The sequence below is a fragment of the Lissotriton vulgaris genome, unplaced genomic scaffold (assembly GCF_964263255.1).
Source record: "Lissotriton vulgaris unplaced genomic scaffold, aLisVul1.2 SCAFFOLD_2286, whole genome shotgun sequence".
Taxonomy (NCBI): domain Eukaryota; kingdom Metazoa; phylum Chordata; class Amphibia; order Caudata; family Salamandridae; genus Lissotriton; species Lissotriton vulgaris.
Genome location: NW_028250841.1, coordinates 143,587 through 405,716, shown reverse-complemented (window position 1 = coordinate 405,716; position 262,130 = coordinate 143,587). Strand labels below are relative to the sequence as shown.

General features: G+C 47.8%; 1 protein-coding gene across 1 annotated transcript; it reads right to left on the bottom strand.

Annotated features, from left to right (window-relative positions):
* Positions 1-18,571: 18,571 nt before the first annotated feature.
* Positions 18,572-260,855, bottom strand: LOC147663102 (uncharacterized; the record flags this gene model as incomplete). The annotated part of the gene is made up of 17 exons (XM_086950679.1): positions 260,767-260,855; positions 239,849-241,577; positions 136,352-136,450; positions 117,489-117,626; positions 110,225-110,329; positions 102,531-102,617; positions 99,892-99,951; positions 88,862-88,978; positions 84,499-84,558; positions 68,473-68,589; positions 60,263-60,322; positions 41,541-41,657; positions 33,877-34,038; positions 29,726-29,887; positions 27,444-27,503; positions 20,770-20,886; positions 18,572-18,670 (listed from the first exon to the last, which is right to left on the bottom strand). Coding segments are annotated over exons 2-17 (3,184 nt in total), but the record flags the coding sequence as incomplete, so codon positions are not given.
* Positions 260,856-262,130: the final 1,275 nt, after the last annotated feature.

Here is a 262,130-nt window from a genome sequence, read left to right as displayed (position 1 = left end):
TAGGTACATGGAAGTTATATATGTATACGGAAGGTAATATATCTTCTTTATAGTTTGTTCACTGGGTTCTGTAGGGCAAATAGAGGCCGGGGATAACCCGATTAAGCGCACTATCTAGTTTAGAAATTAGTGTGGGTGCAGAACTGTCGGTGCAGAAAATCAGTCATTACTGGGGTCAAAATATCTCATACTGCGAGCAGCAATTCCAACCCAGTACCAAGTATGGAAGCAAAGACTCAGTAATGCTGCAGATGTGCCAATGATTGACAGTCTGTGTCTGCTAAAACAGGAGTGTCCACCACAGGCTGGGAAGGCCCAAATCACAGTCAGATCTTCAAGACCTCCTGCCAAGCTGATCCGACGACTTTGCATTGACACTGCCCCAAAAATTAGGTTGCTCCCGCTCTGAGCTTTTCTGCATCAGCAAATCCAATTCAGCTGGACCTGGTGTAGAAGGTATCTCGCCTTGTGGAGCGCTCTTCGACTACAGCCTGCAGCCTTGCTCCAAGTGGAACAATCGAGGTCCAAAGAAGTGAGTATGTATGGAGGGAGAAATTTTCACTAGCAAAAGTGTAAAAAGTATTCAACTGGCAAGGGACCTTCTTTGGGTGCGAAATTCAAATATATCTCAGTTAGAGATTTCCACCAAATGTCAATGACTTCACCCTGACCTCGCCCGGAAGCTATCCAACAACTAAGGCCCTCTTCGGCCACAGTCAGTTGTCTTGCCCATTAGAAACACAGTAATTCATTGTTATTTCTTCTGCGTAAACTCTAATCCTCCCAAGTAGCGTGCTGTTCGCTCCTGCAGAGTGCTTCAATGCCATTCTAGGGATAGTCAGAGCTATATAAATACAATTTACAGTTGAACCAAATGGCTTGAACAAAAAATTGCATTTATTTTTTTTTCACAACAAGTTTATTGATAAAGATGAGCAAATGTAATAAGATGGACCCCCACAATCAGGATGGCACCATCAAGCATTCCGGTACAATCAGGAAAATAGAATTGAGTATTCAGTCGAGAATCATTACAACACAAGGATACAAGAAAAGATCATCTCCGTCTTTATCATCAAATTACCCACTCTCCCCAACTCCCGGAGCCCTCCCCTGGATCCCACCCTAAACCTATGCATGTGTGTATATATACGGTGTCGATGAAAATTCCTAAAGTGGCAAGTGTATGTGTGGGGGAACGGGGCCGTCCGGCCACAAGGAGTTAAAGATCTTCCTCTGGTTCTGCCGGGGGGTCTAGTGACAAGCCCCTGTTGTCCGCCCATCTCTTCCATATCTTAAAGTGCTTACGGGGGCACCCCCGGGCTTCAAAGATCTGCTGTTCCAGACCCATGCAGAAGTCAATGCCAGCCTTCCACGCACTCAGGGGGTGGGGGGGTCTCACATCCTTCCATACTCGGGCTAGGTTTCTCTTGGCCACCACCAGCCCCAGGAGAAGCAGGTGTCTCTTGTAGATATTGCCACCAACCCCCTCTAGAATATGCAGCAGACCCAGACGGTGGGTACGAGGGAGGGTCCAGCCCAGCACCTCCGACAGGCAGTCCCACACACCCCTCCAGAAGCCAACCAGCCTAGGACACGACCACATTGTGAGGAGCAACGTACCCATCTCCACCCCACATCGCAGACAGTCCGGGGACTCTATCAGTCCCGCCTTCCACAGACGCTCACGAGTATAGTAGGCCCTGTGCAGAATTTTAAATTGTATGAGTCGAAATCTGATGGCGATGGCCGCGCCCCTCGGGGATTCCAAGGCCTCTCGCCAATCATCTTCATCCAGCTGACCAATGTCTACCTCCCAGGCCGCCTTCAGCGGGAGGAGGGTGGAGGAGCAATGGATGACCATTGTCTGGTAAATGCGTGAAACTTTTTTATCTCCAAGATCGCCCATGAAAACCTTAGCTATCGGGCTGAAGTCAGGGAGTGAGTCAACGTTGGTAAGACTGGGCAGCAGCGCATGCCGGAATTGCAAATATCGAAAAAATTGAGATTGGGGCATATCAAACTCGGTGCGAAGGGCCTGGAAAGATTTGAGGGTCGTGCCGGACAGTACATGGCCTAATTGCGAGATACCAATTGCGTCCCAGCCATCTAAGCCCGATAGCTTAGACAGTTCTGGTAGCATGCCGTTACGCCACAAGGGCGTCTCCGCGGTCAGTCTGCCCCACCAGCCCATGCGACGCAGGGCCTGCCGCCACACCGCAAAAACGAGTTGTGTAACCCTCGGCAACGAGCGACGCAACCGGGGTGAGTAGAGGATGGTGTGGAGCGAATTGTCGCCCATCAAAGCACGTTCCAGGTCATAGGCTGGGTCTCCACCATTGCCATACCACCAGTCGTTTAGAATGAGGAGGTGTGCGGCTTGATAGTAGGACTGCAAGTCCGACGTGGCCAGACCCCCACAGTAAGTGGACAAAGAGCACGTACGTAGCGCAACCCTGGCGGCACCTCCGGCCCACAGGAAGCGGCCCAGCAGAGAGTTGACCTGTCTAAACCATTGAGGTGGGATAGGAAATGGGTGGTTCTGCAACTGGTACAATAGGCGTGGTAGCGCCACCATCTTAAAAATAGCGGAGCGGCAAAAGATTGATAGGGGCATCCGAGACCAAGTCTTAATGTCCGACTGTACCCGCTCCCAGACTGGTATGAGATTATTGTCCCAAGCAGTGTCTGCCGAGGCCGAGAGAAAGACGCCTAGATATTTCAGCCCGGTCGTAGCCACCCGCAGCCCTGAGGCCCAGGGGTCCGCCAAGGCGCCTCCTTCTAGCACCCACAATGTGGATTTATGAAGGTTCAGATATAGGCCCGAAGCCTCCCCAAACTGTTGCATCACCTCCCGGACACGTGGGCCCGAGCGCTGCAAGTCAGTAAGGAAGAAGAGGACGTCGTCCGCATACAACGCTATTTTGTCTGACAGGGTGGCAGTCCATTGAAAGCCCCGTAACAGCGCATCCTGGCGCACTCTGGCAGCTAGGGGCTCCATGGCCAGTGCGAATAAATAGGGGGAAAGAGGGCATCCCTGTCTGGTCCCGCGGCCAATGTGGAACATTTCGGACACAGCCCCGGCGACCCGCACCGAGGCCGTGATGTCTGTATAGAGGAGCCGGACGTATGATAGAAAGACCGGGCCCAGGTTGAGACAGCGCAGCAAGGCAAACAGGTACGACCAGCTGACAGAGTCAAAGGCCTTGTTAATGTCGGCCAGCAGCAGCGCTGCCTGGTCCCCTAGAGTCCCAACAGCGTCAATCGCCGCCTGAGCGCGACGGATATTATGCCGCGTTGCCCTGTGTGGCATAAAACCTGCCTGATCAGGATGGACCAGGTCGGTGATATGAGGAGCCAGGCGGTTCGCCAGGGCCTTGGCCAAAATCTTGGCCTCAACATTAATCAAAGAGATGGGCCTATATGAGTCATGACTGTCTGGGGGTCTGCCCGGCTTTAGGAAGACCACTATTTCGGCATGTCGCCAATCCGGGGGCAACACCCCTTGTGTACGCGCCACCTCCAGCGCCCGGCGATAATAAGATCCAAGCTAACATGAAATTTCTTGAAAAATTCGCTAGGGTAGCCATTTGGGCCGGGGGCCTTACCAGTATTAAGTTGCCCCAGTGCGTCTCCCAACCCCTCAGCTGTGAGGGGTGCATCCAGGGCCGTCTTGGTCTCATCAGATATGGGCACAGGCGGCAGCTCCGTGAGAAATCGAGCCAAGTCGTCATCCGACAACAGGTCACGCGGGGCATATTGGGTGGAGTAGTATGTGGCAAAGCTCGTCGCTAATTCATGCGGGTCGGTCATAACCTCCCCACCGCCATTCGTGAGACCAGGCAGCAGGAGGGGTTGAAAGTTTTGTTGGCACAATCTATGCAGCATGGAGCAGGACTTGTCCCCCCATTGATATATCCTACTTCTGGTGGCCAGCCACGCCTGCTTGGCCTCATCCATCAGGAGGGACCCGTAGGTTTGCTGTGCCTGTAGAAGCAGACGTATCCCGACTCCATCACCCCCCTCGCGGCTTTCCCGCTCCAGAGTCGTTACCCGTGCAGCCGCCTCTGTAATCTGCTCTCGACGCTTCCGACGGGCCGCCGAGCACCATGCAATATCTGCTCCCCGTATGGTAGGCTTCATGGCCTCCCACACCATCCCTACATCAGCACCCTCCACTAGATTTTCCCGCCAGAAATGGTCAATAGTTTCACGCAAGTGATTAGTATATGTCGGCTGAAGGAGATGCCACGAGGACATCCTCCATCGAAACGGCTGCCTTTTCCGGAGGAGTTCCACTCCAATCGAGACGGGGGAATGGTCCGACAGGCCCCTCGGCAAGATGTCCGCGCTCTTCACCCTGCACAAACATTCCCTAGGCACAAACACACAATCAAGCCTCGAGAAGGAGCCGTGTACAGCCGAGACATAGGTAAATTCCCGGGCTGTGGGGTGCATATGTCGCCACGCATCCACCCAGCCCAATCCCTCACTCATTGCACGCAATCTGGAGGGCGAAGGGGAGGGGGGCGGGATCTCAATTTCCCCCTGGCGCCTTTGGCGATCCACGCTTACATTCATCACATCATTCCAATCTCCCCCAATCACTGCTAACGATCCGGAGACGTCCTCCCATACAGCAAACAACCTCTCGGCCAAGGCCCACTGGAGGGGGGGGGGGCGTAAACACTGCCAAACACCACCGATTCTGCACCCACCATGCCCTTAATAAACAGGTAGCGACCCTGAGGATCTACCCACTGCTTCTCGTGGATATAGGCCACCCTGCGGTGGATCAATATGGCTACTCCCCTGGATCCCCTGGAAAACCCGGCATGGAAAACATGCTGATAACCAAATCTCTGTAGGCCCAGAGCCTTTGTGCCCATCATGTGGGTTTCTTGAAGTAAAAGGACATCTGCAGCTTCTTTTTTCCCCCAGCGTAACACAGCCCCACGTTTGATTTTATCTAAGAGCCCCCTGACATTCCACGTAATCACTCGTATAGCGTCTTCCGGGAGTCTATGAGTCGGTTCAGCCATGGTCCATTAAGATCCACCACTCGAGCCCTCCACCCCCGCGCCACCCACCACACGCCATATGGAACATTATTGCAACACACACATGCATATCCCTGTCAACCCCAAAGAAAACAGTCCCCAACCCCACGGTCCCGCAACCCCAAACAGTCCCCATCCCCAACTCAGCGGCCCTAACCCCGACCGCCCACGCCCCACCACCCCCAACCCTATACCTCAATGAACCATGAAGTACCTGTCGCGGCATGGGTGGTCCCGAGACCAGAACACAGGGCCCGGGCCCACCCATACCAATGGATCCCAACATCCCCAAACGAAACAGGAAGCTCAACCCCCCTCCCTCATTGTCTCTCTCTCTAGAGGGAGAGTGGTAGCCACCATCACGCAGTCCCCGACCCCCCACCCCACAACCCCATTCTCAATTAGAGGGCAGAAGAAGTACTGCCCCAGGGCGGCAGCAGTGCCGGGCAGCCATTGAGGCCCAGACGACTCGGTGAGTCCGACCAGAAGTCACGGCAGTGACAGTAGAAAGGGAGAGGCAGGGCCCCAGAATCCTCAGTGTTCTGTCCCAGATTGTTCGGAATCCTCGGTTCTACCACTGGTCTGCGTGCCATCGACCGAGGCCGCGCGTCTGCGCGATTTGGATCGCTTGGCACGACCCTTCTTCGACGTCTGATCTCGCTGAGCCCGTGGTGAGCCCTCTGGAGAGCCTGAATTGAGCCCCGGTTGAGAGTTCGGTCTAAGCCGCACCGTTTCATCCGTCCATTTGAAGAGGTCTTCCGGCGTATCAAAAAACAATGTCTGTGATTGAAAGATCACCCTCAGGCGTGCCGGATATAACAGGGAATACTTGAGCTTAAGACCCCTCAATTTTGCTTTGGCGGCCATGAAGGAATGACGCTGCTGTTGCACAAGTTTGGTATAGTCAGGGAAAATCATGATCTTACGGTTTTCATATAGGAGGGCGTCCCTGATTCTAGCTTCCCTCAACACAGCATCTCTGTCATGATAATTTAGTAGTCTGGCGATCACCGCCCTAGGCCGCTCGCCCTCAGGCGGCCTCTGCGTCAGGGCGCGATGAGCTCTCTCAATAATGAAGCAAGCAGACAGCGTCCCTGGGGGCATCCACGATTCCAGCCACTGTGTGAGGAATTGCTCCATGTTGCCCTTCTCACAGCGCTCCGGAAAGCCAATAAAACGGAGGTTGTTGCGGCGTGCCCACCCTTCGGCATCCTCTACACGGAGTGCTGTGATCCGCTGCGCAGATTCTATCGCCGCCATTCTCTTTTTAAGGGTAGTTACGTCCTCCTCCACCACCGTTACCCTGGATTCGGTTTCTGTAATGCGCGCCACTGCGTTCCTCAGGTCTTGGCGTAATAAGGTCACATCTGCGCCTACCGCCCCGATCTTGGCGTCTAGCATGTCTCTCGATTGGGTGATGGCCGCCATAAGGGCTGCATTGTCCGGCCCCCCTCCAGGCGGAGCACCCCAGGATGAGCCAGCGCCCCCACTGGGCCCGGTGAATTTGTCGATAGTTACTTGCTTGGCGGTGTAGGAGAGTAGGGTCTGCAATCCTATGATCACCCAGATTTTTTGCTTTTGTTTCACTGGTTTACGACTTTCTCTGGCTGTGGGCCTGCTAATCAGACCCACAGCCTGGCTGTTCTCTCTCTAAATTACAACATGTACCCTAGGTGCATTTACCAATTGGTACTGGGCCACCTTATCAGACCCTGTAACTCAGGGCATAGGTGTACCCAGGGCTGCCAGGGGCTGCAGCATGTATTATGCCACCCCTGGCTGGCCTCTTAAATTTGACACAACTGGCTGCATGACAGCTGGGGCAAAGTCGTGTAACCACACTTTGCTGTAGGTGTAGTATACCTATACCTAACCCTAAAATGGACACACAGATTCCTATCAGTCACTCCTATGGCAGGCCTTGACAATCCTGAAGGCAGAGTGCTTGGAATCGTGTGAGATGGTGCTCTGGCATGAGCTGAGCCTGTCTGCAGCTTGCGGAACCAAGTCCTAATAGCTGTTCCATGATATCGCATACCATATACTCTTAAGTGCATTATAATCCTCGCGGTTAAATGCTAACTTTGGTATTGCTTTATCAAAACATGTCGAGTAAGGTGTCATACGAATTGGAATACTAACCCCTCGCCAATTCTGGCGACGGGGTTAGCATTCCACCCTTCTAGAGGGACACGACATGTATGTAAATGTGAACCCCGGTTAAAGTTAACTGAAGCCTCAGCTCCACAAAATGGATGCTGCCACCACAGACACGAGTCTGACCCCCTGCAGCTGGGAGTCCTCCCAGTGAGGGGAGCCTGGACAAAGGGTTTCCTTTCAGGGGCGGTGCTAGCACCGTCCCAGACATGGTTTTGTGTATCCTGGGTAGGCAGGGCTTTACAGGAAGGTGACTGCTGAGTGGCACCCCGGTGCTCACTACGCATAGGCCAGTCTGAACCAGTTCCAGGGGCACACCAGCCCCTGGCCTGGGGAAGTCCGGCATGGCTGAGGGGTGTAACCACCCCCCACCTAGTCCCACCCATAGGCAGGACCTAGTCACCGGGTCAGCCCCCTTTTTTAGTATAAAGATGGGAGCGGGCCCCCTGTTCAAATTAGATCATCTTTGGAATCAAGACACGACTTTCTACGAAAGGACATCAAGATTTCTTCCTCAAGATTCTCCCTTGTGGCTAAGGAGTAGTCACCCTGCATCAAGCGGGCACCATCCTAAAGAACACTGCGGTCTGCTGCAAGTCCTTCTTCACGAATCCGACGACCCAGCTCGACGAGACCCGGCTTCCCTGGCACCTCTGACCTCTACTCACCTCTACAGCAAAGCTGAGAACCGTGAGTGCGACGAGACCTCGAGGGACCGACGATCGCCAAGACTGCACGACATCTTTACTGCAAGCCCACCGTGTCCTCCACTGGTGAGTGCTTTGGGGTCCGAGAAGCCCCGACCCTGCGCAGCTCCAGCACCCAAGGTCAGCCTCCCTGCATCTCCACGATCTGCGTGGGGCCCTTCTGCTGTTTGCTGAGCACCGCGTTGTTTGGCTACTAGCCGGCTGGCTTGTGGCCTTCTGAACGACGCCCGACGACATCTCTTCTGCTGGTCTGGTTGCTCCAGGCTGGCCCTTGCTTCCTTCTTCAAGAGAGGCACCCCGGACCCTCCTGGTCCACTCCAGACGCCATTTTAGGTCCACCGCGTGGGCTTGAATTTGCCAAGGCTTTGTTGCCCAATCTTGGGTCCAGCGACGCCGACAGCTTCTATCTTCGTGGGACAGCTCGATCCTCCATCCTGGTCGCCGACAACGCCTCCTGGTCCGTGAGATCTCCGAGCACAGCGTCACCCACTCACCTAGTCGAGGTGGCTACCATCCGGTGCCCTCCTGGTGCCCACTGACTACTGGCTAGTAGTCTCGAACTTGGTCCCCTCTGCTTTCAGGTGTCATCCATCTTCAAGATCCAGGCTTGGATCCGACTGAACTTTCTTCACTGGTCACCGGCCAGCATCTTTTCTTCCGGCTCCTGGTCCGTCTACGAGGATTCCCGACGTCTTTTCAGACCTATGCAGCTGCAGCCCCTGGGCTAGGTAACTTCGGCATTTCGGTGCCTCAGCATAGCCTCACTATCTAAGGGTCAGGATCCACTGTCGTTTTCTCCCTACCAGGTCGGGTTCGCCCGAGAACACTAACTTTGCAATTTCTAGCTACCATAGACTTTTGTCCGCATCTCGCGTGAGAGTGCACACACTGCACCCGAGTCCCCTAGGCCTCCTAGAAGTAATCTAACGATTCCCTAGTCAAGTCCTAGCGATTCCAAAAGCTATTAGTACTGTACTTACCTGCTAGTAATTTCGCATTCCACTTTTCAAGTATATGGTTTTCCGTGCCCCTCGGGCATTTGTATATACTGTGCTAACGTAAGTATTTTTGTAAGAGTTTTGGTTTGTGCTTAGTACCCTGTCCTCATAAAGAGTACAGGGCTGTTGTGATCTTTAATAAATAACTGTTTATTTTCATAACACTTGTGCGGTGTCCTTTCACTTGGTATTCAAGGGGTATATGTGTGGTATAACAGCTGGCTTAACACGCCCTCTCGAGTCTTTAGCCTTAGACTGCTCGTATCCACGCTACTAGGATAGCTGGTCTATAAAGTTGACTTACAACCAATCATCAATAAGGGTTGCTGGACTGATACATAGTGTTCACTAGAATAGTGAGCACTGCATATCAGGCCACCTTCTCACAGGCGGGGCCACCACCTCCTCTGGTCATGACTACTGAGGGCAAAAGGGGGGGCCTCAAGATGGAAGGAGGCGCGGGACCCCGACCGCTCCTGTTAAGATCTATGGAAGGCAAGGGAAAACAATGACCGGCCCCTGGGCAGGTCCTGGTGGGTCCGTCCCGATGTAGCCCAATGTCTCGGTCAGGATGTGGCCGGCCCCAGTGACCGCCAAGGAGCAGGGTCTCCTCTGAGCAGCAACCCCCCCCCCCCCCCCCCCGGAAGGGTGGATAGTTATAATGTACTTAGCGCCAGAGCGCTGACGTCTCCTTCGGTGTGAGGGGGGGGGGGGGGGGGGGGGGGCACTACTCACGGTTGCTGCCAATTTCCCCGCAGTCCATCCACGTCGTGGGTCTACCACCGCCGGTCGGGAATATCAGGGCGCCCGACCCCCGTCTCGCCTGCAGGCCCCGGCCAGCACTGGGCCGCGAAAACTGAGGTCCCGGCTGCGCCCGGGCCACCAGGCCGCTCCAGCCGATCCCGGTCGTCTGCCGCTCCTGCTTCTCCTTCGCGTAGGACTGGGCCCCGGCAGAGGGATCACAGACACTCCCCCGTGTCCTCAGCCCCTTGGATCCCCGGGCGTCACGGCCGTCACTAGGCCCGGCGATGCAGTGCACTGCTCCCCGGCCGGGGAGCGCCAAAATCGAGGCCCCGGCTGTACCTCCGCCCTCTAGGCCGCACCCTGCGCCTCGCGGCTCCGTCCTGTTTCGGGACGCCGGACCTCCGCTGGGCACACCGGAGGAGTCCTGGTGTTCTCGGCGATCTCCGCCCCGTTGTGGCTGTGGGTTCTGGGGTCGGGGACCAGGATAACAGGAAGGATTAATGGCGGGCCGGCGGGAGCTCTAACAAGCTGCGAGCGCCATCTCCGCTTGCGTAGCCACGCCAATTGCATTTATTTTAACCGAACTTTCAAGGAAGACATCGTGTATATGTATTATCTCAAACTTGAACACATCTGCCTAAAAGCATGCATATTCCCCACTATCATTTATTTGGTATTGAAGAGTGCCTCCTCCTGATTAAGTAACTCAAGTTGAGCAGCATTTCTGAGGGTGGCTGTTCAGGCTACTAAACAACTGCTGAGCTGCCAGGGTTGCCTAGAATCCTAGGGCCTCATTTACGAGGCTGTGCGTCACTTTTACGCCGCCAGTGCGTCACTTTTTGTGACGCACCAGTGGCGTAAAAAATGCACCTTGTTGCGCCATATTTACAAAGTGACGCATCTAGGTAGATGCGTCACCTTGTAAACCCCTGCGCCACATTATACCTGCGCCAGGTATAATGTATGCAAGGGGAGCGTATTGCCGCAAGGAAGGGTCGTAGAAGTGACAGAGTGAAATCTATGAGATTTCACTGCGTCACTTTTAGGACGCTGTTGCGTCAAAATCTTGCGCCTGCCTCACAGCAGGCGTAAGACTGGCGCTGGACCTTTCACATGGGGCTTGCCCCATGTGAAAGGACGCATTGCTGGAGTTGCGTCACTTTTGTGACACACTCCAGCAATGCGTCACTTTTGCGCTTACAGATAAGTCAGAAATACTGACGTATCTGTAACTCCTTGCGACATGATGAGTCATACATTAAATATGTCGCAAGGAGTGCGTAATGAGAAGTGACGCATAACTGCTTTCACGCAGCGATGCGTCATTTCTCATAAATGAGGCCCCTAGTCAGTGCCAGCATTGAAACTTTGCTATTAAATTCTGCCTCTGAGATACTTTCAGTGCATCCACTAATTCTTCTTTCATTTCTGTTGCACCTGCACACTTTTCAGCAGACACAATCTCTGAGAAACTTAATAAATACAATACTGAAATATTCCTCTTCCTCTTAAGAATCTTAACCACAGATTTCAACACGGAGTACTGCGAAGTAAATCATAAAATTTGGTGGAGAGAAATAACATAAGATACTAAAACCAAAGGAAGAGGTGTCTTATATGAATCCAATATATGCCTCATGACTGTCAGGTTAAACACCACAGGAAAACTGACAAACAGAGACACACAGGCTGTGATTAACCGGACACAAAAAAGCGGCTAAAGAGAGAACACTTTATCTGACATGGTGGAGATTAGCCCTGAGGGGGAGTGGGCCAGGATTTGTAAATCAGATGAGGCACAGTGTCAGTCTCCATACTAATTACTAACCTTTAAAGGAGACCGCCACATTGTACATTATTTTTGCATCGGGTGAAATAACGTGCTGGTTGAATTTCATGTTTCCAGCCGCCTAGAACACAACATGCCAGGTGACCCTGCTGTGGTGAATGATTTTCACTATCCCCTCGATCCAGTTGGTACTGGAAAACAGTTACTGAGCGGTGTTGTGGCAAGTCTTTCCCACCTGTTTTTTTAAGCAATATTCCTCTCCCTCCGCAGTGGCTAATCTCCTTCACACCTCCATGGGCTTCCAGGAAATGTGCCCTGGGTCAGATTAAATTGCTAAAAGGTATTTTGCAGCGTACGCCCCCAGGCTGTCACCAGCGTGACTCCGGTGCAGCACGCCCTGCAAAGTTTTAAGTTAAAACTATGTACGTTTTTCGTCAGAACGAGGGCTGGTTCCTATATGCACATAAAACACAGATTATATTGGCAGTGAGAACAATAACGGAAAATTAACGCCTAAGCAGCTGCAGGGATAACAATTTTAGAGGAATTCTCAAAGCTGCAACTATAGCCAAATTTGGGGAGGTGGGGGGGGGACGATGGGGGGGGTGTAATTCTTCCAGGAATAGGCTCTCTACCTGAGACAGGGGCTGAGTCCGCTTCCCAGTCACACACAGCTGCAACCGAGTACTTCACAGTCTTTAAAAGACCATTTACGTCTGTACGAGGCTTTGTTGCTTTTTCACCCCTTCATCTCCAGAATGGAGATGAAGGATTCTGGAGATGAAGGGGTGAAAAAGCAACAAAGCCTCGTCCAGACGTAAATGGTCTTTTAAAGACCTGTGAAGTACTCTGGTGATGCTGTGTCTGTGACCGGGAAGCTGACTCACCGGGTTGACACACACGACAAGGGGGGAGGTGGGAGGACGCTGAAGCCCTTTGAGCCATATGGGCATTCTGAGCAATAACTGGGAATGCAAGTTTTCTGCTCAGATGCAAAGAGAGGTCTGACACACTCTAACAGGTGTCCCGTCCAAGTTCTGAGTGTCCCAGCCCTGCCTCGCTACCTGCTGCCGTCAAGCTGTGTGTTTAAGAGCAGGACTTGGCCAGTCCAGCTCCTCCCTGGGCCCCCTGCCAGGGTGAAGTCCGCCGCCCGAGCGTATGTATTGCACGCCTGAGAATTCTCCAAAAGGGGGTGGAGACCCCTGCGGGCGAAGACTAAGTAGCTCTGCTCCCCAGATAAAAAGGGGCCCCTCCAGAAGTCAGCATGCTGATAGCCCATTAAACCACCCCGAGCTCCTGCACACAAACAGGCCACCCGTGCACCTTAGCCCAATAAGCAAAATGAATCGCTCAACACGGGAAACAAACAATGGAAAACCCTCAAAAAGAACCAATGCAGGCAGCTGGGAGGTTTCCGTTCACTTTCCCGAGCAACCTTTTCAGCACAGTTTTGCTTTATACTGCTTTGGCTCCCTCAAGTGGCCAAGCAGTATAAGAATGTGAAAAATCAGTGACACTCGGTTTCAACCGGGTCAGCTAATTTTCAGACAGTATGGTTTTCTCGAGCATAATCGGTTTAAACCGAATTCCGGACAGCCTAGGTATGGGGGATAAGATAAAACGTGGCATTGTTTCTCAGTTCCTTCGACGCCAGTCCCCTGACATTGCTTTGTTACAGGAGACCCATCTGATAGGGAACGCTTGCCGGGCTTTGGATAGACGTGGTTATAGGCTGGTTGCCCATGCTGGATTCACCTCCGGTTCCAGAGGGGTGGGCATTCTGATTAGATCCTCTCTGCCCCTTGAAATAGATGAGAACGCTTGATGATAGGGGTCGATATGCTGCTATTTCGGGGAGATGGGAGGGTAAGATGCTCTCAATAGTTAATGTATACGTCCCCCCGGGTCTCCAGGCCACTACTTCTGCTGACCTCGGTCGGCTTTTGTTGGGGATTCCTGATGGTCTCCTTATTCTTGGGGGGGATTTTAATTCTGTGGTCTCTGGTAACTCTGATCGATACCCACCCAGAAACTTACTGAATTTCCAGATGTGGCTTTCTGAACTGTTGGAAACCTTTGGATTGGTGGATGTTTGGAGGATGCTACACCCCGCGCAACTGCAATATACGTTCCATTCTGGGGCCCACAGCAGTCTTTCTAGAATTAATTATTTCTTACTGCCGTCGGCCCACTCTTCCTCTGTGCGGGAAGTCCGTCACCTCCCATGGGGCATCTCTGATCATTCCCCCCTGTGGCTAAGGGTTGCGGTTGGGGTAGGTAGCGAGGGCAGAATTGCTCCTATTAATCCTTGGTACTTGCGAAACTCCAAGACGCGCCCTGAGCTGGTCAAGGCCATCGATTGCTATTTTAATGAAAATGTGGGGTCTGTCTCCTCGTCTGTTTCACTATGGGAGGCTTTTAAAACTGTTATTCGGGGTTATTCACTGTCATTGATTGCTGCCACTAAGAAGGCTAAACATGAAGAATTATTGTGTCTCGAGGATGAGATAACTGTACTTGAAAGTGAACTGGGTGGAAATGATACTCCTGCAATTTTACACTCCCTAGCTCTGAAGCAGGCTGACTATAGAGCCCTGGTGACAGACGCGGCCAAAGTCATGAATAGAGACCAGCAGGGTAGACTCTATGATGTGGGTGATAAGGCGAGTAAGCTTATTGCGTGGTTGGTCAAGTCAGAGAGCGAATAGAGTTGTTCCGGTGATTGAAAAGTCGAATGGGGATCGTGTGTCTGACCTTATTGGGATTGTGGATTGCTTTGTGGACCATTTTCAGACGGTCTATGCCTCTGTGAGCGATAGAGATGAGCGTGATTCCCGTTTGCTGCTGTGAGATATCGCGTTACCCTGCCTCTCTGATGAGGATAGGGCCCTAATGGTGCACCTATAACAGTGGATGAGGTCGCTGGTGCCATTCGTGCCCTTCGATCTGGTAAGGCCATGGGGCCCAATGGTTTGCCTATTGAGCTCTACAAATTACGGCCCGACAAAATGGCGCCATATCTGAGAAATATGTTTCTCGAGGCCTTCGATACTGGTCTCCTTCCTATTGACCAGCGCCTGGCCAGCATCGTTGTCATCCACAAGGAAGGTAAACCACGTGATCGTTGCGCTTCCTACAGACCCATTTCTCTGCTTAATGCTGAGCCCAAGATACTTGCCAAATTACTGGCTACTCGACTGATTAAGGTGGTCGGCGACTTGATCCATCCGGATCAATCCGGTTTTATCCTGCACCGTAATACCGCCCTTAACCTTTGGAGACTCCATGGAGTTCTCGCGAGAGCTGGAACTCTGACTAAGTCAGCCATTTTGGCTTCCCTCGATACCACCATGGCTTTTGACACAATTGAATGGCCTTATCTCTGGGCATGTGAAGTTGAGAGCCTTAAGAGACAACTGATTTGGACGGGCGTGCTCGTATCGTCCTACCCAAACTCACTTTGCCGTGGGATGACGGTGGCATCGCCCTCCCTGACATCAGACGCTACTACTGGGCCTCGCAGCTCTGCGCAGTTAATCATGTAACCTACGCCCCTGGTCATACTTTGCGATGGATAAACATCTTCTGCCTGGTGGGAATTTTAACAGGGGACTGTATTCTAAGAAACCATTTAAAGCCCTGACTGGCCCTACGAAAAGTGCTGAGCGAGTGTGGCGAGATGCGAATGCTGCTATGGGGTAGAGTGATAGGTTAACCCGAGTGACACCGTTGTATGACTGAGCGACTGGGCAATATGTGGAGAACGAAAGGATTCGATAAATGGGACATGATTGGCATTAGCAAGGTGGAGGATCTCTGGACCAAAGGTAGAATTAAGACTTTTGAGGCGCTCAAAATTGAATATGAGCTTGACGACAAGGAACACTTCAGGTACATTCAAGTGCGACATGCCTTGACCTCCGTCTTCCCCCCGGGGACAGAGATTCCACAATCCTCGCCGCTAGAGGATCGCATTCTTGACGGCCATGTGCCGGACAGTACTATATCCCTGAATTACAAAAAACTCATCAATAACAGGGCTGATTTGCTTGAGCGACTCAGGGCCTCGTGGATCGCGGACGGCCTGGAACTCGATGATGATTGGCAAATGGCCATCTCCTCCCCTAAGGAGGTGGCCATACCTGCCCGCCTCCGTTTTGTGCAGTTGAAGATCCTTCATCGAGTATATATGACTGGTACGCGTCTGGTGCGCATGGGTTACTCCCTTGATGGGTTATGCAAGCGCGGCTGCGGTATGAGTGGTACCTTCCTACATATCATTTGGGAGTGTCCTGAGGTGGCTGCCTTCTGGTCTAGAGTACATGCGATTATGGAAAGGGTCACCGGGGTCTCTCTATTGCCTGAGGCCCGATGATGCCTCCTTAATGTCTTGGAACCGACGGACTACAATACGGCCCAGACTTTTTGGGCGACTCTTGGTAACATGGTTGCCAAGAGGGATATTGCACAACTCTGGGGTTCCCATAGACCACCCACGATAGCGGCTTGGAAGGAGAACATGGACTGGTGTATGTTCAGGGAAAAGACGGTCTATGTGGCCCGGGGCCGACCTAAGAAATGGGGTAGAATTTGGTCCCAATGGAACGCTTACCATGGGAATGTCTGCACTCCCCCACAGGACTACACCATTGATATTTCACTGTCCCCTTAGTTGGCGTTCTGGACGTATGTCTGTATTAGTATGTATTCATCGAGCTCCTCGCCGCGCTTCATCCCGAGACATGTGCTTCATTATTATAAGATAATCTGATTCCTTTGCCCTCTCCTTTTGAATCCTTGTAATTGACTTTTGCCATGTGTTTGTGTGGTTTTTTTTTTGTAGTTTGTTCAGTTCATCAAAATTTTAAAACTGAAACCTACTATGCTGGTCTTTTGATTTTACGTTATGTACATGACAATACTCCGCGTCGCTTAACCCACATGTAAGGTGGGAGCCCCACTGTGAAATGTTATACTGCTTAAACGTCATAGCGGCCGGCCCATTGGGTTGTAGGCAGACAGCTGTGTACTGTGCATAAAGATAAAAAAGGTTAAAAAAAAAAAAACATTAATGGAGTTCTCTAGTCCCATCTACACCCTGTCCACGTTTTTATTGATGGTGAGCTTAACCCAAATCCCCAGGTGCCGAAACCCCACCCACTCCCACTGGAGACCTACATCCGGCAGGTAGTCCAACTGTCTCCCAATTAGGCCTTCTAGGGGGACCAAGAACGACTTGCGGACATTGATCCTAAGACCTGAAACCTCACCAAAGGATCCCAGTAAATGCCTCAGGATATGAACCGACTCGACATACACCAGTGCGTCATCCTCATAAGGAAATCATGTGAATAATGTCCCCCACCCTAATCCCCCAGGATACTAGCTCCACATGTAGCAGCGGTGCAAGGGGTTCAATTGCTAAGATAAATAAATGGGGCGAGAGAGGGCACCCCTGACAAGTGATACTGCCCGCTGGCCGGGATTCAGAAAGCTCACCACCCACTCTGATGCGTATAGAAGGGTCAGTATACAGAAGTTGTATCCAAGCGCAAAGTTAAGGCCAAACCCCATGCCCCTCCAGACTGCCATTAGATAGGCCCACCCCAACGTATCAAACATCTTTTAAAAGATATAGGTAGACCAAAGCCATCTTAATGGCTGCACCCACTTCCTTCAAAGCAGGCCCGATAGAATTTCCCTCTGACGGGTTTGCAATTGAGCCTGTGCGTCTTGTATTGATAAAAAGGGGGGGTACCTCTGTTTCTCACCTGAGGACCCATGGCTTCCCTAAGATGTCACCAACTCCTGGTCCCCCTGCCAGAGGTATGTTGCATTGTGCACTGCGAGGAAGGTGTTGGAGTTGTATAATATTCCATTGTGTTCCCTGGATGGCCCCCACCAGTTTATTGATCCCCATATGTGCTGAGGAGCAAGAACCTCCGAGTGCACTAACACCCCTGAGCCCCTCCAGCAGCAGTCTCGGGGGGCCCCCACAACCTCTAGGGGGCCACGGTAATGAGGCCAGCAGCAGTCAAGTGCCTCCCTCAGTCTTCAGATGGCCAAGAATTAAAAATGCAGGCATGCAAACAAGGCTCGAGAGTCCAACACTGTCCAGGCCGCGCACATCCCAGAGCAACAGAAGGCACAACCCAGGGGATACAAGGGAGACCTAGGCACCTACTTCAAAGCCCCAGCTGACATCGACAGGCTGCACTCCAGTCCACAGCAGGGATGGCGACAGCGGGGGCGCCCGGAGAGCGCCGCCCTAGCAATGCTGCGCAGCGCTTCAGTTACTTCCAGCCAGCCGCATGCTGCAGGCGATTCCACCTTGGCCAATCCCAAGCACCATCACACCCGTTCTCCCCACTCCCTTATAGTGGTTGTCGGCGCTCTCAGATGCAGTTAGACGGGAGCGCCACGTCCAACACAGCAGCACCTGCCACTGAGACCAGGCTGCCTCCAAGACCCCAAGCCCTCCACAGCTTTCCTGATCACTTCTCCTGGCAGTAATTGAACTGACCAGCACAGGGGCATATCTGCTCATGCATATATGTCCTCACATGTAATACAAGTCAGCCTGCCATAGGGCCGTAAGGCCTACTGTAGGGATGACTTACACATATTACTTGCAGTGCCAGGGTATATGTCATACAGAGAAGTGTGTCAGGTTATGTTTTTACTAATGTCTGCAGCAAAACATGCAGCCTCCAATGGCAGTCTTGCATGAGGTTGGTGAGGGGTACCTTAGGGTGGCAGAATTCATGCTGCAGCCCTCAGGGACCCTCTTTAGTACCTCATGACCTGGGTAGAAACTTACAGAGAGTGGTAAAAGAAAGGCCAATTGGGGGAAACCACTGCACAGTTTTTGGGAAAGAGATTTGGCACCGGGGACCTGGTTAGCAGGAACATAGTGCACTTCCAGTCGAAATCACATCATATACTAGGCAAAAAGTGGGGTGACCATGTCAGAAAGGGGGACTTTCCTACAAACATAGCATAACAGGAGGTGTTCCAGCATGCTCCAATCTCCCTTCAGTCACTGTAAAGATATTGTAAATGTCAGGGTGTGTGGAAATCAACTCACCTTCACAAGCTTTTGGGCCACTCACTCACCTGCATTACAATTGATATTGCTGCGCAGCACTGATTCCTGATGCTTCGAGGTGTCTTCGGTACCTCTTAACGTGTAGACAGATGTAATCAAAGGAAGTTCTGTTTGTAAAAGTAAACCGTGATAAGTGCATAGTTCCCTATGTAGAGTGCTAAAGAGGCCCTTGGGCCGTGCAGCGATGTTCAGACAGATGTAATAGATGTACGCATATAAGCAGGTCTTTACAGTGCATAATGAAAACTAATACTTCATGCTTTGGAGCCATTCGGTTGGATGGAGAATTGTTATAGGCTAACAAATGCTGTGGGGGTTAACAGAATATCAGGACAATCAAGGCTCACTGAGGGGCAAGTTAAAGTGGGGAGGACTTCTGAGTGAGAGTGGCTGGAATTCATTTGGTGAACAAAGCAACAGGAAGCTCCGAGAGATTAAATGTTCCACATCTTCGTGGGTTCAGGAACTGCTTCGAGTTCGGACCAAGTGGCAGATGATTTTCATATAGTGATGGGTCGAGGCGAGATTAATAAAAGTAAGAGATTTGATCCTAAAATTTCAATTCAGCAAATGCTTCACAATTATGTACGAGGATCAACAAAATGACTTTGGAGTATTAGACTTGTGTCATGTCTGACAATATCAAAAAGTTGCTTGTATCAGTCTTTGGCCCAGACAATGTGAGTTTTTACCAAAATTCTTTACTAACCAAGACGTTCTTCGTAGGCTGCCACTTTCTCTCCATTAAGCCTATGACCTTTAAATCCTTGTTGATAACTGAAGAGGGCCATTTGTGATGATTATTCGGTTTCCACATTCTTTCGCAAGGTTAACATCTGAGGGAGAGGTGGAACTAGAGGAGGCAATAAATAGCATGTGGTGGCAGGCTGGACTGGACCAGTCGGCCAGCACACTAGAGGACTTGTAGGGTTCAGGGGGTATCTCTAATGTAGCTTCATAGTGCTAGTATTAATTATTCCATCACTGGAATCAATGTGGGCTTATTTATACGATGTATTTGATACCAAACATCTTTAGTTTCGTGAAGTCATCATGTAGCTGAGGAACTCCTTTTGACCAGTGGTTGGCGTTTGGTCCCCTAGAGTGGCACAAGATATGCTGCAGCTCTTAGGGACCCTCTTTAGTACATATGCCCTGGGCAACAGGGGGACCATTTACTAGGGACTTACAGAGGTGCTACAGGTATGGTCATTAGGGGATCAAGTGACCAGTTCTCTTGTTTTGGGGATAGAACACCAGTAATGGGGACCTGGGTAGCAGGAACTAGGTGCACCTCTGTCAAAGTTGCATCAAATACCACACACAACTTAAGGGGGACTACTGCAACAAGAACCTAGCTTCCTACCTGTCCTGTTCATGGTGTGAAGACCAGTACCAGGGTCTGAATGAGATAAAGACTACCTTCTGCCCAGGCTTGTGCCCCTGAAAGCAGCTACACCCATCTACAGCATTCCATCAGAACCCTCACTATGATTTGTCGGTTGTATGACATCCCAATAACATTTAATTTTCATCAAGAATCGAATGTCCTCTTCACTCACCAGCGACTCTTCTCAATCCTCTATAATCCTCTTCGCTCCCTGGCTGTCTTACTCCTCAGTCATCCTCCGACCTCACTGTGCATTCCACTCATGCTTCATTCTCTTATTCACACATCAGTTTTAATACTATGCCCTTCACTTTTCCATTGTGCCCCACATTAGCACGTCAACTGCTTTAATCTCTACTGGAGATTGATAAGGGCTACAGATGACAGAATAAGGTGATGAAACACCCCTTTACTTTACTTTCACTATCAGGCTTAGGCGAGGCAGCCTGAGCTACGGTCACAGAATCCCTGCCAATACCGTAATAGCCTGTCTCAGCTTCTCCATCAGTCCTGCAGCATTAGCTGGTATCGTCTTCCTTTATTGCTTTCTCTACACCTTTTACAGTGTTGCTGTCACCCATGCTTGTCTCAAACAGGATTTTATATGCCTTAAACTCTCCCTTTTGCGTTTTCACTTCTCCAGTGCATAAAAAGATAGAAAAAGGACTTTGATCACGGCCAGATGTTTCTTCGGTTAATATATAGATGCATACAGATATCAGTTACCTGAGCTGGGTTGTCCCCGTTTCACACTTCCTCTGTGGAACATGCGTGGAAATAACGAACCTTCACAAGTAGTGGCCAACACTCACTCACCTGAATTACATTTTATATCTTTACGTGGCGCTGATTTCTGATGCTCCGTGGAGTGAAGCTTTTTCTCCTCTGTTCCTCGTGAAGACATGACCGATGCAATCATCGGAAAGCTTGTTTCTAAAAGTAAATAAATATAAAATCATAGCTCCCTATGGAGAGCAAGAACCAGCCCTGAAGACACTGTAGCGCTGCAGCGATAGGAGCATACACATAAGAGATGTTTAAACAATGTAAAATGAGAATTAAAATGTAAAGTGCTACACGGTGGAGACATAATTTCAGAGCATCACAAGCAGGTCTATCTTAGAAAATTTCAAACTGAAGAACAAAGGGGCAGCAAGAGAGAAAAATAGACAGGTGGTTGCAGAACAGACAGTGATTTGGAATACACACGGAGAGGAGATTTCATATTGACTAATTTGAAATAGATAAGGAGTCTAGGAAGGGTAGGGAAAAGATGGGGTAAAAAAACAGATATGCAGTCATGGGCGGGAGGTGATGTGCCCTATGCAACGATGACGTTTGTTGAGCTAAGATTCTGTAGGAACAAGGTCAGTCAAAGTCAAGAGTGATTTAACATCTGCTAGTTCAATTTAGTGCGACAAATGCAAAAAGAACCTATGATGGGGACAGGGTCAAGAATGATTTACAAATGGCTAAGTCCAAACTGGAGTGGCATGGTGAGCAAAAAAACGATGGGTTTTCACTAGATATCATGGAGAGCCAAATGGGAAACTGACAGGATTTCAGGTAAACCCACCGTCAAGTCTATTTCAAGACTGAATGTAGTTGGTGCGGTAGGGGTGCGGAACTCCTACGGTCTGCCACCCAGGACATATTGTTTGTTGTTCACTGTACAAGTTGCCGAACCCCTGCAGCCCAACCTGTTTAATTGCCAGTTTAGAGTACCACTGTATGAATATATGAAAGAGGAAGGTAAGTCACTAAGGCAAGTTTTGTATCCATATTATGTAGAGTTTACATATGGACTAGCCAGAGAACTGTCGCTCAAATCTTTACCAAGTACAACAGTTAAGCAGATGTAAAACTGCATCATTTGTATAGCTGATCGCAGGTGCTTGGCTAAGGAACAGCAGCCGCTCTCATGCTCTTCAAATTTGAAATATATTACATTACGTGATTCAATTTCCTGCTTGCACAAAACTCTTCAAATAAAAAATATTAATAGTCAGTCAAGCAAGGCTTCCTTTATTCTGTGCTTTTTACCATTCCAGCCAGCCAATTCTGATCTTCTGTACTACAAAACATCCAAGCAGGTAAATATGTTCCGTCCAGCGGGTGTAACCCAATGACTTCCTCAGGGCTTACGCAGAATACTGACTGCTTCATAGGTGGGCTACGATTCGATCCAGATCATCCATGTATTTGGGAAATGATTGGTTGTGTCCCTTAAAGTTGTGTTTGCGTAAAAGTGAAAGATTTGTCTGGCAAAATGTTATGTAAGCTAAAGGAATGATATCCTTAGCATGTACAAAGTGCTGGGTGTCTCATGCTTGCAGCGTTACTCAACTAGTGCGCAACTGCACAACTCCAGTATATTCTACTCAATGCTCGTTCACTCGGCAAACACACCACGGAGATCTGGGATATGATCTCATACTTCACCCCGGACGTCATCTTTACCACAGAGACCTGCCTGACCCCCCCCCACCTCAGTGCCATGCATCGCCAATCTCGAAGGCTACAATATAGCAAACTGGGATTGAAGCAACAAACACAGGTGGAATTGCATCATCTACAAGAAAACCATCCACTGTACAACCTTCCCAGACGAGTCGACCTTTATAATAGAACACCTCAACTTCCAACTCCACACAGAATGAAAAAGAACCATCAGAGGTACCCACTCCTTCAGACCACCAGGAACAAGCCCCAGCTTATGTAATGCCATCACTGACCTCTTCGCCCCAATAGTAATCTACTCCGAACACTACATCTTCTAAGGGGAACTCAACGTCCGCCTCAATGACCTCAGAGAAACCGACATAACCAACAACCTGGAAAGAATGAACTACTTGGGCCTCAAACAACTTTTCAACGATTCTATCCAGATCACAGGACACATGCTCAACCTCATTTTCATGTCCAGTGACAGAGTCAAGTACAACTAAGTCACACGGCTCAACTGGAACAACCACTAAAGCGTCCACTTTCCATTGCCAGACCATCCAACACTGGCCCTAACCCCCAAATCCAAGTGCAGAGACTGGAAAAATGTTTCAGAAGACCAGCAGAACAATGCTCTCAACTCCCTCCTCCCAGGTACAACATCCAACCCAGAGCAGGCTGTGTAGAATTTCTCCCAGTGGATCACGGCATGCACCAAAACAATCGCCCGCCAAGCACAAAGGACCAATTAGAAGAGTGAGAACAGCGGAACATACATACACCCAACTGCAACTGCTGGCAACAAGAAAGAAAATGGAGAAAGTAGAGGCATCACAGCCTTCAGGACAGCACTCAACCAGTGTCACTGCCGACTGAAAGAAACATATTGGAACACACTAGCAAACCCCATAGAAGCCAGAAAAACTGTAGCAAGGTGCTCTTTGCCATCGTGAAGGAGTTCTCCAACCCCACAGCCGCCGAGAACAACATCAACCCCTCCCAAGGACTATGTGACACCCTGGCGGACCTCTTCCATGACAAGATCTTAGTCATTTACAAGAACGTAAAACCCCAACCTTCCACTGTCTACAACTTCAGCCTTCTCCCACCTAGGGACACAGAACTCGAACACCTACTCAGCCACTGGGACCCTCTCAGAAACCTACCTACAATCGCCATCTATAACACCGTGCACCAACGGAATCCAGTCCACACCACTTCTTCAACCTTGAGAGCAGGAAGATTGGCTACGAGCTTAAGTAAGTCCCGAACACCTCCATCACCTCAGTTTCCTTCCCCGAGGACTGGAAACATGCTGAAGTGAGGCGCCTCCTGAAGAAACCCTCCACCAACCCAGCAGGACCGAAGAACTACTGACCCATCTCCTTCCTCCCCTTCCAGTGAAGGTCCTCGAGAAGGCAATCAACCAGCAACTCACCGAACAGCTGGAGCAGAACAACTTCCTGGACCCTTCTCAAACCAGATTCAGAGTCATCCAAAGCAGTAAGACAGCCCTGATCGCAACTATCGACGACATCAGGGCCTCCCTGCACCACAGCGAAACACCCGTCCTCATCCTCCTGGAACTATCAGCTGCCTTCGACACAGTCTCCCATCACATCCTAATCAACAAACTTCACCACATTGGAATCCAGGGATACGCCCTCAAATGGACACATGGTGACCTGCGGATCTCGGCCCACCCTCCGACCAGAGAGGCTATGCCTGCAACCGCTGCATCATCTAGTACAGCAAGCTATCAATGAAGCAACAGGTAAACACTGTCTCGTCCGCTTGCTTGCACACCCAATGCATTCTCTGCAAGATCTTCAAGTGGCTCCCAGTCGACACCAGAGAGAGACTATCAGGCAGGCTTTCATTAAAAGCAGGCTGGACTACAGGAACACACTCTACGGAGGAAGCACCGCACGCCTCCTAAAGAGACTACAGACAATACAAAACTCAGCGTTTAGACTCATCCTTGACCTCCCCAGACGTACCCACATCACACCCCACTTTAGGAAGCTACACCAGCTCCCGATGCAGAAGAGATGGCAGTTCAAGATGCTGACCCACACATACAAAGCCCTGGACAATCAAGGACCAACATACATCAACAAGTGCATGACCTCCCACCAGCTGACCAGGCACCAATGATCCACCTCACTCTTCCTCGCAGACACCCCACAGATCTGTCAAGCCAACAGCGGAGGACGTTCCTCCTCACATCTGGCAACCAAAGCTTGGAACATCCTTGCCCTGCACCTCAGGACCGCCTCAGCACATCACTTTGCAGCAGCTAGCAACTTCAGCGCCTCAAGACCCTCAGGGATGATTTACCACGCTTTGTAAATGATTGACTGAGTGCACGAATAATAAACTTAATGAAAGGTGCACAAGTTATTCAAAGTTGTGTACATGACTTGATGCAAAGCTTTTAATATTAAGACAAGTGCTCTTAAGAAATGCAGTGCATTGACAACCTGCATCCTGCCTCATCAACTAGACTACCCTCTTTAATGGGCAGAAGAACTGGTATGCTATCAAGGTATATATCTCAGCCCTAATGTACAAGACCTCTGGGATGAAAACCATGGGAAAGAAGTGACTTGTCTGGAGAGTAAAATAAAGAGCTGGCCCTGGCTGCAGCTCTCCCCAGCGTGACGCATAGCCATTGCTAGCATTATTGTCCTCCCAAAATGTTTCTATTTGTTTATCAACTTCCCCCTCACGCAGGCTTTATCAAGACAATGCGATCCCTGATGATATCCTTGGCATGGGCCGGTTAACAAGCCAGAGTGTCGTGGGAGCTCCTGACTCTTCCCCTGGCTCAAGGTGGACTGGGTGTGCTAGATATCCAGATTTATGCATACTGTGCACAGGCACAGTTTCTACATCACTGGGTCCATCCTACACCCTTTAGGCCGCATGTGGCGGAAGAGATTGACAGAGCAGCTCCGACCCATCTCTCGTTTGCGATATTTCAACGATACACAAGACCGCGGGATGAAATAGACCCAGTTGAGGCACTGAGAAGGAGCTGGAATGGCCTGCGTAGGAGAGCCGGTCTGGATGTTCTATATGCCCCCTTGGTCCCACTGGCACATAACTCCCGGCTGCCGATATTGGAGGAAAAAGGAAATGTCACTCTTGCTAACAGGCTTGGCATGAACACATATGCAGACCTACATCCGGCCGACACCTACCACCCGCCCCGGTGGGAAAACAAGGTGTAGCACCCTCCGCCGAAATATTTTTGTATCACCGTATAAAAGCAACCTACTGTCAATTTCACACTACCTTCCCCAACCTGCCTCCCAAACGGCAGGCTCTGGAGCAAATACTAATCAATCAGTCACCACGTAAACTTATCACTGACCTATACAGCTCCATGCAGACTACATGCCAATATAGGAGCCCAAAACTTTACAGATGTGGACTACCGAGTTACATCCACCACTTCTAGAGGAGCAATGGAAATTTTGTTGTGGCCAATTGAGGATGCTATTCCCAAATTACAAATTGCGGTAGATTCATTTACAATATTTGCATACATTCTACAGAACCCCTGCCCTACTCCACCGCATAGGATTGAGACCAACTGCCGACTGCTGGAGATGCAGAGCGATGTCAGCAATGTTTTTGCACGCAGCTTGGGAATACCCTCCCATAGCTAAATACAGGACAGACAAATTTAACATTATTGGTAAAATTCTTAATGTACCAACAACACCTTCCCCATTGTTGGGACTATTGGGGTATGTGAAGGAAACACCTTCACACTCTCGGAAATTGCACCCCATGCTATTAATATTGGCCAAACGCGGGGTAGCTATACACTAGAGGAAATTAAGTGCCACAGCTTGGTTACGGGACGTCACATATTGTCAAACTCAGCTCTCGCTATTTTGGGAACTTATGCCTACAGCGTCTAGACCTAAAGTTATCTGGAGCCCTATATCAGAATGGCTGCATACACAACAGCCTGACCATACAGATGCAGTTTCATCTGATATAGTTACTATTGGTATTAACACCTCTACTGTAGAAATAGTTGGCCGAGATTTGATGCTGTAATAAGCAATCAATAAATAGTGGTAAATGATTTGTTGGATGCTGAAGTGACGTAGTGCATGCATTATAGGGTTTTGTGATGATGTTCCTATCAAATATTTGCCCGACTATCCTAAAGGGTTTGTAATTCTTATGTTTAAAGTATGCAACTGAAGGTTATGGAGATTACGCATAAATATGTCATCCTATAACTGTAATTCTTTGGAGAATGCGAATAAAGAAAATGTTTATAAAACATTTTTTTTAAATGCAGTGATGAGTGAGCTCCAGTTGCATTACTGACAATTGTTTTAATATGAAAAGTGTGTAATCATGTTTGCCATATTTAACAATCTGAGGCTATTTAATTTGCTCCCCGATTATATGCAAATACATGCGTAAGCATGAGAACAAGATTGGCGATTGCTTGCGTTCAAAATAAAATGTACACAAAATATTGAACCTTGGAACAAGCGTTTTGCTAAACTATTGGTGCAACTTTAAACACCATTTCTCTGAGGTATCATTTAGTAAAATATGCTTGATTTATGCCAATATATAGGAAAAATATTAGTAAGGGAAAAGTAATGCAAAACTATTTTTGGCAACATGAAAATCATTTCTTAAAGAAAGTCATAAAGGTGCACCTGCAGGTATATGTGATTGCATTGGTGCACATGTATCTCTTTCAGGAATGTTACAGAAGTAGGCCTGGCATCTGTACCCCAGCAAACTTCAGTGACATCTATTTTTCCATGAGAAAATCTACATATGTATATTTGTCCCTTCCAAGTGCAGAGGACATTAGAGAGTATTTGATCTGTTTGTATAAATGTCCATAAGAACAGAGAGTTCTTCATAGCATCTTATTTTTGAAAGTTTTAGGTTTTGGATTTGTAACCTCAGGACCAGATCAGGACAGTGGGTGGGATTTTTGTGGCTGGGATCAGTGAGAGGTGTTGGATCTTTTCGTGACACTATTACCCTCTTACCCGTGCCTGCGCTTTCTGTGTCACTGGAACAAGGATCGTCTTCATGGCAGTCAGGAGAGCCTGTTAGGAAGAATAGATGTCATCACTAAAGATGCCTGCGACTTTACTCCTTGTGGTGTAAACCTAGAGCTGAGTGGCAGGGTCGTAATGAAGACCACCTCCAGCCCACACCTGTGACCATGATGGCCTCAGCTTCCTTGTTTAAGGACTACATTCCACATCCACCTCACGGACTGGATGTGGAATGTTGTTCGCTGTTTGATGTTATTATCCTGGTTGATGCGCCTCAATCTTCAATTGCTTCTCTCAAGCACCAGAGTTCCTTTTCACTACCCAGATGCATCTCTCACTCCTGTCACACTCCTCAGTCATAGTCCTCAGTCGTCTCACTCCTCAATCGACCTCCTCACTACTCATGCATCTTCCTCACTCTTCGGTAAAGTGACTCACTCCTCATTCATGTCCCTCACTCTTTACTTTTTATCTTCCGTTATCATCCTCACTCCGTAGTCATCCTCCTCACTCATCTTCCTCACCAATTTGTTGATCTTCAGTCATCCTCCTCACTCATCTTCCTCACCAATTTGTGATCTTCAGTCATCCTCCTCACTCATCTTCCTCACCAATTTGTGATCTTCAGTCATCCTCCTCACTCATCTTCCTCACCAATTTGTGTTCTTCAGTCATCCTCCTCGCTCAGTCCTCCTCAGTCATCCTCCTCGCTCAGTCATCCTCAGTCGTCCTCCTCGCTCGTCATCCTCAGTCATCCTCCTCGCTCAGTCATCCTCCTCGCTCAGTCATCCTCCTCGCTCAGTCATCCTCCTCGCTCAGTCATCCTCCTCGCTCAGTCATCCTCAGTCATCCTCCTCGCTCAGTCATCCTCAGTCATCCTCCTCGCTCAGTCAGCCCCCTCGCTCAGACTTGCTCAGTCTTCCTCCTCGCTCAGTCTTCCTCCTCGCTCAGTCTTCCTCCTCGCTCAGTCTTCCTCCTCGCTCAGTCTTCCTCCTCGCTCAGTCTTCCTCCTCACTCAGTCTTCCTCCTCACTCATCTTCCTCACCAATTTGTGATCTTCAGTCATCCTCCTCACTCATCTTCCTCACCAATTTGTGTTCTTCAGTCATCCTCCTTGCTCAGTCATCCACAGTCATCCTCCTTGCTCAGTCATCCACAGTCATCCTCCTTGCTCAGTCATCCACAGTTATCCTCCTTGCTCATCCTCCTTGCTCAGTCATCCACAGTCATCCTCCTTGCTCAGTCATCCACAGTCATCCTCCTTGCTCAGTCATCCACAGTCATCCTCCTTGCTCAGTTATCCTCCTTGCTCAGTCATCCTCCTTGCTCAGTCATCCTCCTTGCTCAGTCATCCACTCATCCTCCTTGCTCAGTCATCCAGTCATCCTCCTTGCTCAGTCATCCTCCTTGCTCAGTCATCCTCCTTGCTCAGTCATCCTCCTTGCTCAGTCATCCTCCTTGCTCAGTCATCCTCCTTGCTCAGTCATCCTACTCGCTCAGTCAGCCCCCTCGCTCAGTCAGCCCCCTCGCTCAGTCAGCCCCCTCGCTCAGTCAGCCCCCTCGCTCAGTCCTCGCTCAGTCAGCCCCCTCGCTCACTCCTCGCTCAGTCAGCCCCCTCGCTCACTCCTCGCTCAGTCAGCCCCCTCGCTCAGACTCGCTCAGTCATCCTCCTCGCTCAGTCATCCTCCTCGCTCAGTCATCCTCCTCGCTCAGTCATCCTCCTCGCTCAGTCATCCTCCTCGCTCAGTCATCCTCCTCGCTCAGTCACCCTCCTCGCTCAGTCACCTTCCTCGCTCAGTCACCCTCCTCGCTCAGTCACCCTCCTCGCTCAGTCACCCTCCTCGCTCAGTCACCCTCCTCGCTCAGTCACCCTCCTCGCTCAGTCACCCTCCTCGCTCAGTGTCAGGGTTTGTCATAAGCAGCGAGCTTGCCCTTCATTATAGCATCAAGGAAGTTGTCTTAATAACCATAGACTGTTTGTAGAAGTTCCCATAATAATAGAAAGGTATTCCTGCATTTGCATATACAGAATTAGCTATGTTTCTTGAGCCTTTTATTTGGTTTTACCAAAGCTTGTTGATAAGGTTTAAAAGCTCCTTCAGTTGTTACAAGAGAAAAAGGAAGCATTTTGCCAGAATACTAATGAGCGCTGCACATTTCTAACTGTTTCATCTGTAAACGTGCAGCGCGTGAGAGCCCCGCCCGCTTCTGCCTATAAAAGCCGGCTTCGAGCTTTGCCGGTTGCTTGTGCTCGTCGGAGTTACTCTTACCTGTGGATCCTGCCTTATCCTCCGGTCTTTCTCTCCATCGCGGTGTCCTCCTTTCTCCTGCCCATCCCGGATCTTCAGCTTCTGGTGTTGGTCCTTCCTCCGGATTATTCCCCAGCGTTTCCGGCGCTTCCAGCTTCACTGTCCTGACCACAAAGGTTCCGCCTGCAAAAGAAAAAGACACAGAGATGGAACTTTAAACAGGTATCGTGCTCAAGTTCAACTACACTATAAGCAAGTGGTTCTCAGACTTCGTGATTTATGGTTTAAGAAACGCAACGAAGGTCATCTGATTCTTTTTGTTATTACAATATTTTGAGACAAATTGCTTTCGAATGAAGGAAGCAAGTAAGAATTATTTATGAGCAATCTTGGACAAAAGATAAGTGAGTAGTGCCATCTTGTGGATAAAGCAGGTATCTATATGTATAATATGCTATAAGTGACAGTGTACAAAACCTGACTAATAAGGTGTTATTTTACTTAAAGGAAGAAGCCTTATCTAGAACCAAGTTCCCAGCTCTGGTGAACTCATTAACCAGATAGAGCGGTATTTTTAAGTGTATAAAAGTTTATTCATAATGTTATAGGGAACATTAGAACATAAAATAAGTACGGTTATGTCATTTTGTTCTGTTTAGACATCACAGTTTCCAGAATTCGTGACACATGAAGACAAGCAATCAGTGAAGCTGTGTTTTGTTTCTCTTTTTGTTATTTTCTCTACTTCCCCCTTCCCTTGGAATTCTTGATACCTTTGCGCTGTTTTCAACCAGTTCAGAGGAGCAAGGGATTCAAGGGTGGGTTAGAACTATCTTCAACTTACCAACAGAAGATAACAGGATTCTAATGTAAACAAGTGTTGACACTCAGTCATCCTCCTCGCTCAGTCACCCTCCTCATTCACCAGTCATCCTCAGTCATCCTCCTCGCTCAGTCACCCTCCTCATTCACCAGTCATCCTCAGTCACCCTCCTCATTCACCAGTCATCCTCCTCACTCAGTCATCCTCCTCACTCAGTCATCCTCCTCACTCAGTCATCCTCCTCACTCAGTCATCCTCCTCACTCAGTCATCCTCCTCACTCAGTCATCCTCAGTCAGTCATCCTCACTCAGTCATCCTCCTCACTCAGTCATCCTCCTCACTCAGTCATCCTCCTCAGTCAGTCATCCTCCTCAGTCAGTCATCCTCCTCACTCAGTCATCCTCCTCACTCAGTCATCCTCCTCACTCAGTCATCCTCCTCACTCAGTCATCCTCCTCACTCAGTCATCCTCCTCACTCAGTCATCCTCAGTCATCCTCCTCACTCAGTCATCCTCCTCACTCAGTCATCCTCAGTGATCCTCCTCGGTCACTCATCCTCCTCGGTCAGTCATCCTCCTCGGTCAGTCATCCTCCTCGGTCAGTCATCCTCCTCGGTCAGTCATCCTCCTCGGTCAGTCATCCTCCTCGGTCAGTCATCCTCCTCGGTCAGTCATCCTCCTCGGTCAGTCATCCTCCTCACTCAGTCATCCTCCTCGCTCAGTCTTCCTCCTCGCTCAGACTTGCTCAGTCATCCTCCTCGCTCAGACTTGCTCAGTCATCCTCCTCGCTCAGACTTGCTCAGTCATCCTCCTCGCTCAGTCATCCTCCTCGCTCAGTCATCCTCCTCGCTCAGTCATCCTCCTCGCTCAGTCATCCTTCGTCATCCTCCTCGCTCAGTCATCCTCAGTCACCCTCCTCATTCATCAGTCATTCTCAGTCATCCTTCTCACTCAGTCATTCTCAGTCATCCTTCTCACTCAGTCATCCTCAGTCATCCTTCTCAGTCAGTCATCCTCAGTCATCCTCCTCGCTCAGACTTGCTCAGTCATCCTCCTCGCTCAGACTTGCTCAGTCATCCTCCTCGCTCAGTCATCCTCCTCGCTCAGTCATCCTCCTCGCTCAGTCATCCTCCTCGCTCAGTCATCCTCCTCGCTCAGTCATCCTTCGTCATCCTCCTCGCTCAGTCATCCTTCGTCATCCTCCTCGCTCAGTCATCCTCAGTCATCCTCCTCGCTCAGTCATCCTTAGTCATCCTCCTCGCTCAGTCATCCTCCTCGCTCAGTCACCCTCCTCATTCATCAGTCATTCTCAGTCATCCTTCTCACTCAGTCATCCTCAGTCATCCTTCTCAGTCAGTCATCCTCAGTCATCCTCCTCAGTCAGTCATCCTCAGTCATCCTCCTCGGTCAGTCATCCTCCTCGTCAGTCATCCTCCTCGTCAGTCATCCTCCTCGCTCAGTCATCCTCGCTCAGTCATCCTCCTCGCTCAGTCATCCTCCTCGCTCAGTCATCCTCCTCGCTCAGTCATCCTCCTCGCTCAGTCATCCTTCGTCATCCTCCTCGCTCAGTCATCCTCCTCGCTCAGTCATCCTTCGTCATCCTCCTCGCTCAGTCATCCTCCTCGCTCAGTCATCCTTCGTCATCCTCCTCGCTCAGTCATCCTCAGTCATCCTCCTCGCTCAGTCATCCTCAGTCATCCTCCTCATCCTCAGTCATCCTCCTCGCTCAGTCATCCTCAGTCATCCTCCTCGCTCAGTCATCCTCCTCGCTCAGTCACCCTCCTCATTCATCAGTCATTCTCAGTCATCCTTCTCACTCAGTCATCCTCCTCAGTCAGTCATCCTCAGTCATCCTCCTCAGTCAGTCATCCTCAGTCATCCTCCTCGCTCAGTCATCCTCCTCGCTCAGTCAGTCATCCTCCTCGCTCAGTCATCCTCCTCGCTCAGTCATCCTCCTCGCTCAGTCATCCTCCTCGCTCAGTCATCCTCCTCGCTCAGACTGGCTCAGTCTTCCTCCTCGCTCAGACTTGCTCAGTCTTCCTCCTCGCTCAGACTTGCTCAGTCTTCTTCCTCGCTCAGACTTGCTCAGTCTTCTTCCTCGCTCAGACTTGCTCAGTCTTCCTCCTCGCTCAGACCTGCTCAGTCATCCTCCTCGCTCAGACCTGCTCAGTCATCCTCCTCGCTCAGTCATCCTCCTCGCTCAGTCATCCTCCTCGCTCAGTCATCCTCCTCGCTCAGATTTGCTCAGTCTTCCTCCTCGCTCAGATTTGCTCAGTCTTCCTCCTCGCTCAGACTTGCTCAGTCTTCCTCCTCGCTTAGACTTGCTCAGTCATCCTCCTCGCTCAGACTTGCTCGGTCATCCTCCTCGCTCAGACTTGCTCAGTCATCCTCCTCGCTCAGACTTGCTCAGACTTGCTCAGTCATCCTCCTCGCTCAGACTTGCTCAGACTTGCTCAGTCATCCTCCTCGCTCAGTCATCCTCCTCGCTCAGTCATCCTCCTCGCTCAGACTTGCTCAGACTTGCTCAGTCATCCTCCTCGCTCAGTCATCCTCCTCGGTTAGTCATCCTCCTCGGTCAGTCATCCTCCTCGCTCAGACTTGCTCAGGCTTCCTCCTCGCTCAGACTTGCTCAGTCATCCTCCTCACTCAGACTTGCTCAGTCTACCTCCTCGCTCAGACTTGCTCAGTCATCCTCCTCGCTCAGACTTGCTCAGTCATCCTCCTCGCTCAGACTTGCTCAGTCATCCTCCTCGCTCAGACTTGCTAAGTCATCCTCCTCGCTCAGACTTGCTCAGTCATCCTCCTCGCTCAGACTTGCTCAGTCATCCTCCTCGCTCAGACTTGCTCAGTCATCCTCCTCACTCAGTCATCCTCCTCACACAGTCATCCTCCTCACACAGTCATTCTCCTCACACAGTCATCCTCCTCACACAGTCATCCTCCTCACACAGTCATCCTCCTCACACAGTCTCACTCAGTGTCAGGGTTTGTCATAAGCAGCGAGCTTGCCTTTTATTATAGCATCAAGGAAGTTGTCTTAATAACCATAGACTGTTTGTAGAAGTTCCCATAATAATAGAAAGGTATTCCTGCATTTGCATATACAGAATTAGCAATGTTTCTTGAGCCTGTTATTTGGTTTTACCAAAGCTTGTTGATAATGTTTAAAAGCTCCTTCAGTTGTTACAAGAGAAAAAGGAAGCATTTTGCCTGAATACTAATGAGCGCTGCACATTTCTAACTGTTTCATCTGTAAACGTGCAGCGCGTGAGAGCCCCGCCGGCTTCTGCCTATAAAAGCCGGCTTCGAGCTTTGCCGGTTGCTTGTGCTCGTCGGAGTTACTCTTACCTGTGGATCCTGCCTTATCCTCCGGTCTTTCTCTCCATCGTGGTGTTCTCCTTTCTCCTGCCCATCCCGGATCTTCAGCTTCTGGTGTTGGTCCTTCCTCCAGATTATTCCCCAGCGTTTCCGGCGCTTCCAGCTTCACTGTCCTGACCACAAAGGTTCCGCCTGCAAAAGAAAAAGACACCGAGATAGAACTTTAAACAGGTATCGTGCTCAAGTTCAACTACACTATAAGTAAGTGGTTTCCATTCATTTTAAAGAACGAACATTTGTTTACTTGAAAACAAGTTGGACAGTGAATCGAGCAAATAACTTTTAAAGGAGTATTGACTTGTATTATAGAGAAAGAATTATTTCTCAGAACAAAGCGCTCTGAAAAATGGTTGCAGGAATATTTCCTTGGATATTTGCATATATTCTTTGCAGCTCCTAGTGTTGAACGTTAAAGGGCACAATCTCAGACTTTGTGATTTATGGTTTAAGAAATGCAACGAAGGTCATCTGATTCTATTTGTTATTACAATATTTTGAGACAAATTGCTTTCGAATGAAGGAAGCAAGTAGGAATTATTTATGAGCAATCTTGGACAAAAGATAAGCGAGTAGTGCCATCTTGTGGATAAAGCAGGTATCTATATGTATAATATGCTATAAGTGACAGTGTACAAAACCTGACTAATAAGGTGTTATTTTACTTAAAGGAAGAAGCCTTATCTAGAACCAAGTTCCCAGCTCTGGTGAGCTCATTAACCAAAGCAGAGAGGTATTTTTAAGTGTATAAAAGTTTATTCATAATGTTATAGGGAACATTAGAACATAAAATAAGTACGGTTATGTCATTTTGTTCTGTTTAGACATCACAGTTTCCAGAATTCGTGACACATGAAGACAAGCAATCAGTGAAGCTGTGTTTTGTTTCTCTTTTTGTTATTTTCTCCACTTCCCCCTTCCCTTGGAATTCTTGATAACTTTGCGCTGTTTTCAACCAGTTCAGAGGAGCAAGGGATTCAAGGGTGGGTTAGAACTATCTTCAACTTACCAACAGAAGATAACAGGATTCTAATGTAAATGAGTGTTGACACTCAGTCATCCTCCTCATTCATCAGTCGTCCTCAGTGATCCTCCTCACTCAGTCATCCTCAGTTATTCTCCTCGCTCAGTTATCCTCAATGATCCTCCTCGTTCAGTCATCCTTAGTTATCCTCCTCACTCATCAGTGATCCTCAGTGATCCTCCTCACTCATTTGATTTTACTCGGCGGCTTTGTGAGGGCCAATATTAATATTGTATCTACTGTATTTACCTTGCGCTTTTTTGATCCTGCTCGGGCCTCGCCTCCCTTTTGCCTCGCTCCACTCCGGACACCAATTACGGCAGGGTAGTGGCCATCTTGGACCCGACTCGCGCTATCCGCGGTCAGCGGTCCAGTTGTTGCTCGATTCTGGCCACTCCATATGTCAATGTGCCTTGGCCGCACGCGCAGTGGCGGGCGCCAAAGGCAAGCCCGTCTGCACCCGTCCGCGCCCGTCCGCGCTAAAGCAGGGCTCAGGGCGAGCCATGCTGCCGGTTTGAATCCCATTCACCATATTGGATCGGGTATCCAGTACTCCAGCTCGGTACTTCGGTCCCTGCGAAGCCCACGCTGTGCCACCTATCCCAGGTTTACCACTGATCCGGTGAGTGCTCTGGTTTGTCCAGATTGTAGCTTTCTTCCTACCATTCAGCTTCAGTCTGAGGCACGGTGCATCAATTCTCGCCCTCCGGCCAGTTTTAAAGCTTGCGTCATTAATTCCAGATCTCTTAAACAGCATCACACTGACAATTCCGATTTGATTTTGGACTCTGATCTCCTATTTGTTACGAAGACCTGGTTAGATGCATTCTCCAATCCTATAGTTACTCTGGCCACCCCCCTGGGTACAAAATACATCGGCTTGACCGCCCATTGGGGGGGTGTTGCCATATTATATAGAGAATGCCGGGTCCTTCAGGGGGAAGCATCCACTAATTGGGTAGGTTGTGAGGCTTTGGATTTCAGCCTGCAATTGTCGCCCCATTTCACCTTGGATGGCTCTTTACTATACCGCCCTACGGGTCCTGCAGTAGCCTTTTTGGACGCATGCGGTGACACCTTAGCGGAGAGAGTCCTAAGGTTTTCCAACTTCCTTCTTTTGGGCGACCTTAATCTACATCTGGACTCGGCAGTCGTCAACGGACGCCGCTGATTTCCGGGACATTCTCCAGTTAGCTATGCTCTCCCAGTGGGTGAGTGCTCCAACCCATAAGGGGGGCCATACTCTGGACCTTATTTGTTCCAATTTTCCGGTTCTGGTAAAAAAAAACCCTTCCCGGTTACATGGTCAGACCACTTCCCAGTATTCTTTTCGTGGACGGCTTTGCGAGAACGCCAACTACCACCCTGCCACCGCGCCCCGAAGGTCAGAAAGATTGACACTGTGCTTTTGAGTGCTAAGTTGGTGCTTCGCGCCCGACCCTTGGGAGCACCCTATCGGAGTATGTTACTATGTTTTCGAATTGGATTGGTGATGCAGTTATGGGCCTCTTGACCTCTGGCCCCCGTAAGTTGGGGAGAGAAACCCCCTCCAAGTCTTGGTTCACCGCAGAGTTGAGGGATCTCAAACACTCTTGTAAGGTCTTGGAGAGAATATGGAGCATCAGCGGCTATTGTCCTATGGCCAAACAGGCTCTTAGGGACAAACAGAAATTGTACTTTTTAGCCATCTCCTCTGCAAAAAGTACCCATTTTGCTGCTCGCATTGATAAGGGGAGCAATAATGCGAAGGAAATCTTTGCCAGTGTGCAGAGTTTTGTGGCACCCCGGGCACAGGAGATAGTGGTTACGCCCTCAGTCATCTGGGCAAATACTCTGTCCAATTATTTTAGGGAGAAAATCAGGGATATCCAAGACTCTTTTCCAAAAAAAGTGACGCCTCCCTGGCTCCAGCAGGGGCTTAGTGCGGCGATGGACCCAGATCACTCCTTCTCGGCCTTTTGCCCCATTGACCTCTTGACCTCCCGCAAAATCCTTTGGGCGTTGAAATCTGGTTCCCCCAACGATCCTTGCGTGGCTTGGTTGCTGGCTGATCTAGCCGATACAGTGAATTCAGAAGTTAATATTCTGATTAACCAATCGCTTCGCGAGGCACACATTCCGCTCGCTTGGAAGCAGGCCCTCTTACTTCCATTACTTAAGAAGCCCACCCTTGACCCCTCGCTTCCCGGTAATTATAGACCCATCTCTTTTGCTTAGTTTGGCCAAGGTTTGCGAAAAGGCAGTCACTTTGCAGTTAACCAACTATGTGACGAAGTCGGGCGCGCTACATCCTACGCAATCGGGGTTCCTGGCCGCCCATAGCACAGAGTCGGCACTGCTGGAGGTGGCTGAGGCTATCCGGGACTGTTTGGATGTCGGCGGGAGAGCAGCTCTGGTGATGCTGGATCTCTCGGCGGCATTCGATACGGTTCCCCACTCTCTCCTCCTTGATCGACTTGCTGACATCGGCATTGCGGGTACAGCGTGGAGCTGGCTGCAATCCTTTTTGGAGGATAGGTCACAGCTAGTCTGGCTCCCCCCGTTTGCCTCGTCTCCCTCCCCTCTGGTATCCCGCAGGGCTCTTCCCTTAGCCCCCTTTTGTTTAACATCTTTGTGACTACCCTGGTTTACCTGGCGGAGTCACTGGGGCTAGGGTGATTGTCTATGCGGACGACACGCAGTTATTGTTTACCTGGAGAAGGGGTGAGGACTCGGTCAACTCGGCCCAGCGCTGTCTTTCCGCAGTGTTTCGCTGGTTGGCCAATGCACAACTCCAGTGCAATGAGGAGAAGTCGGAGGTGCTCCTGTTTGAAGCGTTTCCTGCGGGTTGTAGAACTAGACTGTGGCCTCCGGACTTTCCACCCCCCAATCTGACAAGGGCCTTGCAAAAAATTTGGGGGTCTGGTTTGAGGAAAATTAGAATTTTGCAAATCATGTCAATAAAACTCACAGGGACCTGTTTTGGCATACTTAAAACCCTGCGTGAATTCCTCCCCCTTCTGCCTGTGGAGGCCAAAGAAACAGTAGTCCAGGCATTGATCCTTTCTCGGTTGGATTATTCCAACGCGCTCTTGGTGGGATGTCCAGGCTATCTGATAAAAAAATTACAGGTAGTCCAAAATGCGCCTGCTAGACTCCTTCTGGGTCTTTCTTACAGGCAGAGTGTGCGGGTCCATCTCCGCCACCTTCATTGGCTCCCAGCTGAGGCCAGTTTGAAATTTAAAATGCTGGCCATTGTCCATCGAGCCTTGTATGGATTGGGCCCACTATCTGCAGAAGCGCTTTTCTTTCTATATCCCTTCCAGGACTTTGCGGTCCTCGGACCAACTCCTTATCCAGAACCCGCGCTTTTCACGCCAGAGGCTAGGTGGCTGCTCTTTAGCCTGGAATGAGCTTCCTCTTGCTCTCAGGAGGATTTCAGATCCGGCTGTCTTTAAAAAGAACTTAAAAACATTACTGTTCTAAGGCTCTTCCTGTTCAGCGGGTGGGTGGGGGTTCAGGGTAGCAGCGCCGGGATACTCTGAGCAGCTGTGCGCTTTAGAAATGCAGTATAACATAACATAACTCACGTACAAGGGGAGAGGGTCAAGCGAAAAAAAGACTCCACCACCCCGAACCCCCTAATGCAATATGTAAACACAAGAAGGGGTGGGAAGAACAGAAAACATATGCACGAATAGCACACCACAATCAGACAGACAAAAACCAATCTGTTTGAAAACTGCCCTCACTCATACACAAGAGTGTGTGACATGCTTCATCATCGGGTCTGTTTACAAAACGCCCAGGCATAGCCACGCTCAGGGCGGAGCATAGGGAGGAGGGGAACAAAAAACAAAACAAAAAGAACGCAAGGACAAATCTAACACGACATAGATGTGACAAACACAGTGATAAAGTAGTGATTATCACCCTGTGACTGGGTATAGTGATAGAACAAAGTGCAGCATGAAAGTGTGCTTAAAAACTGGCTTGTGGATACCAACAACTCCTTTATTTCTAGGTTCCACATACAGAATTAAAAACGTGAAGGATGGGCTGTGTTACCAGAGAATATTAAGATCTCACAACACCCCTCCTAGTACTGCTTGTGTCAACATTTATCGACCGAATTACTGTGCCATGAAGGTCTCCCCGATCGTCTTCAGGACGTCTATCTCTCCCAGTCCTGATATACACCTCACCTAAGTCCGGCTAAACGGTGGTCAAAAGTGGTTTGTCTGGATCCTCATTCGATCACAATGTGTGGGGGAAAGTCCCGACATCACGGGAAAACAAATACTGCAAGAAAAATAAATCGAATGCTTGCATGTATTATACATATTATTTGACATCATAGGACGTCTTGTGTCTGTTTAATAGCCCCCTTTAGAAATGAAGGTAGCGGGGCCACTTAATTATGTGAACCCATAAGGTGGTTCATAGCATCAGCCACCCTTCCCAAAAATCTGGGCAAAGCATCAAATAAATGAATATAATATATTGCTGCCTAAATCGTTGCCACACCCCCCAAAAAAAGAAGGTACATAAAGCCTCTTTAATTAAATCGTACGATATCAGTAGACATCTTGATAGGTAAAAGATTTCAGCATTCAATATATAACCTGCTTGGCGAAGTCACCAAATTTATTTGTGTATAAAGCTTGCAAGCTCGGTTGGATGGAGAATTGTTAGAGGCTAACAAATGCTGTGGGGGAAAACAGAATATCAGGACAATCAAGGCTCACTGAGGGGCAAGTTAAAGTGGGGAGGACTTCTGAGTGAGAGTGGCTGGAATTCATTTGGTCAACAAAGCAACAGGAAGCTCCAAAAGATTAAATGTTCCACATCTTCGTGGTTTCAGGAACTGCTTTGAGTTCGGTAAAAGTGGCAGATGGTTTTCATGTAGTGATGGGTCGAGGCGAGATTAATAAAGGTAAGAGATTTGATCCTAAAATTTCAATTCAGCAAATGCTTCACAATTATGTACGAGGATCAACAAAATGACTTTGGAGTATTACACTTGTGTCATGTCTGACAATATCAAAAAGTTGCTTGTATCGGTTTTTGGCCCAGACAATGTGAGTTTTTACCAAAATTCTTTACTAACAAAGACGTTCTTCGTAGGCTGCCACTTTCTCTCCATTAAGCCTATGACCTTTAAATCCTTGTTGATAACTGAAGAGGGCCATTTGTGATGATTATTCGGTTTCCACATTCTTTTCGCAAGGTTAACATCTGAGGGAGAGGTGGAACTAGCGGAGGCGATAAATAGCATGTGGTGGCAGGCTGGACTGGACCAGTCGGCCAGCACACTAGAGGACTTGTAGGGTTCAGGGGGTATCTCTAATGTAGCTTCATAGTGCTAGTATTAATTATTCCATCACTGGAATCAATGTGGGCTTATTTATACGATGTATTTGATACCAAACATCTTTAGTTTCAGTGAAGTCATCATGTAGCTGAGGAACTCCTTTTGACCAGTGGTTGGCGTTTGGTCCCCTAGATATGCTGCAGCTCTTAGGGACCCTCTTTAGTACATATGCCCTGGGTAACAGGGGGACCATTTACTAGGGACTTACAGAGGTGCTACAGGTATGGTCACTTGGGGATCAAGTGACCAGTTCTCTTGTTTTGGGGATAGAACACCAGTAATGGGGACCTGGTTAGCAGGAACTAGGTGCACCTCTGTCAAAGTTGCATCAAATACCACACACAACTTAAGGGGAACTACCGCAACAAGAACCTAGCTTCCTACATGTCCTGCTCATGGTGTGAAGACCAGTACCAGGGTCTGAATGAGATAAAGACTACCTTCTGCCCAGGCTTGTGCCCCTGAAAGCAGCTACACCCATCTACAGCATTCCATCAGAACCCTCACTATGATTTGTCGGTTTTATGACATCCCAATACCCTTTAATTTTCACCAAGAATCGAATGTCCTCTTCACTCACCGGCGACTCTTCTCGCTCCTCTGTAATTCTCTTCGCTCCCTGGCCGTCTTACTCCTCAGTCATCCTCCGACATCACTGAATTCCACTCATGCTTCATTCTCTTATTCACACATCAGTTCTCCCTTTCCCACCACCCTCCTCACTTTCTACCAGGTTTTAATACTATGCCCTTCACTTTTCCATTGTGCCCCACATTAGCACGTCAACTGCTTTAATCTCCACTGGAGATTGATAAGGGCTACAGATGACAGAATAAGGTGATGAAACACCCCTTTACTTTACTTTCACTATCAGGCTTAGGCGAGGGCAGCCTGAGCTACGGTCACACAATCCTTGCCAATACCGTAATAGCCTGTCTCAGCTTCTCCATCAGTCCTGCAGCATTAGCTGGTATTGTCTTCCTTTATTGCTTTCTCTACACCTTTTACAGTGTTGCTGTCACCCATGCTTGTCTCAAACAGGATTTTATATGCCTTAAACTCTCCCTTTTGCGTTTTCACTTCTCCAGTGCATAAAAAGATAGAAAAAGGACTTTGATCACGGCCAGATGTTCCTCGGTTAATATATAGATGCATACAGATATCAGTTACCTGAGCTGGGTTGTCCCCGTTTCACACTTCCTCTGTGGAACATGCGTGGAAATAACGAACCTTCACAAGTAGTGGCCAACACTCACTCACCTGAATTACATTTTATATCTTTACGTGGCGCTGATTTCTGATGCTCCGCGGAGTGAAGCTTTTTCTCCTCTGTTCCTCGTGAAGACATGACCGATGCAATCATCGGAAAGCTTGTTTCTAAAAGTAAATAAATATAAAATCATAGCTCCCTATGGAGAGCAAGAACCAGCCCTGAAGACACTGTAGCGCTGCAGCGATAGGAGCATACACATAAGAGATGTTTAAACAATGTAAAATGAGAATTAAAATGTAAAGTGCTACACGGTGGAGACATAATTTCAGAGCATCACAAGCAGGTCTATCTTAGAAAATTTCAAACTGAAGAACAAAGGGGCAGCAAGAGAGAAAAATAGACAGGTGGTTGCAGAACAGACAGAGTGATTTGGAATACACACGGAGAGGAGATTTCATATTGACTAATTTGAAATAGATAAGGAGTCTAGGAAGGGTAGGGAAAAGATGGGGTAAAAAAACAGATATGCAGTCATGGGCGGGAGGTGATGTGCCCTATGCAACGATGACGTTTGTTGAGCTAAGATTCTGTAGGAACAAGGTCAGTCAAAGTCAAGAGTGATTTAACATCTGCTAGTTCAATTTAGTGCGACAAATGCAAAAAGAACCTATGATGGGGACAGGGTCAAGAATGATTTACAAATGGCTAAGTCCAAACTGGGGTGGCAAAGGGTGCAAAAAAACGATGGATTTTCACTAGATATCATGGAGAGCCAAATGGGAAACTGACAGGATTTCAGGTAAACCCAGCTTCAAGTCTATTTCAAGACTGGGGGAGGAGGGGGGGGAGGAAGGGAGGGGAGGGGGGGGGGAGGGGGGGGCCAACTTCCGAGCATGGCGGCTGCCTGATTACGGAGCTCCGGACCCGAGCCCACAAAGATCCTGATATTTACTAACTCTACCTGCTGTGTGGACGGCGAAAGCGGTTGGGGAACTTCGAGAGGGCCGATATGTACCCTCGAAGCGGAGCAGAGGTCGCGGTGTGCCGTTTTTCTTTCCTTCATGTTGCCGAGGACGAGAGGTGCGGCAGGGGGATGGGCGCCGCCCCTGACCGGCAGAAGAAGTCTGCAAATGCCGGCGGCCGCTGAGCTGAGTCTGACACAGCGACTCTGATCGGCGCACCTCGACACCCGCCAGCTGTGGACACACTGGAGCTCCGCTCACGGCTCCGCTGCTGGGAGCTGCCGCGCTGAAGGAGGCGTAGCGATTTCTGAAGGTGGGCCGGGGCGCGCTGCTACGCGACCCCCGTGATGCGGTGAGGCCTGTCCTTCGCTGGCGCTGTGCCCAGACTGCCGCGGCCTGCGCTGGGGTGCTCCCCTGAATCGCCTGTGACTGCCTGTCGGGAGGATCGGAGGGGCGCCTCAGAGACGTACAGTGGCAGGAGAGACCCGGGCAACACGCAGGGACAGCTGCATACTGGGCGGACCTCCGGCGGCGCTGGCCGCGGCCATTTGTACTTGGGCCAACTGTGGACTGCTGTGAATAAGACTGTCTGCCCCTACCTGATCTCTAGGAGCTGCGCGGACTGGACGGCGAGTGCTCCCTCCTAGAGGCTTAGCCCCTGATGCCTGGAAGATAGTGCGTGGAGGTAGGAGGCAAACTGCGCAGGCCTTGACTGCAAATGCTGCGGAGCGAGCTCCTTGGGAGTACGGCACGCAGGGGGACACGCTGGTATGAGGTGAATGCCCCCCTGGGGTACATGGTGCAGGCATCACAGTCATATCGCTCACAGGAGGCATATTTGAGACTGCTCCTGGAGATCTACCTTTCTCCCCTGGGTATTATCGCCTGAACCTACGCCATATCTACCCCCCTGGTGCGGGTAACAAGAGGTGATTGCTATATGTAGCGGTGCTACACTACACGAACCCGCGTGGCGGGTGCAGTGCGGGCCCCCCTCCCACGTTATTGGGGGTGTGCTTAGCCGGACTGGGACGCGCCCGGTGAGTGGACTGACGGCAATACCATTAGCTTTTGGCGCCTGAAACCCGGGTGGTGCCAGAGTTCGACCAGGAAGAGTGCTGTCCTTTCGTTGGACCTGTGGCTTCGCTAGACCACGGCGAAGTGCAGCACTGTTCTACCGATATGGGGCGCAACAGGTTGAAGCTGTCGGGACAGGCGGTAACGGGCCCCACACAGGATATGAATGACGAAGTGGATAATACGCAGGAGTCGGACAGTATCCCCCCTACGGTGGTGCCTGCGCAGGCAGACAAACTGGACCTTATTCTGCAGGAAGTACGCGATTCCAGGAAGGCCATTGAATCGCAGATAGATGCCCTAACAACTGGATTAACCCTGCTGAAGGCGGAGCACACGAAAGTGGCTGATAAAGTGAAAGAACATGCCATGGCAGAAGTACTCCCGCAGCAAAAACAAACAGCGGCCGATGTGAAACACCTACAGACGCAGATGGCGGCCTTAATAGACCGGGTGGAGGACGCAGAAGGGAGAGCAAGGCGCAATAACATTAGGGTGATCGGCCTGCCGGAGAGAAGTGAGGGGATAGACGCAACAAGGTGCATGGAGCAGTGGTTTAGGGACCATGTCATGCTAGAAGGACTATCCTCGCAATATTGCATCGAAGGGCACACAGCATACCTACTGGCAGACCAAAATCAGGAGCCCCGCCTCGGCCACTTATTGTGGAACTACTCAACTTTAGAGATAGGGATGTACTATTGAGGAAGGCCAGTGAGAAGGCGCCGATCACCTTCGAGAACACGAGAGTCTCCCTGTACCCGGACTACACAGTGATGGTGCAACGCCAGCGCTCCTCATTCCTAGACGTAAAGCGTCGGCTTCGAGACTTGAATATCCAATATGCCCTATTGCTCCCGGCGCGCCTGAAGTTCATACATGATCACAAAACCTACTTCTTTGACAGCCCCGGTGACGTGGAGAACTGGCTCAAAGTTTTGGAGCTGACTGCCGCTGAGAATGCCACTAACCGCCAGGACTTCCCCAAGAGAACTCAGAAGAATGCTTCCGGGAGCCGCAGGGGCGGTCGCATCCGACAGCTTATTATGGACAAGCGAGTCCCCTCGCAGCGGCTACACCAATCCAAGCAACAGGCGATAATCGCAACTGCGACCTTCATGAATGGACAGCGAGCCGATATACTAAATCCTCCACGGACAAGGAGTCATCTCATGGATCGGACTCTGGGGGCAGCATAGCCCTGTTCCCCTCGGCTACCCCTCAATTGATTATGGACTTATTTGGCTGATACATACACGCAAGTATACATTGTGCTGTACCTTTTCTGTGGAATGTAACTGAAATACGCTGTTCTCTGTTACTTGCTGTTTATATGCATCCTGCAGGAAAGTAATGTTTGGGCTCGGGTACTGTTGTAACTTCATAGTGCTCTGTTCAAGCAATACGCATACGAGGTGTAGTAACCGCCACCCACTTGGCGAAGGCCCTTGGATTGCGAATTTTGCTTTACTTGTTGCAACGTTATGTTGTGGTCTGGAATGGTTCCGGTTACAGACCGTGTATTGGGAACATTGGGGGAGGGATGGTCACCTACATAACGCAGATGTCACTCTAGTCACTTTCGCAGGCGCTGCGGTTGCACCCTTACTGCTGTACGGATTGACCCCATGCATGTACAGGACAGCTATAACATAGTCACCTGGAATATACGGGGTATGGGCACCACACATAAGGGCCACAGGATACACGCGCTACTGCTTCGACGCAAGGTACAGATAGCCTGCTTACAGGAATCACACATGCTAGCCAGCGAAATAGTCAAACTCAGGAAGAAATGGAGAGGGCAGGTTTTCTCCACCTCTTACTCAGGCTACGCTAGAGGTTCTACGATTTGGGTACGTCATGGAGTGCCTTTCGTGGCTCATGATCAGAAAATTCATAAGGAGGGTAGGTATGTTTTTGTGCGGGGGACACTAGACGGAAGGCTAGTGGTGTTAGGATCCATATATGCCCCTAATTTCGACCAAGACAAATACTGGGACACTATCAGCGGAGCACTTGCGGGATGGGATACATGCCCTTGGATACTAGGTGGGAACTACAATACGGTAGTGGATGTCACCCTAGATAGATCTCACCCGCAACTGCATGGCACGGGGGTATTTAAACAAACTGAGGCACTAGTGCGCTGGATGAATGGATGGAGGTTAGGTGACGTATGGAGGATGAGACATCAGGCCCATCGGGAATACTCGTTTTTTTCGGCAGTACACACCTTACACACTAGAATAGACAGGGTCCTATGCTCAGATGACATTGCAGGGCAGGTCCTTAGTTCCACATACCTCCCCAAAACATTCTCCGACCACAACCCACAAGAGATCAACATTGCATGGGGTAGGGTACCTACACCGGTCCCCACGTGGCGCCTCTGGCCACAGCTGCTGGAAGACACGGTGTTCCATGCGGACTTGTCACACACAATAGAACGATACTTCACCAAGAATAGCGGCACAGTGACCAGTAGGTTGATAGAATGGGATGCATTCAAGGCGGTGTTGCGAGGTAGAGCGATTAGCGCGACAGTGGGTGCACGATAGGAATTACATAAGTCACTAACAGACACTGAAACACAAATAGGCAGATTGGAACAGTTGGTGGCGACTGACGACACACTCTGAAGCGCTACAGGAAGCACGGATTAAACATGCTGAACTGTTAGAGTCACTTAGAGCCATAGACTACCATGAATACACCAAAAGGATGCATGTGGACGCAGATAAGGCAGGCACATTCGTAGCGATGCTGCTCCGGGATGCTCCTCCCGCAATTGTGATCAATGAAATCAGGACGGCAGATGACACGAGAGTGTATACGTAGGGTGAGATTAATGAAGCCTTCAAAACATATTATGCTTCTTTATATGACAAGCCAGTAGAGATACCCCCCGAATGTACAGATACCTTCCTCTCCTCACTGACCATCCCCACTCCAACAGAAACGGCGCCAAAAGGAACTCTCAGGGCCTGTAACCTCAAAATCAAAACTGCCATGAAGGGACTTCCTCGCACAAAACCCCTGGTATGCCGATCGAATTTTACACTACGTATGCGGAGACGCTTGTAGCCAAACTGACGGAATTATATAAGGCGATCTGGGAGGAGGGTGTTTTGCCTCACACTACGCCCAGGCTATGGTCATCTCATTACCTAAACCAGGCAGAGATCACGCTGACATGGCTTATTATCGTCCGCTATTGCTCTTACCCACGGAATACAAAATATTAAGTAAGGTGTTGGCTAACAGACTACAGCCCTACTTAGCGCAACTGATGCATATAGACCAGACTGGGTTCATACCAGCACGAAGCACATCCCTGAATATTAGGAAGCTACACCACTTAATGTCAGAAGTGCCGCAACACTTTCCTCACTCAGGATGTCTTTCTTTAGACCTCAAACAGGCGTTCGATTCGATCCACTGGGATTATGTTTCGGGCACTGTCACGCTTTGGGATACCCGATAGCTATCTAACGTGGTTACGTCTGCTTTACACAGAGCCGACAGCAAGAGCAAGAACGGGCAGACATATCTCGGGGGAGTATAAGATACACAGGGGGACGCGCCAGGGCTGCCTACTATCGCCTCTGACTTTTTGTACTAGCCCTAGAACCCCTGGCGATTGAGATGAGACAGAATTTACCGGATCTGGGCATACCACTCAGACGCACCACCCACTTTTTTTCGGCATATGCGATGACCTACTGGTCTATCTCCGCGACCTTCGTCAGCCCTTAGCTCCGATCTGTGACTTGTTTCGGTACTTTGGAACCATATCCGGTCTTGCCGTGAATGCGGACAAATCACACGCCTTCTTCTTTACGGACCACGCTGACCTCACGGAGGTGGCCTTCGGGGACGCTCCATTATTGGTTGCCCCCACTACATTTAAATATTTGGGTATTCAAGTGTATAGAACAGCTGCCGATCTGTTGGAGGGTAATCTGGGCAGAACACTACGGTCCCTGAGATCCAGTGTAGTTTTCTGGACTTTGCTGTCTTTATCCGTTATGGGAATGGCGGCAATAGCGAAGATGGTAGTTCTACCACGACTACTTTACTACTTCACGAATTTGCCTCTAATAGTATTAATATACACATTTCAAAAGCTGAGCACGTTGCTGATAGACCTTATCTGGGGTACAGGGAGACGGCGAATCAGCTTGAAGAAACTGCAGATATGCACTAGTATGGTGGGCTGGGATTCCCAGACTTTCGGGCGTATTACTACGCCTGCCAACTACAGTGGCTGTCCTACTGGACAGCTGGACGTAACCTCCATGAAATAGGATTCACAAAAACTGACTTGGAGACTGGCGCTCTACACAACCTGATGTTACCAAGTTACAAGATGCGCACAGATTTACCTACACTGCTGACCACCGCATTGACTTGCTGGAAGGCAGCTCTCAAATATGCCAAAACGCCCTCCACGTACGCTGGTAATGTATCCCTAATGGGCATTCCGCTTGCTGCTGGTACCCTCACTAACCGTACACTAACACCCTGGGCGGAGTATGGTGTCACCACAGTGGCGGACCTCTTTGGACAGGAGCTCCTAATGGATAACGACATGTTTGTGCACGAGACAGGTGCTCCACAACATTTATTTATAACCTATGCTGCTCTGGTGCGATACATTAAAAAACATTGGGCACCACAGGGCCGTGAACCCGACCAAAATGAGCTATCGGACACAGAATGGGCAAAGATTCTGGAACACCCCAAAAAGGTATCCCGAAACTCGAGGTTCAAACTCATTCAAACCATGATATTGCATCGCGCTTATCTGGCTCCTGACCGATTGGATAAAATGTTCCCTCAGACACGACACTCATGCCCCAGATGTCACGCCCCTGGAGTGGGATTAATACATATGTTGTGGACACGTCCCGATCTGTTCAGCTACTGGGTTTAAGTTCGAGAGATCACAGGAACAGCGACGCACCTTCCGCTACATGACACAGTGGAGGCGTGCTTGCTTGGATTACACAAACACAGGTCTAAACACAAAGTACAATTTAAATTCGTCGACCTGGCTCTACTTCTGGCCTGTAGGAACATTACAATGCAGAGGAAATCAGGCAGACCTCCTGAAATACGCAAGTGGTACACAGAAGTGGTGAAATGGAATAGTGCAGAAGGCGCAGCGCTGCGTAGGGAAGAGGCAAGGGGATTACGAAAAACAACGATAGCCTTAGATTGGGAGTCAATGTTAGAAAAGTTCAAGTCCGAGGAGCCTGAGATGTTCATATGACATTCTTCCTGAATGTGCATTAAAAACTACGAATTGCCTATACCCGGCCATCTATGGAAATGTGTGGCTAGGCCCTGTATATGTATGTAGACTGAGCGCCGGACGAGATACAAGTGCAATGATACGGAAGATGGGTTTGTAGTGTGACCACAGTTCTCTAGGGTGGGGGGTGTTAGGGGGTTGTTTCTTTATGATTGATTATCGTGAATCACAGATGTGCATTTGCAAGATACATATGTAGCAATGTTAATATGTATGACTTGTCAAACTCTGTGCGGGCAATTTACAGGACTGTAAACAAACTTAAACTCAATAAAATATGTTAAAAAAAAAAGTCTATTTCAAGACTGAATGTAGTTGGTGCGGTAGGGGTGCGGAACTCCTACTGTCCGCCACCCAGGACATATTGTTTGTTGTTCACTGTACAAGTTGCCGAACCCCTGCAGCCCAACCTGTTTGATGGCCAGTTTAGAGTACCAGTGTATGAATATATGAAAGAGGAAGGTCTGTCACTAAGGCAAGTTTTGTATCCATATGTAGAGTTTACATATGGACTAGCCAGACAACTATCGCTCAAATCTTTACCAAGTACAATAATTATGCAGATGTAAAACTGCATCATTTGTATAGTTGATCGCAGGTGCTTGGCTAAGGAAGAGCAGCCGCTCTCATGCTCTTCAAATTTGAAATATATTATATTACGTGATTCAATTTCCTGCTTGCACAAAACTCTTCAAATAAAAATATTAATAGTCAGTCAAGCAAGGCTTCCTTTATTCTGTGCTTTTTAACATTCCAGCCAGCCAATTCTGATCTTCTGTAGTACAAAACATCCAAGCAGGTCAATATGTGTTTCGTCCAGCGGGTGTAACCCAATGACTTCCTCAGGGCTTACGCAGAATGCTGACTGCATCATAGGTGTGCTACGATTCGATCCAGGTCATCCATGTATTTGGGAAATGATTGGTTGTGTCCCTTAAAGTTGTGTTTGCTTAGCAGTGAAAGATTTGCCTGACAACATGTTATGTATGCTAAAGGAATGATATCCTTAGCATGTACAAAGTGCTGTGTGTCTCATGCTTGCAGCGATATTCAACTAGTGCGCAACTGCACAACTCCAGTGTATTCTACTCAATGCTCATTCACTCGGCAAACACACCACGGAGATCTGGGATATGATCTCATACTTCACCCCAGACGTCATCTTTACCACAGAGACCTGCCTGACCCCCCCGCCTCAGTGCCAGGCATCACCAACCTCGAAGGCTACAATATAGCAAACTGGGATTTGAAGCAACAAACACAGGTGGAATTGCATCATCTACAAGAAAACCATCCACTGTACAACCTCCCCAGACGAGTCGACCCTGATAATGGAGCACCTCAACTTCCAACTCCACACAGATGGAAAAAGAACCATCAGAGGCACCCACTCCTTCAGACCACCAGGAACAAGCCCCAGCTTATGTAATGCGATCACTGACATCTTCGCCCCAATTGTAATCTACTCCGAACACTACATCTTCCGAGGGGATCTCAACTTCCGCCTCAATGACCTCAGAGAAAACGACATAACCAACAACCTGGAAAGAATGAACAACTTGCACAACCTCATTTTCATGTCCAGTGACAGAGTCAAGTACAACTAAGTCACACGGCTCAACTGGAACAACTACTACAGCGTACACTTTCCATTGCCAGACCATCCAACACTGGCCCTAATCCCCAAATCCAAGGGCAGAGACTGGAAAAACAACGCTCTCAACTCCCACCTCCCAGGCACAACATCCAACCCAGAGCAAGCTGTGTAGAATTTCTCCCAGTGGATCACAGCATGCACCGAAACAATTGGCCCCCCAAGCCAGCCAAGTACAAAGAACCAATTAGAAGAGTGAGAACAGCGGAACATAAATACACCTAACTGCAATTGCTGGCAACAAGAAAGAAAATGGAGAAAGTAGAGGCATCACAGCCTTCAGGACAGCACTCAACCAGCGTCACTGCCAACTGAAAGAAACAAATTAGAACACACTAGCAAACCGCATAGAAACCAGAAAAACTGCAGCAAGAAGCTCTTTGCCATCGTGAAAGAGTTCTCCAACCCCACAGCCGCCGAGAACGACATCAACCCCTCCCAAGGACTATGTGACAACCTGGCGGACCTCTTCCATGACAAGATCTTAGTCATTTACAAGAACGTAGAACCCCAATCTTCCACTGTCCACAACTTCAGCCTGCTCCCACCTAGGGACACAGAACCCGAACACCTACTCAGCCACTGGGACCCTCTCAGAAACCTACCAACAATCGCCATCTTGAACACCGTGCACATGGGAGCACCAACGGAATCCAGTCCACACCACTTCTTCAACCTTGAGAGCAGGAAGATTGGCTACGAGCTCTATTAAGTCCCGAACACCTCCATCACCTCAGTTTCCTTCCCAGAGGACTGGAAACATGCTGAGGTGAGGAGCCTCCTGAAGAAACCCTCCACCAACCCAGCAGGACCGAAGAACTACTGACCCATCTCCTTCCTCTCCTACCAGTGAAGGTTCTCGAGAAGGCAATCAACCAGCAACTCACTGAACACCTGGAGCAGAACAACTTCCTGGACCCTTCTCAAACCAGATTCAGAGTCATCCAAAGCAGTAAGACAGCCCTGATCGCAACTATCAACAACATCAGGGCCTCCCTGCACGGCAGCGAAACACCAGTCCTCATCCTCCTGAAACGATCAGCTGCCTTCGACACAGTCTCCCATCACATCCTAATCAGCAAACTCCACCACATTGGAATCCAGGGATACGCCCTCAAATGGACACATTGTGACCTGCGGAAGTCGGCCCACCCTCCGACCAGACAGGCTATGCCTGCAACCACAGCCTCATCTAGCACAGCAAGCTATCAATGAAGCAAGAGGTAAACGCTGTCTCGTCCGCTTGCTTCCACACCCAATGCATTCTCTGCAAGATCTTCAAGTGGCTCCCAGTCGACACCAGAGAGCGACTATCAGGCAGGCTTTCATTAAAAGCAGGCTGGACTATGGGAACACACTCTACGGATGCAGCGCCGCACGCCTCCTAAAGAGACTACAGACAATACAAAACTCAGCGTTTAGACTCATCCTTGACCTCCCCAGACGTACCCACATCACACCGCACTTTAGGAAGCTACACCGGCTCCCGATGCAGAAGAGATGGCAGTTCAAGATGCTGACCCACACATACAAAGCCCTGAACAATCAAAGACCAACATACATCAACAAGTGCATGACCTCCCACCAGCTGACCAGGCACCAACAATCCACCTCCCTCTTCCTCGCAGACACCCCACAGATCTGTCAAGCACCCAGCGGAGGACGTCCCTCCTCACATCTGGCAACAAATATGCTACTTACCAGTATGCATCTGTTCTTGGCATGTAGGGCTGCTGACATTCATATCTGTGCATAGATCGCCGCCTAGTGTTGGGTCCGGACGATTGCACATTGTTGTCCTGGAAGAGTCTTCGAAGTATCACGAGATAGGTGGCTCCTCCCCTGGACTACAGTGCGCATGGGCATAGACTCCATCCTCAGATTGTTTTTAGCCATTGTGGCCAAGATGGAGTGGAACGGCCGCCCGTGCCAACAGCTGCAGCAGTTTGGAAAAGTGTTTTGAGAACAGCCTGCCCTACAGCTGCCTGCTGTTTGGAGTGCACATCAACACAGTAATGCTTTGTAAATGTGTGTGTGGTAGACCATGTGGCTGCTCTACATATGTCTTCCAAAGGAATGTTTCCAAGGAATGCCATAGAGGCCCCCAACTTTCTGGTGGAGTGGGCTCTTGGCAGAATGGTAAGGGTACGTTTTGCTTTCAGATAGCAGATCTGGATACATTTAACGATCCACCGAGCAATACCAGCCTTGGAAATAGAGTTACCTTTGTGGTGTGGTGCAAAGGCGACAAAGAGTTGCTGAGTTTTCCTGAAATCCTTGGTCCGATCGATGTAATACATCAGGGCCCTTTTGACGTCAAGGGTGTGGAGCATCCGCTCCGCCAATGACTCGGGATTTGGAAAGAAAACAGGTAACTCAATAGTTTGGTTGATATGGAATTGAGACGCAACCTTGGGAAGAAATTTAGGGTTGGTGCGAAGCACTACCCTGTTGGAGTGAATTTGAATAAACGGCTCTTGGATAGTAAGGGCTTGTAACTCACTAACCCTCCGTAGCGATGTAATTGCTATGAGGAAAGTCACTTTCCACGTCAAGAACTGAATCTCGCAGGAATGCAGTGGTTCAAAGGGAGGACCCATCAGCCTGGTGAGGACCACATTGAGGTTCCACTCCGGAGCTGGTGGAGTCCGCGGAGGAATGACTCGTTTGAGTCCCTCCAGAAAAGCCTTAATGGCAGGCACCTTGAAGAGGGAGAGGTGCTGCCTATTCTGGAGATAAGCGGCCAATGCAGATAGATGTATGCGAATGGAAGCATAGGCCAGTTTACATTTGTAGAGATGGCAAAGGTAACAGATGATATTTTGAATAGAAGCATCCAGCGGGTTAATGTTGTTCTCTGCACAATAAATTACAAACCGCTTCCATTTCGCCACATAGCATGCTCTAGTGGTGGGCTTCCTTGCCTCCCGAATGATGTCCATACAGTCAGAAGGCAAGTGCAGGTAGCCAAACTCTAGGACTTCAGGAGCCAGATCGCCAGGTTGAGCTGTTGCGGATCTGGATGCTGAATGTCGCCATGGCTCTGCGTCAGAAGGCTGGGTGTGAGACGAAGCCTCTGATGCGGTACCACGGACAGTTCTAGAAACGTGGTGTACCATGGTTGGCGAGCACACGTAGGAGCAACCAGAATGAGAGTCATCGAGTGCTGCCTGAGCTTGCGTGCCACCAGCGGTATCAGAGGTGCTGGGGGAAAAGCGTACGCAAATTTGCCTGACCAGTTCATCCATATCGCATTGCCCTGCGACTGTGGGTGTGGGAACCTGGCGGCGAAGCTTTGGCATTTTGTGTTCTCCCTTGTGGCGAAGAGGTCGATCTCTGGATGACCCCACCTTTGGAAGTACGGTTGGAGAACTGATGTATGTATCTCCCACTCGTGCATTTGGTGGCTGTGCCTGCTGAGCAGGTCCGCCATCTGATTGTCACTGCCTGGGAGGTGCTCCGCCATGAGGAAGATGTTCCTCTGAATGGCCCACTTCCACATGCTCTGAGCCAGATGAGACAACTGCGGAGAGCGCGTCCCTCCCTGCTTTTGAATGTAGTACATAGCCGTCATGTTGTCCGTCCGGATCAACACAACCTTGTTGCATAGATGTACTTTGAAGGCTTTCAGTGCCATGAAGATCGCCATCAGTTTCAGAACATTGATGAGCATCTTCCCCTGCTGTTGCGTCCATAGGCCCTGCACAGTGTAATGGAGTACATGCGCTCCCCAACCCTGGAGAGAAGCGCCCGTCGTCAGGATAATCTGTGGCACAGGCTCTTGGAACGGTCGGCCCTTGCAAAGGTTTCGTGGATTCCACCAATGCAGAGAGTTGTATGCCCGACCGCTCACCAACACTAGGTCTTTCAACTGCCCGTGAGCCTGAGTCCACTGACGTGCTAAGCACAACTGAAGCGGGCGCGTATGTAATCTCGCGTGCGGGACTATGGAAATGCAGGAGGCCATCATGCTTATCAACTGCATGAACACTCTTGCTGGAAGTGAGTGTTGAGGCCTGAATTTTTGGATCAGCGACTGAATGCTGCTGACTCTCACTGAATTTGGCTGTGCTGTGGTCTCCAGAGTGTTTATGGTCGCACACAGATACCGTCGTATGTGGGCGGGCTGAAGGTGGGATTTTGGGTAATTCAGTGAGAATCCCAGATCGTGCAGGAGGTGAATGATGCGGGACATGTGGGCGGCACACTGCTGGGCTGACTTCGCTTGGATGAGCCAGTCGTCCAGATAGGGGTAGACGTGAATGTTTCGTCTCCGGAGATGCGCCGCCACAGTCGCCAGGCACTTCGTGAACACCCTGGGTGCCGTGGTGACATCGAAAGGCAAAACCTTGAATTGATAGTGCTGGTTTTGGATGGTAAACCTGAGATATTTCCTGTGTGAAGGGTGCAGTGGAATGTGAAAGTACGCATCCTTTAAGTCTAAAGTTGCGAGAAAATCCCCCTTCTTTGTATTGGTCAGGCAGGTGTTGCAGCAGGGTCTCTAGTGTATCGTAGTGCGCCCTGTCATAACGCGCTAGGAGCTGTGTGTTAGAGATGCGCCATATGTTGGCTGCCTGTGCTGCTACCCTCTTCAACGAAGCCTCAAAGACCTTGGATTCTTTGTCTGGGGGAGGAGCATCACCCTTAGTCTGAGAATTGGCCCTCTTCCGGGCATTTGAGACGACAAGGGACTCCAGAGGCAACTGTCCTTTAATGTAGGTAGGATCAGTAGGTGCCGCCTTGTATTTTTTGTCAATCCTAGGGTTTATCACCCTCGCCCTGGTAGGTTCCTTGAAGACCTCAGCAGCATGCTTTAAAATACCTTTTAGCATAGGCAGAGTTTTCACAGTCTTTTCCGATACAGAAAAAGTGTCAAAGAGGAAATCCACATCCACAGGGTCAGCATGCAGCTGGACATTGTGATGGTTAGCAGCCCGTTCAAGGAGGGCATTGAAAGCAGCAGAGTCTTCAGTAGGTGAAGTCTTCGCAGAGAAGAGTTGAGGGTCTTGTCCTGAATGAGGATCCCCAGGGTCGCCACCAGCGGCCCAGGGCTCATTTGTATCCTCAGGGTCTGTATAGACTGGATAAGTGTATTCATCTTCCTGATCACCCTCTCCAGTGTCCACATCGGAGTAAGTGGGCGACACATCATGAGTTTGAGGTGCAAGGGGTTCCACCAAGGCAGGCGAGCAAGCAGAGTCCATCTTCCTCTTGAGAGGGATCTTGTAAGACTCCAGTTGCGGTTCCGGGGTGATTTTCCGCTTCAGAAGGGAAAGCCTGCCCGTTTCGGCGTCGATGAAGTGTTCTTGACGCTCATCTTCCAAGGGGTGTCAAGGCCGCGGGCCGTGGACCACCGACGACACCTTCGGCGCCGAGGAGACCTTCTCGGGCACGCCGGCCCCTGGCCTAGGAGCGAAAGCCTTCGGCGCCGTCTTAGGCGGCAAGGTTAAGAGGATCGGCGTGGACGCCTTAACCGGTTTCTCCAAAGGCTTCGCAGGCGTAGGGTCCTTCGGCTCTACCGCCGCGGTGCCGTCCCTAATGTGTTGTAGGGAGTCCTCGACTTTTTTGGTGAATGCGGTGGATGGACGCGCCGGTTCATCGGAGCCTTGGAGGCCACTTTTGGAGTCGAGTCCTTTGAGGCCAACTTCGGAGTTGCCTCTCGGGCCGCAGCACCCATGGCTATGTCGTGAGGACGCGGGGCAGAGAGGACCTTCGGGTCATCGGGTCGCTTCTTTGGGTCGCCGAGAGTTTTCTTTGGGTCGTCGACAGCCTTCTTCGGGTTGACAAGGTCCTTGCCTGCGTCGACCGTCTTCGGTGCCGATGCGCCAGTATCGACAACTTTCGCCTTAGTCTTCGGCGCGGCAGACTTAGTCTCGGCGCACTTGACATGGCCTTTCGGCTCGACAGCCATCTTTGTCTTCTTCGGCGCCGAGGCCTCAGAACCTTTTGATCTGACCAATGCGATGTGAACTTTCGGTTTCGATACTTGCATCTGCGCAGTATCCGATGTCGAGACCGTAGCTTTCACTTTTGGTTTAATTTTGACCGGGAGTGGCTCGGTAACAATGTCCGTGGCCGGGCCCGAAGGCGGGGCCGTGGAACCCATATGAAGGTCTTGGGTAAGGCCCGAAGGCGATCCCTCGACCTGGGCCTTATGTAGAGGCACGGCCCCAGAGTCAGTTTGAGGGAGCTCCTCGACCGAGCTATCCTCCATGGCCCCGAGGGCACCGTCGTCGTCTCCTACCTCCTCGACGACTTCTTCGCCTTTGAACACCTCAGCATCAGCGTCGTAATCTTCTTCGACGTCCGACGCGGGGTTCGATTCCGAGACGTCCTGGATATATTCTTCCTCGACATCCCCAGCATCGAAAATGTCCGTAGGCGCCGGAGCAGATTGCTGGGCCTCCAGGCGCGCGGCTCGTCGGCGCTTGAGTGTCTTCTTGGACCTGAATCGGGAACAGGCCATACACTTGGCCTCATCGTGGTCGGGCGACAGACAATTGTTGCACACCAGGTGGACATTGATGTGTGGGTACTTCGAGTTACAGACCAGACATCGCTTGAATGGACTTCGGTCCATGATGGATGGTCGATAAGGCAGGAGCGCCGACTAGGCCTTCCGCGCCAAGAGCATGCGGAAGTACAGAAAACCGGCTCGGAGTCGAGCTGGAAGAAGTAAAGCCGAACGCAAGACAATACCGACGTGTAGCCTAAAGACCTTTTGGTCTTAAAAAAGTTTATCTATCAATTCCGACAAGAGGGAATTAAAGACATCCTAACCCAATGGTGGAAAAAAACAATCTGAGGATGGAGTCGATGCCCATGCGCACTGTAGTCCAGGGGAGGAGCCACCTATCTCGTGATACTTCGAAGACTCTTCCAGGACAACAATGTGCAATCATTCGGACCCAACACTAGGCGGCGATCTATGCACAGATATGAATTCAGCAGCCCACATGCCTCGAACCCAAAGCTTGGAACATCCTTGCCCAACACCTCAGGACCTGAAAGGTGCACAAGTTATTTAAAGTTGTGTACATGACTTGATGCAAAACGTTTAATATTACGACAAGTGCTCTTATGAAATGCAGTGCATTAACAACCTGCACCCTGCCTCTTCAACTAGACTACCCTCTTTAATGAACAGAAGGACTGGTACGCTATCAAGGTATATATCTCAGCCCTAATGTACAAGACCTCTGGGATGAAAACCATGGGAAAGAAGTCACTTGTCTGGAGAGTAAAATAAAGATCTGGCCCTGCCTGCAGCTCTACCCAGCGTGACGCATAGCCATTGCTAGCATTATTGTCCTCCCAAAATGTTTCGATTTGTTTATCAACTTCCCCCTCATGCAGGCTTTATCAAGACAATGCGATCCCTGATGATATCCTTGGCATGGGCCGGTTAACAAGCCAGAGTGTCGTTGGAGCTCCTGACCCTTCCCCTGGCTCAAGGTGGACTGGGTGCGCTAGATATCCAGCTTTATGCATACTGTGCACAGGCACAGTTTCTACATCACTGGGTCCATCCCACACCCTTTAGGCCGCATGTGGCGGTCGAGATTGACAGAGCAGCTCCGACCCATCTCTCGTTCGTGATATTTCATCGATACACAAGACCGCGGTATGAAATAGACCCGGTTGAGGCACTGAGAAGGAGCTGGAATGGCCTGCGTAGGAGAGCCGGTCTGGATGTTCTATATGCCCCCTCGGTGCCACTGGCACATAACTCCCAGCTGCCGATATTGGGGGACAAAGGAAATGTCACTCTTGCTAACAGGCTTGGCATGAACACATATGCAGACCTACATCCGGCCGACACCTACCACCCGCCCCGGTGGGAAAACAAGGTGTAGCACCCTCCGCCGAAATATTTTTGTATCACAGTATAAAAGCAACCTACCGTCAATTTCACACTACCTTCCCCAACCTGCCTCCCACACTGCAGGCTCTGGAGCAAATACTAATCAGTCACCACGTAAACTTATCACTGACCTATACAGCTCCATGCAGACTACATGCCAATATAGGAGCCCAAAACTTTACAGATGTGGACTACCGAGTTACATCCACCACTTCTAGAGGAGCAGTGGAAATTGTTGTGGCCAATTAAGGATGCTATCCCCAAATTGCGGTTGATTCATTTTAAATATTTGCATACATTCTACAAAACCCCTGCGCCCTACTCCACCGCATGGGATTGCGACCAACTGCTGACGATGCAGAGCGATGTCAGCAATGTTTTTGCACGTAGCTTGGTAATACCCTCCCATAGCTAAATACAGGACAGACAATTTTAACATTGGTAAAATTCTTCATGTACAAACAACACCTTCCCCGTTGTTAGGACTATTGGGGTATGTGAAGGAAACACCTTCACACTGTCGGAAATTGCACCCCATGCTATTATTATTGGCCAAACGCGGGGTAGCTGTACACTAGAGGAAATTAAGTGCCCCATCCACTGCAGCGTGGTTACGGGACGTCACATATTGTCAAACTCAGCTCTCACTATTTTGGGAACTTATGCCTACAGCGTCTAGACCTAAAGATATCTGGAGCCATATATCAGAATGGCTGCATACAAAACAGTCTGACCATACAGATGCAGTTTCATCTGATATAGTTACTATTGGTATTAACTCCTCTACTGTAGAAATAGTTGGCCGAGATTTGATGCTGTAATAAGCAATCAATAAATAGTGGTAAATGATTTGTTGGATGCTGAAGTCACGTAGTGCATGCATTATAGGGTTTTGTGATGATGTTCCTATCAAATATTTGCCCGACTATCCTAAAGGGTTTGTAATTCTTATGTTTAAAGTAAGCAACTGAAGGTTATGGAGATTACGCATAAATATGTCATCCTATAACTGTAATTCTTTGGAGAATGCGAATAAAGAAAATGTTTATACATTTTTTTTTAAATGCAGTAAAGAGTGAGCTCCAGTTGCATTACTAACAATTGTTTTCATATAAATAGTGCGTAATCATGTTTGCCATATTTAACCCCTTCGCTGCTCATGACGAGCTCAGCTCGTCATGCAGTACAGTGCTCCTGTGCTCATGACGAGCTGAGCTCGTCATGAACAATGGGAATAAAGGAGTTCCAGCAAAGGAGGAAAATCTCTCTAGCAGCGATGGTGTGAACAATCTGAGGCTATATAATTTGCTCCCTGATTAAATGCAAATACATGCGTAAGCATGAGAACAAGATTGGTGATTGCTTGGGTTCAAAATAAAATGTACACAAAATATTGAACCTTGGAACAAGAGTTTTGCTAAACTATTGGTGCAACTTTAAACACCATTTCTTTGAGGTATCATTTAGTAAAATATGCTTGATTTATGTAATGCAAAACTATTTTTGGCAACATGAAAATCATTTCTTAAAGAAAGTCATAAAGGTGCACCTGTAGGTATATGTGATTGCATTGGTGCACATGTATCTCTTTCAGGAATGTTACAGAAGTAGGCCTGGAATCTGTACCCCAGCAAACTTCTGTGGCATCTATTTTTCCATGAGAAAATCTACATATGTATATTTGTCCCATCCAAGTGCAGAGGACATTAGAGAGCATATGATCCGTTTGTATAAATGTCCATAAGAAGAGAGTTCTTCATAGCATCTAATTTTTGAAAGTTTTAGGTTTTGGATTTGTAACCTCAGGACCAGATCAAGACTGTGGGTGGGATTTTTGTGGCTGGGAACAGTGAGAGGTGTTGGATCTTTTCATGACACTATTCCCCTCTTACCTGTGCCTGAGCTTTCTGTGTCACTGGAACAAGGATCGTCTTCATGGCAGTCAGGAGAACCTGTTAGGAAGAATAGATGTAGTCACTAAAGATGCCTGCAACTTTACTCCTTGTGGTGTAAACCTAGAGCTGAGTGGCAGGGTCTGAATTAAGACCACCTCCAGCCCACACCTGTGACCATGATGGCCACAGCGTCCTTCTTTAAGAACACCATTCCACACCCACCTCACGGACTGGACGTTGTACGTTTGTTATTATCCTGGTTGATGCACCTCAATCTTCAATTGCTTCTCTCAAGCACCAGAGGTCTTTTTCACTACCAAGATGCAGCTCTCACTCATGTCACACTCCACAGTCATCGTCCTCACTACTCATGCATCTTCCTCACTCTTCGGTAAAGTGCCTCACTCATTCATGTTCCTCACTCTTTACTTTTCATCTTCCGTTATCATCCTCACTCCGTAGTCGTCCTCCTCACTCATCTTCCTCACTAATTTGTTGATCTTCTAATCTTCAGGCATTCTCTTCTCTCGTCAGTCATCCTCAATCATCCTCCATGCTCAGTCGTTCTCAGTCATCCTCCTTTCTCAGTCGTTCTCAGTCATCCTCCTTTCTCAGTCGTTCTCAGTCATCCTCCTCGCTCAGTCATCCTCCTTTCTCAGTCATTCTCAGTCATCCTCCTTTCTCAATCGTTCTCAATCATCCTCCTCGCTCAGTCATCCCCCTCGCTCAGTCGTTCTCAGTCATCCTCCTTGCTCAGTCGTTCTCAGTCATCCTCCTTTCTCAGTCGTTCTCAGTCATCCTCCTCGCTCAGTCATCCCACTCGCTCAGTCGTTCTCAGTCATCCTCCTTGCTCAGTCGTTCTCAGTCATCCCCCTCGCTCAGTCATCCCCCTCGCTCAGTCGTTCTCAGTCATCCTCCTTGCTTAGTCGATCTCAGTCATCCTTTTTGCTCAGTCATCCCCCCTCGCTCAGTCGTTCTCAGTCATCCTCCTTGCTCGGTGCTTGCTCAGTCATCCTCCTTGCTCAGTCGTTCTCAGTCATCCTCCTTTCTCAGTCGTTCTCAGTAATCGTCCTCGCCTACTCATCCCCCTCGCTCAGTCGTTCTCGGTCATCCTCCTTGCTCAGTCGTTCTCAGTGATCCTCCTCGCTCAGTCATCCCCCTCGCTCAGTCGTTCTCAGTCATCCTCCTTGCTCAGTCGTTCTCAGTCATCCTCCTTGCTCAGTCATGCTCAGTCGTTCTTAGTCATCCTCCTTGCTCAGTCGTTCTCAGTCATCCTCCTCGCTCAGTCATCCCCCTCGCTCAGTCGTTCTTAGTCATCCTCCTTGCTCAGTCGTTCTCAGTCATCCTCCTTTCTCAGTCGTTCTCAGTAATCGTCCTCGCCTAGTCATCCCCCTCGCTCAGTCGTTCTCAGTCATCCTCCTTGCTCAGTCGTTCTCAGTGATCCTCCTCGCTCAGTCATCCCCCTCGCTCAGTCGTTCTCAGTCATCCTCCTTGCTCAGTCGTTCTCAGTCATCCTCCTTGCTCAGTCGTTATCAGTCATTCTTCTTGCTCAGTCATCTTCCTTGCTCAGTCGTTCTCAGTCATCCTCCTCGCTCAGTCATCCCCCTCGCTCAGTCGTTCTTAGTCATCCCCCTCGCTCAGTCGTTCTCAGTCATCCTCCTTGCTTAGTCGATCTCAGTCATCCTTTTTGCTCAGTCATCCCCCCTCGCTCAGTCGTTCTCAGTCATCCTCCTTGCTCGGTGCTTGCTCAGTCATCCTCCTTGCTCAGTCGTTCTCAGTCATCCTCCTTTCTCAGTCGTTCTCAGTAATCGTCCTCGCCTACTCATCCCCCTCGCTCAGTCGTTCTCGGTCATCCTCCTTGCTCAGTCGTTCTCAGTGATCCTCCTCGCTCAGTCATCCCCCTCGCTCAGTCGTTCTCAGTCATCCTCCTTGCTCAGTCGTTCTCAGTCATCCTCCTTGCTCAGTCATGCTCAGTCGTTCTTAGTCATCCTCCTTGCTCAGTCGTTCTCAGTCATCCTCCTCGCTCAGTCATCCCCCTCGCTCAGTCGTTCTTAGTCATCCTCCTTGCTCAGTCGTTCTCAGTCATCCTCCTTTCTCAGTCGTTCTCAGTAATCGTCCTCGCCTAGTCATCCCCCTCGCTCAGTCGTTCTCAGTCATCCTCCTTGCTCAGTCGTTATCAGTCATTCTTCTTGCTCAGTCATCCTCCTTGCTCAGTCGTTCTCAGTCATCCTCCTCGCTCAGTCATCCCCCTCGCTCAGTCGTTCTTAGTCATCCTCCTTGCTCAGTCGTTCTCAGTCATCCTCCTTGCTCAGTCGTGCTCAGTCATCCTCCTTGCTCAGTCGTGCTCAGTCATCCTCCTTGCTCAGTCGTGAACCTCCTTGCTCAGTCGTTCTCAGTCATCCTCCTTGCTCAGTCGTTCTCAGTCATCCTCCTTGCTCAGTCGTTCTCAGTCATCCTCCTCGCTCAGTCATCCCCCATGCTCAGTCATTCTCAGTCATCCCCCTCGCTCAGTCGTTCTCAGTCATCCTCCTTGCTCAGTCGTTCTTAGTCATCCTCCTTGCTCAGTCGTTCTCAGTCATCCTCCTTGCTCAGTCGTTCTCAGTCATCCTTCTCGCTCAGTCATCCTTCTCGAATAGTCATCCCCCGCTCTCAGTCGTTCTCAGTCATCCTCCTTGCTCAGTCGTGCTCAATCGTTCTCAGTCATCCTCCTTGCTCAGTCATTCTCTGTCATCCTCCTTGCACAGAGATCCTCCGTGCTCAGTCATCCTCCTCACTTATCAGTCATCCTCCTCACTCATCAGTCATCCTCCTCACTCATCAGTCATCCTCCTCACTCATCAGTCATCCTCCTCACTCATCAGTCATCCTCCTCACTCATCAGTCATCCTCCTCACTCATCAGTCATCCTCCTCACTCATCAGTCATCCTCCTCACTCATCAGTCATCCTCCTCACTCATCAGTCATCCTCCTCACTCTTCAGTCATCCTCCTCACTCATCAGTCATCCTCCTCACTCATCAGTCATCCTCCTCACTCATCAGTCATCCTCCTCACTCATCAGTCATCCTCCTCACTCATCAGTCATCCTCCTCACTTATCAGTCATCCTCCTCACTTATCAGTCATCCTCCTCGCTCAGTCATCCTCATCCTCCTCACTCATCAGTCATCCTCCTCACTCATCAGTCATCCTCCTCGCTCAGTCATCCTCCTCGCTCAGTTATCCTCAATGATCCTCCTCGCTCAGTGATTCTCAGTCATCTTCCTCGCTCAGTCATCCTCAATGATCCTCCTCGCTCAGTCATCCTCAATGATCCTCCTCGCTCAGTCATTCTCAAACATCCTGCTCGCTCAGTGATCCTTAAAGATCCTCCTCGCTCAGTTATCCTCAATGATCCACCTCACTCAGTTATCCTCAATGATCCTCCTCGCTCAGTCATCCTTAAAGATCCTCCTCGCTCAGTCATTCTCAATGATCCTCCTCGCTCAGTGATCCTCAATGATCCTCCTCATTCATCAGTTGTCCTCAGTGATTCTCCTCGCTCAGTCATCCTCAATGATCCTCCTCGCTCAGTGATCCTCAATGATCCTCCTCGCTCAGTGATCCTCCTCGCTCAGTTATCCTCAGTGATCATCCTCGCTCAAGCATCCTCAGTGATCCTCCTCGCTCAGTTATCCTCAATGATCCACCTCGCTCAGTGATCCTCAATGATCCACCTCGCTCAGTGATCCTCAATGATCGTCCTCACTCAGTGATCCTCAATGATCCTCCTTGCCTAGTCAACCTCAATGATCGTCCTCACTCAGTGATCCTCAATGATCCTCCTTGCCTAGTCAACCTCAATGATCCTCCTCACTCAGTGATCCTCAATGATCCTCCTCGCTCAGTCGTGCTCAGTCGTTCTCAGTCATCCTCCTTGCTCTGTGCTTGCTCAGTCGTTCTTAGTCATCCTCCTTGCTCGGTGCTTGCTCAGTCGTTCTCAGTCATCCTCCTTGCTCGGTGCTTGCTCAGTCGTTCTCAGTCATCCTCGGTGCTTGCTCAGTCGTTCTCAGTCATCCTCCTTGCTCAGTCGTTCTCAATCATCCTCCTTGCTCAGTCGTTCTCAGTCATCCTCCTCGCTCAGTCATCCTCCTTGCTCAGTCGTTCTCAGTCATCCTTCTCGCTCAGTCATCCTTCTCGCTCAGTCATCCTTCTCGCTCAGTCATCCCCCTCCCTCAGTCGTTCTCAGTCATCCTCCTTGCTCAGTCGTGCTCAGTCGTGTTCAGTCATCCTCCTTGCTCAGTCGTTCTCAGTCATCCTCCTCGCTCAGTCATCCCCCTCGCTCAGTCGTTCTCAGTCATCCTCCTTGCTCAGTCGTTCTCAGTCATCCTCCTCGCTCAGTGATCCCCCTCGCTCAGTCGTTCTCAGTCATCCTCCTCGCTCAGTCGTTCTCAGTCATCCTCCTTACTCAGTCGTGCTCAGTCATCCTCCTTGCTCAGTCGTTCTCAGTCATCCTCCTTGCTCAGTCGTGCTCAGTCGTTCTCAGTCATCCTCCTTGCTCAGTCATCCTCCTTGCTCAGTCGTTCTCAGTCATCCTCCTTGCTCAGTCGTTCTCAGTCATCCTCCTTGCTCATTCATCCTCCTCACTCATCAGTCATCCTCCTCACTCATCAGTCATCCTCCTCACTCAATCACTCAATCATCCTCCTCACTCAATCATCCTCCTCACTCAGTCATTCTCAATGATCCTCCTCACTCAGTCATTCTCAATGATCCTCCTCGCTCAATGATCCTCCTCATTCATCAGTCGTCCTCCGTGATCCTCCTCACTCAGTGATCCTCAATGATCCTCCTCACTCAGTGATCCTCAATCATCCTCCTCACTCAGTCATCCTCAATGATCCATCTCGTTCAGTGATCCTCAATGATCCTCCTCACTCAGTGATCCTCAATGATCCTCCTCACTCAGTGATCCTCAATGATCCTCCTCACTCAGTGATCCTCAATACTCAGTGATCCTCAATGATCCTCCTCGCTCAGTCATTCTCAGTCATCCTCCTCGCTCAGTCATTCTCAGTCATCCTCCTCGCTCGGTGATCCTCAATGATCCACCTCGCTCAGTCATCCTTAGTTATTCTCCTCACTCATCAGTGATCCTCCTCACTCATCAGTGATCCTCCTCACTCATCAGTGATCATTACTCACGTATAAGGGGAGAGGGTCAAGCGACAGAAAAGAGACTCCACCACCCCGAAACCCCTAATGCAATATGTAAACACAAGAAGGGGTGGGAAGAACAGAAAAAATATGCACGAATAGCACACCACAATCGTACAGACAAAAACCAATCTGTTTGAAAACTGCCCTCACTCACACACAAGAGTGTATGACATGCTTCATCATCGGGTCTGCTTACAAAACGCCCACGCGGAGCCACGCTCAGGGCGGAGCATAGGGAGGGGGGAGAACAAAAAACAAACAACAAGAAAGCACAGAAAAATTTAACTTGACATAGATGAGACAAACACAGTGATAAAGTAGTGATTATCACCCTGTGACTGGGTATAGTGATAGAACTAAGTGCAGCATGAAAGTGTGCTTAAAAACTGGCTTGTGGACACCAACAACTCCTTTATTTCAAGGTTCCACATCCAGGATTAAAAACGTGAAGGATGGGCTGTGTTACCAGAGAAAATTAAGATCTCACAACACCCCTCCTAGTACTGCTTGTGTCAAAAATTTTCGACCGAATTACTGTGCCATAAAGGTCACCGTGATCATCTTCAGGACGTCTATCTCTCCCAGTCCTGATATACACCTCACCTAAGTCCGGCTAAAAAGTAGTCAAAAGTGGTTTGTCTGGATCCTCACGGGAAAACAAATACTGCAAGAAAAATAAATCGAATGCTTGCATGTATTATACATATTATCCGACATCATAGGACGTCTTGTGTCTGTTTAATAGCCCCCTTTAGAAATGAAGTTAGCGAGGCCACTTAATTATGTGAACCTGTAAGGTGGTTCATAGCATCAGCCACCATTCCCAAAAATCTGGGCAAAGCATCAAATAAATGAATAAAATATATTGCTGCCTAAATCGTTGCCACACCCCCCAAAAAAGGAAGGTATATACAGCCTCTTTAATTAAATCGTACAAGATCAGTAGACATCTTGATAGGTAAAAGATTTCAGAATTCAACATATAACCTGCTTGGAGTACTCACAGAGTTTATTTGTGTATAAAGCTTGCAAGCTCGGTTGGATGGAGAATTGTTAGAGGCTAACAAATGCTGAGGGGGAAAACAGAATATCAGGACAATCAAGGCTCACTGAGGGGCAAGTTAAAGTGGGGAGGACTTCTGAGTGAGAGTGGCTGGAATTCATTTGGTGAACAAAGCAACAGGAAGCTCCGAGAGATTAAATGTTCCACATCTTCGTGGTTTCAGGAACTGCTTCGAGTTCGGACCAAGTGGCAGATGATTTTCATATAGTGATGGGTCGAGGCGAGATTAATAAAGGTGAGAGATTTGATCCTAAAATTTCAATTCAGCAAATGCTTCAAAATTATGTACGAGGATAAACAAAATGACTTTGGAGTATTAGACTTGTGTCATGTCTGACAATATCAAAAAGTTGCTTGCATCAGTCTTTGGCCCAGACAATGTGAGTTTTTACCAAAATTCTTTACTAACAAAGACGTTTTTCGTAGGCTGCCGCTTTCTCTCCATTAAGCCTATGACCTTTAAATCCTTATTGATAACTGAAGAGGGCCATTTGTGATGATTATTCGATTTCCACATTCTTTCGCAAGGTTAACATCTGAGGGAGAGGTGGAACTAGCGGAGGCGATAAATAGCATGTGGTGGCAGGCTGGACCGGACCAGTCGGCCAGCACACTAGAGGACTTGTAGGGTTCAGGGGGTACCTCTAAGGTACCTTCATAGTGCTAGTATTAATTATTCCATCACTGGAATCAATGTGGGCTTATTTATACGATGCGTTTGATACCAAACATCTTTAGTTTCAGTGAAGTCATCATGTAGCTGGGAAACTCCTTTTGACCAGTGGTTGGCGTTTGGTCCCCTAGAGTGGCACAAGATATGCTGCAGCTCTTAGGGACCCTCTTTAGTACATATGCCCTGGGCAACAGGGGGACAATTTACTAGAGACTTACAGAGGTGCTACAGGTATGGTCACTTGGGGATCAAGTGACCAGTTCTCTTGTTTTTGGGGAAGAACACTAGTACTGGGGGCCTAGTTAGCAGGAACTAGGTGCACCGCTGTCAAAATTGCATCAAATACCACACACAACTTAAGGGGGACTACTGCAACAAGAACCTAGCTTCCTACCTGTCCTGCTCATGGTGTGAAGACCAGTACCAGGGTCTGAATAAGATAAAGACTACCTTCTGCCCAGGTTTGTGCCCCTGAAAGCAGCTACACCCATCTACAGCATTCCATCAGAACCCTCACTATGATTTGTCGGTTTTATGACATCCCAATACCCTTTAATTTTTATCAAGAATCGAATGTCCTCTTCACTCACCAGCGACTCTTCTCGCTCCTCTGTAATCCTCTCCGCTCCCTGGCCGTCTTACTCCTCAGTCATCCTCCGACCTCACTGTGCATTCCACTCATGCTTCATTCTCTTATTCACACATCAGTTCTCCCTTTCCCACCACCCTCCTCACTTTCTACCAGGTTTTAATACTATGCCCTTCACTTTTCCATTGTGCCCCACATTAGCACGTCAACTGCTTTAATCTCCACTGGAGATTGAGAAGGGCTACAGATGACAGAATAAGGTGATGAAACACCCCTTTACTTTATTTTCACTATCAGGCTTAGGCGAGGGCAGCCTGAGCTACGGTCACACAATCCCTGCCAATACCGTAATAGCCTGTCTCAGCTTCTCCATCAGTCCTGCAGCATTAGCTGGTATGGTCTTCCTTTATTGCTTTCTCTACACCTTTTACAGTGTTGCTGTCACCCATGCTTGTCTCAAACAGGATTTTATATGCCTTAAACTCTCCCTTTTGCGTTTTCACTTCTCCAGTGCATAAAAAGATAGAAAAAGGACTTTGATCACGGCCAGATGTTTCTTCGGTTAATATATAGATGCATACAGATATCAGTTACCTGAGCTGGGTTGTCCCCGTTTCACACTTCCTCTGTGGAACATGCGTGGAAATAACGAACCTTCACAAGTAGTGGCCAACACTCACTCACCTGAATTACATTTTATATCTTTACGTGGCGCTGATTTCTGATGCTCCGTGGAGTGAAGCTTTTTCTCCTCTGTTCCTCGTGAAGACATGACCGATGCAATCATCGGAAAGCTTGTTTCTAAAAGAAAATAAATATAAAATCATAGCTCCCTATGGAGAGCAAGAACCAGCCCTGAAGACACTGTAGCGCTGCAGCGATAGGAGCATACACATAAGAGATGTTTAAACAATGTAAAATGAGAATTAAAATGTAAAGTGCTACACGGTGGAGACATAATTTCAGAGCATCACAAGCAGGTCTATCTTAGAAAATTTCAAACTGAAGAACAAAGGGGCAGCAAGAGAGAAAAATAGACAGGTGGTTGCAGAACAGACAGTGATTTGGAATACACACGGAGAGGAGATTTCATATTGACTAATTTGAAATAGATAAGGAGTCTAGGAAGGGTAGGGAAAAGATGGGGTAAAAAAACAGATATGCAGTCATGGGCGGGAGGTGATGTGCCCTATGCAACGATGACGTTTGTTGAGCTAAGATTCTGTAGGAACAAGGTCAGTCAAAGTCAAGAGTGATTTAACATCTGCTAGTTCAATTTAGTGCGACAAATGCAAAAAGAACCTATGATGGGGACAGGGTCAAGAATGATTTACAAATGGCTAAGTCCAAACTGGAGTGGCATGGTGAGCAAAAAAACGATGGGTTTTCACTAGATATCATGGAGAGCCAAATGGGAAACTGACAGGATTTCAGGTAAACCCACCGTCAAGTCTATTTCAAGACTGAATGTAGTTGGTGCGGTAGGGGTGCGGAACTCCTACGGTCTGCCACCCAGGACATATTGTTTGTTGTTCACTGTACAAGTTGCCGAACCCCTGCAGCCCAACCTGTTTAATTGCCAGTTTAGAGTACCACTGTATGAATATATGAAAGAGGAAGGTAAGTCACTAAGGCAAGTTTTGTATCCATATTATGTAGAGTTTACATATGGACTAGCCAGAGAACTGTCGCTCAAATCTTTACCAAGTACAACAGTTAAGCAGATGTAAAACTGCATCATTTGTATAGTTGATCGCAGGTGCTTGGCTAAGGAAGAGCAGCCGCTCTCATGCTCTTCAAATTTGAAATATATTACATTACGTGATTCAATTTCCTGCTTGCACAAAACTCTTCAAATAAAAAATATTAATAGTCAGTCAAGCAAGGCTTCCTTTATTCTGTGCGTTTTACCATTCCAGCCAGCCAATTCTGATCTTCTGTACTACAAAACATCCAAGCAGGTCAATATGTGTTTCGTCCAGCGGGTGTAACCCAATGACTTCCTCAGGGCTTACGCAGAATGCTGACTGCTTCATAGGTGTGCTACGATTCGATCCAGATCATCCATGTATTTGGGAAATGATTGGTTGTGTCCCTTAAAGTTGTGTTTGCGTAAAAGTGAAAGATTTGTCTGGCAAAGTGTTATGTAAGCTAAAGGAATGATATCCTTAGCATGTACAAAGTGCTGTGTGTCTCATGCTTGCAGCGTTATTCAACTAGTGCGCAACTGTACAACTCCAGTGTATTCTACTCAATGCTCGTTCACTCGGCAAACACACCACGGAGATCTGGGATATGATCTCATACTTCACCCCGGACGTCATCTTTACCACAGAGACCTGCCTGACCCCCCCCCCCACCTCAGTGCCATGCATCGCCAATCTCGAAGGCTACAATATAGCAAACTGGGATTGAAGCAACAAACACAGGTGGAATTGCATCATCTACAAGAAAACCATCCAATGTACAACCTCCCCAGACGAGTCGACCTTGATAATGAGCACCTCAACTTCCAACTCCACACAGATGGAAAAAGAACCATCAGAGGCACCCACTCCTTCAGACCACCAGGAACAAGCCCCAGCTTATGTTATGCCATCACTGACATCTTCGTCCCAATCGTAATCTACTCCGAACACTACATCTTCCGAGGGGAACTCAACTTCCGCTTCAATGACCTCAGAGAAAACGACATAACCAACAACCTGGAAAGAATGAACAACTTGGGCCTCAAACAACTTTTCACCGATCCTATCCAGATCACAGGACACATGCTCAACCTCATTTTCATGTCCAGTGACAGAGTCAAGTACAACTAAGTTACACGGCTCAACTGGAACAACCACTACAGCGTCCACTTTCCATTGCCAGACCATCCAACACTGGCCCTAACCCCCAAATCCAAGTGCAGAGACTGGAAAAATGTTTCAGAAGACTAGCAGAACAACGCTCTCAACTCCCACCTCCCAGGCTCAACATCCAACCCAGAGCAGGCTGTGTAGAATTTCTCCCAGTGGATCACGGCATGCACCGAAACAATCGCCCCGCCAAGCCAGCCAAGTACAAAGGACCAACTAGAAGAGTGAGAACAGCGAAACATAAATATACCCAACTGCAACTGCTGGCAACAAGAAAGAAAATGGAGAAAGTAGAGGCATCACAGCCTTCAGGACAGCAATCAACCAGTGTCACTGCCAACTGAAAGAAACAAATTAGAACACACTAGCAAACCGCATAGAAGCCAGAAAAACTGCAGCAAGAAGCTCTTTGCCATCGTGAAGGAGTTCTCCAACCCCACAACCGCCGAGAACGACATCAACCCCTCCCAAGGACTATGTGACAACCTGGCGGACCTCTTCCATGACAAGATCTTAGTCATTTACAAGAACGTAAAACCCCAACCTTCCACTGTCCACAACTTCAGCCTGCTCCCACCTAGGGACACAGAACCCGAACACCTACTCAGCCACTGGGACCCTCTCAGAAACCTACCCACAATCGCCATCGTGAACACCGTGCACATGAGAGCACGAACGGAATCCAGTCCACACCACTTCTTCAACCTTGAGAGCAGGAAGATTGGCTACGAGCTTAAGTAAGTTCCGAACATCTCCATCACCTCAGTTTCCTTCACCAAGGAATGGAAACATGCTGAAGTGAGGCGCCTCCTGAAGAAACCCTCCACCAACCCAGCAGGACCGAAGAACAACTGACCCATCTCCTTCCTTCCCTTCCAGTGAAGGTTCTCGAGAAGGCAATCAACCAGCAACTCACCGAACACCTGGAGCAGAACAACTTCCTGGATCCTTCTCAAACCAGATACAGAGTCATCCAAAGCAGTAAGACAGCCCTGATAGCAACTATCGACGACATCAGGGCCTCCCTGCACCACAGCGAAACACCAGTCCTCATCCTCCTGGAACTATCAGCTGCCTTCGACACCGTCTCCCATCACATCCTAATCAACAAACTCCACCACATTGGAATCCAGGGATACGCCCTCAAATGGACACATGGTGACCTGCGGAACTCGGCCCACCCTCCGACCAGACAGGCTATGCCTGAATGAATGAATGAAAACAATCTTGTACCACGCAAACTTAGCCCGGTGGGCATCAAGGCGCCTAACAGAAAGAGTGGAGTAGGAGCCGGGAACCAGTTTACAGATATGCCTTGGGAAATAGCCATGTCTTTAATGCCTTCCTGAGCAGCGAGATGGACGGTTGATGCCTGCAACCACAGCATCATCTAGCACAGCAAGCTATCAAAGTAGCAACAGGTAAACGCTGTCTCGTCCGCCTGCTTCCACACCCAATGCATTCTCTGCAAGTAATTCAAGTGGCTCCCAGTCGACACCAGAGAGAGACTATCAGGCAGGCTTTCATTAAAAGCAGGCTGGACTACGGTAGCACACTCTACGGAGGAAGCACCGCACGCCTCCTAAAGAGACTACAGACAATACAAAACTCAGCGTTTAGACTCATCCTTAACCTCCCCAGACGTACCCACATCACACCGCACGAAGAGATGGCAGTTCAAGATGCTGACCCACACATACAAAGCCCTGGACAATCAAGGACCAACATACATCAACAAGTGCATGACCTCCCACCAGCTGACCAGGCACCAATGATGCACCTCACTCTTCCTCGCAGACACCCCACAGATCGGTCAAGCCAACAGCGGAGGACGTTCCTCCTCACATCTGGTAACCAATGCTTGGAACATCCTTGCCCTGCACCTCAGGACCGCCTCAGCACATCACTTTGCAGCAGCTAGCAACTTCAGCGCCTCAAGACCCTCAGGGATGATTTACCACGCTTTATAAATGATTGACTGAGTGCACGAAGTTCCTACATCACAGGGTCCATCCCACACCCTTTAGGCCGCATGTGGCGGTTGAGATTGACAGAGCAGGTCCGACCCATCTCTCGTTCGCGATATTTCAACGATACACAAGACCGCGGGATGAAAAAGACCCGGTTGAGGCACTGAGAAGGAGCTGGAATGGCCTGCGTAGGAGAGCCGGTCTGGATGTTCTATATGCTCCCTCGGTCCCACTGGCACATAACTCCCAGCTGCAGATATTAGAGGACAAAGGAAATGTCACTCTGGCTAACAGGCTTGGCATGAACACATATGCAGACCTACATCGGCCGACATCTACTACCCGCCTGGTGGGAAAGGAATATGCTACTTACCAGTATGCATCTGTTCTTGGCATGTAGGGCTGCTGGCATTCATATCTGTGCATAGATCGCCGCCTAGTGTTGGGTCCGGGTGATTGCACATTGTTGTCCTGGAAGAGTCTTCGAAGTATCACGAGATAGGTGGCTCCTCCCCTGGACTACAGTGCGCATGGGCATCCTCTCCATCCCCAGATTGTTTTTTGCCATTGTGGCAGAGATGGAGTGTAATACTGAAAGTGATGACCATGCCTGAAAATGATTCTGAGTGCTACAACTGCGACAGGCACCGGGGAGGAGGGCGGGCGATATGAATGTCAGCAGCCCTACATGCCAAGAACAGATGCATACTGGTAAGTAGCATATTCCGTTCGAGGCATGTGGGCTGCTGAATTCACATCTGTGCATAGAATAAATAGAAGTTACCTCCTTAGCGGCGGTTGCCCGTGCCAGCTGCAGAAGTCTGAAAGAGAGTTCTGAGAACAGCTTGTCCTACAGCGGCTTGCTGTTTGGAGTGTACATCTACGCAGTAGTGTTTGGTAAATGTATGTATGGTGGACCATGTGGCTGCTCTACATATATCCTCTAGAGGAATGTTACCTAGGAAAGCCATGGATGCCCCTAGCTTGCGTGTGGAATGCGCTCTTGGGGGAGCTGTTAAAGTGCGTTTAGCCTTGTGATAACAGATTTGTATGCATTTAACAATCCATCTGGCTATACCTGATTTGGAAATAGGGGTGCCTTTGTGTTGTGGAGAGAAGGCAACAAACAGTTGTTTAGTCTTTCTTAAGTCTTTTGTCCTGTCGATGTAATACAGGAGAGCTCTTATGACATCTAAGGTGTCCAGTGCCCGGTCTGCCACTGAATCTGGGTTTGGAAAGAAAACTGGCAGTTCTATGGTTTGATTAATGTGGAACTGCGAGATTACCTTAGGCATGAATTTGGGGTTGGTGCGCAGCACTACCCTATTAGCATGAATTTGTAGGAAGGGCTCTTGAATTGTCAGGGCTTGAAGCTCACTGACTCTTCGTAGCGATGTGATGGCTATCAGAAAAGCCACTTTCCATGTAAGAAACTGTATCTCACAAGAATGAAGAGGCTCAAAGGGTGGCCCCATGAGCCTGGTGAGAACGATGTTTAGATTCCAGACAGGCGAAGGAGGGTGTCTGGGAGGGATCACTCTTTTGATGCCTTCCAAGAAGGCTTTAATGGCAGGCACTTTGAAGAGGGAAAGATGCTGCCTGTTTTGAAGATAAGCTGCCATGGCGGCCAAATGTATCCTAATGGAACTATACGCTAGATTGCATCGATATAGATGCAGCAAGTAACATATGATGTTTTGCGTGGACGCATCTAGCGGATTAATGTCATTGTTGGAACAGTAGATGACAAAACGTTTCCATTTGGCTGCATAGCACGCCCTAGTTGTAGGTCGCCTTGCCTCCTTGATGATGTTCATACAGTCAGGGGGCAAGTTGAGGTAGCCAAACTATGACCTCAGGAGCCAAATCGCAAGGCTCAACTGTTGCGGATCTGGATGCTGTATGTCTCCATGGCTCTGAGTGAGGAGACTGGGCGTGAGGCATAGCCGCTGGTGAGGCACCACTGAAAGTTCCAGGAACGTGGTGTACCAAGCCTGCCGTGCCCACGTTGGAGCAACCAGGATGAGCGTCATGGAGTGCTGCTGCAGTTTGCGCGCCACCAGTGGTATGAGTGGGGCTGGGGGGAAAAGCGTACGCAAATCTGCCTGACCAGTTCATCCATATCGCATTGCCCTGAGACTGCGGGTGTGGGTGTGGGAACCTGGCGGCGAAGCTTTGGCATATTGCGTTCTCTTTTGTGGCGAAGAGGTCGATCTCCGGATGACCCCACTGCTGGAAATAAGGTTGGCTGCAGAACAGTGAAGGTTTTGGATCCAACGTCTGCCCAGCCCGGATCTCAACAACAGGGAAAAACAGAACTAGGTGGCTGGACAGGCAGATTTAGCAAAACAATTTATAGACACGTAGTCAATATATACCACGTGAACACCGGGCAAGAATCCCAAAGCAAATTTATTTTCTTTTTCTAACACAAGTTATTAAGGATTCAGGAGCATGAACAAAAGCAAAACAACTGTTACGACAGTGGATTCATGGAAACAGTATCTACAAATATACAATTTTTACAAATTTACAACATTTACAAACATGAATCAAGCAGCACAATTAGACGAGACACACCAAAACAATACACAACTCAATGAACAATGTGAATTGTGATACTCTACAGTGCAAAAACTAAAGGATTTAAATCAAATCAGAGACCAGTCCATCGGACTATGGGACCATGGGACAGGCGGAGATGATGGAATAAAGAGCCTGCCTGTCAACCAGTCCTGTGGTTCAATGTTTATAACCGGGTTGCTCAACTAGGATCCAAGGGAATTGGTAAAGTTCTATCCTAGGGGCACCCTTGGTGTTTGCCACAGGGTGGAAGTGTCGACGCGTTTCGAACCGGCTTGATTACTGGTTCTCTTCAGGACGGGGACTGGGGATCGTGATTCTGTAAAAGACATACAGAGTGGGTGTCAATTGTATCTATCATAGGACTGTTAAAGGTCATCTGACTCCGGGGGGCAAGGAAAAATGGTTACCTGCACAAAGGCAAAGGGAAGGCCGTGTAGTCGGTAACTCTCAACAGGGCACAGTTTCTGAAACAATAAGGGAGAGGGTAGGCTTAGCGCGGTTGCACACCAGGGATACAGAATAATCAGAATGGTTACATCACACCATGGTATGTTTTACGGGTCCTACCTGTGCTTCACCCAGGATTTGGATTGGGGGTGTGGTGCCCGCGATGCGGCGCACAGACAAGGTAGGCGACAGCTCACATGTTGCGGCGTCTGTATTAATGGCTGGGGGAGACCATAGAAAACAACGTGCCCATGGGTTAGGTTTTTATGTGACATGTGTTCAAATGCACTGCAGACAGACACGAGCCCAAGGAGACAAATGCCTACCTGAAGTGACGTCCACGCCAGAGAGCGAGGTTATTTGCTTCTGCTGGGACCTGTCACAGGAAGAGTGTAAGCTAGAATCAGTAACCGGCAAGCGTCTAGCACAAACGGGATCGAAGCGGAATTGAAACGAAAAGCGCGTCCATCAGCGCGGGACACTTACTTGGAAAGTATTCAATCCTACGTTTCAGGGACGAGCGTAGACTAGCAATGGGGCGCCGCGCTAAAACGCATCGTTAAAACGCCGCCCGGTCACGGAAGTGGTGGGCGTGACTATGTGATGCGGCCCCGAAGAATGCTGGAGGATGTAGTTAACATTATCAGAATGGAAGGAAGTTCCCTGGCGGTGAATGCAAGCATTTTCGCCACAGCACGTTACAACAATAGTGATGACAATCCGGAACCAAATTGAAACAGAAACACATTATACACCGTTATACACATGTATCTATCAGCAGTAAATACATATTAAATTCAAACATATTCTCATGTATTAACAGCGGGGCATCTATGTTCTCATGGGAAGTGACAGCAAGCATTTTAACCACCGCTTATTACAACCATTGTACAGAAATAACGGGTAACCAGCATGGGCCCGCTGTCCCATGCTGGTTACCCGTTATCATGTTTTTTGAATAGTACATGCTTTTGTTGCTGATAGACTCATGCTAACAACTGTGCACAAGATGTTGAACATGATCTCCGGATTTCTGTACAATGGTTGTAATAAGCGGTGGTTAAAATGCTTGCTGTCACTTCCCATGAGAACATAGATGCCCCGCTGTTAATACATGAGAATATGTTTGAATTTAATATGTATTTACTGCTGATAGATACATGTGTATAACGGTGTATAATGTGTTTCTGTTTCAATTTGGTTCCGGATTGTCATCACTATTGTTGTAACGTGCTGTGGCGAAAATGCTTGCATTCACCGCCAGGGAACTTCCTTCCATTCTGATAATGTTAACTACATCCTCCAGCATTCTTCGGGGCCGCATCACATAGTCACGCCCACCACTTCCGTGACCGGGCGGCGTTTTAACGATGCGTTTTAGCGCGGCGCCCCATTGCTAGTCTACGCTCGTCCCTGAAACGTAGGATTGAATACTTTCCAAGTAAGTGTCCCGCGCTGATGGACGCGCTTTTCGTTTCAATTCCGCTTCGATCCCGTTTGTGCTAGACGCTTGCCGGTTACTGATTCTAGCTTACACTCTTCCTGTGACAGGTCCCAGCAGAAGCAAATAACCTCGCTCTCTGGCGTGGACGTCACTTCAGGTAGGCATTTGTCTCCTTGGGCTCGTGTCTGTCTGCAGTGCATTTGAACACATGTCACATAAAAACCTAACCCATGGGCACGTTGTTTTCTATGGTCTCCCCCAGCCATTAATACAGACGCCGCAACATGTGAGCTGTCGCCTACCTTGTCTGTGCGCCGCATCGCGGGCACCACACCCCCAATCCAAATCCTGGGTGAAGCACAGGTAGGACCCGTAAAACATACCATGGTGTGATGTAACCATTCTGATTATTCTGTATCCCTGGTGTGCAACCGCGCTAAGCCTACCCTCTCCCTTATTGTTTCAGAAACTGTGCCCTGTTGAGAGTTACCGACTACACGGCCTTCCCTTTGCCTTTGTGCAGGTAACCATTTTTCCTTGCCCCCCGGAGTCAGATGACCTTTAACAGTCCTATGATAGATACAATTGACACCCACTCTGTATGTCTTTTACAGAATCACGATCCCCAGTCCCCGTCCTGAAGAGAACCAGTAATCAAGCCGGTTCGAAACGCGTCGACACTTCCACCCTGTGGCAAACACCAAGGGTGCCCCTAGGATAGAACTTTACCAATTCCCTTGGATCCTAGTTGAGCAACCCGGTTATAAACATTGAACCACAGGACTGGTTGACAGGCAGGCTCTTTATTCCATCATCTCCGCCTGTCCCATGGTCCCATAGTCCGATGGACTGGTCTCTGATTTGATTTAAATCCTTTAGTTTTTGCACTGTAGAGTATCACAATTCACATTGTTCATTGAGTTGTGTATTGTTTTGGTGTGTCTCGTCTAATTGTGCTGCTTGATTCATGTTTGTAAATGTTGTAAATTTGTAAAAATTGTATATTTGTAGATACTGTTTCCATGAATCCACTGTCGTAACAGTTGTTTTGCTTTTGTTCATGCTCCTGAATCCTTAATAACTTGTGTTAGAAAAAGAAAATAAATTTGCTTTGGGATTCTTGCCCGGTGTTCACGTGGTATATATTGACTACGTGTCTATAAATTGTTTTGCTAAATCTGCCTGTCCAGCCACCTAGTTCTGTTTTCCCTGGAAATAAGGTTGGAGCACTGAGGGGTGAATCTCCCACTCGAGCATCTGATGACTGTGCCTGCTGAGCAGGTCTGCCATCTGGTTGTCTTTGCACGGGAGATGTTCCGCCATGAGGAAGATGTTCCTTTGGATGGCCCACTGCCACATGCTCTGGGCTAGGTGAGATAGCTGCGGGGAGTGTGTGCCTCCCTGTTTCTGGATGTAATACATGGCAGTCATGTTGTCCGTCCGGATAAACACAACTTTGTTGCACAGGTGCAACTTGAACGCTTTCAGTGCCATGAAGATTGCCATCAGCTCCAAAAGATTGACATGCATCTTTTGCTGCTGTGCCGTCCATAGTCCTTGCACAGTGTAATGGAGGACATGCGCTCCCCAGCCCTGGAGAGATGCGTCCGTCGTCAGCACTATCTGTGGGTCAGGCTCTTGGAACGGTCGCCCCCTGCAAAGGTTTTGTGGATTCCACCAATGCAGAGAGTTGTATGCAAGACCGGTCACCAACACTAGGTCTTTCAGATGCCCATGAGCCTGGTTCCACTGTCGTGCTAAGCATGTGCAGCCTCGCGTGCGGGACTATGAATATGCAGGAGTCCATCATACCGATCAGCTGCATGAATACTTGCGCTGGGAGCGATTGTTGAGGCCTGAACTTCTGAATTAGCAGCTGCATGCTGTTGACTCTGGCAGAATTTGGCTGCGCTGTTGCCGTTAGAGTGTTTAATGTTGCCCCTAGGTACTGTTGCACATGAGCGGGCTGAAGGTGCGACTTTTGGTAGTTTAGTGAGAACCCTAGACTGTGTAGGAGGTGAATTGTGCGTGACATGTGGCTGGCACACTGCTGGGCCGACTTCGCTTGAACAAGTCAGTCGTCCAGGTAGGGATAGACATGGAGGTGTTGTCCTCAAGGTGCGCAGCCACAGTTGCTAAGCACTTGGTGAACACTCTGGGGGCAGTGGTGACCCCGAAAGGCAGGACCTTGAATTGGTAATGCTGATTGTTGATGGTGAATCTGAGATATTTCCTGTGACTTGGGTGAATGGGAATGCGGAAATATGCATCCTTGAGGTCCAGGGTTGCTAGGAAGTCGCCCTGACTGAGCAATGGTAGGACCTGCTGTAAGGTTAACATATGAAAGTGTTCTAACAGTATGTATTGGTTGAGGGGTCTGATGTCCAGAATGGGCCGCAGGGAACCATCCTTTTTTGGGATTAAGAAGTACAGAGAGTACACTCCTGTACCTCGTTCTTCTGCAGGCACGAGCTCTATTGCCCCTTTTTGCAGCATGGAGAGTACTTCTTGCTGCAATAAGTGCATGTGCTCTGCGGACATAGGAGGGTGCCTTGGGGGTAGGTTGGGGGGAGTGGAGGTTAGTTCTAGACAATAGCCGAATCGGATAAGTTGTCTCACCCACCTGTGTGGTAATGCCTTCCCATACTGGCAGGAACTGCTGGAGTCTTCACCCGACAGGTGTTAAATGGTCAGGGGGCAGTTACAAGGCGTCACTGTTTGTTGGGAGCGGAGGATCTGGCATTGTTATTACCACGTCCTCTGCCCTTGGTGCTGTTCCCACGATATCCACCCCTGTTATTCTTTGTATAGGTGGTTTGCGTGCTCCCTTTGTTGTACTGGGCTTGCTGTAAAGCTTGTCCTCTAGAGGCTCCCCTATTACCGGAGCGACGAAAGGAGCTGCCCCGAAACTGCTGCGACTGCAGAGCCCCCATGGATTTTGCCGTCTGTGTCCTTTTTAATTTTTTCGAGGGTTGTGTCTACCTCGGGACCAAAGAGGAAGTCAGTGTTAACTGGCTGGTTGAGCATAGTTGTTTGAATCTCTGGTTTAAACCCAGAGATGCGGAGCCAGGCGTGGCGTCTCAACATTACGCTAGTGTTAATGGCTCTAGCTGCCGTGTCTGCCGCATCCAATGCACATTTGATGGATGCATTAAAAATCAACTTCCCTTCCTGTATGATCATTCCTGCTCCCTCTTTGTAAGCATCAGGCAGGTGTTGCAACAGCTGTTCTAACGTGTTGTAGTGAGCCCTATCGTATCTAGCCAATAGGGCCTGTGTATTCGAAATCCTCCAAATATTAGCAGCCTGTGCTGCCACCCGCTTTCCTGACGCCTCCAAGATCTTTGATTCTTTGTCCGGAGGAAGAGCATCACCACTAGTTTGCGAGTTCGCCCTCTTGCGAGCATTGGCCACTACGAGGGAGTCCAATGGGAGCTGGCCTTTGATGTAGGTAGGGTCCACAGGAGCAGGCCTATACTTTTTTTCAATCCTAGGGTTGATAACCCTTGCCTTTGTGGGCTCTTTGAAAATGTCCGCAGCATGTTTGAGGACTCCTTTTAGCATAGGCAATGTCTTTGCCGATCTTTCAGAGGTGGAGAAAGTATCAAATAAGAAATCTTCTTCCACAGGTTCTGCGTGCATTTCCACGTCATGGTTGAGGGCTGCCCTTTCTATCAAAGCGTTAAACGGCCGCCGTGTCTTCAGTAGGCGAGGTTTTGACATTGTAAGACTGAATGTCCGGTGCAGCTTGTGGATCATCAGGGTCTACAGCATCAGTCCATTGCTGAGGTTCCTCCTGATCAGTGTCAGTCTGATAAGTGAACGCCGTCTGACCGTATTCATCACCCACGTCCTCCTTGCTTTGCGCTGGACAATATGTCATTTGTTGTGAATAGCTCTCAACATGTTCAAAGAGAACTGGTGAGGTGGTCGAGTCTTTGTTCCGTTTAAGAGGGATTTTATAGGCCTCCAAGGGATGTTCAGGTGCGATCTTCTGTTTATGGATGGTGAGCCTGCCAGATTCCGAGTCGATGAAGAGTTTCGACTGGTTGTCATACGAGGGTTCTTGGACACAACCCCCTCAGGAGTGGACTTCGAAGGCGCGGACACTGTTTTGGACGGGTCGGTGCCTTTCGGGTGCTCGAGATGTTTGGCTCGAGCCGTCGGTGGCAGACCATATTTAATTGGAGGGTGACCTGTGGACGGGCTGACCTTCTTAAAGCTTGCCGTAGTGGTCGATCCGAGCTGCTTCGGCGACCCACTAGCATGCTTGATTCCTTGCGTCGACTCGAGCTCACGGTGCGTAGCATGTACGGCCTTGGGCGTCGATGCAATATGCTGCTTCGGGTCGGTTTTGGTCTTCGACTCGAGAGCTTTGCCCAGTAGCGGTTTGAACGCTGAAATCTTCGGCTCGACAGCCTTTTTGGTCTGGAAACCTTTGGTCTTGTCGCCATGCTTGGGCGTCGACGTCTACTGCGTCGAGGTCACGTGCTTGACTGTAGAGCCTGGCTTCGGCGCCCCTGTCTTTGAGGCGGCGCCCCCTTTCGACCCCGAAGGGTTGCCTACAATCTTCGACTTAAGTGGCGTCGACGTGTCTGATGGCATTGATCCGATGACCACCTTTAGTAGTTTCGGTTTCAGGATTGGCTCTGTAGGTTTCGGTTTCGATTTTGAAAGATCGACCGATGGCTCCTTTGAAGTATTCTTAGCCGGGCCTGGACGCGGGGCTATAGAATGTGGAGTAAGACCTTGGCTAAGGCCTTCCGGCGATGCCTCGACCTGAGCCGTAGGGAGCGTATTGTCAGTATTAGGCCCCGCTACTGCGGTTGGGCCTGCCTCATCATTGGAGTCGTCATCGACGGCCCCGATGGCCTCTGCGTCGTCCCCTACCTAGACAACGTCTTCTTCATGGACGTAGTCCTCATCCTCTTCGTCCACATCGAAGTTGGAGTCATGCTCCGACGCTGGGTCCGACTGCTCGTCAGGATCTTCTTCGTCAGCGCCTTCTTCGTCACCGGCCTCGAAGATGTTGACCGGCTTGGGCGCCGACTGTCTTGCTGCACGTCGAACTCGAAGCGTCTTCTTGGACCGGAACTTCGAGCAGGCCATACAGCTGTCCTCGTCGTGGTCCGGGGATAAACATTTATTGCACACTGGGTGCACATCAATGTGAGGGTATTTAGAATTGCAGACGGGGCATAGTTTGAACGGGCTCCGTTCCATCATAGTCGTAGTTTTGGCCTTTGGTGTCGAGAGTCAAAATCTGCCTTAGACGTCCGGTTCGAAGAACTAGAGAAAAACAGGCACCGAACGAGACAATACCGACGCCCCGAAGGCCTTTGTAAAGAGTTATAACAAAGTTTCCGAACTGGAGTCGAGAAAGTACATCCGAGCCCAATGGCGGAAAAAAACAATCTGGGGATGGAGAGGATGCCCATGAGCACTGTAGTCCAGGGGAGGAGCCACCTATCTCGTGATACTTCGAAGACTCTTCCAGGACAACAATGTGCAATCACCCGGACCCAACACTAGGCAGCGATCTATGCACAGATATGAATTCAGCAGCCCACATGCCTCGAACACAAGGTGTAGAACCCTCCGCCGAAATTTTTTTGTATCACCGTATAAAAGCAACCCACCGTCAATTTCACAGTACCTTCCCCAACGTGCCTCCCACACTGCAGGCTCTGGAGCAAATACTAATCAATCAGTCACCACATAAACTTATCACTGACCTATACAGCTCCATGCAGACTACATGCCAATATTGGAGCCCAAAACTGTACAGATGTGGACTACTGAGTTACATCCACCACTTCTAGAGGAGCAGTGGAAATTTTGCAGTGGCCAATCAAAGATGCTATCCCCAAATTACAAATTGCAGTTGATTTATTTGAAATATTTGCATACATTCTACAGAACCCCTGCCCTACTCCACCGCATAGGATTGAGACCAACTGCTGGAGATGCAGAGCGATGTCAGCAATGTTTTTGCACGTAGCTTGGGAATACCCTCCCATAGCTAAATACTGGACAGACAAATTTAATATTATTGGTAAAATTCTTAATATACAAACAACACCTTCCCCGTTGTTAAAACTATTGGGGTATGTGAAGGAAACACCTTCACACTCTCGGAAATTGCACCCCATGCTGTTATTATTGGCCAAACGCGGGGTAGCTATACACTAGAGGAAATTAAGTGCCCCATCCACTGCAGCGTGGTTACGGGACGTCACATATCGTCAAACTCAGCTCTCACTATTTTGGGAACTTATGCCTACAGCGTCTAGACCTAAAGTTATCTGGAGCCCTATATCAGAATGGCTGCATACACAAAAGTCTGACCATACAGATGCAGTTTCATCTGATATAGTTACTATTGGTATTAACTCCTCTACTGTAGAAATAGTTGGCCGAGATTTGATGCTGTAATAAGCAATCATTAAATAGTGGTAAATGATTTGTTGGATGCTGAAGTCACGTAGTGCATGCATTATAGGGTTTTGTGATGATGTTCCTATCAAATATTTGCCCAACTGTCCTAAAGAGTTTGTAATTCTTATGTTTAAAGTATGCAACTGAAGGTTATGGAGATTACGCATAAATGTCATCCTATAACTAATTCTTTGGAGAATGCAAATAAAGAAAATGTTTATATAAAAAAAAGAAAATTAAAAAAAAATGCAGTGAACAGTGAGCTCCAGTTGCATTACTGACAATTGTTTTAATATGAAAAGTGTGTAATCATGTTTGCCATATTTAACAATCTGAGGCTATTTAATTTGCTCCCCGATTATATGCAAATACATGCGTAAGCACGAGAACAAGATTGGCGATTGCTTGCGTTCAAAATAAAATGTACACAAAATATTGATCCTTGGAACAAGCGTTTTGCTAAACTAATGGTGCAACTTTAAACACCATTTCTCTGAGGTATCATTTAGTAAAATATGCTTGATTTATGCCAATATATAAAAAAAAACATTAGTAAGGGAAAAGTAATGCAAAACTATTTTTGGCAACATGAAAATCATTTCTTAAAGAAAGTCATAAAGGTGCACCTGCAGGTATATGTGATTGCATTGGTGCACATGTATCTTTCAGGAATGTTACAGAAGTAGGCCTGGAATTGGTACCCCAGGAAACTTCTGTGGCATCTATTTTTCCATGAGAAAATCTACATATGTATATTTGTCCCATTCAAGTGCAGAGGACATTAGAGAGCATATGATCCGTTTGTATAAATGTCCATAAGAAGAGAGTTCTTCATAGCATCTAATTTTTGAAAGTTTTAGGTTTTGGATTTGTAACCTCAGGACCAGATCAAGACTGTGGGTGGGATTTTTGTGGCTGGGAACAGTGAGAGGTGTTGGATCTTTTCGTGACACTATTCCCCTCTTACCTGTGCCTGAGCTTTCTGAGTCACTGGAACAAGGATCGTCTTCATGGCAGTCAGGAGAGCCTGTTAGGAAGAATAGATGTAGTCACTAAAGATGCCTGCGACTTTACTCCTTGTGGTGTAAACCTAGAGCTGAGTGGCAGGGTCTGAATGAAGACCACCTCCAGCCCACACCTGTGACCATGATGGCCTCAGCGTACTTCTTTAAAACACCACTCCACACCCACCTCACGGACTGCACGTTGTACGTTTTTTGATGTTATTATCCTGGTTGGTGCGCCTCAATCTTCAATTGCTTCTCTCAAGCACCAGAGGTCTTTTTAACTACCCAGATGCATCTCTCACTCATGTCACACTCCTCAGTCGTCTCACTCCTCATTCAACCTCCTCACTACTCATGCATCTTCCTCACTCTTCGGTAAAGTGCCTCACTCCTCCTTCATGTTCCTCACTCTTTACTTTTCATCTTTCGTTATCATCCTCACTCCATAGTAGTCGTCCTCACTCATCTCCCTCACTAATTTGTTGATCTTCTAATCTTCTGTGATCCTCCTCGCTCAGTCAGACTCCTCGCTCAGACTCCTCGCTCAGTCAGACTCCTTGCTCATCTTCCATGATCCTCCTCGCTCAGTCAGACTCCTCGCTCAGTCAGACTCCTCGCTCAGTCAGACTCCTCGCTCATCTTCTGTGATCCTCCTGGCTCAGTCAGACTCCTGGCTGAGTCAGACTCCTGGCTCAGTCAGACTCCTGGCTCAGTCAGACTCCTGGCTCAGTCAGACTCCTGGCTCAGTCAGACTCCTGGCTGAGTCAGACTCCTGGCTCAGTCAGACTCCTGGCTCAGTCAGACTCCTGGCTCAGTCAGACTCCTGGCTCAGTCAGACTCCTGGCTCAGTCAGACTCCTGGCTCAGTCAGACTCCTGGCTCAGTCAGACTCCTCGCTCAGTCAGACTCCTCGCTCAGTCAGACTCCTCGCTCAGTCAGACTCCTCGCTCAGTCAGACTCCTCGCTCAGTCAGACTCCTCGCTCAGTCAGACTCCTCGGTCAGTCAGACTCCTCGGTCAGACTCAATGATCCTCCTCGCGCAGTCATCCTCAATGATACTCCTCGCTCAGTCATCCTCAATGACACTCCTCGCTCAGTCCTCCTCAATGACACTCCTCAATGACACTCCTCGCTCAGTCCTCCTCAATGACACTCCTCGCTCAGTCCTCCTCAATGATCCTCCTCGCTCAGTCCTCCTCAATGATCCTCCTCGCTCAGTCATCCTCAATGATCCTCCTCGCTCAGTTATCCTCAATGATCCCTCAATGATACTCCTCGCTCAGTCAGACTCCTCGCTCAGTCAGACTCCTCGCTCAGTCAGACTCCTCGCTCAGTCAGACTCCTCGCTCAGTCAGACTCCTCGCTCAGTCAGACTCCTCGCTCAGTCAGACTCCTCGCTCAGTCAGACTCCTCGCTCAGTCAGACTCCTCGCTCAGTCAGACTCCTCGCTCAGTCAGACTCCTCGCTCAGTCAGACTCCTCGCTCAGTCAGACTCCTCGCTCAGTCAGACTCCTCGCTCAGTCAGACTCCTCGCTCAGTCAGACTCCTCGCTCAGTCAGACTCCTCGCTCAGTCAGACTCCTCGCTCATCTTCCGTGATCCTCCTCGCTCCGTCAGACTCCTCGCTCAGTCAGACTCCTCGCTCAGTCAGCCTCAATGATCCTCCTCGCGCAGTCATCCTCAATGATACTCCTCGCTCAGTCATCCTCAATGATCCTCCTCGCTCAGTCCTCCTCAATGATCCTCCTCGCTCAGTGATGCTCAATGATACTCCTCGCTCAGCCCTCCTCAATGATCCTCCTCGCTCAGTTATCCTCAATGATCCTCCTCGCTCAGTCATCCTCAATGATCCTCCTCGCTCAGTTATCCTCAATAATCCCTCAATGATACTCCTCGCTCAGTCATCCTCAATGATCCTCGCTCAGTCCTCCTCAATGATCCTCCTCGCTCAGTCATCCTCAATGATCCTCGCTCAGTCATCCTCAATGATCCTCCTCGCTCAGTTATCCTCAATGATCCTCCTCGCTCAGTTATCCTCAATGATCCCTCAATGATACTCCTCGCTCAGTCATCCTCAATGATCCTCGCTCAGTCCTCCTCAATGATCCTCCTCGCTCAGTCATCCTCAATGATCCTCCTCGCTCAGTCATCCTCAATGATCCTCGCTCAGTCATCCTCAATGATCCTCCTCGCTCAGTCATCCTCAATGATCCTCGCTCAGTCATCCTCAATGATCCTCCTCGCTCAGTTATCCTCAATGATCCTCCTCGCTCAGTTATCCTCAATGATCCCTCAATGATACTCCTCGCTCAGTCATCCTCAATGATCCTCGCTCAGTCCTCCTCAATGATCCTCCTCGCTCAGTCATCCTCAATGATCCTCCTCGCTCAGTCATCCTCAATGATCCTCGCTCAGTCATCCTCAATGATACTCCTCGCTCAGTCATCCTCAATGATCCTCGCTCAGTCATCCTCAATGATCCTCCTCGCTCAGTCATCCTCAATGATCCCTCAATGATACTCCTCGCTCAGTCATCCTCAATGATCCTCGCTCAGTCCTCCTCAATGATCCTCCTCGCTCAGTCATCCTCAATGATCCTCCTCGCTCAGTCATCCTCAATGATCCTCCTCGCTCAGTTATCCTCAATGATCCCTCAATGATACTCCTCGCTCAGTCATCCTCAATGATCCTCGCTCAGTCCTCCTCAATGATCCTCCTCGCTCAGTCATCCTCAATGATCCTCCTCGCTCAGTTATCCTCAATGATACTCCTCGCTCAGTCATCCTCAATGATACTCCTCGCTCAGTCATCCTCAATGATCCTCGCTCAGTTATCCTCAATGATACTCCTCGCTCAGTTATCCTCAATGATCCTCCTCGCTCAGTCATCCTCAATGATCCTCCTCGCTCAGTTATCCTCAATGATCCCTCAATGATACTCCTCGCTCAGTCATCCTCAATGATCCTCGCTCAGTCCTCCTCAATGATCCTCCTCGCTCAGTCATCCTCAATGATCCTCCTCGCTCAGTTATCCTCAATGATACTCCTCGCTCAGTCATCCTCAATGATCCTCGCTCAGTCATCCTCAATGATCCTCCTCGCTCAGTTATCCTCAATGATCCCTCAATGATACTCCTCGCTCAGTCATCCTCAATGATCCTCGCTCAGTCCTCCTCAATGATCCTCCTCGCTCAGTCATCCTCAATGATCCTCCTCGCTCAGTTATCCTCAATGATCCTCGCTCAGTTATCCTCAATGAAACTCCTCGCTCAGTCATCCTCAATGATCCTTGCTCAGTCCTCCTCAATGATCCTCCTCGCTCAGTCATCCTCAATGATCCTCCTCGCTCAGTTATCCTCAATGATACTCCTCGCTCAGTCATCCTCAATGATCCTCGCTCAGTTATCCTCAATGATACTCCTCGCTCAGTCATCCTCAATGATCCTCACTCAGTCATCCTCAATGATCCTCCTCGCTCAATTATCCTCAATGATCCTCCTCGCTCAGTCATCCTCAATGATCCTCGCTCAGTCCTCCTCAATGATCCTCCTCGCTCAGTCATCCTCAATGATCCTCCTCGCTCAGTTATCCTCAATGATCCTCCTCGCTCAGTCATCCTCAATGATACTCGCTCAGTCCTCCTCAATGATACTCGCTCAGTCCTCCTCAATGATCCTCCTCGCTCAGTCATCCTCAATGATCCTCCTCGCTCAGTTATCCTCAATGATACTCCTCGCTCAGTCATCCTCAATGATCCTCGCTCAGTCCTCCTCAATGATCCTCCTCGCTCAGTCATCCTCAATGATCCTCCTCGCTCAGTTATCCTCAATGATACTCCTCGCTCAGTCATCCTCAATGATCCGCGCTCAGTCATCCTCAATGATCTACCTCGCTCTGTCACCCTTAGTTATTCTCCTCTCATCAGTGATCCTCCGTGATCATCCTCACTCATTACTCACGTACAAGGGGAGAGGGTCAAGCGAAAAAAAGACTACCACCCGAACCCTCTAATGCAATATGTAAACACATTAGCTGGTATTGTCTTCCTTTATTGCTTTCTCTTCACCTTTTACAGTGTTGCTGTCACCCATGCTTGTCTCAAACAGGATTTTATATGCCTTAAACTCTCCCTTTTGCGTTTTCACTTCTCCAGTGCATAAAAAGATAGAAAAAGGACTTTGATCACGGCCAGATGTTTCTTCGGTTAATATATAGATGCATACAGATATCAGTTACCTGAGCTGGGTTGTCCCCGTTTCACACTTCCTCTGTGGAACATGCGTGGAAATAACGAACCTTCACAAGTAGTGGCCAACACTCACTCACCTGAATTACATTTTATATCTTTACGTGGCGCTGATTTCTGATGCTCCGTGGAGTGAAGCTTTTTCTCCTCTGTTCCTCGTGAAGACATGACCGATGCAATCATCGGAAAGCTTGTTTCTAAAAGAAAATAAATATAAAATCATAGCTCCCTATGGAGAGCAAGAACCAGCCCTGAAGACACTGTAGCGCTGCAGCGATAGGAGCATACACATAAGAGATGTTTAAACAATGTAAAATGAGAATTAAAATGTAAAGTGCTACACGGTGGAGACATAATTTCAGAGCATCACAAGCAGGTCTATCTTAGAAAATTTCAAACTGAAGAACAAAGGGGCAGCAAGAGAGAAAAATAGACAGGTGGTTGCAGAACAGACAGTGATTTGGAATACACACGGAGAGGAGATTTCATATTGACTAATTTGAAATAGATAAGGAGTCTAGGAAGGGTAGGGAAAAGATGGGGTATAAAAAACAGATATGCAGTCATGGGCGGGAGGTGATGTTCCCTATGCAACGATGACTTTTGTTGAGCTAAGATTCTGTAGGAACAAGGTCAGTCAAAGTCAAGAGTGATTTAACATCTGCTAGTTCAATTTAGTGCGACAGATGCAAAAAGAACCTATGATGGGGACAGGGTCAAGACTGATTTACAAATGTCTAAGTCCAAACTGGGGTGGCGTGGTGAGCAAAAAAACTATGGATTTTCACTAGATATCATGGAGAGCTAAATGAGAAACTGACAGGAAGTCAGGTAAACCCAGCTTCAAGTCTATTTCAAGACTGAATGTAGTTGGTGCTGTAGGGGTGCGGAATTCCTACTGTCCACCACCCAGGACATATTGTTTGTTGTTCACTGTACAAGTTGCCGAACCCCTGCAGCCCAACCTGTTTGATGGCCAGTTTAGAGTACCAGTGTATAAATATATGAAATAGGAAGGTCTGTCACTAAGGCAAGTTTTGTTTCCATATGTAGAGTTTACATATGGACTAGCCAGACAACTGTCGCTCAAATCTTTACCAAGTACAATAGTTATGCAGATGTAAAACTGCATCATTTGTATAGTTGATTGCAGGTGCTTGGCTAAGGAAGAGCAGCCGCTCTCATGCTCTTCAAATTTGAAATATATTACATTACGTGATTCAATTTCCTGCTTGCACAAAACTCTTCAAATAAAAAATATTAATAGTCAGTCAAGCAAGTCTTCCTTTATTCTGTGCTTTTTAACATTCCAGCCAGCCAATTCTGATCTTCTGTACTACAAAACATCCAAGCAGGTCAATATGTGTTTCGTCCAGCGGGTGTAACCCAATGACTTCCTCAGGGCTTACGCAGAATGCTGACTGCTTCATAGGTGTGCTACGATTCGATCCAGGTCATCCATGTATTTGGGAAATGATTGCTTGTGTCCCTTAAAGTTTTGTTTGCTTAGAAGTGAAAGATTTGTCTGGCAAAATGTTATGTATGCTAAAGGAATGATATCCTTAGCATGTACAAAGTGCTGTGTGTCTCATGCTTGCAGCGATATTCAACTAGTGCGCAACTGCACAACTCCAGTGTATTCTACTCAATGCTCGTTCACTCGGCAAACACACCACGGACATCATCTGTACAACAGAGACCTGCCTGACCCCCCCCCGCCTCAGTGCCAGGCATCGTCAACCTTGAAGGCTACAATACAGCAAACTGGGATTGAAGCAACAAACACAGGTGGAATTGCATCATCTACAAGAAAACCATCCACTGTACAACCTCCCCAGACGAGTCGACCTTGATAATGGAGCACCTCAACTTCCAACTCCACACAGAATGAAAAAGAACCATCAGAGGCACCCACTCCTTCAGACCACCAGGAACAAGCCCCAGCTTATGTTATGCCATCACTGACATCTTCGTCCCAATCGTAATCGACTCCGAACACTGCATCTTCCGAGGGGAACTCAACTTCCGCTTCAATTACCCCAGAGAAACCGACATAACCAACATCCTGGAAAGAATGAACAATTTGGGCCTCAAACAACTTTTCACCGATCCTATCCAGATCACAGGACACATACTCAACCTCATTTTCATGTCCAGTGACAGATTCAAGTACAACTAAGTCACGCGGCTCAACTGGAACAACCACTACAGCGTCCACTTTCCATTGCCAGGCCATCCAAGACTGGCCCTAACCACCAAATCCAAGTGCAGAGACTGGAAAAATGTTTCAGAAGACCAACAGAACAACGCTCTCAACTCCCACCTCCCAGGCTCAACATCCAAAACAAAGCAGGCTGTGTAGATTTTCTCCCAGTGGATCACAGCATGCACCGAAACAATCGCCCCGGCAAGCCAGCCAAGTCCAAAAGGACCAACTAGAAGAGTCAGAACAGCGGAACATACATTCACCCTACTGCAACTGCTGGCAACTAGAAAGAAAATGGAGAAAGTAGAAACTTCACAGCCTTCAGGACAGCACTCAACCAGTGTCACTGCCAACTGAAAGAAACAAATTATAACACTAGCAAACCGCATAGAAGCCAGAAAAACTGCAGCAAGAAGCTCTTTGCCATCGTGAAGGAGTTCTCCAACCCCACAGCCGCCGAGAACGACATCAACCCCTCCCAAGGACTATGTGACAACCTGGCGGACCTCTTCCATGACAAGATTTTAGTCATTTACAAGAACTTAAAACCCCAACCTTCCACTGTCCACAACTTCAGCCTGCTCCCACCTATGAACACAGAACCCGAACACCTACTCAGCAAATGGGACCAATTCTCAGAACCCTACCCACAATCGCCATCTTGAACACCGTGCACATGGGAGCACCAACGGAATCCAGTCCACAACACGTCTTCAACCTTGAGAGCAGGAAGATTGGCTACGAGCTCTAGTAAGTCCCGAACACCTCCATCACCTCAGTTTCCTCCCCAGAGGACTGGAAACATGCTGAAGTGAGACGCCTCCTGAAGAAACCCTCCACCGACCCAGCAGAACCGAAGAACTACTGACCCATCTCCTTCCTCCCCTTCCAATCAAATTTCTCGAAAAGGCAATCAACTAGCAACTCACCGAACAGCTGGAGCAGAACAATTTCCTGGACCCTTCTCAAACCAGATTCAGAGTCATCCAAAGCAGTAAGACAGCCCTGATCGCAACTATCGACGAGTTCAGGGCATCCCTGCACCACCACGAAACACCAGTCCTCATCCTCCTGGAACTATCAGCTGCCTTCAACACCGTCTCCCATCACATCCTAATCAACAAACTCCCCCACATTGGAATCCAGGGATACGCCCTCAAATGGACACATGGAGACCTGCGGAACTCTGACAACCCTCCGACCAGACAGGCTATGCCTGCAACCACAGCATCATCTAGCACAGCAAGCTAACCATGAAGCAACAGGTAAACGCTGTCCCGTCCGCTTGCTTCCACACCCAATGCATTCTCTGCAAGATCTTCAAGTGGCTCCCAGTCGACACCAGCGAGAGACTATCAGGCAGGCTTTCATTAAAAGCAGGCTGGACTACGGGAACACACTCTACAGAGGAAGCACCGTACGCCTCCTAAAGAGACTACAGGCAGTACAAAACTCAGCGTTTAGACTCATCCTTGACCTCCCCAGACGTACCCACATCACACCGCACTTTAGGAAGCTACACCGGCTCCAGATGCAGAAGAGATGGCAGTTTAAGATGCTGACCCACACATACAAAGCCCTGGACAATCAAGGACCAACATACATCAACAAGTGCATGACCTCCCACCAGCTGACCAGGCACAAACAATCCACCTCCCTCTTCCTTGCAGACACCCCACAGATCTGTCAAGCCAACAGCGGAGGACGTTCCTCCTCACATCTGGCAACCAAAGTTTGGAACATCCTTGCCCTGCACCTCAGGACCGCCTCAGCACATCACTCTGCAGCAGCTAGCAACTCCAGCGCCTCAAGACCTTCCGGGATGACTTACCACGCTTTGTAAATGATTGACTGAGTGCACGAATAATAAACTTAATGAAAGGTGCACAAGTTATTCAAAGTTGTGTACATGACTTGATGCAAAGCTTTTAATATTAAGACAAGTGCTCTTAAGAAATGCAGTGCATTAACAACCTGCACCCTGCCTCATCAACTAGACTACCCTCTTTAATGGGCAGAAGGACTGGTACGCTATCAAGGTATATATCCCAGCCCTAATGTACAAGACCTCTGGGATGAAAACCATGGGAAAGAAGTGACTTGTCTGGAGAGTAAAATAAAGAGCTGGCCCTGGCTGCAGCTCTCCCCAGCGTGACGCATAGCCATTGCTAGCATTATTGTCCTCCCAAAATGTTTCTATTTGTTTATCAACTTCCCCCTCATGCAGGCTCTATCAAGACAATTCGATCCCTGATGATATCCTTGGCATGGGCCGGTTAACAAGCCAGAGTGTCGTGGGAGCTCCTAACCCTTCCCCTGGCTCAAGGTGGACTGGATGCGCTAGATATCCAGCTTTATGCATACTGTGCACAGGCACAGTTTCTACATCACTGGGTCCATCCCACACCCTTAAGGCCGCATGTGGCGGTCGAGATTGACAGAGCAGCTCCGACCCATCTCTTGTTCGCGATATTTCAACGATACACAAGACCGCTGGATGAAATAGACCCGGTTGAGGCACTGTGAAGGAGCTGGAATGGCCCCCGTAGGAGAGCCGGTCTGGTTGTTCTATATGCCCCCTCGGTCCCACTGGCACATAACTCCCGGCTGCCGATATTGGAGGACAAAGGAAATGTCACTCTGGCTAACAGGCTTGGCATGAACACACATGCAGACCTACATCCGGCCGACACCTACCACCCGCCCTGGTGGGAAAACAAGGTGTAGCACCCTCCGCCGAAATATTTTTGTATCACAGTATAAAAGCAACCTACCGTCAATTTCACACTACCTTCCCCAACCTGGCTCCCACACTGCAGGCTCTGGAGCAAATACTAATCAATCAGTCACCACGTAAACTTATCACTGGCCTATACAGCTCCATGCAGACTACATGCCAATATAGGAGCCCAAAACTTTACAGATGTGGACTACCGAGTAACATCAACCACTTCTAGAGGAGCAATGGAAATTTTGTTGTGCCCAATTAAGGATGCTATCCCCAAATTACAAATTGCGGTAGATTCATTTTAAATGTTTGCATACATTCTACAGAACCCCTGCCCTACTCCACCGCATAGGATTGAGACCAACTGCTGACTGTTGGAGATGTAAATGTATAGGCATTTATATAGCGCACTACTTACCCGTAGGGTCCCAAGGCGCTTCGACCGCTGCGAAACCCTTCCTGGCTTCCCTGAGAGATGGTCCCTTAATGGGTATCTCCAGGGTGAGACCAGGCATCCCCGGCGGTCTGGTGGGGCCGTTAGTGAAGATGAGGCAAGCTAATGCCCAGAGTTGCCGAGTGTGATCGCTGATCAGAGTGGGCACCGAGGCGAGAGAATTATCGAGTCCGCTGACCCTGGTCCAGAAACCTGCCGTGCCGGGAATCGAACCCTGGTCCCGGGCCGTCCTCTGCTCTCGGGTCTGCCGCCTCTAACCAGTGAGCCACACTACTTCACTCAGATGCAGAGCGATGTCAGCAATGTTTTTGCACATAGCTTGGGAATACCCTCCCATAGCTAAATACTGGACTAGACAAATGTAATATTATTGGTAAAATTCTTAATGTACCAACACCTTCCCCGTTGTTCGGACTATTGGGGTATGTGAAGGAAACACCTTCACACTCTCGGAAATTGCACCCCATGCTATTATTATTGGCCAAACGCGGGGTAGTTATACACTAGAGGAAATTAAGTGCCCCATCCACTGCAGCATGGTTACGGGACGTCACATATTGTCAAACTCAGCTCTCACTATTTTGGGCACACTCGAATCTGATTTGATTTGGGGCAGCAAAGGCTCTCAATATATCGACTCCATAATCTTTTGGGGTCAGTATATTGACGATTGCATTTTAATTTGGTCAGGTTCAGAAGAACTTTTAAAAGATTTCTTCAGACACTTGAACGACAACACCTGGGAAATTAAACGTACAATGAATTGGAGTAGAACTAACATTGAGTTTCTAGATATTAAATTCTATGTGTCTTCCAACTGTCTACATAGCAGGCTATTAAGAAAATCCACTGCATGTAATGCGATCCTACATGCTTCCAGCTTTCATCCACCACATCAGATCAATGCAATACCTTATGGTGAGTTTCTTAGGGCAAGAAGGAATTGCAGTGAGGATTTGGAATTTTAGACATGTCTAGACAGTATGAAGGATAGATTTGCAGCAAGAGGCTACCCGCCCAACAGTACGTAAAGCTGAAAAAAGAGTTGGGAAAGTGAAAAGAGCCAACATATTGCGGACAAACCAAACACTCCGCACAGAATACGGATACTGTAAGGCTAATCACTGATTTTAATTCCTTACATGGCTCGTTACGTAAGAGCATGACTAAACATTGGGGGCTCTTAAAATCAGAAAAAGCACTCAAAAACTGTATCAATGATAGACCACAGATCACTTTCAGAAGAGGCAACACACTAAGGACCAAATTGAGTCCTACCGTTCCCCGTAACACCACCACTTCAACATGGATGACACAACATAGTGTGGGATTCTACAAATGTGGTTTCTGTACAACGTGTAGATGGGCGAAACATCGCACCACTAACTTTGTTGGTCCGGATGGCGTGACTTACGCCATTAAAACCAATATAAATTGTACGACTAGATTTGTTGAGTATATTATCGAATGTCAGTGTGGCAAAAACTATGTGGGGAGCACCATCAGACCCCTGAAGGAGAGGATTACAGAACACATCAGAGCGATACACAAACGTGACCCCAAATATCCTGTAGCCTTACATGTAGCTGCTTGTCAAGATGGTAACAGTGATTTCTTTCTAAGATTTTTCGGAATTGACATGGTTTCACACGGAGTAAGAGGGGGAAACCGAGAACTCAAACTAAGACGCACAGAAGCCATGTGGATCATGTGCTTGCGTTCGGTTCAACAGGGACTCAATTATGACCAGGAAATGCAGTATTTCTTGGGAGAAAGAATACATGTGTACATTACGTTTAATTGGGCTGGATACACAATTTTCACTTTTCATTCTCATCTGTCTGTCTTGGTCTCATACCAGGATTATCCTTTCTGCTGAAAGGATATTTTCTTGATTCACAGTCCTCACTGTATGTCATATCAAAACAGATAATTAGAGGGTTTGTTTAAGTAGTGACAAGATTCTAACACATTGTGTTTGTTTACAGTATACAGTATTGGAGCCATTGCATTAATGAACATAAATAACGATTTTAGAGCAGCAATGCTGTTGCTCTGAACAGTATACATTGACCATACAATACTTGTTAGTGTTATTTTTAATGTATACAAGTTGAGCCAAGATTTTTTTCCAATGACCATATATAGGGACATGACATAAGTACCGCATATTGCAGACACTACTGCATTAATGATTGAGCTAGTCATTCAAGGTGTATGTATTGCTAAGGTTGTCAAACATGTTAAGGATTAATTACAACCTTACAAGGATTAATGTTAGACTGTTAACATGGACCTGTCGATGCTTTTCACTTATTGTACGCTTCCAAATGCTATGAATCTGTGATGTGTGATGTTTAATGTGTATTGAAGTCCCGTATGAGTGGGATTTTCACTGCGGTTTCTACACTCGCGTGTGATATCTTGTGACTACCTTGTACTATGATCACCGTTGATTTTGACAGTGGACACTCCTCTGTATCCATTATAATACATCAAATTGAAGTATAAAACTTATAGATCATTTTAAGTTCATGGATACATCCACTGTCATGACCTCACGATTTACGCGGCATTTTATTTAGACCCCTCTCTCAATACTTTGAGCATGGGGTTTTACCTTCTACTGTTTCCGTAAGTTTTAATTATAAAAGATAATTTTGCAAGAAGTTGGGGACGTCGGGTTATCTTTCACACTGGAGTGCCACAAGAGCCAGTGATCCACTATGTTGTCGAACGTCATAACTCTAACACGGCGCACTATTTGCCTGACGTATACATAGCTGTCGGTGTTCTAGTCCTCCCGACGTGACGATTAGGAAGCGCGTTCAGTTAAAGCCCAGACGTCCGGGTCACGTGCTAACTAGATACACAACCCAGGGAATTACACGGCAACGCTGCACCGCAGACTTGGTGAGTGCTGTTTTTCTTCATCCCCTGACTCGCTTTACTATATAGTGATGGAATGTATATCGAATGGAGGTTGACGGACATTAACATCCTCCCTCATTATTATTCTCTCTAGAATTGGGAATTTCTCTTCACAACGAAGTGAGTCGTACCCGACTCATGACTACTTAAGAGTAGCGTGAAGCCACGCGAGGTAAGAGAGCGACAAGGTACCATCATAACACTGATTCGGTTTACTGTGGATACCTCACATGGTATTCTAAATTGGAATTATACTTTTTGATATTTACAGACCTTGAATTAATTGTTACTAACGCTCGAACATGCCTTACATGAAAGTGTCGTTGTGATCCAACTCTATAGACCAGGACATCCGACAATTGCCTTACACAGGGGTAATCCATGATCACTAATTTTGGGTGCCAAGTTGGTGTTTGGCAGTTGAGTCATAGCAACTCGCTGATTCTGCTAGCTCGCCTTCAATAGAAGTTGATCTAAAGTTTAAATGCTAAAATGTCTGATTGTATTATTCTGGTACGGGCCTGTTTGCTAGTCCACACTGTGGGCTTGAGTTTCTGGCGGATGCGGTCTCGGATTTATACTTAAATTGTAGACGAACAGTGATTTGCAGTTTTTTTAAGTTCCCCATCGTTTGGCCCCTTTTTATAGGTCAGCGGCTTCTTCTTTGATATTGCTTTATCTACGGTCACGGGCCCAGCTGGGTCGGAAGTATCACCAGCTAAGCGGTGAGCTTCAAAATATATGTTTGTTGGTATGACTAGGTTTTCCTTGTTGCCCCAGTTTCTCACATATGGCCTTTATATTGATGGGTCGTTCCTCCTTTTTTGTCATTTATTAATAGACCTTCTGGTGTAACACAGCCATATATAGGTATGTGCAAAACATTTGTAATGGTCATGTGATTTTACGTCATTACACCCTGCACGCAGTGTGAGTGAGTCGGACACAATGAATAGCACTCGTGTTGTAGATTCAATATGTTTCGTCGTGGTACAGTAAGAAACCGCACACGGATACTTACTAAAAGGGATATATGGATCCTAGCTTAGATTCACATGCTCACTTGGTCACCAGCACCCGTATATAACGACACTGTAGAATCACTTTCGTGACGTATGTGTTGGGCTACACATGACCACGACAATGTCAATATGCTCACGTTTCACACAAGTGGAAGCTATTATCAAATGTCAGATTTCATATTGCAGCATCTATATGTCGATGAGTCTCATTTAGATGCTCCATTGTCATCTATTTGTTTTTTCAGCCCTGAGGATTCACAATAGCGATAAAACACGTGTCGGCTGGCTGTTGTACTAAATAAAAGGACATCTTCGGACTACTCTCCCACTGGAGACCCCTACATCTCTCTGTCGCTTTGTACTTTGTATATGTGTCTGAATGTTACCTTACATATGCTTTACTTTTGAGTGCATTGGGTATACTTGTAATTCTTGTTTTTTGGTAGTTTTTCTACCGAACATTGAGTGGTTCCAGGGCTCTACACTCACCCAGTTGCACCGCCTAATATACTAGCGAGTATCAAGTGTGTTCACTGTTGGTTGTGCACCCAGTGTTCTTTGCTAACCAAAAGCCTTTAGTGTCCTTTCATGGTTACGGGACGTCACATATTATCAAACTCAGCTCTCGCTATTTTGGGAACTTTTGCCTACAGCGTCTAGACCTAAAGATATCTGGAGCCATATATCAGAATGGTTGCATACACAACAGCCTGACCATACAGATGCAGTTTCATCTGATATAGTTACTATTGGTATTAACTCCTCTACTGTAGAAATAGTTGGCCGAGATTGGATGCTGTAATAAGCAATCATTAAATAGTGGTAAATTATTTGTTGGATGCTGAAGTGACGTAGTGCATGCATTATAGGATTTTGGAAAGAGTGATGATGTTCCTATCAAATATTTGCCCAACTGTCCTAAAGGGTTTGTAATTCTTATGTTTAAAGTATGCAACTGAAGGTTATGGAGATTACGCATAAATATGTCATCCTCTAACTGTAATTCTTTGGAGAATGCAAATAAAGAAAATGTTTACATATTTTTTTTAAATGCAGTGAACAGTGAGCTCCAGTTGCATTACTGACAATTGTTTTAATATGAAAAGTGTGTAATCATGTTTGCCATATTTCACAATCTGATGCTATTTAATTTGCTCCCTGATTAAATGCAAATACATGCGTAAGCATTAAAACAAGATTGGCGATTGCTTGCGTTCAAAATAAAATGTACACAAAATATTGAACCTTGGAACAAGCGTTTTGCTAAACTATTGGTGCAACTTTAAACACCATTTCTGAGGTATCATTTAGTAAAATATGCTTGATTTATGCCAATATATAAAAAAACATTAGTTAGGGAAAAGTAATGCAAAACTATTTTTGGCAACATGAAAATCATTTCTTAAAGAAAGTCATAAAGGTGCACCTGCAGGTATATGTGATTGCATTGGTGCACATGTATCTCTTTCAGGAATGTTACAGAAGTAGGCCTGGCATCTGTACCCCAGCAAACTTCTGTGACATCTTTTTTTCCATGAGAAAATCTACATATGTATATTTGTCCCTTCCAAGTGCAGAGGACATTAGAGAGCATATGATCCGTTTGTATAAATGTCCATAAGAAGAGAGTTCTTCTCAGCATCTTATTTTTGAAAGTTTTAGGTTTTGGATTTGTAACCTCAGGACCAGATCAAGACAGTGGGTGGGATTTATGCGGCTGGGAACAGTGAGAGGTGTTGGATCTTTTCGTGACACTATTCCCCTCTTACCTGTGCCTGAGCTTTCTGAGTCACTGGAAAAAGGATCGTCTTCATGGCAGTCAGGAGAGCCTGTTAGGAAGAATAGATGTCGTCACTAAAGATGCCTGCGACTTTACTCCTTGTGGTGTAAACCTAGAGCTGAGTGGCAGGGTCTGAATGAAGACCACCTCCAGCCCACACCTGTGACCATGATGGCCTCAGCTTCCTTGTTTAAGGACAACATTCCACATCCACCTCACGGACTGGACGTTGTACGTTGTTTGATGTTATTATCTGGTTGATGCGCCTCAATCTTCAATTGCTTCTCTCAAGCACCAGAGGTCTTTTTAACTACCCAGATGCATCTCTCACTCATGTCACACTCCTCAGTCATCGTCCTCAGTCGTCTCACTCCTCAATCAGCCTCCTCACTACTCATGCATCTTCCTCACGCTTCCGTAAAGTGCCTCACTCCTTATTCATGTTCCTCACTCCTTACTTTTCATCTTCCGTTATCATCCTCACTCCGTAGTCATCCTCCTCACTCATCTTCCTCACTAATTTGTTGATCTTCTAAACTTCATACATTCTCTTCTCACATCAGTCATCTTCCGTGATCTTCCTTGCTCAGTCATCCTTCTCGCCCAGTCATCCTCCTCGCTCAGTCTTCCTCCTCGCTTAGTCATCTTCAGTCATCCTCCTCGCTCAGTCATCCTCCTCGCTTAGTCATCTTCAGTCATCCTCCTCGCTCAGTCATCCTCCTCGCTTAGTCATCTTCAGTCATCCTCCTGGCGCAGTCATCCTCCTGGCGCAGTCATCCTCCTGGCGCAGTCATCCTCCTGGCGCAGTCATCCTCCTGGCGCAGTCATCCTCCTGGCGCAGTCATCCTCCTGGCGCAGTCATCCTCCTGGCGCAGTCATCCTCCTGGCGCAGTCATCCTCCTCGCTCAGTCATCCTCCTCGCTCAGTCATCAGTCATCCTCCTCGCTCAGTCATCAGTCATCCTCCTCGCTCAGTCATCCTCCTCGCTCAGTCATCCTCCTCGCTCAGTCATCCTCCTCGCTCAGTCATCCTCCTCGCTCAGTCATCCTCCTCACTCAGTCATCCTCCTCACTCAGTCATCCTCCTCACTCAGTCATCCTCCTCACTCAGTCATCCACAGTGATCTTCCTCACTCAGTCATCCTCCACACTCAGTCATCCTCCTCACTCAGTCATCCTCGTCATCCTCCTCACTCAGTCATCCTCCTCACTCAGTCAGTCATTCACAGTGATCCTCCTCACTCAGTCATCCTCCTCACTCAGTCATCCACAGTGATCCTCCTCGCTCAGTCTTCCTCCTCGCTTAGTCATCTTCAGTCATCCTCCTCGCTCAGTCTTCCTCCTCGCTAAGTCATCTTCAGTCATCCTCCTCGCTCAGTCTTCCTCCTCGCTCAGTCATCTTCAGTCATCCTCCTCGCTCAGTCATCCTCCTCGCTTAGTCATCTTCAGTCATCCTCCTCGCTCTGTCACCCTCCTCGCTCTGTCACCCTCCTCGCTCTGTCACCCTCCTCGCTCTGTCACCCTCCTCGCTCTGTCATCCTCCTCACCTAGTCGTCCCAAGTGATTCTCCTCACCAAGTCGCCCTCAGTCATCCTCCTCACCTAGTCGTCCCAAGTGATTCTCCTCACCTAGTCGCCCTCAGTCATCCTCCTCACTCAGTCATCCTCCTCACTCAGTCATCCTCCTCACTCAGTCATCCTCCTCCTCACTCAGTCCTCCTCCTCACTCAGTCATCCTCCTCCTCCTCCTCACTCAGTCATCCTCCTCCTCCTCACTCAGTCATCCTCCTCCTCACTCAGTCATCCTCCTCCTCACTCAGTCATCCTCCTCCTCACTCAGTCATCCTCCTCACTCAGTCATCCTCCTCCTCACTCAGTCATCCTCCTCAGTCATCCTCCTCCTCACTCAGTCATCCTCCTCCTCACTCAGTCATCCTCCTCCTCACTCAGTCATCCTCCTCCTCACTCAGTCATCCTCCTCACTCAGTCATCCACAGTGATCCTCCTCGCTCAGTCTTCCTCCTCGCTTAGTCATCCTCAGTGATCCTCCTCGCTCAGTGATCCTCCTCACTCACCCTCAGTCATCCTCCTCACTCAGTCATCCTCAGTGATCCTCCTCATTCACCCTCAGTCATCCTCCTCAGTGATCCTCATCACTTAAGTCATGATACTTAGTCAAATATGCTTGATTTATGCCAATATATGAGAAAAACATTAGTAAGGGAAAAGTAATGCAAAACTATTTTTGGCAACATGAAAATCATTTCTTAAAGAAAGTCATAAAGGTGCACCTGCAGGTATATGTGATTGCATTGGTGCACATGTATCTTTCAGGAATGTTACAGAAGTAAGCCTGGCATCTGTACCCCAGCAAACTTCAGTGACATCTATTTTTCCATGAGAAAATCTACATATATATTTGTCCCTTCCAAGTGCAGAGGACATTAGAGAACATATGATACGTTTGTATAAATGTCCATAAGAAAAGAGTTCTTCATAGCATCTAATTTTTGAAAGTTTTAGGTTTTGGATTTGTAACCTCAGGACCAGATCAAGACAGTGGGTGGGATTTGTGAGGCTGGGAACAGTGAGAGGTGTTGGACCTTTTCATGACACTATTGCCCTCTTACCTGTGCTGGCGCTTTCAGAGATTTCAGTCGTGCCTGAGCTTTCTGTGTCACTGGAACAAGGATCGTCTTCATGGCAGTCAGGAGAACCTGTTAGGAAGAATAAATGTTGTCACTAAAGATGCCTGCGACTTTACTCCTTGTGGTGTAAACCTAGAGCTGAGTGGCAGGGTCGTAATGAAGACCACCTCCAGCCCACACCTGTGACCATGATGGCCTCAGCGTCCTTGTTTAAGGACAACATTCCACATCCACCTCACAGACTGGACGTTGTACGTCTTTTGATGTTATTATCCTGGTTGATGCGCCTCAATCATCAAATGCTTTTCTCAGGGCACCAGAGGTCTTCTTCACTACCCAGATGCAGCTCTCACTCATGTCACACTCCTCAGTCATCGTCCTCAGTCGTCTCACTCCTCAATCAACCTTCTCACTCTGCATGTATCTTCCTCACTCTTCGGTAAAGCGCCTCACTCCTCATTCACGTTCCTCACTCTTTCGTTTTCCTCTTCTGTCATCATCCTCACTCGTCGTCCTCCTTCATCTTCCTCACTCATTTATTGTCCTTCTAATCTTCATGCATTCTCTTCTCTCATCAGTCATCTTCCTTGATACTCCTCACTCAGTCGACCTCAGTGACCCTCCTCACTTAGTCATCCTCAGTGGTCCTCCTCACTTAGTCACCCTCAGTGATCCTCCTCACTCACCCTCAGTGATCCTCCTCACTCACCCTCAGTGATCCTCCTCACTCACCCTCAGTGATCCTCCTCACTCACCCTCAGTGATCCTCCTCACTCACCCTCAGTGATCCTCCTCACTCACCCTCAGTGATCCTCCTCACTCACCCTCAGTTATCCTCCCCACTCACCCTCAGTTATCCCTCCTCACTCACCCTCAGTAATCCTCAGTTATCCTCCTCACTCAATAATCATCCTCCTCAGTTATTATTTTCATTCCTCATTCATCCCCCTCACTCATCATGCATTCTCTTCACTCCTCAGTCACTCAGAGTTAAACACCACATTCAGCAGTCGTCCTCCGCAGTCATCATTCTTACTCCTCACTCATCCACCGCGCTCATCCTCAATTGTCTTCCTCAGTTATCGCCGCCACTACTTGGTCCTCCTCATCATTCGTCATTTATCCCCCACTCATTCGTCCTTCTCCGTTCCCATCCTTGCTCCTTGGTTATCTTCCGGACTCTTCATTCATCCCCCTCACTCCTCATTCATTAGTCATTGTCAGCATTTATCCTGCGTACTCCTATGTCGCACTCCTCAGTTATTAGTCTCACTCCTTGGTCATCCCCCTCAGTTGTCATTCAACATCAAGTGTCATTCTTCTTCCTCGCTCATCAGTAGTCACCCTCCCCAGTTGTCATTCATCTTCCTCACTATTCGGTTGTCCTTCTTACTTCTCATTCATTCGATCCCTCTTCAGTATTCTTCATCACTTTCTCTCCTCACTTTATATTCTCCATTCCTTCAATAAATGAAACAATGGTAGCTGGAATAAGCGAGATAGTTTCATAAACATTACACCCTCTACCCACTTTTTATTAAACATTTAACAACACCAGTCAGTTTATTAAAAGGGGAGAAGAAAGGAGTGGCAGAGGAGCTACAATGGTTAACCCTCCTCTGCCTTTTCTTCAATAGCCCGTAGAGCCTCTAATAGGGTGGTAGTAATGGCCCCATGCATGGGATGGATACCTCAATGCTTCTAACAATTATAAATTCAACGGAGACGGGTAATAGTGCTTCCTGAACACTCACTAGTAATTGAAGGTCGAGACTTTTGAGCCAATGCCATATATTGACAAACAACAAGATAAAAATAAAGAGGCAGCGACTTGTTGGGACATAAGTTACATCGCAAATTATATCTCGGTTTGCAAACTTGTCACTGTGTGATCTGTACATCCCTGATTTGAGAAATGGGATAGTATGTCGGACCCATAGTTCAGTTCAAGCGGCTTTTATGCACAGTAAGTAATTAAGCTTTATAGGTACTGCCAATCAGTGACGTGGAAATGCAACAACACATGGAAAATGCATGTTGATCATTTTAAAAGTGGGAACTTTATTCAGAAGACACAGACAGGAACAACTGCCTGCTCTTCCATATCTACTGAACTGCTCCTGTGTGAGTGGTCGAAAGAAAGTACTTACAGTAGAGCTGATTGCCTAAGAGTTCATGAAAAAAGATACCATCTAATACTTTCAGATTTTGTGATCTTTGGAGTACAAAACGACACCTCTTAGATGCTAGATTGCTTCCTTTCTATTGTCTGCACTTTATAGGAGGGTTCTTTCGAACACATTTAAGGCTAGACTCCCTAATAGGGTTGGATTTATGCACTTCCTAAAGGTACGTTCACCTGTGCAGTCATACCAGCTGATGCAGGACAATGGAGACAATGCTCTTTACTTCAAATCCTGCAATCAACGCTGAGCCAGCCAGTCAAAGGAGCAAACAAGTGGCAAGAAATGTCTCCAGTCTTTGTAATGTAATGTAATTTGTACTTGTAAAGCGCACTAATACCCCAACTGGGGTGTCGTGGCGCTGTAACACATACCGTTGTGGAACCCTTCCTGGCTTTTCCCTGTGAAGTGCCCACTCCTGGGCACCCCCAAGGTGGAGGCCAGGCATCCCAGCGCTGTTGGGGCCGTTGTGGAGATTAAGCAAGCTATTGCCCAGAGTTGCAGAGTGGGACCCATGATTAGAATAGGCACCGAGGCGAGAATTATAAGGTCCAAGGAAATTGAGCCCAAGACCCGCCGAGGTGGGAATTGAACCCTGGTCTCGGGCCACACCTCTGTATCAGGTCCTGCCACTCTAACCATTGAGCCACACTTCTCCACTGCACTGTGAGCTGCACTGATTTCCTCTTCCAGATAGTATCATGCATAAGGCTTATCACCAGCACAATTAGTTCTAGCTGCAGGGAGTTTTTCCTTATCCACCCAAAATGCTGTATGTAGCAAGTATGGGCCAGGCCCAGCAGCTTCCACAGTCCTTGCAGATCTGCTGAGGATTTTGGGCCCGGTGTCTCTGGGCCTTAAGGCATTGAGTCCAGAGTTTGTGGACATCAAAACTCTGGGCTCAGACACAATGGGAAGCACGTGGTTGCCTGGAGCCATAGCTCCCCCAAGGATAGTGTCCCGGCAACTAGTAATGAGGTCCTAGGTTTTCAGACACATATTTATGTGGGGTCAAGTTTGAACGATATGACACTCCTTTACTATTAATGAGTGGTTGGGAGGAATGGCAGAAGTGAAAGGAAGAAGGTAGATGTGCTTGCTGGACAACATGAAAATGTCAGGCTTGAGTAGGGTGAACAGAAGTGAGGACAATAATAGAAGAATGTGGAGAGTGAGATAATGAGTGTGGAAGCTGGCTCGTTATATGGACCAAAGAGAGGTACACTGTCATTCCTTTGGGTTTGCATGGACTCTTTACAGAGGCACTAATGACTCCCCAAATGCTCTCTTCTCTGGTAGTCTGGGCGAGCAGTTAGGCGTATCAGAGGGCAGTGCTAAGCACTGTTGACTCACACAGATGCATTAAATGAGACTCACACTCGCGAATAAATTTGAGACCAATTTAAAAAAATAAGTCTTTTTATGTAAATTTTGATACCAAGAACATAGTTATCAAGTAAGTACTTTTCTAAATATCTATTTTAGGAGGTAAGTAAAATGTTCATGTAAATGCATCTTTATGCTCAATGCTTTCCTACGGAAGAAAAGGCATATTTAGCATTAGTCTATTAGCGATCGGTTTCCACGGTCCTAGGGAGACCAGGTCCAAAGTACCACTAGCAGTTACTCATTGCACTCGTTGCCTGCCCAAGGGCGTCAGTGTGCAAAGGTGTTGGTCAGGTTGGTAACTGTGCATTCTATGCCAGTAGAAAGAAGGGGCAATGAACAGAAAAGATTGCTAGCCCTCCCACTTATTTAGTCTCGCTCTAAGCTTATGAGACAACAAACAAAAAACAAAGTCGCTTTGTTTGTATGGGTAATTTTATTTAACCCTTTTACTCATTATTTTTGGTAAGATTTATCTTTTTCATAGGCAAGAAGAACACTTTATATACACCTATACACAATACAAAAAACATTTATACATATTTACAACTACTATACAAATACCACATAAACAATGAATCAAACAGTTATCAACAAACTTCGAAGTTTGTTCTTGCCTATGGGCTGCTGCATTGGGATGGCTGGGGAGCTGCAACTCAGATTTGCGTTTCGGTGCCTGCAGACTGCAAGGGTGGAGTGCCTCTACCCAAAGGGAGATTGCTGGGCAATTTGCAAAGTGCTGGCAAACCACTGGGGTTCTTGTCAGGAGTTCAGCTGCAGAACGCGTTACTGGGTCGCGTTTGTTGAGAATTAGTGCGACAGACAGGGTTTGATGTCAAAGGTCCATAGCAGTCTTCAGTTCTCATTTTTTGTTGTGTCTTTCGGTGGCCTTTTCTTCTTGATCGGTCAAATCTGAATTCCTGGTATCAGGGGTGCCTCCTTAATACTCAAATTAGTGGTGTTACAGGGAGTGGCAGGTAGTAGGCAATGGGCTACTTACCTTTAGGTTGTTTACACCATTTATATGACCACTTCCTGTGGAAAGTGGGAGTAATACTGAACCAGAGAGCGTAATTCCGCCACAGTAAAGATGGTGGAATTCTAAATTTTGTGTTCACACCAGGTAGCTCACCTTAGGAGTGGGACTAGTCTGATGGGGGAACATGCATCCTGAAAAGCAAATTTTCCTGCCTGTCCTTGTGCCAAATGGACCAGGGGCAGGGAGTAGCATTTCTCCTGTATGGGGAAGGCTTGGCATGTCAAAGGCAGCCGAGGCCCTTGAAGCCCCCTGCCTTGATATGCTGATCACATGCCCATGCTGCTTGGAGGAGGCAACAACACCTCTGGCTGGAGCAGGCACTGTTTCTGCCCTGCAGAGGGTCAGAAACCGGTCTGTGATGTCCTGCTGTTCTGCAGCAGTCAGATAGAGCCCTAGAAGTGGTTAGGTTTTCAGGGGGCCCCTCTAAGGTGCCCTCTCGGTGCATGTAATAGTTAACCCATCACTGGAATCAGTGGGGGTTTATTAATAATAGATGTCCGATACCAAACATCCCTAATTTCAGAGAAGCCTTCATGTAGCTGTGGAACTCTTAATCATGAGTGTTCAGCACATGAACTCAAAATGTCTTCCCTGTCCACTCGTAATATCTGTGAATAGACTTAGACATCACAGGTGCCTATCTGCTCATGCGGATATGTCCATGCATGTAGTATAGTGCACCCTGTTTCAGGGCTGTAAGACTTGTTGTAGGGGTGACTTACCTATACTGCATGCAGTGTCTTCAGGCATGCAACACAGGCAGTGTGCCATGTCTTGTCTTCTCCTTCCTCTGCACATTGGCCATGGAGGAGTATGATTATGAGTTCCAGGAGATGCATGACCCCTTGACGGACATGCCCTGGGGGATGCCTTTTATGAGGCGGTTGACACCTCCATTTATAAAGCTGTAGATTTGGCTATTTCGCCCCTATCAATGACCGTTTGTATGTTGGTGCCAATGGGTCTCCTAGGGTAGCACGATGCATGCTACAGCCCTCAGGGACCCTCTTTAGTACCCATGCCCTGGGAACTCGGGGTTCCTATTTACTAGGGACTGACAGGGGGTGCAAAAAGTATTGCTAATTGGGTAAACAATTGTACAGTTTAGGGAAAGATATCTGGCACTGGGGACCTCGATAGCAGGAGCCCAATGCACTTTGTCAAAATTGCATCAAATACCAGACAAAAAGTAGGAGTGACCATCTCATGAAAGGGGCACTATGCTACAGACCTTTGGACCAAGCTAAATGTCTCTGAAATTGGAAATCCTATGAAGATAATTTTAGGGATTCTGGGATCAAGCTAACCTCATGAAGCCATCAGAACTGGACCCCATGTTGTTGGTTTGAAGACCGACTGCCGCCTGGTCCCCCTTGTGTTAAAGAAAGGGGCATATACACACCATACCGGTGGGCAGTGGCGACCTTCCGGCTTCTGTGCAGCATTTGTCCCTAGGCTAGTCCTTCGAGTAAGCCAGGAACTTAGATTTTTTTGATCCAGAATAAGAGGGCAAAGAAGAGCTGTGAGAAAAGCGAGAACTGAAGACTGCTGTGAACGTTTGGCACCAAACCCTACCTGCAACAAGTCTCGACAATCGTGACCCTGTGACTCGTCCTGCAGCAGAGCCTCCACCCTTAAAAAATTGCCAGCAATCTCCCATGTAGTAGAGGAGCTACTCCACTGCCACTGTCTGCAGGCACCAAAAAGCAGAGTCCGGTTTACCAGTTTGCCATTCCCAGGTTATCCCGACGCACTGGCCCCCCCAGGAAGCGGCACGTATTCCACAAGATCAGATCGGTCCTTCCCCCCACTGAGCGAGGACACCAGGACCACCCAGAGCCACACAGACCAATACCTGGGGTACCGGTGCCCTGGAAAACTAAAACCATGAGAGTCCAATCCAGACTCCAATGACACTGAGACTGAGCAGCCTTTTAGGGACATCAGACCCGCAGAGACCCCCTTCCAAGGTGGCCCAGCTGCACCCTTAACCAGATAGACCTAGAACCGCGAAGACCATGAACATACAGAAGCCCAGCCGACCTTTCCACTCTGCTCTTGAACGCCCAATCCTGGGTACAGACGAACCGACTGTGCCGCCTTTTGAACCTAAGCCCCACCGTTGGGAGCTTCCAGACTTGTCCCAAAGTCTCCCTCTGCACCCCGTTTCTAGGTGCCTCCCCTTCTTTCCAGCGTAGCAGGCAAAGCTACCTACCCGACTAGCACCTCTGCACCCAGATGTCACAGGGTAGGTATTGAGTAACGGCTGGTGGTACTTTGGACCCTGGCTCCCTATGACCTTGAATCCTGAAGGAGACCCTCAGAAACTGACCGTAAATAAGCGTATGCAACATATGCCTTTTTACCTATAGGAAAGCACTGCTGCGTAAGGACGCATAAGTGAACATTTTACTTACCTCTAAAAACTGATATTTAAAAAAGTACTTACTTGATGACAAAGTTCTTGGTATCAAAATTATTATATAAATACGATTGATTTCTTCTTGAGCGTTTCTTTTATTCATTGCCTTTGTGAGTAAATACATGCTTAGCACTGTCCTCTAACTGCTGAAGGCCTAACTGCTCCTCAAACACTACAACAAAAAAGAGCATTTAGTGTAATCCATTTTGTCTCTGTAAACCAAGAAGGGTTGCCTGGACTCTTTTTACAGTGTACCTCGTTTCTGTCCACTGTATAAAGAGCCAGCTTCCTACAAGGTTTCATGAGCCTAGACAAGTATTTGCACTGGAAGTCTTCAGGACTTTTGGTCCAGCACTAACCTCAAACACAGACTACTGGAAGAAAACCTGCTATAGATACAGATCTGAGCTCCGAGGGGGAAGACCTAGCTCCATAGCCTTCCGTGTGCAGCCGCCCCATTTCCTGAACACACAAAACATTGGTGGCCTCATCTAAGTGTCATGCCCCACTGGCCTGTCCAAACAAAATCCTCTGAAAGGTTCCACAGCGTCAGTGGGGCATCCTGAAACTCTTACAAGATCCCTCGATTTTCCCAAGGCCTATCAGCTCACATGCTTCTTGTAAAGCAGGGCAACCTGGAACTTACCTGCCACATCCTTGTATTGATGTTCAACAGCAGCTGTTTGGTGCTCTGGGAGGACAGAGTCCAGATTCTTCCCCCTGACAACATTCCTACTCAGCGGAGCACTGCCTACATGATAAGAAAAGAAGGTAAAAGTAATGAACTCAGTTAGTTATGGGTTAAAGACTCATTGCAGACTGTGAGCAACTGAGTACATATGAAAATTACGCATCGGAAAAGAGTGTATCAGCAAGGCACTACTGGTGGCTGGGAGTAAAAGAACTTTTGAAAATCGGTCTTAAGGCAAACCCACAACTTGTTAGAGCAGAGAGCTTAAGTCCGAAACACTAGTGTAAAAAGAATACTAAGAGACCCTGAATGCAGCAGACACAAGTTAGAGAAAGGTAATGCCCTTTCAATGTTGTATTATGCAGTAATGTTGTAACATGAAAATGTCAGTTCATTGTTTTTTATTCATACAACAAATCTGAGCCCAGATAAACTAGTGTGGAGTCAGTCAAACCCCTGGGATTATCAGAGAAAGTACTGTTTAAGGGAGACTAGACAGGGAGTGGATGTAGGCTGGATGCAGGCTGCTGACTGAAGGGATCTCAGACAGATGCGCACATTTCTCTTGTTGTTTTTTCTCTCCTATGCAAATTTATAATAGCCCAGGTGATCATCACAAATGACTTGAGCGCATGGGAAGACCTGTCGGTAGCAGCATGATTCCTTTTAGGGCTGTCATCGTATCCTCTTCACAATGAGGATGAAATAAACAAAACGTCAATCTCATGTCTGTAGATTGCCTTGCAGCGGTGCTGGGAATCCAAAAAGCCCAAACAACAGTGCAGTGTACACCACTCTTGACAATATTGCTAGTTGAAACTGTGGTCAAGCCTAACCTTAAACTAACAAGTTACCACTGGGAACTGGTGACAGTAGTGATGCCAAGGGATCCCTTGGGTGCCCTGCCAGAGGGAAAATCTTGCCCCGATATATAGATGCTGCGATATGGACCCCGAAAAGGAAACGTATGTTAGGAGTCTAGAATGGGAGCGGGTCAACTAACTTTTTCTCCATCTGGTCAAGAAGCATATAGACCAGTTATGTCCTTCACTGGTCCCTTGATTCAACCTGACCCAACAAAGAATGGAGATGGTTGAAAAGTGATTATCCAATCTTGTGAAGCTGAAGGAGCAGGAGATAAACTGCACTTCCCCTCTGCAGCCCCAGCGCAGGAGGGAGGCAGTCCACTTTCCAGTGTCAATTTTCCCAAAGACATTATGCTTTCAAGCACCTTAGGTGCAGATGTGTGGCATGGCTGCAAATGTTGAGCTTGCTCTACCGAGTCGTGGGAACAAAGCTATTTTCATTTGAGTGAAAGTCAGCACATGCAGTATGAAAGCATGAATACATTCTTTGAGCAAGCTTTTTGGGCTGATCTAAGCATAATATTGCAAAAAAACTTCAAGAGGCAAAAGAAGAAAGATAAGGCCACCTTAGAAACAAGCTCTTGGCATTGCTGTGGGGGAGGGCGGGGCGGGAGTGCATTGGCAGGGGAGCAGCAGCCTTTGATGTGCGAGCGAGTGGGAGGGAACACCATATGGGGTGTGATTAAGAAGTGAGCTCAATAGCGCGCTGGGGAAGCGTCGCGCATGAGTACCTCGCATGCATTGGGGACAATCCTCTCTGGTTTCAAGAGCTGTTTTGCCTACTATACTCTCGCAAAACAACGCATGCGCGTTGGTTCAGCGAGACCTAAAAAACTAGTGCGGCTAGTGCAAGAAGGTCAAGGATTTGGAAGCCCTTAATCCCTTCTTTCTTTTCTGAACAGAACGGGCAGACAAATGGCACTAGCAAACCCCAGAGCTCCAAGTCAAGAAAGAAGCCCAAAGAGCATGGGGCCTTTGGAGAGCCACCAGGAGAATGAGGGTGACAGCAGGTGCCCTCCTTCCACGTACAGTGGTTGTTACAGGTGTTACAAGCCAGGCCAATGAACGACTGCCCAGCAAATGAAGCAGAGCTGATCCTATAAATTAAGTTTTGACCATTGAGCACTCGGTCAGTGGCGATGGCTCTGGGGTCACTCGATGTCTTGGAGACAGACCCTAAAATAGTGAGCAGTGCTAAATCCCAAAACCTACGGTTTTGTCAGTCTGCCAATTTCAGTGAGCATAGGAGAACTACTCACTGGGAAAAAGGAGCAAGAAGGTCATTGACCCTAAGGGTCTCTTTCCTGAGAGCAGGAAGGGGGCTTCCTTCTCATCTTCTTTTCTTTGCCTCTGAACCACATGTGAACAATCTGCCTTATAGGTATTTAATAACTTAAGTACTGAAGTTGTTAACTCAGAAGATGCAGTTCTGCACTTAAAGGATACGATTGAGCTAGTCCTGCAAGGTGTCGAGATGTGATATTTGTAGGGAAATGACCTGATCTCTCGAAAGATCATAGAGAAATCCTTGACTCATTCTCAGGCAGCCCACCTGTCCTCCCCCCTTCGGCAAATGTGGCTCCAGAGGGCAGCGGTCACAAAATGGCCGGACAAGACAACAGGACCCGAGGCAGCCCAGGAACGCATCAGTTCAGTGCCAGTTGCTCTTGCCTTAGTTGGAAGGAGCTGCAAAGATTGTTGGCTGCTCACCAGGTGTTTTGCACACCCCTCTGGAACACTTGAAGAATCAGACTGAAGCTTGGGTCAATGGAAAAGTGAAGCATGTTCCTCTGAGGCACCGTCTCGCAAGTTATTACTATTTCCCCAAGTGCACAATAACCTCCTGGGCAGCTGGCACATGACGTGCCTTTAATGGCACATGCATCCCAATAGTCAAGGACATTGTAACATATTTTATGGGTTGTCGTTTTAAATGTAAGTCACTGTGCACTTTACTTTGCAGGGTTTTACTCTGGATTTTATTGTGCGTGGCTTTATTTTTTAGCACTCATCAAATATGGACGTATTTTATCTGTTTTTATGATTTATATGCTTTCATGGTTGTTTTATCAACCAAATAAAGTTACTTTGATCTTGGTTGTGAGTCAAGAAGGGTTACAAAACCATCCACAAGAACAGCACCAACCAGATGGGAGGGGGGATCGCTATCATACACAAAAACACCCTCTGCTTCACAGCTAACTCCGATGACCACTCACCAGACATGGAGCACCTCCACTTCCAGGTCCAGACTGACCTGAACACCACCCTCTATGGCACCCTTGTCTTCAAACCTCCCAGACTCCGTCCCCACTCAGCTAATCCATAGCAGACTTCATTGCAAACCATGCTCTCGCTTCAATGGATTACATCCTCCACGGTGACCTCAATTTCCATCTGGAATACCTCAACGACTGCAACACCTCATCCCTACTGGAGAACCTCGGCACCATCAGACTCAAACAACTTGTCACCTCCCCAACCCACTCAGCAGGACACACGCTCAACTCCATCTTCTCAGCAAGCAACAACATTTGTTAGCCACACTGGATCAACCACCACTTGCCCACTCCTCCCTCACCATACCCACCGACCACCACCACCGCTCCCTAAGCAGAAGGTGGAACAAGGTCTCCGAATACCAACTCACCACCTCCCTCAGCAAAACCTCCACGGACGCCATACTTCAGCACTCAACCGCCGCATACAGACCTCCGACTGTGCCAACACACTGGCTTCCCGAAGGAAACCCTCCAGCAAGTAACCCCCTGAGAAAGCCAGCTGGTTCTCCCCCGATTTAGAGTCCAGGCGCACCTGCAGATGGCTAGGAAGAAGATAGAGGAGCAGCAAGCCCTTGGACGACCACCCAGCCTTCAAAACCACCAGCACCACACATCGCCACCTCATCCGAACAACAAAGAAAACTGCCATACAGTAACGTATCAATGCATACAGCAGCAAACAACTCTTCACCTTGATCAAAGAATTTGCCAAACCCAGCACGGATGCCACAAACATCACCCCCTCCCAAGACCTCTGTGACAACTTCGCTACTTTCTTCCGCAGCAAGATCTTAGAAATCCTTGACAGCTTCACAACCCAAGACCCGCCCATTCCACCCACAACCACTGCACACAAATGTCCTAGTTCCCAGCCTACCCAACTCAACTGGACCACCTTCACCACTGAACTGACGACACCCTAAGGGTCATAAAAAGCATCCTCTCTGGAGCCCCCTCGAACGCCTGCCCCCACCGCATTTTCAACCAAACTGCAGCCCTCATCCTCTTGGATCTCTGTCGCATCAACACTGTGTCCCACTGCACCCTCTGCACAAGACTCCACAACGCTTAGAGTGGATCCTCTCCTTCCTCACCAGTCAAACCCAGAGAGTCAAGCTCCCACCATTGCCCTCAGTACCTAAAGAGATCACCTGTGGAGGTCCTCAGGGCTCCTGTTTGAACCCCCACCTAACATCTACATGGCCGAGCTTGCAGCAATCGTCAGAAACCACGGACTTAACCTTGTCTCCTATGCTGGCGACACCCTGCTGATTCTTTCCCTCACCGACGGACCTACAGCCGCAAAGAACATCTGTCACAACGGAATGAAGGCAGTTATTGTCCAGATGAAGGACAACTGCCTCAAACTCGACTCTGACAAAACCAAATTCCTCATCCTGAGCACCACTCCCTCTGCCTGGGCAACTCCTGGTGGCCTGTAGCGCTCGGAACACCCCCACACATACACCCACCGACCACGCATGCCACCTTGGCATCATCCTCGACTACTCGCTCGGAATGAACCGCCAAATCAACACTGTCTCATCCTCCTGCTTCCAAACATTCCGCCCAACTTGATATATTTACAAGTGGATCCCCACGGAGTCCAGGAGAACGGTCACCCAGGCGCTCGGCGGCACCAAGCTCGATGACGGCAGTGCCCCCAAAAACTCCAAAAGAATTTGCAGAGCAGAACGCATCTGCCAGACTTATCCTGGACATCCCCCGCCACAGCCACATCTCTGGTCATCTGAGAGACTTTCACTGGCTCCAATCAACAAAAGAATCACCATCAAGCTCCCCGCACACACCTACAAAGCCCTCCACAATACTTGACCTGAATACCTCAACCACAGACTCTCCTTCTACAAATCCACCAGACAACTCTGCTCCGCCCAAGGGGCCCTGCCCATTTCCCAAGGATCCAAAAGTCCTAAGCCGGAGGAAGATCCTTCTCCTACCTCAATGCGAACAACCTCTACATCTCAGGCAATCACCTTCCCTGCCTCAATCCAGGAAGGACCTCAAGACCTGGCGCTTTGACAGAACTGCAGAACCCTCCCCGTACCTTGAGATCCTAACGGGTGATTAGCTTTGCTCTATAAGAACCCTGATTGATTGAAGGAAAAGCTAACCTTGCACTTCCCTGTCACGATGAGACCTGGCGAGGCTATGTTCATTTGGGCACTACTTGCACTCTTCTCCCATGTTATTTTTCCCGTCAGTGATTTCCAGCTGAGGCAGTAATTTTATGTCTTCCCATGGGGTGTGAACTTCGACTTTTCAACATCTTATCACCAACAGACCAAAAATTATAGCTTGATTCAGGCAAAAGTCATAGGATACCTCCATGGCAGTATGAACTGTGAATAAGTGGCCGACCAGAACGCTAGCCAAACGGTTTACTAGAAGGGTCAGGAAGTTTGCAAGATGAGCTTTGGAAGGCAACCTGTGTGTCCTTATCAAAGTACTGAAAACAGTAAAAGTTGTCAGATGTGCTGTTATTGGTGGCATCACTCAGCTTCGCAAGGTATTACCTCTGGTTGAAGGAGCTGGCAGCATCTCTTGGGCCACTGACCACGTGAAGTACATTGTGAGCCTCTTCCTGAACTGCGACAAGACTGAAAAATGTATGGCTCTGTCAAGAGTGCGAATCTTGCCTCTGAACCACATGTGAACAATCTGCCTTATAGGTATTTAATAACTTAAGTACTGAAGTTGTTAACTCAGTCTTTTTCAGAATATGGTGGCTTGTCCTTCTGTCACAGTAATGCCTCTTATTTAATGAGCAGAAAAGCCTCGCTGAGCTTGTCAAGCAATACCTCACATCATTTAAGTCACTTAACCTGTGCTTGGAGTATTAAGTTAAAGGTGTGACATCTGACCAAGTAAGAGGCAGTGCCCAAGACGACAACTGCACAAAATTATAGAACATAGAAGTGACTAAGATATCAAAGAAGCTCAATTCTAATTTATTGTGTGCCATAGATAATTCGAATCTGGTATTCTGGAGTCTTATCCGATAGGAAATCCACTCAGGACCATATCAAGTTTAAAATGACAAGTCTTCCTTTCAAATGCCTATTCCACCCCCCTCTACCTTGGCTGTAAAATTAGCCTCCATTGTCACATGCAGTTGATAAGAAGCTGTAAAGATAATTTCATCTGTACCTCGGGCTTTCATCTTGCATCAAAGGGCAAATGTTGACCCGCTCTGCAAGCAGCCCTGATCTGGAAGACCCCCTGACCCATATCTGCACCTGTACCTACTCAGGCACACTCACACTACCCTGCAGTGATAAAAAGTGCCTAGTGACCCTGCATGGGAGCTGTGCACTATATAGGCATACTGACTTGATCAGTTATTCCTTCTCGCCCCCAACCCCTAAAAAACAACTTTAAATCGAAATAATTTGCCAAGACAAAAACCACATCGTGCTCCCTGTCAGTCCGACTGAATATTTTTTTCGTGCAACTGCATCTGCACCAGCTCCCAGCTGCATAACAGATCGCTGCCAAAAAAGCAGCACATATAAGTGATCCTATATTGCTATGCGCTCGATCCTAAGGTCCCGAATGACAAACATGTCACGATCCAAGGTCAGCCAAAGCGCTTCTTTCCTTTTTCGGAAGAACTTCAGTCAGGGTTATACATAATCCATACAAAACAAATTTATAAAAAACAAATATAACATTTGATAACTCTATATACCTTATAAAAACAATCTTCTGAATGAATACCATCGCTGGAAAGCCAACATGGTGAACAAATACAGTGAAAAAGCCACCACTTATTGTGAAATACATTAATATCTGTTCTGAGCCTTTATCTCGTAACTCTGGAATGTAACCGATATGCTTCCAATAGCTTCACTTGTAACTGCTAATGAAAGCAATGTTGGATAAGAAACAATATCCTTTAGTTACATTTGTTCGCTTATCAGGAACTATTTTAGTCCACAATGAAGTATGTGCACTGTGATGGCTACTAGGAGCGCGTCCTTGTGATTATGAAATGGAATACTGAGTTCCGCAACAGGTCAGTCTGCAGCAGGATGGACCCACACATACCGGGCTTCATCATGATAATCTTCGCCACACCGTTGCAATGGACCTCTCCGGAGAAGACGAGACGGGGGTGCCTGAGGCGGACGAGTTGGGCCCCAACTCCCAGTGCATCCTTCTCCTTGGCAGCAAGTTCAGCCAACACTGCCGTGGAAAGTAAAAGTAATTATTTATTCAGTATTCAATAATGTGTAGAAAAACTCAACCTCATAAGATGTTTGTTTTAATTGATCAGTTTATTTAACATCAAAAAACGTATTTAGATATAATGAATCCAAAACATGTTAACCAAAAATAGTTATTGGTACTTGAGGACACCTGTAAATGAAATCAAAGATATAAGGCCTGATTCAGATCTTGGCGGACGGGTCACTCCATATCAAAGCGCTGGCAAATCTCCTGTCTGCCAAAATATAATTCCTTTAGGGAATAATGGGATTTATATTTCAGCAGACAAGATATCAGTCACCGTTGTGATCGAGTAACTACTGCAGAGATCTAAATCAGGCGTTAGTCATAATATGCCTGGTTTATAGAGGAAATTAGGGCAATTTGTTAATACTGAGGAAAGCTGGCCGTCAGAGCCCACACTGTAAACAAGACATAACATCCAAGAAAATTCGTAAATCGGTTATATAAATCTAAACAGACTAGATCTATAATTAAAAAAATATAATCCTCACGGTAGCCAAGAGAGATGTGGCACGGGCCTGGAAGGACCCCAGGGCCCCACTGGTGGGAGTGTGGAAAAAGGGATTCGATTTTTATATGGGACTGGAACGCCCAGTCTTCGAGGCCATGAACCATGTCCCGTAGGATAGGTGGGCCTTTCCCGTGCAAGATTTTGTGGGCCATACAGAGTGCCTTGAATTTCATCCTCTCCCTAACAGGGAGCCAGTGCAGCGCCTTCAACGCAGGTCAAGCTGACTGACGCCTGGGAAGGTCCATCAGGAGCCTAGCGGCCGCATTCTGCACTTGCTGCAGTTTGTTTAGGGTGGACTCTGGAGCCCCCAGAAACAACGCGTTACTGAAGTCCAGCCGAGAGATGATAAGCTCCTGGATGAGTAACCTCCTAGAAGCCACTGGGAGGAGAGGTAAGATCTTCCGGGCTGATCGGAGCAGACCGAAACACACGCCTGCGGTCTTTTTAGCTTGTGTCTTGAAAGAAAGGTCCTGCTCCAACCACACCCCCAGGCTCTTGATCTCCTGTTTGGGGGTGGGAGCCGCTCCCAGGCAGCTGGGCCAGCTGCTCGGGGATAAGGAGGGAGGGGAATTCCCCAACATCATCAGTTCCGTTTTGGAGCCGTTAAGCTTGAGGGCTGAGCTACACATCCACGTGAAGATCTTATCCAAACACGTGTGCAGCCAGTCGGGATGGTAAGCCGACTGGGGAAGCCCTACCACCAGCTGAGTATCAGCGTAGCTGATCATTTTGATACCCAGGGGCAGTATCACACTCTCCAGGGGGGCCATGTAAATGTTAAATAAAGTAGGGCTCAACGATGAGCCCTGTGGCACACCACACTGGAGAGGGACCGATGAGGATTTCTCGTGGCCTTCCCATACCTCAAACGTCCGGCCTTCCAAAAAGGATGCAAACCACTTCAGGGCCATCCCGGAGACCCCCACCCCCGACAGCCGTTGGAGAAGCACCTGATGGTCTACGGTGTCAAATGCCACACTGAGGTCCAGGAGGATCACTGCCACCGATACCCCTGAATCCAAAATGCTCCTGGCATTCTCCACGACTGCCAGCAGGGCAGTATCAGTCCCCTGACCGGGGCGAAAGCCCGTTTGGGAGTCACCCAGAAGGGAGTTGGACTCCAGGAAGCCCGATAGGCGACTATTCACCAACTTCTCCGCCACTTTGCTGAGGCCGGGGAGCAGGGAAATAGGCCTAAAGTTGGCAAGGTCGGCGGGGTCCAGGTTAGGCTTCTTCAAGAGAGCCTTGACAACCGCTCCCTTCCACCTAGGGGGCACCACTCCTTGGGTGAGAGATAGATTTATCAGGTCCGTCACTGGGCCACCGATGGTGGGGGCTACCTGCTTAAGATATTTCATTGGTGCGGGGTCTTTCGGGGAACCACTTTTCAAGGTCGTCAAGACTGTGAGAACTTCTTCCACAGTGACAGGGCCGAAGGAAACCAACTCCGCTGACCGCGCCCTGGGCTGAGACTCTGGGTTACCACCAGAGGGAGTCTCCTCGGCTAGCCGGGGGAGAGATGCCAAGATGTTGTCTATTTTGGTTTTGAAGAAGGAGGCAAGTTCGGAACATTTCTCACGTGGGTCATCGTAAATGACCTGAGGTTCGGGAGTTTTAAGGAGTTCTTTAATGACCCTAAACGATTCTTTTGAGGAGTTGGCCGCAGAGCCTATTCTCTCCTCAAAGAACACAGATTTTGCTACCCGAATAGCGGATTTGTAGGTACTAAGAGCCGCCCGATATTCTCTCCGACTCGTTTCGCTTCGTATTCACCTGCTCACAGCTCCTCCGGGTCCGGAGAGCTGTGCCTTCATTGCAATCTCTCAACAACACAATAAAATTTTGTTCTGAAAAATATATATATATATATATATATATATTTTGAGAAAATCAGTCCAGGTTCCGTGAAGGCATCGGAGCCAGAGGTCAGGACCTCAAAACACCTCGCGCCCAGCAATCCAATATATATATATATATATATATCAAAAAGACTGATACAAAATAGCAATTCTCAGGGGACTAAACACTGAATTAGTTTGCATGAGTTTGCCTTGTCAGCCAGATGCATTCTGTGAAAGATTCCAGCCTAAGAGGGAGACATGTCATCTCACGTCAAATATGTCATCCACGCCTCAGAGTGTCACAGCTGTTTTAATATTGGGCAGGACAAGGGAGACCGGGCAGGACAAGGGAGTCCGGGCAGGACAAGGGAGTCCGGGCAGGATAAGGGAGACCCGCCAGGACAAGGGAGACCCGCCAGGACAAGGGAGACCCGCCAGGGCAAGCAAAGAGAGATTGGGCAAGCAAAGAAAGATTGGGCAAGCAAAGGGAGACCGGGCAAGCAAAGGGAGACCGGGCAAGCAAAGGGAGACCGGGCAAGCAAAGGGAGACCGGGCAAGCAAAGGGAGACCGGGCAAGCAAAGGGAGACCGGGCAAGCAAAGGGAGACCGGGCAAGCAAAGGGAGACCGGGCAAGCAAAGAGAGATTGGGCAAGCAAAGAGTGATTGGGCAAGCAAAGAGATTGGGCAGCATAGGGAGGATGGGTGCTTAGCAGAAAACACGCTACTCCAGAGCTCAGAGCATATTCCAGAGATTAAAGGGGCTATCTGGTAAATCATGTCACAGCATGTTTTAAAACTCAGAAAAACAAAGTCTAAGGTACATTCTCGAATGCCTAGAATTGGTAGCGGTTAGCAATGCAGGGCGTGGGAAAGAAAACTTAATTTCCCACAACACTGGATGGCCCCTGTAATGGGTCGAATGCAGGACCTCAATGTGTCCTTGACTGCACTGGACTTCTCCATCCCTTGATGCTGCTTCTCCGGCAGCCCTACCATTGGTCACACAGGTCATGTTAGGCTAATTTTAAGGACATCAGTGCATCACTGAAGTGGACACACAAGCAAGTGGTCAGCATGCTCTTTAAAGTTTTTCTGTTGGTGCAGATGACTGTGTGCAGCCTCCTGACTGGCTCCATCCATTCTTTTGGTGCAGATGACTGTGTGCAGCCTCCTACTGGCTCCATCCATCCTTAGAGGCTTTAGCTCCAGCTGCCTCCCATGCTCGTGCACATGACCCGCACCGATATTTGGGAATTGCCCAGTAGAAAAGCTGTGACTGGTGTATTGCCTCCTGTTAATATGTAATGCTGCAATGTAAAAGCAAGAGCACAATCAAAGCCCGAGGTGAAAAAGAAGAGCTGGAGCCTGGAATAATGGCCCAATCTTCCAAGAGAAAAGGCAGGAAGACTGGGAAACCAGCTTCTGAAAAGACACAGCGCTGTTCCCGTCTCGTCAAGGAGAAGACCGGTCAGCCCCAGAGGGACGGAGCACCAGTACCTTGGGCTTCACATAGCAGAGCAATTGGGCCCAGGAGGACAGTCTAGGGAAGATATGTGCCAGGAACAGAGGACCCGTCTCACTCTTGAACGCCTGCAACAGCAAGCTGCTGATCAGGAAAAGGGAGATGTCCGTGACTCCCACAGAACCTACTGGGATGAGGGACCACTTTACACGGAGGCCAGAGACCCCAATTCTGGTGCCACTAGGAGTGGTAGTGCCTCAGCAGCATGGTGAGTTCCTACTCACATTGGCTCATGAATTCCCCCTAGGCTAGCTGGGCATCTTGGCCAGGCCAAAACATGGAAGTAGGCAAGTCGCCAAATTTTACTGCCCAGGTATGTCCTAGAAGGTGACGGAGTTGTGTAACTCCTGTGCTACCTCTCTAGTCAGTGACAAGGCAGGTGGCCACCCAAAAGCCCCCTTAAGTCCACTTCCAGTGGTTGGGGGTCCCTTTGAATGGGTAGGGATTGCCATTGTCGGTGCCCTTGACCCTCCAACTGCAACAGGGATGCATACTGGTAGTAGTGGATCATTATGCCAGGTACCCTGATGCAGATCCCCAAAGGACTACTAATGCTCCTGCAGTAGCTAGGGCCCTCATTGGTATCATCACCAGGGTAGGTTTTCTGAAGGGGTGGTGTCAGACAGCGGTACAAACTTCATGTCTGTTACCTAAAACACATATGGGCAGAATGTGGAGTGAGCTACAAGTTCACTACCCCAAACCCCCACAAACAAATGGTCTTGTTTAGAGATTCAAAAAGACCATGAAAGGTATGATTGCAGGACTCCCTGAAAAGTTCAGAAGGAGATGGGATGTTGTAGGAAGCTGGTTCTGTATATCGTAAACCAAAGTAAGGTATAGTGTGCACAGAGTCCAGTGGAACCCCAGGGGTTTAAGCAGATAATACTAAGTTATCTATTTACGGTAGTGTGGTCGAGCAGTTCGGCTTCTCTTAGGGCTATATTAAGCATTTGTTGAACACACTCAGGCAAGAAATGATTAAACACACTCAAAGACTGAATCCAAGACCAACTGTTTTGTATGAAAAGTTATTTGTTATTTTATTTTAGAACCAAGAGGAAATCAGTTCTAGGTAAGTAACAGTTTCAAGAACAGCGATAATACTTTTCAAGATGCAGTTGGAATTATTTTGTTAAGGCAGTTCTAAAAATACTTTTGTGGTGTCAATCAGAATCAGTAGAACATAACAACAGCAACAGAGAGACATTTGAATGTAATGGGAGCAATGCAATGCAATCCTATTGGAGGAAAACAGGTATATGCATTAACAGTACATAACTTACTCTTCTACTCTTCAGGAGTTTAGACCAACACTGGGCAAGGTCAGTTTAATGGAGGTACTGCACCACCAGCCGCACTGGGGAGGCAGGGTGCAGAGGTAACTGAGCACAATGTTAGGCAACGGAGACTGGGGACACCTACAAGAGGTGCAGTTTGCAGGTAGGTACACACGGTTTCAGGGCACAGGCCCTGGGGGTAAAGGCAAGCCCAGAGGGGGCACAAGGCAGCACCAAAGCTACACCACCAGTGGTAGCCAGGTGCAAAACAGATTTGGGCCACCCAATGTGTTTCAATGGAGGTTCTGCACCCCACAAAGAGGCTACAGGCTCAGTCCAGGGAGTTCGATGAAGCTGAGCACTGGCTGGGCAGGTAAGCTGGAATTAAGGAGCAGGTCTGGGCTCCCCAAGGTCAGGGCTGAGGATGCAGGGGTGTCCTTTAGAGTCGGATTTTCTTTACAGGAGCCGGTTGTCAGGTGACCCTTCATTTAGAGGGTGAAGGCAACATCGTGGAGTCCAGGAGAGGTCAGCCACTGATGGACTCTAGGTCAAGATTGCTGAGGAGACTTCCCTGTGCAAGTGGGCCACTCAAATCCAGGTTGTGGGCATCGGATGCAGAGTGGGTAGAGGTCGTGGATCCGAAGTCCCTGAAGTTGGAGTTTTCTGGACAGGGCCGCTGTCCTCTGGAGATCTGGTCTTTGTTGAAGAGAGGCAGTCTTCCTGGGGTTCTTGGAAGTCGCTGGCCACAGGAAAGGTATCGTGTCCTGGTGCCCTGGTGTTGTTAGACCTCTCCGCGGCGTTTGACACCGTGTGTCATAAACAACTTCTGTCGCGGTTGAGGGATTTCGGCATTCAGGGCACAGCTCATGCCCGGTTTGCCTCTTTCCTACAAGGGAGGACGCAAAGAGTACAGCTGGGAGAATTGCTCTCCACTGCAACACCAATTTCATGTGGAGTGCCGCAGGGGTCTGCTCTGTCGCCCCTTTTATTTAATATATATCTACAACCGTTGATTTCACTCCTCACTCAAATGGATTGTCAGGTGTATAATTACGCTGACGACACCCAAATCATCATCCAAATGGATGATGCTCCTGGGGCGTTAGCAAGGCTGCAAAATATCCTCAAGCATACAGCCAACTGGATGTCTTTGAACTCCTTAAAAATCAACCCTGACAAGACGGTGGTTTTACCAATCACCATTGCTGGTAACCCATGGCACAACGGGTTTTGGCCAAGAGAACTTGGGCCACCCCCAGAACCTGCAGCGGTGGTAAAAAGCCTAGGCATCCATGTGGATGATAAACTATCCATGCGGAAGCAAGTCACCACGGTGGTAGGAACCTGTGTCGGTCTTCTCCGACAACTTAGGAAAATTGCGCCATTATTGTCCTTCTCCACCTTGAGACGGGCGGTATCCGCAATGATATTATCAAGGTTGAACTATGGCAATTCGCTTTATTTAGGACTGCCCCAAAAACTTCTGGACAAACTTCAAGTGGTGATGAATGATGCCGCCAGGCTCATCTTTAAGAAACCAAGGAGCTCGCATGCGTCCCCACTTATGCGCGAGCTACACTGGCTGCCAGTAAGGCAGAGGGTGCTCTTTAAAGGGCTCTGCATCGCACACAAATCGCTCTATGGAAAGGCGCCAAGATATATCAAGACCCGTTTGACTCCATACAAACCGGGTAGGTCGTTAAGATCTGCTGAAGCAACCCTTCTTACCCAACCACGCTTCAGATTGGCCACTGTGGGTGGCCGCGCCATTTCCAATACCCTCCCAGCAGTCTGGAATAATCTGTCGGCGGATTTGCGGAAGGAATCCAATTTGATGTCCTTCTGGAAGAAGTTGAAAACTGTTCTTTTTCAGAAGGCCTGGGTTGGGCTATAACTCCTGGTAGGGCTTTTTAGGAATTTCTGCTGTGCGTACCTGACAAAGCGCTTAGAGACCCCTGGGTTATAACGCGCTATATAAATTGAATAAAATAAATAAATAAATAAATCGTCTTCTTCACATACTCCTCAAGCTGAAGACAGGCCAGTAGGGCTGGGGACAAGTCAGTCATTGTCTTCAAGCTTTGCTGCATGGCGTCTTCTTCGACCTTTTTTTTGTGGGTTGCAGGAATCGGAGGATCAAGGTTTGGGAGTGCCCCATAATACTGAATTTAGGAGCATTACAGGTGTTAGAAGATGGTAGTCAATGGGTTATTTGCCTTTTAGGGTGACTACTCCCTTTGTATGTCCCCTCGCTCTGGGAAGGGGGCATCCCCTAACCTGATTGGGAAGAATCCTTCCATTCAAGATGGAGGATTTCCTAAGGAGTGGGTCACCTCAGTCCAGGGCACCTTATGGTTGGTCATGGCAGAGTAGGGACACTCCTCTCCTGACTACTATATTTCCCGCCAACCTTGCTGCCAAAAGTCGGGCTTGGACGGGGCAGGAGGGCATCTCCACTAGCTAGAGGGACCCTGGCTAGCATTACAAAGGGAAGGAAGCCTTTGAGGCTCACTACCCTGAATGCTATTCCTGCTAGGGGGTAGGTGTGAAGCACCTCCACCCAAGCAGGCTTTGCTCCTGACCCATGAGAGCACAAAGGCTCCCACCTCAGGGGGTCAGAAACATGGCTGGAAGTGGCAGGCTGGTGCAGACCAGTCAGCTTGACACGAGGGAGTTGGTAGTTTTTCACCGGGCATCACAAATATGCCCACTGAGTGCATTTTAAAATAGATCTAACACTGGCATCAGTGAGGGTTTATTGTGCTGAGAAGTTTGACACCAAACTTCTCAGAATTCTGTAAAGCCATCATGGGGCTGTGGAGTTCGTAATGACAACCTGCCAGCCCATGTACGCGATATGGCTCCACTGCACTTACAATGACTGAGTGGGCACACCCACTGTAGGGGCATATTGCTCATGCAGCTGTGTCCTCACCCGTGACATAGCGCTCCCTGCCTTAGGGCTGTGAGGCCTGCTAGTAAGGTGACTTACCTATGCCAAAGGCAGTGGTTTGTGGGCATGGCACACAGGGATGTGTATCCGTGGAAGTACACTGTTACCTTAATAACAGGCAGTGGTTTGTGGGCATGGCAGGTGAAAAAGGCGATGTGGTCGTCGTCGTCGTAAAATGAGTGGAATAGGTAGCTCGGGAATCCACGGGGTTGATGCATGCCTAGCGTTTTGATCTAGCAGCACGTAGAACGCCGCCATTCTTTGCAGGTTCACTGGATGGGTAATTGCCAACCTGCGTTAATGAGCATATACTGTTTGTATTCCGAAGAACGCAGATTATTACTACAGAACACGCCACCACTTATTGCCGGTTTATGATGACATAATCGTTTGCCTTACAGTCACTAGAGCATATTTCCATTCACATGTAATGCACGTTGATTATTTTTACCGCCCGCACGATGACCGGCTTGTTCACCCATGTATTCATGATTGTTCACTTTTTTCACCTGAGCTGCTTATTCCACTCGTTTTGCGACGACGACCACATCGCTCTTTACATCTGTTTAATAACTTTATTGAATCTTAGTCTTGACAGGATCCGTTGTGGATTCGTGCCACACAAGTATATAATTGATGAGTATTTTTACAATACGTCACTCACCACCACTTTTCCTGTTTTTGTTGCATGTCCACAAGCCACTACTTTTATTGAAGGTCGGACACTTTTCAACTATATACTAGTTTGTGGTAGACTAGACCAATCTGGGTACAATAAGATGTTCCTTTATTTTCAGATTGCTTACGTTTCCCCTGATGAAGGGCTCAGTTCCGAAATGCATAGGGATATGAAGTTTGGAATATGAACATTATCCATGTATGGAATGTAATTCGGAGAATGAATGAAATATATCAACAAACTGCAAACATTGTGAAGTAACAATGAAATTGGTATATTAAACAACAAACATTTGAATTGGAAAACAGCTTCTTACTACTTTCATGTTTCCATGTGGATTTAAATTGTTTAAACAAGGTGAGAACACGTATCCAATGAGTGCAAGTTGGGAACAGTGTTATTAAGGTAACAGTGTACTTCCACGGATTATCAAGCTTAACTCCCCACGGTCAGAGGGAGCTACCCACTAGCACCTAAGAAGCTCCATTTAAAATTGAAACACCATCAACAACCCACAGAGAAATTCAGTGTGCCACACATCACGAACCATATTTTCAAAACACAGGCAAGTGTGCCATGTCGACTATTAAGTTTTGTCTGCACCAAAACACACAGTCTGCAATGGCAGTGTGTATGTGTTTGGTGAGGGGTCTTTGAGGGTGGCAAAATACATGCTGTAGCCGTTAGGGCCCTCTTTGGTCGGGAGGCCCTTGGTACTAGTGGTACCCTTTACAAGGGACATAAGGTGGAAATAAAGGTACAGTTTAGGAAAGGAACACAGGTACTGGGACCTGGTGAGCAGGGACCCAGTACACTGTCAATGTGCATCAGAAATCTGGCACAAAGTGGGGGGTTACTGCAATAGAAACCCACTTTCCTACAGATGTCTTATTACCATGCCTGCATTTTACCTACAGAGAAGTGCCACAGAAGGGAGCGGGGTTGCCCTCTTTGACCTTTATGTTTGGACATCCTGTAAGGGGACCATTGTGTCTAGTGAAGACCGGGAGAGACGACTCAGAGAGCCCAAACGAGACATTGTCGAGTATGTGCTTGGCATACCTTCAAGGATGACCGAGTACATGGAAAAAACATCTAAAAACCTTATGGTCCCCCAGGTGCTCCAGAAGCAATGGTTTGATCAAAAGGCTGCACTAGTAGAGTTCCAACCTGGGCAGAAGGTGTGGGTTTTGGAGTTGTGGGTCCTAGGGCACTCGAGGACTAATGGAGCGGATCCTACCCTATCCTAGAAAGAAAAATGGAGGTCACCTATCTGGTGGACCTTGGCACTTTCAGAAACCCCAAAAGGGCCATCCATGTAAATCACCTTATACCCTATCACGACAGGGCTGAAGTGGCATGCTGATGTTCACTCATGAGGATCAGAAAGAAGATAGCGAGCCTCTCCCTGACCTCCTCTCCAAAGATGATGTTGTCATCTTATCAGACACTCTCTCTGCCCAACAACAAGCTGACTGCAGGAAAGTCCTGGAGCAGTATGCTGTGCTCTTTTCCCTTACCCCTGGCCAGACTAACTGGTGTGTCCATGAAGTGGACACTGGTGAGAGCCTGCTGTCTAAAATAAACTATATGGACAGTCTGACCAAGTGAAGGAAAGCATCAGGGCTGAAGCCAGCAAGAGGCTGGAGTTAGGGGTAATTGAGCCCTTTGAGAGGCCCCTGGGTCAGCTGTGGTCTTAGTCCCCAAACCTCAACCCCATAGTGGAATGAAAGAATTGAGGTGTTGGGTGGACTATAGGGGTCTCAACACTGTCACCAAGACAGATTCACACCCTATCCCAAGGGCAGATGAATTAACTGACAGGCTAGGGGCAGCCACATTTCTCAGTACTTTTGATCTGACATCAGGGTACTGACAGATTGGTCTGACCTCAGGAGCAAAAAAATAATCAGCATTATCAGCCCTGGATTGGCATTTTCAGTTCTTTGGTCTACAGAATGCCCCTGCCACCTTCCAAATGTTGGTGAACAAAGTTCTTGCTGGATTGGAATCTTTTAGTGCAGCTTATCTTGAGGATATTTCGGTCTATAGTTCCACCCGGCAGGATCACCTGATCCACCTTGGAAAGGACCTTGAAGCTCTGCAGAGGGCAGGCCTCACTATCAAGGCAAGTAAGTACCAGATAGGGCAGGGCGCGGTCATATACTTGGGACACTTGTATGTGGAGGCAAAGTTCAACCCTTGCAACCCACGACCCAGACAACTGTAGCTCAGACCCAAGTCACAAGTCAGGGCATTCCTTGCCATGACTGGGCTCTTCGACAGGAGGTTAGTAAAGGTGGTATGGGCCCATTGTGGCACCCCTTACAGTACTGACCTCCAAGAAGATGCCAAAGAAAGTAAACTGGACAGTGAGCTGTCAAAAGGTTTTTTGACACTCTGAAGGAAGCAATGTGCTCAGCACCCATTCTAAAGGCTTCAGATTATTCTGAGCAGTTCATTGTGCAGACTGATGCCTCTGAACATGGAACTGGTGCGGTCCTATCCCATGACCAACATGTTGCTTTCATTAGCAGGTGGCTACTCTCCAGAGAGCAGCGTTGGAGTGCCATTGAGAGGGAGGCCTTTGCTGTGGTTTGGTCCCTGGAGAAGATGAGACCATACTTCTTTGACTCTCACTTCCTTGCTCAAACTGACCACAGGCCTCTCATATGGCTAATGCAAATTAAAGGTGAAAACCCCAAACTGTTGAGGTTGTCCGGTTCCCTACAGGGCATGAACTTTACAGTGGAGCACAGACCTGGTACTGCCCATGACAATGCAGATGCCCTTTCCAGATTCTTCCACGTAGAAGATTAAGACTCTCTTGTGAAAGGTTAGTCTCGCTCTTCTTCGTTTGGGTGGGGGTTATGTAGGAAAGTGCCCCTTTTATACATAGTCACTCCCACTTTTTGCCTAGTGTTGATGTGATTTCGTCTGGAAGTCCACTGGGTTCCTGCTAACCAGGTCCCCTGTGCCAAATCTCTTTCCCAAAAGCTGCAGGCCCTCTCAACTGAAAGTGTTGCCAGATGAAGAAACCCGTCACCTCACAGACCCTCTGCACCCGGACACCCCATCCTGAGGAGAAGAGGACTAAAAGTGTCCTCACGTCCCCCAACATCGCACGACCCGAAGCCACTCTTTGGTTTCTCTGGGCTGACCCCTCAGTCTCCCTTGCAGCCTATTTGTGACGGGACTGTACCTCACTGAATTGCATTGGGCACCTGACACTGTTTGCAACACTGCACCCGCCCGCTCTAGTGCAGCTGGAGGTGACCTGCTGGTGTTGCCTTGGACCTTGCCCGTTACTCACCTTCAATCCAGGAGCCTGGCCCGATATGTCGCTGCAGAGACCCGATAGGCCATATTTGTTTTTCCTCCAATAGAATAACATTGCAGCCTCAAAAAATTGCACTAAGTGTCGACTTTTTAAGTATAAAAGAATTTATATCACAAAACGTACTCACCTGATCATCTTGATTCTGGTGCATACTATAAAGATACCTGTTATTTGTATACATTTGTGTGGATCTCCTTATGGAGTCGTGTGTGTCATTTTTTGACTATTGTGTGTATTAGTAGATGACCCCCTAGAAGAACACCTTTGGATTAACAGAGCAAGTCACTGTACACTCATAAGGGAACCCCGGTACACTTTGCAAAATATATCTCATTTTGATATATCATATAAAGAGCTTCCTGCAATGTCTAAAGTACTTACCCGATTACGAAGCTCTTGATGTCTAAAATTAAATTAAAATATATATATTATTTTTCTAAATAGGTCTTGAGTTTCTTCTTAAGTGTGTGTCTGACTTATGGACTGTGTATACAACAAATTCTTTACAATACCCTCTGATAAGCCAAAACTGCGAGACTACACTAACACAAAGAAAGCAGTTGGGATTATTAATTTAAGCCCTGTAAACCAATAAGGGTTACCTGGACTTTCTACATAGTGAACCTCACTTTCGTACACTACATAAAGTAGCCCAGCTTTCTACAGTCCTTTTAAACCTCATTAGGGATGTCCATCGAGATTCGTCCACAAGTTCCTAGTGGTGAGGGTTTCCTCGCCTGGATTCTTTATACCCATTTCTAAACTTTTTTAAGACTCAGAAGTAGATTCCCTGATTACTGTAACGGTGACTGGGACATTTTCTTCAGAGTTGCGGTCAGCTAAACAGATCACTTGGTACTAAAGTACCAAAATGACGAGAGGAAAAGCTCCTTCTGCCGTTCAGAAGGACCTCGTTTTTAATTTACCACACCCCAGGACTCCAGCGGAACTAATCCTGCAGAGATAACTATCTTTTAAACCCCTTCAAGCCCAACGCAAGTACCTATTTTAACACCAAATTCTCCAAAATGGATAAACAGATTAACACCAAATCACAAAAAGCAAACTGAGTAAACTTCTAACTCTCTGCCAAATTGGGTGTAAGTCCATTCAGTTGTTTTATTTATATCAGAGAGCAAAGTTTCCTATGGGAATTAACATGAGGAATCAAACTTTTAGGACACCCCTTTTTTAGGTCTCGCACCTGGCGACGCAGCACGAAGCGCTGTTGCCAGCGAGACCTATTGTCGCTGACTTGGCTTTCAAGGGCTCTCAAGGGAGACAGGAGATGGGCACGCTCTGGCCGGACTGGAAATGTGAACACGCGTATGAAGAGGCACGTTCAGCCACGCCGTGTGCACATCTCCTGTCCCCCTTGGGCTGCAAGCCAGCATGCAGTTTCACTTTCATTGTTAAAGCTTGCGCTTGCTATCTACTAGATTTACTGTACTTTCTTTTGCAACACCTCACGCAATTGTGCCGCGGTTAGCACTAACTAAGCACCTATGGAGCCCCCAGCCCTTCTGACCTTACCGGGCTGCTCTCTGGGGTCTCCCTCTGTGGCGGCAGCACTTCTCCTGCGGGGCTTCCCTGGACTCCTGGGAGCCCCGCACTGCCGCTGGCGGCCTCAGCCGCCTTCCTTGATTCACCCGGGCTCCCTCCTGGGACCCAGGGCTCTCCTCCATCCGGCGGCTGCCACCACGGGTCTCTCCCTCGAGCACAGGAGCCCTGCGTCGCAGCTCACGCCGGCCTCTTCCGGCTTGGTTCAAGGCCCCGCCAAGGTCCCGGGCGGGCCTGCCTGACTTCCAACTGGGCTCAAGAGGAGCTCAGATTACAGGCAACATGGAATAGCAAATGTGCTGAAGCAGCCCTCAAGAGGCTCAGGAGTGAAACCTTCAGCTGACCCTCACAGCACGGTAATCCTTCCTGGTTTTATAAAGAAAGGAAGTTCTGTTTGTGAAGGCATCCATGTCTATTTCATTGTTAACTGTTTGTACCTCAATGCTTTGGCCGCATGCCAGGAAAGTGCAGCTTGAAACACTTTTAAAAGAAGCTTATTGCTAGGTGGAGAGAGGTGAAACGGGCAGGTGAAGGTGGGAGACAAAACCAGAACGAGAGCAGCTTGGAGATGAAACATCGCTGAGGGGGAATTTGGGGGTACGAGAAGTAACAGATGGGTCTCAAAAAACACAAGCACTCATATGGAGTGCTTGAAAACAGATTAAAACAAGCATTTGTAATGCAATAGGTCTTGCCTTTACGTAATTTAAGCTATTGGCATTGCAAATGACAATGCCTTTTATTTTTGTTTGTTTTTAAAACATAAATAAAAGGCATTGTCATTTACAAAAAAAATAAAAGGCATTGTCATGCAATGTCAATAGCTCAAACTTGCGTAAATGCGAGACCTATTGCATTGCAAATGCTTGTCTTGGTTTCCGGCTGAAGAATAACCGCAAAACTTTCCATTCCATGAAAGGGCTGAGGTAGATGAACTTCTTTTGGGGAAGTTTTGTGCAGATTCATCAAACTGGGCCAAAGTTATTAGAGAAACAAAAAACGCTCTTCCTGTGGTAACACTGAGCTAACTATCAGTGCACAGTGGCAACAGACACCTATATATAATATGGATTATATACATCTTAATAATTAAGCACTAACCTAACAAAGTAAAGGACTCCTGGAAGACTTACCTGCAATGTAATTACTCCTGATGTAATGACTCCAAATGCAAGTAATGTCGAAGTAAAGGTGGCATACTGGTCAGTATGCAAAGAGGTTCTTTTAGACCTTCCTGGCTAAATTTGCTGGTTTTTATATTTGCTGGTTTTTATAGCGCTCGAATCAACTCCAGATGGAGTATCTCTGCGCTTGGTGCCGACTAAACAGAAGATGTAAATTGGAGCAGATGCTAGATCTCATTTTTAAATAAGACGGTTTTCAGTTGCCTTCTGAATTTTAAGTGCTCAGTACACTGTCTTAGGGACAAAGGGAGTTTGTTCCATAATGTGGGTCCTACAATTGACAACGCTTTATTCCCATGCCTCGCTTTCTTGGCGCGGGGCACCACTAGGAGCAGATTATTGCTTGATCTTAGTGTTCGAGATGGAATATAGGGAATACATTTGTTTTCCAGATATGCAGGCCCTTGTCCATGGAGACATTTGTGTATCAGACAGGCTATCTTGAATTTTGTTCTTTGCCGGATCGAGAGCCAATGTAATTGCTCAAGGAGGGGTTTAGATGGAGTTCTTGGCGGAGCATTCAGAACCAGGCGGGCCGCTGTGTTTTGAATGACCTGGAGCTTAGCCAACACGCCTTCATTGGCAGAAAGCAGCAGGCCATTACAGTAATCGATCCGACTTAGCACGAGTGCCTGTACTAGCGTCCTCCTAAAGGAATCTGGCAGTAAAGGGAAGACTTTCCGCAGCAGGCTGATGGTATGGAAACAAGAACCCGAGATGAAGTTGGAATGCTGTTTTAGTGATAGTTCCTGGTCCAGACGGACCCCCAGGTTTTTCAATATCTGCTTGGGTTCTGGGGCTGCTCCCAAGTCCTGTGGCCACCAATCCGGGGCCCATAGCATCCTGGCTTCTCCAAACAGCATGACTTCCGTCTTGCTGACGTTGCACTGAAGGCAGTTGGAGGACATCCAGTGCGCCACTGCCTTCATGCCTAATGAGAAGGAGTTTCTTACTTCAGCGGAGAGGGTTTTAAAGGGGAAGAGGAGCTGGGTGTCATCAGCGTAGGATACTGGGATAAACCCGTACCTACGCATCACTCTAGCCAGGGGTGCCACATAAATGTTGAAGAGGGTCGGGCTTAGACACGAACCCTGGGGCACCCCTTTTGATATCTCCATCTCCGCTGAACGATATGCACCCATGGTGACAGTCTGGGTGCGATCGGATAAAAAACTCCTTAGCCAGGCAAGGGCTTTGTTCTTAATGCCAGCGTTCGACAACCGCTCAGTCAGGATGGAATGTGACACGGTGTCGAACGCTGCAGACAGATCTAAAAGAACCAAGATTACTGAGATGCCCTTGTCCTGGTACATGTGCAAGTCATCAGTGACTGACAGAAGGGTGGATTCAGTGCTATGTTTGGGTCTGAAACCTGACTGAGAGTAGGCCAGAGCCCCAGCAAGTTCGATGTAGCTGGAGAGATGGTGGTTGACATGCTAATGAGCTAGCATCAAGGCCAGAGGCCTGAGAAAGGCACCTTTGGAATTTCTCTGAGATGGCTAGCAACACTATGATATTACCCAGACAATAACGGGTTAGTGGAAAAGCATTATGGGAGTGGAGTCCCTTAGCAGTAAGTGGCATCTCCTCCTACCATGCCTTCTAGTGCTCCACATGAAAGATCACAAAAGGGGTGAGGTTTAGCCCTTTTTGGGGATTCTAAGGGAGGCCACATGAGACTGGTCTGAGGGGGCCAGGACAGCAACCATGATTACCGTAACCACGATGGTGCAGATGATGTTCAGTTTCTCAGGAAAGGGAAACTGTTCACGAGTAAGTCAGGGAACAACTTTTTCTCAGTTGGAATAAGATGGCGTGTTATGACCAGAGTTCAACGTTGATTGGCTCCCATGAGGAGCTGGCAGTTTGGGTCCTGAAGACAGTTTCCCTTAAGCTCTGAATGACATGTGGTGTGGCTCCTTCACGTTTGCGAAGAAGGTGTCTGATGTTAACTTGTTGGCCGATACAGATGCCACACTGGCACTACAAAGGGTTTTCCATGTCAAACGGCTGAAACCATACCTCTGCAGCGAGTACTTGGCAACTATCCTTGCAGTCTCTGAGGACGTCAATGACAGTGAGCTCCGCACTGACGCTGCAAGAGGAGGAGAAGGATGGCCCAATAGAGAGTGAACATTGCCACTGTGTAGAGACGTCTTAGGCTGGTTTGTCCACCTGTTTTCTCTCAGTCTTCTGCGATCCGAGTACCTAGCACATACCAATTCCTTAAGTATGCAAGGACTGGGTACCCAACGCAGACTTGACAAATTTTGACAGACCGCCCCCATACAGTGCATAGCGTGCGAGCAAAGCAAGCGGGACCACTGCAAGGGGGAATGATAGACGTTCTGTCCCCACCAATAATATTTGTGGAAAAAATGACAATAAGTGTACATTCTGCAACACATTTTCCATTAAATATTTAATTGTATTTGTTTTTAAAGCATAGTCTTCAATTATTTCCTCACTATTACCCTCCAACAGTGCCTGTCTGTCCATAGCCCCTCTCACAGGACTGCAAAGTAACAAAAGGATCTTTAAATTAATGAATTAATTAATTAATCTATGTGACAAAAGCAGTAACCCACGGAGCTAAGCACAAAAAATACTGCTGGTGATCTGCATAGTACATGCTCTTTGGACAGGCACATTAACCCTCTGTTGCCTGAAAACTGTTTGATATACAAGGAACTCCGCAGTGCTTTTAAAACTGCGGCACTGCTACAAAACTAGGCCCCAGTACCAAAAGCACCTCCCCCCCCCCCCCCTTCCAGCCTCCCGGAGGAAACGCCCGATGCCCGGTCCGGCTAGTCTGGCTTTGGAGTTAAGTCATGGGAAGGGGTGCTTGGTAATTAGCTTCAGGTCCAACTGTAGAGCCCTGAACACCAGCAGTAAATGAGTGAAATTAGCAGAGCTTAAGGCCAATACCCCTTGATTGCCCTAGGATCCCCTGAAACAGGTCTTCAATATGGTTCTAATTTTATATCAAATTTCCTGCTGGAAAAAGTTACAAAAATTCCAGTAACAACTTGAGTAATGAGACTATTGTTTTTTAAAATATTCGAATATGGAACTGTCACCTGAAGCTGGCTTTATTCAAACCTTCAAACAATATGACCATGAACCTTGAGTAATTTAAATTCCTAGGTGTACTAATACGTGTGTTTGTGTGTGTGCATTTGGGTACACTGCTATTGTTTTTACTGTAGATGTTTAGTTAAGGTGAGGTACTGCCTATGCAATACCTTGCACAATATGTCTGTGTGTGAAGATATTGCAAGGTTTGTTGGGCAAATATTGGGGGATGTGTGCTGCCTTTCGTGTGTTCAGCTCAGATGGAAGATGTTTTAATGTGGACGTCAGATGTTCGATTGTCTTACTCTGAATCCTTCTTGCTGCCTGGCCTTTGGTCTACAGCTCTCACAGGAGTGGACACAACTTGTTGCCACCCCATCCCCAGTGCAGAAGCACTTTAAAAATATTTCTACAGTTTTAAAGCTGTTTCTATACCAATACATTGCACATAAGTGGGAGCATTTGATCAATTCATTTTGCACGAGCAAATCTGCTTTGTTAGACGCTTGAAGTGTTACTAACTCTGCCATGCGTAAAGCACTGAAACGTCACATATAACCTCACATTAAAAACATGCAAAATTCACAGGTAAGCAAACTGAAAACTTGGCATATATAGCCTCACATCATGATGGTTACTGCTTTGCTGTCATTTGACGGCCCTCAGTTTTTCCTGTTGGCCAAGATAGCTTATATTTTAAAATGGAAATGCTTGACATATTAGCTGACCTACCATCTTGCAAGTCTTTTCTTGTGAGTCTCCCTTCAAGGGATGGTCGCTCCGGTCGCATTCCATTCTGTACGTCGAGAGGTCTAGGATTCGGCCACTGCACTGTGGTCAGAAAAGAGAACAAAACAGTGAAGCACAGAATGGTTAAAAAAAAACATTTGTCTGCAAAATTAATACAAATGGGTTTCACAGCCTACACTTTTGGCCCAGTGCCTTTACTTTATTTGCATATTCTTGGCAATCTTTTTATAGACCACAATTTCACTTTATGGGAATAAATAAAATAAAAAATAGAAAACATAAGACTGGCCCTTGATAATTTTCATCCCACATATGTTCATTCTATTAAGTTTCTTACTTTTTGTTGCGCTCTCATCCTTTCAGCGCTTCTCTCGTCTCTTTCTCTGATTTTTACTCGTATTTTGTGGCTCCCTATTTTCTCTGTCATCTTTGCAGTTTTTATGTTTAGATTTACATGGTCTCTTCAGCCTACTGCTTTCACACTCTTGCTCCATTGTTCCCTCCTTTTTTTTCAAACGCTCTTGATCTATTGTTCCCTCCTTTTTTAAACACTCGATCTATTTTTCCCTATTTTTTCAAAACACTCTTGGTCTATTGTTCCCTCCGTTTTCAAACGCTCTTGATCTATTGTTCCCTGCCTTTTCAAATGCTCTTGATCTATTGTTCCCTCCTTTTTCAAACGCTCTTGATCTATTGTTCCCTCCTTTTTCCAAACCTCTTTATCTATTCCATCCCTTTTCAGCTCCACCTACCCTCTATACTCTTCCTCTTACCTTTTTAGGTCTCGCCTTTTCCATTCCGCAGGAATAGATTGGAGAGAATTCTAGTGGTCAAAATACTCGTCAAACTATGGCTTTTTCGGTGCGGTTTTCTTCGAGTTCACGTGGCCACAGGCACGCGCTTTTGGGCCATAAACTTTTTTTTCACGAGCTTTTGTTGTTTTTCATTGGCTCTTAACTTTGTCCACGCCTCATTGAAGCTGCTCCCTCCGCCCACCTTCTCTCTGTCCTGCGCGTGCCTCTTGCTTATCTCACCGTAGCACGACAACATTCAGACGTGCACTCTTTCCAAGCATACCCCCCCTGCCTTTAACTCGTGGAAACACGCACACTAAACACAAACAGCCCACAGACTCTCTCCCATTCACGCACGGCAACACGCACACGTCGACAACATTCAGACGTGCACTCTTTCCAAGCATACCCCCCCTGCCTTTAACTCGCGGAAACACGCACACTAAACACAAACAGCCCACAGACTCTCTCCCATTCACGCACGGCAACACGCACACGTCGACAACATTCAGACGTGCACTCTTTCCAAGCATACCCCCCCCTGCCTTTAACTCGCGGAAACACGCACACTAAACACAAAGCCTACAGACTCTCTCCCATTCACGTACGGCAACACGCACACCAAACACAAACAGCCCACAGGGAGCATAAGACGAGCACACGTGGTAGTAATGAAAACTATACAGAGTCCAGCCGCTGCGCACCAAATTCGATCTTTAGGGACTCACATGTAGCTTACGTTACGAGCAAGATGGCTACCGGCGTTCATCCAGCCTATCAGTGCCACGCATCGAAAGCTCCCATGTCCCTATTACCCAGAAGCCCAGCACCATAGAGAGACACAGGACAGCTGGCACTCTCCTAGATGTCCATGCTCTACAAATCGGGACACTAACGATAAATGTATTTTTGGTCAGAGGAGTTAAAACACCCTTATGTGTCTGCAAATAAATCATCATTTTGGGACAGAAATAACAAGGAACACCAATCCATGCAGTTATTCAAGGACAGAGGTCTGAGGATAACTAGCACCAAGACAGGTAATAGACTGTCACTCGCAGAAACACGCACACCAAACACAAACAGCCTACAGACTCTCTCCCATTCACGCACGGCAACACGCACACCAAGCACAAACAGCCCACAGGTAGCATAAGACCAGCACACATGGTAGTAATGAAAACTATACAGAGTCCAGCCGCTGCGCACCAAATTCGATCTTTTGGAACTCACATGTAGCTTACGTTACGAGCAAGATGGCTACCGGCGTGCATCCAGCCTATCAGTGCCACGCATCGAAAGCCCCCGTGTCCCTATTACCCAGAAGCCCAGCACCATAGAGACACAGGACAGCTGGCACTCTCCTAGATGTCCATGCTCTACAAATCGGGACACTAACGATAAATGTATTCTTGGTCAGAGGAGTTAAAACACCCTTTTGTGTCTGCAAATAAATCATCATTTTGGGACAGAAATAACAAGCCACACCAATCCATGCAGTTATTCAAGGACAGAGGACTGAGGATAACTAGCACCAAGACAGGTAATAGACTGTGACCGGCACAACTGCAAAAATTATTCACGCACGGCAACACGCACACGTCGACAACATTCAGACGTGCACTCTTTCCAAGCATACCCCCCTCTGCCTTTAACTCGCGGAAACACGCACACTAAACACAAACAGCCCACAGACTCTCTACCATTCAAGCACGGCAACACGCACACGTCGACAACATTCAGACGTGCACTCTTTCCAAGCATACCCTCCCCTGCCTTTAACTCGCGGAAACACGCACACTAAACACAAACAGCCCACAGACTCTCTCCCATTCACGCACGGCAACACACACACGTCGACAACATTCAGACGTGCACTCTTTCCAAGCATACCCCCCCCTGCCTTTTACTCGCGGAAACACGCACACCAAACACAAACAGCCCATGCAACACGCACACCATAGCTTCTCTCTCATTCATTCATCTGCACGTTCCTGCCTTTCACTGGCGGAAACACGCTCACCAAACTCAAACAGCCCACAGACTCTCTCTCCGACCCCCCCACACTCCCAGTCTCTCTCCCATTCACGTACGGCAACACGCACACCATAGCTTCTCTCTCATTCATCTGCACGTTCTCCCCCCCATCCCAGACTCTCTCCCATTCACGCACGGCAACATGCATACCATAGCTTCTCTCTCATTCATCTGCACGTTCTCCCACCCCCCCTTCTACTTTTATGCCCGCTTTTCTCTCAAAACATTTTAAAACACATCCAACAGCCCCCAGACTCTTTCACATTCACGCACACCATCTGCTTCTTCCTTCTACCCTCTCTAAGGTCCAGTGTGCGCCTTTTGCTGAACCCACCCCCTTCCTCTGTAGCACGACAACATTCAGACGTGCACTCTTTCCAAGCATACCACTTCCTACCTTTCAACTCGCGGCAACACGCACACGCACTTGTCTCTCATTCATCTGCCCGTTTCCCCCCCCCCCCTTCTCTAGCACGACAACATTCAGCTGTAGTAATTAAGAACGGTAAAATTAGCAAAGCACCAAAGACAATTTTTTTACGAATTTCCTTGGTTTTCCAACACTTTACATTGGTAAATGTGGTGCGAAAATGTAGACCACTGCCTCTCTCACATCCAGCTGCACGTTCTTCTACTCCCCACACCCCCTCCCTCTCATGCGCGCTCTACGCTCTCCTTTTTTTTCCCCTTGAAACTCAAGTGAGGCCACAGACTTGCTACATAACTTGCGTTCTATTTCTTAATTTTAAAGTGACAGAAGACTTACTCACTCTGGCCTCTGCAACACAACCTTATTACTTAACACTAGTAAGCACAACCACAGTACCAACACAGCCTAACTCACCACCAGCACAAACCACAAATAACTGCTTTTGAATTTGATAAAAAATAAAAACATATTTTACGAATCATCTTATTTTAACTAAACCTTTACGTTACTTAGCATTTGTGCAACATGTTCAGCTAAACATCTCATTTGCGGAATGCTTTTTAGTACTTTAGAATTCTTAACATTTGAAACAAAGAGTAACATAGTAAGTCTGCTATAGTGGTGGCCATTTTTTTTTTGGGGGGAGGGGGCGAGAGCAACAAAAAAACGTCTGGGGCCTAACCACCCCAGGACTCTGGAGTGCTTTAATCTCAGTCGTAAAGATTCTAATCTGTTGTCGGCCATCCGCTGTGAAATGCAAATATAAACTAAAGGGAACGAAACTCGCCTTCTCACCAAATACCCTAAAATACAAGGGAACCAACTTTAGAAACACTGTGAAAACCACCACGTTTTTTTACACAAACTATTACATGCAGGTAAAATGCTATTTTTTTTTTATTCTTACGTTTGGTAGTGCAAAGTTACACACCAGACACGCATAACACCAGCCGTCAGTGCCTGCTTAGGCCATGCACACACACCAACAGTGTAAATGCCTAGAAATTTTAAGTGTGCGGATTAAGAAAAATACCACATTTAGTATGACACAAAAATGAGTACTAGGATTACGCGAAACAATTTTGTATTTGTATATTTGTGGTGCGAGTGCTCCTTTAACACTTACTCACACTTTTTATCGCCATGTTTTCCAAACCTCAATAGTGAACACAAATTCCAAATATTGTGGAACTCTACACAGCCCTCACTCACACTGCACAAAGGCCTCACTCAGTGCATACAGCCGTCACTCAGTGCACACAGCCCTAACTCACAGTGCACACATTCCTCACTCGCACTGCACAAAGGCCTCACTCGCACTGCACACATGCCTCACTGTGTGCATACAGTACACACTTAGTGCACACAACCCTAACTCACAGTGCACACAGCCCTCAAACAGTGCACACAGCCATCAATCAAAGTGCAAACGGCCCTCAAAAAAGTGCACACAGCCCTCAGTTACACTGCACACACACAACATTCACTCACAATGCACACAAACCACACTCAGTGCACACAGCCCTCACTTACAGTGCACACAGCGCACTGCGCACACACAGGCACTGCATACACACACCGGCACTGCGCACACACAGGCAACAACAACATCTATCCGCACCACCACAGCATCAATCCATGCAAAAATTCCACAACAACTATTTATAAAATCTTCGCTCAATGTTTCAAACTTTATTACAAATGCCACAAAAAAAAATTAAGATCTCACTTCTAATCTTAGGTATTCTTCACCAAAAAAAACACTGAACATAATATTCACAAAAGGTATTTAGGCAAGTTTACAATATTGCCATTATACATTATAAATAACTTTTATTTCAGTATTAATTCATTAACAATTTTTTTTATATTAGTAAGATATATACATCTAAGTCACGTCAATACAAAACATGTGGCATTACAAATGCTATAAGTGTCACATTTGCTAAAGTTAAAAGTATTGGCATTGTAAATCACAAAACAAATATAAAATGTCATTTACAAAACCAATAGCTCCAACTTTCCTACTGCGAGACCTATTGGCAACGCCAGTGCTTGTTTTTTAATACACCTACATTTTAGTGCCTCTCTATTCCCATCCCCCACCTTTTCTCTAGATTTGTCCCTTCTTCCTTCAGTGAACTCGCACTTCCTCTAAGTACTTCCTTTGATTCGTCTCGCCTCAGTATCCCCTCCTTTTATTTCTCTCTCTCTGATCTTCCTGTTGCCTTACTGTTTAGTCTGCTTCATCCCCCTTCAGTTGTACTCAGTTCCCCTCACTCCACTGTTCTCAGTTGGTCTTAGGCCGACTGTCATTCAGACCTCATTCTGCTTGCAGGATCTGCAATAGTCTGGACCTTGCTACAGCTGTGGCTGCAAAAAGTGTAAAACAAAAAGTGTAAATGGGTTAATATAAAAAGCTCCATATCTTGGAAAGGTTCCATGCCAAAGCATCACTGGAGCCCTGCAAGTAAATCCCACTAGGGGAAGCAAAATGCACCAGACCTCTCTCTTTTAATAGTTAATCAGCAATTGTTGCCACTGCCTCCAACATGGGCATTGCAGACATTCACTTATGAAAGTCTGTTTGACAATAAGGCATACACCTACATGTGTTGGCTGAGGGAATGTCTGGCCTTCTTGTGAACAGGACACAATACTCCACTCCCCCAGCAGGCTGCTCTTGGAAAGCACACTTGTACCCAAAAGGGTTTCTTATCAAAATACATTTGAATAAATGAGTCCAGATAATCTAGCACTTCGTAAGGAGGCATAATTACACAGTTTTCTTAAACTAAACAAAAATGAAATGTCTTGCCTCATCTACTTTCCCGTTTAAAGAGTGCACCTAAAGGTGAATATGATCCACTCACTTTGACTCGATACTCAGTATGTTGTAAACTCCCTCAACAATGCTGGCTGTTGTCGTGAAAGAGACGACAGGCTTGGTCCATGGAGACTTTTGCTGAAATAGGGAACAGAGCGGCCATTACAAATCTGTGAGCTTCAGTCAACAGACATGCAACAGATTTCCGAACCATTTGGAGGGGAGACAGAGCATTTCCATGGATCATCCTTAATTCAACTAGGGCTGTGTGCGCCTTGACACAGACAGTCAACAAAGGGAAGGGTAATATTTTTCTGAACGATTTAAAGCGAAAGAAAAATACCAGAGGAAAATCCCAGATTTGGGAATGGGGGGGGGGGGCGGTGAGAGGGGAGTCAATTAAACTGGAGGCTCAACTCTGTTCCTCAAGTTCCGAGCCACTTTCACAGGTTGAGGAAAGGCTCAGATTCAGGGGGCCATGAGGCCTTACCTCCAAGGCTTCCTCACCCCCACCATCACTGCTGTATTATCTGACCGATACCCACCCAGAGCACAGCAATGCTTTTCTTAGGAACCGGTGCAAGTACTTGGGCCGTGAGAAAGACCCATCATCGCGGAAGGCTCGGAGCAGCGTTGACATCCAGCTAGTTTTAAACCGGCATGACTGGTATTTTAGTGTCTTTGCTGCTACAGCATTTGTTGTCTAAATCACTAACACTGATATTTTTTCAGCTTATCAGTACTTACTTCAAATGGTAAACGTGAGAAGAAAACACTTTAAAATATGTTCTTGTGCTCCCTTAATGACCCCTGACTGATAATTAAAGAAAAAAAGAAAGACTGTATTAAAAATGATTATAGACAACTTTAAATAAAGGTCTACTAAAGTAACATGTCCGAGCCTTTGCAGAGCCGTAAACCATGAACATCCACTTAGCATTTAAAGTATGGCTGCCAAATTATTTTCATTTATGCCATCGATTCCTTTTGCAATCAATTTGTAAAAGGGTCTGTCCTCCTTATCAATGACCTCTTGTATAAGATACCTTTCTAATACCTCGTGTAATGGTTTTAATCCTGTTGTAATGTTTGATCATTTGCTGATCAGCGACACACTCCTTTCTTACGCACATCACTTTGTTTCATCCCAGTTTCAATATCAAGCTAAGCTGGTGAGGCGCTGCTTTTGCTGCAAGCCTCCTGTTCAGATCTCCAAGCATTGTAACTAAGAGGTGGTGCAGCTCTGTGGAACTTTGAGGGAGGTCATATCTGCCATGCGCAGAAAAGCATTCTCCCCAGCTTTCTGCAGATCATTTCCAACTTCAATGAGCTGCAGAACCGTAAAAGCTTTTCAGGATTCCACTAGACTGGAGTTGTTCTGTCTATAGCAGACTCATGTTGCTGTTTATCACCTTTGCTCTAAAAAGACTAGTAAAATGTAAACGCACATGAACATGTGATCGCTCAAAATGTATGCTCAAGGAAGAACGACGCACAAACCTAGAAATATCCCCCGTTTATAACAAGTACAGTCAGGTAGAGAAGATTATCTGGACATACACCAGGAGGGCTAGCCTGCCCAGTCCCTCATGCACTTATACTACTCCTAAAAACATAACGTGAATAACGTCTCCTAAGGCCACACTCTTCTCACGAAGTTCTACATCAGGAAAACCCAAAGCAATTTCAAATTCAGAGCAGAATGCGAAATGGAAGTTCCCTCTCACGTTTAGCATTGAAATCTTAACTAGAAAATTGTGAAACAGTTCGCTGATCGAAGAACAAATTTACTTCCAAGTTTTTAGACAACTAATTCGCCACAGGGTTTTTATCATTATATTGCAGGAGTCCACAATTGCATGTGAGGTCCTCACCTCCTCACAGTCAGCCTCTGCTACCGGGAGGTGCACTTTAAAACTACCTCTTAGAGATATAACGGCTGGTCAAGTTAAGCACATATATATCCAAATTTACATGGATCTTCTAACGTCTTCACCTCTTGTAGTATAAAAATAGGAATTTTACACAGACTTTCCAGGATGTTTAAAATGACTACGTGCTGTCCCAGGCCAGCCACAGTCGTATACCACCAATGGAATTCTCAACAATTAAACTGTTTTTAAAAGAACGGCAATGCAAAATCCCAGGTACATCATGGATGCTACTTGTGTTACTGAGCAGACTTCACTGAACAAGTCTAAAGTAAATTGAGGTCGAAGACACTGCACACTATACTGATACGCGAGATCATGGTGCAAGTACATTTGAACAGTGCAGTTCAAAAAACAGCATAGCATCACTGAAGGAAGATGTGGCAGAACGAGGCTGAAATGGCTTGATGTACGGGAAACGCTGCAATGTAACCCACCCATACCTGACTCAGGCCCAAAGTTAAGAGGGAAGGGGCCGACACTTGTAAGTGCACTAAGCAAAGTGTGCCGATCTCAAGCCGTATGGATGGCTGCACTTGGTGATATGTGAGACAGGAATCTAGGAGCCTCAACCTTGGACGGCAAAGCTCAGGGAGGATTGGATTCAGAGTCCAAATGAACTGCTCTGAGAACATAATGCAGCAGACCTTCTAATGAAAAAGCAAGGAAAAGGGAACTGGAAAAATGCTCACTATGACCCCTTGCGATCCATTGGAGAAGTGTGCAGGTGGACCTGTGTGAAGACCTGGAGCATCATAAACCAAGGACGAGTAGAGAGAGTGTGAGTAATAACCACCTACTGAGAAGATGGGGCTCGTAAAGAGGACTGGCTGCAGAAGATGGCATTAAAGCATGACACGTCTCATGCCGCACTACAAGAATGAGGCACATTTGAAACTTTTGCAAATAGTCACAGACAAAATCTAGGTTTAATGAAGCCCACATACTCGTATCTTACTGCAATTAATTTTACTTCTGAATAGGAAATTCCCATCATAGATCTGCTTGCTGCAGCTTAAAACAAGCATTTACAATGCAATGGTCTCGGCATTGTTAAAGTTAGAGCTATTGGCATTGCTCATGACCTTTTTATTTATGTTTTTGTTTTTAAAACATAAATAAATGGAATTGTCATGTAAAATGCCAATGGCTTAATCTCTCGCAAATGCGAGAACTATTGCATTTGCACCCACACACAGAGCCACACACACACAAAGCCACCCGCACACACATACAGAGCCACCCACAAACAAGCATTTGCAATGCAATAGGTCTCGCATTAGGAAAGTTTGAGCTATTGGACTTGTAAATGACAATTTTTTTATTTATGTGTTGGTTTTGAAAATAGCGAAATTAATAGCTTTGTCATTTACAATGCCAATAGTTATAACTTTCGCAAATGTGACACCTATAGCATTTGTAATGCAATATAAAAGTTATTGTAATTTATAATGCCAATAGCTTTTGTAAATAACTTTTATAAAGATTATGTTCATTGTATTTTATTGTGACGAAAATCCAAGAACAGAAGTGAAATATTAACATGTTTTTGTGACATTTGTAATAAAGCTTAAAACATTGAGAGAACATATTTGAACCAGTTCTTGTTGAATGGTTGCACAGATTGATGTTGTGGTGCCCCTGAGTGATGCTGAATGATGCTATGGTGATGCGATAGATAGAGGGAGGGGGCGATAGATAGATAGAGAGCGATAGATAGAGGGAGGGGGCGATAGATAGAGGGAGGGGGCGATAGAGAGCGATAGATAGAGGGAGGGGGCGATAGATAGAGGGAGGGCGATAGAGTGAAGGAGAGATAGATAGATAGATAGATAGATAGATAGATAGATAGATAGATAGATAGATAGATAGATAGATAGATAGATGGAGGGGGCGATAGATAGATAGAGGGAGGGGGCGATAGATAGAGGGAGGGGGCGATAGATAGAGGGAGGGGGCGATAGATAGAGGGAGGGAGGGGGCGATAGATAGATAGAGGGAGGGGGCGATAGATAGAGAGCGATAGATAGAGGGAGGGGGCGATAGATAGATAGATAGATACAGACAGACAGAGACAGATAGATAGAGTGAGTGCAATAGATAGACAGCTAGAGGGATGGTGATAGATAAAGTGTATTTATGTTGCATTGAGTAGAGTGTAATTATGTGGCGTGTAATTATGTGGCACTGAGTGGTATTTGCAGTGTATGTTGCATTGAGTGCAGTGTAATTATGTGGTGTGTAATTATGTGGCACTGAGTGGTATTTGGAGTGTATGTTGCATTGAGTGCAGTGTAAGTTTTCAAATACCTTCGGTTATTAAGCCTTCAGAGGGCATAAAAGGCAGAAAGGTCCTCTGCACCATGCTACAGTCTACTATTTGACTGTGTGGCTGATCATTAAAGACGGATTACTAGGGAGCCCCCAGCACCCTTCTATTTTGGTGCAGAGGGGATTCATGGAAGTCTCAAATCGACATTTGTATGTTCCATTCTAGCGAGTAATGCCCTCCTGCGACATGGAAGCAGTAAAGATTTCAAAGACTCTTAGTGAACATAGTAAAGGGAGTCATGCGAGTGGTGTAGCGAAACGTGAGCACTGAGGTCTGCTACCTTCATTAATGGGCCACTCAAACCCTGACAGACTAGTGCAAAATGGCTCAGAACTCATAACTAGGAGACGGAAGGCCTTCTGCACAACGGGGGCCCTATGCTTTGCCCACGGGTAATGCTACCTACACCATTTGCAGTCAATGTGAATGTAAATAACAAACATTACAAACAATTAAAGGAATATGCTACTTACCAGTATGCATCTGTTCTTGGCATGTAGGGCTGCTGACATTCATATCTGTGCATAGATCGCCGCCTAGTGTTGGGTCCGGATGATTGCACATTGTTGTCCTGGAAGAGTCTTCGAAGTATCACGAGATAGGTGGCTCCTCCCCTGGACTACAGTGCGCATGGGCATCCTCTCCATCCTCAGATTGTTTTTCGCCATTGTGGAAGAGATGGAGTGTAATACAGTAAGTGATGACCATGCCGGAGAATGATTCGGAGTGCTACAGCTGCGACAGGCACCGGGGAGGAGGGCGGGCGATATGAATGTCAGCAGCCCTACATGCCAAGAACAGATGCATACTGGTAAGTAGCATATTCCGTTCGAGGCATGTGGGCTGCTGAATTCATATCTGTGCCTAGAATAAATAGCAGTTACCTCCTTATCGGCGGTTGCCCGTGCCAGCTGCAGCAGTCTGAAAGAGTTCTGAGAACAGCCTGTCCTACAGCAGCTTGCTGTTTGGAGTGTACATCTACGCAGTAGTGTTTGGTAAATGTATGTATGGTGGTCCATGTGGCTGCTCTACATATATGCTCTAGAGGAATGTTACCCAAGAAAGCCATGGATGCCCCTAGCTTGCGTGTGGAATGCGCTCTTGGGGGAACTGTTAAAGTGCGTTTGGCCTTTTGATAACAGATTTGAATGCATTTAACTATCCACCTGGCTATACCCGATTTGGAAATAGGGTTGCCTTTATGTTCTGGAGAAAAGGCAACAAACAGTTGTTTAGTCTTGCGAAAGTCTATTGTCCTGTCGATGTAATACAGGAGAGCTCTTTTGACATCTAAGGTGTGCAGTGCTCTGTCTGCCACTGAGTCAGGGTTTGGAAAGAAAACTGGCACCCACGGTGACAGTGCGCTTTATAAGCACCCCCTTAACATAACATAACATAGTCCCTGCACCGTGTAGTGGAGGACATGCGCTCCCCAACCCTGGAGAGATGCGTCCGTTGTTAGCACCATTTGTGGGACAGGCTCTTGGAACGGTCGTCCCCTGCAAAGGTTTTGTGGATTCCACCAATGCAGAGAGTTGTAAGCACGACCGGTCACCAACACTAGGTCTTTTAGATGCCCATGAGCCTGGTTCCACTGTCGTGCCAAGCATTCATGAAGGGAACGCATGTGCAGTCTCGCGTGCGGGACTATGAATATGCAGGATGCCATCATACCGATCAGTTGCATGAACACCTGCGCTGGGAGTGATTGTTGAGGTCTGAACCTCCGATTGAGCAGCTGCATGCTGTTGACCCTGGCAGGGTTCGGCTGCGCTGTTGCTGTCAGAGAGTTCAAGGTTGCCCCTAGGTATTGTCACACATGGGCTGGCTGCAGGTGTGACTTTGTGTAGTTGAGTGAGAACCCCAGACTGTGAAGGAGGTGAATTGTGCGCAACATGTGGCTGGCACACTGCTGGACCGACTTGGCCTGAACGAGCCAGTCGTCCAGGTAGGGATAGACGTGAACATGTCTGCGAAGATGCGCAGCCACGGTCGCTAAGCACTTGGTGAACACTCTGGGGGCAGTGGTGACCCCAAAAGGCAGAACCTTGAATTGGTAATGCTGATTGTTGATGGTGAACCTGAGATATTTCGAGTGACTGGGGTGAACGGGAATGTGGAAATATGCATCCTTGAGGTCCAGTGTCGCCAGGAAGTCGCCCTGACTGAGCAACGGCAGGACCTGCTGCAAGGTTAACATATGAAAGTGTTCTGAAAGGATGTATTGGTTGAGGGGTCTGAGGTCTAGAATGGGCCGCAGGGATCCGTCCTTTTTTGGGATTAAGAAGTACAGAGAGTAGACCCCTGTACCTCGCTCTTCTGCAGGCACGAGTTCTATTGCCCCTTTTTGCAGCATGGAGAGTACTTCTTGCTGCAATAAGTGCATGTGCTCTGCGGACATAGGACGGTGCCTTGGGGGTATGTTGGGGGGGGGGGGGGGGTGGAAGTTAGTACTAGACAATAGCCATACCGGATAAGTTGTCTCACCCACCTGTCCGTGGTAATGCTTTCCCAGACTGGCAGGAACTGCTGGAGTCTTCCCCCAACAGGTGTTAGATGGACGGGGGGCAGTGACCGGGCGTCACTGTTTGTTGAGAGCGGAGGATTTGGCGTTGTTATTGCCACGTCCTCTGCCTTTGGCGCTGTTCCCACGGTATCCACCCCTGGTATTCTTTGTGTAGGTGGATTGCGCGCTCCCTTTGGTGTACTGCGCCTGTTGTAAAGCCTGTCCTCTAGAGGCTCCCCTATTACCGGAGCGACGAAAGGAATTGCCCCGAAACTGCTGAGATTGCAGAGCCCCCATGGATTTGGCTGTCTCAGTGTCTTTCTTTATTTTCTCAAGTGTTGTGTCTACCTCGGGACCAAAAAGGAAGTCCGGGTTAACCGGCTGATTGAGCAGAGTAGTTTGAATCTCGGGCTTGAAACCAGAGATGCGAAGCCATGCGTGACGTCTCAGCATCACACTAGTGTTTATGGTCCTAGCTGCAGTGTCTGCTGCGTCCAGTGCGCACTTGATGGATGCATTGGAAATCAATTTCCCTTCTTGGATTATCATTTCTGCTCCCTCTTTGTACATATCAGGCAGGTGTTGCAACAACTGTTCTAGTGTGTCGTAGTGTGCCCTGTCGTATCTAGCCAGCAGGGCCTGGGTATTGGAAATCCTCCAAACATTTGCAGCCTGCACTGCCACTCGTTTCCCTGACGCCTCTAGAATCTTCGATTCCTTGTCCGGAGGCGGACATTGCGGGCATTGGCCACTACAAGTGAGTCCAAGGGGAGCTGGCATTTGATGTAGGTGGGGTCCACTGGAGCAGGCCTGTACTTTCTCAATACGAGGGTTAATAACCCTAGCTTTTGTGGGTTCCTTGAAGATGTCTGCAGCATGCTTGAGGACCCCTTTAAGCATAGGCAAAGTCTTAGTAGAACGCTCAGAGGTGGAGAAAGTGTCAAACAAGAAATCTTCGTCCACTGGCTCCGCATGCATCTCCACGTCATGGTTGAGTGCTGCCCTTTCTATTAAAGCGTTAAACGCCGCCGTGTCCTCAGTTGGCGATGTTTTGACGTTATAGGACTGGGCGTCCGGTGCAGCATGTGGATCATCAGGGTCCACAGATTGATCTATAGCCTCAGACCACTGTTGTGGTTCATCCTGATCAGTGTCAGCATTATAAGCGTAGGCCGCTTGACCATAGTCTTCACCCATGTCCTCCTCACTCCGTCCTGGAGAATATGTCATTTGCTGCGAATAGACGTGCTCAAAGAGAACTGGTGAGGTGGCCGAGTCCTTCTTCCGTTTGAGAGGAATTTTGTAACCCTCCAAGGGATGTTCAGGCGCGATCTTCCGCTTGTGGATGGTCAGCCTGCCTGATTCCGCGTCGATAAAGAGTTTCGACTGGTTGTCGTATGAGGGTTCGTGGAAAACCACCCCTTCTGTGGCGGGCTTCGAAGGCGTCGACGACGTTTTGGAAGGTGCAGCGCCTTTATGGAGTTCGAGTTGCTTTGCCCGAGCCGTTGGAAGAAGGCCGAATTTAATTGGAGTCGGTCCGACTGTCTTGGAGCTCGATGTTGAGGTAATTGAAATTTTTATGGTCAAGTATGTCCCCTAACGTGTACCCCAACGTTTCCATGTACGTGCTTAAAGTACATGTAATTTCCCTCCATGACCGAATATGAAGACGCATATACATTTGCGTCCAACGTTAACATGTCATCTACCAGATCCACCATGAATGGATCGATAATTCAGTCTCTAAACATGCCATGCCAACGTCTTTACATGGTATACTTTTACGTTTTCCTGGCTCTGCCGAGCTAGGCCCTGATTTCTGACTTCGAACCACTTCTGTCTCTGAAAGCCGCAGCATGGAAATACATCCCTGACCTCTGCCTTACTTCCTGCCAAGCGAAGCGGTGCCTGGCTCAGCCTGGCCTGCCTGCCAAGACAGTATTCTGCCTTCAAGTTATCAGTTCAGCCTCCTCGAAAACACATTCCAGTCTAGTGATATAGGTAAACATATTCCCGGCTGCAGAGCAAAGGGCCAAGCCTTCCTGTCTTCTTCATGTAATTCATTGCTCCCGTTACCATGGTAAGCCCATGGCCCCGCGCATTACACTTAGACACATATGCATTCAGTATAGTATAGTCTCTGCCCGAGAGACCTTTTACTTCAGATAAAACATCCTCCAAACACAAGATATTAGATATGTTATAGGAACAGGTCGATCTGACATGCCAGACTTCTGTCTCCTCTACTAGTGCTAAAGTCAAGCCCCCGGCTCTTCCTAGTTCCACGTCAATCACACGTCATACTAATTGCGCGCGCACCCATGTCAAAGGTTTCTGCTGACCCTGCAGAATCCTCTATGCATCCACCCACTTATGACACTTTCTGTGACGTTTCCAGTACACGCCTCTGTGAACGCCCTTGTACACGCCTTTTTGCTACGCACATGTGTTCTTATCTTATTCTTTTCACTTGTCACGCCTACTGTATCCATCACCATTGTACAGTTTTACTATATATATTATGTACTGTTAATAAAACGTTGACATCTTTGCCATCATTGCATATCCCCTCCTGAACCCTTGTATTGATGGATCTGATTTCCATTGGCTCGAGCCATTTTTATTAAAGCCCGTATAACTCAGATACCACGGACTCTGCCTCTCATTTGATTGAGCTATTCTTTTACCTGTCATTAATTATACGGAAAAATTGCACGGTAATATTATTTACCACATAATTTGGTGCCCGAATAGGGACCCCTCCCCCACCCCACGTGCCGGCGATGCGTCGCAGGCCTTGACCCCTCTACAGCCGTGACGGACTCCTATGCGCATCTGCAGGTTTTCCTGTATCTCCCTCAGGCCCACGGAGGAGACGGAGACTGCGGTCAGCATCCAGACGAGGCGGTGAGGAGTGCGGAGGATCCTGACCAGAGCCCAGCCGAGAGCAGTGTCCGAGGTGTCCAGAGGCCCACCTGTTTCCGAGGCATCGAGGCGCATGCGTAGTGCGTAGCAGTAACCAGACGTCGTAGCAGTCCAGTCTAGTCCAGATTCCGAGGCCTTCCGTTTTTGCTTCCCGGTGAGTACCGTTGCTGGGGACACATCTAGACGGGTGCATTAATTTGTGTCCGGTCAAGACGGGTCTGGGTACACAGATCCGGTCTGTACTGTTTTAGCAGTGCATCTGTACTGTTTAGCAGTGCATCTAGTAATTCAGTGATTCAGTATTCTAGTCTTCTAGCATTATCTCTCGAGATTTCCAGTATCGTGTTTTATTATGTACTAGACAGTATCTGTTCGAAATGTTTCAATGTGTTTAATGTCGTGGTATGAATGATTGTTTGCATTCTATTACTGTGTTTATCGTGTTTGCGTTCAGGTAGAGGTAATCATGCCTCAAAATTACGTCAGATAGGAACTAGGAAAGGGATACTCGAAGAAGCAGTTCCCGTCCCGCCTAGGGAAACTCCAGGACATTTTATGTACCATAAACATGGCTTAGACGCCATACTGTACTTAGATTTATGGGTGGATTACACAAAGGATCTGGAAGAGAAGTATAGATGGCCTGTTACAGGGACATGGGATGCTGAGTGCATCATGAGAGTAGAAGAAGCACTGTGGAAAAAGAAAGCCAGACAATCTCAGAAAGATGCCATAGAATTGTGGCGTAAAGAATCACATAGAAGGACAGAGAAAGAAATCAGAAAAGCAGAGAAAAGTAGAGAAGAATCTGAAAAAGTCAGAGAAAAGGAGTTACTAGAAGAAGGAGAACAAGTCAGATTAGAACAATTAGACCGTCAAAGAAATGCACTAATTACAGGCATGTATCCAGTTCTTGCCGAGGGCCTGCCCAAGGCGACCCCGGAAGTACCCCGTAACTTGCCGCCACCATTGGTTCCGACTAAAGTACGTCACAAACAGACCGCAGCAGACATATTCCTTTCTTCCTATTTAGATGGCGTAGCTCCAGCATATACCAATGTACCCGTACCACCCGTTAATAATGTACAACAGCCTGCTTCGGCTGTTCAAGCCACGACCCCTCCACGTCACCATCTTCCCGTGCCTGTTGTCACTTCCCCTACTGCTGTTGCTACTGCTACCGGCCCCCCTACCATTGTTCCTCCTACTATTGGCCCTCATAATCCTTTTTCGACAGCTGCAACCCAGAGTCCACCCCCATTACATATACCCGCCATGACCTCAACAGCTACAACCCAGTCAGGCTATGCCCACGCTTCCGCTTCAGGAGGTGCCACAGGAGGCCACCTCCGTACCCCGCCACAAGTAAAACGGATGACAGTCAGAGAATTAGCACTGCAACGTACACCAAAAGCGGTTGCATACGATAAACTCAGACAGTATATTACAGATTGTAGATATGATCCGGTACCAGGCAAAGAGGGAGACATGATGTTAGCGTCGTTACGTTTACGACGTGTTACAGATTATTTGATGCTATTACCAGACACGACAAACCATCTAGACAACATATATCATTTTATTCAAACAGGAGAGAGACCAGAATGTATTCGTGAGGCCATGGCATATCAAAAGAATGAGACACAGAGTTTTATTTTACGATTCTTGATTAATTGTCTGATAAGGGAACAAGACCGGCCAGGTACTGTCAAAGAAGAGATGGATGGCCTGACAAAATGGAGTCAGAATATTGCAGATTGTAAACATGATAAACAAAATTGCATAGATGCCATGATCAGAAAGATCCGTAAAGAAATAATAAAGATGCATGATAGACAAAAGGCTGAAAGGGGAACCGAGTCAGACAAGAATGATTCCTCAGAGGAGGAAGAAATAGAGAGTCCAGTAGAGGATCAAGTCACAATAGCGTACGTAGGTAGAGTGAAGCTTCCTAAACAGTATTCCATTGACAGACCTTTTGACAGACCCATACGTCTAGAAAACAAGAAACGTTTCCTTTCCCCCATTCCAGAACAATGTTCTCTTGAACATGTATTTCAACATACTGATAAAATACTGAAAGAAAGAATAGGTTATCATGAACTTAGTACCATGCGTGATCAGGAACTAGCCCGGTTAGCGGTCCAATGGGCTGGGAACGACAGTATGTATAAAGACGATTCAGTAGCACAAACGTTTTTGAGCCTTTCCCCAGACGAACAGCGACTAGCTGGTATGTACATGATCCAACATCTCATTACACTATGTGAAAATCAGCATTCTGATCCAGGTCCCTTATATAATATATTAGACGACTTACTTCTGAAAAGATGGAGAGGCCTAGGTACCGATTTGATTAACACCATTTTAGAACAGCGTCATAAATACAGAACTTTCCTGACTCCACATTTTGTTTCTGTCCCACCCCAGTAAGACAGCCATATCACCTAGACAGACAGAACCCCTTACGAGAAGTTCATCCCGTCCAAACGACTCCAGGGGGTGCGCTTCACCGCGTATTCGTATATACACCCTTAAGTAAAATGGAATTATTGGAAATGAAGAAAATAGTACCTTGTCACGATAAAGACCCTGCAGGGTTCCACCGTGAATTAAAAGACATGTTACTGATGGGAGACTACACATATTCCGATATTATGAAAATGTTAAAAGTACTGTTACCAGCTGGTATTTACGAGAAACTGAAAGAGAAAGAGTGGGAGGTGGGAGATAAGAAGATTAACTGGACTGAATTAGAGGACGAAGAAAAGACACATACCCCAGGTTTAGGACTTGGGGACAAAACTAAAGCATTACCAGGATTACTCGTACAAGTTTTGCCTAGATTATTGACGGTTAAAAAAAGAGGACTGGGATGCAATCTCAGCCTGCAAACAGAAACAAGACGAAGACACTAGTGATTTTTATTCCAGATTCGAGAAATGTTTTATTATTAATAGTGGCCTGAAAACAAGTAGCGAGTCATATCCACATCTTTTTGTGACCAAATTAGTCGAGAATTCCTTACCCCAGGTTAAGAACCGTGTACTGAAAGTTGAAAGTACATGGCAAGCAAATACGCCTTCCCAAATGTTACAAATGTTACAGTACCACCAGAACAGAATTAGAGAGGAACATGATCATGAACAGAGACGTATGAAAGACACGAAAATGAAAGTACTAGTTGCTCAGTCAGTTCCAGCTGATGGTCAGAAGAGGGGTACCACACAGACTAGTCATTCTGCAGCTCCTGTTAAAGGAACCTGCAACTATTGTAAACAGCCAGGTCACTATATAAATGAATGTACCGTTCTGAAACACAATATAGCTACAGGTAAAACGAAAGAAAGACCGCGTCCACCTAGACAGGATCAGGTTCAGCAAAATATTCCGCAGAATGTGCAGCCTATGCAGATTCCACAACAGACCGTAGCGGTACCCCAACCCCAACCCATTGCCGCAACTCAACATGTCACACAGCAGATGTACCAGTATGCACAGTCCGATTACCCCGATTATCAGCAGTATACATGAAACAGCCTAGAGAGGGAGGTTGGCTTGCCTCTTATTGAGGTTCCTGTGGACCAAGAGGGTCTTTATGTACATAGTCAGGTATTAGGAAAGGATAAAAAAATTTTGATTGACACAGGGGCAAGCAGAACTACAATTAGTCATGACGAGGTTCCAGGGGCACCCCTCTCCGGCTCACAGAATGTTTCCCTTGGATTTTCAGGAAAGCCTATTGTTAACGAAGTATCGAAACCAGTTCCCCTTGCAGTTGGTCCATTGTCCCGTACTACAGATTTTTTACTTACGAAATCATGTCCAGAAAACTTGCTTGGTATTAAAACGCTGAAAGCTCTAGGAGCTGTAATTTGTTGTTCTCCGGAAGGAGTGAGGTTATTCCTACTTGATTTTAAAGGACATTATGTGTTGAGAGATTTTGATCCCAGATTACAGAATGTACCAGAGCATTTATGGGCACGAGGTCCAACTGATGTAGGTTGTATGCACATTACACCATACCGTGTTACTCTCAAACAAGGAGTTGTACTACCCCGAATCCGGCAATACAAGTTACCACCTGATGCTGTAGTGGCTTTACTGAAAATCATTGACGAGCTCATTGCACAAGGAGTGGTTGTAGAAACCGACTCAAATGTTTGTAATTCCCCTATCATTCCGATTCTTAAACGAACTGATCCGAATGCACCACCAGTCTATCGATTGGTGATCGATCTTCGAGAATTAAACAAAATGTATCATACCGCAATATCCAGTGGTCCCAGACATTGTCATTATTGACAGCTATTGATTCAGAAGCAGCGTTCTTTACTGTAATCGATCTCAAGAACGCCTTCTTTAGTGTCCCCATTCATCCGGAAAGCCAGTACCTTCTTGGATTCTGTTTAAATGGCCGTAGCTTCAAATTTGCACGCGCCCCTCAAGGATTCACAGTAAGCCCTAGCATCTATAGCCAAGCACTGAAACGACAACTTGACAGTATTCACCTGCCTCCTAACACTGCCCTACTCCAGTACGTCGATGATCTATTGATCACCGCCCGAACTGAACGAGATTGTGAACGTGCATCACTGACAGTCCTATATTTTCTGGCAGACAAAGGACACAAAGTGTCTCCTTCGAAGCTGCAATTCTGTGCCCAGCAAGTGGTATACCTTGGGCACTTGCTGTCCAAGTGGGGTAGGCAGCTAACACCTGATCGTATCCAGTTAATTGCACATCTTCCGCAACCCAAGACACAGAAGGAAGTGCGAGCCTTTATTGGACTCACTTCTTACTGCAGACAATGGATTCCTCAATATGCATATCTAGCTAAACCACTCATACAGTTGACGACACAGGAGGCAGCGTCTTCGACTGTCCTCCCTTGGACTCAGGAACATACACAAGCTTTTGACGAATTAAAGAAAGCCTTATGTCAAGCACCCATTTTAGCAACACCATGTTACAACAAACCTTTTACACGTTTTGTCACAGAACGCGATGGCACAGCGTTATCGGTTCTCACTCAGGTTCAGGCAGACAAACACAGACCGTGTGCTTATTTTTCGAGTACATTAGATCCAGTAGCCCAGGCTTTGCCTGCGTGCTTAAAATCAGTTGCAGCAACAGCTCTAGCAATAAGACAAAGTGATTCCATAGTATTAGGACATCAGCTGACAGTACAGGTTCCACACTCCGTGGAAGTTCTCCTAAATAGAACACAGACTCAGCACTTGACTATAGCACGACTGACAGGTTATGAATTGACATTGTTTCAACCACACATAGAGATCAGACGCTGCAATACGCTAAACCCTGCTACACTTTTACCGTCAAACACAACAGACCCTACTCCACATGACTGTGTGGAAGTCATTAACACAATCACGAAACCCAGACAAGACTTGACAGATATCGCATTATCCGACCCAGACCTGACACTTTATGTGGATGGTTCATGTATGAGAACAAGCACAGGAGAGTTAGTGGCCGCATATGCAGTGACCACTGAAACTGAAGTCATAGAAACACATCGCATTGACACCCTGTCAGCTCAAGCAGCAGAGCTCATTGCTCTGACCCAAGCCTGTATACGAGCCAAGAACCTTAAAGTAAACATATACACAGATTCACGTTATGCATTTGGAGTCGTACACGACTTCGGTGTTCTCTGGCAAGAGAGGTTTCTTGACCTCTCACGGAGCCAAGATCCAGCATGGTCCCCTCATTCAAGCACTGTTAGAGGCAATACATTTGCCTACAGCCATAGCCATCATGAAGTGCAAAGCACATACTAAAGTCACGGACACTATTTCCCAGGGTAACGACCTGGCAGATCGAACAGCGAAACATACAGCTCAGACTCATACTCACACGACTGATATGACAAAGATGACGGAACCTCACTGACACATTGCATGACAGTTAGGGATCCCACACAAGATGTAATCGATATACAGACACATGCTACTCCAGACGAAATCAAGAAATGGACTGAACAAGGAGGGGTCCAGACAGAACAGGGATGGATGACGAAGGGAAAGACCACATGGTTTCTCCCCGACTCTATGGTTCAAGTTATCATTAACACAGCACACAGTCCAGCACATTTAGGAGAGAAAGCCATGTTAGACAGTTTACAGAACCTCTGGTTCAACAAGCATTTACGAGCAGCAGCAAAACAGAAAGTGCGTACCTGCATGATCTGTTGTCAGTTCAACCCAGGAAAAGGTATTCCCGTGGAACGAGGTGGATTTCATCCTCCTGACCATCCTTTTGAAGTCCTCCAGATGGATTATATCCAGATGGACAGATGCCGAGGATTCAAGTATGTCCTCGTAGTTGTATGTGCCCTATCCAGATGGACAGAAGCATATCCAGTCCCAGATTACACTGCCGTAACAACTGCCAAGCAGTTGGTTCGTGAATTTTTCCCACGGTACGGTTTGCCCCGTGTCGTGTATTCAGATAATTGTCAGCCTTTCTCGTCCGAGCTCATGAAACAGGTTTCACTCTTGTTAGGCTATCAATGGAAATTCCACTGTGTTCGACATCCCGAGGCAGCTGGTCTCGTGGAGAGACACAATCAGACTCTGAAAACCCGTCTTGCTAAAGTATGTGCAGAAAAAGGTGTAGATTGGATGGTAGCTTTGCCAGTTGCCCTCTTTTATATGTGAATGGTAGCTCCTTCTAGGACAGGGCTATCCCCGTATGAGGTGGTCTTTGGTAGGCCACTGTGATACGGCGTCCTCACATACCCGTCTTGCTCCACGTTACTGCAGTCCTTCGCGTACGACAGAGAACCCAACCAGAGCGTCCATAGTAACAGCCCAACCCACCAAATGTCCAACCCTCTGTCCTCTGTTCCAGGACCCAATCCGGAACGGCGAAAATACGGAAGCACTACCTCCCGACCCCGGAAGTACCTCCCCCTCACGTGATCCGGACACTAGAAAGACCGGAACCAGGAAACTGTCCAGCGTCGGAGTGAACTTGTGGCAGGAGACCCCGACCGGAGCGGCGAAGGAGAAGACGACCGAAGAGGAAGAAGACTGGTCCGAAGATTGGTGGAGTCCACCGGAGGTTGCTGGGGAGCGGCCGCAACTCAACTTGGAGAGTTGCGGCGGAGCGGGTGAGTGAAACGGAACCCCTCCGATAGCACGTTAGGTGCAGTGTAAATAACTCCTTCTGTATAGTTTAAAACCCTTTAGGCTCACGTCGTCACCCGTAGCACTGTGTAAATACTGTGAAGCACTCCTCCACTTTGTAAATAAACCCTCCAACCCTCACGTCCCACCACCCATCACCCCTACTGCTTCTCGATACCCAGCTTGTGTCTGTACCTACCCCGACCCTACCGTCCCCTCCTCACTTTCGACTTCATACCCCCACACTCCCCGGTGCTGGTATCAGGGATCCGACGAGAGAAGTCCGGCAGGACTAACGGCTCCTTTCTTTTCTTTGTTTTCCTCCCGGTACCTCAGAGGACATCCCCAAGATCAGAAGACCCGGAGAGCCCGCTGACAACGTTACCGAACCCGGACCCATCTTCCACCCGAGGAACTGTGCCTTTAATTTCTGGAACATTGACTCGCGATAAACACCCTGTTGTGAACAGACTTACCGAAATAAATCAATCATTGCCCACTACATACGGCCTCCGCGCTTGGTATTCCGGTCCGCCACACCCCCACGCACACAGCCTCCTAATATGTGGGGGACGCCTATGCCCCGTAAAATTACAGATGTTGACAGTTCTATGCTGACAGATTACCTTGCTTCCTTGATGTCTGCACTACTATCATGTCGTTCACAAGTCGCGGCAGCCTTCCCAGACAACACCGAGGTGAAACCACATGAACTCGTTCCCGGCGACATCGTCGTGGTGCGCAATTTTGACAGATCAAGCCCTCTGGAGCCCCGCTGGAAGGAGCCTAAAATCGTTTTGATGACCACAAGGACTGCAGTTAAAATCGAGGGAAGAAAAGGCTGGCTGCACTCGAGCCATGTGAAGAAGTTTTATGGCCTTCCGCCAAAGACTGTTTCCCAGGACTGCCGCATTCCAGACACTGATACTAAACTCCCCCTGTTAGAGAAAACTCCGCACCAGGAGTACAGATTAAAATTGAGGTCTAGTAAGTCAGACAGTTTAATTGTTTAAGTCCCCTCCTGGGTGAAGCGGTTAGACAGGTTCCTGACATGTATAAGATAGACCCCACTAGTGAGAGAGATAGACAGGAGATCAAGAAACGAAAATATGGTAAAAGTCTCCGAAGTCGTTGCATTCTAATGTTACTTATTATGTTTTTTCTGAGTCTTACGATAATCTGCATAAGTTGGATGTTACATATATTCTTTCCCATTGCACATTCTTTTTCTAATGACACTACAGAGCACACGTTTAGTGATCTGCCCCCACATGAATTGTCTTATCGACTTGCGCTGCGCAACAATACATTCATCCGTATGTTACACCATTCTCACCAGACCAGCAATGCTACTAATTGTTGGATATGTGGCCGACTCCCTCCCTATCAGAACTACAAGGGAGCTCTGCCCCTCTTTCCTTATCCGTTTACACACAATGGTTCCTGTGGTGCATGGTTTAGTTTAATATCCTCTTTAGACACTGAATCCAGAGTTTCCCAGGGCAATTGGATATGGGGAAACCTGAACACAGTTATGAACAAAGCATGTTTCCCAGACGAGGAAGGTCTTCCACAAATGACAGGGACCGATCTAGAAAATGAAGTGTATGGATTAGGTAATTTTACACTTGACCTCATGATTCTGAATGTTCAGTCCGAGACTAATCCAGACTTGCCATCAATATCAGTCTTACCAGTAAAAGGTGAATTATGTGTCAGAAAGAATGGTTCAGTGCATCTAGGACACAGTGACTGTACTACTGTGGTCGAATTCAGTGATAAAGGCAAGTCTACTTTCAAAGCTTCCCGACATTCCTATTTCATTTGTGGTCAGACAGCCTATATACGTTTACCTCTAGACTGGGATGGTACTTGTTTTATTGCATTCCTATTGCCACCTGTTTTTCTAGCCCCATCTGATTATCACAGAAATTCCCGCCTCACTCACGTTAGACAAAAGAGAGATCTCCCAATTGTCGATCAGACTGAAACTACATTAGAACAATATATAGATTTCAATAAAGGATTTTTTCCATACATAGGTACAGTCTCAAATAGTAAACTAATACGCAAGTTAACTAGAATCCTCGAAGCAGTAGTGAATGAGACTACTTCTGCTCTAGGGAACTTAACAGAAGAACAGTCTGCGATGAGACTTGTTGTTCAGAACCGCCTTGTCCTTGACGTCATCCTGGCTGATAGGGGCGGGGCTTGTAGAGTCATCGGATCCAGTTGTTGTGTGTTTATTCCTAATAACGCACCATCAGTATACAAAGCTATAACCAGGCTTCACGAAATAGCTCATCAGCTACACCAGAATCCGGGCACCTGGACTTGGTCCAGTTGGCTCTGTAGTGTAATATCAGCCTGGGGATGGAAAGTACTGTCATTCCTAGGAATCGCACTGCTCATAGTATTCAGTTGTTGTCTATGCCTACAATGTGGGCCAGCGATTTGTGGCTTGTGTGCCACAGCCTGCATTCCACATCCAAGTTCACGTTCCAGTTCCCGTATGAGAAAAGATGAGCAGATGATGTTATATGAACAGATAGATGGTCTCATGAAAATAGATCTATCCTGAAGGGAACGTAGGGGACAAGGAGGGAATGAGGTAATTGAAATTTTTATGGTCAAGTATGTCCCCTAACGTGTACCCCAACGTTTCCATGTACGTGCTTAAAGTACATGTAATTTCCCTCCATGACCGAATATGAAGACGCATATGCATTTGCGTCCAACGTTAACATGTCATCTACCAGATCCACCATGAATGGATCGATAATTCAGTCTCTAAACATGCCATGCCAACGTCTTTACATGGTATACTTTTACGTTTTCCTGGCTCTGCCGAGCTAGGCCCTGATTTCTGACTTCAAACCACTTCTGTCTCTGAAAGCCGCAGCATGGAAATACATCCCTGACCTCTGCCTTACTTCCTGCCAAGCGAAGGGGTGCCTGGCTCAGCCTGGCCTGCCTGCCAAGACAGTATTCTGCCTTCAAGTGATCAGTTCAGCCTCCTCGAAAACACATTCCAGTCTAGTGATATAGGTAAACATATTCCCGGCTGCAGAGCAAAGGGCCAAGCCTTCCTGTCTTCTTCATGTAATTCATTGCTCCCGTTACCATGGTAGGCCCATGGCCCCGCGCATTACACTTAGACACATATGCATTCAGTATAGTATAGCCTCTGCCCGAGAGACCTTTTACTTCAGATAAAACATCCTCCAAACACAAGATATTAGATATGTTATAGGAACAGGTCGATCTGACATGCCAGACTTCTGTCTCCTCTACTAGTGCTAAAGTCAAGGCCCCGGCTCTTCCTAGTTCCACGTCAATCACACGTCAATCACACGTCATACTAATTGTGCGCGCACCCATGTCAAAGGTTTCTGCTGACCCTGCAGAATCCTCTATGCATCCACCCACTTATGACACTTTCTGTGACGTTTCGAGTACACGCCTCCGTGCACGCCCTTGTACACGCCTTTTTGCTACGCACATGTGTTCTTATCTTATTCTTTTCACTTGTCACGCCTACTGTATCCATCACCATTGTACAGTTTTACTATATATATTATGTACTGTTAATAAAACGTTGACATCTTTGCCATCATTGCATATCCCCTCCTGAACCCTTGTATTGATGGATCTGATTTCCATTGGCTCGAGCCATTTTTATTAAAGCCCGTATGACTCAGATACCACGGACTCTGCCTCTCATTTGATTGAGCTATTCTTTAACCTGTCATTAATTATACAGAAAAATTGCACAGTAATATTATTTACCACAATGTGGTAGTCGATTCGAGCTTCTTTAGCACCTGAGGAGGACGCTTGCTTGAAGGCGTCGACCCGAGCTCCCGGCGCTAAAATATTGGTAAACGCAAACTCCTTTTAAGAGAAAAAATCTTCCTCCCATATTTTCGGTTAATGCTGCTGTTTGGAGAGGTGCAGGCGTCCACTGCATTCTTTTGTTTCCAAGAAAATACGCTTTCCATTAGTATTATGACATGTACTTTTTTTGCCAAATGTGCAGATTTTATAAGAAGCAATTCCGAATATTGAAATATCAGGACCAACCACAATCAATCAATCAATCATAGCATTTATATAGCGCACTACTCACCCGGAGGGTCTCAAGGCGCTTGGGGAGGGGGGGGTCCGCTACTTCTCGAACAGCCAGGTCTTGAGCTGCTTCCTGAAGGCGAGGTGGTCTTGGGTCAGGCGGAGGCGAGTCGGGAGGGAGTTCCAGGTCTTGGCGGCCAGGTGGGAGAAGGATCTTCCTCCTGTTGTGGCTCTTCGGATGCGGGGGACGGCGGCGAGGGCGTGGCTGGTCGATCGAAGGTGGCGTGTGGGAGCGTAGAAGTTGAGGCGGCTGTTGGGGTAACTCGGGCCTTGGTTGTGCAGGGTTTTGTGTGGGTGGGTGAGGAGGCGGAAGGTGATTCTCTTGTTGACCGGGAGCCAGTGCAGGTCTCTAAGGTGTCTGGAGATGTGGCTTCGTCTGGGGATGTCGAGGATGAGTCTTGCTGAGGCGTTCTGGATTCGCTGGAGTCTCTTCTGGAGCTTGGCGGTGGTTCCGGCGTAGAGGGCGTTGCCGTAGTCCAGACGGCTGGTGACGAGGGCCTGGGTGACCGTCTTCCTGGTCTCGGTGGGGATCCACCGGAAGATCTTACGTAGCATGCGCAGGATGTTGAAAGAAGACGAGGAGACGGCGTTGACTTGTCTGGTCATGGAGAGGGAGGAGTCCAGGATGAAGCCCAGGTTGCGTGCGTTGTCTGTTGGTTTGGGTGCGGAGCCCAGGGCGGGTGGCCACCAGGAGTCGTCCCAGGCGGAGGGCGAGGAGCCCAGGATGAGAACTTCCGTCTTGTCTGAGTTCAGTTTCAGGCGGCTGGTCATCATCCATTCGGCTACGTGTTTCATCCCTTCGTGTAGGTCGGCTCTGGCGGTGGCGGGGTCGTTGGTCAGGGAGAGGATCAGCTGTGTGTCGTCGGCGTAGGAGATGATGTTGAGGTTGTGCTGGCGTGCGATGGCCGCAAGGGGGCTCATGTAGACAATGAAGAGGGTGGGGCTGAGCGAGGAGCCTTGAGGAACGCCGCAGATGACTTTGGTGGCCTCTGACCTGAACGGGGGTAGGCGGACTCTCTGTGTTCTTCCAGCGAGGAAGGAGATGATCCATTCCAGTGCCTTCTCCTGGATTCCGACGTTCCTGAGGCGTTGCACTAGGGTGCGGTGGCAGACAGTGTTGAATGCCGCGGAGAGGTCTAGGAGGATGAGGGTCGCTGTTTCTCCGTTGTCAAGCAGGGCACGGATGTCATCGGTGGCAGCGATGAGGGCGGTCTCGGTGCTGTGGTTGGACCTGAAGCCCGACTGTGAGGGGTCGAGGGATCCATTTGTCTCGAGGAAGGCGGCCAGCTGCTTGTTGACTGTCTTCTCGATGACTTTGGCTGGAAACGGGAGGAGCGAGATGGGGCGGTAGTTCTTGAGTTCGGTGGGGTCTGCTGTTGGTTTCTTTAGTAGAGCGCTGAGTTCGGCGTGCTTCCAGCTCTCAGGGAAGGTTGCGGTGTTGAAGGAGGCGTTGATGATGTCCCGTAGCTGGGGTGCGATGGCGGCGTCGGCTTTGTTGAAGACGTGGTGAGGGCAGCGGTCGGTTGGAGATCCGGAGTGGATGGAGTTCTTTGTGCGGATGGTGTCTTCGGTGTTGATTGGGGTCCAGGCGCTGAGGGTGGTGGTGGGGGGCGTTGGTGCGGTCGTGGGGAGCGTTGGTTGTGTGCTGAAGCTGTTGTGTATGTCAGCGATCTTGTTGTGGAAGTAGGAGGCGAGGGAGTTGCAGAGGTCTTGTGATGGGGTGATGTCGTTGATTCCGGCGTTGGGGTTAGAGAGCTCTTTCACGATGTTGAAGAGTTCCTTGCTGTTGTGTGCGTTGTTGTCCAGTCTTTCCTTGAATGCTGTTTTCTTGGTGGCGCGAATCAGTTGATGGTGTTTGAGTGGCGAGCTTGAGGGTGGTCCTGTTGTCCGGTGTTGGGTCTCTTCTCCATGCTTTCTCGAGGGCTCGGCAGTTCTTCTTGGAGCTCTTGAGTTCGTCGGTGAACCAGGATGCTTTCTTGCTGCCGGGTCTGCTGAGCGGGGTCCTCAGTGGGGCGAGGTCGTCTGCGCAGTTGCTGATCCACTTCGTGAGGTTGTCGGCGGCCTGGCTGGGGTTCGCGGAGCTGGCGGGAGGGTGCTGGTTCAGGGCTGCGGTGAGCTGGTCGGCCGTGATCTTGTTCCAGCTTCTTCGTGCAACCTGTTGCTGGTGGTGGTGGATCGTGGTCCTTCTGAAGCTGAAGTGGACGCAGCTGTGGTCCGTCCAGTGGAGTCCGGTGGCGTGGCTGAAGGTGATGTCTTTGCTGGATGAGAAGACGGCATCGAGTGTGTGTCCGGCGAGGTGGGTGGGGGTGGTCACCAGCTGCTTGAGTCCGAGGTTGGCGAGGTTGTCCAGCAGGGTGGTGGTATTGCGGTCATTGTTGTTCTCCAGGTGGAAGTTGAGGTCCCCGAGGAGGATGTAGTCAGCAGAGGGGAGGGCGTGCGGGCTGATGAAGTTGGTGATGTATTCGCTGAATTGTGTGCGGGGTCCCGGGGGACGGTAGATCAGGGTGCCTCTGAGGGTGGTCTTGGGGTCGGTGTGGATCTGGAAGTGCAGGTGTTCGGCGGTTGTCAGGGTGTCGTCGGTGTTGGTCGTGATGCGGATGGTGTTCCTGTGGATGATGGCGATGCCTCCTCCCGTCTGGTTGACGCGGTCCCTCCGGGTGATCTTGTATCCGTCCGGGATGGCGATGGCGATGTCGGGCGCTGAGGAGGCGTTCATCCAGGTTTCCGTGAGGAAGGCGACGTCTGGAGATGTGGTGTCGAGGAGGTTCCAGAGTTGAACGGCGTGTCTGTGGACGGAGCGGGTGTTGAGCAGGATGCACTTCAGGTGGTTGCTGCTGGTGTTCGGCTTGGTGGGTGCTGGTGTAGTGCAGGTCCGAATGCAAGTGAACTTGCAGGCGTGGCAGCTGAAGGGTCCGTGGGTGCGTCTCGGACTGGCTTGGTAGCATCCCGGGGCTCGGCCGGTGTTGAGTGCGTTGAGGGTGGCGGCGTCGTACGTCCGGCGGGAGGGGTGGCACTGGGCACGGTCCAGGCGCGGACGGGCGTAGACGGGCTTACCTTTGGCGCACCTTCGGCGCTCAATCGGTGCTCCCGCTGCGCGGTCGCTCTGGGGACGTCATAAGAAGGGAGCCGGTCGGGAGGGTCTGCGGGGAGGCGGGAGCGAGAGCCAATCGGCTGGCGGCGGGGCGGGCCGCGGGCTAGGGCGGTGGGAAAAGCTGGAGCGGGCTTGTCGGCCCTCGGGTGGCTGGGGCTGCGGGAGGCTGGTGGGCTCGGCGGCTCTCGGGTGGCTGGGGCTGCAGGAGCAGGCACAGGAGCGTGGGGGTGACCAGGCCGGAGGGTACGGAATTTCATCTGCGGAAGCCCAGGCGGTGTTTGCGTGTCCTTCAAGTGTTGTGTGAGAACAGTGCTGCAGTCTGGACATATAAGCTTGCTCAGTGTTGTTATCAGCAGTCCACGAGAAACACATCTCCCCCCCCTCAGTGTATCTTCTATTGGTTGTGATCGGCGATGCCACACATGTCTGCCTCACGTCTCGGACGGTGAATGATGCACCATCAGCCCTCCGCACTGTGCAACAAAGTATTCGCTTTGCATCGAGGTTGGGATGCAGGCTATGTTGAAATGTGTGTTGCAAAGTGGCTGAAAACAGAGCGAACTCTCCACGCTGTCTCGCACTCCAAAATACAGTACAACAAGCTCTTGGCATTGCTGTGGGGGGGCGGGTCATTCCATCAGTGAAACGCCAGATAATTTAAGCTGTCGGCTGTTTCATCAGAACTCCTAGGCAAAAGGGATATTTGTTTGATCAGTCAAGACTGCAGAAAGATGCTCTGTTGGGATGCAGGCTATGTTGAAATGTGTGTTGCAATGTGGCTGAAAACAGAGCGAACTCTCCACGCTGTCACCCAACTCTACATCACTCCACTCTACGCCTCTATGCCACATCACTAACTTTTAACCATGCTATGCTGCTGGACAATATAGCTAAAAGGCATTGGCAAAGCCAATAGTTCTTACATAGGCGAGACCTACTGGCTTTGGCAGTGCTTGTTTTTCAAGCCATATTACGTTAATCATTATATCCGTTGATGTACTATAAGGGTAAACTTTATTTATTGAAAAAAGTAAACGTAAAAACAAAGAAAATAACTCATGCGAAAGACCACTGAGGTCATAACAGGGCAAGATTAGAGCCAGCTAATTAGTTATTTTATAACCAGGAGGTAATCCTCTCACAAATCACGGGTTAACTCAAACAAAGCAAAGTCCAAAACAACGTTGTTTGTGTCTGTGCGAGGCCAACAAAGGGGCAATCAGAGAAGCGAACACCCCGAGCAGAAGGAGCGAGGCCCGGGTCGGTGGCTCTTGCTGGGGAAGCTGACCCCCGAGCCATGGGGTATTTATTATCCGTCTTTGTTCGGGAGCTGCCTGCCTGGTTTCTCTTTGGTGGCATTTTCCTGCCAGTCACCCTTCTGTTGCTGCTGCTCATTGCCTTCTTCTGGATCAAAGTAATGGAGGGCGAGTAGCGTCACGTGCTCAATCAGGAGGGCTACTAACATGGTATAAGGCCACGTGACCTATATTCGGTCCGCAGATAGCTAGGAAGTATTCTTTTGAAATTTCACTCAGCTGTGTCACAAGACCAGGGGAAAGGAGACTGGGGGGATAAAACTGAACGTTAGGTAGAAGTTAGGTACATGGGAGAGGGAAGAGCTGGAGGCGCCGGACCTCGGGATTAAATGTAGGATGCAGGGGTCGCGGAGGTTTGCTCATCATTCTGGTTTCCGACATCTAATCACGGAATCAAGTGGAAATCAGGATTTAGGGCTCGGGGACTGACCGAAAAAAGAAGGCTCTATATGGCTTTGTATGAAGTGAACCGCCACCCCCAAAGCCCCCGTGCAGGTGATGTCAGAGGCGACCGCCTCTGTGTCCGGTACACGGAAGGGGCATTAGATCCGGGGTAAAAGCTGCAAGTGACATGTGCCCCATTTCAAGGATGCCCTCCTGCCTTACCGGGTCACTAGCACCAAAACATTCATTAGTAAACAGTAACGCGGCACTAACTGCAATCACCCATTTTTCAAAATATAAATAAGTGTTGGATCCCGGCCTCGTGGCGTGGCCCTCGCTGATCCCCGCAAACCCAGAACGACGGATGGAACGGATTCCCGTTCACCCAGAACTATACATGACACTCCTACACCGGACCTGAGACGACCTCCAGACCGCGTGCCTGCACCCGTGCAAGTGACCATCAGACTCCATGTTTGGCCACCCCGGCCAGCCGGCAGCCTTCTTCCCTTTCGGCAGCCTCTGGCCGCTCCTGGCTGCAGCGAGGCGTGCGCGTCCGGCGCACCCAGACCCGCCCGGGGGGTGAACGACTCACCAAGTACCCGAAAGCAAGGCTTCCATCACACCTCCGGCCCCCCTCCCGAGGAACTGGTTTCCCTCACACCTCCGAACCATCCCTGGGGGCTGGTTTCGATCGCACCCTTGGCCTCCTAGCGAGCTGGCTCCAGACCTTGATGAGCGTCTGGGATCCCCTGGACGCATGGTCCAAAAGCATCAAAGACCCAGCTGCCTGGCCCTCGGACCTCCTGCCTCTGAGAGTCCGGACATCAAAAGGGCTCCTGGACTATAAGACAGCCTGCCTCCCATCTAGCCGGCAGTTGTATCCTGGACAAGAAAGCCCTGCTGATCTGATCGCGGCTGACTTTGAGGAGAACAGACTCTGACCCACCGAGCCCTGCTGACGTTGTCGTTGCTCATCCTCGAAGCTACGGGACTGAACCGCCGAGCCCTGCTGACACTGTCGCGGCTCCCCCTCGAAGAGTAAGACCTGAACCATCGGAGCCCTGCTGACCTCGTCGCGGCCCACTCTTGAGAACGAGAGACTCTTGCTACCATCCTGAGCCCTGCGGACACTGTCGCGGCTCCACCTGCCTACGAGTACTACGGAGTACTCCTGATCAAGCCCTGCTGACCTCGTCGCAGCTTAAAGAACCCTCTGGTCCGGCTGGACCATCGACGCTACCCTCACGACAATCTTGAACAGAAGTGAGTAGGACAGCGAGTACCATCGCCAGCCCCCGTACCCCCCAGTTCGAGGATTGAGAACTGTGCGCAGGGTGCGTGGCGTGCCTACTGGCCCTCTAAGACTGTCCCGCTTCCCCGTTCCCTTGTTATGATACTTTCGCGATCCCTCGATCGCTGTGTATTGCTTCTTACTTTTACTTTGATAACATTCATACTTGATAAAGATTCACGGTGTGGTGTCCGTTCGTAAGTGTGGTGTGTCGACAGTGTGTACGATCAGTCCTCCCTGGCGAGGACTTTCCCTCGATAAGACTAGGCAGGAATTGTGGGAGAGGAGGGTCTCGGGTGGTTAAGAGAGCAATCTTGACCCCTGGGGTCACCGCCTTCCAACAAGTATTAAAGGGATTTATTCTGCACGTCCTCGTAGTTCTGCAGGAGGATGGCCCCACTGCCCTTTTAAAAGTATCCCCGAACTGTAAATCAGATTTAAGCAGAAAATACATGATATGTGTTGTCACCAATGACCTGGCGATAATTACCCCTTTAAAATCACTGGCTTTACTGACTGCTGAAACAGAGAAAAGTCAAAAACACAGACTGAGGGCATCACAATTTTAGAACGATTATTTAAGGGAAAACCTGCAGTTTGGGCTTGTAATGCTGCCACTTTGGGCCTCACACGAGGTTTGGAAAGAACTATAACAAGCGGTGTGAGTGTTTTGCAACGAATGGGAGGGTGTATGCATTTGTCCTCGCTGAGGGCAATGTTTATGTCAACAGTAAACAAGGCACAGCCTGCAGCCGTGATTAAGTGACGGCGGGGGGCGGGGCAGCTGAAGCCTTTGATGTGGCAAATGCTGCTGGCAGGGGGGAAGCCTGTGGGGAAATGCGAGGCCCGGCCGTGAATAAGTGACGGCGGGGGGCGGGAAGAGAGGAACAGATGGCTGTGAAGGGAGAAAGGCTGCTGGCAGGGGGAAGGCTCGTGCATGAGAGCAGGTCACGTGATTGGGATTCACGTGAACGTTTGAAAATCCGCATCGTAAAAAGTCAGCTTTTGGATTGACAACAATAGGTTCGAGTAAACTCGACCTAAAAAGCTACTCACTGAGCCCCACACAGAGCCACACACACACACACACACACACACACACACACACACACACACACACACACACACACACACACACACACACACACACACACACACACACACACACACACACACACACACACACACACACACACACACACACACACACACACACACACACACACACACACACAAAGAGAGCCACACACACACACAAAGAGAGCCACACACACAAAAAGAGAGCCACACACACACAAAAAGAGAGCCACACACACACAAAAAGAGAGCCACACACACAGAGCCACACACAAAAAGAGAGCCACACACACACACACACACAGACACACACAAAGAGAGCCACACACGCACAAAGAGAGCCACACACACACACAAAGAGAGCCACACACACACAAAGAGAGCCACACACACACACACAAAGAGAGCCACACACACACAAAGAGAGCCACACACACACACACACAGAGAGCCACACACACAAAGAGAGCCACACACACACAAAGAGAGCCACACAGAGCCACACACACAGCCACACACACACACACAGAGAGAGCCACACACACACACACACACACAGAGAGCCACACACACACAGAGAGCCAGCCACACACAGAGAGCCAGCCACACACAGAGAGCCACACACACAGAGAGCCACACACACAGAGAGCCACACACACAGAGCCACACACACAGAGCCACACACACAGAGCCACACACACAGAGCCACACACACACACACACACAGAGCCACACACACACACACACAGAGCCACACACACACACACACAGAGCCACACACACAGAGCCACACACACACACAGAGCCACACACACACACAGAGACACACACACACACACAGAGCCACACACACACATCCAGACACACACAGAGCCAAACACAGAGCCACACACAGAGCCACACACACACAGAGCCACACACACACAGAGCCACACACACACATCCAGACACACACACACATCCAGACACACACACACATTCAGACACACACACAGAGCCACACACACAGAGCCACACAAACAGAGCCACACACACACACACAGAGCCACACACAGAGCCACACACACACACACAGAGCCACACACACACAGAGCCCCCCCCCACACACACACACACAGTGAGCCACACACACACACAGTGAGCCACACACACACACAGTGAGCCACACACACACACAGTGAGCCACACACACATACACAGTGAGCCACACACACATACACAGAGAGCCAGCCACACACACAGAGAGCCACACACACAGAGAGCCACACACACAGAGAGCCACACACACAGAGAGCCACACACACAGAGAGCCACACACACACACAGAGCCACACACACACACAGAGCCACACACACACACAGAGCCACACACACACACAGAGCCACACACACACAGAGCCACACACACACATCCAGACACACACACAGAGCCAAACACAGAGCCACACACACACACACACACAGCCACACACACAGAGCCACACACACACACAGAGCCACACACACACACAGAGCCACACACACACATCCAGACAAACACACACATCCAGACACACACACAGAGCCAAACACAGAGCCACACACACACACACAGAGCCACACACACACAGCCACACACACACATCCAGACACACACACACATCCAGACACACACACACATCCAGACACAAACACACATTCAGACACACAGAGCAACACACACAGAGCCACACACACAGAGCCACACACACACAGCCACACACACACAGCCACACACACACACACAGAGCCACACACACACACAGAGCCACACACACACACACAGAGCCCCACACACACACAGAGCCCCCCCCCCACACACACACACAGTGAGCCACACACACACAGTGAGCCACACACACACACAGTGAGCCACACACACATACACAGTGAGCCACACACACACACACACACACAGAGAGCCAGCCACACACACAGAGAGCCACACACACACACAGAGAGCCACACACACAGAGAGCCACACACAGAGAGCCACACACACAGAGAGCCACACACACAGAGAGCCACACACACAGAGAGCCACACACACAGAGCCACACACACAGAGCCACACACAGAGCCACACACACACACACACACAGAGCCACACACACACACAGAGCCACACACACACATCCAGACACACACACAGAGCCACACACAGAGCCACACACACACATCCAGACAAACACACACATCCAGACACACACACAGAGCCAAACACAGAGCCACACACACACACAGAGCCACACACACAGAGCCACACACACAGAGCCACACACACAGCCACACACACAGCCACACACACAGCCACACACACAGCCACACACACACAGAGCCCCCCACACACACACACACACAGTGAGCCACACACACACAGTGAGCCACACACACATACACTGTGAGCCACACACACACAGTGAGCCACACACACACACACAGAGCCACACACACACACACACACACACAAAGCCACACACACACACACACACACACACACAGAGCCACACACACACACACACAGATGGAGCGAGTCTACATACAAAGTAGTTCCAATAAGTGCATGAGGCTACTGTAGCAAGGTATGATTTTTTTTACAACCAAAAATATATTGACTTTTGGCCAATTAGATTGGTGTGGGCCTGGCAGCTCCCACAACAATTAGATTTCGCAAAAGCCACGAGAAAACAGAACAAACATTGACAAAGCAAAAGGTCTGATTGGCAACACCTGACCTATTGGCTTTGCCAAAGCTTGTTATAGTTCTTTCCTTGTTCTCTGTCCTTCGCATCTTCCCGGCACCAGTCACGCTTCTTTCTTCTGCTCTTCCTTGGTTAGTTTTCAAGTTCTCTCCCCTGGCTCTCCAGTCTTTCTCCACTTCCCCTCTTTATTATCTTCGTGCCCTCGCTGTCCGTGCCCTCGCTGTCCTTTTCCTCTATGGTGCCCTCTCTCTCTACACACTCCCCCTTCCGCCTCACCCTCTCCTCTGTCTCTTTTCCGTTTCTCTTCCACTCTCATCCTTTCACCTGGTACCATCTCTTCTCTGTCCCGTCTCTCACCGGTTCCCCTTCAGCACCCCCCCCCCACAGCATCTCGTGACTCCAGCTGTGCAGCAGATGTTTTCACCGCTCTTCTTTCGGCGATGATACATCTCTACCAGCCTGTGATCTCAGCCGTGCCCTTTGGGGGTCTCTCCCGGGCAGGCACCACCACAGGGCGCCCCCCTCCCCCGCAGCTATTCACAGCCCCCAAGTGACGCGAGATGGAAAACGACAAAAACGCACGAGAGGGAAATGAAACTTTAATCATCAACAGTGTGGAGCACTGAGACTGACACACGGCTCCACCAGTGCACCGCCATCTTGATCTCTAGCCTTGGCTCTGCTAGTTCACCTCCATTTTGATCTCCAGCCCTGGTACCCACGCGCGACTGTGCCAGTGCACCTCCTTCTTGAGCTCCAGTCTTGGTACGCACTCATGGCTCTGCCAGTGCACCTCCATCTTGCTCTCCAGTCTTGGTACCCATTCACGGCTCTGCACTCAATGCACCTCAAACGTGAGCAGGAGCACCAGCACCGGCACTCAGGTGGTGAGACTCTCGTAGACCTCTACCAATCCTCTTACATCTTAACCTGCACCCTCCACCCCCTTAGTGCTCTAATGCAGAGCCCGATGTAGCTCGCTGAGTGCACCTCAATACAGACCTGGGGCACTCCCTGCTTTCATTCCCAAAGACCACAAACATCTCTTCCCATGCAGCTATACCACCCTGTGATCTCAGCCCTGCCCTTTGAGGGTCTCTCCCGGGCAGGCACCACCACAGGGCGCCCCCCCTCCCCCGCAGCTATTCACAGCCCACAAGTGACGCGAGATGGAAAACGACGAAAGCGCACGAGAGGGAAATGAAAATTTAATCATCAACAGTGTGGAGCACTGAGACTGACACAGCTCCACCAGTGCATCGCCATCTTGATCTCTAGCTTTGGCTCCGCTAGTTCACCTCCATTTTGATCTCCAGCCCTGGTACCCACACGCGACTGACAGTGCACCTCCTCCTTGAGCTCCAGTCTTGGTACAGGCACTTTGATGCTACACCAAAAGTGACGATGAACAGGGGGGTGGGGGGGCGAAAAGCGAGCAGAACGAGGAACAGGGGGGGGGGCAGAAAAGCAAGCACTCACCGGCTGGGGCAGAGGACTCAGCGACTTCTTCCGGCGGCGGTCGGGCCAAAATGGCATAAGAAAAGCGCCGCCATTTTTGCATTCAGGGGCGTGGTTTTTGCAGTTGAGTGATGGATGACATCACAGAGTTAAAAACTGCAACCCCCCCCCCCCTGAATCCGAAAAAGAAGGGGCTTGAACTGAGTGACACCCCTCTCCTCCAATGGCTGGCCAGCATTTACGAGGCCAGCCAATGGAGAAGAGGGGCGGGTTCAAGCCCCCTACTAAGAAAAACATTAAATCTCGGAGCTCCGTCCACATTGCTACGCAGTGCGACTCAGTCCTCGATCTAAAGAGGTCTGCTTGCTGTCCTTAATCAGTACTGGTGCTAAAGGACCTTAACCCCTTCCACGCTGATGACGAGCTGGGCTCGTCATGGCGTAGCCTCCTCGCACGCTGATGACGAGCCCAACTCGTCACGTAACATGCGATTTAAAAAATCTCAGCGCGCGAGCGGAATTCCGCTAGCGCGCATGAGGTTAAATAACTTGTCTGTACTTGAAGATGTGCAATCCGAAGCACATCATGTGGTCTGTAGGAGAAAACCTGCAGTGGTGCCTCATCTAGTCTCTGTGCTAAGCCTCGCTGGTCAAGGTATGCAAATTAGTAATTATGTTTGAACTGTTGCCATCACTCGCTACCACTGAAATCTGCTTAGTTTCTGATCTGGATAAAGCCCTGAACAGCAGTTCTTGCTCCATCCTGATAGCCCAAGCAACAAATCCATACATTGCACGGCCATCGGCATATTCCATTATTCTTTAGGTCCTTTGTTTGTACACTGATCAATTCCTGACGTAAACCAAACCCAGTCATGGCTCCTCATATATAGGAAGGGAAAATAAAGTGGGAAGACGCTAGAATCCCTTTAGTTTTAAAAGAATCTAAAATCCCAGGAGCTTTTGGGCGATCTTCAGTTTGTGAAACCTGCTTAACTCCTCCAAGGTTTATACTTGGGTTTTGGTATGGGCAGCTGGGGGCAGTTAGCCTTGTACCAACCTTTAAGTCCTGCAGGGTGCAAGCTCCTAAAAGGTGCTCTGGCATTTATTTTTTCATTCATAACGCCCTGTGCTGTAGGCTAGCCACAGCAGAGCTGTGATTTAGGTTTTGTTTTTTTTTAAACAAAATATCTACAACTCTGCCGATCTACTATGGCAGGACCGGAGGCTTCAAATTATGCTTCTCTTTCTTTATCTACTGAACACAGCAGCAAAGTAACATACAGAAAAAATATACATTTCCCATGAGCCCAACAGCCCATATTCCACCAATTAGTACCCACACAGCCCTATATAGTGTTCTGGAACCATAGTCCTTCCTCTCTCTTTGCTGCCGACACAGCTCAGATAAGTGCTCTCACGTTACTCTGACACTGTAACCATACTACAGCATTATTGGGCTTTATTGGCTTCTATATCACTATGTGAGTGTATAGTTGACAGGGGTTATATTCCCCACCTTTGCTTTTCTCCGGTGTGAAGCCGGTGCAGGGAATTTCGAGCTATGTGTCAAGCGGAACACAGGCTTCGGTCCAATTTCCATGTCTGCCTTTGTGCATGTGTGTGTTTGCAATGCGCTTGAGTTAAACCATTTTGCAACTGGCTCCCAGGAGTTGTAGTGGTAAAGGCGCGTCTGTGAATCTCTACTTTTGCCCTTACGGCTAATAGAGAGCTAATTCGCAGCAGGGCTCTGCCACAAGGGCCAGGTGCCCCCGCCACTTCTTTTTTGCCGGTTAGGGAGTTTATACACCCTTTGCACCTTCTGGGGCTAACCCCCTTCCTCCTTATACCTCCTCTTTCTGCTCCCATGAGCTTTTCAGGTGCTCTTCACCAATATGGTACACTATTATCAAGAGGATGACTCCTAACTCCTCTGACCCTGGGGCGATTCATTCGGGTTTCAAAATACTCCGCGCATCATAGACCACACTCTGGATGCTTGGTGCTAGATCTTGAGGAAGCCTTTGATTCACTGGAATGGGATTTCTTATTTGACACACTACCCCACTATGGACTGGGAGGCTGCTTCCTCAGACTGAGTAAATTGCCCTACACTACACCGTTGGCCACAGTCATAACAGCATCCTATATCTCTTATGTTAACTCGATAGGCAGAGGTCCCCGGAAGGGATGCCAGCTATCCCCACTACTTTTTAGGTCTCGACTATTCTATCCCGCAGGGATAGATAGGCGAGAATTACAGTAAGCAGTTCAAAAACTCTACCAAACTGCAGATCACGTACAGTTCATGGGATCTATGCGTGTGCACGCCATCGCCAGCCACATAACACACCACCATTTGTCTGTGCCTCGGCATCAAAAAGGCTGCCGCTCCCCCGCGATGTGCACCCCCAAATGGTGGTGCACATCGAGCACCACCATTTGTCTGTGCCTCGGCATCAGACTTCAAAGGCTGCAGCTCCCCCGCCCCCCAAACCCCGCCACAGCAATGCTGAGAGCTTGTTATCCCATTCCCTCCCGCACGTACTCTCTGCTGTCTATCTTCTCATCAGTATGGTATGCGTGTTTTCCCTATCCACTGTTTCGGGTTCTGATTATTTCTCTTTTGCCTTCCTCTTAATGTCGCTCCTCATTTTCCCTCCTGTTTTCCATCTGTCCATTATTGTCTCATTTCACTTTTTTTCCTTGTCACATTTCGCTTTTGCTTGGTTTGCTTTTTAGGTCTCACCTGAGCCAATGCGCTTGCGCATTGCTCGGCAAGATTATAGTAAGCGGAAAAGAAAAGTCTACCAAAACAGTTGCGGATCGCATACAGTTCATGTGATATATGCACGTGCACACCATCGCCAGCCACGTCACACACCACCATTTGTCTGTGCCTCGCATCAGACTTCAACGGCTGACGCTCCCCCGCCCCCGCATCAGACTTCAAAGAAATGTGCTCCCGCTCCCCCGCCATAGAAATGTGGAGAGCTTGTTCTTTTAATGTTCCATGTAAATGCATTGTTTTTCGGCTCTCTCCCTCTTCATCATGTGTGCTGCTTCTTCCTTTGCACCCCTGTGCTCTCCCACACAGCAGCCTGTATATTGCTTTTGTTATCTTTACCCGTTCTGCTCAGATTTTTCAAACTAAAACTTCCCGAAATGTGTTGCCCCCATCCCTCCTTGCTGCCGCCTCTAGTCAGTGCTAGATTGGTCCCTTCACTCCACCACTACTCCAGTGCTGCCATTTCCCATTTTTAAAGCATTTTTTCAGATTTTTGCAGTGCCCCGCCACTGCAGTTGGCTTCTGGGCCACTCCTTTGTGTAAATGCACTTTGCTGCACATTTTCTTTCTTTTCATTTAACACTCACAATGGCCGTTCAGCCAACTTGGAACAGTAAAAAAAAAAATACAGAATGGCTGCCGCATCTTGAAGAATGTCATGTGTGGTCAAGCATTTGCAGGTACACGTCTTCACGCTCGAACACCTGAGCTTCATAATACATGATGTAGATACCATCACCCTTGAGCGTTTATTTGAAGAATACTGAACAGCATCAGCACTATGCATTTCTTTTGACAAGCATCAATGAAAGTCTAGTTCTCCATTCCTTTCTTTTATCTTTGCCGATCTTGCTTTTATCTTCGCTGCCAACATTTTTTTTACAAATTCATTTTTTTTGCTAGAGTTTATGCAGTGCCTTGTAGCCATAGAAACAACTGCAGATGTCTGATTCTACAGTCCTCGCCGTGAGCACTGCTTCTTCCTGCCAAGATATGACAGTAAATGATTCCTTTTGAAGATGGGAGCAGCTATGGGTGCCCCTTTTCAGTCACGATTAAAAATGTATAACTATAATGATACAATTTACAACCATAGGGGAGTTCGAATAGCCAGACCAGACTGCTTGTATAAAAACTGAATTTACAAAGAAACTAGGCTGCTATGAAGAGATTTGTTTTATGCTCATGGACAAGCCACCTTTTTTTTAGATGTCCGCTACGGATGGCCATGATTCATCCGTGTTTACCCTCGAACTTTCAATGCACTCCCCTCCGCCCTCCTTCAATCGGCACGGGCGGCAAACAAATCTGAGATCTCACCAGCACCTCCCATAGCACTGCCTTTATTCATGGTGTAAACACAGCTGCCATCATTTCAGATCAATCAAAACCAGCCGGCCGGGCTGCCTCTGCATCTCACTGAGTGAACCACCGTCCACGTTGTTTGCCTCTGTGCCTTCACTGTTTTACATCAAAAAAAGCACATAGTCTCCACTAGCACCCCAGGTAACAGATTGACCCAGGCAGACACTGGTAGGGCGCACAGCGCCTTTGTTTTAACATTGCCTGCCCTCGCCAACAGCAGACAAGTGTAGTGCCTCCGTCCACGACCCCTCGCAGTGCTCTCTGTACTGTGGGAGGGTCATCAAGCAGCACGTTGTGTTCCGGTAGCACCCTGCTGCTTCTGGAGACCTGTGGACGGGATACAATCCAAAGTCCCCGGCTCCAGTGAGCTTCAGTAAAGAGGTGAGCAGTCCTCTTGCAGGGGCTTGAGAAATCGTTCTTCAGAATAAGACAGTTCAATTTGTTTACAAAGGTAAACAAGCTGTCACTAGTTTCCTGTAGAAAACACAAATATGCTACACCCTCTTAATGTGCTAGTGTAGTAACGAGCAATTGAAGATGTATTGCATAGAATATTAAACTGATTTAAGTCTAGTTCAGTCAAATCTCAGCCGGGGACAAGGCAGACAGAGCCATTCTTATGGGGGTACCCCCTCCCTTCCCCCTTAGCAGCGTGTGCATCCGCCTTCTCCAGCTCTTTCCTCTCTGCTTGAAACAGACAACAGGCGCCAGTGGGCAACAACATAGACTGAGACATCCTGCTTGACGATGGGTTTGTCAATTACGTGTTAACACTAAACCGACCCGAGGTGCCAGGAGAGCACAAGCTAAACAGAGACATCCGCCTTTATTGATTTCCTTAATTCACGTTTTACTCGGGACATTTTGAACCAGCAAAAACATGTACTTTTTATTAAAGAATGCTGTCTTAAACAGTATTGTTAGTGTGGTCACATTGTATTATAAACATGGTGAAATACTTTCAGCCTTTCACTATATTGGAATTTAAGTCGGTATGAAAGCAAATTTAACAGTATATTTCGTTTTTAAATATAGCATTTCAATTTATCAACTTTAAACTGTTCATGATTAGAAACATCACACATTGTAATAGCTTATAATCTCTCTTCTTCTCTATCTCTTCCTTCTCTAATTCTCGTTATACTGAAATAACTACTATTTTGGAGGCTCTCTCTCTCACCCCTTTATCTGCGTTGCTTTGAAAAACAAAAACATACTTCCATTCCACTTCTTGCTGTCTCTGTATCACGAGCCACATTTTGAGATATGGCGACATTTAAATTCTAATTTTCCACTATCCCCTTTCAGTACATTATTTTTCACTCTGTACACTCTTCCTCACACGACAAACGCTTTATACACACTTCTGTGACTGAGACACAGGTATTTTGCACAGAGACAAACAATATAAGGTATGCCCACTGGGTGAACATGCATGCACCTCAAACTAACTGCAGGATCCATGTAAACAGACAATGACACTAACAGCATAAAACATGAAGACTCCAGTCCTGTGATACAGTTGTTATACAGAAAGGTGTTCTGCCTTGGAGCTGCTCACTTCTGAAAGCTAAAATGTCTTCATGAAAGTTCCATCCACCTAGGCTATCTTACATCACACAGATGACACCTTTCTATAAAGGCAGGATGCTCATGTGCTCTTTAATATCAGACAGACAACTATTAGAGATAGAAATGTGCCTCTCTGATTCTATTCACCATCTGAAAGTTACTGTACATTATGGGATGGAGCCCAAATTCTGTTGTCAGCCAGAAGTTTAATATATCTATAGGCACACATTCTGCACCTAAGCTATTCAGTATGGAACAAAACACTGGTTTTCAAATGCTCCTATATTTTATATTTAGAAGTGTAACAGATGCACATAAAAACATTGTGCACCAGTATTTTATTTTATTAGGTGTGGGTTCAGTTCAGTATCAATCAGACCTGTTGCTTACAATATACAGTGAACAACCTTTACAACGAAACTTTTACCGCGCAGTGCCTTTACAACGCGGTATTTACAACGCAAACCATTACATCCATTTGCTCTGGGGGGCGCTCTATGATAGGGAATAAGTTTAATTTACTATCCAACACCTTCCCTAGTGTCCACGGGGACTGGGGTTGGAATAGTAAATTAAACTTTTCACTATCCAGCACCTCTAAGCGCTATGCGTTGTAAAGGTTTACGATGTTAAAACCGCGTTGTAAAGGCATGCGTGGTAAAAGCATGCGTTGTAGTGTCATACATCCACAATATACATAGAGTGGCTGTGGTTCTGCGCTTTTCAACCATTGACTTTATTCAACCAATCTCTTTCAGCTGTTGCCTTGAAACCTTATCAATCAAAGTCTGGCTTAAGCCAGTGGAATATTCAGGGTCAGTCTTTGCTCAGACAGCACCCTGGGTAAAGCTAAAGTGAGCACCTTTTCTAACACCCTTACCCCCTCAAAGCTCCCCGCCTTTACCCTTTTGCCTTTTCTAAGCACTGTATGTATGTATGTATGTATGTATGTATGTATGTATGTATAGGCATTTATATAGCGCACTACTTACCCAGAGGGTCCCAAGGCGCTTCGACCGCTGCGAAACCCTTCCTGGCTTCCCTGAGAGATGGTCCCTTAATGGGTATCTCCAGGGTGAGACCAGGCATCCCCGGCGGTCGGGTAGGGCCGTTAGTGAAGATGAGGCAAGCTAATGCCCAGAGATGCCGAGTGTGATCGCTGATCAGAGTGGGCACCGAGGCGAGAGAATTCTCGAGTCCGCTGACCCTGGTCCAGAAACCTGCTACGCCGGGAATCGAACCCTGGTCCCGGGCCGTGCTCTGCTCTCGGGTCTGCCGCCTCTAACCAATAGCTGTTACTATGACACCATTTAACAATGTTGTTTCTGTGCTATTCTTTTGGTGAGAATGAAAAAAGCCTGCTCTGCAGTCTGACACTGTTGTTTATTGTCCTTATCACCAAGAGAGAACAAGCATTGGCACAGCCAATAGGTCTCGCTTTTGGGACCTAGTAAGTATTTAGTTATGGAGCACAATATCCACACGCAACCCAACACACACAACCCCACAAACACACACAACCCCACAAACAACAAAAGACACTCCCACACAAAACCACAACCACAGGCACACACACAAGCACACAACCACACACAACCACAACCACCACACAACCACACCCACAAAACCACACAACCACAACCACACAACCACACACACCCACAACCACACACACACACAACCACAACCACACACAACCACAACCACACACAACCACACACACACCCACAAGCACAACCACAGACACACAACCACACACCCAACCACAGACACACAGCCAACCACACACACACCCACAAGCACAACCACACACACACCCACACACCCAAACACCCAAACACACACACAAACACACCCACAACCACAACCACACACCCAACCACACACACACCCAACCACACACACACCCACAAGCACAACCACAGACACACAACCACACACCCAACCACAGACACACAGCCAACCACACACACAGCGAACCACACACACCCACAAGCACAACCACACACACACCCACACACCCGAACACACACACAACCACGAACACACACACAACCACAAACACACACACAACCACAAACACACACACAACCACAAACACACACACAACCACAAACACACCCACAACCACACACACACACACAACCACAAACACACCCACAACCACACACACACACAACCACAACCACACACACACACAACCACACACACACACCCAACCACACACACACCCACAAGCACAACCACAGACACACAACCACACACCCAACCACAGACATACAGCCAACCACACACACACCCACAAGCACAACCACACACACACCCACACACCCAAACACACACACAAACACACCCACAACCACAACCACACACCCAACCACACACACACCCAACCACACACACACCCACAAGCACAACCACAGACACCCAACCACACACCCAACCTCAGACACACAGCCAACCACACACACAGCGAACCACACACACGCACAAGCACAACCACACACACACCCACCCGAACACACCCACAACCACGAACACACACACAACCACGAACACACACAACCACAAACACACCCACAACCACAACCACACACACACACAACCACACACCCAACCACACACACATCCACAAGCACAACCACACACACACCCACACACCCAAACACACACACAACCACAAACACACCCACAACCACACCCACAAACACACCCACAACCACACACACAGCCAACCACACCCACAAGCACAACCACAGACACACAACCACACACCCAACCACAGACACACAGCCAACCACACACACAGCGAACCACACACACCCACAAGCACAACCACACACACCCACACACCTGAACACACACACACACAACCACACACACAACCACAAACACACACAACCACAAACACACACACACACAACCACAAACACACACACACACAACCACACAAACACACACACAACCACACAAACACACACACAACCACACAAACACACACACAACCACACAAACACACACAACCACACACACACACACACAACCACACACACACACAACCACAAACACACACACAACCACAAACACACACACAACCACACAACCACAACCACACACACACACAACCACACACAACCACACAACCACACAACCACACAACCACACAACCACACACACACACAACCACAAACACACACACACACACACAACCACACACACACACAACCACAAACACACACACACACACACCCACACACACACACAACCACAAACACACACACAACCACACACAACCACACACACACAACCACACACACACACACAACCACACACACACACAACCACACACACACACACAACCACACACACACACACAACCACACACACACACACACACAACCACACACAACCACACACAACCACACACACAACCACACACAACCACACACAACCACACACAACCACACACAACCACACACACACACACACAACCACAAACACACACACACACACACACAACCACACAACCACACAAACACACACACACACACACACAACCACAACCACAACCACACACACAGGCACAACCACACATACAACCACACTTTCACCAGGCACAGACACCATCATTCATCGGTGCGCGCTTTCACCGGGCACAAACACCACCAGCTGTCAGTGCACACTTCCACCAGGCACACACCACCAGACGTCAGTGCGCGCTTTCAACAGGCACACACACACCACTAGCCGTCAGTGCGCGCTGTGGAGATGTGTGGCTCACTGGTTAGAGAAGGCAGACCCGGACGCTGAGATCAGACCCGGGACCAGGGTTCAATTCCCGACGCGGCAGGGTCTTGAGCCCAAAATGTCTACGGACTCGGTAATTCTCGATTCGGTGCCTACTCGAATCACAGGTTCACACTCTGCAACTCTAGGCAATAGCTTGCTTAATCTCCACTAGGGCCCCCCGCGGCGGGATGCCTGGCTTTCACCTTGGGGATACCCAGTAGGGGCTATCTCACAGGGAAAAACCAGGACGGGTTCCCAATGCAAAGCGCTTTGAGACCTGGCGGTGATATTGCGCTATATAAAAACCTATCCATCCATCCATCCATCCACACACATTCCACCAGCTGTCAGTGCACGCTTTCACCAGGCACACACACCACCAGCCGGCAGTGCACACATCCACCAGGCACACACACCACCAGCCGGCGGTTAACAATTTCTACATGCACACACACCACCAGGCATCAGGGCACCCATCAATTGTTAATGCATCCACAATTAACTATTGTAGCAATCGCAGTATGGCACACTTTACTTTTAGATACAAAGAAGGGTTTGTCGACTGTGCACAGGCTCTCTGAAAACAGGTGAGTAGTTTTGTAGCGTGCCACGGAGGTATCACCTAGTCGTCCTGTGGGTGTTACAATTAAAACACAAAAAATGTTTAAGGGGCGACCCTCTGGGCGCAGCTTATACAAGATCGCATCTGCGATTTGGACAATTGTCAAGAGTTTATTCACCAAAGGAAAATGTTCTAAAGTAAATCGAAAAGTATCCGTTGTAATTGAATCAACCAGTTTATTTCACTTGCATGTGAAAAGTTCAATCAATGTTGTAGATCACATCGATATTTTCTTCATCATTCTAATAGAATTCAAAACGTCAGACACGGTCGCTCCCACGCTCCCTGGCTCCAGTGGTATCGTTACTCCCTCCATTAACCTCTGACCATCTGTGTGCTTGTAATTGAATTGCGCATTTGCATTAGCGCTCGTGATTGTGCATTTATTTTAGCGCTTGTGATTTCCTCTTCAGTCTGCTTACTCCGTGCCACTCATAACGCTACAGCGTTTCAGGTATTTAGCAGCATAGTATCGTTTTCGCCATATAATCAGCGCGACGGAACGGAGCTGCGCTCTATCTAATAACATAGAAGCTACCTGTTTAAAAGCGCTTGTGAACTTTCAGTGCCCCAGCCACACTCGACTTTTTACCTCCTCCTCCTCTTGTTTGTTGTTATCTCCCTGAGCCCTTCCTCCTCGCAACGCTCCCGCCTCCCTGCTGCCCCTCCCACCCACTGACCCTTACTGTAGACCCCGTAGAAAGGACAACTGTGACCGCCCTGACTTCGTCAGACACAGTCGCTCCCACGCTCCCTGGCTCCAGTGGTATCGTTACTCCCTCCATTAACCTCTGACCATCTGTGTGCTTGTAATTGAATTGCGCATTTGCATTAGCGCACGTGATTGTGCATTTATTTTAGCGCTTGTGATTTCCTCTTCAGTCTGCTTACTCTGTGTCACTCATAACGCTATAGCGTTTCAGGTATTTAGCAGCATAGTATCGTTTTCGCCATATAATCAGCGCGACGGAACGGAGCTGCGCTCTATCTAATAACATAGAAGCTACCTGTTTAAAAGCGCTTGTGAACTTTTTCAGTGCCCCAGCCTCACTCGACTTTTTACCTCCTCCATCTTGTTTGTTGTTATCTCCCTGAGCCCTTCCACCTCGCAACGCTCCCGCCTCCCTGCTGCCCCTCCCACGCCCCTCCCCCCCTCAAGGTGCTTAAATGACAGATGTGCCCACGCGCAGCGTCCACGCGCTACGGCCACGCCGAAGGTGCGCCAAAGGTAAGCCCGTCTACGCCCGTCCGCGCCTGGACCGCGCCCAGCGCCAGAGCCCCTGGTCCTCGTAAAGTCCACCCCTCCCACATTACTTACGATGCCACCACCCTCCTAGCCCTCAACCCCGGCCGCTCCCTCAACTGCGTCCAAGCTGCTCCTGGACACACCCATGGACCCTTTTCCTGCTACTCCTGCAAGTTCGACGGCAGCAAGAACAACTCCTCATCTACGAACTCACAACAGATATCCGACCCCAACCACCTACAATGCATCCTGCTCAACACCCGCTCGGTCCACAGACACGCCATTGACCTCGGGAATCTACTCGACACCATCTCTCCGGACGTCGCCTCCCTAACAGAAACATGGATGAATGCCTCTTCAACCCCAGACATCACCATCGCCATCCCGGAAGGCTATAAGATCATTCGCAAGGACCGTACCAGCCACATAGGAGGAGGCATCGCTATCGTCCATAAGAAATCCATCCGCATCTCAACCAGCTCAGACGTCAATCTCGCCAACTCTGAACACCTTCACTTCCAGATCCACATCGACCCCAAGACCACACTCAGAGGCACCCTCCTTTACAGGCCACCTGGACCCCGCGCACAATTTAGTGAAGACATCACGGACTTCATCACTCCACACGCGCTCCCCTCCGAGGACTACATCCTTTTGGGAGACCTCAACTTTCACCTTGAAAAGAACAACGACCGCAACACCACCACCCTTTTGGACAACCTCGCAAACCTCGGACTTAAACAACTTGTCACTACCCCCACCCACATCGCAGGTCACACACTCGACCCTATCTTCACCTCCAGCAAGCATGTTTCCTTCAGCCACACCACAGCTCTCCTTTGGACTGACCACAACTGCGTTCACTTCACCTACAACAAGCCCACATCCAACAACCACCCTCAACCCACCCTGCAAAGAAACTGGAACAAAATCACCATCGACCAGATCTCCTCATCGCTTCTTCAAAAGCCCCCCGCCCATTCCTCAAACCCATACAAGCAGCCACCAACCTCACCCAATGGTTATCCAACAGCGCCAACATCCTAGCACCACTGAAAAAACGACAAATCAAACTAGGCAGCAAAAAGGCCTCCTGGTTCAACGATGACCTTAAGAAATCGAAGAAACTCTGTCGCTCCCTCGAGAAAGCCTGGAAAAAAGACCCAACCACCAGCACCAAGGACGCCTTCAAAAACGCCACCCGCATACACCACCAACTAATCCGAAATGCCAAGAAAGCAGCCTTCAAAGACCGTCTAGATAACAACGCCCATAACAGCAAGGAATTATTCAACATCGTCAAGGAATTTACCAACCCCTCAGCCAACTCCAACGACATCACCCCCTCTCAAGCCCTCTGCGACTCCCTAGCCTCATTCTTCCACAACAAAATTGCAGACATCCACAACAGCTTCAACAACCAACCCGGAGACCAACCCACCCAATCCCCTGCAGGACCCCCACCCCCCCTGATCATCCTCAATGACTGGAAGCTAATCTCCACTGAGGACACCGTCCGTCTGATGAACTCTATCCACTCAGGATCCCCCACTGACCCTTGCCCTCACCACATCTTTAACAAAGCAGACTCCATTATTGCACCGCACCTCTGAGACGTCATCAACTGCTCCCTCAACTCCGCAACCTTCCCGGAAAGCTGGAAACATGCCGAACTCAGCGCCCTCCTGAAGAAACCCACAGCTGACCCCACCGAACTCAAAAACTATCGCCCTATCTCACTCCTTCCATTACCGGCCAAAGTCATCGAGAAAGCTGTCAACAACCAGCTCGCCGCATTCCTCGAAACCAACAAATCCCTCGACCCCTCACAGTCCGGCTTCCGAGCCAAGCACAGCACCGAAGCCGCCCTCATCGCAGCAACAGACGACATTCGAACTCTACTGGACAATGGAGACAGTCGCCCTCATCCTCCTCGACCTCTCCGCAGCCTTCGACACAGTCTGCCATAGCACCCTTCTACAGCGCCTCAAAAACATCGGAATCCAAGGAAAAGCACTGGAATGGATCACCTCGTTCCTCTCCGGAAGAACCCAGAGAGTCCGCCTTCCACCATTCAAGTCAGAGGCCACTGAAGTCATCTGCGGCGTACCTCAAGGGAACTCACTCAGCCCCACCCTCTTCAACGTTTACATGAGCCCCCTCGCGGCCATCGCACGCCAACATAACCTCAACATCATCTCCTATGCCGACGACACTCAACTGATCCTATCACTCACCAGAGACCCTAACACGGCCAAAACCAACCTACACGAAGGAATGAAAGAAGTAGCCGAATGGATGAAGCACAGCCGTCTGAAACTGAACTCTGACAAAACAGAAGTCCTCATCTTAGGTACATCCCCCTCCGCCTGGGACGACTCTTGGTGGCCAGAGGCCCTTGGAAAAGCACCCACCCTGACGGACCACGCACGGAACCTGGGCGTCATCCTGGATCCCTCACTCTCGATGAACAGACAAGTCAACGCCGTTTCTTCATCCTGCTTCAACATTCTTCGCATGCTCAAAAAAACATTTCGCTGGATCCCTACCGAAACTAGAAAAACAGTCACCCACGCTCTGGTCACGGGCCGTCTGGACTACGGAAACACCCTCTACGCCGGCACCACCGCAAAACTCCAGAAAAAACTACAACGCATCCAGAACGCCTCAGCCAGGCTCATATTAGACATCCCGCGTAAAGAACACATCTCTGATCACCTGAAAAACCTCCACTGGCTCCCCGTCAATAAGAGGATCACTTTCCGGCTCCTAACCCACGCACACAAAGCACTCTACGAAATCGGACCCGAATGCCTCAACACACGACTATCCTTCTACACCCCCTCCCGCCAGCTACGATCCTCCAACCAAGCCCTTGCCACTGTACCTCGCATCAACAAAACCACCATGGGAGGTAGATCCTTCTCCTATCTAGCAGCTAAAACTTGGAACTCACTTCCCACTCACCTTCGCCTCACTCAGAACCACCTAGAATTCAGAAAGCAACTCAAAACGTGGATATTCGACAAGTAACTCCCTACCCTTCTTCAAGCGCCTTGAGACCCTCTGGGTATGTAGCGCGCTATACAAATCTTTTGACTTGACTTAAGGAATGATCCCAATGCATTTCGTGCCAGAGTGGCACTTCATCAGAGGAATCTACAAACACAAAAGTGTAATGAGGACCCACATTAATCCTAACATCATGGCTAAATTTACAACAATAATAACCTTAATTTCAAAAACATCAAAGTGAAGCATGATGATCAGTAATATAAACCTATGTGGTGGTCACAGTGAAAGGAAAAGTAGCTCCTGAATCGTGAATGGTGAGATTATTCAAAAAGTGTATGTTCAAGATGCAACATGTGATATGGAGTTGCAATCGAGTGTTCGGATAGAACATGAATAATGTGCTCACTTATAAAAAAATCAGGCGTGAAAAGTGAAACTGTTCGGAAATGATAAAAGATAAACGGAGAGTTGCCGAGCATTAAAAAGTGTAAACTGCCCGTAGCCGTGAAGGGTGTATGTCATACAGGTTTTAAAATAGTATATACAATGTTATGGCGATGCGGAACGGTGAATTAGTATACCAGAGCAAAGGTCCTGCTCGAGAATAGATAACGGAACGGTGAATTAGTATATCAGAGCAAAGGTCATGCTCGAGAGTAGATAACCCGTAGAAGATATCCAAGTGGTGTAAAAGTTCTTACCGGTGTGGCCCGTAGGTCAAAGTTTCCGTATAAGATAGAACGCCATCTGTATCGCGGTCGTCAGTTACAAGGACCGCGTTCGTCTGTGAATTAAGCATGCTGGGGGTTAGAAATTGAGGAAGTCCACCTCTAACGTGCTCCTAGATGATCTAAGGTGTCGGCCATATTGGAACGGGCATTCAATCACTGAGGATAAAAATACATGACAATAAGTGATAAAAAACTCAAATGTGTTAGATTAAAAAGAGGAATAGAAAAAGAATATGCCATAATTAAAGAAGATGAACAAAATGCTACATCTCTAGATTAAATGTTCACAGGTAACAAGAAAATTCCAGACGGTCATTAAGCCCATAAGTCTTCATGGAATCAAGGTTGAAAATCCATTCGTTTTCCTTCTGCAATAGTCTTTTATTCACGTCTTGGTTTTCAATATTCGTAATGGTCTCGAGTACCATGAATTGCAATTGTGAAATGTTATGTCTACGCTCGTTAAAGTGCACTGCTACAGTTGAATCTTGAAACCACTACCATTCGTCTATCATCAGATCTTGTTGTCGTCTGTAGTAATTCAGTTCGTGTTTTAGCTGAGCATTTCTCTTCTGCTCTTTTCAAAATTTCAGGAGGATATCCGCGTTCCTGGAAACGCCGAATCATGGTTTGTACTTGCAGGGTGGATTCACTGGGGTCCGAAGCTATTCTCTTAGCTCTGTACAATTGTGAAATGGGTAAATTATTTTTGAGGGAAGACTGGTGGAAGCTTCTGTGATGCAGAAGGTTGTTCCGATCTGTGGGCTTTTTAAATAGAGTCGAGGTGATCTTATTGTGTTCAATTAGAAGTAAGACATCAAGATAAGCAATGGATTTGTCGTGAATTTGGTGAGTGAATTGAATGAGATCATTGATATTATTCAAATTCTCCAGTTCTTGCGTCAAGATTGAATGGGGGCCTTGCCATAACACAAAGAGGTCATCAATATACCGGAAAAAGATCTGTGCATATTTTTTCCAATTTTCACCATTTAGGATATTGTTAGTCTTGAAATTGGTCATGAATATGTTAGCATAATTAGGAGCTGCGCAGTTGCCCATACAAGTACCAGTGAGCTATAAATAGTAGTCATCTTGCCATTTGAAATAACTCTGGTATAACGTGAAATTAAGCAATTTCATAAGAAAGGTTTGAAAATCATGACTCAATTACGATTGTAGTAGCATAGTTTCGACTGCTTCTGTACCAAGGTTGTGTGGTATAGAGGTGTAAAGAGCATTGACGCCGATCGTGCATAGCCATACTTCTTGATCTTCCGGTAGAGAGATTTGGGCAATTTTAATCAAAAAGTCGGTGGTGTCTTTTATGTAAGTAACAGCTTGTGTCACAAAATCCTTGAGATGTAAATCCAGAAATTGACCTATAGGTTCATGAATGCTTCCTCTCGTGTTTACTATTGGACGGAAAGGAGGATGTTGTGCGTCCTTGTGTATTTTTGGAAGCATGTATATTGATGGTGTCGTGGGATGTGCTTTGGTGAGGAATTTCTTTGTTTTCTCTGTGATTATGCCATCTTCACAAGCTTTATCCAAAATTTGTGGTAAGGAGTCCTGAAATTTTTTGGTTGGATTAAACTCCAATGGAGCAAATACTTCTACATCAATCACATGGGCATTAACTTGTGCTGTATAGAAATCGGTGTCCATTAGAACAAGGGCACCTCCCTTGTCCGCTTTCTGTACGGTGATGTTCACATTATTAGATATGTTCCTCAAGGTATTCAGTTGTTTTTTAGATAAGTTTTGAAATTTGGTGCGATGTCTGAAGTCAAATCTGTTGATTTCATTACTAACTAATGATTCAAAAGTATCAATGGATTTGTGACTCACCGGTGCCTGGTAGGTACTCTTAGGTTTGAGATGTTTAAGTTGGGTGTCTGGTTCTTTTTCTTTTCCAGGTTGTTAAACATTTTTTAAAAAAGTGACGCAATTTCAGGTTGCATGTAAGTTTAAAAAGACTGATGTTAAGTTCCTATTTATTGGAATTGGAAGTTGGAACAAAGGATGTCCGTTTTTGCAAAGTTTGTATCTCGGTCTTGCTGAGATTGTAGGAGGAAATGTTAATCACCAACTGATTGTCTGTTCCCATTTCTTCCTTCTGTTGGTCTTGGTGACCGTTGTCTTTATTGTTGATGTTGAAGGTTCGTTTTCTTTTGCCCCTTCGGGGTCTTTTTGGCCTACCTCTAAAAAAGGCCCACTTGTTGGAGTTTGAGATGAAGTGTCACTAACGCCCTCACTCTATCTATCTATCTATCGCACTCACTCCATCTATCGCACTCACTCCATCTATCGCACTCACTCCATCTATCGCATCACTCAGGGGCACCACAGCATCACTCAGGGGCACCACAGCATCACTCAGGGGCACCACAGCATCACTCAGGGGCCCCACAGCATCACTCGGGGGCCCCACAGCATCACTCGGGGGCCCCACAGCATCACTCGGGGGCACCACAGCATCACTGAACACCACAGCATCACTCGTCGCCACCACATCACTCAGCGCCACCACAGCATCCATCTGTGCAACCATTCAACAACAGCTGGTTCAAATATGTTATCTTAATGTTTCAAGCTTTATTACAAATGTCACAAAAAGATTTTAATATTTCACTTCTGTTCTTGGATTTTCGTCACAATAAAATACACTGAACATAATCTTCACAAAAGTTATTTACAAAAGTTTAAGCTATTGCCATTATAATTTACAATAACTTTGATTTAAGTATTAATTATTAAAAAAAATAATTAAAAGTCTTTGTTATTTGTAATATCAATACATCTAAGTCACGTAAATACAACACATTTTGCATTACAAATGCTACAGGTGTCAGTTCAGTTCAAATTGCTTCATTCGATTTTTTGTTTAAAACCATAAAAGCATACAATTTAAAAATACAATCATAATTTAACAAGCAGCATACATTTAAAAAGCAACATATCTACAAGTTAATAGGATTTGCTAACCCTGCGATGATTATCTAAATAGATTACATGGTATTCACAAGCCTAATATTAACAGTTCTTATGTTACGTCAAAGGGTTAAATCGATAAAGGTTGCTATACTTAAAACTGCTTTGCGGTAAAACAAATCGATTAAAAGCAGGGATGCTACGCTCATTTGGTAAGCAAATTCTATGACCCAACTCAGTGTTATATTCGACGATTTGTTTCCGGAGGGGGATATAGGAGTTGCTTGGATAAAAATCGTGTAGATCCCAGGTTGTTATGGGGCCATCACCTTCTTGGGGCTGCCAAGACTGGAGATAGGGAACAACTTGTCTGCTCCTAAATCTAATTAGAACCAAGTCGCCACTAATATCTTTTCGAAGGGGACCCAGCCAGCCCACTCTCCTCGCGCTGATTATCCTGCCATCAAGGTCATGGGGTAAGGGTCTATTTTTCGATAGCCAAAACTTGACTTTGTTTAGCAGGTCGGTGGTTCTCTCAGATTTTCCATGTTTCAGTGGAGGGACCCCCGAGAGGATGGACACAAATGGAGCGGCCTCTGGGGGAAGATTAATACGAGGAATCTTAATACATTCTAATCTGGGATCAACATTGCGATCTATGACAGGTATAGGTGGTGCCTTAGGGACATATGGAGGCACAGTAGTAGGGACTGATACTTGAGTTGGGGAAGCTTTGTTTTGCATGGTTTGTTTGGGCGTATTGGGAAGAGTAGCATGGAGCGAACAGTTAGATGTTACAGTATGGGAAGATTGTGCCAGATTGGATTTAACAGTTTCCTCAATCCCCGTCAGTCCATCCCCCAAGGTGTTAATTTTATCGATCAGGGGATGGATAATAGTTTTGATCAGTTGTTCGATCATGGCCAGTAAAGCCAATTGGGAAGAGGATGCTGGATCGTCTAGTTTTTTACCCACCTCTGGAGTTGACAGAGCAGTAATAACGGGCAAGTTCATATTTGGAGACGCGTTCTGTAATTTTTATGTTTTGGTTTGGGACCCACTTTCTCCAACCCCGTTGTGTTTCCTTTTAGCAGATGTGACCTGAACGGGAATTGTACTTTGGGCATTGGCTTTTATGAGTGTAGGTAGAGGCCCCTGTATACGTGCGCTGCGGGCTAGCGGACTAGTGTTTGTTGCCTGGTGGGGTGATGTCACAAAGGTATACCTGATATTACACATACTATTTAATTTGTCTAGCCAGGGGAGATTGGACGCTGTAATGATTGTTTTTGAAGGGGGTTCCATGCTAGTTGGGATGACTATGAGCTGAGCTGTAGTAATTATATCAACTGTACTATACATTCATTAGTACCGAAATGTCAATTGCGTGCCCGTCTTATGTCCTAAGGCATGGGTCCAGCCGAAAGGGTATATTTGTAACCACTTCCTTAGGGGTCTAGGTAACAGTTTCTAGGCGGATGTGATAGTCAATGGAATAGTCAATCAGTGGCTTTACCTCCTCTTTGAAGGCCAAGGGGGGTGGCCCGTCCCGTCCCGTCCCGTCCTCCTATGGCCACAGAGGGCCCGCCCTTTGCCCGGGCTTAGCCCGCGCGCGGTCCCGCGACGCAGGGTTTGTGACCCTTTTTGTGCGCCTCCTGGCGCGGAAATTACGTGCTGCGGCTTCCGGTGCCGCTAGGGCGTCTGGGAGTTGTGGTTCGTGATTGCCCCCCCCTTCCGCACTGCGGCCGCTGGTGGCTGTGGGCTGCGGCGACGGGAGGGAGGAAGACGGGAGGGAGGAAGACAGGAGCAAGTTCGGCGGTGGCTGGTGCAAAAAGATATTGGACAGAGTTTGCCCCCAAGCTGCAGGTGAGTCCCAGATGAAGTGTAGATTTGAAGGTAGCCCAAACAAAGGAATTCTCTTATGGGAGCTAGAAAAGGAAGCAGAAGCCTCTCTAGCCTGCCATAGGTTATGAAAGATGCAGAGGGCGTTTTCCTCCCCTTGTAAAATCTCAGCCAAAAAGTTCAGACAATATTCCTTACAGACGTCAGGGAAGGCTGTGAAAAATAGTAAATCGCTTTCCTTCTGCTATTTAAATCGGGTACTTCAACTTGGGCCACAGCTATATATTCAAACAGTAATAATCACTGCCATCAACTCCAGAAAAAAAATGTTCCAAGATGTTCCAGGCCACTACAGCGTCGAGAAATGTGCAGCAAAGCATGTGAAGACCCCAGCACGAAGACTCCAGCGCGTTTTCACTTTTCACTTTACTTCGCTCATGAACATTAGTCAGTGCAGCCGCCGTCCCAGCCTCTCTCTCTGCACCTCACCTGCCCGGGCTCCGACCGAACCGAACCAGGGGAGCAGGAACATGCCACGGAGCTACCGACATCCACGAAAAAAAGACCGGATGGAAACCAAGCCTCAAGAAACCGGGGCCCCCTCACAGCACTTCCCGGTGCAGAGAGCAGCAACGAAGCCACGATCCCTCAGCTAAACTCGCCGAGAGGAGAAACGCCAGTCTGCGTCAAAACGCCGACACCATTGCTGAGGGCGGGCGTCACATTTGCGAAAGTTACAACTATTGGCATTGTAAATGACAAAGCTATTAGTTTCGCTATTTTCAAACCCAACACATAAATAAAAAATGTGTAATTTACTATACCAATAGCTCAAACTTTCCTAATGCAAGACCTGCTGCACGGCAAATGCTAGTTTCTCTGGCCTACAGCCACTAGCTATGGATATCAGGGCCCAGGGCAAAATATGGGCATTCTAGTGGGAGGCAAAACTCACGCAATCTCTTTGTGCACTGATCATATCCTCCTCTATAGTCAAGACATGCAATCGGAACCCACTGCTCTAGCCCAGATGCTCACTGAATGTGCTGTCATTTCTGGCTTGTGGGTTAACTGGGCTAAAACCTGCTAGTTCCCTTTTACCCCTTTGTACCCCAATACCACATTTGCCCTTAGCGGCATCCCAATATTGTGGCAATCCAGAATGTTTCACTAACTGGTGGTCAGGATATATGAGGACTGCCCTCAAAACCCAAATGTAGCTCTGGTGTACACGTCCATTATCTGTCACGGGTGGGTAGCTTTGCTCAAAAGGGTGGTCTTGCCTCGGCTACTCTATTTGTTCACTAATCTGCCCGTATATATCTTGCTCCTCCCTACTTAAGATCCTTTGAAGGAATCATGTTAGAGTTCATTTTGAACAAGTCTCGGTGCAGAGTGGCACTGGCCAAAATGTATCTGCCCACGGACCAGGCAGGGCTGGCAGTACCCAATATGGAACAGCACTAAATTGCCTATACCATACTCAATACTCTACCCTGTACAGCCAGCATTGCCCTTGGTGGACACGCCTAGAGGCAACACCTCGTCAAAGGAGATCACTGCTTGGCCAGTCACTGGTATATACATACTGGGGACTTATATTGAGACGGTGAACTAGTGCTGTATGATACACTGGCAGAGGAAGAGGGGCTACCGCCGGGTCTTTTTCTACTAGATGCCTCGTTATTTGCATCGCTGGGTGGCAGGTGGGGGAGATGACAAGGGAGCCTTCAACACACCTCACGATACAGTATCTCCATGTTATGGGAACAGGTTGGCACTTCATAAGACAGTTTGCAGCCTCCCTCCGCCAACATACAGCAGTGCCTCCCACATCCCTCAGGCAATGCTGGGGGAGGTAAATGGAATGTCCATGTAAGGAGAAGGAATGGGCTTCCTTGCTGGAGATTCCGATTCACGTCCCTCAGAATGCCTGCTTCTGCCTCCTCCAATACTACATAACCCAACAAGCCTATCTCATATAAAATGAGCAGATACTATAAACAAATGGACGCACACTGCCCTAGATGTAATTTACTAGAGGCCAACCAAGTTCATATGCTATGGGCACATCCTAATATACACACTTGCTGGCGACACGTAACTACCCAACTACCTGCCTGCAAGGGTCGCACGAAACTACACACGTGGGAGGCATGCATCTTAGGACTCATCTGCAGGAGCAAGACACAAGGGCACATCATGATATTTTGACCATGGAAATTGCCTGAACCACACCATTTGCCGGCATGGTGGCAATCGCTGCTGGTGTGGGCTTAAGCCAAGAGTATTGCACTACACAAAGAAGACACTTTAGGGCTCCGTAAGATACCTACAGCCACTAACTGAGACACCAGTGGCTGTTTCTGGCAGAAGGCGTCGGGGCTCCACCCCCTTTACTTCCACCCCCCAGGGAAGGCCATTCCCAAAGTTAAAACATACTCTTTAAATCGTTTTTTTATTTTTATTTTGTACCCACACATCTTTGTTAGGGCCTGGATATTGTTGGGACTAGTCTCATGATGACACTGCCATGGAGTCAGCAACGCTGATGCATTCCTTAACTCTGGTGCCTATGAGCGGGCCCAGAGTCTCCTGTATTTGTTGAGCTTAAAAAGCTAACAGCCCTGAGGCCTGTGAGGTCATCAGCTTGGCAAAGACATAGCCTCGAGGACCAGTCTCCACCCCGATGACGTGGAGGTAAACTTTGCCCGGGCGCTTCAGGCTGAAGCCCTGTAGCATCAGGGGCTTCACTTCAGTCAGGGAGTGGAGAGGGTGGTCATACCCTCCTTTTCCTAAATCATCACAGTGTCGTAATTTGACAATGATCGGGTTAGCATTTAGCTCAGCTACACGAACTTCTTATCTTGACCACGTTTGCGGAGGCCATTTTGTATTGCTGTCTTCCATTTACATGAACATGCTGCCTCGTGGTCAGCATGCCCTTTTGTCCTTCCTCTGTACCAATGACCATCTAACTTTCCCAGCATCAGGCTATTTTTAGTATTGGTCAAGCTTGCACATGCGTAGTCAAACCCTCTGTATTAGTGGACGGTCATCGCTTAGGAATGTTCCCCAAACTGACCGGTGGTACTAAAACTCCTCCCATAAGTTGGCTGTGTTCCAGAAATGTCCTTATATGTACCTAAACTGAGCAAATGTATTCCGCCTACTCTTTTTATTACTGTAAAATTGTATAAAAGAGGTCGCGCACCGATGTTCGGGGTGATACTTCTTGCGTTGCCGAAGGGTGCTGTAGGAATGCACCACCACCCCATGGGGTCTTAATAAACTTGTCTTTTGCATTTCCAGTTTCCGTGCCAACTTCTATGTTACAGGGTCATGGAGTTTTTGCAGAGTATGTAGATCTGAGGAAACCCAATACCACAAATTGGCGACCACGAAGGGACTCATCAGCGACTCGGATGCCCGAAGGAGTGGTCGTGACAAAAAGGATTGGAAACTCGCCATGGACGCGTACGCTGCCACTGAGTGACCCGAGTCTTGGCACCCACGGTGTTTTCTTCCTTTCCTTCTGACCTGACCTTCCAGGTGGCGCCGGTCCTCGACTGAGATCCTGATCGGTTGGGTTGTCGTACAGTGCCTGTTTGGCTGATTCGATGAAAGAACTTGGCAGCTGGAATCTGGATATTTGAGAACTTGGTAAGCTTTTGATTGGTAAGATAGTCTACTGACACTTACTGTGGCTTTTTGGATTTGTTTGAGTTAGCTAACATTTGGATCTATGATTTGAGTTATATGTGGAGTGCACCTCACATAGGCAGGCAGTGTAGAGATATTTCTCTGACTTTGTATTTGTTTGAACGGCACACCATGTGTAAAACATATTAAGTGCCATTTTATGTAATACCGCGTTTTCGTGATATTTTGACATGCCCGTTTTAAGCACACTTCGAGGAATGTGCTGTCTTGGAAAGGGTACCAATTATCGATTAAATTAATCTCAGACGGCTCCCCCAGAGGGGACACCTAATCGTGAAATGTATATCAAATTTGGCCTTCCCCCTATTATGTATAGTACATTGTGGCACAAATATACAAAGGCTGATCATGAATTGCAATGGCCACTACATGGGTCGTTTGATTTACGAAAGGTTCAATATGTGGAGCAATGTTTGTTTCAGCGTAGGTCTAGACAGGATATGTTTGATTGTGTACGTATGTGGAAGAAAGCGGTGCGTGAGCGAATGAAGCGTGAACAAGCCTTGGCGGACAAAGAGCAGCAAAAGGCTGCTCGGGATAAAGCTTTACAGCTGCAGGAAAAAGAGTTGCAGGAAAAGAAAGAGAGGGAGACACAGGAACGTAATTTGCAAGTTAATGGTCAATTTCCTATTCGACGTCCTCTTTATCCTGTCCTTACTAATGAATCTGATGATTTTTCATTGCTAGACCGTTGTCCGCCTCCCTATGTTTCACCTACGGCTCCGAATGAGGAATTGGATGAAGACGATCAACGGGATAGTCGTACCAGGCTAAGTGTTGATCGGGCTGCGGAATTGCGCGGGTTTGCTCGAAAACTTAATATTAAATCTATAACTATTTCAGAGATTGATGACCATATGCGTAAGTGGTCCGAGAAAGAACGGTTGTATTTCCTGAGCCATTTTGGAGATGAAGTTGTAGAACGGTTTAGAAAATATTCATCTGAGTTGGAGCCAAAGGATGTATCAGTTGGTCGTGAGAATTTGCGTAAAGGTATTTTTGTTCTTACAGATACAGATTCGTTTTTCCAACAGTTGGTCCAACTGCGGGATGAGGCGTTAAGATTGCGGGCGGCGAGAAAGGCATCAGACCCAGCTGCGCCTGGATCGACAGATGTATCCAAAGAGTGTCCTATCTTTGGAGCAGATAAGAGTTCTACAGTTCACACTATGCCTATGCGAGAAGCTGCGCCTTTATATGTACCTCCTAAAGGGCAAGGTACAGATGATGATAAATTGTCTGTGAATGCAAAGGGTTATTTTATATATAATTGGGTTTACACGCCGTGGAATAGAACAGATGTTATGGCACCCGGCAGCTTTCTATGAAGGAGTGGAAGGGGCTATTTCTTTGTGTGTTATGACATTAGTTGATATTGATCTTTTCTTTGGGTTAATATTGCCGCCTGATATGTGGAGGGCGATTCGTAAGTTCGATGATCGAGTGATTCTGGGTGCAGATTGGAAAGACCTAGCCCGAGCTGATTTGGATAGGGAGCCCGCGTGTAAGCCATGCCAATTAATTTTAGATCTTCCAGTGGCTATTTTGAATAAATTAAAAATGCTTGTTCCCCCTAAGAAGATTGATTTGACTATGTTAGCCTCTTGCAAGCAGAAACCAGATGAATCGGTTTCTGACTTCATTCCATGACTACAGTGGGCAATTATTAACAGAGGACACGGGCAGGCATTTGTTCGTTGACAAGTACGTGGCTAATCTCCTACCGGAGATTGCAAAACGTTTAAAGACTAGTGAAAGTTCATGGACCACGGCGACCCCTGCTTCTTTATTGACCATGGCTCAGTATTATGAACGACAGGAATTGGAGGCTAAGGAAAGTAGTGATAAGAAAGTGAAGGAGTTAAAGACGAAGGTGATGTTGGCTCAGGTTTACGTTACACAGCCGAGAGGGAATGATAGGGGTAGACGTGGATCGTATGGTACGTCTTCCGTTGGTTCCGATATTTCTGAGGACCAGTGTGCATACTGTAAACAGTTTGGACATTGGGCTTCAGACTGTCCAGTGCTTCGAGAACAGCGTAATCAGCGTGGTCGAGGAAGTGGAAGGGCGCGGAATAGTTATTCAGGGTCAAGGGGTGGAGCGAATGATCGTGGTAGGTTTGAAGCGAGGGGTCGTGGTCAGGCTGATCATAATACTTTTGATCGACGGAATCAGTATCAGATAGCTGAGGGTGAGTTTACTGAGTCCCAGGATTATGTATATGCATAGGATTGCATAGGATGGGGTGTGGAATCGGTTGAAGTACCAGTAGATCAAAGAGGTCCATATGTATCAGCGCATGTTTTGGGTTCTACTGATCAGTTTCTGGTCGATACAGGAGCTCCTCGCAGTGCTCTGTCCAAACATTTGGTTCCAAGGGCTCCCCTGTCTGGCGAAATAATTACATCAATAGGGTTCGATGGAACACCCGCTCTTAGCCCATTGTCACAACCTCTTACATTTCACATTGACAAATTTACTGCCCCATGTCCGTTTTTGTTGTCACCAAACACTCCATATAATATTATGGGACTGGATATGCTTAAATATTTTCGAGCAACTATACGCTGCGCTCCTGAAGGGGTGCGGGTTATTTTGAATGAGAATTACCCAGATGTAGAGAGATTGTGCCTCATGCAAGAGACCGAGGCGTTAGCCTCTCTTCCAAAAACTTTATGGGCTACTTCGGATACAGATGTGGGACAGATGATCATCCCTCCCATACGCATCACTGTAAAGGAGGGGGCGTCTTTGCCTCGTGTACCACAGTATAAAATTTCCAGGGAAGGTGAAGTTGCTTTAATGCATATTGTACATGACTTGATTATTGCAGGCGTGGTGGAAGAAGTCCCCTATAATGTCTGTAACAGCCCAATTCTTCCGATTTTAAAGAAAGATACAGATACTAAAATCTATTGTTTCATTATTGATTTGAGGGAAATTAATAAGATAGTAGTGCCGCAGTATCCAGTAGTGTCTGATATTACCACCTTACTTACTTTGATTCCGCCCACAGCCACTACCTTCACTGTTATCGATCTGAAGACTGCTTTCTTTTCGATCCCCATCCATCCTGATAGCCGATATTTGTTTGGCTTCACATTAAATAACAAATCATATAGATTTTGTCGAGTTCCTCAAGGTTACACTGAAAGCCCTAGCATTTATAGCCAGGCTTTAAAAAGACAGTTCGATTCTTTCGATTTACAGTCTGGAGTGGCTCTCATTCAATATAATGATGACATTCTACTTGCAGCAGACACGCAGGAACAATGTGAGGAGAGTAGTCTTTCCCTGCTTTCTTTTCTTGCTCAGAATAATCACAAGGTCTCTAGAAAAAAGTTACAATATTGTAGACCAAAGGTGACCTACCTCGGTCATCTTTTGTCTAAGGAGGGACGTGCATTGACATCTGATCGAATCCAAGCAATCTTAGATACACCAGTCCCTCGCACTCAGAAAGATGTTCGCGCTTTCATAGGTTTAACGTCTTTTTGTAGACAGTGGATAATGGGGTTCTAACACATTATAAAACCTTTGTTAGCATTGTTGTCAAAACTACACCGATCCCCCTTGAATGGACAGATGAACGTTAGAATGCTTTCGAGCAATTGAGACAAGCCCTTTGTTCTGCACCAGTACTAGGTACACCAGATTATACAAAGATCTTTACATTATATGTACATGAGAAAGATGGGTGTGCATTGTCAGTCTTAGTGCAGACACACGGGGATAAACAGAGACCTTGTGCGTACTTCTCAGCAGTACTCGATCCTGTAGCACGAGGATTACCTGGGTGTTTTCGAGCAGTTGCAGCAACAGCAGTGGGTATACGACAGAGTGAGGGAATAGTTTTGTCACACAAATTGTTGGTGTTAGTGTCCCATGCGGTAGACGCTTTGCTAAACCAAACAAAAACCCAGTATCTAACTAGTGCACGTTTAACAGGATATGAGTTAACACTGTTGGCGCCACATATTACATTAAAGAGATGTGCCACTTTGAACCCTGCTACGTTATTGCCGTATCCAGTTGCTGAGACCGAGGAGGAAGAACATCATGATTGTGTTTTCCTGACTGAAGAACAAACAAACAGTCGTATTGACTTACAGGATACGCCACTTCCAGATGTAGATGGGAAACTGTGGGTTGATGGATCGTGTTTAAGGTTGCCAGATGGTACAACTTCTGAAGCCTATGCGATCACAACACTTAAGACAGTGGTAGAAACAGCACGAATACCTCAAAAATCGGCCCAAGCAGCTGAATTGATAGCCTTAACGAAAGCATGTGAATTAAGTGCTGGTTTATGTGTGAATATTTACACTGATAGCCGGTATGCCTTTGGAGTAGTGCACGATTTCGGCCTACTCTGGAGGGAACGAGGGTTTTGGACTTCACATGGAGTGCACATTATGCATGGAGAATTAGTACGAGATCTCCTGAATGCGTTCTGTCCAAAGAAAGTGGCGATAATCAAATGCAGTGCACATAAGAAAGTGACAGACAAAGTAGGACAAGGAAACGCTTTTGCAGATTGCATAGCGAGGGAGACTGCTATGTTACAAAATGCCTCGCCTATGTATGTGGTGAAATCACAGGCTGAGCGATGGCATGATGCCAGAGAGGAGATATTAGATATTCAGAAATCAGCGTCTGAAGCAGAACTCGCAACCTGGGCAACGGAGGGAGTGTTGGATGATGAGGGTTGTTGGAGGAGCAAAGATATGGAGAGATGGAAATTGCCTGCCGCTTACTTGCAAGCAATGGTTCAAATGACACATGGACTGGCGCATGTTGGAGCTCTTGCAATTACTAAATTACTTACACGAGTTTGGGAGCATCCTGAGATTGCCAATACGGCCAAGAGTAGTGCAGACCTGTCTGATATGCTTACAGTACAATCCTGCTAAAGGGACTTATACTCCCAAAGGAGGGTTTGGTCCACCTACTGCACCATTCAAAGTACTACAAATGGATTACATCCAGCTTGAGCGTTGCAATAATCTCAAGTATGTCTTAGTGGTGGTGTGTGCTTTCAGTAAATGGATTGAGGCCTTCCCCACGAAGGATAATACAGCATTGACAACAGCTAAGGTACTGCTCCAAGAGTACTTCCCACGCTATGGTGTTTGTAAATTTTTGTGGAATGATAATGGTCCTCATTTTGTTGGGAAAATAGTGGAGTATGTCCTGAAAGGATTGGGGATTAAGCAAAGGTTCCATGCGGTATTCCACCCGCAGTCAGCAGGTCTGGTAGAAAGGTATAATGCTACTCTGAAGTTGAAGCTAGCAAAGATCGTGGCATCTACGTCTTTGAAACGGCCGGATGCTCTGCCTCTAGCATTGTTATCTATTCGATCAGTACCACATTCCCGAACCGGCCTCACACCTTATGAAGTGGTGTTTGGAAGGCCTATGAATATATGGAGAGTTCCTAAGCCTCGTTTACTACACGATGTGCCTTGTATAATGATGAACGACTATTTGGCACGATTAACAAATGATTTACTCTCTATTCATCAACGGATGTACCATGTTACAACGCATACTATTACAACTACCTACTGTTACAACGCGACCATTACAACGCATACCATTACAACGCATAGCGCTTTGAGGTGCTGGATAGTGGTAAGTATAATTTACTATTCTAACTCCAGTCCCCGTGGACCCTAGGGAAGGTGTTGGATAGTAAATTATACTTATTCCCTATCCTAGAGCGCCCCCCAGCGCAATGCGTTGTAATGGTATGCGTTGTAAAAGTCGCGTTGTAACAGTAGTGCGTTGTAACAAATGCGTTGTAACAGGTGTATACCTTCATCAACAGGTTCGAGAAGCGCTCCCCGATAATTCCATTGGAGAGGCTCACAATCTTCGTCCTGGGGACCATGTCATGATTCGATCGTTTGAGAGATCCAGCAGCTTGGAGCCGAAGTGGCGTGGCCCTGAGCAAGTGTTGTTGGCAACTCGAACGGCTGTGCGAGTTACGAACAAGAAGCGGTGGGTGCATTCTACTCATTGTCGTCGTGTCTCTCCGGATCTGGTGAACCCCGCTGTGTTGTCTGATTATCGAGACATCTTGGATGCAGAGAAGAGCCCAGCCACTGCGTCTACTGAATTGGAGGGAGCCTTCCCGGACCACACTGTTTCTGGTGGAGAAAGATACAACCTACGGCCAAGGAAAACAGTTGTTTAGTGCGAGACTGGTTGAGTTACCGCTCTGAGGTTTGTGAAAACGGAAGCCGAGAATATCAAGGTGGGGGGGATCAGTTCTGTCCAGTGTAGCGACACCCGTCTTGAATCTCGGGAAAGAAAACAGCGGCTGCCTCGGAGCTCAGCACTCATTTTTATTAGCTTTGTTTTGAGACTTCTTGTTTTTTGAACTATGGCACCTACTATGATGAGAAACAAGAGAATTCTTGGTGCAGTGCTTTTTGTTACGACTATAGTGGTAATAGCAGTAATAGCTTGGGTTGTAGAACGATTGGTTCCGGCAAGAGAATATTTATTGCCTACTACTCCAATCCCATCTGGACATTCATTTCACTTTGCCTTATCATGAAGAGAGACATAGACGGACTAATTTAAATAACAGTTTCATTCAAATTCTACATCACACCCATAATATGACGAACACTTCGAACTGTTGGGTATGTGGAATGTTGCCTGGACATCAAAAGAAAGGAGGCACTCCACTTATTCCTCTTCCGTTCTCTCATAATGGTTCTTGTAATGCTTGGTACACTCTTCTTTTTACTTTGAGATGGCCAACCAAAGGTGGACTGCTTTTCCGGCTTAATAAAGTTTGTTACAATGACAGAGCTGGTTACCCGCAAGCAGAAGGAACTAAATTCGAGTGGGAAGAATATCGACCAGATAATGTGTCATTACCTCGTGTTTACACTAATCAAAGACTTACAAATATGTCCAGTTTACATGTGATTACAGTTATTGACACCAAAGCTGATTTCTGTGTCCGAAATAAAGGTACTATCCCGGTAGGAAAAAGTGAATGTAATACTACTCTCACCTTTGACACGCCAAATGGTATTGCCTTTGTAGCTTCACGAAATACTTCATTTGTGGAAATAAAGGTTACCACCGTCTTCCTATTGGATGGTTAGGAACATGTTACATATCCTTTGTACTACCCCCTGTATTTATTGCCCCACCCATGTATCATAATGACTTTGTATTATATCATGATTTTATATTAAACAGAGTGAAGAGAACATTAGCAATTGATGAGATTGACCAAACAGACACCTCCTTGCAGCAATATGTCGATTTTAATTTAGGCCTCTTTTCATTTGTTGGTGCTGCCCTAAATAGCAGAAAAATAAGACGGCTAACACGTGTTGTGGAAGCTGTTGCTAATGAAACAGTTTTTGCCTTAGGGAATTTGACTGAGGAACTTCAAATTACTAGAATTGTAACACTCCAGAACCGTATGGTTCTAGATGTAGTATTAGCTGACCGTGGGGGTGCATGCCGCATTATCGGCAGTAGTTGCTGTGTATATGTCCCTGATAATTCACCTTCTGTGTATGATGCTATTTCTAAATTGCATAAAATAGCTGCTGAAATACATCCCGAAAATGGTACATGGACATTCTCAAATTGGTTCTGGACTTTGCTCAGCACTTGGGGTTGGAAACTGTTGACTATTTTATGTATAATAATTGGGATACTCTTCTTCCTTTGCCTATGTATTCAATGTGGCCCTATGTTATGTTCTATGTGTATTACTGCTTGTATTCCATCCAAACGAGCCATTGCTAAGAATGAGCAAATGATTAATTGAGAGATAACAAATATTATGTTGATTAATATTATGTTGACCTCCTACGCCGATGACACCCAACTGGTACTGGCTATCAAAGAGGACGGGGAGGAAGTGGCCAATCGATTCACGAGAGGAATGATGGCAATAAGTGACTGGATGGTGACGAATTGTCTGAAACTCAATTCAGAAAAAACTGAAGTGGTCATCTTCGGTCACCTCTCCCCGGGCTGGTCACCTGTCTGGTGGCCACCATCTTTCGGTCCCCCGCCGAGTCCAGCTAGCAAAGTGAGAAATCTAGGCGTCATCTTCGATGCTGGCCTCAATTTTATGGCACATGCGAATAAAACTGCGGATTCAGCTCATATGAAATTGAGAAGGATTAGGAAAATACTACCTTTCCTACCGAACACGGCCGGGAAAACACTGGTCAGCTCACTAGTCCTGTCCTCCTTGGACTATTGTAACGCTCTATTCTTAAATGCCCAAGTCCAAATGACAAATAAGATGCAGTCAATCCAAAATGCAGCCGCACGAATGCTGGCTGGGATCCCCAAGTTCGCACCAGTTACAAACATCATTAGGGATCTCCATTGGCTCCTGATATGCAGCCGTATCAAATTCAAATCGCTGTGTATTGTTTACAAGTCACTCAATAATCAAGGTCCCCACTTTCTCAAACAGAATCTTCTCCATCATGTCCCATCCCGATCTCTTCGTTCCTCTATTCAGAACTTCTTGGCTGTGCCTCGCACTAGAACAGTCACCTGGGGCGACAGGCGTTTCCTGGTTGCCGCCGCTAGACTCTGGAACACCCTTCCTGCACATATCCGAGCAAGTCCCTCCCTGTTCACATTCCGCAAACAGCTAAAGACGTGGTTATTTGACCAATAGCCATGTATATCTTCTTTACCCCAGTTGCTGATCCAGCCCTTAATTAGCGCCGAGACGCCTACGGGTATTCGCCGCGCTCTACAAATGTCAATAAATAAATAAATTAATTAATACTGATGATGAGTATCCTGATTACTTCCATTATGAGGTAGCTTCAGCTAAATGCTAAAAGGGCCGTCTGTCGTAATTTGACAATGATCGGGTTAGCATTTAGCTCAGCTACACGAACTTCTTATCTTGACCACGTTTGCGGAGGCCATTTTGTATTGCTGTCTTCCATGTACATGAACATGCTGCCTCGTGGTCAGCATGCCCTTTTGTCCTTCCTCTGTACCAATGACCATCTAACTTGCCCAGCAACAGTTTATTTTTAGTACTGGTCAAGCTTGCACATGCGTAGTTAAACCCTCTGTATTAGTGGACGGTCATCGCTTAGGAATGTTCCCCAAACTGACCGGTGGTACTAAAACTCCTCCCATAAGTTGGCTGTGTTCCAGAAAGGTCCTTATATGTACCTAAACTGAGCAAATTTATTCCGCCTACTCTTTTTATTACTGTAAAATTGTATAAAAAGAGGTCGCGCACCGATGTTCGGGGTGATACTTCTTGCATTGCCGAAGGGTGCTGTAGGAATGTACCACCACCCCATGGGGTCTTAATAAACTTGTCTTTTGCATTTCCAGTTTCCGTGCCAACTTCTATGTTACGGTATCATGGAGTTTTTGCAGAATATGTAGATCTGAGGAAACCCAATACCACAACAGTGGGGTGGGTCCAGCCGTGTGACGAGTTGGGAAAGGGCAGAGTAAAGGCTGCAGGCAGGTGGGAAGCGGAGAAATCAAATCTGCACAGTGTGTCATCAGCCCATTTGAAGACACGCTGCGCAGACTGGAGGTGTCTGCTTTCTGCGCTGCTGTTCACTCCAGGAGTGTGTGGACGCCATCATTTTGGTGTCATCTAGAAGGTTCCCTACAACCAGTGACAGTCCCAATGGTTCCAAGGCAACAATCGAAGTAAACTAAGCAGAAAAAAAGCTTAGTAAGTATTGGTCCATGCACTGTCACGCTGAATTAACTGATTCACTGTAATTCAGTAACGCAATACAGTAAATATAACAGGAACAAAGCATGTTGCTTGGACTGTTAAACAAGAGTCCATACTGAGCGAATGGTTTGAAACACAATAACACGAAGTACTATTTGTTTGTTTTCAGCTCTGTGAAAAGAAATGAGCTGAGCTCAGGGGCTACCAAGTGCAAACGTTTCTGCCCTCTCATTAATAGAGGTGGCAATAGAGCATGGAAGGTGGGGGGCCAAGGTGAAGCCTGTATCGAGATAACAGTGACCTAATTCAGCTCAAAGAGCTCAAGGTTTTTGGATGCTTTTTCCATGTAGTCAGTCATCCTTGAACATAGGCCAAGCACATAGTCCATTATGTCTTGCTTAGGCTCTCTGTGAGGTCTGGCCCAGCCTGCCTTCACTAGACATAATGACCCCATTATAGGATGACCAAACAGAACTTCAATGGGAGAAGATTCCACTCTCTTCTGTGGTACTGCTCTGTAGGTGAAAAGCAGGCAAGGCAATAAGAGATCCCATCTCCTTCTGAGTTTTTCAGGGAGTCCACCAATCATAACTTTCATTGTTTTGTTGAATCTCTCAACTAACCTATTTGTCTGTGGATGATAGGGGGTGGTAAACTTGTAAGTCACCCACACTCAGCCCACATGGCTTTCAGGTAGCCAGACATGAAGTTAATACCTCTGTCTGACACCGCCTACTTAGGAAAACCCACTCTTGTAAAAATACTAATGAGGGCTCTGATAAATGCTGGAGCAGTGACAGTCTTTATGGGAATGGCTTCATTGTACCTGGTAGCATGGTGCACCACCACCAGTATGAATCTGTTCCCAGAGGCTGTGGAAGAGTCAAGGGGCTAACAACGTCAGCCTCTACCCTCTCAAAGAGAACCCCAACCACTGAAGTAGAATTAAGGGGGTCACTGGCTTGGCAAGTAGCATAGGAATTACAAAATTACTTCACCTTTTTATTTATTTTTATTTTATTTATTTAAAGAGTTTTATATAGCGCTGGCTAGACCCGAAGGTATAAGAGCGCTTTACATGAGAATCAACAATGTAACAGAAAAAGATCAGCAATTACACAATACATCAAAAAAATAATAGGCAATACAATTAGGAGAGGTGGGAAAGGAGAGATAAAAGTGGTGGAGGGGGCAGGGGAGGTGAGAGAGGGAGGCTAAGGGAAGAGACAGCAAGGAGCGACGAAAGGAAGTCTGTCTAAAGCCCGACAGGATAGGTGACGACCAAAGGAGGGAATCCACGGCCCAGCTCCCCTATAGCTAAACCAGGTAGCTCCATCGGGCATCAAATCAGACAGAATAGTTCAGTCTCGATACATTGAAAGAAAAGAGAAGGAGAGGCATAAATAGAGGGAGGTGAGAGGGAGGATAAGGGAAGAGACAACAAGGAGAGACGAAAGGAAGTCTGTCTAAAGCCCGACTGGGTAGGTGACGACCAAAGGAGGGAATATACGGCCCATCTCACCTATAGCTCAACCAGGTAGCTCCATCGGGCATTAGACAGAATAGTTCAGTCTCGATACATTGAGAGAAAAGAGAAGGAGAGACATAAATAGAGGGAGGATGCGGGAGGAGACGACAGGAGAGACGAAAGGAAGTGCAACAATGTGGTTCAACAATATAACAGAAAAAGACCAACAATTATACATTATATCAAACAATCAGCAAAACAATAGGAGAGGAGAGAAAGGAGAGAGAGAAGTAGTGGGGGTAGGGGAGGTGAGAAAGTGAGGATAAGGGAAGAGACAACAGTAGAGACGAAAGGAAGTCTGTCTAAAGACAGACTGGGTAGGTGACGACCAAAGGAGGGAATCCACGGCCCATCTCCCCTATAGCTAAACCAGGTAGCTCAATCGGGCATCAGACAGAATAGGTCAGTCTCAATACATTGAGAGAGGAGAGAAGGAGAGAAATAAAAAGCGGGAGGAGACGAAAAGAGATGAAAGGAAGTCTGTCTAAAGACAGACTGGGTAGGTGACGTCCAAGGAGGAAATCTACAGCCTGTCTCCCCTATAGCTAAACCAAGTAGCTCCATCGGGCGGCGGACAAAAAAGCTAGATCTCAAATGACGAGGGAAAAATTCACAGATAAAACAGGTGGGGACTAAAGGACCAGGGCAGGTGAGGGCAAAGGTCTGAAGCAGGAAAGTGGAGAAGAGTAGAGCGGGGAGGGTGTAGAGGGAGATAAGGTCAGAAGAGACGCAGGAGGGTTTGTTGAGGCAGTCATTTTAGGCAGGTACAAGCAGTATTTACATGAGGATCAGAGTTACAGGTTACAAGTTACATTTGTTCCAAGAGCGAAATAAACATAGGAATTAGGAGTGTGACAGGGGGAGGGAGGGAAAGGAAGGCGGGAGAGACTAAGGGAAGTCTGCCCAAAGACCGACTGGGTAGGCGACGTCCGAGGAGGGGGTTCCCAGCCCATCACCCCTATAGCTAAACAAAGTAGCTCCATCAGTCAAATAGCTAGGTCTCAGCTGATGAGGGAGAGTTCACATAAGGAAGTCCAGTGGATATACATGGTGGTAACTATAAGCAGGGACAGGTGATGGCAGGGGCCATTAGCTGGAAGGAAGAGAAGAGTAGAGCGGTAGGGGGTAAGGTGAGGGGGGTGGAGGGGGGGTGGGGGGGGGGGGAGAAAAAGTTTAGGAAAGATGCAGGTGAATTTGCCCAAGGACAGGCTGGGTACGAGATGGCCAAGGAGGGAGTCCATAGCCCATCTCCTCTAGGACTCAGTAGGCACAAAAGAGGAACGAAGCGATGCAGGAAGAGCTCCCAATCACATGGGAGGTGGGTGGCACAGCGTATTGAGAGTGAAGCGCTCATAACTGTTAGACCCGGCCTCGTGGCGTGGTCCTCCCTGACCCGTAGCAACACCCTTCCGAGCTTTACACCACAACAGACCCCCCCCCCCCCCCCGAGTCCCCCGGCCTAGCCAACCCTTCCCTCCATGTTACCCAGGACCAACCCCGGACTTCCCCGTCCGTGCCTCCATCTTCCCGGCCCGTAGGCCCTGTGTGCCCACGTTCCGGCACCTAAGATGGCCGCCCGAGCCAGCGCGGCCTAGGCCGAGAGGCGCCACCCTGGCTGGAGGACAGAGCGACCCCTTGAGTGAGAGAGGAAGGAGCAGGATCTTTCACACCTCCGACCTCTCCTCGAGAGATGGGTTTCGATCACCCCTCCGGCGACCCGGAGGACTGGCTCCACGCCTGCTGTGTGTCTTGGACTCCTCCTGAACCTGACATGAATGGATCAAAGGGCCGCGTGGCAGGAAACCCCAACAAGCGGCCCCCAGGTGCTAAGACCCCTGCAGACCAGAACTCCGGAGATCAAAGAGGAGCAGCCCTATAACTGGGGATGCTCCGGGACTATCGAGAGATTCGATTCTGGAACTAAGAGAGCCCTGCTGACGTGGTCGCGGCTCGTTTGGCAGAGAAGGACTTCTGCTGGAACCACCTAAGCCCTGCTGAGTGACTTGCGGCTCCCCTGAAGATCGTAAGACCTCCAACATCGTGCTTGAGCCCTGCTGAGTGACTCGTGGCTCCCCTGCAACCTTGGAACACCTGAGCCCTGCTGAGTGACTTGCGGCTCCCCTGAAGATCGTAAGACCTCCAACATCGTGCTTGAGCCCTGCTGAGTGACTCGTGGCTCCCCTGCAACCTCGGAACACTTGAGCCCTGCTGAGTGACTCGCGCCTCCCTTGAAGATCGTAAGACCTCAGACACCTTGCTTGAGCCCTGCTGAGTGACTCGCGGCTCCCTGATTCTCCTGGTTCGGCTGGACCCCGAAAGATCGCCCCGGCTCGAGGATTGAGAGCTGTGCGTTGGATACGCAACGATATTGACACTAATCCTATAAGGCTGTCCCGCTACCCCTACCCTGACCGAGAGTCTTTGAGCCCTTGCTCTATTTTGTACTACCTGCTTCCACGGATCATAAAGATCCCTTGAATCACGAGATAAAGAAACGTCCTTAAGAAGCTACGGTGTGGTGTCTCTTTGTCGTGTGGCGCTTGTGTGGTGTGTACGATCCTAGATTAGAGACTCTCCCCCTGAGAAGTGTACCGCCTGTGCTCGTCTTCGTACCTAGGGAGGGGGGTCCCAGGGTGGTCAGGTACACTTCCTGCCCTCCCCTGAGGTTGCCTTCTAACAATAACACTCTGCAGACAGTTAAAACGCTGGTGTGAATATGCGCAAATGTCTCTATAACGTGTGTGTCTATTATGGCCGCCATCTTAGGGTCAGGCTAAATCAGAAAGAAACTTTGGAGATCGTACCGCGATCCTCAGTGGACTCTGGAGACCGCCATGTCCCCTGCTCAGCCTCCTCTGGGGATGTCACACCCGGCTGAGTGGGAGGGGGGCTGTCTTGATTCCCGGTGCCGCGCTGCGTCGCTCCTGGCGCAAGTGTGGTCAGTCCATCGCAGAAGATCCTCCACGTCTTGACTAGTGAGAGGAAGCAGGACGGGCGGGCAGTGCAACGGCCGGGCTCAGGCAGGACTCTGCCACAAGCAACCCCCCCGCGGGTGAATGCGATGCCGCTCCAGAGATTACCGGGGGAAGCTTGCATTGCAGCCAGGAGGAGGCTGAACGGGCCTCCCGCCCGCATTATGCTTCAGGGATATACTTGGCCAGTAGAAGGGGTGACTAACCTACTCAAGGTTTTGGCCTGGCCAAGATGCCCAGCTATTGGGATATCGTGAGCAGGAACTCTCTATACTTCTGAGGCACTGCCACTCTCCTAGTGGGACCAGGTTTGGGTCTACAGCCTCAGTGTGAAGGAGTCCCCCCACCCAGTAGGTTCTGTGGGAGCCACTAACATCTCCCCCTTTGCCTGATCAGCAGCTTGCGATCTTAGGCTTTCAAGAGTGAGACAGGTCCTCTGTCCCTGGCACAGATCTACTCTAGGGAGTCCCCCTGGGCCCAGGAGCCCTGCTGTGTAAGGTCCAAGCTCCTGGGGCTCAATTCCCTCTGGGGGCAGACAGGGCTTCTCCCTGATGAGAGGGGAGCTGAGCTTGTGTCTGATCAGAAGCTGGTTTCCCAGTCTTCGTACCATTTCTATTGGAGGGTTGGGCCCTTATTCCAGGCTCCAACTCCTCTTTTTCACCCTGTGCTTTGCACGGTGCTCTTGTTCTTACACACAGATTCAGGTATACCCAACATAGCTGCATAGGTCTTTCTTTCGACCTCAGCCCATGCCGAGGACTCCAGATGATTTCCTAGCAGACATTCTACAGGAATTGCAGAGGATACCACCACCTTCTTTTGGACACTAACCCCTCCCCATTCTAAGGACGCCATGGGATGTATCTTTGTCTAGTAGTCAGCATTGAGGACTGTGAAAGTCTCACCAGTCAGATTCTGTCCTAGAGATATCAGTTTTTCAGTCACCATAGTGACACTTGCTCCTGTATCCCTCAGTGTTCCAACCCTGTTCCCATTTATATGAGACTGTTGTCTGTATACGTCAGCTCCATCCACCCCACCCACAGAGACTAAGATTGCATCTGCGATCTCCCTACAATTGTCAGGGCTCACCTGGGATCCATCTGGAGAGTTACCACTGCATTTACAGTTGGTTTGATAGGACAGCTAGGAACTCCAGTTCGATGCCCATTTACCTTATAATCAAAGCACCAGCCTTCTTTGGATTTCAGTTCTTACCCTAGTACCCACCCTTAGACTGTATTGGCTCAGGCCCGCCCTCCCGATTAGGTTTTATGGGGCCTTTAGAAGACTCTTTGTTTTTATCTTTATAATAGTCGCCATCTTTCCATGGGGCGGGGGAGAGGGGGTCTAAGCAATCCCTTTATTTTGGTAACCCCCGCCACGAGATGTCTTGGTTACCCTTACCTTGACCCAGTGGTCTTGAGGAGAAAGTGGATCTAGGACTACCAGGGACTAATGCGATTTCTCAGGAACACATTTACTCAACAGATAAAAAAAGCAGGAGCTAACCCGTTAGACCCGCATAACTACCGGCCCATATCTTTGTTGCCTTACTGTGCCAAACTTTTGGAAGCCCATGTCTGTAATAGCATTTCCAAATTTTTGGAGGAGTCAGAGTATCTTGCACCTAACCAGGCTGGCTTCCGCCCATGCCACTCCACTGAAGCAGTCATTCTTTCAGTGCAGAACATTTTGAGGCGGAATGCGGATGAAGGGATCCATCAGGCTCTGGTGCTACTGGACCTCTCTGCTGCGTTCGACACGGTCGACTATACCATCTTGGTCGACCGTGTCGAGCAGGCAGGTCTCAGGGGCTCTGCGTTGAGCTGGATTCGCTCGTTCATCACTGGCCGTACTCAATCTGTCAGACTAGGTCCCTTTACTGCCCCTACTATACCCACCATCTGCGGAGTTCCCCAGGGCTCTTCTTTATCACCTTTGCTTTTTAATTTGTACCTACGTCCCCTTCTGTTCTCCCTTAGAAAAGCCAAAGTTACCATCTTCAACTATGCAGATGATTTGCGGCTCATTTTCCCTTTGAACACCAAAGACTCTGTGGTAGAATTCCAAAACACCATGTCCCACATTTTGAGTTGGATGAACTGCAATCATTTGAAACTAAATCCAGGCAAGACCGAGCTGGTCTTGCCTGGACAGAGTGCACTTAGCTGGAACCCCAGCTTTTGGCCTTCTAGCATGGGAGTCCCTCCATCTAAGTCATCCTCGTTTAAGAGCCTGGGAATTTTTATCAGCGAAGACCTTTCCCTAAAAAAACAGGTAGGAGCAGTTGTTTCATCCAGCTTCTTCCAAATGAAGAAAATTAAGAAAATCGCCTGCTTCTTCTCTCCGGCTGCCCTCACACAGATTGTCATCTCCTTGGTCCTGTCCAGATTAGATTTTTCCAACAGTCTCTATTTTGGGCTTCAACTTGGAGAGCTCAAACGCCTACAGCTGGTCCAGAATCAGGCTGCTAGACTCCTTTTAAATCTCTCTAAGAGGCAGTCTGTTAGACTTGGTTTGAAACAACTACACTGGCTTCCTGTTGAGCAACGTGTGGCTTTTAAAACCGGATGCATTTTATTTAAGTCTCTGCATGACTCTGGTCCTCTATTCATTAGAGATATGTTTAAGAGATACATCCCCTCCCGCAATCTCCGGTCCATCCACAAATCCCTTTTGATCGTTCCCTCTTACAAGAGGAAACGTCTCGGAGGCAGCTGTTTTGACCATCTTGCAGCTGGCTTCTGGAACTCTCTCCCCCTGCATCTGAAACTGAATGATAACATCCTCAGCTTTAGACAATCCCTGAAAACATGGCTCTTCTCTCAGGCGCATTGCTGAGCTGCCTATTCTCTACTGTGACCGATGTGCTATGTTCCCTCCTATGGAATATATGTAGGGGGTTATACCCAACTAGTGTCACTGGGACCTGGGTGATCAATGCAGTGAGAAGGAGGAGTCCCAGTAATCAAGAGATGATTTACAATGCAAAAATTATAATAAACCAATCACAAAAGAAGTCTGTTCACACTGTTTTAATCACAATGTGAATGCTTATTACAAATATATAACGTATATTGACATGTAAATATAGTTCATGAAGTGCCCCAAAGGTAGTAGAAGAGCAAGGGAGGGGGGAGTGATCCTGTGAGGAGATAGTGGAGGGAGGAAGAAGGAAGTTTGTTGTGACAATTAAATCAGTCAATTGGCGTTATTCGTCCATGTTACACAATATGTGCAGGAATGGGGACCGCAAAGTTCAAATTATTATTTCAAAAGAACAGCATACTCCAAAAAGTTCAATAAATGAAAGGTCAGGGCGTGGAGTTGGTGATAAGGGTGGTTGTCGACGTTTCGACCCTCTATTGCGCAGGTAGATTTGCTATCCTTGCTGTGGGGTCTTCATCAGGACGGGGGAAGGGGGACACACCATAAAGTAGCATAAAATTAAATCGTAGTGCCATGTAATGGCTAAGTCCGAATAGATCGTCGTTAGAATGAAAAAGCACGAGTTATTAACGTGACGACCCCAAAGTAATATGCGTAATCTGTTGACTCAGCGGTAGTATCGAGGCAAAAGGACACGGTCCTGTTGCGATCGTAGGGGGGTCTGGCTGATGCACAAAGGTGCTGCGTGAATAATTCGGGTAGCAACGATCGGATGCCGATCTTGCGTGGTCCGGATCAGTCGGACAGAATGCTTCGTGATGTAAACGGGTTGGAAGTCAATCATATCCCGCAACGACCATGCTCGTGCATCAGCCAGACCCCCCCTACGATCGCAACAGGACCGTGTCCTTTTGCCTCGATACTACCGCTGAGTCAACAGATTACGCATATTACTTTGGGGTCGTCACGTTAATAACTCGTGCTTTTTCATTCTAACGACGATCTATTCGGACTTAGCCATTACATGGCACTACGATCTAATTTTATGCTACTTTATGGTGTGTCCCCCTTCCCCCGTCCTGATGAAGACCCCACAGCAAGGATAGCAAATCTACCTGCGCAATAGAGGGTCGAAACGTCGACAACCACCCTTATCACCAACTCCACGCCCTGACCTTTCATTTATTGAACTTTTTGGAGTATGCTGTTCTTTTGAAATAATAATTTGAACTTTGCGGTCCCCATTCCTGCACATATTGTGTAACATGGACGAATAACGCCAATTGACTGATTTAATTGTCACAACAAACTTCCTTCTTCCTCCCTCCACTATCTCCTCACAGGATCACTCCCCCCCCTCCCTTGCTCTTCTACTACCTTTGGGGCACTTCATGAACTATATTTACATGTCAATATACGTTATATATTTGTAATAAGCATTCACATTGTGATTAAAACAGTGTGAACAGACTTCTTTTGTGATTGGTTTATTATAATTTTTGCATTGTAAATCATCTCTCCATGTTCCCTCCTATAGCGCCATGAAGCCCCCGGGCGTACGAGCGCTCAATAAATACATACTAACATTAAAATTAACATTAACAGATGCCCTTTCATAATAAGATTATAAAGCCCATCATAGTCTTGAACATGGTTACCTTTTAACTAGCCACCTAATGTTTTCACTGAAAAGTGTACAAAATCTACCCAGGCTGACTCTGGGTTTTCTGATTCTCCCGTAACCTGATGCTGTATTCCTCGGGGGTGAGTCCTAAGCCCTCAATCAGGGTGCCCTTGATGAAGTCATAGGACTCAGAATCTGTGACAATCAGTGTCAGGACCCTACACTTTCCTGAGAACAGCTTCCACAGAAGTGAGCCCCAATACTTTTGGCTACATTTCCTAAACCTACAAGTTCTCTCAAAGGCTGCGAACTATTTAGTGATATCATCACCTTCTGTATATCGGGGGGGGAATCCCTTTGGGGATCTTAGGTTCAAAATATTTATCTTTATCTCCATTTAGTATTTTACTGCCACCATAGATGGGCCCTAGGCCCATCTCAGCCCTTTCTCTTTCTGTGGCCAAGAGTTTAGGCTCTAGTGCTATCCCCCTGACCAGTTTCTGAAGTCTGGTTCAAAAGGTTTGTCTGGGCAAGATTCGTTTAATCTGTTTTCTTCGGAGGAAAATGACAATCACACACTGGTTTTTAGGTCTCGGCTAGAAAACGTGCGAAGCGCGTTCTCGCCAGAGAACTATAGCGATCGTTTCAGCTTCAAAACCTGACAAAACGAGACAAGAGCTGTGCACGCGCACAGCATTGTGAATGGGAGAGCAAGCGACAAGAGCTGGCCACGCGCAGATTTGGTCGCGCGCACGCTCAAGGCGCCAGCGTCTCCGCCGTGCGCCGATAACTGCTCTCTTCCTGGCCGGCTTTTGTGGTTTTGGTGGAAGCAAGACTGGGGGGGATTGATCTGATCGCTTTGTTGGAGTAGTCCTGTGGTGTTTTTCGAGGGCCGCACCAGTTACCTTAGCATGGGCTGACACGAGAGCACGTGTAGTGTCCCAGAAGCAGGAGCCTTCGAAAGACGTCCCGTTCAGCTGACTGGAAGCACCCTGCGCGTGAAGCACGGGAGGCATGGGGGCCAAAAGGCAGACCGCATGCCCCCCCCTGCCTGCTCTACCTTGGAAAAGTGTTTCTCCTTGTCATCGTGGTACCCACCGCCTCCGCCACACCAGACAGTAAGTGTCAAGCAATGTGTGTGTCTTTTTGGCATGGACAAAAACAATTTTCCAGATTACTGTGGTGGCTACATTTCCTTTAGTGCGATGAATACCACATCATTGTGGAACATTCATCCAGTCCGGACTTTTTTATCCTGCTGTACTTTGCATTCTGGGACTTGTAGTTTCATTGCATTCCAATATAGATATGGGAGTTATTGCTTCGCCCAGCAAAGGCTGGATGTGATTAATGGCATGGGTATCCTTGCGGTTACATAATTGTTTCAATCTGTAGGTGAACAGATAACCGTACTTCTACAAAAAGTGTTAAACTCTGTTACGACAAATACAATGGAGTTACGAGATGACTCCATGTATGCACTTTTAATAGGAAAAATCCAGATCTCGCGTATGCAACAAACAGAAGATCTCCCGAGGTCTGAGGCAGCCCGTGTCAGGAGTGGGCTGCTCGGAAGGCACAGTACAACTTGCCATTTACCATCTAAAGTGAACGGTGCATTGGCTGTCAGAGAGATGTCGTATTTACTGGCCGTTACCCATTATAAAGTGGCACCTTAAAACTGATTGTATTGCAGTGAACCATTTCTATCTGCCACGGTGCAAGATGTAGGTAAATGAGTGCGCAGGCCTTAAAACTGTGTCCCGTGAGACTGCATCGTCCAGAATGATGTCATGAGAAACGTAGACAGACTCTACTTTCCATGGAAATGCACAGAAACCCGAAAGCTTCATCCAATAATTGAAAAGTAATAGCTCAACCTCATTACTGTTCTTTAAAAAAAGAAAGCTGGATATTTATAAAATAGGGCGATAGTGTGCCTCCGTGCTGCTGTCGACAGGGTAATGCCAGTTTTGAACATTGCCAGTTGTAAGTGTTGCTTTAGTGCCCATGCTCCAATTAAAGTTACCAGTCTGCAGCTTCCCAAATGTTGTAGTTTGTAAACATACGCATTGAACCAAAGCCTGGTGTTAGAGTGGTTTGGAGATCTCTGCAGATTTCCAATCTGAGCCTGTGATCCATTAAAGATCAAGTAGGCAGCGGCATTAACAGCACTGTCGCAAAAGGGAGCCAGATTGCAATAAATTGAATAAAAATGTTTTTTTTTACTAGTGGAGGGTGAGCGTTCCAAGGTAAAAAATTTGCCCTCATGAATAATTTTAGGTTGGCAGTTAGCCGAGATCTTTTTCTAAAATTATATATAGAATATTCTTGCAAATAAGGGTTTTCAGCCACCGCTCTTCATCCGCTGATCATTCATTGTGTAATTTACATTTTTCTTCTGCCCACTACAGCATACAGCATGTGACAGTGGTTCAACTTCAGCCATGTCCAGGGAGGACCTGGCTTGGCAGATTGGGCTGGACTCTTTGCCATGAGGGACAGGGTCATGACTGATTTGCATATGGCCAGGTCTGAACTGGGGTGTCGTGGTGAGCAAAAGAACGACATATTAAACCCAGATTCTTGTGATTGGGGGTGAATGTTTGCATTGTTCAGCATTTCATCCATCATTTTTGCCACAGCACATTTTATCCTAAGTGCTCCGGGTATGCCCAGACACGGGTCCCGTGCTCACTGTGCCACTTGATTAAAGCTAGCCTGGCTGATGAGGGGTGGTGCCCCAAAACCGGTCCCATGATGCTTGTTTCAGGTCCAGTGAGGACCTGGCTTGGCAGTTCGAGCTGGACTGTTCCCATGAGGCACAGGGTCATGACTGATTTGCATATGTCTGGGTCCAAACTTGGGTGGCGTGGTGAGCAAAAGAATGGTGAATTAAACAAATATCTTTCTGACTAGGGGTGAATGTTTGTATTGTTCAGCATTCGGTCCATCAATTGTTCCTTTTGCTTTCACAAAGAGCACATCCACAAAAAAAGTAGTTCTCTTTAGAGGCAGAAACTATATCAGCAAGGTGTGCTTTTTGTTACAAAAAATATTTTGGCTTTTAGCCAATGTTTTATTTTAGATTGACGAGGGCCCAGCAGTTTCCCCAAAGTAAAGTTGTTAAAAGAAACTATGACAAAAACAAGCATGGACAAAGTCAAAAGGCTGGCTGCCAACACAGGTCTGAGTTGGCTGCTAGCCTTTTGTCTTTGTCCATGCTTGTTTTGTCACCGATTGGTTTTGCTAATGCCTGTTAGTTCCTGTGTTTAATTATTATTAAATGAGCATCATTGTCATACATCTCAATAAATGGATTACCGTACCTCCTGTAATTTACCTTTTGCTTACCCCCTTGCTATCTTTTGTGGGGGAGCTGGTTCAACCAGAAATGTCTCATGGCAATAGTGAAATCAGATGAGTTCCACATGTCTTGCAATAGCAAAGTTCACATCCAAACGATAGAATCTGGATATTAGACTGTCGCCATGAAAATGCAAGCAGCATAATTTCTAATGGCGAACAGATAATGCAATGGGAATCTTGCAATTGGAAATATTCTAAAGGTCCCAATTTCACATATGGACTCACACTGAATGTGTTAAATCTTTTGTGTTTACGACAATTACACATGCTGCCTAAGAAAGATTGCAGGCCTTCCTCATGCAGAGAAACTATTCATTTTGCCTGGAAATCGTAAAGTCCTTGCAGCAGAGCTGATCAATAGCTATATATGTGGTAAGGCCATGGAATTATACGATTCTGCGGCCGCAGTGTTTTCTACATAGTTAAGGATTTGAGGCATTTGCCACATAAATAATCCATTATCTGCTGCATAATCTGCAGACTTAGTAGAAAAATAGTTTCTCACTCAAACGGATTAAAAGTTACTAAAAATGTTGCAATATTTGTTGCTTTGCATGGGAAAGCCCTTCTCAAACGTTGTCTGGTCATTAGGTCTCGGCTAGAAAACGCGCGAAGCGCGTTTGACAGAGAACTATAGCGATCGTTTCAGCCTTCAAAATCTGACAAAACGAGACAAGAGCTATGCACGCGCGCAGCATTGTGAATGGGAGAAGGAGCGACTAGCTGGCCACGCGCAGATTTGGTTGCGCGCACGCTCACGGCGCCAGGGTCTCCGCCGCGCGCCGATAACTGCTCTCTTCCTGGCCGGCTTCACGGAAGGCAGCATGGCGTGCGGTGCCACTCTGAAGCGGCCCATGGAGTTCGAGGCCCTGCTTAGCCCCCCCAGTCCCAGTCCCCTAAGCACAGGAGGTGCGCCCCGCTGCCTGGGTCCCCTGGGGGACATTCCCCGCAGCGGTGCGGTCTGATGTCTCACGGAGAGGAACAGCCTCATGGAACACCACCGCCTCTGCCTTTCATTGGGGAGCGACGCCTCACCCCAGGTAACTGCAGAGGAGGCTCAGGCCGGGTGGCACAGGGAAAGAGACGACATGGGGGTTATCTGGGGACAGCGATCTGGGTCAACGTGATTAATGGTGGTCTATCAAACTGGGAGTAGAAAACAAGAATTCAATAGTAATTTATAGAAATTCAATGTGTGTGTCTTCTAAATGAGCAATGCTGTTTTGTGGGTTGTGAGTGCAGGGCTTCACTGTTGTTTAATATTTTGGTGTGGATAGGTGCACAGATAGTTAAGTTTATGGATGTAAGTATCAGCTGCAGTCGAGCTCGGCACGGGGCTGACGCAGTTATTCACACAGCTCTGATGATGCACCTCGGGCGCGGGGCTGACGCAGTTATTCACACAGCTCTAATGATGCACCTCGGGCACGGGGCTGATGCAGTTATTCACACAGCTCTGATGATGCACCTCGGGCACGGGGCTGACGCAGTTATTCACACAGCTCTGATGATGCACCTCGGGAACGGGGCTGACGCAATTATTCTCACAGCTCTGATGATGCACCTCGGGCACGGGGCTGACGTGGGCTGACGCAGTTATTCACACAGCTTTGATGATGCACCTCGGGCACGGGGCTGACGCAGTTATTCACACAGCTCTGATGATGCACCTCGGGCACGGGGCTGACGCATTTATTCACACAGCTCTAATGATGCACCTCAAAAATAAAATAATGAGCAATGCCAATAGCTCTACCTTTAATGCTGCCGAGACCATTGCATTGTAAATGCTTGTTTATGAGATGTAGAATAGTATTGGCACTCTATCCGTAAGAGTGAGTGAGAGAAAACAGCCAACACGTGTTTCACTCCTTTACATGGCCATCCTACCTGGGGCTTCCTCAGAGCGGGTAGATATTTTGAAATATCAGTCAACGTTGTTATAAAAGTTCAAAGGATTCTTTAAATCATGGGTGTAATGCCGGTCCGAGTTTATGGCAGTCAGCTTTAGTCGGAGACCACCTTCCCGCTCTCTACAAAAGCCCTTTAGGTCTGTTTCTTCTGCCACCTTAGCCCGTTTGGTTAAATGGTTTCTTGGGGAGGCTGGTATTGATACATCTGGTTATGGAGCTCATACAGTTTGTGGCGCGATGGCTTCTCAAGCGCTTTCATACGGTTCTAGACTGGAAGACATTATGGTAGCTGCTGAGACAAAGTCCTATGCACACGTGAAGGAGTAGTTAGGCTTTGTGGTCAAAACCAAATATATACAATAATGTTCTTAGAAAAGTAATGGAGGTCGACTTCCAAGGTTTCATGTGGTATGGATTGTATTTCAAATTGGATCAATACAAACGAAAACAAACCAGCCGACATGTGTTTCGTCAAGCTGCATTTTTTATATTTCACAGGCACAGATTCCAAACCGACGGTGTCTCGGCTCGGTTGGCTGATTCCACTGGTGTTCCTGGTGTTGGAGATTTCCGATTTTCCTGGATAATAACAGAGGAAGGCCTATGGTTCCATAACATTATATAGGGCTGTGTGGGTCCTGATTGGTGGAATGTGGGCTGTGGGGCTCATGGGAAATGTAGTAATTTTCCATATATTACTGTTCGGTAGATAAGAAAGAGAAGCATAATATTATGCCCAGTAGGCTGTAAGTACGGTACAAAAAACTACAATCTATTGTAGACCTTAGTGTTTATACAAGCTCTACAGTGTGAAAGGTACAATAAAATAACTGCCACCTGGTACTACATAGCCACCAATACTCTTTCCACTATACCTATATGCCCGCTATGCTGCAAGTACTGCATAAAACACTATAATCTAGTACTATATAGACAGTACTCTTTACACAATACACAAATGCCGACTATGCTGCAAGTACTGCATAAAACACTATAATCTAGTATTACATTGCAGACAGTAATCTTTGCACTATACCCAAATGCCAACTATGCTGCAAGTCCTGCATAAAACACTATAATTTAGTATTACATTGCAGACAGTAATCTTTGCACTATACCCAAATGCCGACTATGCTGCAAGTCCTGCATAAAACACTATAATCTAGTATTACATTGCAGACAGTAATCTTTGCACTATACCCAAATGCCGACTATGCTGCAAGTCCTGCATAAAACACTATAATCTAGTACTACATAGCAGACAGTTCTCTTTACCTATACCTATATGCCCACCATGCAAGTACTGCATTAAATCCTATAATCTAGTACTACATAGCAGACAGTACTCTTTACACTATACCCAAATGCATAAAACACTATAATCTAGTATTACATACCAGTACTCTTTACCTATATGCCCACCATGCTGTAAGTACTGCATAAACCCCCATAATCTATTACATATCAGACAGAACTCTCTACACTATACCTTTATGTCCACTAGGCTGTAAGTACTGCATAAAACACTATAATCTAGTATTACATAGCCGACAGTACTCTTTACACTAAACCTAAATGCCCACTATGTTGCAAGTACTGCATAAAACACTATAATCTAGTACTACATAACAATACGCTTTGTGGCCGTGGCTTGGAGCTCGGTGCGATGGCCGTACTCTAGTGCAGCTCTGCCAGCCATCGATGGACAATCCTTCACTATCCTTGCCCTAACCCTGCCAACCGGCGATATCGCCCTATGAACCTGTAAAGCTGCGTGCTGGGCACACCCGGCGCTGCCCGCGGTGGACTGTTTTGGAGCACGAGAGCGAGATTTGAGACATCGCATGGATGCCCGCAGCATAGGAGTAATGGCGGCGCGCGGGTAGCAGAGACGACTGACCAGGGCTCTAAGGCGGTGTGGCTGACGGAGTACGCGAAGCAGAGGTCGCCTGTGATATGCTCAGAGTCGTGTGGGCAAACATTTCAGGTACCGGAGCGGGCGGAGGTTCAAGTTCAAAATTTGTTCAAGTTCAAAATTTATATAGCGCACTACTCACCCAGAGGGTCTCAAGGCGCTTTGAGGGAGGGGGGTGCTTTACTTATTGAATACCCACGTTTTTAGTTGCTTTCTGAAGGAGAGGTGGTTCTGTGTAAGGCGGAGGTGGGTGGGTAGAGAATTCCAGGTTTTGGCCGCTAAGTAGGAGAAGGATCTTCCCCCATGGTGGATCTATGGATGTGCGGAATTGCGGCGAGGGCTTGATTGGACGATCATAGTTGGCGGGAGGGGGTGTAGAAGGACATTCGTGTGTTGAGGCATTCTGGTCCTAGGTCGTAGAGGGATTTGTGTGCGGTCCTGTTGCGATCGTAGGGGGGTCTGGCTGATGCACAAAGGTGCTGCGTGAATAATTCGGGTAGCAACGATCGGATGCCGATCTTGCGTGGTCCGGATCAGTCGGACAGAATGCTTCGTGATGTAAACGGGTTGGAAGTCAATCATATCCCGCAACGACCATGCTCGTGCATCAGCCAGACCCCCCTACGATCGCAACAGGACCGTGTCCTTTTGCCTCGATACTACCGCTGAGTCAACAGATTACGCATATTACTTTGGGGTCGTCACGTTAATAACTCGTGCTTTTTCATTCTAACGACGATCTATTCGGACTTAGCCATTACATGGCACTACGATCTAATTTTATGCTACTTTATGGTGTGTCCCCCTTCCCCCGTCCTGATGAAGACCCCACAGCAAGGATAGCAAATCTACCTGCGCAATAGAGGGTCGAAACGTCGACAACCACCCTTATCACCAACTCCACGCCCTGACCTTTCATTTATTGAACTTTTTGGAGTATGCTGTTCTTTTGAAATAATAATTTGAACTTTGCGGTCCCCATTCCTGCACATATTGTGTAACATGGACGAATAACGCCAATTGACTGATTTAATTGTCACAACAAACTTCCTTCTTCCTCCCTCCACTATCTCCTCACAGGATCACTCCCCCCCTCCCTTGCTCTTCTACTACCTTTGGGGCACTTCATGAACTATATTTACATGTCAATATACGTTATATATTTGTAATAAGCATTCACATTGTGATTAAAACAGTGTGAACAGACTTCTTTTGTGATTGGTTTATTATAATTTTTGCATTGTAAATCATCTCTCCATGTTCCCTCCTATAGCGCCATGAAGCCCCCGGGCGTACGAGCGCTCAATAAATACATACTAACATTAACATTAACATTAACAGACGCCCTTTCATAATAAGATTATAAAGCCCATCATAGTCTTGAACATGGTTACCTTTTAACTAGCCACCTAATGTTTTCACTGAAAAGTGTACAAAATCTACCCAGGCTGACTCTGGGTTTTCTGATTCTCCCGTAACCTGATGCTGTATTCCTCAGGGGTGAGTCCTAAGCCCTCAATCAGGGTGCCCTTGATGAAGTCATAGGACTCAGAATCTGTGACAATCAGTGTCAGGACCCTACACTTTCCTGAGAACAGCTTCCACAGAAGTGAGCCCCAATACTTTTGGCTACATTTCCTAAACCTACAAGTTCTCTCAAAGGCTGCGAACTATTTAGTGATATCATCACCTTCTGTATATCGGGGGGGGGGGGGAATCCCTTTGGGGATCTTAGGTTCAAAATATTTATCTTTATCTCCATTTAGTATTTTACTGCCACCATAGATGGGCCCTAGGCCCATCTCAGCCCTTTCTCTTTCTGTGGCCAAGAGTTTAGGCTCTAGTGCTATCCCCCTGACCAGTTTCTGAAGTCTGGTTCAAAAGGTTTGTCTGGGCAAGATTCGTTTAATCTGTTTTCTTCGGGGGAAAATGACAATCACACACTGGTTTTTAGGTCTCGGCTAGAAAACGTGCGAAGCGCGTTCTCGCCAGAGAACTATAGCGATCGTTTCAGCTTCAAAACCTGACAAAACGAGACAAGAGCTGTGCACGCGCACAGCATTGTGAATGGGAGAGCAAGCGACAAGAGCTGGCCACGCGCAGATTTGGTCGCGCGCACGCTCACGGCGCCAGCGTCTCCGCCGTGCGCCGATAACTGCTCTCTTCCTGGCCGGCTTTTGTGGTTTTGGTGGAAGCAAGACTGGGGGGGATTGATCTGATCGCTTTGTTGGGGTAGTCCTGTGGTGTTTTTTGAGGGCCGCACCAGTTACCTTAGCATGGGCTGACACAAGAGCACGTGTAGTGTCCCAGAAGCAGGAGCCTTCGAAAGACGTCCCGTTCAGCTGACTGGAAGCACCCTGCGCGTGAAGCACGGGAGGCATGGGGGCCAAAAGGCAGACCGCATGCCCCCCCCTGCCTGCTCTACCTCGGAAAAGTGTTTCTCCTTGTCATCGTGGTACCCACCGCCTCCGCCACACCAGACAGTAAGTGTCAAGCAATGTGTGTGTCTTTTTGGCATGGACAAAAACAATTTTCCAGATTACTGTGGTGGCTACATTTCCTTTAGTGCGATGAATACCACATCATTGTGGAACATTCATCCAGTCCGGACTTTTTTATCCTGCTGTACTTTGCATTCTCGGACTTGTAGTTTCATTGCATTCCAATATAGATATGGGAGTTATTGCTTCGCCCAGCAAAGGCTGGATGTGATTAATGGCATGGGTATCCTTGCGGTTACATAATTGTTTCAATCTGTAGGTGAACAGATAACCGTACTTCTACAAAAAGTGTTAAACTCTGTTACGACAAATACAATGGAGTTACGAGATGACTCCATGTATGCACTTTTAATAGGAAAAATCCAGATCTCGCGTATGCAACAAACAGAAGATCTCCCGAGGTCTGAGGCAGCCCGTGTCAGGAGTGGGCTGCTCGGAAGGCACAGTACAACTTGCCATTTACCATCTAAAGTGAACGGTGCATTGGCTGTCAGAGAGATGTCGTATTTACTGGCCGTTACCCATTATAAAGTGGCACCTTAAAACTGATTGTATTGCAGTGAACCATTTCTATCTGCCACGGTGCAAGATGTAGGTAAATGAGTGCGCAGGCCTTAAAACTGTGTCCCGTGAGACTGCATCGTCCAGAATGATGTCATGAGAAACGTAGACAGACTCTACTTTCCATTGAAATGCACAGAAACCCGAAAGCTTCATCTAATAATTGAAAAGTAATAGCTCAACCTCATTACTGTTCTTTAAAAAAAGAAAGCTGGATATTTATAAAATAGGGCGATAGTGTGCCTCCGTGCTGCTGTCGACAGGGTAATGCCAGTTTTGAACATTGCCAGTTGTAAGTGTTGCTTTAGTGCCCATGCTCCAATTAAAGTTACCAGTCTGCAGCTTCCCAAATGTTGTAGTTTGTAAACATACGCATTGAACCAAAGCCTGGTGTTAGAGTGGTTTGGAGATCTCTGCAGATTTCCAATCAGAGCCTGTGATCCATTAAAGATCAAGTAGGCAGCGGCATTAACAGCACTGTCGCAAAAGGGAGCCAGATTGCAATAAATTGAATAAAAATGTTTTTTTTTTACTAGTGGAGGGTGAGCCTTCCAAGGTAAAAAATTTGCCCTCATGAATAATTTTAGGTTGGCCGTTAGCCGAGATCTTTTTCTAAAATTATATATAGAATATTCTTGCAAATAAGGGTTTTCAGCCACCGCTCTTCATCCGCTGATCATTCATTGTGTAATTTACACTTTTCTTCTGCCCACTACAGCATACAGCATGTGACAGTGGTTTGGCAGATTGGGCTGGACTCTTTGCCATGAGGGACAGGGTCATGACTGATTTGCATATGGCCAGGTCTGAACTGGGGTGTCGTGGTGAGCAAAAGAACGACATATTAAACCCAGATTCTTGTGATTGGGGGTGAATGTTTGCATTGTTCAGCATTTCATCCATCATTTTTGCCACAGCACATTTTATCCTAAGTGCTCCGGGTATGCCCAGACACGGGTCCCGTGCTCACTGTGCCACTTGATTAAAGCTAGCCTGGCTGATGAGGGGTGGTGCCCCAAAACCGGTCCCATGATGCTTGTTTCAGGTCCAGTGAGGACCTGGCTTGGCAGTTCGAGCTGGACTGTTCCCATGAGGTACAGGGTCATGACTGATTTGCATATGTCTGGGTCCAAACTTGGGTGGCGTGGTGAGCAAAAGAATGGTGAATTAAACAAATATCTTTCTGACTAGGGGTGAATGTTTGTATTGTTCAGCATTCGGTCCATCAATTGTTCCTTTTGCTTTCACAAAGAGCACATCCACAAAAAAAGTAGTTCTCTTTAGAGGCAGAAACTATATCAGCAAGGTGTGCTTTTTGTTACAAAAAATATTTTGGCTTTTAGCCAATGTTTTATTTTAGATTGACGAGGGCCCAGCAGTTTCCCCAAAGTAAAGTTGTTAAAAGAAACTATGACAAAAACAAGCATGGACAAAGTCAAAAGGCTGGCTGCCAACACAGGTCTGAGTTGGCTGCTAGCCTTTTGTCTTTGTCCATGCTGGTTTTGTCACCGATTGGTTTTGCTAATGCCTGTTAGTTCCTGTGTTTAATTATTATTAAATGAGCATCATTGTCATACATCTCAATAAATGGATTACCGTACCTCCTGTAATTTACCTTTTGCTTACCCCCTTGCTATCTTTTGTGGGGGAGCTGGTTCAACCAGAAATGTCTCATGGCAATAGTGAAATCAGATGAGTTCCACATGTCTTGCAATAGCAAAGTTCACATCCAAACGATAGAATCTGGATATTAGACTGTCGCCATGAAAATGCAAGCAGCATAATTTCTAATGGCGAACAGATAATGCAATGGGAATCTTGCAATTGGAAATATTCTAAAGGTCCCAATTTCACATATGGACTCACACTGAATGTGTTAAATCTTTTGTGTTTACGACAATTACACATGCTGCCTAAGAAAGATTGCAGGCCTTCCTCATGCAGAGAAACTATTCATTTTGCCTGGAAATCGTAAAGTCCTTGCAGCAGAGCTGATCAATAGCTATATATGTGGTAAGGCCATGGAATTATACGATTCTGCGGCCGCAGTGTTTTCTACATAGTTAAGGATTTGAGGCATTTGCCACATAAATAATCCATTATCTGCTGCATAATCTGCAGACTTAGTAGAAAAATAGTTTCTCACTCAAACGGATTAAAAGTTACTAAAAATGTTGCAATATTTGTTGCTTTGCATGGGAAAGCCCTTCTCAAACGTTGTCTGGTCATTAGGTCTCGGCTAGAAAACGCGTGAAGCGCGTTTGACAGAGAACTATAGCGATCGTTTCAGCCTTCAAAATCTGACAAAACGAGACAAGAGCTGTGCTCGGTTGGCTGATTCCACTGGTGTTCCTGGTGTTGGAGATTTCCGATTTTCCTGGATAATAACAGAGGAAGGCCTATGGTTCCATAACATTATATAGGGCTGTGTGGGTCCTGATTGGTGGAATGTGGGCTGTGGGGCTCATGGGAAATGTAGTAATTTTCCATATATTACTGTTCGGTAGATAAGAAAGAGAAGCATAATATTATGCCCAGTAGGCTGTAAGTACGGTACAAAAAACTACAATCTATTGTAGACCTTAGTGTTTATACAAGCTCTACAGTGTGAAAGGTACAATAAAATAACTGCCACCTGGTACTACATAGCCACCAATACTCTTTCCACTATACCTATATGCCCGCTATGCTGCAAGTACTGCATAAAACACTATAATCTAGTACTATATAGACAGTACTCTTTACACAATACACAAATGCCGACTATGCTGCAAGTACTGCATAAAACACTATAATCTAGTATTACATTGCAGACAGTAATCTTTGCACTATACCCAAATGCCAACTATGCTGCAAGTCCTGCATAAAACACTATAATTTAGTATTACATTGCAGACAGTAATCTTTGCACTATACCCAAATGCCGAATATGCTGCAAGTCCTGCAAAAAACACTATAATCTAGTATTACATTGCAGACAGTAATCTTTGCACTATACCCAAATGCCGACTATGCTGCAAGTCCTGCATAAAACACTATAATCTAGTACTACATAGCAGACAGTTCTCTTTACCTATACCTATATGCCCACCATGCAAGTACTGCATTAAATCCTATAATCTAGTACTACATAGCAGACAGTACTCTTTACACTATACCCAAATGCATAAAACACTATAATCTAGTATTACATACCAGTACTCTTTACCTATATGCCCACCATGCTGTAAGTACTGCATAAACCCCCATAATCTATTACATATCAGACAGAACTCTCTACACTATACCTTTATGTCCACTAGGCTGTAAGTACTGCATAAAACACTATAATCTAGTATTACATAGCAGACAGTACTCTTTACACTAAACCTAAATGCCCACTATGTTGCAAGTACTGCATAAAACACTATAATCTAGTACTACATAACAATACTCTTTGTGGCCGTGGCTTGGAGCTCGGTGCGATGGCCGTACTCTAGTGCAGCTCTGCCAGCCATCGATGGACAATCCTTCACTATCCTTGCCCTAACCCTGCCAACCGGCGATATCGCCCTATGAACCTGTAAAGCTGCGTGCTGGGCACACCCGGCGCTGCCCGCGGTGGACTGTTTTGGAGCACGAGAGCGAGATTTGAGACATCGCATGGATGCCCGCAGCATAGGATTAATGGCGGCGCGCGGGTAGCAGAGACGACTGACCAGGGACCTGAGGCGGTGTGGCTGACGGAGTACGCGAAGCAGAGGTCGCCTGTGATCTGCTCAGAGTCGTGTGGGCAAACATTTCAGGTACCGGAGCGGGCGGAGGTTCAAGTTCAAAATTTGTTCAAGTTCAAAATTTATATAGCGCACTACTCACCCAGAGGGTCTCAAGGCGCTTTGAGGGAGGGGGGTGCTTTACTTATTGAATATCCAAGTTTTTAGTTGCTTTCTGAAGGAGAGGTGGTTCTGTGTAAGGCGGAGGTGGGTGGGTAGAGAATTCCAGGTTTTGGCCGCTAAGTAGGAGAAGGATCTTCCCCCATGGTGGATCTATGGATGTGCGGAATTGCGGCGAGGGCTTGATTGGACGATCATAGTTGGCGGGAGGGGGTGTAGAAGGACATTCGTGTGTTGAGGCATTCTGGTCCTAGGTCGTAGAGGGCTTTGTGTGCGTGGGTGAGGAGACGGAACGTTATTCTCTTGTTGACGGGGAGCCAATGGAGGTCTTTTAGGTGGCCGGAAATGTGAGCTTGCCGAGGGATGTCCAATATGAGTCTGGCTGAGGCGTTTTGGATGCGTTGGAGTTTTTTCTGTAGTTTGGCTGTGGTTCCGGCGTAAAGGGTGTTTCTGTAATCCAGTCGGCTGGTGACCAGTGCGTGAGTGACCGTCTTTCTTGTTTTGGTGGGGATCCAACTGAAGATTTTTTTGAGCATGCGTAGTATGTTAAAGCAAGATGATGAGACGGCGTTGGCTTGTCTGGTCATCGAGAGGGAGGAGTCCAGGATGAAGCCCAGGTTACGTGCGTGATCCGTAGGTAAGGGTGCGGTTCCCAGGGCCGGTGGCCACCATGAGTCGTCCCAGGCAGAGGGGGATGACCCTAAGATGAGGACTTCCGTTTTGTCCGAGTTTAGTTTTAAACGGCTGTTCTTCATCCACTCGGCTACTTCTTTCATTCCTTCGTGTAGGTTGGTTTTGGCGGTGTTTGGGTCTTTGGTGAGGGAGAGGATCAGCTGGGTGTCGTCTGCATAGGAGATGATGTTGAGGTTGTGTTGGCGCGCGATGGATGCGAGGGGACTCATGTATACGTTGAAGAGGGTGGGGCTGAGTGATGATCCTTGTGGTACGCCGCAGATTACTTCGGTGGCCTCTGATCTAAAAGGGGGAGGCGGACTCTTTGGGTTCTTCCGGCGAGGAACGAGATGATCCAGTCCAATGCTTTTCCTTGTATTCTGACGTTGCTGAGTCGTTGTATGAGGGTGCTATGACAGACTATGTGTCGAAGGCTGCGGAGAGGTCAAGTAGGATGAGGGCAGCTGTTTCACCGTTGTCCAGTAGGGTTCGAATGGCGTCTGTTGCTGCGATGAGGGCGGTTTCGGTGCTGTGTTTGGCACGGAATCCAGACTGTGAGGGGTCGAGGGATTTGTTGGATTCAAGGAAGGCGGCGAGCTGACTATTGACGGTTTTCTCAATGACTTTGGCAGGGAATGGAAGGAGCGAGATGGGGCTAACTGTACCCCCGCCCCCCTGAGAGAAAGTGTCCCCCAGATTGACTCTTTGTGACCAGCTGCTGCCGACCAAGACCGAAGCAGTGCGACCATCGTTGCTGAGACTTTGGGGAGGCTTTTCTACTGATGCTGGGTCGCGGACTGTATGGACTGACAGTGCCCTGGGGAGGGTGCACGGGCCGCGCCATTTCGCCGAATCTGCACCACCTGCGCCATTTCTAAATAACCACGTGGTGCGCGGCCCAGTGGATCTGCGGCCTTATTCGCTGGAGGACCTAAATTCCCACCTGTGCACTCCCTATAAGAATAACTATAGACAACGATGAAACTAGAGAGGACCGCGAGCACACCCAGACCTATAACATGGGGAAGCCGGACAAGAACCAGCCTAGTCTCACGTTTGAGCTGCGGAAGTGGAGGAGACCGGGGCAGGCGCCAACTTCGGATACTGAGTTGGAAACTGCGACGCAACCCAGCCCGTCACTCGAGAAGTCACTAGCAGCCATTCAAGCCAGCCTACAGGCGATCGACAGCAAGATTGAAGCACTAAATGGCAGGATGGACCAATTCTCAACGAAACTGGACAAACCGGCGGCCCGCCTGGGCGAAGCAGAACAGCGGATCACAGACGCGGAGGATGGGCTACAACAAGTTGCAGAAAAGACGTCTGACATCACCAAGCTGCTGGCGGTAATCCAGGCTAAAAATGAGTACATTGAAGCGCAGTCTCGCCGCAATAACATTTGCGTCCTGGGGCTGCCAGAATCCACAAACGTGGGTAAGCTAGAAGACTACATGGAGGCCATGCTTCAGGAAATATGTGGCAAAGACGAGCTATCGCCGCTCTTCGCAATTGAGAGAGCACACAGATCTTTAGCGGTGCGAACCCCGCCGGGGGCCCCCATCCGAGACTCATAATAGCCCGGCTGCTTAACTTCAGGGATCGAGATACAGTGCTACGCGTTACCAGACAGAAGGGCACTATCACATATCAAGGAAACACGCTGTCCTTCTATCCGGACTTTACGGCCACAGTCCAAGCAGCCCGTAAGGAATTCCAAAATGTCAAGAAAATGCTCCAAAAGGAACAGATCCCATATGCAATGCTGTACCCTGCACGGCTGCGTGTGGGAACAATGGAGATTGGCAAGATATTCACAAGTCCTAAACATGCTATGGAACACACTCGACACCTGCGACAGCAACGACAGCGCTCCACCGCATCGACAAATGAACAGTATGAGAGAGATTAAACGGGCTTCCGAAGGCAGAGGTCGTGTAGTATGTGTGGAAGCAATGCGGGGTGGAAACATGCTGTAAGCGGGTTCATACGGGTGATGATACTATTGCTGACTGATACGTAACATGCGGATATTCGAATGCTGGGTCCTGCAGGGTTAGTGGACCTTACGAAGATTCAATGGCTCCCCTCCCTATGCTAGGGAGGGGGTTAAGCCGCCGCGACCCCCGATGGGTGATCCCCAATGGGAACTGTGTTCACTACGGTTGATGTTATTGTGGGAGTTGAATGAGGGGTATGTCTTTGGCAATTGGGGTGTGCTGAAGTGGGAGGGAGGGGGGCTGTTTTTTACGTTCTAGGCCAAAGATGCGCGAGTCTTACTGTGATGTAATGTGCCGGCGTACTAGATGGGTGCACTTCTTCACTATTGGGAGAGATAGATGCAATGCCGCACCTCCGGGACACACATGACAGGGGCCACATATAATGTTATAACGTGGAATGTACGAGGGCTCAACACGCCGCAGAAAATCAGGCAGGTATTGGTACAGCTTGATCGGCATAATGTTGGAATAGCACTGTTACAGGAAACCCACCTGACTAAAACGACGGAGGATAAAGTAGCAAAAAAATGGTCCTCCTACAGTTTAGCATCATCATATTCCTCATACGCGAGGGGGTCCTCATTTTAATCAAGAGAGGGGTGACATTTACGGTACTGGACTCTAGTACAGATCAAGAGGGGCGGTGGGCGATGGTACTCGACAAGCTAGGCAACATCCTGGTGACAATAGTAAGTTTCAACGGGCCGGTGGTCGACAACACGGCTGACTACCTGAGTATGTTTAAGACACTGCGCACCTGGCCAGACACAGCGCTCATCTTGGGGGGGGGCGGGGGAAGAGACCTCAACACACATCTAGATCCCACAAAGGATAAATCGAATACACAGGGGGCCAGGATGGTCAGGGTTGCTGACTGTGTAAGGAACGGAATGCTTGAATTTGGCCTGGTGGACGCCTGGAGGCATAGGCATGTAGAGGTACTGGCGGGCACACGTCACAATGGCGACAAATAGCTGGTCAAGGCTAGACTACTGGCTGTTGAGTGAAAGTGCAAATGAATGGGTCACAGATGTCCGCAATCTCCCAAGAACGTTATCAGATCTCAATCCAGTACTTCTCACACTCACCATTCCTCTAAACCCTCAGAAGCCTTTTACGTGGCGGTTCAGAGCAGAAGCACTCCTAGACCCGACATACGCTGAGACACTTAGAACTGCGATTATACACTACTTCGAGACAAATGTGGGGTCGGTGGACAGCCAGGAGATCTTGTGGGAGGCCTTTAAGGTCACGATAAGGGGCGCCAGTATAAGCACATCAGCGGGGATCTTGAAAGACATACGAGGCAGATTACACTTACTAGAGACAAAGCTAAGTGACCTAGAAGCCCAATATGATAATGCTCCTTCTAAGGGTGTACTGGCGAGCATACGAGAACACATTGATGAATATAACGACCTCGCAGAGACAGAGGTAAAATATCTATCAAAAAGGCATGTCGCCAGGCGATACGGCGAGGGAGGTCGCCTGGGCAGATCGCTAGCGGGTAGACTACAGAGCAGAGCCGCTCAACTCCCGGTTGACCGGATTGTGGATACTGCTGTGCAGACACACTATTCCCCTACTGACATAGTGGAGCAATTTCTACAGTTTTATGCAGGACTTTACACCTCTGGCGGGGGAACTGACGAGCAGGCCTTACATTCCTACCTAGATGACATTGCCTGTGCGTGGTTATCAGACGCACACAGAAAATACCTTAGCCTCCCACTAGATATTGATAATGTGGTAGAAGCTATAAAATCACTCCCAAACGGAAAAGCTCCTGGACCAGACGGTCTGACCGCGGAATTCTATAAAGCACCCGCTGATCACCTTGCGCCACACCTGCTGGCTGTATATGCAGAAGCATACGAAACGGGCAGGCTACCCCCCTCTTTGCGGCAGGCAATAATTATAACTCTATTGAAGAAAGATAAGCCCCCCGAGCACTGCGAATCTTACCGCCCCCTGTCTCTTATCAACCTGGATGCTACGATACTATCGAAAAAGTTGGCCATAAAGCTGCAGCCGCGAATGCCGCTGCTTGTACTCCCGGACCAGGCTGGGTTCATTCCGGACAGATCCACATCCCTCAATTTACACACCATTTTTGCCATGTTGCATGTTCTTAATCCAGAGTTGCCAGCGGTTGCTGTTTTATTGGACGCCGCGAGGGCATTTGACTCCATAGAATGGCGATACATGTTGCATGTACTGGGCAAAATGGGATTCCCCCCCATGTTTATGCACTGGATTCAGCTCTTATACACTGACCCATCAGCTAGAGTTTGAGTAGGAGGTGACACTTCTGAGCCGTTTGTCATCGAGCGGGGTACACGACAGGGCTGCCCCCTGTCCCCACTCTTATTCACCATTGTCATAGAACCCCTGGGATGCAAGATCCGTCAGATACACAGGGCGGCAGCTCTCAATTTCAATAACAGGCCGGTGGGAATCTCCATGTACGCGGACAACATGGTCCTATATGTCCGCGAACCGAACCAGTATTTATCACCTGTTCTCCGCGAGTACGTCAAATTTAGCTTATATTCTGGCCTCCACATTAATTGGGACAAGTCCGTAATCATTCCCCTAACTACTGCAACCACTCCTCCGGTGGTCAAGTATCCGCTGATCTGGTCTGCTGACCCTGTAAAATACTTAGGGGTGTGGGTACACAGAGACCAGGGAATAGTCGTCTCCGAAAATTATGGCACGGCATACACAGCTATAGTTGCGCATATAGACAGATGGATAAGTTTACCCTTGTCGCTGGCGGACCAGATCTCCATAATAAAGATGGTGATCTTGCCTAAACTGTTGTACCTATTCTGTAACGTCCCGGTCCCACTAACAAAACGATTCTTCCAAACCGTCAAAACACAGCTCTTACGGCTTGTATGGGGCGCCAAGCAACCGAGAATAAGCTGGCGCACTTTAGCGCTGCCTTACAATAGAGGAGGGTTCAAAGCACCGGACATTTATCTATACTATCTTTGCTGCCAAGCCCAATACGCTTACTATTGGTACAGGCCCTATGAATTTACACCGCATGTTGCCGTGGAAGAAGGTGATGTACACCCTACACCATTGAGGGGCCTTATAACACACATGTGCAGGCACACTCCGCGGATAGAGATAAACACAAATGATGTTACCATTTCGGCCTGGCAGGCGATTGGTAGGCGGACACAAAAACTCCCCCTATATGCCCCTGCCCTTCCCATTGAAGGACATGCTGCACTGTCGGTAGCTCAATATAGAGGTTGTGTGCAGGCTCTTCGAGAGGCGGGTATCACGAGTCTGAGTGACTTGTTCCTCGAAGGCACATACATTACGGGGGAGGGGTTATCGTATATCTGCAATCCCACACCACGAGTGTTTTATGATTATTGATTTCAAATGCTTTTTGTAATCAAATATTGTGATTATGTTGTGCCTTGCGATATATTTGTATGATTTATAGGAACCACATTAATCTGAAGTCTGTGTATTTGCATTTTTATGATCTATATTTTTAGCTCATCATATAGTCTGTGTTACTATATGATTTTTATTTATACTAATTAAATATATATATATATATGTATACAGTTTATTTTTTGTCATTTTTTTACACTACTGATTTTGGTATAATTGGTCATTTACTCAGTTGACGTCCTAGGTTTGTTTCTCTACATAGGTGTTTACCCTGCCCTAGGAGTCTGCATGGATACCCAGGGGGTCCTTGTTTTTCTCATACTCATCCCACACCACTATTCCAGTTCACCTGCTACAGGCTGCGACGAGCAATTAAGGAACACTACACTAGCTTTCCGGCTGAACCGGAGACGTTGTTGGCACTACAGTTGGTAATTACGGCCCCAACGAAGAAGAAACTAGTCACCAAACTATATAAGGCAATCAGAACGACACACCGCATAGCACGGATATCTGCTTAGCCAGGTGAAATAGTGAGCTAGACACCCCCATCACGGAGGAGGAGTGGACGCACATATGCTCTGTGACAGGGCGATTATCCTCTAATAGTAACCTTAAAATAATACACCTCAAGTTTTTGCATCAAACATACCACACTCCCCATAGGTTGTGGCGGATAGGTCTTAGGCCAACGGGGGGGATGTAAGCGCTGTAGGACTGAGCCGGCGGGGTTTATACATTTGGCGTGGCACTGTAGACAGGTTTTCTGCTACTGGAAAAAGGCGTTATCTATTCTCAAGGACATAACCGGTTTGGAACTGCAAAATTCCCCTGAGCTGTGCCTCCTAGGGCACGCTCCTCAACTTAAAGGTGCGATAGGGAGCTTTGTACAGCTCGCCTTGCTTATGGCGAAAAGACGCTCGCTATTCACTTGGGATAGCCGCAGGTGTCCCAAAGCAGACCGCTGGCTGAAAGACATGGTGTACTGCAGAGACCAACTTGAGACATATACAGAAGAGCTCCTGACTTCTTCTAAGCCCAGGGACATTTGGGCCCACTTACAGGAATATTTATTAGTGTGCAGTGAGGTGGATACCGGGGATGGACTGTAAACATGAGTGGGCGGATGGGGATGAAGATAATGCCTGATCGCTGTTATTGTAACATGGCCTGTTTGAACTGGATGACATGTTGAAGGCGGGCGGCCCCAAGTACATTTATACTGACTGTGGTACTCTACTTTATATAGTATGTATTGTACTCTTTGGCCTTGGTGTTTTTCTTTGTTGAAGTTTGTTGAATGACACTATTCTGATACATGCAGAATTGCTGTGAACATGCTATGTGTACACTGTATGATCAATGAAAAGTTGATAAATAAATAAAAAAAAGCCAATACTCTTTACCTATACCTATATGCCCACCATGCTGTAAATACTGCATAAAACACGGTGATCTGGTAATACACAGCAGTCAGTTATCTTTACACTATACCTTTATGTCCACTAGGCTGTAAGTACTGCATAAAACACTATAATCTAATATTACATAGCAAACAGTACTCTTTGTACTGTGGCTACAACACAGCAAATAATGCAGTTAAGTCCTTCTTTTAAAGAGCCTCAAAGCACAGAGGGGCATTCCCTTGTCTGGAGGAGGTTAAAAACAGCACAGCATGTCTGTGCTCTGCCTTTCCCACATGGCTATAGAAATAAAGAGAACACTGGTATGCTCTCTGGTGACACGCACTTCTTTACAGGGCTTCTCAAAAAGTGTAAAATGTCTGAAATTATCTGGAACAACAATCCAAATAACGGACTAATATCCACCAGTCAAATTACTTTCATTTTTCACTACACTAATTCACCACCAATCCTTTCTTTGTGTGTTTCGGAGTAGCATGCTACTTGCACCCCAAAAAAAATTGCTTCAACACCTCATCAAGGGTAATGAGCGCTATATAGATGCAAACCTTTTTCCCTCTTCTATCCCTCCGCTATCCTTCTGAATCCAAATAACTGACTAACCTATCCACCACTCAAATTAGTTTAATATTTAACTATACTAATTCAACACTAATCCTTTATGGGTTCCGGAGTACTGTGCTACTCGCAAAAAATGAACTTCGCTGCCTCGACAGGGGTGGTAAGCGCTATATAAATGCAATTACTACAATACAACAACAAAATCCTGACAAGAAAATGTGGTGCATTCCTGGAGCAAATAGTAACCTGGAAAGGTTTGCAAGTAACCCAGATTTCCCCAAGTAAACTCAAAAACACCTGTACGGCAATTTTGGCCGAAGTTGTCCAACCTACTGGCATGTTCATATACAGCGATGGTATTTAGATAGCACTTCTTTGTTTGGAGGACGTGTCAAATATCTTCCAGCTTTCAATGTTATTTCCTTACATCATCTTACCATTAAATTACAACATATAACTGAAAGATTATATAGTGACTTAGAGATTTTACTCCTTACCTGCAGCAGAATTTTCACTCCTCCCTCCTTCACAGTCCTGAGAATCCCTGGAAAATGGGTCCGTCTCAGTTTTGAACATCACCCACTTAATTAAGCCAGGTGACATCTTGTGAAATGGTCCATCGCATTCTTCAGTCTTTACATGGACCATATCTCCCAAACTATCCCTAGCCAATGGATCCCCCTCTTCAGATTTTATGAGGCCACTCGAATCCTGACAAACCTCCAAATAGGTTTCATTTCTGGCTTCCAACTTTACCAGGTCAGTGGCATCCTGAGTGAACTCAGAAGATAGCTCATCAGCATCTTCCATCTTTATAAACTTGGCAACCTTTTGGTTATCACCGGCACAAGTCTGTACCTCAATCTTCACCCATCTGATGGGACCTTTGTTAACCCTGGCAGACGACTCTCTTTCTCCCACGGCCTTCTGTTTGCCATCTACTGTACAATGCTCTTCTTCTACCTCCATTTTAATCGAGTCTTTGGGGTGTTGGTCATCAACGGAAACCGGTTCTGCCTCATCTTTAATTTGTGTCAAGTCTATGGAGGGTTCATCACATCCTATCGAAAGTTTGGTTTCTAAGTCTACCTTCATCAAGTCCGTCGAGTGTTGGCCATCTACTGTACAATGCTCTTCCTCTACCTCCATTTTAATCGAGTCTGTGGGGTGTTGGTCATCAATGGAAACCGGTTCTGCCTCATCTTTAATTTGTGTCAAGTCTATGGAGGGTTCATCACATCCTATCGAAAGTTTGGTTTCTAAGTCTACCTTCATCAAGTCCGTCGAGTGTTGGCCATCTACTGTACAATGCTCTTCCTCTACCTCCATTTTAATCGAGTCTGTGGGGTGTTGGTCATCAACGGAAACCGGTTCTGCCTCCTCTTTAATTTGTGTCAAGTCTATGGAGTGTTCACCACATCCTATTGAACGTTTGGTTTCTAAGTCTACCTTCATCAAGTCCGTGGGGTGTTGGCCATCTACTGTACAATGCTCTTCCTCTACCTCCATTTTAATCGAGTCTGTGGGGTGTTGGTCATCAACGGAAACCGGTTCTGCCTCATCTTTAATTTGTGTCAAGTCTATGGAGTGTTCACCACATCCTATCGAACGTTTGGTTACTAAGTCTACCTTCATCAAGTCCGTGGGGTGTTGGCCATCTACTGTACAATGCTCTTCCTCTACCTCCATTTTAATCGAGTCTGTGGGGTGTTGGTCATCAACGGAAACCGGTTCTGCCTCATCTTTAATTTGTGTCAAGTCTATGGAGTGTTCATCACATCCTATCGAAAGTTTGGTTACTAAGTCTACCTTCATCAAGTCCGTGGGGTGTTGGTCGTCCACGGTAGAAGGTCCTTTCTCTACCTCAATCCTCAACAAGCCCATGGACTTCTGGTTACCCTTGTAAGAAGGATGTGCTTCTAGATCAATCTTTGCCATGTCTGCGGAGTGCTGGTTATCTATGCTAGAAGCATCCGTCTCTACCACAGCCTTTGCCCAGTACCTTGACTCCTTACAATTCCTAGATGACGAATCATCCCCTTGGTCTCTGTTCGTCTCTTCCGTTGTCTTCATCCAATCCTTGGATGGTACGGCATCTTCCTGGGTCTTCAGGCCATCCATCAAGACCAGATGTCTTTTGACTGCTGATCTGTCAATTTTTTGGTCTGCTCTCTTTCTCCAAATATTCTTCCTAACACATGGCGTTTAGATTTTCCGTTTCTCAACCTATAATGAAAGTTATTGTAAAGGTTACAAAGATGTATCAAGAAAAGACAAAAAGGAGAAACAAGGAGAGGAAAAGAGTTTATGGACATACTAAACTAAGTGAGAAAGAAAACTAAGATATTGGAGAATATATACTAAATAAGTTCTCCAATTAAGATTAATCACGCACTCTGTCGTTTTGGGCCCCAGAGATTGAGCGTTAGCCTAAAGTAGTGGACAACGTTGGTAAGATTATTTACTTAAAGCTGCTACAATGCTTTACCTTTGTCCACTGCCACCGTCTTACTTCCTAGCACTTACTTTCAATTTTACCATCTGAAAGATGAAAAAGCCACTGCAAGCAACTCTACAATGTGTAGACCTGACAGTGATGACAATCTGTCTCCCCAGAATACGGTTTTTGAAATTTAAAAAAATAAAGTGCCCTCCCAAACATGCAATGTGTTCCAACCCACACTTTCAAACAGAGATGTCACATCCACAAGGGGCCAAGACATGGCATAGCCTCCTACATTGTGCATGCCAGGAGAAATGTCACACTATAAATAAACAAAACAAATGCCAATGCTGCAAAATTGTTTGTACTAATAATGACAAGCAATGACTGAAACAATTGCCCTCAAGAAACCACTTATTCCGTTTCATACAAGAATCCAAAACTTTATTTGTATATGTTTCTATTCTCTTTACTTTGAGATTATGTATTTTTTATTTGTTTTTAGTACCCAGAAATGTTTTGCTTTTTATTTCTAGAAAGCCCCTTTATACACTACAAAACCATTCACTCTCTAAAACCTCTGTGATAAAAAAAGCATCATACATACTGTGTCAGAATCGTTCACCTATTCACCCTGTCCTCACACCCATCCATACACCAAATGGCACCACACTCAGACAATGCCCACCCTGGAATCCGTTTTTGAGACCAATTTTTCTTTGTGGTGAGGCATACAAAAATTCAACATAGTATCTAAAATTCTAAGTACATGAAACAGTAGGGAGAGGGAGAGAGGGAGAGAAACAGAAGAGAGAGAGAGAGAGAGAAACAGAAGAGAGAGAGAGAGAAACAGGAGAGAGAGAGAGAGAGAGAGAGAGAGAAACAGGAGAGAGAGAGAGAGAGAGAGAAGAGAGAGAGAGAGAGAGAAACAGAAGAGAGAGAGAGAGAGAGAGAAACAGAAGAGAGAGAGAGAGAAACAGGAGAGAGAGAGAGAGAAACAGGAGAGAGAGAGAGAAACGAGAAAGAACAAGCATTGGAAATGCAATAGGTCTCGGATTTATTTGAGTTAGAGCTAATGGCATTGTAAATGGCAATGTCTTTTAGCCATGTGTTATGGAGTGCATGCATGTGGTGTGTAGTGGAATTATGTGGTTTGGATTGGAATTGTAGCAATGGTGGCATGCTGCGCTTTAGATGAATATGTTTAAAAGTAAAGTGCACCATACTGCGATTGCTACAATAGTTAATTGTGGATGCGTTAACAATTGATGTGTGCACTGATGGCTGGTGATGTGTGTGCCTGTAGAAATTGTGCACTGATGGCTGGTGGTGTGTGTGCTTGGTAGAAGAGTGCACTGCCGGCTGGAGGTGTGTATGTCTGGTGGAAGCGTGCACTGATGGCTGGTGGTGTGTGTGCCTGGTAACAGCATGCACAGACGGCTGGAGGTGTGTGTGTGCCTGGTGAAAGCTTGCACTGACGCCTGGTGTTGTTTGTGCCTGGTGAAAGTGTGCAGTGACGGCTGGTGGTGGTGAGAGTGGGTGGTGGTGAGAGTGGTGGTGAGAGTGGTGGACTTATGTGTGGTGGACTTAGTTCGAGTGTTCGTACCCTGCGCACTCACTCTCACTCTGAAGTCAATCTGCACTCACTCACTCCGAAGTCATTCTGCACTCACTCACTCTGAAATCAATCTGCACTCACTCACTCTGAAGTCAATCTGCACTCACTCTGCACTCACTCTCACTCTGAAGTCAATCTGCACTCACTCACTCTGCACTCATTCTGCACTCACTCTGAAGTCAATCTGCACTCACTCTAAAGTCAATCTGCACTCACTCACTCTAAAGTCAATCTGCACTCACTCACTCTAAAGTCAACTGCACTGAATCACTCTGAAGTCAATCTGCACTCACTCTGCACTCACTCTCACTCTGCAGTCATTCTGCACTCACTCTCTCTGCACTCATTCTGCACTCACTCACTCTGAAGTCAATCTGCACTCACTCACTCTGAAGTCAATCTGCACTCACTCACTCTGAAGTCAATCTGCACTCACTCACTCTGAAGTCAATCTGCACTCACTCACTCTGAAGTCAATCTGCACACTCTCTGAAGTCAATCTGCACACTCTCTGAAGTCAATCTGCACACTCTCTGAAGTCAATCTGCACTCACTCACTCTAAAGTCAACTGCACTCACTCACTCTGAAGTCAATCTGCACTCACTCACTCTGAAGTCAATCTGCACTCACTCTCTCTGCACTCATTCTGCACTCACTCACTCTGAAGTCAATCTGCACTCACTCACTCTGAAGTCAATCTGCACTCACTCTGAAGTCAATCTGCACTCACTCACTCTGAAGTCAATCTGCACACTCTCTGAAGTCAATCTGCACACTCTCTGAAGTCAATCTGCACTCACTCACTCTGAAGTCAATCTGCACTCACTCTGCACTCACTCTCACTCTGAAGTCAATCTGCACTCACTCACTTTGCACTCATTCTGCACTCACTCTGAAGTCAATCTGCACTCACTCTCTCTGCACTCATTCTGCACTCACTCTGAAGTCAATCTGCACTCACTCTCTCTGCACTCATTCTGCACTCACTCTGAAGTCAATCTGCACTCACTCACTCTGAAGTCAATCTGCACTCACTCACTTTGCACTGATTCTGCACTCACTCTGAAGTCAATCTGCACTCACTCTCTGCACTCATTCTGCACTCACTCTGAAGTCAATCTGCACTCACTCACTCTGAAGTCAATCTGCACTCACTCACTCTGAAGTCAATCTGCACTCACTCTCTCTGCACTCATTCTGCACTCACTCACTCTGAAGTCAATCTGCACTCACTCACTCTGAAGTCAATCTGCACTCACTCACTCTGAAGTCAATCTGCACACTCTCTCTGCACTCATTCTGCACTCACTCTGAAGTCAATCTGCACTCACTCACTCTGAAGTCAATCTGCACTCACTCACTCTGAAGTCAATCTGCACTCGCTCTGAAGTCAATCTGCACTCACTCTGAAGTCAATCTGCACTCACTCTGAAGTCAATCTGCACTCACTCACAAGTCAATCTGCACTCACTCACTCTGAAGTCATTCTGCACTCACTCTCTCTGCACTCATTCTGCACTCACTCACTCTGAAGTCAATCTGCACTCACTCACTCTGAAGTCAATCTGCACTCGCTCTGAAGTCAATCTGCACTCACTCTGAAGTCAATCTGCACTCACTCTGAAGTCAATCTGCACTCACTCTGAAGTCAATCTGCACTCACTCTGAAGTCAATCTGCACACTCTCTCTGCACTCATTCTGCACTCACTCTGAAGTCAATCTGCACTCACTCTCTCTGCACTCATTCTGCACTCACTCTGAAGTCAATCTGCACTCACTCTCTCTGCACTCATTCTGCACTCACTCTGAAGTCAATCTGCACTCACTCTCTCTGCACTCATTCTGCACTCACTCTGAAGTCAATCTGCACTCACTCACTCTGAAGTCAATCTGCACTCACTCACTTTGCACTGATTCTGCACTCACTCTGAAGTCAATCTGCACTCACTCTCTCTGCACTCATTCTGCACTCACTCTGAAGTCAATCTGCACTCACTCACTCTGAAGTCAATCTGCACTCACTCACTCTGAAGTCAATCTGCACTCACTCTCTCTGCACTCAATCTGCACTCACTCACTCTGAAGTCAATCTGCACTCACTCACTCTGAAGTCAATCTGCACTCGCTCTGAAGTCAATCTGCACTCACTCTGAAGTCAATCTGCACTCACTCTGAAGTCAATCTGCACTCACTCACAAGTCAATCTGCACTCACTCACAAGTCAATCTGCACTCACTCACTCTGAAGTCATTCTGCACTCACTCTCTCTGCACTCATTCTGCACTCACTCACTCTGAAGTCAATCTGCACTCACTCACTCTGAAGTCAATCTGCACTCGCTCTGAAGTCAATCTGCACTCACTCTGAAGTCAATCTGCACTCACTCTGAAGTCAATCTGCACTCACTCTGAAGTCAATCTGCACTCACTCTGAAGTCAATCTGCACTCACTCTGAAGTCAATCTGCACTCACTCTGAAGTCAATCTGCACTCACTCACTCTGAAGTCAATCTGCACACTCTCTCTGCACTCATTCTGCACTCACTCTGAAGTCAATCTGCACTCACTCACTCTGAAGTCAATCTGCACTCGCTCTGAAGTCAATCTGCACTCACTCTGAAGTCAATCTGCACTCACTCTGAAGTCAATCTGCACTCACTCTGAAGTCAATCTGCACTCGCTCTGAAGTCAATCTGCACTCTCTCTGCACTCATTCTGCACTCACTCTGAAGTCAATCTGCACTCACTCTCTCTGCACTCATTCTGCACTCACTCTGAAGTCAATCTGCACTCACTCTCTCTGCACTCATTCTGCACTCACTCTGAAGTCAATCTGCACTCACTCTCTCTGCACTCATTCTGCACTCACTCTGATGTCAATCTGCACTCACTCACTCTGAAGTCAATCTGCACTCACTCACTTTGCACTGATTCTGCACTCACTCTGAAGTCAATCTGCACTCACTCTCTCTGCACTCATTCTGCACTCACTCTGAAGTCAATCTGCACTCACTCACTCTGAAGTCAATCTGCACTCACTCACTCTGAAGTCAATCTGCACTCACTCTGAAGTCAATCTGCACTCACTCTCTCTGCACTCATTCTGCACTCACTCACTCTGAAGTCAATCTGCACTCACTCACTCTGAAGTCAATCTGCACACTCTCTCTGCACTCATTCTGCACTCACTCTGAAGTCAATCTGCACACTCTCTCTGCACTCATTCTGCACTCACTCTGAAGTCAATCTGCACTCACTCACTCTGAAGTCAATCTGCACTCACTCACTCTGAAGTCAATCTGCACTCGCTCTGAAGTCAATCTGCACTCACTCTGAAGTCAATCTGCACTCACTCACTCTGAAGTCAATCTGCACTCACTCTGAAGTCATTCTGCACTCACTCTGAAGTCATTCTGCACTCACTCTCTCTGCACTCATTCTGCACTCACTCACTCTGAAGTCAATCTGCACTCACTCACTCTGAAGTCAATCTGCACTCGCTCTGAAGTCAATCTGCACTCACTCTGAAGTCAATCTGCACTCACTCACTCTGAAGTCAATCTGCACACTCTCTCTGCACTCATTCTGCACTCACTCTGAAGTCAATCTGCACTCACTCACTCTGAAGTCAATCTGCACTCACTCACTCTGAAGTCAATCTGCACTCACTCTGAAGTCAATCTGCACTCACTCACTCTGAAGTCAATCTGCACTCACTCACTCTGAAGTCATTCTGCACTCACTCTCTCTGCACTCATTCTGCACTCACTCACTCTGAAGTCAATCTGCACTCACTCACTCTGAAGTCAATCTGCACTCGCTCTGAAGTCAATCTGCACTCGCTCTGAAGTCAATCTGCACTCACTCTGAAGTCAATCTGCACTCACTCTGAAGTCAATCTGCACTCACTCTGAAGTCAATCTGCACTCACTCACTCTGAAGTCAATCTGCACTCACTCTGAAGTCAATCTGCACTCACTCTGAAGTCAATCTGCACTCACTCTGAAGTCAATCTGCACTCACTCTGAAGTCAATCTGCACTCACTCTGAAGTCAATCTGCACTCACTCTGAAGTCAATCTGCACTCACTCTGAAGTCAATCTGCACTCACTCACTATGAAGTCAATCTGCACTCACTCGCTCTGAAGTCAATCTGCACTCACTCTGAAGTCAATCTGCACTCACTCTGAAGTCAATCTGCACTCACTCTGAAGTCAATCTGCACTCACTCTGAAGTCAATCTGCACTCACTCACTCTGAAGTCAATCTGCACTCACTCACTCTGAAGTCAATCTGCACTCACTCACTATGAAGTCAATCTGCACTCACTCACTCTGAAGTCAATCTGCACTCACTCACTCTGAAGTCAATCTGCACTCACTCTGAAGTCAATCTGCACTCACTCTGAAGTCAATCTGCACTCACTCTGAAGTCAATCTGCACTCACTCTGAAGTCAATCTGCACTCACTCTGAAGTCAATCTGCACTCACTCACTATGAAGTCAATCTGCACTCACTCACTATGAAGTCAATCTGCACTCACTCGCTCTGAAGTCAATCTGCACTCACTCGCTCTGAAGTCAATCTGCACTCACTCTGAAGTCAATCTGCGCGCACTCTGAAGTCAATCTGCACTCACTCTGAAGTCAATCTGCACTCACTCACACTGAAGTCAATCTGCACTCACTCACTCTGAAGTCAATCTGCACTCACTCACTATGAAGTCAATCTGCACTCACTCACTCTGAAGTCAATCTGCACTCACTCACTCTGAAGTCAATCTGCACTCACTCACTCTGAAGTCAATCTGCACTCACTCACTCTGAAGTCAATCTGCACTCACTCACTCTGAAGTCAATCTGCACTCACTCTCTCTGCACTCACTCTGAAGTCAATCTGCACTCACTCACTCTGAAGTCATTCTGCACTCACTCACAAGTCATTCTGCACTCACTCACTCTGAAGTCAATCTGCACTCACTCTCTCTGAAGTCAATCTGCACTCACTCTCTCTGAAGTCAATCTGCACTCACTCTCTCTGAAGTCAATCTGCACTCACTCTTAAGTCAATCTGCACTCACTCTCTCTGCACTCACTCACTCTGAAGTCAATATGCCCTCACTCTGAAGTCAATCTGCACTCGCTCTGAAGTCAATCGGCACTCGCTCTGAAGTCAATCTGCACTCACTCTCTCTGCACTCATTCTGCACTCACTCACTCTGAAGTCAATCTGCACTCACTCTGAAGTCAATCTGCACTCACTCTGAAGTCAATCTGCACGCACTCACTCTGAAGTCAATCTGCACGCACTCACTCTGAAGTCAATCTGCACTCACTCACTCTGAAGTCAATCTGCACTCACTCTGAAGTCAATCTGCACTCACTCTGAAGTCAATCTGCACTCACTCAAGTCAATCTGCACTCACTCTGAAGTCAATCTGCACTCACTCTGAAGTCAATCTGCACTCACTCTGAAGTCAATCTGCACTCACTCTGAAGTCAATCTGCACTCACTCTCTCTGCACTCACTCTGAAGTCAATCTGCACTCACTCACTCTGAAGTCATTCTGCACTCACTCACTCTGAAGTCATTCTGCACTCACTCTCTCTGAAGTCATTCTGCACTCACTCTCTCTGAAGTCAATCTGCACTCACTCTCTCTGAAGTCAATCTGCACTCACTCTGAAGTCAATCTGCACTCACTCTGAAGTCAATCTGCACTCACTCTCTCTGCACTCATTCTGCACTCACTCACTCTGAAGTCAATCTGCACTCACTCACTCTGAAGTCATTCTGCACTCACTCACTCAAGTCAATCTGCACTCACTCTCTCTGAAGTCAATCTGCACTCACTCTCTCTGAAGTCAATCTGCACTCACTCTGAAGTCAATCTGCACTCACTCTCTCTGCACTCATTCTGCACTCACTCACTCTGAAGTCAATCTGCACTCACTCACTCTGAAGTCAATCTGCACTCACTCACTCTGAAGTCAATCTGCACTCACTCACTCTGAAGTCAATCTGCACTCACTCTGAAGTCAATCTGCACTCACTCTGAAGTCAATCTACACTCACTCTGAAGTCAATCTGCACTCACTCTCTCTGCACTCATTCTGCACTCACTCACTCTGAAGTCAATCTGCACTCACTCACTCTGAAGTCAATCTGCACTCACTCACAAGTCAATCTGCACTCACTCTGAAGTCAATCTGCACTCACTCTGAAGTCAATCTGCACTCACTCTGAAGTCAATCTGCACTCACTCTGAAGTCAATCTGCACTCACTCTCTCTGCACTCATTCTGCACTCACTCACTCTGAAGTCAATCTGCACTCACTCACTCTGAAGTCAATCTGCACTCACTCACTCTGAAGTCAATCTGCACTCACTCTGAAGTCAATCTGCACTCACTCACAAGTCAATCTGCACTCACTCACAAGTCAATCTGCACTCACTCACAAGTCAATCTGCACTCACTCTCTCTGCACTCATTCTGCACTCACTCACAAGTCAATCTGCACTCACTCTCTCTGCCCTCATTCTGCACTCACTCACTCTGAAGTCAATCTGCACTCACTCACTCTGAAGTCAATCTGCACTCACTCACTCTGAAGTCAATCTGCACTCACTCTGAAGTCAATCTGCACTCACTCACTCTGCAGTCATTCTGCACTCACTCACTCTGCAGTCATTCTGCACTCACTCACTCTGCAGTCATTCTGCACTCACTCACTCTGCAGTCATTCTGCACTCACTCACTCTGCAGTCATTCTGCACTCACTCACTCTGCAGTCATTCTGCACTCACTCACTCTGCAGTCATTCTGCACTCACTCTGAAGTCAATCTGCACTCACTCTGAAGTCAATCTGCACTCACTCTGAAGTCAATCTGCACTCACTCACTCTGCACTCGCACTCACTCACTCTGAAGTCACTCTGCACTCACTCACTCTGCACTCACTCACTCTGAAGTCAATCTGCACTCACTCACTCTGCAGTCATTCTGCACTCACTCACTCTGCAGTCATTCTGCACTCACTCACTCTGCAGTCATTCTGCACTCACTCACTCTGCAGTCATTCTGCACTCACTCACTCTGAAGTCAATCTGCACTCACTCTGCACTCACTCTCACTCTGAAGTCAATCTGCACTCACTCACTCTGCACTCACTCTCACTCTGAAGTCAATCTGCACTCACTCTGCACTCACTCTCACTCTGAAGTCAATCTGCACTCACTCTGCACTCATTCTGCACTCACTCTGAAGTCAATCTGCACTCACTCACTCTGCACTCGCACTCACTCACTCTGAAGTCACTCTGCACTCACTCACTCTGCACTCACTCTCACTCTGAAGTCAATCTGCACTCACTCTGCACTCACTCTCACTCTGAAGTCAATCTGCACTCACTCTGCACTCCCTCACTCTGAAGTCAATCTGCACTCACTCACTCTGAAGTCAATCTGCACTCACTCACTCTGAAGTCAATCTGCACTCACTCACTCTGAAGTCAATCTGCACTCACTCACTCTGAAGTCAATCTGCACTCACTCTGAAGTCAATCTGCACTCACTCTGAAGTCAATCTGCACTCACTCTGAAGTCAATCTGCACTCACTCTGAAGTCAATCTGCACTCACTCACTCTGAAGTCAATCTGCACTCACTCACTCTGAAGTCAATCTGCACTCACTCTGAAGTCAATCTGCACTCACTCTGAAGTCAATCTGCACTCACTCTGAAGTCAATCTGCACTCACTCTGAAGTCAATCTGCACTCACTCTCTCTGCACACATTCTGCACTCACTCTGAAGTCAATCTGCACTCACTCTGCACTCATTCTGCACTCACTCTGAAGTCAATCTGCACTCACTCACTCTGCACTCGCACTCACTCACTCTGAAGTCACTCTGCACTCACTCACTCTGCACTCACTCTCACTCTGAAGTCAATCTGCACTCACTCTGCACTCACTCTCACTCTGAAGTCAATCTGCACTCACTCTGCACTCCCTCACTCTGAAGTCAATCTGCACTCACTCTGCACTCCCTCACTCTGAAGTCAATCTGCACTCACTCACTCTGAAGTCAATCTGCACTCACTCTGCACTCCCTCACTCTGAAGTCAATCTGCACTCACTCACTCACAAGTCAATCTGCACTCACTCACTCACAAGTCAATCTGCACTCACTCTGCACTCATTCTGCACTCACTCTGAAGTCAATCTGCACTCACTCTGAAGTCATTCTGCACTCACTCTCTCTGCACTCATTCTGCACTCACTCTGAAGTCAATCTGCACTCACTCACTCTGAAGTCAATCTGCACTCACTCACTCTGCAGTCATTCTGCACTCACTCACTCTGCAGTCATTCTGCACTCACTCACTCTGCAGTCATTCTGCACTCACTCACTCTGCAGTCATTCTGCACTCACTCACTCTGCAGTCAATCTGCACTCACTCTGCACTCATTCTGCACTCACTCTGAAGTCACTCTGAAGTCACTCACTCTGCACTCACTCTCACTCTGAAGTCAATCTGCACTCACTCTGCACTCACTCACTCTGAAGTCAATCTGCACTCACTCTGCACTCACTCACTCTGAAGTCAATCTGCACTCACTCTGCACTCACTCACTCTGAAGTCAATCTGCACTCACTCTGCACTCACTCACTCTGAAGTCAATCTGCACTCACTCACTCTGCACTCGCACTCACTCACTCTGAAGTCAATCTGCACTCACTCACTCTGCACTCGCACTCACTCACTCTGAAGTCAATCTGCACTCACTCACTCTGCACTCGCACTCACTCACTCTGAAGTCAATCTGCACTCACTCACTCTGCACTCGCACTCACTCACTCTGAAGTCAATCTGCACTCACTCACTCTGCACTCACTCACTCTGAAGTCACTCTGCACTCACTCTGCACTCACTCTGCACTCACTCTGCACTCACTCTGCACTCACTCTGCACTCACTCTGCACTCACTCTGCACTCACTCTGCACTCACTCTGCACTCACTCTGCACTCACTCTGCACTCACTCTGCAGTCATGCGCACTCTGCAGTCATGCGCACTCTGCAGTCATGCGCACTCTGCAGTCATGCGCACTCTGCAGTCATCTGCAGTCATCTGCAGTCATCTGCAGTCATCTGCAGTCATCTGCAGTCATGCGCACTCTGCAGTCATGCACACTCTGCAGTCATGCACACTCTGCAGTCATGCACACTCTGCAGTCATGCACACTCTGCAGTCATGCACACTCTGCAGTCATGCACACTCTGCAGTCATGCACACTCTGCAGTCATGCACACTCTGCAGTCATGCACACTCTGACCCTGCCCCAGCCCAGCGCCCCTCTGTGTCGCAAGAACCATGCCCTGGGAGCAGACTGACCTTGCCCAAGCCCAGCATAGACACGGACCCAGCTATGCAACCGCCTATGGCCTATTGCGTGTTCTGTTTCTAAAGCACAGGCATGCAAAGGCCAATAGGAATGCACCAAGGAATTAACATGCACGAGCAGTATGGAATCTCTAGGTACATTTTGAGAAGCCCTCACACAAGGACACTGGGCTGCGCCCACTGCTGACACAGTGGCTAGGCCTGAGACCTAAAAAGGAGAGAGAGAGAGAAACAGGAGAGAGAGAGAGAAAAACAGGAGACAGAGAGAGAGAGAGAAAAACAGAAGAGAGAGAGAAAAACAGAAGAGAGACAGAGACAGAGAGTTGGGTGGAGAATGGGAGAACTGGAACCGAAATGACAGAAGAAGAGAGCAAAGGAGAGAGGGGTGATGTGAAGGGGGTGAGAGGAGTGAGTGTTTTTCAGAAAAGAATAGAAGTGAGACAGGAGGATATTATGGGGCCAAAGACCCAGGTGACATTGTGAAGTGGGTCATTCTACCCCCAGCTTGCACAATGTGCCCGACAGTGTCCTTCTGAAGCAGAGGACTTAAATCAGGACTGGCGGGAGGTGCACCGGATGCTTTCTGAAATTACTTCCCCTAACAGTTTCCTAGTTCTGGACTCTAGTAGACTGAAGACTACACCCAGGGATACCTCTGGGCTCGGTGGAAATGACTAAAACAATTCTTTTAAACCACAGCTAGAATCCTTAACAAGCATTTACAATGCAATGGTGTCGGCATTGTTAACGTTAGAGCTATTGGCATTGCTCATGACATTTGTATTTATTTTTTTGTTTTTAAACATAAATAAATGGCATTGTCATTTACAATGCCAATAGCTTAATCGCTCGCAAATGCGAGACCTATTGCATTTGCACTCACACAGAGCCACACACACAAAGCCACCCACCCACACACAGAGCCACCCCCACACACACAGAGCCATCTACAAAAAAGCTACCCACAGAGCCACACACACACACACACAGAGCCACCCACACACAGAGCCACCCACACACAGAGCCATCTACAAAAAGAGCCAGCCACACACACAGAGCCACCCACACACACACATACAGAGCCACCCACACACACACATACAGAGCCACCCACACACATACATACAGAGCTACCCACACACACACACATACAGAGCTACCCACACACACACACATACAGAGCTACCCACACACACATACAGAGCTACCCACACACACACACACACACATACAGAGCTACCCACACACACACATACAGAGCTACCCACACACACACACACACACATACAGAGCTACCCACACACACACACACAGAGCTACCCACACACACACAGAGCTACCCACACACACACACAGAGCCACCCACACACACAGAGCCACCCACACACACACAGAGCCACCCACACACACACAGAGCCACCCACACACACATACAGCCACCCACACACACACACACACAGCCACCCACACACACAGCCACCCACACACACATACAGCCACCCACACACACATACAGCCACCCACACACACAGCCACCCACACACACATACAGCCACCCACACACACATACAGCCACCCACACACACATACAGAGCCACCCACAAACACATACAGAGCCACCCACACACACATACAGAGCCACCCGCAAACACATACAGAGCCACCCACACACACACACACAGAGCCACCCACACACACATACAGCCACCCACACACACATACAGCCACCCACACACACATACAGCCACCCACACACACATACAGCCACCCACACACACAGCCACCCACACACACATACAGCCACCCACACACACATACAGCCACCCACACACACATACAGCCACCCACACACATAGCAACCCACACACATAGCAACCCACACACATAGCCACCCACAAACACATACAGAGCCACCCACAAACACATACAGAGCCACCCACAAACATATACAGAGCCACCCACACACACATACAGAGCCACCCACACACACATACAGAGCCACCCACACACACATACAGAGCCACCCACACACACATACAGAGCCACCCACACACACATACAGAGCTACCCACACACACATACAGAGCCACCCACACACACATACAGAGCCACCCACACACACATACAGAGCCACCCACACACACATACAGAGCCACCCACACACACATACAGAGCCACCCACACACACATACAGAGCCACCCACACACAGAGCCACCCACACACAGAGCCACCCACACACACAGAGCCACCCACACACACAGAGCCACCCACACACACATACAGAGCCACACACATACAGAGCCACACACATACAGAGCCACACACATACAGAGCCACACACATACAGAGCCACACACATACAGAGCCACCCACATTCAGGGCCACCCATCCACACATACATACAGAGCCACCCACCCACACTACATAGAGCCACCCACCCACACATAAATACAGAGCCACCCACCCACACATACATACAGAGCCACCCACCCACACTACATAGAGCCACCCACCCACACAAATACAGAGCCACCCACCCACACATACATACAGAGCCACCCACCCACACATACGTAGGACTCGGTCTGGTGACTGCCAGCGGCCAGCCCCCTTCGGCCTCCCTCGTGCCACAGTTGGCAGGCACACACTCTCCTTCCGTCCTCCCCCCACAGTCTGGTTCGGGCCCAAGGAGGTGTCGACAGCCTGCGCCGTGGGCGTGTTTAGAAATCAGGTATGTGCGCGCTGCGTGGGACGTGCTGTCACACACTGGGTCAGCCATAGGTGCTTCTGTGCGCTATGTATAGCGCTTCTTGAATCACCTCTAGGCACGTCTCCAAGGTGGCTGTGCCTCACATTTGATCTTCTCTACTCACCGTCTCGCTTCATTTGTGCACTGTATTTACAGGCTGATTTTTTTCATTGTGTGCCTTCAGTTTTGTGTAGCACTTTACAGCCTAGCTTCATTGCTCTTTTTGAGTTGTTAATAGCACATCCAGAATCGTCAGTACAGTGTGTGATGTGTCTTGTAAAATTGCTAATCATCCTGCACGAGTGAGCTGTTGTGCACAGCGCATTCAGTCATTTTAGCGTTTTAAAAAGAGGGCTGTCTTTTGTAAAGCGCACTGAGAAATAATTTACATCTAGGCACTTGAATGAGTGGATTGTGCTGCGCAAACATATCAGGCGACATGTATACACATGGGTGTTGTGGGTTGTAACTCACACAGTGAACTGTGGAGCACCTCTGGGCTCTATGAAGTGTTTCTGCTCTCGGTGTGTTGCACGTTCAACAGGCGGAACCGGGCGGTCTGTACGCCTCGTACAGGACGGCTCTGGTGCGGCGCGACCTCTGAGTGGGGGCCACGGTGCGGGGTGCTTCAGTACGCTCCTGGCGTACGGATCACACTTGGGCAGCTAGGAGCGGCCGCTTGGCAAAAGGGGCCCGTCGTACGGGACGTACGGGGCCAACAACATGGGCGGTACGGCTCCAGGCGGCCCAGCTGGCGGTGCGGATTGGTACGCTTCCGGCATACGCTCCGTCCGCTTCGGGGCAAATTGCAAGGGCAGCTTGTGGCGGCTGTCGGCGGTGCGGCTCAGGTCGCAGAGGGATAAAGCGAGGCAGGTGCGGGGGGCCCTGGGGTGACACGGTGCGGCTGCAGTCAGCGGGGCACACGGTGTCGGGGCCGAAGGACAGAAGAGCCAACTCACAGATTAAAGCGATCTCATTCCACGCCACGTCTATCACTGAATGCTCCTTAACGAGTGAACATCACGCGAGGGACACGGGTCTGCTCACGCTGCCTGCACGCGCCAGTCGGCCCTCTGATTGGTTAATAAGGAAGACCAATCAGAGAGCCGTCTTGCGCGTGCAGGCAGCGTGATGAGGGGCTGTTCTCTCCCCGAAGACGTCAGGGAGAGAAAGAACACAAAAAACACACCACTCTGTCCCAAAAAGACGGGGCTTAAATGGAGTGACGCCCCTCTCCTCCAATGGCTGGCCTCTGTTTAGGAAGCCAGCCAATGGAGAAGAGGGGCGGGTTCAAGCCCACTGTAGGAAAGAATTTAATCTCGGGCTCCACCCACACTGTTTACGCAGTGTGACGCTAGGCCCGAGGCCTAAAAAGGAAGGGAGTAATGACCTGCTTTGCATAAAAACCCCTGAAGAAACTGCTTCCGGACTTAACACCCAACCCCTTTTTAAAAGTCATGCGAGCGAAACTTCAACCAACAGTCACCTATGGGATGGACGAGAGGGAAAGACAGGGATGGACGAGAGGGAGGGTGACACAAAGACAGGGATGGAAGCAAGGGAGGATGAAACAAAGACAGGCATGGAAGCATGGGAGTGTGAAACAAAGACAGGCATGGAAGCATGGGAGTGTGAAACAAAGACAGGGATGGAAGCGAGGGAGGGTGAAACAAAGACAGGCATGGAAGCATAGGTGGGTGAAACCAAGACAGGCATGGAAGCAAGGGAAGGTGAAACCAAGACAGGCATGGAGGAGAGAAGGTGAAACAAAGACAGGCATGGAGGAGAGAAGGTGAAACAAAGACAGGCATGGAAGCATGAGAGGGTGAAACAGACAGGCATGGAAGAGAGAGAGGGTGAAACAAAGACAGGAATGGAAGAGAGAGAGGGTGAACCAAAGACAGGAATGGAAGAGAGGGAGGGTGAAACAAAGTCAGGGATGGACGAGAGGGAGGGTGAAACAGAGACAGGGATGGACGAGAGGGAGGGTGACACAAAAACAGAGATGGAGGCATGGGTGGGTGAAACAAAGACAGGCATGGAAGCAAGGGAGGGTGAAACAAAGACAGGCATGGAAGAGAGGGAAGGTGAAACAAAGATGGGGATGGACGAGAGGGAGGGTGAACTAAAGACTAGTAAGGAAGCAAGGGAGGGTGAAACAAAGACAGGGATGGACGAGAGGGAGGGTAAAACAAAGACATGGAAGGGAGTGAGGGTAAAACAAAGACATGGAAGGGAGTGAGGGTAAAACAAAGACATGGAAGGGAGTGAGAGTAAAACAAAGACAGGAATGGAAGGGAGTGAGGGAGGGTGAAACAGACAGGGATGAAAGGGTTTGAGGGTGAAACAAAGACAGGGATGGAAGGGTGTGAGGGTGAAACAAAGGCAGGGATGGAAGGGAGGCAGGGTGAAACAAAGGCAGGGATGGAAGGGAGTAAGGGAGGGCGCTGGAAGAGTGAGTCAGGAGATAGAGAAGGAGTACAAAAGGAGAGGCTGAGGACGGAGATGGCTCACTGTCCCTGAAGAAGGCTGAGTTTGCTCTCGGATGTGCCCCCCCATAGCTGGTGGTCGAGTGTTGTGGCAGAGCCCCCTACGCGCCCCTCAGCTAGGGTGGGTGACCAACCGTCCGTAAATTTCACAGACCGTCCGTAATTTGGACCTCACGTTTGTTGTCCGTGAGGATCTCTTTTACGGACGCCTTTTGTCCGTAATTTTGGCCATCACTGGGACCAGCACTGCTCCCCTGTGAGAGGTCTCACCCCTCTGATGGGGCCGCCTAGCACTCCTCTTGGAGCACAAGAGCAGCCCCACCCCGCCCATTGTCATTCTGTATGCCGGGTAATTGCCACATACAGAATGTCAATGGGGCAGTCTAGGTGTTAAAGCATGTGGTGGCCTCCTCCAGCCTCGGTGTACAGTAGGGCATTCTGTTAGATAAAAGGTAAAACGGCCATGCTGCACCGTTAGAGAAAAGTTGATTTAAATAAACCAGTAAAACAAGTTGAAAAGAACGCGTTATCGTTCTTTCACTGTGTCGTCATTTTAGAACTGACGTATTTTCAATATTATATTCAACAAAGCCATGGTTGCTGCTTTTTTATTTAAAGGAACTAACAACCATTGACAAAGCTAATAGTCCCGACTTGTTGTTGGTGTAATGATACTTGGTGTATTATATATCTGGATGCAATGACAGAAATAACATAATACCAGTCGGGTGGAACACTATGCTAACCGCAGACTTTTAGCCTTGGTGTTTTAAACCACGCCCTTAATAACATCAAACACCCCCTTTGAAGAGAACCCCCCCAAGTTTTTTTTACACCACTTAAAGCCCTGGAAACAACACCATGTCACAGTCACCTTACATCCTGACACTGTGCATCATGCATGACTCATGACTTTTCCGTTTTCAGACTGCCTATGTGCAGGGGCATAGTGATCTCTCCCCCACCGTACCCCACCCCTTGCTTTAGGAACTACAGCAAGGTGAGGTTCTTGATGGGCTTCTTCTTTCTGCAACCTTGCAGACAAAGGCTCAGCTCATAATGTGAAAAGGTGCGGGAGTACATAAGTGAAGGAATATGTGAATGGCTGGATGGATTACTGAATGGATAAATGAAAGGGGGGAATGGCTAGACAATGAAAGAAAGGATGGATGGGTGAATGAGTGGAAGTATGGATGAAAGAAAAGGTAAATAGATGGATGTATGGGTGGATGGGTAGATGGATGGGTAAAAGGGTGGACAGATGGATGAGTGAAAGAGTAGATGATGGGCGAGTGGATGGATGAGTGAGAGGATGGATGGATTGATAAGTGACAGGGTGAATGGATGGATGGATGAGTAAAAGGGTGGATGTAACGACTGGTGAGTGAAAGGGGGGTAGATGGACAAAAGGATGGATAGATGAGTGAAGTGATAGGGTGGAAGGATGAGAGAATGGATGGATGAGTGTTAGGATAGATGAGTAATAGGATCGATAGATTCATGGGTGGGTGGATGATGGATGGATAAGTGAAAGGGGGATGGAGAGAGAAAGGGAGGATGAATGACTGAATGGGTGGAAGGATAAGTGACTGGGTGGATGAGTAAGTGAATGGATGGGTAAAAGGGTAAATGGCTGGATGGGTGAGTGAACAGATAGATGGGTGGAAGAGTCGATGGATGGGGAGAAAGGGTGGGTAGATGAATAATGGATGGAGGGATCGATGGATGGATGGATACGTGAAATGATGGATGGATATATGGTAAATAGGTTTGCAAATGGTTGAATATGTTTGGATATAGATGGGCACACAGATGGAAGGACAGAATGAATGGTCAAAGACTGAATAATGGATGAAAGAATTATTACACATTGTAGCACCCATTATCTTAAGTAACATTTCCCATACATTGATTTTCACATTCATACGAGTCATTGGCTCTATATGATGTGTGTGATGTAACGCACTCCGACACCCTGTCCTACATACTTGGGATGAGTAACACAATAAAAGAAATTAAATACACATGAGAGACGGTCTAAGTGAAGATGAGGGGCGCCATTGGAGGGTGGTAGCAAGGCCGGATTTGCCGGACTTGGCATCGGGTGTTTCCCTGAGAGGCTGGAGGGAGGGGGGGTTGTCACTGGGGGCTGACACTGCAAAGTTCCTTGTATATCCAGTAGTTTTCAATCACCAACAAAAAGCAGTCTCACTTATATCCAGGTGTGGTTCACCATCGTCTGGTGACTAACGTACCTGCTGGAGCGAGATGCCAGTTTTGAGTCGTCTAAGGTGGCAAGCTGCGGAAAACCATGAAGTGCACGATGGTCTCAACCGAATATAAACTTATTTAGACTTGAACTTCTGTGGTTGTTTATTTATTTACTTATATACTCTTGCAGGACCACCTCTTTTGTCCCGAAGTTTTGTCCTGAACTTTATAAATAGATAAATAAATACATTTGTAAATAAATAAATACATACATTTGCACCCATGCCAGGTGCCCCCCCCCCTGGCCTCAGCACCGGGAGGAGTGACCCCCTCCCGGCAGGGGCTGGCCCGGCGCCGACTCCCCCCCTCCCCCAGGCCGCGTGCGGGGTCACCGGTGCTCTGGCCCTGGCCCCCTCGGCCCCGCTCCCGGCGGGCCTTACCTCCCGGCGTCCAGGCGCCTCTCCCGGGGACTCGGGCCCTCTCGCCGCAGGAGGCACCGGCCCTGGCATCGAAGGATGAAGGTCTGCGCGGCCGCGGGCGGAACCCTTCACTGCCCACCACCATCCGCGCGCACTGCGCATGCGCGGAGCAGAGACACCGTCCCGGGGCGCTGGCGGGAGAATATATCTTCAGGAATGGCCGTGCGCGACGACTGCGCATGCGCGGAGCAGACACACCCCAGTGCGCTGGCGGGAGAAAACACGTCTTTAGGACTGGCGCTGCGCGACGACTGCGCGTGCGTAGAGCACATACTACGCATGCGTCGAGCGCGGAGTTGGTGTTGAAAACGGACTAGATATGTGGTACACGCCTACTGCGCATGCGCTGAGCACAGAACATGTCCAGTGACAGGGGGGTCGAATTTTGAAAGGACACGTGCCTAATGCGCGTGAGCACGGGACCTGTCCCGGTTGAGCGTAGGGAAGAGACCTGTTTATTTATTTTTATTTATTTATTTTTATTTAATGCATTCTTATAAAGCGCGGACTTTACCCGAAGGTGTGAGAGCACTGTACAATAGAACCAGTTACGTTACATGAGAGAACTGTTGCAGGAATAGAACAAACAAAAATAGCAGGAACAGACTGTATAAGGAAAAGTAAGAATAAATATGACAAATTTTACAATGACTAAAGAACTTCCTGGCGAACAATAGCAGGCCATAGAATCAAAACAACGCAGGCAAAAGGAACACAATTTCAAACAAAGCAAGCACAGAATGTACAAACAAAAATATAAATATATACAACAAATTTACAACAGTCATGCCAAGCGTCACGCAACAGGTGTGACACTCACGCATTTCAGTGCGGTGATCCGCATCACCTCACTGAAATGCAATGTCACGCATACCAGCGACGCCTGTCACTGACTGTGCCCGGGCTCTCTCTGCTGCTCCCTCCGACCGGCTATACTTCAGCCAATCACCGACGACCGTGTCACCAGGGGGGCCGGGAATAATTATTCCGGATGTGCGGCGGCGGTACTGCCGTCACGTCCGTCCCGGAACTTAAAGCCGGCGGCGGGGGAAATAATTGCAGCCTGCCACAGCCTCTCTCTTGCCATGATGGCAGGCCGCCAGCCGCGGCCGAGGGGGCCGCAAATCGATTGCCTGTGCCCCGCACCTGAGGCTGGCTGCAGCAGCCGCGGCGAAAGTCAGCTCTGGGCTATACTGTCATCGGCAGCATCAGCATGGTGCCTGAGAGGCTCAGGCCTCAGGCGCGGCAGAGTGCGACGGTGGTGCGGCCCACCTACGGACAGAACTCGCTCAGACACCAGTGGAGGAGTCACTGACACCTATCCCCGGGTGCATGCTGCCGAACTAGTGCACAACCGAGACAGTAAGTTACTTGGCCAGGCA